At 41.4% G+C, this 252,542-nt stretch overlaps 12 protein-coding genes across 25 annotated transcripts; 4 read left to right on the top strand and 8 right to left on the bottom strand.

The window, feature by feature from the left end:
- Positions 1-6,648: 6,648 nt before the first annotated feature.
- On the bottom strand, positions 6,649-41,459 carry kiaa1549lb (KIAA1549-like b). Of its 2 annotated transcripts, none has more exons than XM_085907815.1 (22): positions 41,234-41,459; positions 27,184-27,483; positions 24,902-25,357; positions 24,704-24,819; positions 23,315-23,534; positions 22,991-23,124; positions 22,667-22,835; positions 19,785-19,844; positions 19,209-19,360; positions 18,482-18,653; positions 17,490-17,653; positions 16,739-16,774; positions 15,194-15,384; positions 13,326-13,456; positions 12,551-12,669; positions 11,932-12,140; positions 11,322-11,454; positions 9,286-9,660; positions 8,643-8,737; positions 8,215-8,363; positions 7,963-8,114; positions 6,649-6,909 (listed from the first exon to the last, which is right to left on the bottom strand). In XM_085907815.1, exons 1-22 carry the CDS (start codon positions 41,457-41,459, stop codon positions 6,649-6,651), a joined length of 4,020 nt encoding a protein of 1,339 aa, XP_085763941.1. The 2 variants fall into 2 exon arrangements, with proteins under 2 accessions (XP_085763941.1, XP_085763940.1); XM_085907814.1 differs by having other exon boundaries at positions 27,175-27,483.
- Positions 41,460-43,245: 1,786 nt separating this feature from the next.
- On the bottom strand, positions 43,246-70,790 carry hipk3b (homeodomain interacting protein kinase 3b). 3 transcript variants are annotated; one of them, XM_085906985.1, is made up of 17 exons: positions 70,442-70,790; positions 62,740-64,048; positions 58,142-58,265; positions 54,959-55,078; positions 54,779-54,865; positions 54,263-54,447; positions 54,028-54,187; positions 52,276-52,399; positions 51,954-52,075; positions 51,703-51,827; positions 51,247-51,414; positions 50,760-51,068; positions 50,536-50,682; positions 50,177-50,424; positions 49,922-49,973; positions 48,964-49,103; positions 43,246-48,587 (listed from the first exon to the last, which is right to left on the bottom strand). In XM_085906985.1, the coding sequence occupies exons 1-17, from the start codon at positions 70,512-70,514 to the stop codon at positions 48,079-48,081; spliced, it is 4,002 nt and encodes a 1,333-aa protein (XP_085763111.1). In that variant the 5' UTR covers positions 70,515-70,790; the 3' UTR covers positions 43,246-48,078. The 3 variants fall into 3 exon arrangements, with proteins under 3 accessions (XP_085763111.1, XP_085763113.1, XP_085763114.1); XM_085906987.1 differs by lacking the exon at positions 70,442-70,790 and adding an exon at positions 69,751-70,403; XM_085906988.1 differs by lacking the exon at positions 49,922-49,973.
- A 328-nt stretch (positions 70,791-71,118) lies between these two features.
- cstf3 (cleavage stimulation factor, 3' pre-RNA, subunit 3) lies at positions 71,119-80,904 on the top strand. Its single transcript, XM_085907964.1, has 20 exons — positions 71,119-71,550; positions 72,117-72,221; positions 72,356-72,451; positions 75,868-75,900; positions 76,474-76,571; positions 76,646-76,712; positions 76,788-76,822; positions 76,904-77,030; positions 77,109-77,186; positions 77,281-77,443; positions 77,517-77,626; positions 77,712-77,828; positions 77,918-78,136; positions 78,213-78,315; positions 78,577-78,646; positions 78,733-78,928; positions 79,339-79,489; positions 79,570-79,664; positions 79,746-79,806; positions 80,383-80,904. Exons 1-20 carry the CDS (start codon positions 71,524-71,526, stop codon positions 80,580-80,582), a joined length of 2,151 nt encoding a protein of 716 aa, XP_085764090.1. The 5' UTR covers positions 71,119-71,523; the 3' UTR covers positions 80,583-80,904.
- Positions 80,905-81,586: 682 nt separating this feature from the next.
- depdc7a (DEP domain containing 7, paralog a) lies at positions 81,587-89,271 on the bottom strand. Of its 5 annotated transcripts, none has more exons than XM_085908569.1 (10): positions 89,195-89,271; positions 86,188-86,387; positions 85,022-85,466; positions 84,553-84,680; positions 84,291-84,465; positions 83,888-84,105; positions 83,629-83,771; positions 83,148-83,273; positions 82,697-82,775; positions 81,587-82,591 (listed from the first exon to the last, which is right to left on the bottom strand). In XM_085908569.1, the coding sequence occupies exons 3-10, from the start codon at positions 85,456-85,458 to the stop codon at positions 82,389-82,391; spliced, it is 1,509 nt and encodes a 502-aa protein (XP_085764695.1). In that variant the 5' UTR covers positions 85,459-85,466; positions 86,188-86,387; positions 89,195-89,271; the 3' UTR covers positions 81,587-82,388. The 5 variants fall into 5 exon arrangements, with proteins under 5 accessions (XP_085764695.1, XP_085764697.1, XP_085764698.1 ...); XM_085908571.1 differs by lacking the exon at positions 89,195-89,271 and adding an exon at positions 87,888-88,280; XM_085908572.1 differs by lacking the exon at positions 86,188-86,387.
- Positions 89,272-90,388: 1,117 nt separating this feature from the next.
- Positions 90,389-99,265, bottom strand: qser1 (glutamine and serine rich 1). Of its 2 annotated transcripts, none has more exons than XM_085908092.1 (13): positions 98,985-99,265; positions 97,636-97,745; positions 97,203-97,322; positions 93,890-96,997; positions 93,446-93,750; positions 93,237-93,353; positions 93,013-93,146; positions 92,747-92,922; positions 92,518-92,655; positions 92,347-92,444; positions 92,004-92,150; positions 91,438-91,533; positions 90,389-91,362 (listed from the first exon to the last, which is right to left on the bottom strand). In XM_085908092.1, exons 1-13 carry the CDS (start codon positions 99,092-99,094, stop codon positions 91,222-91,224), a joined length of 4,800 nt encoding a protein of 1,599 aa, XP_085764218.1. In that variant the 5' UTR covers positions 99,095-99,265; the 3' UTR covers positions 90,389-91,221. The 2 variants fall into 2 exon arrangements, with proteins under 2 accessions (XP_085764218.1, XP_085764217.1); XM_085908091.1 differs by having other exon boundaries at positions 93,890-97,069.
- A 765-nt stretch (positions 99,266-100,030) lies between these two features.
- Positions 100,031-104,144, bottom strand: prrg4 (proline rich Gla (G-carboxyglutamic acid) 4 (transmembrane)). Its single transcript, XM_085908545.1, has 6 exons — positions 103,667-104,144; positions 102,452-102,615; positions 102,354-102,381; positions 101,524-101,665; positions 101,174-101,359; positions 100,031-101,092 (listed from the first exon to the last, which is right to left on the bottom strand). The coding sequence occupies exons 1-6, from the start codon at positions 103,773-103,775 to the stop codon at positions 101,065-101,067; spliced, it is 657 nt and encodes a 218-aa protein (XP_085764671.1). The 5' UTR covers positions 103,776-104,144; the 3' UTR covers positions 100,031-101,064.
- Positions 104,145-107,450: 3,306 nt separating this feature from the next.
- On the bottom strand, positions 107,451-110,699 carry eif3m (eukaryotic translation initiation factor 3, subunit M). The gene is made up of 11 exons (XM_085908339.1): positions 110,555-110,699; positions 109,978-110,110; positions 109,696-109,834; positions 109,334-109,457; positions 109,172-109,266; positions 108,988-109,071; positions 108,803-108,902; positions 108,566-108,647; positions 107,986-108,129; positions 107,755-107,815; positions 107,451-107,680 (listed from the first exon to the last, which is right to left on the bottom strand). Exons 1-11 carry the CDS (start codon positions 110,594-110,596, stop codon positions 107,557-107,559), a joined length of 1,128 nt encoding a protein of 375 aa, XP_085764465.1. The 5' UTR covers positions 110,597-110,699; the 3' UTR covers positions 107,451-107,556.
- An 8,561-nt stretch (positions 110,700-119,260) lies between these two features.
- On the top strand, positions 119,261-128,061 carry wt1b (WT1 transcription factor b). 3 transcript variants are annotated; one of them, XM_085907847.1, is made up of 9 exons: positions 119,261-120,125; positions 121,788-121,910; positions 122,833-122,950; positions 125,733-125,813; positions 125,905-126,010; positions 126,098-126,245; positions 126,587-126,676; positions 126,999-127,082; positions 127,232-128,061. In XM_085907847.1, exons 1-9 carry the CDS (start codon positions 119,735-119,737, stop codon positions 127,351-127,353), a joined length of 1,263 nt encoding a protein of 420 aa, XP_085763973.1. In that variant the 5' UTR covers positions 119,261-119,734; the 3' UTR covers positions 127,354-128,061. The 3 variants fall into 3 exon arrangements, with proteins under 3 accessions (XP_085763973.1, XP_085763974.1, XP_085763972.1); XM_085907848.1 differs by having other exon boundaries at positions 119,262-120,125; positions 125,905-125,959; positions 126,999-127,091; XM_085907846.1 differs by having other exon boundaries at positions 119,265-120,125; positions 126,999-127,091.
- Positions 128,062-139,103: 11,042 nt separating this feature from the next.
- Positions 139,104-142,827, bottom strand: rcn1 (reticulocalbin 1, EF-hand calcium binding domain). Its single transcript, XM_085908289.1, has 7 exons — positions 142,716-142,827; positions 142,319-142,607; positions 141,484-141,677; positions 141,167-141,345; positions 140,352-140,412; positions 140,018-140,217; positions 139,104-139,840 (listed from the first exon to the last, which is right to left on the bottom strand). Exons 2-7 carry the CDS (start codon positions 142,537-142,539, stop codon positions 139,733-139,735), a joined length of 963 nt encoding a protein of 320 aa, XP_085764415.1. The 5' UTR covers positions 142,540-142,607; positions 142,716-142,827; the 3' UTR covers positions 139,104-139,732.
- A 19,838-nt stretch (positions 142,828-162,665) lies between these two features.
- On the top strand, positions 162,666-176,060 carry pax6b (paired box 6b). 2 transcript variants are annotated; one of them, XM_085907061.1, is made up of 13 exons: positions 162,666-162,678; positions 165,046-165,099; positions 165,703-165,726; positions 167,364-167,494; positions 167,742-167,777; positions 167,864-168,079; positions 168,324-168,489; positions 171,419-171,577; positions 172,062-172,144; positions 172,224-172,374; positions 173,417-173,529; positions 173,648-173,789; positions 175,130-176,060. In XM_085907061.1, the coding sequence occupies exons 1-13, from the start codon at positions 162,666-162,668 to the stop codon at positions 175,213-175,215; spliced, it is 1,374 nt and encodes a 457-aa protein (XP_085763187.1). In that variant the 3' UTR covers positions 175,216-176,060. The 2 variants fall into 2 exon arrangements, with proteins under 2 accessions (XP_085763187.1, XP_085763188.1); XM_085907062.1 differs by lacking the exons at positions 162,666-162,678; positions 167,742-167,777 and having other exon boundaries at positions 165,072-165,099.
- Positions 176,061-177,922: 1,862 nt separating this feature from the next.
- Positions 177,923-221,560, bottom strand: elp4 (elongator acetyltransferase complex subunit 4). Of its 2 annotated transcripts, none has more exons than XM_085907431.1 (11): positions 221,339-221,560; positions 220,717-220,752; positions 216,168-216,289; positions 214,307-214,441; positions 212,474-212,610; positions 210,050-210,134; positions 207,895-208,083; positions 205,237-205,345; positions 203,032-203,138; positions 178,333-178,471; positions 177,923-178,124 (listed from the first exon to the last, which is right to left on the bottom strand). In XM_085907431.1, the coding sequence occupies exons 1-10, from the start codon at positions 221,514-221,516 to the stop codon at positions 178,352-178,354; spliced, it is 1,218 nt and encodes a 405-aa protein (XP_085763557.1). In that variant the 5' UTR covers positions 221,517-221,560; the 3' UTR covers positions 177,923-178,124; positions 178,333-178,351. The 2 variants fall into 2 exon arrangements, with proteins under 2 accessions (XP_085763557.1, XP_085763558.1); XM_085907432.1 differs by having other exon boundaries at positions 177,923-178,151.
- A 16-nt stretch (positions 221,561-221,576) lies between these two features.
- Positions 221,577-233,226, top strand: immp1l (inner mitochondrial membrane peptidase subunit 1). Of its 2 annotated transcripts, none has more exons than XM_085908553.1 (6): positions 221,577-221,680; positions 228,276-228,386; positions 228,461-228,549; positions 228,705-228,831; positions 232,163-232,273; positions 233,085-233,226. In XM_085908553.1, exons 2-6 carry the CDS (start codon positions 228,282-228,284, stop codon positions 233,169-233,171), a joined length of 519 nt encoding a protein of 172 aa, XP_085764679.1. In that variant the 5' UTR covers positions 221,577-221,680; positions 228,276-228,281; the 3' UTR covers positions 233,172-233,226. The 2 variants fall into 2 exon arrangements, with proteins under 2 accessions (XP_085764679.1, XP_085764680.1); XM_085908554.1 differs by lacking the exon at positions 221,577-221,680 and adding an exon at positions 221,683-221,716.
- The last annotated feature ends 19,316 nt before the right edge of the window (positions 233,227-252,542 follow it).

Genomic DNA, 252,542 nt, shown 5'->3' on the forward strand with positions numbered 1-252,542 from the left:
TGTCTGCTTGTCACTGTATTTGTGCCTGTGTACATCATCGTTGGAGTGTGGCATCACAAAAGTCAAAGCCCCTCGACTTTGTTGAACTAGTGGGCCATTACAGACAAAATATGTCTGATACAAAATCAAAAAGAATAAGTTTAATGAACATAGGGACAGGTGTGATATTACAGTATAGTATAATAAACTTTTTAAAAATAAATTCCAACAGACGTCAAGTGAAAGCCAAAGCTGAAAGGCTAACTTGAGAGAACTAGGACCACGGGAAATATATCAGCAGTGGACATCGGGTCAAAGTTCATTAAATATCCTGCTCCTCTTGTGATGAAGCTTTTTTCCAGCTGAGGAATTTTTGTCTATTGCCGCACTAAGTCAGTGTAGTGGAAGGAGTCAGAGGGCCAGAAGCCCAAAGCCAAAGTCACCCTTGGCACAATTGACAGATTGAGTCACTTTGTGTATCAATGTCAACCATTCCGAGGCTTATCTTGGCAGTAAATGTTTCGCTTTTTTTATATATACATAAAACAAGACATAACCAACTGTTATATTGTTTGACATGAGGAATGCCCAATGACAATATGAACAATGATGTGTGCGTGCATGCATATCATCCAGAAAGGTATTCAACAGGAAAGGACTTCAACAGAAGCTCAATCCACAATACAGGAATGAACCAAGAATGCTTGATGACCAAAGTAACAATTCTAGACCGAGGCTTTTTCTACTGTCCAAAAAAGGTGTAATGGTCCAGACAAAGAGGATATTTTGTTGCATTTAATTCCAAAGTAAGGCAAAATGGAGCCAAAGCTTTTATTTTTCAGAAGAAAAATCAATGTGCATGCTGAATATTTGTAAAAGCCCATTCCTCTTTTGTCACATAACACACAGTCACCCTTGATTACATTAGCATATAAAACGGCACACCTTTGTGGCATCCAAACCTCTCAGAACCGAAATGCACGCGGTGACCCTTGTTCAGGAGGAAAACTAAATTTAATTTAAATCAGACTACCTTCTTGTTTTATTAGGGAATTAAGAGACAGGATTGGCTGCTACGTGAGATTTTGATGTTTATGATGCAATTACCCAATCTGGGATCGTTTCGAAATTCAGTTTGAACCCTTAGCCCTCAGTAACAAGAAAACAAATGGAAAACAGCAAATAATATCCTCCACCATTTCTTCCATAAGTCTCCTCACTCATGGAAGTGGACCTCCCTATGTGTAGTAGTGTGATTTACGCTGCAGTGGCTGAGACCCATTAGCGATGACATAACATACCCTCCATCCAGGAAGTGATTTACGTGTTCAATAAGCCCGGCTAGCTTTCATTTGCGTCTTGCTCTCATTTCACTCCCTTATTCTTGACAGCAGCAGTAAGAAAAGCCAAAGCGTGAAGAGTGGAATCTGCCCAGTGAGTTGCCAGTGGTGCTGCAGCACAGAATGAGCTTCATCAAATATACATAATGAGACTTTATTTCATCAGTAGGTAATGCTATACCGTGATGCTTTGAGTTATGAGGTTTAATTTGTTATGTGATCATGCTCGTAACTCAAAACACTCAACTCATTCACCCCTTGAAAAAACCCCGGAAAAAGTTGGAAAATACAAAATCTTCAATTTCTAATAATATCATTTCAAATTTTATATATAAATTATGTTCAAATTCATGGGTGCCAAACTGCGAATACGTATATGTGGTTCAACTGTAATTTTAAATTTGAAGTTTTAATATCACCACTAGATGTCAAACATGTAGTCTTAGTTGTTCTGTGTTGATGTTAAGTGTCTTGCGTTTTCTTTTCCGCGTGGATGCTACATCCAAAAACAGCTCGTTCACCAAATGCAACTTTAAAGAGAACAGCAAACTGCGGAGGTAGAGTGAAAGCACCGAGAGATATCTTATTAAACGTACACTAAATGTCGATAAAACCTGATCTTACTGTAACCAGGTCAGTGAAGCGGAGTGATCGTTTTTTTGAGGAGGAGGACAACTTTTGTGGACTGGAGAATTATATGATGCGCCAGCCAGTGTAGGCAGAGAAACAATCAATAAAATTATACGAAGAATCAAGCTAAAGCACATACACCCGGTGTTAGAATGGAAAAACCATCTAAAAGTCTGAACTGAAAAAGGTTTCATCTGTTGAATGTTCACATAGGAATCATCTTACCATCTGTAGCTGAGGCACAACATCAGCCAATATATATGTGAAATTATCTGTTTGGTGGTGTATTAATGAACCACCCACACATGTTTTTCACAAAGACTGTAAGCTAAAAAACAATGGCACACCTGGTCATTACAGCTAGCAGAATGGAAAACAGAACAGATAGGAAGGTGGCCCAAGCGAAACCAATGCCCTCCAGCAGTATTGGACCGGTGAGACCATTTTTTTTGTTGTTGTTGTACATTGAGAACATTTGGATTACAATCCAAACAGGAATCTGAGACAAGAATTTTTATTTTCAGGTATTTCTACCTGGATCTCTCAGGCATACCCAAACCAACTCAAATAAATGTATGAATGTCTCATATTCTGTATAGGCTACACAAAAAAAACTGATGACTAACTAGTTCTGAAACCAGAGACTAGTAAAAACTGTTGAATTTTTTAAAAAGATGAATGGTCATAAAAAAAGTCTAAAAGTTTACAAGTGAAGACAATTTGCAATTATAGTAGTGACTCAAAGTCGAAGCACAATTTGTCTTCGAGGGCCAGATATAATTACGCCGTCGGTCAAATTTGGCCCGCGGGCCAGAGTTTGATACCCATGGGTTAGTCTGGGAATTATCTTCGCCAGTTTTTAAAGCCCCCAATCTTACTGTTTTGGCAGTGTGCTTCATGTCATTATCTTGCTGCATGATGGATGCACTCCCTACCAGTTTGATTGCATCTTTCTTTAAATTGGCAGACAAGAGTTCATTTTGCTGCTGTTGCTGCTTCTGCTGCTGCTGCTGCTGCTGCTGCTGCTGCTGCTGCTATCATGACGCTCATCAATGAAAATACATCCCAGAACAAGCCATGCAAGCACAAGCCAAGGCATGACCTCAACTGTTTCACAGATGAGCTTGTGGGCTTCAGTGTTTGGTATTACGAGCATACCGTTTCTTTCCAAAGCTTTAACTTCACCATTACTTTAGTAAAGGTGAATCTTTTTCTCATCTGGAACACCTTCCACATCAAATTAATTCAACCATGCCTTAATGGCCTTTGCTTTAGTGCACAGGGGAAGATGAAACAGCCTTCCCCAAACTGTTCCCATAAAGTTGGATGCAGAGAGGTGTCCTACCTTTCTTATTAAGAATTGAGATGCCATTCTAATCTTGTTCTTACTGAGTATATTAAAACTGCAACTTTCTTCAACCCACAGGCAAATGATAAAAAGAAACACCAGATCATTTGACTGTTTAGTGAGTCCACCTCTGACACAGTTTAATACACATGATTGGTTTCATGAATTACATCAATCCTCAACCTTTAAAGTTTGACCTCAATCACCATACATTTATGCAATATGTGAAAATTTCAAACTGCTAGAGAAGCATAAAGACTGAAATATTTTTTTTACAATGACAAGCCATCTGCAAAGCTATTGTTTTACCTTGACCTGTCCTTGCGTTCCGCATTGTGTTAAATCTTTAAAGCTCTACGCTGATATCTGCTCAAATGTCTATGATAGTTACTTTAAGGGGCTTTTATTAGATAATTGGCCTTCAGAGCAAGACCACATCCAATTACAGTGTGCTACCTGAGAGGTAAAAAGACACTGTGGGAATAATGTCTGTGACTTCAAGTTAGAATCATCATAAAGAAAATGGGAAAAAGTATCAATTGTCAAGTCATAACATCCCACTGGAATGTCATTAATAATAAAATATAGAGCTTCAGTGGGTACGCAATCATCAATGTGTGAAAATTGGCCAAAAGTAGGCTATGCTTTTGACTACCTAAAAGCAGGTTTAAGTTGTGGCGCAGGTGATGTAATTCAATATTGGTGGATTTAATCAAGGCAGGGGGTGGCACGGTGGAGCACTGGCTAGCACCTCCGCCTCACAGTTAGGAGGGTGCTGGTTCGATTCCACCTTTCAAACTAGGGTCAGGGTTTCCAGCTAGGGTTAGGGTTTCAAACTAGGGTTTTGAACTAGGGTTTAAAACTAGGGTTAGGGTTTCAAACTAGGGTTAGGTTTCAAACTAGGGTTAGGGTTTTATTTTGTTTCGATGATGTGTTTCAGTGATGTATTATTGCACAGCGTTAATTGGAACTGAGGACTTTCTTTTATATGATACAAATAGTCAATGGATTTTGATTGTGCAACATCTGGCACAGTTAATAAAACGTTAACTGTGCAACTGTCAGTTAACTTGTACTATTGCAATACTGCATGTTCTTAAATGATCTAATTTCAAACGCACATTTTTATTTCTGTAAAGACTGAGGACGCGCCTCATGCTGGTATTGGTTTGTAAGGTGCAATGCTGAATCCTGGTGGACAGATGCTATACTACACGTTCAATGCACACTGCTGAGCTGCAAAATAAACATTGGTGCATGATAGATACACAGAGACAATGTAGAGAAAATTATGTAATATGGCATCAGCATGACTAAAACAAAATATTCATAGTGCTTTTTCTGATGAGTCTATGCCAACTGATTTTGGGCAGGAGATTTTGGAACTGGGTGGAGGGGATGGGACCATATTTTAAACATATATGTATAGTTTGAAACTCTCCTTCGAAATCCTAGCCCTACTTTAAAATCCCAACATTAGTTTTTTAACCCTAACCCAGTTTGAAACCCTAATCCTAATTTGAAACTCCACTTTGAAACCCTCACTCCAGTTTGAAACCCTCTTTTAAAACCCTAATCTTAGTTTTAAACCCTAATCCTAGTTTGAAATTCTAGATTCAAACCCTAACCTTATTGTGAAACCCTAATGCTATTTTGAAACCCTAATTTGAAACTCTATCCCAAGTTTGAAAACCTCCTTCGAAACCCTAACCCTATTTCAAAACCCAACAGGTCCGGTGCAACCTCTTTTTTTTTTCACCCGCTTAAACTGTATTCTTTCCACAGGAGGGTGCAAACGCAATCTTAGTTTGACAAAAAGCAGATAAAGGCTGTGATGTATTTCATTTTGCCTCCACCATCATCCATCATCTGGAGGAACCTCGTTGACGGGAGCGCGATAGAGAAGCCTGTGGAAAGGAAATCACGTCAGCATTGTTGCAAATAGTGTTCTACAAATGTAATTTCTCTCAATAGAAATTGTCATGCTTTCTCACCTGGCTGATTGAAATCTGGTTATGAACTGTGGGAAATGACATTTTCAGGGGGAAAGCAGACACATACAACACTGTTATACTGATAGTTAAAAAAAATGTATTGAGTTTAATCACATAGACTATTAGTGCTTTCGCTGTTTGTTTCTCACTCCACTCAATGAGCAGATTAAGTGGAAATTAAGAACTCGGTCATGGAAGACAAGGAGACAATGTTTTCTGATTGTTTTAGCTCATGTTCATTTACAATTTTGTTCTGCCAAAGAGCATATAAACCCCTTAAGCTATCTCATTGTTTTTCTGCCATGACCCTGCATTCATTGCTGATGCACACGAATATTACATTGACTATATGTTGTCAAGTTCAAACCTTAAGTGCTGCTCTGGTTTTTACCAGTGGGAAGTTGAATTTAAGGAGGTGACCATTTCATTCATTATTTTCTTGAGCAGAATATTTGACTACAAAACATTTCTTGACTGACAGAAACTGATATATTCAACTGTGAATCAGACATTTTAGGCAAATAGCTTTTCAAAAATTGCACCTTTCTTCAAACCTCACTGGCAATATAGCCCTGCATGTTACAAGCATTGCAAGGAGACAATTTCTAGCACCTGGCTGTTTACGCAGTCTCCCTGCTATAAACTTCCACGGACGTATTGGCATCCGGTCTCACTTTACGATCCCCGGACAGCAATTTTGCACTAACAATTGAGTTTAGCATTATCTATGAAGGCTTTTATCCCAAAATAAAGTATGAGTGTCTCTTCCACTCAGATGAATTGCTAACAGCGTGCAATGAATTAACGCATTTTATTCCTCAGCAAAGGGTTTTATAGTGGTCCTAGCCTGGTGATTAAAGACAAAAGCAAACATACTGGAATTGTTTAGTCCCATGAGGCAGCTGGTTATGATAGTGCGATGCTTAAAACGGGGGCGACAGTGACGTCACCAAATCTGTTTGATGGCAGCAAATGAGCTCAAATATCTTTTTACATGCTTGTATATGCTGCGGTCAACACACAGGCATTGTTTGGTACTTTTGGTAAAAACAATGCTTGATATTCTCCTCCTAATACTGTATGCTCGTACTATAGACATATCTACAATGACATGGGTGCAGTCAATTCGGACATCAATTGGAGGAGGTGTGGTTTTTCTCTCCAAAATAAAACAACATTTGCGTAGCTGCTTTATGCTCGCAGCTGACTGGTGTAAGAAAATAAATCAATCAGTTAATGGATTAACAAGATCTGGTCATTTTACAGTACAAACATCAAAAATCAGTCCGAAAGAGAGCCACTTTCATGAGTCTGTTGTGGGTCAATGCAACATTAACAAGGGAGGGCAGGATCCATACTAGAAGTCTAACATTTCACTCTGCTTCTTTGCCAGCTTGGCCACCTCTTGTCGTATAGCGTGAACCAGTGCAGAGGTTGAGAGGTTGCTGAGGGGAACGTTGTCCGTGTCCATCCCCTGCTGCAAGCTTTTCTGGGATTCTGTGCTCTGGGTGGCAGGCTGTTGGTCCAGAGCCTGAGTGTACTGTAGGGGAAGTATGGATGAACTCCCCAGTGGGTAGCGAGGATGAGGAAAAGCCTCCACATAACCCGGCAAAGGAAGCTGGAAAAAAAAAAAAAAAAGAAATTGAGTATTGTTGATAGTAAAAACCGAAGCCAGAATTAGTTTATTGTCGAGACACATAAAAGCTTATTACCTCAACCACGCACAAAATGTTATCATCGCCATTCGATGCTTAGTCGGTTGTTTTGGCACTGACAAAGAATCATTTGTAAAAGCTCATCTTGGATGCAAGCAGTTTTTCCATTTCCAGATTAAGATCGTAAGAGACATCAGGGTACATGGAAATTGCTTTTTCTAATCATCATTTAATGATAAATTGCTTAATTTCCTCCCACGGTGATGCCTTGAGATACGGGTGACTCAACTTAATGGATTTTTCACAATATGAACAGGCGTATGGCCAATTTTTCCCTTTGACTTGCGAGCAATAATTTGAATACATCATACAAGCACTGTTAAGTAGCAGTGACTCAACGCCCTTCACAACTAGCTAATGTTGACGGATATAATCAGTGAACAATTCATCAAAAAAGAGGCTTCAAGATAATTATTGCCACTTTCAGTTACGTTTACTGTCAAACTAAAGATGGGACAAAGAGAATTACATTATTGCATTATATATATATTTATATATATAAAATTGTGTGCGTGTGTGTAGACAGCGTGTTGTAGCTTAACCTTTCAGTTCATTTGTGTTTAATGTTAATACCAAATAGAATTTATTTTGCAAAGGTTTAAACTTTTCAGCAATGAATTGAATACAAATGGAGCAGCAACACATGCAGACAGCCAATTTGAGAGTAGTGTTTAGTTTTACTTTTGTCCTTTTGTGGAAAACTAGTAACAGTACTCTATTGATGAGCTGAAAAGGAAGTTTAAACATCTTAATAAAAAGTACATTATATCCATTTGTCTTATACTGCCCCCAGATGGCCTAGGTGGGCGCACAAGAAATGTGACAAAAAACTTGTAATTTTATTTAATTATGTCATTACTGTATGTTTTTTGAAAGTACAATATTATGGAGTGTTAATTTTCCTCATGAAGACTCACATTACAAATAAACTAATTCAACGAATTAAAATGTCATACAGAGTCTGTCCACTGATGTGACACATCTTCCGGTTCTGGAGGATAGGACATCCAAGAGGGACTGTGGTAGGAAGTGGGCGAGGCGGAGACAAAATAGTCTGAATAATCCGGCCTGCTGGCTGGGATGGAATAGACGGCTGTTATCGGGTTTCCTGAAGAAAGCGCAGGAGAAAGAGAGAGAACATGGAGAGTGGCGGGGAGCCGCATCGTGACTTACTTTTAAAATGTCACTTTGGTTCACTTTCCACTCACCTGAGTAGTTGGACACAGGCTTCTCTACAGTGATGGATGGAAGTGCTGCCCGAGAGCTTGGCCCATATGGGTTGTTGTCATGTGGAGTCTGCGTTTCACTGACAGATGTCTGAGAGCTTCTTCCCTTGGGCCCCAGGTCAGAGATGGAACTGAGTTGGGATTGCAGATGTAGACAAAGAATTATACTAAGCAATCACCACTAGAGGGCAGACGCACTCAGTGTGAGTGAGCGATTAGGTCATTAACATTCTTGCCATACCTCACTGCACTAGTTCAATATTGAAATGTATACAGGGCCTGAAATCACACTGGTCACAGTACATTACCTAGAGAATATCAAGTCTCTGCAAATGGATGTGAGGGGCAATCTACGCTGGTTATGCAGCAGACAACATGTGTACGTTTGAGTGAAACCTAATGAGCATTACCGTCTTAAGGAGGTGCCAGGAGGTGGTCCAGTGCGAGGTGGTAAAGGAGGAGGAGAGCTAATTGCCATTTCAGGGAGCTGAGTGAAGTGAAAGGCCTGCAAGACATAATGAGAAACTCGTATCAACACGATATATATATTTTTGTGGAGCTAAGGGGTGACAAAACAGTTTGTGTTTAAATATCCATTGCATAAAGGTTTACATTTGTTCACTATTTGTTAGCCCGTCTATGGCTTTGTGCTTTTTTTGTTAACATGAAGCTAGTCCGACTTTACCAAGCCAAAGCTATGTGTTTTCAACACGTGTAACTTTTGACTGTCAATGTTAACTGGGCATGGCAACAAACAAAATATTGTACTCTATCTGCCAAACTATTGCTGGTTGTTAAGCAAGTATAGTTAACAGCGCTCATGTCTCTTAGAGTCACTTGTACTTCAAGGCACCATGAGTAGAAAGAAAGTGCAACGCTTAGGAACATCTTACCCACGATAGAAATTAAGTAGTACAATGCAGGCAAATGACATTAAGATTATGATACATTTTTTCATTCGCTGTGGGTCACTACAAAACAAAGTGTAGGCCACAAATGGCCCCCAAGCCATACTTTGGATATCACGGCACAATATTATTTCATGGTACGTACTGGCTTGGGCAAACTGCACTGGTACACGTCTGCTCCGTAAGACGGACTCCACTGCAGTCCTCCACGACCACAGCTTATGGTGCCCGGGGCACTGGTTACCACATCTGTATAGGGAAGGGAAGCTGGAATGCCGCTGTATTGATCAGGAGGTGGGCGGTGGTGGTGGGAGTGCCTCCCGGATGTTGAGTGCCCCCCCGAGGCCAGGCTGAATGCCTCCTCCAGGAGCAGGTGCATCTGCTGCCGCACTTCATCAATGGATGGCTGTGAGCTCAGGGTAGACGTCTGTGACTGGCCTTTCAGACTGCGGTCGTAACCAAAGTCCCTCTGATCCGTTAAATGGTCGACGTTTGTTTCTTCAATCAACTCGGGCTCGGTCTGGAATAAAATCAATCAAATTCAACTATTAACTTACTAAATCACAAGGTGAGCGCTACGTGAATAAATACTTTATCGTACTATAGATTCAAGAAAAACCCTCAGCTTCTCAATCTGGATACAACGTTATTTTTCTATGCAATATCAGTCATTGCCACTCGAAACCACTCCCTAAGTTTGACAGTTCTCACGTTCAAAACCGTCTCCCGAGCCTGAATATTTGGTGACAAATGAAAGCAAGTTGAGGCTGCCCTACATCCTGTGCAAATAAAATGTTGCCATGGGATACCCGCCGTAGTGCACCTCATAAATCAGTCCCCCCTGCAACACGAAGAGAGAGAAACATCTGCAGTAACGGGGCTTGCAGCCACAATGGTCACATTGTAATCAAAAAGCCAGGAAATTTGGCGGGGGGAAGCATTTGGAGGGGAAGGGCTGTGTAGGTTAAGAAAAAATAAAAAGCATGTGAGCGATGACTTTGATACACAGCGCAAGAAAACACAATCTGGGGGTCAGCATTTTTAAATGGTTTGTGGAGCTTTTCTTCTTTAATCAAAGTCTTATTTGTCATAGCTTTGCGGTGTAATGCACAAAATCAGTGCGAATGGAAGATAGTAAAATTCATCATATACTTTGCACTGTACCTCCATTCTGCTGTATCACACTATGAAGTAATCTTATGTCATAGCATATTTAGATTCCAAAGCTGGACAAAATGCAAAGGGGCTGGGAAGGTAGAGGGGAGGAATGGCATTTAAGTCACTGATACGACTGCTTATGATTTACAAAAGAACAGCTCACAGTAAAAACACCACGGGAAGAGTCTGCCCTATTACACGAGGGAGCCAGGAACCATAATTGAACCATAAAAGATGGCTGCACGGAGCAGTCAGACGGATATGCATTATATATCAAGACCTTATAAATGTTCATCTGGCATTATAAATGAATCAACTGTCTTCTAGAAGCTTGTTGGTGCACACAGTGACCACACCTGAGTACGGCGGCGTACTGAGTTCTAGCTTGTAGTGTTAAATAGACACACATCTAGCAGTAGCACAAACATGTCACGTCTTAAAAGCTTTGGCCGTTTTTTTTTCCCCCACTCATGTGACTGGATTAAAAAAAAATAATAATAAAATTTAAGCCCGTTACAAAAACGCTATGACAAATATAGTACTGTATGTAGTTTGCATGCGTCTTAAGTTAATTGAAGAGTCTAAATTACTCATAGGAGTGGATGTGAGTGTGAATGTTTATTTTGCATGGCAATAAATTCAATATCCTCTTTAGTATGAGCTGAATTGTCCATGTACAAGTATGCACATTTATTCTCATAATTAAGAATTAGAATGATCAAGTTGCACTAGTGGCATGATGCTGTCTTAAAAGTAACATTTTGTCTTCCATGATTTTATGACATTTGCACACAAGTTAAATGTCTAAGGCGAACAAGAAGAAAAAATACATCACTAGTTGGTGTAAACGTAGTAGAAGCCATCAAAGCTACTTATTACATACAATTTGCTATGACGTGGTATTTTCAGATATACTCTCTTTATAACGGATTTATGTTCATTACGAGATGACATGACATTCAGAGGATGTAATAGATCCCTTATATGGTGTTAGAGTCGCTTTCGATTAGGTATGGGACTTACATCATAGCCGCTGTTCCGGATGCCTTTCCTGGGTCTTTCCCTCATCACGAGCAAATCCATCTCAGTTCCTCCGGGACTTGGACTGTTCAGACTCTGTCTGCTGCGATATGATGTCTTCCCTACCTGATTGTGCCTTTAGGATACATTGGAAAAAAATAAAGTAGATGATAGCTGCAGCAAAAAGATAATTCATGTATTTAGAGTTTTTCGGGATTATTACTACACAGATATTCTATAGTTTTTGTATTCAAAATTTGGGCAACACAGCCGTTAAACACAACTTGAGTATATTTGGAACAGCCCAGCGGTGAAGCGAGCCCATTCAGAGCAAATCAATTAAAAGCCATTCATTTGTTTTAGTGTCCCTTGAGCGTGACAGGAGGTTTTATGATGCTAGAAAACATAAATAGGTTGGGGTAGAGTATGATTTAATTGCGGCTATGTGGATTTCTCTGAAGGATCGCTCACATTAAAAATAATAGTAAAGTAGATTTAATACACTAGTTAATTTAAAGTTTACTTTTTGAGGGGGGGGGGGTTGTGAGTGTGACACAGGATATCTGCTTCTTTGTTTCAAAATTTGCAAATTCATGTTTACACTCTTCCTCACCTCACATGTGACTTGACAAAGGTGGCATTTCGCTCCTCCTCAAGCTCCGCTCTCTTGTGGCCGTACCGCTGTCTTTGCGAAAGGGCTTGGCTGCTGTAGCTGCTGCCGTCCATGGGAGGAATGTCATAATAGCCCTTCTTCTTAGCCTTGATTCTCAGCTTATTCCTGTATTGTTCCATGTCCGACCGCTGCTTGAGGGCTAAATTCACCTATGAGCAGAATAAAACCGGACAAGTCAGATAATTTCATTTTCACTCAGTTCATGTCATATAGATGAGCACTCAGTGTAAAGAACTCTGTGTAGGCTTAAAATTTTGCACTAATTAAATCAATAACTGAAGGGGTTGTTAAAATAATTGGACTGGACAGTTGTAATGCTTATCTGAACTTACTAACAAGAATGTTCAAACAAACTGCGGATGGACGATGGCACGTCAATATCTACATTCCAAAAATATACAAGTCAGGTGAATTCAAAAGTTTAATTTGTCTAGACGTGAGAAGGTGAGTGTAAATGTCAAGTAACAAACGTAACCGAAAAATCATCAAAATAAAAACACCTTTAATGACATAAATGAAAATCCCGCTCATTAAGTTTACATTTATGTAAATGAATTACCTCTCCGTTAAGCATGGATGAATCACGGTCAGAAGGAACGTGTTGCGAGTAGTGGAGCTGAGCCGTCATGGGTTTTATCGAAATAAGCTGCAGGGAGCCAGAGGAAGTGTCATAAGGATCTGAAGAACAGAGAAGAAATTCATTCACAAGGCAACTACAATTACTGATTAGTATTTTGTCCATCACAGAGAACTTCAAAACAGCCTGAAAATTAAATTCCTGTCCCTGCTTGTGATAGACAAGCAATTGAGGCAAAATGGAGTGCGCTTGGCGGCAACCAGCAGACGTGCTGTTTATTCAGGCTCAACTACTCTGCTGTCTAAAACAGTACAGTATTTCCCAACCTTCAGTGAGCCAAGGCATCAGCTTACTTTTCAATAGAAAAATCACAGCACCAAACCAAAATGATACAAAAAGCATCTCAGTTCACAAATTGCCTTTCTGTGTAAGTAATCTAGGCCTATTTAGATCTAAGCGGTCATGGTGCAGGTGTGTTTATTCTTCTTTTACAGCAGCCACTAGTGAGTATTATTATTCATGTGTGCAAAAACATCATGTCCATCCCTGTATACAGCTGACTGGTAACATTTCTACTTTCATAAATACAGAGAAGAAATAATTCTCTACAGCAGTGTATTTTTTGCATGTAGAGTTCAAACCAGGATGTGATTGTCTCATGACCACATGACCTTGTCAAAGGAAGCATGAATGATTTTGTATTTACAACTCCCCCCCCCCCCCCCCCTCCACCTCCGTGTGTGCATGTGACGCTCACCGTCTCTCTTGCGCGTCTCCTCCTTTGTCGTTTTCTGCTGCGCTGTGACTTTCGGCGCCGCCAAGCCCCGGACGGAATTCCGCAGCTCTGATTCGCTGCTGATGACGGAACCGTCCTCACTCAACAACTTGCTGCAAGTAACCATAGCAACAGGAGAGGCGGTGAGCTCTCAGAAAAGCCGGGCTCGCAGCCAGGTTATGTCACGCTTTCACTTTAACAGTCCCACCTTTGGAAACATAGTAATTTATGATGGCAATTGTTTGTTAAAAATAGACTCGAGTAAGACTACACTCAGTCTAACTACGTTTGGATTAGAGTGAAAGGATAGAGTACTGGACTAGTAATTAATGTTAAATCAAGCAGCAATCTTAGATGCTTATTAATGAATCATATCCTACATGGGCGTGTCTGCTACATTTGAAGTAAGAGAACATCATTTTGCCAGTAATCAGACAATTACTGGCTCTGTCCGCATCGTGTTAAAGGGCCTTTAAACGCTGCACTGAAGCTGGAATTAGAGGCGCGCCGACAGTGTCATCAAAGCACCGCAGTCCATCCCTCATTTGTCTGCTAAGAATGATAACAGTGAAGAGAGAGACAGAGGAACAGAGGATGCCTCCCCCCCTGCTCCCGTTGAAGCGGCGCAGCATGGCCTCAACAAAGACGTGCACTGTGTGATAACTACTAGAGACGTAGAGAATACATTTACATTGGCTGCATGAGGGGGAGAAGTTAGGTTAAAGGATGTGTAGAATCGTGACTAATGGGATGAAGGCAATGGTAGGATGAAGAATCTTTCCTTTAGGGAGGAGGAAGCGCACTGTAGATAACGGTGACTCCATTTGGCATAGGAGAGGAAAGACATTATCTAAGTTTAAATGATTGGTTAAAATTAAGCCTTCTTAATTTCTCTCATGATATTGCACATTTCTTTCAAATCAAATTAAAATGAGTAATGGCAGAATATCCACCTGCAGAAAAAAAAAATCCACCCCTTGACTGCAGACAAAATGATTTAGCACTTGCAAAGAGAAGCAAAGTGAAGAAGCAATTTAGGATTGAGTGGAGAAGTTGCGAGTTTTTTTTTTTTCCAGACGTGGAGGGACATCCGGCAACCGAGAGGATTCAGTGGTGATGCATAATATGGGACATTTTTAGGGTAGGTTTATCACCTGATATTTTATTTTTAGGTTGCCCCAATAACTAAAAACTGGTCATTAGTTTTATAGTAACTTGCCATTGCGAATAAGTCATGCTACCAACCATCATAGCAGCTGTGGCTATAATAAAATAAAATGAAATAATAATTATAATTATACATGTAACAGGGGTATTATAGTGATTGACATTGATCAGTCCCTGCCTATAAGTCTTAGTAATAGTTCCAGATTCCTTGTGTCCCAGGTCGGCACAGAATAAACAAGGGAAATGAATGCATAGATGGTCCAATTAGGATTGAAATATGAAGGCAAAGCCAAAGTATGTCTGACTTGTGATTGACGACAGTGAGTCATCTTGACGTCAAACGCACAACCAGCTTTCGCCTTGCCTTTTCCGTCACATGGATTTAAGTTTAAGATTATCATTCAGCTCTGAAATTGAATCCAGGCTTTGAGAGATCCTGCCCTTGTTTTTGTGGTTATATTAAGCAATCAGTCATGATTTAACAAGACAATTCATTTCCAGAATAGCATTTGTTGCTTGCAAATACACGAAATGATCAATTTGACTTGGCCACAGAGTGATCTCTGCTCATGCATGTGTGTTATGGCAGTCGGAAGGCACGCTTTAAGTTTTCTGAATGGCCTGGGTGGGCATGCTGCAGGTTTTCATTTTGATCCAGCTCATTTGTATGGAGGTGAAAATACCTTTTGTGTTTGTGACTGGTGACGTTCCCCTTGTTGACTGTGCCCTCATGTTTCAAGGTCTTCTCCAGTGAGAGTGGCGCATCCCGAATTTTCAGGGACAACATCAAAGTATCTTGACCAGCTGGTAGGGTCTCCTCGTCGCCTCCCTGCTGCCCCAAATGCTGCTTGGCATAGTCAAACCCTTGAACCGGCTGAGAGTAGAAAGAATGGAAAAAAAAATTACAATCAACAGGATGTAGTTTGGATTAAGATAATAGCATCAAATCATTTTGCTCGTCTGTTGATTTTGAGATAATCTGTAACAGCAGGAACTAGTGGTATGAGCATTTAGCATGTATATTTACATATATGGGCATGATTTCTTTTGCTTATGGTATCTAGTTCATTGGGTTTTGGGGGAAGAAATGAATTATTTAAGGTAATTAAAATATTTCAAAAGTAGATAATCTATTAAATGCATTCAGAAGAATGCCATGAACTCTGGTTTCCAAAAATAGCTGTAAATAAATATTACTTGTATTTCTAGAGAAATTAGGGGGGAACTCAACCCTGTTTACCCCGCTGCGGTGCCTTCAACTGAAGAATATAAATTGGTTTAACTGCAGTCCTTTTCATCTTCTTCCAACTTGGTGTCCAATAAACACTCACAGAAGGTGGTGATGAGATTGGCAAATTTTCATAAAAATATAATGATGGATTTAAACATTCAAATACACTAGGGGAAATGGAGGAGGAATGATTTACTGTTTGTGTAGAGAAAGAATGCCATGCATGCACGCACACACACACACACACACATGCAAAATGAAATATATACTGCTTCAAATGCATCCATTGGGCGTTGCAAAATCAATGTGACACTCCACTGAACAAGCTCTCTCTTTGTATTAGTGCCCACCGTCATATGGTCTATAGAAGTCACTGAATGTTTATCCATGTCTAATATTCAGTTCACTTGAAATGAATTACTCGTGCAGTAACGTATGCAATGATCACAACGCCTGTCAGAATAAAACACTCACCATTTTTACTGGGAGGGATATCACTTTGTGAGTGTTTTTACATGCAAAGATCGCAGAGGGATCGATTGTGTACTGTAATAACTGTGGATTACAGATGGTAGCGTAAGATTTTTATTAGTACCAATAAAGCAGCGGAATGTGCTGAGGGTGTCATTTTTTGTTTTCATTCATCTACGCTGATCCATTCGGGTGAAGAGAAGCCTGACTCAGCAAAAATAACAGTTCACACAAGGTGCTCGGTGGAGTTTGAGCGGGATATATCGACGCCCTGCCTCTTTGCAATCTTTTAAGTTCACACACTTGTGCTTCATAAACACTCTGTGTAAAAGCTGGCTGGATCTGCCAAGCAACATCTGGAGACTGCTTGAAGCCAATTGTCTTTCATCCAAGAGAATCCCATTGTAAAAAGCCTTATAGCTCCAGTGGGCTGCTGGTGTGTTAGTTTTCAGCGGCACGCCATAATACGTAGCAGTGGAGCTCGTTCCCCATATTTGGCACCATGCAAAGACACAAATTGTTGTACCTGGTGATAGTAGTTGACGTCCCTCCGGTAGGCCATCTGAAAGTGAGGTAAATTGTTTTAACGTAACATTGTGGTAGCTATAGACATCTCATTTTAATCAAGGAGGAATAAATGAAAGGTGGATGATTGATTGGATGGAAGAATAGATGGTGGGATGAATGAAAGCCATATACATAAATCTAGAGATCAATCATACTTTGATGTTGTAACGATCCCCCTGTTTTTATTTATCATCTCAATTTATAAGGTTTCTTGATGTCATTGTGCAATTTATTCCATCCATCCATTTTCTATTTCATTTCGGGAGCTGAAGCGTACCTCAATTGACTTTGCATGAAAGGCTGACAAGTTGCCAGTCAATCATAGGACACAAACAGAATAGATATAAACTACACATGCAAATGAACCCAGGCTCCACAAAGTCACACAAATGACATACATCAGTGACTTCACTTCTGGTATTAAATATGAAGAGAGTGTTATAAAATACACAAGCACCAAAAATGCTACTCATACAACAACTAATAGCAATTAGTTATATCTATGATGTTGCCATTCAACATTTGGAATCACAACCAAACTGGTTGCAGATGGTCAGTAACCCCTGAAAATTAGTTGCAAAACGAAGCCACAGAATTTTTAATTGTTTTTTGGCCATGTGGTTTGGTGTGCAGCTGGCTTAAGAGAGAACTAACTAATGCACGGTGCATGGAAAGGATCCAATACAACATATGGATTCATCTTCACTTGCCTTTGCTCGTGGATTGAGGTTTCCGATTGCATCCGCTTTGTAGTCCTTTTTGTTTCTTCTGCACAGCACAGCTGTGATTACGAGGATGATGAGTGTCACAACAGCAATGGGTGCCAACACTGCAGCGATGATCCAAAGGTTATTTGGAGGGTTCTTGACCACAGCTGAGGAATGTAAAATATCGTCATTGCCATCATCATTATCACCAATCATGTTTTTGGACAGTTCTGAAATGATTGGCTCTACATTATCCATATTAATGTCAAATGATGAATTGCATGGTTTGTGTGTTCTCTGCAACCTTTTTAAAAGACAAACGGCAGCTTGAAAGAAACCATGAGATCCAAAAGGCTCTATGTAGTATAGAAAATGGAAGAAAAAATGGATGGCTAACACATAGTTGAGGGCATGGATATGGTGCCAGCTGTTATTTTGTATAGAGTGTGAATGTGTCAGCGTCATTTAGATAAAAGTAGTGCTTTGGCACCCTGGTGCTAAGAAACCACAGAGGTTTGGTGAGTTTAACGGAGACAAAACAAATCCTTTGCTGTCTTCTTGTGGCATCTATAGGCAATTATAACCCTTTTTATGGCGTCATAGATGTCCGCTTTTCACAGCAGGGATTAGTGAAATGTGCAATTTCACAATTCTGTATAGACAGTGGACCTAACTATGTTTTTCTTGAATGTATAAAAATAAAACACATTGACTATTCTACTAAAGTATGCAGATGTGGCATTAGGATTCAGCTCAACCTAATGTCAAGTCTATTATAGGCAACATGTATGAGAGACTACTATCAACTGTTAATGGCCTTAACCGTCTCCCTTGTTCTATTCACCAGGCACGAGCAGCTCTGCAGCCTGAGCAAACAATGTCCTGCCGGCAGCGTTTCTGAGAGATTATAGAACACAAAGCTTCCAAAAGCTCTGCTTTCTGAACCTGCTATGTGGTTTGAGGTTGTCAAGCGCTTAAAGGATGCTGTTGCTTACGTTCTGCTTGCAGCTGAACAAAGTAGCCCAGGGTGAGCGCCATGGTCTGAGAATCCACCGTGTTGAGGACCTTGGCAGCTGACGCGCCCGCTAAAGGAATGCCATTGTGCTGAACATAGTAGGTCATCTCTGCTGGATTCTTCAATCCGGGCACTCTTCTGAGGCTCACCATCTGACCAGACCAAACAGAAGACCATTGAGACAATATCATTTGCTAGTGCCTTCTCATTTAGGCAAAGAAATACACAACAATGAATGCTTGTTTTGATGAGCATTGTCATAGGCAAGCGGAAGCCTATCCAGTTTAATCCCAAACTCTTGGTCTTGTCCTGCTCTTGTTGAGTTCTGGTCTTGGGCAAAGCAGGGTGTCAAATAGTGCTGCAGTCTTCAGTGTAACAAACCAAAGAGCAAACAGCAGTCATTCTTTTACTATCAGGCACAACTCTGGCTGACCATGTTCCAGAAATGGAAACGTGTCAAGAGCCAGTAGAACCATCCCAAACGGAGTGGTTGCCATGCATCGGAGAGGAAACACAGCAGGTGTCAATGAACCTAACATGAGATTTTGAAACAACATCCAAATCTGACCCATCATGCTGTGAGCCAAACATTCTCACCGCGTGCTATAAATTCATGTGAGGCACTCAGTAGCATCTATTATATATGATTCTTTCTTCCAGAGCAACTGAGAGCTGGTAATCCCCGTAGACGGCTATCTCTATCATACCTGGACAGTGTAGCTGCCGACAGCGGTAGCTCGTTTGAAGCGAGTGCCCTGCTGGCCTGCCAGCACAAACAACTCGGCAAGCCTCTGCTCCATCAGACTGGCAAAGCTTTGGTACAGTTCAGCCAGGTTGGCGTTATCCACATCCTGGATTACTGTGAAGGGGGACGACACATGAGAGAGCCCCAGCGGGTTGTTAGAAATCTAACACAGAGGTGAAATTAGATACGTGTAGAGAATATGTTTGCAAAAGTTGGGGATTGAAATGATTTTGATTTTAACTATAATCAGGACGTGAGCCTTGCTAACTATGAGCTGTATTTTCACTCACTGATAATCACCTTGTGTAGTTTAAGGTTGTTTCAATTTATTCAGGGTCACAAGACCATAGTTCTAAGAGTATCTTGTTGAGTCAGGGATATCATAGTTTAATTTAGGATTTTTCATAATAGTTTTTTTACATTTCCTTTTGGCTTTTTTATTTGGTCTTCAGTTAGTTCGCAACAAGTGAGGCTGGCTTCTACACACAACCGTAAAGGGCAAAAATAGAACGCTTTATGATTGAATTCATACTCTTACCTGTGATAACCCAAAAGTCTCGGGTGGCAATAGAGGTGTTCAGGTTGTGATATTCCAATGCTGAAAACATAAACAAAAAAATCATTGTTTTTAAATCAACTGAATGAAATCCAAAGAAGAATCTGTTTGGTTTTATTGTTTTGTGTCGAGAATGTGTAAATGATTGTTTTCCCAAGTCAATCATAATAATTTGTCCATACAATACAAAAAAAGTGATTCTGCTGCATTGCAGTTGTTTATAGCTGAATTTATTGTTTTGAAATATTAAAAAGTCTGTTGGGAAAATTAAACTAAATTACATACAATAGTGACTTGGTTACATTTAGTTATAGTTCAGTATTTTTTTCAGACATCAGAAGTGGATTTTGACAACCAATCAAATGAAAAGTTAACATGCATTGTGTGCTGGCTGAAGAAAATTTCAAATTGCTTGTCAACAAATTGCTTTGTTGTTTCATCGACCATTCTGTAGTTTTTGGAAGCCATGCAGGGACAAATGCAATGACTGGTAAATGAAAATCAATCACATGGTTCTCACATCAACATTTGTTCTACAAGCGATGTTCTGTGTGACTTGAGGATTCAATCATTGTAATCTGGTTATGGGGTGTAAAATATCTGATTTAGTGTGATACAAATCTGAGCTGGATGCATATCAGATAAACACAGAAGCAGGGGGAGGGCTCAGCTGCCTAAGCTCCGGTCCATGCTGTGTTCTTTTTACATCTATTTCCTGCTTGATTAAGTTCCCCATGCTGTGGGCTGCTGCAGTGTTTGCAGGGAAACTGCATTGCCGGCTTGTGAGAGCAGACTCTTGAACACGACAGCAGTTAAGCAACAGCAGATCCAGCAAATGCACCTTTTAAAGCATACAGACGCCTCCTATTCAAAAATCTACACCGGGCCTGGTCCATCTGACTGAAATTGCTGTGGCACAAAATTTCATCACAACACTCGCAGAATCACATCAATAGGAGGTTAATTATAGGTCAAAGCAATGTCAGCAGAAGCTTTTGTTTCAGATTTAGTAATGCGAGGTAGGCAGTTTGTACCTTCTCAGGGCCATTAATTATTGGCTCCTGTCAGTTTATTTTAATGGGAGGCTGGTCTTGTAAACCCCCTAAATACCAGCTTCGGGATGTTGCAGAAGGAGCTTTGGAATTTGAGCCTGGATGATACTAATTCCACTACTACATTTTTCATGCATAAAATAAATAGCAACACACCTTATTATCATTTTTGTAAACGAAAGGCATCAGAGTGGCAGAACGCTGACCCGACCTGGAAACGATGACTAAACCTGTTGTGTTTGGAGTTGCGTCACTTGACTTATTGCCACCCAGAGTTATGTGTGACGAATCTTATACAAGGTTGTGGATCTATTGTTTTGACTCAAAATAGACTTTTTGCCTGCGATGTAAAGTGAAGTGGGAGTAAAGCGGCTGAGAGCAGCATCAAGCCCACACGAGGCACGACAGAACCAGCGGTGCATTCGGTGTTGTAAACAGGCACGGCGGGACATTGCTACGTGTTTCCATGCAGTCCGAGCCAAGTCCAAAAGCAGTGGGAGAATCCCCTGCTGTTAATTATTTCCGGTACAAATTGACTGGAGGAGAGAGTCACACATCCTGTGAGCAGCAGTGACATCACTGAAGAACAAGATGGAAAAACAAACATCCCCCCCATTTGCAGTTTTGCCTCATTGTGATCATTTTGATACTTTTCTTACACTTTCCATCTTGGCACTAAAGCTGTTTGGAGGCAACTTTACTCCCTAGTGTCATTTTAATGAAAGCTTAATTCAATGCTCATAAACAGCAGGCAGCTACATAGCCACGCTCAGCGTAAACAAAACTGTCAAATGTCAATAAATGAGTCACGGTAATGCTTGTAGGATAATGGAAATTCAATTTCAAAAATGCATTAAAGGCGTCGAATGTCTTCTCTAAACGTATTAAAAATGAAACCATGATTTCTAGCAAAAAGATCCTGATTCCTAAAACATTTGAGACCACTTACGAGGAACGAGATCAAAGCATTTCAATCAAATGTGAACAAAATCATTGCTGAGGTTGCCGATAAGCCTGGAATTGTTTTGTTGGTGGACACAATTTGACTTGTGGCAGTCATAACCACAAAATCTTGGCTGTTTTCTTTGTTTTGGCACATTATTCCAAACCGACATCCCTGTAGGTGCATAGAGCAGTTTGCGGTAAATTTCAATATCCTCTGTATGAAATCAATGCAAAACAATACAACTTTCAGCCTTTCAGTCCATCCCCCTCAGGCGATGCCATTTGCATGACACCAATCTACTCTATTGCAACTCAGAGAAGTAAGAGCATGTCAGCCCAGCTTTGCAAGCATGAATTTTGTAGATGATCTCATTGTGATTACGAAATGAACTAAATGACTTCCTCTCTGGGCTTGAAAATTTTGTTTCAAATTGCTTCTTATTAGACAGAAGAATGTTGTGTTTGACTCAAAGCAGTTGAAGCTGCATATGGAATGAGAACAGACGGCAAACTGGGTCTCTACGGGAATGCAGTTTAGGCTCATGCTGATTCCCAGTCATCATTGCTGTGTTTCTCCTTTAAGTACAGCTAAAACATAAACGGAGAATTTGGCTTGCAAATGAGGCTAAGATGAAACATGTACAGTTAATTGTTTTTTTTGTTTCGTTTTTTTTTTTTAGCAATCGTAACTCTGCAAGGTTGAATCACGGGAGGGTATATCACCTCGTATTAAACAACGGTCTACAAAAAAATGAACGACCAGCATGCTTTGTTACACACAGGTTAAAAGGTCATTGTAGACATCAATTTGAAGAATGAGCCGTTAAATTGCATTTGATGTACTTCACGGGCCAAGTTGTGACTTACGTTCAGCAACAATAAGTGGGGGGTAGAAGAGGAAGTAGCCCACCAACTCAGAGGACAGCTGACCAAGGAGGTTTGAAGCAGTGGTGCCATTAAGGAAGACAGTCCCATTTTTCACACTGTAAACCAATGACACAGCAGAAGAGCTTGCAGCCTGGGAGACAGTCAGCATCTGGGCACAGGCAAATTAAGAAAACAGGAAACAGAAAATAACATTGGAGGAAAGGTATCAAAAAGCAAGAAAGCATTTTGGGGGGGGAGAATAAATATATATTCCATGGATTTTCCTTCTCACATCGCATATGAAAAGGCTTATCGTTTCATCACCTGCACAGACAGTTTGCTGTTGACACTGAGCACTTTGGCATGTGCTTCAGAAAAAACCTTCTGCAGCCTCTCTTCCATCATTTGGGAAAACTGGCAGGAACGTGGATCATCAGCAGCTCCCACAAACTGCAGAACTGAAGAATAGGAGACGCTATTTGCCTTCATTTTTGAATTGAACACAATCTGACTCTGCACTGTCATTTCATCCAACAAACTTTGACTTATTTATTGTTATTAAAATTGAATAATTGAATTCTGGTGGAGACTCATACACAAAAATGAAAAAAGTCTTAAGTTGATCTTTTTTTCTTCTTTCATCCTGACCTGTTTTAAGCTGGAAGCCAGAAGCCGGGCTGGTTCTCCACATTGCAACAGGAATGGGGAGTGCTGTAACCATGGGGAGGTACTGGCGCAGGTCTGCAATCAGCTTATCACGACCATACGCATCCAAGCCCGAAAGCACCATGGAGGGGACGTAAACCATGTCTCTTCCCGTCACATGATAAGCCACTGTCATGTTGGGTGAACCAAATACAGTCTCCACCTAAAAACAATATAATATAATTGTCTCCTAATACATGTGCCTTCATGGAATAAATTGTTAAAATTCAAATTTCCCCTCCAGCTAAAAATAATTGTCCAAGATACATACATTAAAATTGACCTGGTTGATCATTTTCATTTAATAGTTCAGAACTGTTTTGCCATTATCAGCGTCAGATCTGCATAGTTGCTGACCTCCCAACCTTGTATACGTCTTAATTAAACACACAGGCAGCAGCTTGGATCCCATCAAATGAAAGCGCAGCGCCACTAAAAGAAGCCCAGGGATCCCGTGGTGAAATGGGCGACGGGAGAGCAGTGAGGCAAGACACTTTGTGGGTTTCAAGGAGACATGGCCGAGCACTGACCTTCAGGAAGCTTTGAATGACACAATCAGAGATGTATTCAGCTATTTGTTTGTTATTGTTGTTGTGATATAGAAGTGAACTCTTTTGATAAGGTGTTATAATTACCTCATTTAGTGAAATGGGGAAAAAAGCTCTCAGTGTGACGAAGTGCACGTACAATACTGAAAACATCAACCATATTTTTTTTTCAATTCCCCAATCAGAATACTTGTCAGTTTGATGATTGCTGCAGTCCTCATTTAGACACTGCACCTCTCCACCCTGTGCCTTCTGGGATGCACTCAACCTCATTTCTATATCAGTCCTCTCATAGCGAGCACAAGGGTCCTTGGTCTAAGTGTTCAATTTACTTTGAGTTAATTAACTTTCAAATGTGTGTCAAGGGAAACAACAGAAAGTGTTGACAAATGCTGAGAAGTCCTTAGCGGAGGAAAGTTCACAGGGAGTTCACGGAAAGATGGATGACGAGGAGGGTTGGGCATCGAGACTCGTTTTGAACTGGAAAGGTTCGCATTATAGAATTCCCGTTTCCCACATTGCCTGAATGGGAAGATCATTTTCCTCAATAGGAACAGTTTTAGAGTTCACACTACCTGCCTCTAATCTGGACTGGGATACCAAATTATTCTGTTTTGTTAATCAAATATAACAATGCAATGCATTGCAAATAATAATCTAAGAATGACAGCTGACATCGTACCCTCCATTAACAGTTACCACTAACATATATACTTTTATTTTTTATTTTACTCCACACACTGACTATAGTAACCAAATTTATAGCAATAAGTGATAATCTGACCTGTGCTTGGGCTGAGCTATCATTCAGAGCTTTCCGGAGGCCTTGACTGAGTCCCCGGCGCAGATTCTGCCTCTGGATGCTGTCCAGTCTGTTCCTCCTTACATAGATTGACACAACTATAACACAGGAATGTAGAAATGAATAAAAAAAAACTAAGACGTGAACTGCAACACACAAATCAACAAGGGTCATATTTACCTGTTTTCACCCACATTCTTTCCGTAATATTGCACTGCTGAGGCGGAGCTTCAGTGGTGGTGGTAAAAGGGGAGATGAAGACAGTAGCGCCTTCTCTCGGGGGGCTCGTCCTCAGGATGGGCGGTATGAATATTCTCCTGGTGAATGGCGCCCTGAAGGTTGTGGTGCTTGTTGTTTTCCAGGAGATGGTCATAGGAAGCACTGAGGTTTTAGGGGTTGACTGTATGGTGGTGGTAACTCTTTGCCAAGGCGTTGAACTGTGGGGCATTGTTGCAGTGGTGCTTGCAGCCAGGCTTGTGGTGCTGAACTGCACGGATGTTGTGGTGGTGTCCTGTTGAGCAGTCAGAGGTGATACCTGAGATGTCCTCTCAGTAAGCCCAGGAGGAGTCATTCCGGTAGAATTAGAAGGCGCAGACACTCGAGATGTCCCAGCGGTTAACTTGTCCCTCTCCGTCACTGTAAGAAGAAAAACATTTATGTGAGGGATTATCCATTTGGGATGTGCTGTGGATGATGTCAGAGTAATGATGATAAAATTACTATATTTGTTCATCTAAATATAATTACAACAACAATGTCCTAAAATTTAGCTTTTGTTGATTCCTTCCTACACATGGATACCTAAAAAAACTTCTCAGTTCTCTCAAGATGAGCTCATTCTCATACAATTGATGAAAAGAATCATTGCTGACTCCTCTGAGAATAATACAATTTTACAAATGCACGTGCATAATTTTTGACTGTCCAAAGTTAGATGTTCTCATGATGGTCCATCTGCTGCTAAATTTGAACACGACAAATAAATGCCAGAAGCTGTTTTTTTTTCATCCAAAGGCTTTTCTTTAAAAAAAAAAAAAAATGGTTCACCTCTTGTGGTGCTCCACTTCCCATGTGCTGCCATTACTTTTGTGCCAAAGCTGAAAATAGCTGTTAATAGCTCAGTGCTTCAGTATGCTGCCCATCACTGGCTGTGCCAGCGCTATTAGGGGTTTTGGACCTATCTGAAGAACAAGTACATTAGGTTCGGTTTGTGCTACTTTTCCATAACTCTTCGTTGGAGTACCCATCATAGTGCTCCATTGATTACTCGACAGAAAATTGGGTTCCTTCCTTCATGATTCAATATAGTGACTTGTGTAGCTCAGCTTCAAAGACCGTCTATCATTTTTGAGAAAAAGACTACTATACATTTGTCTTCCTCCTGGCTTCTACTCCCTTCACATTAATGACTTTATTACTCAGCCTGTGGAATTAATCTGACATTATATTCAAGTCTTGGTGGATTCGGGTTTTAGAGACTCAGAGATATCAGGTAAGCTTTAGATAACATAGATTTGAGCAGCCATTCTAATATTTCGCCCAAATTGCCATCAAATAAAATGATGCGAGGGACTTAAGTCCAAATTTGTCAAATCACATTTGGATGTCTCTTAGCACACCAAAGGGATCAGACCACTGGACAGTTTTTAATGGTTAAGGAAACTTGTGAATGGTATGTTAAAATGTTTGTATACACAACAATCAAATTCCTAACAGAGCGCTTGTGAGTTCTTTTAATTTAACACTGTCCATACAGTGAATGATGTGTCTTCATTTACTACTTAGACATCACCAAGCGATGAATCAATTAACCCTATTTATAATTTATTACCCCTTTTATTGCCGGGATAAAGACAGTGCAGTGCAGTTGTGATTTGTGGTACCTGAATATAAATTGGTGGATTAACGGCTTCATAGGGCAGCCGATTGGAAAATTCAACATTCCAAGTAAGAGCCAATAACTTTGAGAATGTCACGGTAGGGCAGCAAGGTGACTTAGTGGTTTGCACTTCTGCCTCGTATTTGTTAAAGTTCAAGATTTGAATTTCGGCATTTCTGTGTGACGTTTGCATGTTCTCCCTGTGCTTGTAAAAGTTTTCTCTGGCTTCCTTCTATAGTTGCAGAATGTTGATTGAACACGGTTGAACGGTTGTTTGTGAATATGTGTCATTTGCTAATGACCCGTCAAGGATGTAACCTGCTTTAGTCAGCTGGAATAGGCCACAGCTCACCCGCAGCACTAATGAGGACAACTGTTATAGAAAATTGATGGCTGTTACTGTTTAACTCAGAGCTTGGAATTCTTCGATGACCTTGAAATCCACTGTGAGGCAGGTAGAGACAACAAAGACCGTATGAGACAGCGATGATGAAGTGTGTCCTACCACTCAAAATGGACATACTTCATCAACATGGAAAAAGCAAAAAGTTATATAGTGGATAAACAGTCTTACATGAACGACCTGGGGGTGATGAAGACGGCGCCTCTGAGTCTTGGCTGGAACTGTGTGAAGGCCATTGGGTGATGTTGATATCAGTGGAGAGTGTCGGGGAGGTTCGACTGTGACCAAGGCTCTCTGGGTGTTTGACAGTTTCCGCCATGACAGTTAAGACGGACGAAAAGGCAGGTAGGCCCAATAGGCCTTGCCCCTCAGATTTGGAGCCAGCCTCTGAATGGGGGGCTGATGGGTGAGCAGGAGCAGCTGGGACTGCGGGGTCGCTCGGTAAAGACGAGGAGCCAGAGGCATCATAGCTGTTCTTTTCTGTTAGTGGAATGCAAAGGCAATTCTAGGTGAATATTCCAGGTATAGACTGTCGTTTCAATAAGTGTTTCAAAATTGGTGTTCTTCTCCATTCTTACGTCTTTGTGAGCTTGTGAAATGCCATCAGTTAAGTTGGTAAATTACAGTTTCATCAAGCCTTCAAAGCTTTGGCTAAAAATCTAAAAATATATCTGCAGACACGGTGAACTCTTTGACAGAAAATCAAATCTGACCATGATGGACTATTTTTCAATACGGCCTGCTTGTTTGAAAACGCTGAAAAAAAAATGTCGTTAGCATTACAGTAGTACTATTCAGAAAGCCACACGAGACAAATGGCCGGTTTGGCTTCATAACTATTCAAGCGCTGTTCCCATTCTCAGCTCTTTTTCACATCAAATCATCCATCAGTTGGTTTCCTGTGACTATCTTCCATCCCCTCAGCATGTTGAAGTACATCCAGATAGCTCTCCTTCACAGCACATTATGGGATTTCAAGGGGAACTTTGAATATTAAGTGAAATATTCGGAGAGTTGTCGAGTACAGTCATTTGGGTTCATGTAACTATAAAATGACTTGAACACCGTTTCGAAAGACATGAAGTTTCTATGTACTGATTTTTTTACGTAAGAATTGTAATAAGAATCGATAAAGTGACAATTCACAGACTCACAATTATCACTGTATTGTTCTGTTATTAAAGGGTAGAAAAAAAAAAACATGGATTAGTATGAACCTCTTTGGTACCCAAAAATGTTTGAGCTGCTTCAATGCTGACATCAGGTTATGTAGAAAATAGACGCTCCAGCACGAGTCTTGCTCTGCTAACACAGATTTACATGCCAATCCTCGCTGAGGTGTTGGCTACCGCCGGTTAACCACCTGCTAAAATGGAATGGCGCATATGGGAGGATTTTTCAACGACAAGCCAGAGAGGGCGAGGTGATCAGATAAATGGAGTTTTGGCTAGCAGGAGGGAAATGGGAAAGTGGAGCTGACAATGTGTAGTTAAGTAAGTGTAGTTTAAAAAATTGCTGAGGGATTGAAGGTGAAGTCGTTAACAACGGAAATGAACAAGGAAGTCTGCAGGTCATTTTTTTAAGGAAAGCAAAAAAGTGATCATCCAAGTTTCTGGAAGTTTTTCTAAATGTGTTACTACTGTGGCTTAAAGAACAAGTTGTACACCTTAAAATTTGAGTGGACAGATCACAGCACATCACAAGAGTTCAGCAATTCTTGTCACGCGCCGCTTATGCCCAGTACCAAACAAAAACAGTATTTTAATAATAATAAAAAAATAGCTATGTTTGAAAATATTTTCATGATGCACCCCTTCAGTCGTTTTTTTTTTTCTTTTTTTTTTTTTAAACTTTCTCTCAGAAGTCCACACAAATGCTTTATATTCATCCCTTGAGCAGTTGTTTGAGTAACCAGCAATCCAATATGTCACTGCGTGCTCCATTCTACACTCCTGCTCCTTTTGCTCTCAGCTGTTTTTGTGCTCTTGAGTGCAGAAAATGGTAAACAAGAGAGTACATTTCCAAAGAGAGGCGCAGAGAACCCTGTAAGCGGAGAAATACATTTCAGAACTAGAATCGTCTGCTTGTGATGAGGTGCCAGAGGGGTCCCCCAGGTTTGGACTCTTTTCATGGACGACACACACACACACACACAAACGGCAAACACACACTGGATGCTAATGCAACCAAGCTGTTGTTCTTGTCTTCTTCTAAGTGTGACTATAAGTCGATAGGACGTTTGGGAGCTTCTGACATCCTGCGACGTGTGTGTGCACAGTGATGGTCACTGCTGAGGTGACACAATGACTGCATTGTGTTTTCTATTTTCCTCAGCGACGTGCATCAGCTGTCTGGAGCTCGGCCCGGGAAACACTTAACTACTGCAGTCATGCAGAGATGTCGACATGTGCTCGATAAACGGGATGTTTATCTTCTCTTTCAATACGTTCATCTTTTTCTATGACCGTTGCCATTCGATTAAGGTCGGGGCTGTACAGAGGGTGGATCAACCACATAAGGGGGGGCGGGGGTGTGGTGGTGATTAAAACCTTTGTATTGTCAGATTAAAGTTTGTCCACTGAAGCTCTTTGTCGAAATATGCCTACCATGTCCACTTTAACCAGGCTTGTGCACTTTGGGCTGCTGTTTGCAGGAATCATTGTGTGACACACTGCCACTAGGCTCCAGGCTGCAAGGTTATCATTGCTGTCTTAACGACACCCACACTCATGCAGGGCTGAGTCACAAGGTAATAAGCTTGGGCCGAAGAGACAGCTTGAATCATAATGTCAGTTGGAGATCATCCAATAGGTGTGTGATGGGGTTGAGGTCAGGGTTCTCAAGTTCAAGCAGCCCTCTGGTTGTAAAGCATTGAATGGGCCCAAAATGTTTTGATACAATATAAGAATCAAGTCCAACACCACTTCAAGCATACAGAGTTATATTTTTGGTTTCAACCACAGGCAAGAGAAAGCAATTACTCAGGTTAGTTTTAAAAGGTAGTTGGGGACACATTCTCAGTGAATTTTTACATGAAACGTTGTATGTCTGCTGGGCTAAACGCTTTGAGAGTAAAAAAAAAAAAAAAAATAGATGCCCGAAGCTATTGATTTCTTGGCCTCAATGTGCACATTCAGAAAGATGCAATTTCTCGAAATGGTGCACAAGGTGTGCAAGGCAAGCCATTCTAGGAAAGTATTTTTTTTCCACAAGTCCTTTGTAAGCTCACAAACCTTACTTGTGAATTGGAGGCAACGTGCCTTTTCATGAGTTTTATTTCTCTTTAGAGAAGAAGGGTAGAGGGTACTGCTGTGAAAGTTATTTGCCCTTGTAAATATAAAAACTGTCCAAGCGGACTATTATTGATGATAAATACGAGGATATAATGCATGATTCAATCTCTACAAATTTGTAATGTCGGGTGTTGTGATGTAGGGTTTGTTTCTGATTATGAACCGTTCTTGAATTCAATTTAATAATAATCCATCTTGGGAGAGTGACAACCTGTCAAAAACACTGAAAAAGTTGTTCATCTGCATTCTGGATATGCAACTGGCATGACAGTCCTTGGAATTCAAATGGACTGGTTAAGATTTAAAAATGGGTGCATATTACTCAGGATCCACTCATCATTAGAAATTAATGCCATGAAAGAAGGAAGAACCTTAAAAGCAGCAAAGAGAAGTTTGCTGTCACTATTAGAAGTGGTAGAAATAACACACTTTTGTATTATATTTTGAATTTAAACAGCACCATTATGGTTATATTCACGACTAGGTCAGTTATTCTCAGTCTAAACATTTGAAATGGATACAATCTACATCAAATAATTATTATTTATAAAATATTGGAGTTGAAGTTGAATGTCTACACTTTAATCACATTTAGATTTTCTCCTCCATTGTGGTGGTCTATAAAGGCACATTCAAAACGACAATGTCACTGCCCAAACACTTCTTGGCCTGAGTGAATGTATCCGAGACAAATGCTGAGTGACTTGAATTTCCTTTCCCTTTGAGGGATTTATAATGAGAGTAATTAAAAACAAAAAATAACAATAACTGCCCATTTTAGCTCATTTTTTGGGCTGCTGGTGGAAATGTAATTCATCAAATTAGAGAGGAAAAAGTACAAGTACAATGTGCCACTTCAAATAACATCTTGTCACACTGCGGCTCTGTGTGGCGCGTGTGCGTGCAGAGACGAAGACGTGACTGGATTAAAACTCATGGTCGTCTGCTGCGAGCATGATGCGCGAGAGGAGACAGGACGAGCAGATAACTGCATGATGTGACTCTGACGGATCTCGGGATTGCGGCCTCCAGTTGACATGGTGGATGTGAAATGACAGCTGAGGGTCAAGGGAGGGCGTCAGCTAATGAGATTACATACAAGGTGAGCACGGCTGTCGCTTTCTGATGGCAAGTTTAACACTTTTGATGGGAACATTTTCATTAAGTGGTTAATTCACTTATAGAGGGACAACATCGTCTCACAAGAATATACGATTCTCGGGATAACAGGTGCTGTGTAGTGGGGCATCTGCAGTAAAACGCTCCTGATGCAACAACATTATTGAATTCAATGCAATACGGCAGGGACCATCATTATAACCAAGAAGCAACTCGGAGACCACTGCTTGGGCGGAATATTATTTTAGTTTGAAAGAGTATAGACCGATACAGCCTATTCATTTGCATTTGTATGTGTATTTTGGGAATCTATGCTATGTTTAACATCATTTGGATGGGTAAACAATTCACAAAATTAGCTAGAAAATAAATAAAGTCCAAATAATGAATCAATTTTACTAAAAAAAAAAAAAGTTTCAAATATTTTACATTTCCAATTTCGTTGATCACATGCAATACTTCCATCTTGACAATCCCTGCAATACAGAATTCAACCAAAATTGGTTGAATTTGGTTATTACTTAATGACTCCAAAGCAGCACAAAACTTTGGCAACAGAGGCCACACCAGGGTTTCCACACTGTCTTCTATAAGCTATTTGTTTACATGATTTACATCTAAAAAGCTATCACAAGGAAATTGAAGGAAGTGGAATACAACCCTAGCCAACACACATGAAGTTAGCTTATTAGTGTTTTAAGTACTGATTCCACATGCTCAATGTACATTAAGTGCTTTGCATAAAATGTGGCTGCTGTGATGACTTCCGAGAAACACCATACTGGACATTTCCGCTGGCCACAACGTTGTTTGCGTAAGAAGACTAGACTACAGTGATGGGTGATGGGCGCAGGTGATCTCGAGGTTTAGTCATGTGATACGACAGAATGAGCGCAAAGGCAAGCCGACGACTTGAGAATGTTCCGGTATGACTGCGTGAGAGCGCTCACATGTCCCTTCCTCTGACTCTTTAATTGGGCCCGAAGAGACACTTCAGAGGAAGTCAGAGCTTCGCCAGTCATTTGGCAGCAGTACATACACTGATGCCTTGACTTACGAGTTTAATTGGCTTTGTGACTAAATCTTTTTTTTCATTTTGAAATTAATAAACATGCCATTCACCTGTTTCGGCTCCCCAGAGAAGAAAACCTTTTGCAACTATTTACATGGATTGTCATTTCTCGCAGATAAAGAATAAATGCCCGAGTGTTTTTTATGCAGTGTGTTGCTCCTGCTTATGCACAAATAGATGGGTTTTTTTTAAGTTTATAACTAAATCAATATGGACACTACTTAGTACTAAGTCATGCTACTAATTCAGATGAGTCCATTTCCAAAAGGGAGTAGTAGAGTTTGGTCAAGGCCAGGGAAGGTTGAAGGAAAGCGGACAATGGGGGATAATAAGGTGAGGAAAGCCTGCTAAGCTTTCAGTTGAAGCTGACCGAGACCTTGTGCATTGGAATAAAGCGTAAATGCTCGGTAGTCTGAGGTGTCTGTAAGCGGCAAGGGATAATCAAATACAAGCCTGCAGCAGGACATTCAGAAGGCTTTGGGCATTAAAAAAAAAGACATGCATATATCGTGCTGTAAATTGAAATGAGATTGACTTGTAATAACACACAAAATTGGCAGCGTCAGAGCATGCCCACTTGTGTATCACATCCCAACGATCACAGTGATGCCTCACAGCTACTGTAAAATGAAATCTCTGTCAGTCCCCGCTAACAGAATGATGGATCAGCTCTGTAAGGGAAGCCTCTGCGACTCTGAGGCAGACCTCACGTTTCTACAGCTGGTTTCGTGGAGCCAGTGGTCACCCCACTGCCGTGTTTTTAATTAGGTCAAAAATGGGGGAGAAGAAATCTCCATGCTCGTTTCACGATGACATTGCATAATAGGCTGGGTCACAGCACACTGACCCCAGAAATATGCTGAACAGTGGCACTGTATCAATATTTAGGACATTATGTAATTTGAGAGTATAACAAGTGAGACTATGACAGAAAAAAAAAATCCTACTCTTACTGTGCAGTAATCAATCAAATTAGTCAATATAGTTACTATGAAACGAGAAACTAATTTAGAGAACAAAGAGTTCCCTGCGGTGTGCATACTATTTATGATAATTACATGGAAATTTCAAACAAAGTTTGTTTTGTTTTAGATCAACAGCGGAGGCAGGCTGCATGAAGAAGCATGCGCTTAGCAAGTCTGCTTCACACTCCAAGGTTGTGACTTTCAATGTGTCTGTACTTATGAGAACAAGTTACTATTTAAAGACTCTTAATAGCCTATATTAGTTTTGAATTTGAGTGTAAGCGGTGACCATGCAGTGACCAGTGTACCTTGTCTCTTGCACAAAGTCAGCCGGTATACAGGCAGTACTGTAGACCAGGATAAGTGTTAGAAAATGGATAGATGGATCAATAGCAGATGTGAGAACTGGCATTTTTCACCAATAACATTGTCAACATCTACGCAGCGGATATTAAAAGGTGACATTAAGTGCAAAATCAATAGATGACACATTGGGCTCTATTTTCATGCCCAGTGCAAGCCTGGCACATCTAAATCTAGCACATTTACACACACCACCATCAAATCTTCTTTTGACTTTCTCACCCTTACATACCATAAATATCACAAAATTAGATGCTCAACATATATTATCGTCTAGAATCAAGTCCGTCATGAATATACTTACTGTGGGACGTGTGGCCACAAATCCCTTATGTGATGCAGCTTCCCAGACACAACTAATGAAAAACAAATGTGATCTTGAATGAATAAAAGACAAAATGTGATTATTAAAATGTTAGAAAAAGGGAACCATTTGATGTATAAGAGCTCAGGCGAGCAATAGCAGTGCAGCAGGTTTATTTTGAAGCCCAAAGGCAGACAGATACTCTAAAGCGGTGTCCTCACAGGAGTGGCCCATATGGTAGGTTTCTTTCTGAATAATAACTAGGCCAGATCATTACAGGCCAGTATGGCAACGTTTGACGGATGAAGGTATCAGATGCTAATCACAGATGCCATTTGAATTAAAAAAAAAAAAAAATCTCCTGATAATAGATTTTCCTTTTAAGCGAGCTTATTTGCTACACAAACTGATATGGCAAAACAGATTCCTTCATATAACAATGTAGGAAATAGCCAAATAGAGCAGGTATATAAAAGAAATGATTATAATAATACATTCAGAAAAACTATAAAGTAATTGGACTTCTATTCCGACTGGCACATTAGAGAATTGGTGGTGGTGTTGGGGCTGGCTGATCATTGTTAAATAAGTTCCAATAATTATTTTGCGTCATTTTATTTAAAAAAAAAAAAAAATATCTGGAACTCAATATGGGGACATGTGCACTAATTATACAAACATTTCAAAATTAGTCGAACTGCCTTAACTAATGGAGTATTTTTCTGTATACGGGGGTGCACATGGTAGTTAACCACCACCACAGTTATTTTTATTCTATTCTCTCACTGGTCTAGTATGAACATCTGCACTTGTACGTCCACTCCACACTCTATTGGGTGACATCAATGTCTCTTTATATTCAAGGGACTGACTTGCAATATCATCCCTGAGACAAAGGCTGGTAACATTAAAAGGTATCACCATCTAATGCTCCTCTTCACTTCCGGTGCCCTACTCATAAATGCTAAAAGCATTTTGATGCAAAAATAATCTGGTAAAAATAAGCAAGTGCATCAGAACGCACATGCAAACCTTTCTCAAATCAGGCTTTATATGTCTCACTCACTCACTCACTCACTCACTCACTCACTCACTCACTCACTCACAAAACAAGAGTGTATTCCAGACAAAAACTGCAGTGGTAAATGAATACCTATAAATCCAACGGTCCAGGGAGGAGACCATAATATCCCCTCCCTGCACAAAGTCATGGGAGTGGTGATCTCAGACAGAAATCACACCCACACAATGAAATGATGTAACAGCATGGATGAGCGGAAGCAAAGTGTGTTGTATGCTACACTGCAGCGTGCAGAATGGATTTGTTTGTCAATGTGCAAAGAGGCATGTCTCCAAAGGTGGGGCAGGAGCACATTAGGACAAGCCCAGGATGAACTGGTCCTCTGGGAGCCAGAGGGGTCATTTGCACACCGACGTGGCGACCACAGAGCACTAAAGCAAAGGCATGAATCAAATTAATGCTCCCATGCTACAAGAATGCACATGTGTAGAGCTGAGGGTAGGTTGAAATATTTTCCATTTGATTGTACCTGTGGGAAAATCTCAATAAAGCCAAGATTACCTCCACTGAGGAGGCATGTTGTCTGCCATTGGCTCTACAAGAGTAACCTAATGATGGAAAAAATATCGTGAGCTAAAATATGGAAAGCATGAAATCTGTGTACGCAGTACATTATAGCCCGTAGTTGTGTGTGTATGGGAATATTTAATTCAACTTGTTAATCAGTCAGTCAATAAAGAACAGTTAGCAGGGTACACACTGGACCGGTCACAAGTGAAACACATGGCACATCTTGGAATGAAGTTTCTCAAAGATCTGCAAATGACCTCCAAATCCGAGACGTACTGAAAAGTATTTGAATATGCAGGCCGCACGACTTTTCGGAAAGCTTGATTACTCGTCCATTAATAACACTTGAACAAGTATGGAATTCGCCCTTTAATGCGCTCAGAGTTTGTGACGCTTCACTGGTACTGACTTAGCAAATGGGTTTCTCTACTCATCGCCTTCACACGATTTCTACAAACCAGAAATAATGGGACTTTAAATTAAAAAAAAGCAAGAAAATAAATTGCTATTTAAACTGCAAATAAGCCTCCTCAGTCAACATTTAGGGACTGAGTCAGGTCATGACATGAGGTCATCTCATGGCTTCTTGAGGGTACGTGTTGGTTTTAATGTCATAAAATCCCATGAAACTTTGAAGCGCAGAATAAATCAAGACTGAAATTAATATTGCAATATCATGAATATTTCCTTTTCCCTTTTAGTTTAAAGCCACAGTATGAAATATTTGGCTGGAAATAATACAGCCTGTCATCTCTGTCATCGGAATGGTGACCTTAAACATCAACATCAAACCAGTTCTTGCCATCTCAGATGCTGACCCCGGTAACCCATCCAAAAAAAACACAAAAGGAATCCCATTTTCTGTTTTTACATGACAATGTGATAATTCTTTGTTAGTTGTGGGAATCCCCCAAAACAGGTCAGGTTGCAGAACAACAAAGTCCCATTCATTGTAACCTCTAATTAAAATGTGAGCAGGCCACATTCAATGTAAAATAGGTTATAGTGGAGCAACTACAATTTTTTGTGAGGCAGCACCTCAGCCAAAGCTTTGTCTGTCAGTCGCATGCACAAACACTTAAATGCACAGAGCAATTCTGGTGAGAAACATGGATATTGCTCACGACACACAAGAAGAAATATTCCCTTGATCGTACCGAACTATACTGGGGATAATACCGAGCAGATGGTCTGCTGTACTAATTAGAAGGCATGTTTGCCTTTTTCGTCATGTGCGAGTTCTAGAAGCGATACGAGCCTTTAACGCAGACGAGCTAGCCCTTTTAAACATCATTAGGATATGACAAAAAAACCTCTCGGGGTTTCATTTCCAGCACCAATAAATGTTTAACTGGTTGACACCAGTGTTTTCAAATTGGAGTTAAATCTAAACGCTGACGTTTTAAACAGCGTGTCGCTGTTTTTAACGCGTTTACATATTGACTTGGCAATGAGGCTCTTGTTGCATCTACGGAAGCAAACATTGATCTGGACCTGGCACATTCATCTCAAGCTTACCCCCAAGTTAATTAAGCGCTGTGCGCTAAATCACCACAGCGAGATGAAATTAGAGGAGCAGGGTCGGCCTCATGCTCACCCTTGTGAGTCACAGTTGTTTGCGTAAGTGACTTCTAGGAATTTGTTTTAGTTGTTTTGAGTCAGTTGTTTGTGACTTCCAGCAATTTATTTTAACATGGTGACACCTTTAGAAGGCCTCATGCTGGTAGAGCGAGAAAAAAGGAAAGTAGCTTTTCTATGTAAAGCGGCTTTGAGTGTTTTGAAAAGCGCTATATAAAACCGATCAATTATTATTATTATTATAAAAAGGAAGGTCATGTGCAGTTTCTCAGTCAACCTCTAGTCGTTGGGGGCGTGCATGATTCTTTTCAGTGAAACATAATTCATGTAGCCTAACTGATATATATATATATATATATATATATATATATATATATATATATATATATATATATATATATATATATATATATATATATATATATATATATATATATATAGTTAGGCTATATATATATACATATATATATATACATATATATATATATATATATATATATATATATACATATATATATATATATATATATATATATATATATATATATATGAGCAAGTGTGTACATTTTCAAATTCAATTTTCAAATTTACAATGTGAACTATTTTTGGATCAGGCACACTGGCTACTCGTGGTCCTTGGGGGCTAATACAAAACAAAGAGCACCACACTTTGTGTATTTATAACACACATTATGTTATTTTGACAAATTATTGACACATGTAATGCAGTGTTAATATTAACAAAAATTGAAAAGTGTTGGTTTTTGGAGATGTAAGGATTCTGTTCGATGGCAGCATTATGGTGGCCCTATATACTTTTCTGTGACTCTAAATAACAGAGACTTGAAATAGGTATAGACTAGTTGTCAACTCGTTGATTTTTTTCTTTTCAAACTCATTACACCACAATGTTGTTTAGAGCGTGACGAGGGCTAGTTACTTATCACGTTTTTGGCTTGATAAGGAAGCAGTGCTGCTTGCAGCCACTAATGTGTGTGCTAAATGAAATCAGTCTGTCACTGTCATTGATTTCAATTGACTTTTCTTTCTGAATGTGCAACTTTGGTAAATGAGGGAGCAGCAGGGAAAGAAGGGGGGGGGGTAGCCAGGCTCCAGCAAGATTTTCAACAGCTTTTCCGACCGCACTATCAAAGTGGAAGGAGAGTGTGTAAGTGTTCCACCGCACACAAAGAGATTTTGTGATTATTGGTAAACACTGTAAATGCCCACCACGCAGAACTCGCTGCTGTGGTGCCACTTGGCCAAGTTGTGCAAAAATGACGTGGCAGTCCCAGCGGCAAGCATACCAAGCAGGAGGGTTTGTTTTTCCTGGCTGGAAAAAACATCACATTGCAGCGGGTAACAAGGCTGCCCCAGAGATGGAGGAAAAGGGAAGAATTTTGTTGCTTAAATCATATTCCACAAAGGCAACATTAATAAGAATGACATTTTGAGTGGGGGCACATACAATATACTGTAAAGAAGATTTTGGGCTTGACTTTAAGGGTTTTACCTTTTTACCAGGGTTCACCTCGGATTGATCACCTGTCAGTCAAATTGCTGACACATAATGCATTCTAACGTCTATATCTATGGTTTAGAAAAGAAATGAGGAAAAAATGACGGCAAAGCACTACTCTTCAACGCAATGTAACGTAGTTTAATGGCAGCAAGATGCTACTAGATGGTGACATAATACATCTGTATGACGGAGCTTCTAAAACTCACTTCAACATGGTTCAATAGCACCAAGTTGCCAAAAGATGGTATCAGAAAACCACTTGTCTAAATGAAGCTCCTCAACTCACTTAAATAAAAAGAAAAAAAAAAAAACATCTGCATCAATATGACACAAAATTGGGCAAAGGTCCCTCATGCCAAATAGAGAAAAGAAATTTTGCAATATGTGTGTGTGTTATTGGCTACTGTCAACACAAGAAACAGTGCTGTCCAATGAAGGTCTTTCTAATGCTGGGTGACAGTATTGCAGGGTGTGTGCAGCTGTGATGTGGTGGTAGTGATGGTAGTCATCGCTGCTGAGGCACCACTTCTCTGGTCTCAGCCTCCTTCTCAACACTCAGCACATCCAGGAGTATTAAACATGTGCCCTTGCAGCACACTCACTTGTAGGCAGTTGTCTTGTTTGGGTTGGGTCAAGTGTAACGTGTCGGGTCAAAGTCGTATTAGAATGAAAACAATATGCAATTTAATCAGTGAGCAAGCTTGGTTTTTACAGGCAACCTTGATCCCAGAGATAAACCTACTCTTGGCAACATTATGTGTGTCATTAGTGCTGACCCAAATGCTCTGAAACACATGCGACTGCACTGCTTTGCCTTCCCAGAATAGCTCCCTTCAGCTTTTTACTGACAAAGATCATAGTTAATGTCAGGGAAATGTAAACACTAAAAAGTATATTTTTAAAGCAATTTTAAGAGGTTGACAGGAAAGACAAGTAGGCTGAGGAAATATATCAATATTTGTGTCAATGAGTAAGACAAAAGAGCAGCTCTCAGTGGTTTCTTTGCAGTGGAAGGACAATATCAGTTGATGGCATGAAGTCCGTTGGACAACTGCCAATAAATCCCATGGGTCAAGAACAAGGAATGACCAAAAAATAGTACAGCCGTGTATTTGCGAGCAAGGATTATTCCAGTGGTGCCTTGCAATAATATTAGTTTGTTGACTTGTGAGCACAAACGTAAGATACAAGCGCAGTATGGTGGCAGTGAACTAAATTCAACTCCATACTAAGCTGCAGTTTGGCAAATATTGAACAATTCATCAAAAAAAGAGGGGCTCAAACTGTTTAATGCCACTACCTGTTAAAGTTTACTGTTAGAAGAATAGTTTCTAATATTCATGGACATGTTATTTATCCTCTAAAAAAAATCACTGACAGAAAAGTGTCTTGCAGTAAAATAATTAAAATAATAAACACATAATAATTAAATGAAATAATTACTATTCTTGAAGATGGACACACCTGAAGGAGTAGCAAAAAAAAAATCGATTGGACCACGTTAAATCACAAAGTACCGCTACTTAATCTATACACAATGTTTAATTATGCTATTACTCCATTTTTTTTTAAGTACAATGCGGCATTCAAGCATTTTATTATTATTTTTTTTATCAAAAAACACAAACACTTTTTTTTAGGGGAGAAACTCATGGAACAGATTCATGACATTTCCATTTATATCAATGTGAAACGACTATTTCTGAGATACGAATGTGGCCAAGAAATGAATTAATATCAAGAGATCCCTCGATGTGCACTGCGATTGATTGGCAACCAATCCAGAGTACACTGCCTCTCGCCTAAAGTCAGTTGAGATAGACATCAGTTCACTCGTGACCCCAATGAGGACACACAGTATAGAAACCAGATAGATTCATTTGTTCAGTTATAATTTGTCATCAATTTTGTTAAATCAAATTGAAAGACGACCTATCTTTTGCTAAATAATGGCCACTACCCAAATATTAGAAACATCTCTCCATAGTTTTCATCTACTACCAACCACAATAATAAACTACAAACATTGTTGACTGCTGCATTGCATTACACAGAGTGCTTTCTAATATTTTGGTCGGAACAAATACAAGTGACTACTCCCAGCTGCTCAGTATGATGATGCGGTTCTACAATAAACAATATTACATATAGAGGATTCTCCAATATTGGATATTATTAGGTATTCTTAAAGAAGTGACACATTTTAGAAACAATGGACACGGAGCGTGTTGTATTTCAGCTACTCAGGTGAGCCCTGATTCATCTACTGGGTCCTGCAGCCTGCAGCAAATAGTGTGCACAACAATGCCGTGTGAAACAACACTCATTCACAGTGGAGGGAGATAGGAGGAGACGCATGGTGATGATGCATCCATCTGCATATTTTGTGTGTGTGTGTGCATGCGCGCGTGCGCGTGTCTTACCCTCTGCGGCCAAAGAGCACCGGAGCAGGAGTAAAAACATCCCCGCAGACAGCGCACGCTTTGCAGGCATTCCCAGCGCTCCACTCCGCCACCTGCTCCTTCTTCTTGCACGCCTTCCCTCTTCTCCTCTTCTGCATCCTCCTCCTCTTCCTCCGGCATCCCTCGCCGGAGCAGGGTCCGCTGCCCGGGTTGTCCCTGGTGCACGCTTCCTCAGACCGGCAGCCATATCCGGTAGATGAGTTGCTGAAGTTTTGCGCGTAAATAATGCATTGGATCAGGCTTCTGCGGGCTTGCGATCCGGTCTTGTGGCCAGGGTTGCAGGAAGGAGAGAGCGGTGTGCAGGGTGCAAGGGCTTCGGGGTGATTGACGCTGCGGTGAAGACAGATGAAGAAATGAGCCCTACCGGTCCACCTCCGCTCGGTCCACCCATCATCATCATCATCATCATGAACATCATCATCGTCGTCGGCGTGTGGTGCATGGCGCGCGCACACTGCCACAAGGTTCGAATTGTGGCTGCAGCTCCCGATGTCCATTGCATACATATTTAGCTAGATGATTGAATATTTTTTTTAACATTAATAGTAAGCACAGACTATGGGGAGGAAAAAAGGTTAAGAAGCGTCTTTAAATTCTCAGATTAACATATATTGGCCGTTATGCCTGTTTTTATCCACACGGGGTCAGCAAAGCGCCAGGAAACATGCAGGACGCTTGTGTGACTGCAGCATTTAGCCCAAACCTGTCATCAGGTGTGCTCCATTCATCCATTATCTGAACTTCTTCATTCTCCCGAGGGTTGCAGATGTGCTGGAGCGTATCCCGGCTGACTACGAGCCGTAGGCGTAAATGGGTCCACTTTAATAATGGCAGGTTCATTTAAGGCCGATTCTTAATCATTGTGCTATGAGAAATCAGATCATCAAGTGAGCAAAATTAACCAATTTCATTGAAATGGTCCAAAAATAAATATGGAGGATTACTCAATTGTTCTGCCCGTCACTCACAACACAATGCTGGCATATAGATAGATGTACAAATGTGTACTTAACCCACCCATACGTCTTTTGATTTTTTTTCCTGGTAACATATCCTCTATTATTCAACACTAAATTAAAATGTACCTGTTTTCATGGAGTATTGTTTTGGTGTGCTGCAATATGTTGTGGGTCTTCATTTAAACAAAAGTACTTATTTGACGCCAAATCATAGCAATTGCTGGACAGTGTAATTTTTCAAGACATCAATTACTCACTCATTTCCACTATCTATACATAAGATGTGTAAATCTATAGTCTATTTACATGCCCAATTTTATCTTGCTGCTGCTGCTGCAAATTTAAAACTACCAAGACCCATAGCACTGTAATATGGCAACAAAATAGTCCTACATGACCTTTGACCTAAGTTGCAACAGGCAGCATTGAGAAGAGCCAATCTCAATTTACACAGTCAATGGTTAAAAGTGGATGTTTCCCACCGTTTTCTGTTGTCAATGACCAAATATTTCATGTCACGTCAGAAAATGGTGTAACCACACATTTAAATGATCTGAAACCAAGTCATTTTGTTAAAGCATAGTTGCTTTCCAGATAAGAATTGCAAATGATAAAGTCTCTGGCAGGAAATGCCATGGACTAAAATTAGCCCTTGGGAATATTTGGATCAGAGGTTTAAGAACTGTGAAGTTATCAGTGTGACTATTGTGAAGCGGCACGGTCGTAAGTTTTATCAGTGACCCAAATGTGTTTCACTAACATCACTTCATGTTTGCAAATCACATTCCTTCTGAATCACTGCAGAAAATATTTGGTATGTTATTTGAATTACAATATTGAATTGTTTTCCATCACAGAATGGTCGAACCTCAACATTCAAACTAAATTTCTAAAAAATACATACCATTTTCTGTACAACAGAAACAAAAAAAGATAGAGAATCACAAAATCAGAGTCATTGAGAGCCAGAATTGAACACTGACAACAAAATGAACAAGCACACGTGGCAAAAAACTGCGTCAATAGATTTTTTTTAATTCAAAGTGAATCTTAACAATAATACACCATTTATAAGTCTTACTTCGACACTCACCAAAAGAGTCACCTGGAAAACCCGCTTAATGTGACTAAGTAGAGAAGGCTTGGTCACACCTAAATCACTGAGAACTAGAGAGGAAATACTAACGCAAACTGTAAAGAGACATCACATCCATAGTTAGTTTCCCAGTCCTCATACTGTAAATATTGCACAGTGCAATTGCTACATGGCAAACTAGTGTAGCACAGACAAATTAAAAAAGCAAATCAAACAAATGGCAACAAAAAAAACAAAAACACCAAAGCCACAAAATAGTCTACAGGTTTTTAAACAGTAATAGCTCCGATTTCATAATCAAGTGTATTTGATGAGCCATCTAGACAGATAATTTCATAACTTGCAGCATGAATTAACTCTGCATAAAGAGATGAACACAAGCTAAACCAAAATAGAGCAAAACAAATCAAACTGTAACACAGTAGCACACCGAGACTAATACGAACCCTGAATTAACAACTCTAAAGGATAAAACCGCAGCAGAGGATTTTTTTGTGTGTGTCATAAAATCATTACAATAATAGTTTACAAACTGTTTTATCTGTTAAATGTTACACAAACCCTCCAAATGAAAACAAACATTTCTGTAAAGCAAGGTAATGGGTGGAATTCAAAACAATAGGTTGCATCTCCTCTTGCGTCGCATTGCTGGTGAATACTTTGGGAGGAACCACAACACCGATTACATTTCCCATGCGCATTATTGGCAAACTTTTTTTTAAGCGGTAATCATCTGCCAAGTTCATGTCTTGTCGTCAAAAGCTTTCTCATCCAAAATGATAACACGATTATAATCACTAACAAATAAAAAGCATACAACCATATCAGTGTTGAAACGTATCGCGCCTGTGAGCGTGCCGTGAATCCACAAGAATAAATCTCCTTTTAATGAACAAAGAAGAGAGAAAACTCAACATGCAAGTCGAGGAGTTTGTGATTCTTCAAAGCCAGTGTTACTAAATGTGCTCTGGGTGCTTGACGAAAACAAAGCGACGCACATGCAAGGTCATGTAAAGTACACATCATCTAAGAACACTTGTGTGGTGCAATGACGGCAACAATGTTTAAAGTATTGCATCTGCTGTTTCAAGCCAGTGACAATCCAAAGAAGGGTGACATGATGATGATGGTTAGCGTTATTATGAAGTGTTACGTTGGTACAATCCAACACTATGCATGGTCCTCTATTGGTTTCTACAAGCTGATCAGAGGCCAACAGGATGAAGTCTTATCTTGGGTTTCTTTACGTAAGCCACTTTGAACATTTATCTATACGGAAAAGTCTTGGGACATATCTCCTAAAAATGTCAGGGTTGGGGGGAAAAAAAGTTTCCTCTGACAGTTAATTCATCTCATCAAGACAGCTCATTGTTGTTGAGAATAATTGTCGATTTTTGCACATGTGAAGCCCTTTGAGACTTGTCTGTGATTTAGGGCTATATAAATAAACTTGGATGTGGTTCTTTCTGTGAGCAGTGCATGATGTTGATAGAGGAATGGCTGCGTGAGTTTGGAAGAATGCCAGCGGCCTGACCTGAACCTTGTCAATCATTCAACACACCGCGTGCTGAAGTCAACTTTCCCAACAGGCCTCAAAATTGGCATAACACAGGTTACTCTGGAGTCAGCCAGCCCGCTATCAACCATTTCTAGTTGTTTTAAAACACATGCACTAGCCTGTTAACTGGAACACTTGAGGGAGCATACAACTATTAGTCTAGCTTCCCACCACTGGCTGCCACTTAATAGTACCATTGAATTTTTATTTTATTTTTTTTAATTAAAATTTTTGTTCATCAGTCTCACGAACGAGTTTTGACGCCAAAAGTGAGAATGACCTCCAGATGCACAATAGACGAACTGCTTTGCCGTCCATTTTTCAAAACAAGTCTTAAAAAAGGCATCATGAGATGTGAGTCTTTCATGTACATATCTTTTTTGAAAGTATTCAATTAAAAAAAAAAACTTGCGCTACAGCTCAAGGCCATTTTGTAGGATCTCTCTGTATAAGAGGCTCGTGAATAATAATTACCTTTTGCATGTGTCCCAGTACTTATCCGTATAGCGTATTGACAGATTGAATGGATTCTAGGCCTTCCTCCTTCAATATGCATCTTGAATGTTCAGAATCTCAAGGCACATACACAGTGCTGCTCACACTGCTTCAGTTTCAGTAAGGGCCACACGACAACGGCGGCTTTCCAATTAAAAACACTGAGACGAGCAGGGCAGCGATCACAACGCAAGGCAAAGCTGATATTCTTATAACATTGAACAGATAAAAACATTCTAACAATAAATACTAGGTCAAATCAATTCAAACATTTTGGGCGATGAAAATCATTTGTGGGTAAATATTCTAATCCGCCTTCCTTTATGGTGAGTGTAAATAAATGATCATTTTCACATGCACAATGCCGTTGCGCTGGGAGAATATTCTTAACGTTATGAGTTACATTGATACTGCAAGCTACGTTTTTTTTTATAAATGAGTACGAAACGTCAATATGAAAACATACAAAAATTAAGTTATACATCGATACACATCATCTATATGTTGTGATGAGCTTCGAAGGATAGGTCGAAAAAGGATAAAATACTGATGCATAAACACACACACACACACACACACACACACACACACACACACCCCGAGAAACAACAAATGCAACTAGCGTTCGTTATCAGCAATACAGTAGTTATAATGACACTTCAAATAGAAACATGAAAAAAAAAAAAAATCAAAACCACTTCTATATTAGATCATTAGGGACCTACACAGACACACGCACACACAATTTGCAACGCGAGGCTCAAACTCAAGAGAAATCACCTAATTTCACAGCTATGGAAGTGGCAATCATTTAGCAGCTTATCTATGATACATTCAAGAAAGAAATGATACGACTTATTAATTGCCCAATAAGCTAGACAAAACCTCAGCCGTTTTTAAATATGTTTGTGTCTTTTTCTTTTTAATCTACCACATTCTACGACTATGCTCCAAGTGAGGTTTACGCAAGGAAATGAATTACAGTCTTTGGTGCTGCCAAGCAACTTCATTTGAAATTAAAGACAAATTATACACACTTAACTAAGAAACAAAACTGAAAAAACACACACATGATCTACGTGTATATATAGATATATGCTATATAAACTGGTGACACCTGCTCCCACCGTATATATTTATATATATGTATATATATCCTCCCTGACGGAATGTTTAAAAGAAGCAGTCGACACTGCGAAGCCTTTAGCCATCAACAAATGTAAAGGGAAAAAGTTAACTTTGTCACACATGCATAAATGAGAGAATTGCACACAATTAACTCACACCTCATCAAGCATTGGTACTAAATACTGTAGCTCTACAATATACGTCCATATATGTGTGTATATCGAATACTGCATGGTTTGCTCAGGCTTGGAAAAATCCATACCGTGAATTCATTTGCATTGTTTTCCTTACCTAGTCAAAGCCATGCCCACACACGTCTTAACACCGAAGAAACAAAGTGAAACGAAAATACGTCGACAAGTGTGGAGGGAAAGGCGACTATTGAGATTGTATTGCAGTTTCGTCCAACAGTACAAACAACTGTTAGTAATAAGGGTTTCACTAAATAGAAAGTGATTATCAAATATGAAGCAATACTCAGTACTTGCACGTTGTACACTAGTTCATTTGGACAAAACTAAAGTTGCTTTTTCTCCTTAAACAGCAAAACATTCGCAACCGCAAAGCATGCCGTTTTACTTGCATGAAGGGAAAAAGAAATTACGACGCACTCAAATATACACCAAAGTATAAGCGCACCGCTATCCGCGATACATCACATCCATGCAGCCTATGTGTGCACGCATATATATATATATATATATATATATATATATATATATATATATATATATATATATATATATATATATATAAACACACATGATGCATCGCGTGATTGTATATTTATATACTCACACATAGGATGCATCGAGAGATTGGAATTTCAAGTGCTGCAGTCCAGTACATTAATAGTCTTGTATATAGTCATATATAAGTACTAACATGAACAATATGTAAGGCACTATGGCTGGGGACAGTTATACAATGCAGCGAGTCTTGTCACACAAACGATAAGAGCAACATCAACGCATCGTTCAGTTTACACTTTTGCTCATGCAAGACCACATGCAGCGTGAGGAACGACCCTATTTAAAATCGCTTAGTTGACTTTTGACATTGCGAACACCGAAAGACACTGAAAAAGTACAAATACTCGGAACAAGGTACAACATACACCGTAGACGACATCTGGCAATCTGGAGCTAGAGACTTGGGATGGCTTTACAAATGTGAATGTGTCTTGCTCATGTAAGAAGGCAATATAGAAAAATAGCTGGGGTCGGGGGTGCAACGTCAAACTATTCAACACCACCCCAATTATTTACCTGTTTTGAGGAGTATTCGTAGAAGATCCAATGCAAAGGTATATCAAATGTGCAAAACACATTAAGTGTGACTTTAACGACTCATTCATTCAATCATTCATACATTATTTCCTTCAGATATTTTGCCCAAATCTCAGACATCGTTCTTTTTTTTTTTTTTCCTTTTTTTAAAGCTTGAAGTTCAATTACACCCAAGTTGACATGATTCAAAAAATAGCTTGTTTTCTCTGTGGTTGTGCCATGGTTTTTGGAAATGAAAAACCATGTTGCTTGTGGTTTAAGACAGAATTCGCCCGGCGCCTTTAGCCCTCGGGTAGTGAGAAGAGTACCTGGGCACCTATGCTCAGATGTAGGGGTACTGGTTTATTTTGGTGGGACTGAGTGGGAAACTGGCGTAGGCCGGCGAGGCAATGTAGGAATGCGGGGGGAAGAGGGGCTTGAATTGGCCTTGAGGATGCAAGGTTGGGGAGGGCAAAAGCCGCGGGTTGATGCCCACTGTGACCTGATGCACGATGCCCGCTGGGTGAGAGATGCTGTAAGCGGGCTGAAGGACGGGACGCGAGGCGCCAGGGGAGGCCAAGAGGTGGGCCACGGGCGCGGCCGTGACCAGAGGGCCAGACGGGGGGTAGGACAACAAGGTGGGTTGGGAGTGCGGGTGTCCCCCAAGGTGAGGATGGCCCGCAGAGTGGTTCGGGCTGCTGTGAGACAGGGTGAACGCGGGCCCATGTATGGTGGGGGGGATGAAGGCCTGCGGTCTGCGGTGGGCAAAGTTGCCGTTCCATTCCTGGTGGCAGGAAGTGAAATGCTGGACCTGGAAAGAGATAAAGGTCAGGTTTCAACAACACACGTCATGCGTTTGTTTGCCACTAGATGGTGCTGTATTTTCATTGCAACTTTTGAAATAAATACAGTTCAAAGCTGGAGGAAGGGAATAGATGGGGAAATAGGCTCACTGGTGGAAACAATCTGTATCAGTGGATGTCAAACTTGTGACACCAAGTTTGACCAAGGTTTGTCTTTTTCTTGCTTTACATGTTGGGAGTTTTTTATGCACTTGGATCAGTGGTTCTCTTGCATTCCAAATTGTAATCATGCCACACACACTGAGATTCATAGCGAATCTCCACTGCAGTCAAAAACACTTAGTGGCACGTGAGCATGAGGATTCCACTGCCGAAAGTTCTCACCTGCCCAAAGGCTAAGGGTTGCTGCTGCTGGGGCTGGAATGAAGGGGTGATCTTTTGGGAACTGTTGAGCAGAGGAGTGGAGTGGTGATGATGCCACCCAGAAGGGCCTCTCCCTTTGGACTGGTATGAAGACTCCAGAACTGAGCAAGAAGCCAGGGAGATACCAAGAGATGAGGATGATATTCATTTCTTGCATAAATATAATTTGTGCAAAAACCCGATGAGCAAAAGCATGTCATCGCTAAAAGTAGATGACATTAAACAACAATTGTGGCAGGAGGCTTTATCAGTTGTCTGCTATTTTCAAAGTTTGATCAGCTCCAAATTTTCAACGTGGTGGCATGGGTGCTCTGAATGTGATCTCTATGATATTAATAGACATGTTTGAGGGATCAGAGAGGAACTGGTAACTAAACTCTTTCATAGATTGAGGCCAGATCATCAGCTCTAAATAGAGCTGGTAGCCGTGCCCTTTTATGTGTGGCCAGTTGGTGGTTGGACGTGCGACATGACTGACATGAAAGGTGATATGACTGAAGGATTTCTGTGAAGGATTTACATTGCAACCTTCCCTAAGCCCAATTTTGGAAAATAAAAATAGTGTGAGGGTGCGGGGCGGCGTTAAATAAACATTCGGTAAAGACACGTTGACGTCCCACTGGCCACAGCTGTTATAAACCCTACTCATGGCGTGTGGAAAAACTCTTTTACACGTGAATGAATTGAATATTCAAACTTGGGTGTTTATGACAGCCAGGATTTGCGTGGACTGGTCGTCATCCGTGTTTTGAATATTTAATTCGAAGCAAATCCCACATGCCATGCGTAGCTTTATGAAGCTCACACCCACACAGATACACAACACTAGCAGAGTAGTTTAGAATTAGCCTATTGGCAGAAAATAAATATCCACTCCGGAAATGGGCTCAGATAAGTCAGTCAGGTCACCCATAATCACCTGGGAGAACCTCTGTGGTCGACTAAGATGACGTAATCCCAGGCCATGTGACCTGTAGAGCAGACAGCAGCAGTGGTGACTAGACTTTTGCGCTATCATGACCTAGCACTTGCTGCTCTCCGTGGCCGAGTTAGTAATCCGGGGTTCATTACTCACTTAACGATATTAACACAGACATCCACGAGTCAGTTCGACATTGAATATCAATATCATGACTGATGCATTGCTTCGTGCACTATATGTGGTCAGCATTACCTGTGTTGCCAGCTGCTTCACCGACACCAGTGTTATTGTTCTGTACTCTCATCGGAGGCACGGCGGCCGTGCGCACGGCTGGCTTGCTGGGCTGGGTTTCCAGGGCAACGCATGTAACACGAGGCTTGCAGTTTTGATTGCTATTTGCAATGTAACGCCGCTGGGGGAAGGGACTGGTGTTATTGCCGTTGGAGGCGGGTGAAATGTCCACTGTGTCGCACCCACTTTCCTGTTCGTCATCGGACATGCTGTAGGCGAGTAGAAAGAGAGGAAAAACATTACGGACAACACTGTTGTGTTGACCTAATGCCAAACATGGTCGCTTAGGACTTTGTTGTGATAGCGTAAATCGATCATACCTGTTGGGATGTTTACATGGTGACGTGCTGGACTGCACGGAGGCTGAAGAGCTGGTGCTGAGCGTGCTGTCGGGGCTGCTGAGGGAACACACTCTCTCCATACTGACGGTGCTCTGACATGCCTCGCAATCTGCACTTCCTTTACATCTGACAAAAAAAGAAAAAAATACATTTACCACAGAGCCGTAGCTTTCCTTGCTCGAGGGACCTGGCGCTCTACTCACTCGCTCATTGAGTGCCTTTGTGCGACCTCCTCTTCATCACTACTGATGCTGATGACGCTGACAGACGGGCTCGTTAGCTGCTCTTGCGAAACCGAAAGGTCCTGGCAGTCCGGCTCTACTTTGCAGCAGTTTTCGTCATCGTCTTCTTCCGCCCGCTCTGTTTCTTGCTCGTGTATAACAGCATGACCCTCTTCAGGGCATCTTGCTTCTTCCCCTGGGGCCTCTTCCACATTCTTTGCTGTATCAGCCATCTTTGGGGACTGGCATGGTAAATTTGGGTTGTTTGTGTTTTGGGAAAAGCTGCTGCCTCTGTGGGAAGAAGGAACCATGTCGCATCATGAAAAACAGCATTGATCAAATCAAATCTTCATTGGCCACTAACAAGATATTTATTAAAGCTTTTTAACTGATCTTTCAGGATAGAACATTGTGTTATTTGATAATATAAGCCTCAAAGTGTTTTTTTTACCAGCCAGGAGTGACATACCTGTTGGTACACGGCTTTGCTCTCTTGTTGGCAGCGGGCTGTGGCCACACCACATGTGCAATGCCGATGTTTATTGGCTGGTGGGCGGGCATGGTCATTTGGTTGGTTAAGAACGGCTGAGGGTGGGCAATCATTGAGCTGTAATGGTTACCATGGGGACGCACTTTCCTGCATTAAAACAGAACATTGTACAATGAGCCAAAAGCCTTTAGCACCATTACTGACAAAATGGTCTCCATCCCAAAGGACACGCATATGACTCACCAATCATTAATATTCAAGGCAGACAGCTTTCTGTGTCTGTGTTGCAACGCAACCAAATCTCACACGATAGCAAAACAACTTACGCAAATGACACCCTTACTCTACATACATGTATTTGAAAAGTTTTAAAAGTATGTGTTGAGGTACATTATTGTTAGATTGCATGACTAACACAGCTCAGATTCAGCTCACCCCCAGTCACCCACTCTTGGTGGGCCCGCCACTGTGTCAGATGCCAAAGTCGTTGGCGGTGGGGGGACTGATGTCACTTGCTGCCAAGTGGGCACCAAAATCTGCTGGGCTCGGTTCGACCAGGCCTATGCAGAGAATCCAAAAACGACACATTTATCTCATCAGTGATCATCTTCAAATACAAGGTTCATGTCATTCAAAAAAAACTCCACATTTTAGCATCTGATGTTCTAACGGTGTGAAAGCAGTACCTGCGTGATAACTCCTGGTCTGATTTGGAGGGGCTGGATTGGGGGCGCTTGAGTGACCAGAGGCACGGAGGCCTCCATTCGAACAGAGTAGCCAGCTGGTTTCACAGTGTTGGTGGGTATTCCTGAAGGGGTAAAATGTAGAATATTTAGTTACAATTGGTTTCTGAACATGGTGCAAAGCACCTTGAGAAAACTTTTGTTTTGAATAGTCTCTATACAAACAGAAAGGAATCAAATCACATAAGCGAACCTAGAATAATTTACATTACATGCATAATACATATATTTGTACTATAAACTGTGAAAAATGTACACATACTACCTTGAATAGTGGGTGGACATAAGATGAGTGCCTGTTGAAATGAATCGTTGCCTCCAAACTGTCCACTTCCTGGCTGTAATGGTATTCCAGGGTGCAACACTGAGGGGGCAGATGGTGCTAATGCCTGGAGAGAGAAAAAAATTATGAAAGATGGTTAAAAAAAAGCGTGATTGACCCATACCGCAAAATGTATTTACAACTTCAAGCATAACTAGAGTATTAAAATTCAAATGAACTGTAATGTGATCAAAGAGTGACCTAAGTGTTGCGCACGTGCTATTCAAACATGTGCTTCTGCTTCACGCCTCATACTGACTATCACTACATTCTCTCAATACTGAGAACTGGGCCTTTTTTTGTTCTGCCACAGTGTCTGCGTGGCTGCAAAGGATTGTTAACGCAAAGCCACATGTCAGAAGGTTAAAGAATAATATTACAAGCCCTCATTTGTGCAGCAGACTAGAGTAAAAATGGTCTCTTAAATAAAAAGGCTACATTGACGGGATTCCTTGGATTTAAAATGCAATCGTCAGCCATACATTCTGGTAAAAGAGACCTATTAGGGAAAATTGACTTTTGAAATTGCCTGTATACAAATGGCTGAGACTTTCAAGCTTCATTTTTCCATTATTAGTTCACGTGATAATTTTGTGAGGTAGTCAATGTGGTGGTGTTGGTGGCAGTGTATTTGTGGTGAGCCATGTGTCCATTGTATGAGCCACATACAAACACCGGTAATTCAGTGTTTGCACAATTTTAGACTTGACTCAACATTGTAATCGGAGATGGTTCCAGCCGTAAGAGGGAGCAGGATGAGCAAGGGCTCAATTGCACATGTAAGCACCGCACCCTCAAAATGTTCAGCCAGGGTCAAAATGCAGGATGTTAAATTCGCTCCAATTCTGATCATGGGGGTATTTTGACAGAGGCATGTCAGACATGTTATTAAGACAGCTGTTGTGGGTGCAAAATAATTCCACTTTGATATTTGGTGTTGTCTTGTTTCTAGATAGCTTTTATAGACTGCCTGATTTGTAGATCTGCATCATCAAGTGGCACTGACAGAAAAAGGGGTCAGCTCCTTATTTCTCCTCGGCAACAACAGATTTGCAGCGTTGCCATGACCTCAGCAATGTGACGTGATTTTGTTGCCATGACAGCAGAGCTACAAGGCAGTTAGATGAGTAAGTCTGCAGTTTTGAAATCAACAAGGGCAAGGAGATTTTCATATCTTCAGACAGGGTCTAGAAGAACTTTTCATGAAACAGAATAGAATAAAGCTTTTACTAAGAAGCTTTCAACATTACCTTCATCTCCAAGCCAGGGGAGATATTTTCAGGGTAGTTGTATTATCTTATTTTAAAAATCTGATGCAAAACATTGGATTCCAATATGCTGTGTTTTGTCAATTTTCCACACCATTCAGTGAGTTGTGGCATTTTTTGATAGATAAAAACAACTTGAAAATGTTTTATTGTCATACATTTCTGTCCCAAATGCAAGATTTACTCCTAAGCGTTGCTTAGGAGTGGCCGAAATACTTCATAGATAACAGATTCCTTTTGCTAAGCAGCACCCATCCCCAAGTGTCACGTTACATCTATTCCACCAATGAGCTGGATAAAAAGACAACTTTTTTGGCCCACGTTGACATCCCTATTTTAAACATACCGCGGGTTTCAATAAGACTGCAATAGAATGAGACAAGCGTGAACAGCAGGTTGTAATGAAGACACTTTGTCAATGGCTTACTTGAGGGTGGACAACAGTCATTTTGTTGAAGGGGTGGTTAACTGTGGCTGCAGCAGTTGGGGCCCCAGGTCGAATGAAGGGTCCCTTACTCCTGTTCGCTACCTCATACGTACTGGGGCGGGTCGAGCAAATATCCATGATGTGGAAACACGACTTGACACTGTGCGCAAAAGGTGAGGAGGTCAAATTGATGCCCAACTCAATGTGTGGTCAGCAGATGTGTCAGTGGACTTACTGGTTGCTATGAGGGAAGTCGAGCAGATGTTGCATTGTCACAAAAGGGTGACTGAGAGCTTCAGCGGGGGCGATCCTCTCCTCTGCATCGATGAGCAACATTTTCTTTAGCAGACTCACAAACTCCTGGCGGTCTGCCTTCTCTGCGAGTAAGTCGCTACCTTCTAGATTCATCACCAGGTTCACCTGGAACAAAATATTTGAACAGAATCAGTTATTTGTTAAGCTATGATATTATTGTAATATGATGCATGTTTACAGAAATTCTAAATGTTGAAACCAATTCTGATTTGAGAGAATGTGGGTGTGTGAGAGTTCTTGTCTTCTGAGTAAAGGATGACTAAACCATGAGAGGTTTTTTTTTTTTGTTTGTTTTATGTTTAACTGAGGGGAAATTTTGAAAGAGATGTGTATTCTGCTTTTCTACCCACTTATATAGATAAGCAACCACATTCTCTAAATATTTGATGTTGACCTTTGGAAGTTTCCTATTAGAAGTCAGAAAAGTTGAACATACATGCACTATGTCATCCAAACAGCTGAAGATGTACTTCCTCGCTTCCTTTGATTTCATCCCCGTCTCAGCCTCGTGCTCATCTGTAGACTGTGGAGACAGAATAGGTTTTGAAGTAGAGTGTTACTGAAGTGAAAGTATGAAGAGGTTTCAGTTGTACTATCTGTCAATAAACTGCTTCACCTTTATTCTCCAGACTGCATAAGGCGAATCTGACTCTCTGCAAAAGAAACGTGTTGTCTTTGTCCCTGCATTCAGTAAATGTTCTCCAGGCAAACCTTGCGTCTGAGAAATGTAGCGAATCTAGTTGGACAGAAGATTGGAGAGGGAAAATGACATAAATAAACAAAAATTCGGTTGAGGTAAATGAAGCCAGCAGAATTTACAGTGTTTGCTGTGATTAAAAAGGCAAGAAGAGCGAAAAAGTCCCTGACAATCAGAGTCACTGGTTGCAGATTGTCTCCGGCCAAGCACTGCATCAAACACCTTGAAGACTAAAGTTCATGTGAAACAGTTAAACCCAAATATCCCTGTGCTGATGTCTGACAGGTGTCAGGGTCTTTACATGTTAGGCTGTGATAACAAGGTCCTCCTGCACTAAATGCCAGGTGCCTTTCTTGGTTATGATGGCTCTTCGGTGGAGTGTGCCACACACACACACACTCACACACGCTCACAGGTTATGTGAGGAGGCCAGTGAGAAGCCTTGCTGACGTCAATCACACTTAAGTGTTAAGGACAACGAGCATTACAGATTCAGCACCGCAAAGAATCATGGAGCCACACAGTGCGAAAGACGTGTCACACGACGTCAATCATTGTCGCGCCAGTTCAACCCTAAATGTGATAAAAAATCCTGTTATGTCACACGATTTGCGTATGCCGGTATGTCAGAAAATAGGAATTATATGTAACATTGCTAAAAGCTAAGCTTTAGGGAATTAGGTTTTGGAAATGCAAAAACATCACTACAGTGGAAGTGGTGTAGAAACAGAACTATATGGGATGGAAAAGTCTTGTATTAATTTTCCCTGGCTGAAAAACAAGGCTATAAAATAAAGCGTTAAAAAAGTGGAACGAGGACACAATGATTTTGTTGAACTGCCTCCAAAATTAGGTTCTAGATGTACAAAAACATTCCTGAGAGTTAAAGGATTATAAAGGCACATATGGAAAGGTCGAGATGTTACAGGACCCTTACATAAAGAGGTGGAAAATCAACTCAATGTTCAATCTTGACTGTGTGGGTGATCTAATATCCTGCAACTGTTAATCAAATTAATAGTGCACAAAAACATTTAAGAGTATCAAAAATGCATTCCACTTTTGCTCCCTCTGACCTTCACAAAACATGAAGAATCAATTAAGCTACAAAATATTCTGCATCTACAAATTCACACTAAGCCCTGAGAATGTTTGTGCTCCCATCATTTAATACGTTAATCTCTGGTCAAACCATTTATTGAGCTCGAGCTTGAACGTTGGTCTGATCCTGGGGTATAAACAACTGATGTGTCTGCGAGTGGGAGTAACATATGTCCATGTTTTCAATGTAATAGGAAAAGACTCAATTTGTTTTTCATAATCATGACGCCATCTGGTTATTTGGTTCATTTCAATTCCCAAGATGTACAGCAAATCAGAATATAGAATGTAGTCGAGTCCAGTCAAATTAAGCAACACATGACTTATTACGTGTGCAGTGTGCACAAGTACAGTGATTGTTTATTAGTCCAGTGACGCTCAAAGCTTTTCACTCTATTTGTCTCTCAGAGTAGACCATCATCCAAATCATGTAACATTACATAAACATGAGCAAATATTTGGCTGATTAATATGAAGTATTTCTCAATCGTTAAGACACTATCTCATGTATTTTTATTGAGTTTGATACGGACCACACAACGCATTAAGAAGAGTAGGAGGACTCTGAGTTATAAATACAATCTGCTGTGTAAGATAGAACTAGATCCCGTGCAGAAAGATAAGTTCAAAACGGAACGGAAGGGGTGGCTCCAGCCAGATTCCCTCCGTGGCAAGTGGATGGATGACACCTCACACCAGCAGGCAGCTGTGGCCTCTTTATTTTAGTCAGCTTACTGTTTAAATTGTGTATTCACTGTATTAGCAAGAATTACAAATGTTTGTTTTGTTGATGTTATTTTTGACACTTGTCGACTTGTAGTAGTTTGTATGTTCCATTTATATCAAGGCACTCTCAATGGGACATCCTGATCATGTTTTAATCAATGTTTTAACTAGAGTTGGTTAGTTTATTCAGTTAGTTAGCTGATTCAATTGATCTGTAAGAAAAAATACTAATCTTGAAATGGCACTGACATTTCCCATTTGAAATCAAGGGTTGACAATTGAGGAAGTATTTTGGAAAATATTGATATCAACTTTGTTGTGGTGTGTTTATTTGTAGTGAGCATTATACACAGATGTAAAGTGTTTATTAAAGAAACCAGAATCCTTCCCAAGATACCAGTGACAATTCCCATTTTGCACTAAAGGTAATGTGAGGCAGCCACATGTTAAAATGCACAGTCCCAGGTGCTCTGACAATCATATTTATGTCGAAGATTCACTTCTGCCACACTTAACATGAAGAACGTTTCTGTGAACTGATCTTTGTTTCAGGTTCGTTCTCACCTATTATCTCGCTTCTTTTTCTAGGAACTCTCACATCTCCTATTTTTAGCAACGTGTATCCAAACTCATCTGCCCATCTGAGACTTTAGACTACAAGAGGTCTCCATGAAATGAGGATGCTCTCCTTAAATATTCCTAAGGCAACGTTATTTCATGGGACCTGGCTTATGCAAAATATGACTTTCATTGTCTTCTTGTGCTGTTGACCGGGGTCAAATCTGTTTTAGAGATGTTGACTGATTTCTCCTTAGCCTGACCCTGGGATGGAAACAATTTTAAAGTTGGTGATAAAAATAATTCATGGGCTTCAGAGCAGGGTGCAGAAAGGCTGAGCATCATCAGGTAGGGAGCAGTGGCACAGAGAGGCTTTGCTGGCAGGCTTTGAGGGGATAGTGCAAAGCAGCTCAGCGTAAGCCCTGATCAGACTGGTCCCCGGAAGACACCGTCAGGGGTCCACTGGGACAAATGGGAAAACCCATTTCTGCTCAGTCTTGCTGACACCAGCTGACTGCTAAGTCTACCCCCCTCCCTGACAAAAAAAAGTCCCTTCCCACCCAATAAATAATGTTGCTTGAGTATAAGACTGGGCAGGCTAAACTATGGGGGGAAAAAAAAGTGAGTCTGACAAATATGGTAAATGATATTTAATAAATAAAAAGGAAGTCAGCGTAAGCAAAACAAAAAAACAGTTGTGTGAATATGGTTGCTTACCTGGTCATACTCCAAGGCCCCGGGGTAAAGGGGCCAGCCCAGGAAAAGCTCAGCTATCACACAGCCTAGGGACCACATGTCTATGGCTTCAGAAAATGGCAATCCCAAAATAATTTCTGGAGCCCTGTAGAAATACAAAAAGAGTTCCACACATGGCATTACAGGATTGCAGTCAAGAATCACTTTCATTTTACATTCAATTAGCTTCTATTAAAAGTGATGTCGTCATGTAAGACATTAACACAAAGTGGTATTGATGATAAAAACAGACAAAAACATTTTTGAAAATGATTAATAGTCGCAACGCATAATAGAGGATTGAGGAGGATGGCTGTTAGATGTTTTAAAGTGGGAAATTGCAAGCAGTATGACTTGAGCCAGAGTGGCAGAGCATGAGCAGGCCCCGGCCAGTGGGTTAGGAGGTCGGCCAGGCTGGGATGAGAGCTTGGACAGTGTTAAATCTCCTCGTCCCAGACAGAAAATCAGCATTAGTATTTCTTCATTTACTTGGCGGCTTCCTGTTACTAGAAGTGAATTGGTGATGAGAGGACGAGAAGAGCAGAGGAAGAGTGGTTGTGGGCTTTTTGGTCTCATTATATATATATAAAAAGTAGTGGACATTAAAAAAAATATATATATATATATAAAAAAAAAAAGCTCAGATACCTCCAGGGAAAAGAAAAAAGGTCATGAAAATGGCATCAGATCACAGAACTACTCTTACGTTTGCTGGCATCTCCAACAAATTCGACTATTAATGTAATATCAATGTACTATTAATATAATGTTAAATGTGGAAAATGTACAAAATGTAAAATCAATCATTTCAATCTGATTATATTATATTATATTATATTATATTATATTATATTGGTTGAGGAAGCTTAACACAGGAGAGTAGCAAATTACATAATTACCCAAAAATAAAAACAAAGTAAACAATTATGATCATGTGCAGAAAACAATATGAATACCATATCTAGGTCAATCAGAAACATAGGAAGAAGAAAAACACAGGGAGTGGAGTCAGGCAAACAATTTCTCATCCCATCAGTATTAGGGGCAGGATTTTCCAGAGGATAAAGCTCAGGGTCGGGGCTGCATTGGGTGGGTTGTGTTGTGCCCCATGCAGGACCTAGCTGGTCTATGATGGGAAACTCCATCTAATGTGGCACAAATCTAATCTCACACGATTTACATCTTGTCGATGTAGATTGGCCGTAGAATGACAGAACTAACAAGCCAACTGCTGCCATACGCTTAAAGTCATGACAGCCCTATAAAGCCTGTCATTCATGTATGTAGCACAACTATTTTTGTTTCCATTTACAGAACTTTAAGTGAAGCCGTTATCTCACACTTCCAGAAATAGCTCCCTCATCCTCCCGCCCGTGTCCTATCAGGGAGGACCAACGTGTAAGGTGGAATCCGACCTGCAAATAAGAGCGGCAACACACGAGGGAGGGGTGTATTGTTGTTTTGTGCTTACCGAAGCCTTACACAGCTTGTCCGGATAAATAAAAGTATTTTTGGAAACGCGGGTGAGAAACATCGTCACCCTCTTGATGGAAGCAGGACGAATGTATGCACATCTCTCTTCCACCAATTGTGTAATTCCACAAAGTAATTTTCAGGTCATTCCGCATTATTATGTGGTACATGCGCAGCAGTTGCGCTCTGATCAGCCTAGGCCTTGGATTAAGGGTACAAGGCTTTGGGCGTGTGCTACCAATGTAAACCTCTTAATGTGCTGACATGGAGCCAAAGCTAAAGAAAGATTTTTGTCCCAATTCAGATTGACTTCATGTTGTCAACTTGCCATTTTCAGTTTGAACACAATGAACCTCATCGACCACCCATATAAGATTAATGCCACAGTTTCCCTAAATTACAACTCCAGCACTTCATTGGGTCTTTTTGTGACACGTAGTTTAATAAATGTGTAGTTTCGGTGCAAATGAATCAAAAGAGGTCATTTAAAAGTGAATCCCCAGTTCAACTTGCTTTTCTTCTATGTCCATTGTGTTGTTATGGAGATTAAATTTCCAAGACTACAACAACAAGGCTATATACAACCTTCCAATAGGCGCCTGAGTACAGACAAGTTGAGGGAGTATGTTTTTCTGTCCTTGGCAACAAGTCAGTTTGAGTTTGCCAACTACTACATAAGGCCTTTAGCAATGGCTGTTTTCATTTTCAAGGTGAAACCTCCCAAGTATTCATTAGACGCCTTGCCTTAAATCCATTAATTTATTGATAAAACAATAACAGTGTGGAATGTAAAGTTGATCTCTCCAGTTTTCATTTCCTCTCATTATGTGCGCTTGTATTGATAGTTAAGCCACCAACTCAGCCACAAAAGAGAAAGGTAGGCATTTATTGTGAAATAGTAGTGCAGATACTTGTTGGTATAGTAGGAAGAATACTTTTTCATAGATTCAGCGTGCTATTTTTGCTTATTTTTTTCAACGAGCAAATATATTTTATTTACAGTCGTGATGGAGCTCAAGCGCATATATTATACATTGTGCGTAGAACATATGCTTCAAAGACACTTCTTGAATGAAATATATTTAATATATTTTTCTTTTACAGCATTAGAGTGCTAATTTATGATTTTTCCTTTTTAAATTGGAGTTGACGGGGATCAAAATCTTATCTATCCCTGCAACGCCCTTTGGCAAACTATCAGACTGTTCAAATAGATGCAAAATGCACAAGAGGGTTGTTTCAAATAAAAATGTTGAATAAGGCATTAAGAGTACAATATACCCCATTAGATGAGGCAATTATTTGATCATGAGCAATGAACAAAACACACTGATTCTTTATTGAATGAAATGAGAACCGTTTTGTATTGTTAAGCTCTCCTAGAGTCGCACTGGCCAGCATCCCATGAGTTATTTTAAGCAGTTCTTTGCTCACATTCTTAAACATGCTGCTCCCTTGACGTATGCACAACATGGTTTCCACAAAACAGGCAGTTTTTATCCGGGCCGCTATTTACATAGCACGCAGTCATTGATTTCACCACTTCAGTTTTCGCTGTGATTGTTGTGATAGCGGGACATCTTTTTGAAGGCGCGTGTTTCCATTTTCCATGATGTCAAACGTAGATCTTATATATATGGCTTGCTAGTCCATCTAAATTAAACAGTGCGTGTACACTAAAATATGATCTGCTCATTGCGGCAACATTTACTTGTATGTATCAGCATATGAAAATAGAGCAGCAGAATGTCATGAATGGCCACCAAAGCGCTGAGAGGACTGCGATGACAGGCAGCTGCTCTCAACTTCCTGCCTTACAAAAGTACAAACTGTTCTATTTTTGGGCAACTTCCTGAAACAGCCTATACACAATGGTATTTGTGAAAAGATATTTGAAACTAAATTGAAGACAAAGCTGTCAGCGTTTATATAGGTGCATCACAAAGCAACTTCAGTTCATAGACCCAGGAAAAGAAAATGGAAAAAAATCTGGAATACGTCGGTTTCCACTGTTTTGGGGAAGCCTTTCTACCAGATTTTAGAGTGTGTTTGTGAGATTTTTGCCGTTTCGGGAAGAGCAGTAGTGACGTCAAAGGTCGTTAGAGGAGAGGGCTTGGGCTCACATCTCTAGATTCCTCCCCCCATTGTTTTGCAGTTTTAAAGTACAGATGTACATACAATACTTCAAAGAAACTATCAATAAAAATCCCTGCCCAATTGTATCATTGATCACCTCTAAGTAACCATTCCTCCAATACAGTGGTTGACAACCGCCAAACAAGTAGAACGAGTGCAAGCAGGGGGATAAAAGTTCCGTCAGGCATCTGGGTGTCACAGATGAGAAGGAATTTCCTAGAACCAATAATCAGTCAATTCGTTCACATTTTATGTTACATAATGCAACAAAAGCAACAGTATCATAGTTTCCTTTCCATCCAAGCTGCCAGCTATGTCAGTTCAAACACCAAAAGCCAACCGAAAATATGCATGTGTTCCGAAGTTGGTACTTCAGGTTTCCACAAGGCCTTGGGACAACAAACTACACCTGCGGGTAGCATCCGCTCAGGCCTACTCGAGCCGCGCCTTTGGATATAAAAACCACAGACGTTCACAACTAAAGATCTTTTGATTACATTACTATTAAGAGTTTGGGCGATTTACACGTAACTACCTTGAAGGAATATAATTGAGTAATTTCTTGGCCAGGCTTCCTCGATGTAATTTGATTACACAAACAACATTGGGGTTAGCACTCCAAAACTGTTTAAATCCTTTCTGAAATGAAGGCACTAAGTTAGTCAATGATTAAATCAATTTATTTGCAGACAAGTTCTTTCCCAGGCCCTGAAGCCTGAAAAAAATCTTTTATAATAAACACTGTGGCGTCACTTTTTTCAGACTCTAGTGGTATGTGGCTCCTTAGCTGGCAGGATGTTGTGCAGCATGGGACACATGGGAGATTTCCTTGTTTTGCCAGAGGAAGGACATTTTTGACCCAACAGTTTTACCTCCCAATGACAGTAAAACAGCTTGCGGTTGCACTTAAGTGAACTGTCAAAACTATCAATCCTAATTACAGCCAACAAAGTTTACTGCTTTGTACTCACCTATAGTACCGAGACTGGAGGTACGTGGAGCATACTGCTTTGGACACGTGGCTGGCCGAGCCAAAGTCTATCACCTTCACCCTGTAGGGTTGCCTCACCGGATCCACCAGCATAATGTTCTCAGGTTTGAGGTCTGCATGAATCAGACCCATACTCTTCAACTTTTTCAGAGCCGTGGCCACCTGCTGCAGCACAGGTCTGATCACTTTCAAGGGCAGCGGGCTGAACTTATTCTGCTTGAGGAAATCGTACAGGTTCTGCTCGAGCATCTCAAACACAAGGCAGGTGTGGCTGCGGTGTTGGAAGCATTCAAAGGCTCGCACCAGGTTGTGTTCGTCTGCGTTCTCCCCGCTCAGACGAGCGAGGATGCCGACTTCGATTTGACCTTGCCGGGCGTACGAAGGATGGTTCTTCAGGATCTTTACGGCCACGACCTCGCCCGTGCCTCTTTTCCAGCACTTTACCACCTGTCCGAACGTGCCGCGTCCCAAGAAATCCAGCACTTCGTATTTATTCTTCAGGGAGCAAAGAACCTCATGCTGTACGACCTGGTAGTCCCCGTCACATCCTCCAGCGACGGGTCCTGCAGCCTGCTTGGAAGTCCCTCCTCCTGCCACCACGGCCACAGGCGCTGCTGCGTTTCCTACATTCGTTGTTTGCAACATGGCAGGCAACATTGACAGTTCCTCCACAATCTGCATGGTGCTCCCTCGATTATCCAGCTCCTCACTTTTACGTTTCAGTCCACATCGCTGAGAGCTGTCAGCCGAGTTCAAACCTCCACAGTCTGATTCTGTGTCCCCCTCCCCTTTCCCGTCCTCCTCCTCTCCACCAACCTCACCTCCTCCACTGTAGCCCTCTCCCCTTCCCCCTCCTCCTGCCCCTGTTGCTCCACTGCTGCCCCCACTTGCTGTGACTATCTTCTGCTGCTGCTGATGACGACGATGATTCTGGTCCTGCTTGTGGACAACCGCTGCGATCTGCTGCTGCTCGACAGCAGCCGGGCCCAATTGGCTACCTCTTTTCCCAGGCTGTTGTCTCTGGACGCCCCGCACAATCACCGTCTTCACAGGGTACACTTGTCCTCCAAACACTTTCGCCTCCCCCGCCAAGTCTTGGCTCAAGAAGGAGCAGGCCTTCGTCGGGTGCACAATACCAAGGTTTCGCCTGTTCAGATAAGTCCGCGGATGTGCTCTCTCATGGTACACACAGCTGCTGGGCTCAACTTTGAGTTTCTTCACACTGCTAAAGGCACTTGTCTGGGTTTGATAAATGTGTGGTGGGTAAACCAAGACTTGTGAGGCCATACCTGTAAGGCAAAGAGAAACAACATTGGGGGTCAACGATACTTGGAAAAATCATTTTAGTGATTGAATATGGAAAAACTGATAAGCATTATAGAAAATGGACAAAGTTACATTCAACAAATAAAGAGAGATTTTGGTCAATTCAGAATACGGCGACCACAGACTGAAGCAAGAAGGAACAATAACATTGGTTACAAACCCACCAATCAGGATTTTGGACCAGAGAAAGATCATAAAACTTATAAATGTGATTAAGAAAAGTCATCATCGAGCAATATAAAGAGAACAAGCTGCAGTGGAGAGCTTGAGCGCACCTTTCAACTCACATCCATCTACTGTAAGCTCACCAACACCTCCACACAGAAGATGACTAATGTTGCAAAGGCTTGCCTGACCTTTCCCTGTGGTTGCAATACATCCCCTGTTTCATGTCTCCAGGCAACCAATAGGGAGGAAAAGCATCAGATGAAGACAACCAGACAAAAATAAAGTCACATGGCAGCAAGGGGTGCAGATGGACACCACCCACCTGTGTGTGTGTACCATTTCATGTTTACTGTGCCCATGGGAACGTATTACGTGTACATATGATCACCTAACAACCATTTAAAGGGGCAATGAAGTTCAATACAGTTTCTAATGAGCCTCCCTGGTAGAGCGACTTGGCACTGGGGACAATGTGTGCCATACTCTGACCTCCAACCGACTCCCATTGTTTGACCGCTCAAGCTCAATGCTTTTTACATGTTTATCAACATTTGGTCAAATAAAAATACCTTTTGGCACTTTCCTACACTTGGTGTCTATTACCTTGGTGCTTTAAACACGAGAAGACAGATTTGAAGAAAAAAAAAAAAAGATTTGCTATGTTGGCCTTTTGAAAGCTCCAAATTACAGCCTGAGCCAAAAGTGACTAGAAAAACTGGATTCATGGATTAATTAAAGTTCAGTGTTTTCTACTTGACAAAAAAGGAGCCTGATAGAAAGAAATCACTGCGTTTATTACTAATGATGAACCTGAACATTTCCAATAATTTATTGGGACCATTCATAGGTTGCAAAAACAGTGATTTATTAACATGTTGAATACTTTTGATCCAAGGTGCTTGCTTCCAGGGCTACAAATATTTTGCTGAGGTTGCCTTGCCTTGCTTGTATAAATATGTGAGAAAAAAAAGCAAAGCAATATTCTTTGGGCCAAAGCAATATGGATGAGGGGAGACAAGCACTGTGGAGTTTTTATTTTGCAAAAATGTTGGAACATTTAAAATGTTAATGTATCGTACGTGTTCTGACAAAAAGGAAATTTTTGCAAGAGAAAGCAATCGTATTGCTTTTATGTGTAAAGAAGCATTTCTATTATTGCTGCGAAACTTGATGCAAGTTAATTCTCTGAAAAGAATGGTAGTAAAAAACTATTTCATGGATAGTTTTGCAGGGGTGGAAAAAACAAAAAGTAAAACTTGATTTGAATAACAGCCATTTGCTAAGGAGAAGCAGGGCAATTTAAAATAATGAAAATTGAATTCCTGTCGAGAAAATCAGATTTCAATTTTGCCCAACCCTACTTAATAGTGTTTAATCTCAACTTTGCTGTGGTCAGCAGAAAACAGCATGCAAAGCCTTTTACCACTAACATTATACAACCAAAGACAAAAACATCAGCTGCCAGCAAGATAAACCCTAAAGAAGTCTAGATCCCAAACCCTGGAAGAGCATCTTGACAGAGACTCTTCTTGCACCAAAAAAATAAAAACCCACCATATACTTAAATTATGAGACGCCGGACATAAAATGAGTAACATAAGGCAGTAATTGGTGGGAAAGGAAAAGAATAGCAGCTGCTTCTATTCTTATGAGCAGACGCCAGATCCTCCCTTGGTCAACCATGAGGCTTCTACTGTGGCATTGCATTACAGCCTTCAAAGCCTTCCACCGACCTTGAGCTGCAAGATAATTACTCACGAGTAACCTTATGACAGTAGTCGACTCGAAATTTAAACCAGAAAGAAAATCAACACGTCACACCTGTCTGTGACAAGCAAGTGGTACTGAGTGAGAAAGTGTAATTGATATACTGTGAATAACAGTCACAATGTTTACATGCCATTAATATTCTGGTTAAGGTCAAAGTTTTAGTTTCGGAAACATTTCGAATAACCTTTTTTCATGCGTGAGCTGACAGAGTCACTACCAGTGATCAATCTGAATCTTCCTGTCTAAACCATTTCTTTCTGCACTAAAAAACAAAAAACAAATGGGCATGATGTATTCCGATACACATTTATATGATCAAATAATCAGGTTAGAAAAGGAGTAATCCAAGGAAAAAGGAGTAACCCAAGGATCTCGAGGATTCTGAATTTTTAAAAACCTTAAGATGAGTATATTGGGGGTTTTGCTGTTGGCTTTGCGGAACCGGAATAGTCCTAATGTAGTTGTTAAAGAAAAGTCTGTGGATAACAGGTTAAGCATAGCAGCATTAAAATGGAATAAGCCTTCCACACACTAAGCAGCTCCATCGCATTCATCACATATAACCATGAAACTGTGCGACACACGATTAAGGGAATCGAAGGTATCACAAAGTACACCATCTCGTGCATACAGCGAATCAGCTAACAGAGGCAAAAACTGACCATGGCTGTGTGGTTAGACTTCACTATTCAAAGTAACACAAAAGCTGATCTGTTTACTGCAGATAACATTTGAACATGTGATAATGAAATGTAGCATAGTTCAGCGCCGTGTCAAGGAGATGATAAAGAGTTTACACAATGAAGATGGCTTTACGATATAAGATAGGCCGGACCTACACGTGTTTTTATTTCTCAACCTGAGAGGTGGTGTGCCTGATTAATAGCTGACCTTTAATATGCACATAAAACCGTGCAGTTTAGTTGTTTGAAAAAGGCTTTTGCAATCATCAGAATCAACAGATTGTTTATTAGTTACTAATATGAGCCAAATCTGATATTGTAGAGGTGGGCTTTTTTTTTTTTCTTGCAATCCCTCTGCTTTAAGACTGTTTGCTGCAAATATTCACAAACGGGCTCACAGTGTCTCGTGAAAAAGATCTTCTTTTCTCAAAAGCCTCTCTATTTTCCGAGGAATGTGAGCACATGGGATTTCTCATTACTTGCATTTAGAGGTTCTCAGCTTGTTGGATTAGTTCTCGTACACAGTCAATATAAAGAGCAGACCGAATGTTCAGGACACAGCATAAGTTGACATCTGTGTAAAAGGGACAGCTGGAACCAAGAGGCAGCGTCACACTTTAAACCAACGCTGCTGCTGCCTGACACGTCATGCCTCTAATTGTAAAAGGCCTTGCAAAAAAAAAAGAAAAAATCCCACACTGGGTGGGCACTGGCTGCATAATAACAAAGACAATGACTGTAAAGTGAAGGGTATTTTTATTTTTTTTAAAGCAGGGGTCAGAAAATTATCAGCACAAAGTATAAGCACCACCACTGAGCTGTGAATATGCTGCCATCAGTGAATAATTTGCATGTTGCGAGTCCCTAAAACAAATATCCTTCTTGATTACATTTAGTAGGACTGTAACGATATAGTGTGCCTCTTAACAATTCAAAATGTATCTTGATATATCGGGAGTATTCAAAGTACATTTTCATTTTCAAATAATCTGTATCATGCGAAATCCATTTTATTTAGCTTTTCAACTCTTATTTCTCCCATAAACAATGCAAAGTGGTGTTTTCCTCAATTCATCAATCTCAACAGTCAAGTTTTTCTGAAGAACTCAGAGCAAAAAGTCTGGGACTCGCCAACCATCTCTGTTCTGAACCGGGGAGCCAAAATGCTCCAATACTGACCTCGAAGGGGTCGCAGTTTCAGGGTTATTAGTCATACGAGTCATGTTTCTTTCTCTCGTATGGGCTTTTTTTCCTAATGTAGTTGAACATTAGCAGTAGCCACAGTGTTGCTCATTTTGGTCAAATGGCGGAGTCATCAACTGACTCAGACCAGACAAAGTGGAAAAAAAGATATGAAAGCATTTTCAGTTTCTACTTATGTGGAAACTCATGTGTACAAAAATCTATTTTGATCATATTAAATCATGACCCCTGGTCAACCCTGACATAATTTAATGCCAAGTAACATTTCTTGATCAACATGCTTACCCATTCATTCACCAAGAAAAAAAAAACCTACAAGGTAGTCCAATCCAATTATCTGACTTGTCTTAAAATAAACACTGTGCCTGTCCTGTCCTACAAAGAATGTTGAATGTTTACTTCTGGTGGAAATGTTCCACCCATCTGCACAGCTTTCCACAGAAATTCCAAGATTGTCATGGGGGCTGGCTGTTATATTTTCCACCTTAAATGCAGACGAGGTTACCGGGAAACCAGCCCTTTATGCGGAAACACAGTGCGAGCACATGTTGCAAAGCCAGTGGGGTGTGTCGTTAAATGTCGATGCTCTCGTCACCTCCTAAAACCCTTGCTTTGGATATCCTAAATAAGCGAGATTAAGAACAACAAATTACTGCTTATGACGATTCATGTTTTAGACAATGGTCGATGGGAAAAGGAGTCCCTTCCTTAAAAGAACAAAGAAGCAAGGATAAGAAATAAATTGCAACCAGTCTGGGAAAGTATTAACTGAGAGCCTCTTTGTATTTACAGATACAGTATGAGATGACTGGAAAAATAAAATTGGAAGCAATGGAAGCTTTTAGCCTTGTTTTCAAAAAGCACTCTTGAGTTACGGGTAGAAGCATGAAACTACAGGAAACTATGAGGTGTCCTTGTGGTAGACTTGGCTAAGCAATACGAGAGCAGCACTCCTACAATATCTACTATATTAAAGCGAAAGGGGTCGATAGAGTCCATGGCACCAGCCGAGGGTGTTAAAATAATTTCTAAGATGCACAGAGGCGCCCATGAAAAGGTCTACAAGCTGCTCATGGTGTGCTTGACTGAGAAAGCAGCACGTGGGAGATAATGTGACGATGAGTGTAATGTGTGAGAAGGCAGAAGCCATTTACGCTGCTTTGCGCTAGCAGAGCCCAGGCACTTCAACAGGGCGAGTTGATGAAAGGCAGTCTGGCTTCGTTTGAAAATGTTTATAAGAGCCTTCATTCCATTGGCAGTTACGGTGAGGCAGTGAGCACTGATGCAAAAGCAGCGGAGGTTACCTCCAAACATTTGGCAAAATTGTAGCAGACAAATGATACATTCAATGAAGTTTCCAACTTTAATGAGAAAGCCTGAACAATGTAAAAATATATACGTATTTTGAGATTTCCATTTCATTTGCGATCATTTTATCAAGGTCCTCTTTCCATGTGTTAACATGAATCAAACATCCTATAGACAGGATGGTCTGTCCAAACTGTGGATCAATTTAGGTATTGCGTTATGTACCAAATGCAATACCTTTACAAAGATAATAGCTTTACTTAACACTGTCAGAGAGGTACACATTATTGAGGTTGTGGAACTGTACTGAATTCTCTTATGAGCTGCCACGAATATGTTTTCTTTATTTGTTCAATACTTTTGAAATATTTCATCACACTCCACCAAACAATAAGGTCACTGAAATAAAGATGACGTCATCTCCTCAATTTGCCCCAAAATAATGATGTGCTTTTCAGGCATAACTTGCCCAAAGAAACCATTTCTGCAATGTGGCTTGCGATGAAAATGAGTTTGACAGTCACACTACTTACCATCTCCTGAAGTGGGTTTCATTAGCTGTGCCTAATTTTGTGGCCAGTGTGGGAGGCAATACAACAGGTGCCCGAGAGAAAACCAGCCAGTCACGTAGAAAATCTACATCTATAAACCACACTAACTTGTAAATACTTTCAAATATTAAAGAGTCGATGGCCGGTTATCTGAACACAAGCTATGAGACTGAATTTGGTTAAATAACAAGATAATGTATGCACTTGCAAAGGTTCACTGAGCTCAAAGGTCTTCCGTGTTTGTGTTAACTTGCCTGTTGACGTTTTAGGACAAATAATGGATTGTCACTATGAACGCAATGGGACACAAAAATCACAACATGACCGGGTTCGTTTCATCCACGTAGTAGAAAGTGATATTGTCATCACGATGTATAAATTGACGGATCCCCATGACAACACAGAAATGAAACACCACACACACTTGCGTTAATCGTTACAACCAACGTCACAATCACATAGACGTACTAGAAGTGCTCCTACTGATCAAGTAGTAAATACTTAATCGCAGCAAAATGATCGTTTCGTTACCACAAAGTCACGATTGCGTGATTAAAACCAAAACAGACGCGCGAGCCAAGTTTGTTGTTAAGTTACGGCAGTGTTACGTCACGAGCAAACTGCTTCTGCAATATCAATTTAATCGCACTCACGGTGCCTCCCGTCCACGTACCTTCACATAGAGTCACAATAAATATAATCCAGGGCTTTTCTGAACATGTTACGGACTTATAAATCCATAGCATGTACAGTTCGCCTGCACTGCTGCCATCTTGTCCTAGACGACAGGAAGGGAGAGCTCCCCCTCGGTAACGCCACCATCTCCCACATTGCAAACGTCAACTGAATCCCGCATATGAACATCCAGAAATATCAAGCCGTGCTCGGGTGAGAGCTACGCGGGTCTAATGTGTCTCCCTCCACTTTTGGGAAGGTAGCCCATCTAAGAAAGGGTGGCCGTCCCCCCGTCTAGATGCGCTGCTCCGCAGCCCTGCTAGCCTCCAACATGTCTCTTTTCTCTGTCTTCAACCCAGCGAGAATGTTTGTGAGCTGACGGCATTGACCAGACCACAGCAATCCATCACAGAAAACATCGATGCAGAAACACGGTTTAAAAATAGAATAACGTATCACTGAGAGGATACATATCTCTTTTATACCAAACGTCTGATCAATACTATGATTGATGGATTTGTGGGAAGGCGGCATCGTTTCAGACCAAACAAAAATAGATGCTTGATCACTCGGGAATCTTTTTGTTTGGTCTAGTGTTTTGGTTGTCAGCCAGACACGCACACGCGCGCCTCCCGTGGTTGTCATATGTCCCACCCTACTGGTCAGGGAGGGGAACAGCATGTCTACAAACTGCAGTAGTCATGAAATTTGAGCTGTGGATTTTTGTGATTTGTTTCGTGTCTCATTCACTTGAATGGATTTTTCATTAAGTGGTTAAAAATATGAAAAATGACATGTGAAAGCTGTCTTTGTTTTTGAGGGGAAAAAAGTATTGCTTTATTGTTGAAGGTTTGGGGTAGGAAGTTTTATTGTTTATGCTCGACGCGGAGGAGGAAGTCGATCTCCTCGCCATTTTGGAAAAAATAAAAATCGGTTCGTTACTGAGCAGCCACTTCTATGAGGACAACGTGATAGCTTGGTTTAAAAATAATGCGCGTCACAAAGCTGCTTTAAAGTTCGCTACTTTGTTACCATTTAATCCTTACTCAAACGGGTATTACTTATATTACTCTTCCGACCATGTCTACAGATGCAGCAGCCGACCAGGTAAAGTTAGCTTATGTCTCGTAGGCCTGTACTAAAATGCTAATGCTGCATGTAATGTATCCTTGCTGTGACAGTCGTAGATTTTATTTAACTGTATTTATTGCGTTTTGGGTATGTTGGCGGGTGTCATTTAATCGCAGTAAATATGTTTAAATGTCGATGTGTTTGTTTAATGGCGGCCTTACGCCGTATTGTCTAGTCTTGCTCGTGGCTTCGTTGTCGCTATGGCGTCGTTGGCCTGATACCCCCCGTCCCCCTCGCCCCCGAAATATACGCGGAAACTCTTGTAAAATAACATTTATGGTCTTCGTTATGGTACGCGGCGAGCAATTATTAAGAATCGAACGCGTAACGCAGAATTGGAATCAATAAATTATGATTGAATGAGTGGGGTGGTCATGGTGAATTTACCTCAGACGTGCCCATCAAGCTTAAACTTTAATGCAAACACCACCACTCCTCAGCTTTATATTCACCCGCAGAGTTTACATTGTATACAATGTATTTTTAATTTTCATTCTGCAGCATAATGATTCATTTTCATGCATTTGGTCCTTCCACTGCAGACTGCAGCAGAGTACGTCCCGGAGAAGGTGAAGAAGGCAGAGAAAAAGTTGGAAGAAAACCCATATGACCTTGACGCTTGGAGCATTCTGATTCGAGAAGCACAGGTTTAGTGACTCAAGAGTTGCATTACTGTATAGGGGTTTAAATGATGGGCTTAAGGGTGGGGGGGAATTCTTTGTTAAAGTTACATATATTTTGCTCATGTTTGTGTGGATGTAAATACATTCTCCCACTTTAGAACCAACCTATTGATAAAGCAAGGAAGACATATGAGCGACTTGTCACTCAGTTTCCAAGTTCCGGCAGATTCTGGAAACTCTTCATTGAAGCTGAGGTTAATACTTTTTTTTTTCTTTCTCGTACGCATGCCATTTTTTCCTTACATGATCAACAATGTGTTTTTCACACTAATTGTCTCGCACGTCGATGGGGTTTAAAGTCACAATTCTTGATTTCAGCCACTTGCTGAAAATTATTGGTTCCAGCATCACCCTGTCCTAGAATATAGATCATCAATATTGAGGATTGTGCCTTTAAATATAAAAACTAAGTTTCTTTTTATATTTTTTTGGTTCCCAGAATTTAATTACTATTTTTCTCGTCATATTCATTTAAATGGGGTAAAGTGAATTTGTTGCATGTTTGGTCTGCAACAGTATTAAAACAATTTTAATAGTATTTGGAGTGCATTAGCCTTTTATTCACTTGTCGTGTCAATTTATTGACTCCTGTGTCTTTTCTTTTGGAATGTGATGAACAAATACTCTGCCTTTTAGATATTCCCCATCACTTTCCCACCAAATAAATGGAACAAGGACCAGCCGCCCATTATTTGTTTATTGCTACTTTTTTAATGATGCGGGCAGCCACTGAGACCCTTATTTTTTTTCCCCTCCCTGGTTTAAAAAAAAAAAAAAAAAAAAAGCGCATTCACCTGTGTGAAGCGTTACCTCAGTTTTAAGTCTCTTTCCTCATAATCTGCTCTGGAACCTCTAATGTTGTGGGTATCACATCCAGACAAGTAAAAGAATGAACTACTGTGTTTTGGAAAATTTCGCCACCATTGCAGCAAGATCCAGTGGACTGCAAGAAGCAGGTAGCGGAAATAATAATATAATAATCACACGAAGGGAAATTTTTGCTTATCGTTGGCTATTGGGCAAAGTTGATTGAATCATAAAACTAGTGTAGGGAGTCTTCCAATCAATAGTCATTTCAGTTATTTTCAAGATCTTGCGTGCAGTGCTCAGTTTATGAATTAATTGATACAATAGGTATTTTTTTATTTTGTTTTAACAGCAGCTCTTTTAAGCTTTCTTTTTAGAATTGCAAATGGGTCGTCAAAAGCTGTCATTGGTCAAAAATGGCCCATTGGGTCTAGGTTCTCCACGTTTGCCTTAAAGTGAAAGTCAAACCAAATATGTTATTTACAATATGTTCTAAGTGCACCCACTCATCTAATCACAGTATTCTGATTAATCGTGAGTTTTTTGGAAGACTAATTAAGCACAAAAGCCACTTGTTATCCATCGTAGCTTGACTGTTCTCTGGGTTTGGTCACACGATGGTTGCAACTTGAGCCCTTCGGCACTTTGATGTCATTTTTAGTGGACAGCAAATAACAATGTAAGGCAAAATGGCCGCCTCATGAGATGAATGAAAATGGGTGGATTTTTCTGCATAATTATATTCCTTAAACACAATATTAATAAGCATATTGTTCTGCAGTAGTGGCAATGCATAAAACAATATTGTATATAAAATGTTTGACTTACCTTTAAGTTTGTTGACATGCAGGTCAGAAACATTTTTAGGTAACTTTTTTTTTTTATGTGGGGCTGCTTTGTTTTAATATGGAAGCCTATTGGCTTGTATGTTCACATCAGCAGTAGTTTAACTTCCCCCCCCTGCAGCAGTTTTAATAAGCTGCCTATATTTCCCCCAAAATTGAGTTATTGAGTGTTTTGGTCTGTGATTGACAGTCTCTGTGAACATGTGGGTTGTTTTGTGGTGCTCATGATTGTTCTCAGGCAGGAAGGACTACAGCTGTTGTGATGTGTCTAAACTATTTTTGGCATAGCGGTGTGTCGTCTCAGCGGCATTTGCAATTGGCCCTTGAGAGTGTTGCTATTACCTACCACTGGGTTGAACAGCTCCTGCTTAGTCATTTGCTGACGCCTGGTGTATCTTCAGTTGAATGTCAAATTTTGATCTGCTTCCCTTTTCATACTGAGCAGGGGAGTGAATGTCAGCACAGAGCTGCACATTTTAACCTTCCAGTTGCATGCATGTTATTGCCAGTGCGGCAATAAGCTAGGACGGTTCCCTGTAAATTGCTGGCTCTGGATTTTACTATCAGCGTGCACGTAGAAAATAACATTCATCTTTCTAACTGGGATGGCCGTGTGTTCACAATGAATTGATCACATGTTAAATGGGAGTGAGTAGTGGGCACATACCTCCCACCTTTTGAAATACCTCTGATTAACCCCAAATAAATTCAGATTTTCTTGTTGTCTTTTCCTAGAGTATTATCATTTCCTTTCTTGTATAAGTCTGAAATTACTGTGCCATCAATGACTGCGCTTTCAAACTGCTCATAATTTTCCTCTGCCATGACTACAGGGTTATGGCTAAATTTCAGCTAGAGAAATGCAGAAACAAAACATGATGCTACTGCACTGCAAGTGTCCATTATATTAAATGGTGTGTTTGGTGCAATTGCAGCTGCTCCTCACAATAAGCCGCATGGAGGGACTGCTTTCTTTTTTTTTTTTCAGCTGAAACAGCCTGAGTCAAGGTGGAGGGAAATATTTATGTGCCCATATGTAATTCAACTTTCCAAAGCTGAAATTTCTTTTATTTGAAATCCAAAACATTTGATGACAAATCCACAGCGTAGTCATGTGGTGTGCTTTAACAATTCATCACTTAAGCCCGTCACAAGACTTATGTTGAAATTTAAAGAACTTTGCCATCCTTATTAATTTAACCCCATTTTGTGAGAAACAACATTTTCAGTAGCCTAAATTGGCTTTTGTGCAATCTACAGCTCACACTTTAAACTTGGTTATCACTTACTTAAAATAGGCTCACAGAAACTGCTATCTTGAGGGGGCAGAAGTACGAAGGTTTGCATCAAGGGTGTTTAGTGAATTAGAATCAGGGAAGCATTAGTAAACAAATCCTTGTTGTTTCTGTGACTTTGTGCTCATGTAGCTGTCAAGAGAAGCTTAGTTTGGCTTTATAAAATAAAAAGTGTTTATTCCATTGGCTGCTTTTGTCTTTCTCATGCTAAAACCAGGATGTGCCCCCACTAACCCCCCCCCGGGGAGAATCTTATTGCATGTTGCATTTTTGTGCTGCTTTTTATTTGTAATGTGTTTCTGGAATTGTGGCGTGTTCTAGATCTTGAGTGCTATCAGGGAAAATAACAGTCTGTTCCAAAGGATGTTCACTTGGTCGCTGTAAAATCTGCCAACGGGATATACACCCCAGGCAGTTTTTCCTTTGTCTCCTTTCCTTGAAATCATACTGACATCTTACTCTGGCATTTTCATGGTCTTGAGGCACAATTTATATGACAATAAACCCCTTTACACAAGTAATTTGTCATTTTTGTGTGAATTTCACTTTGTTGATCTGACTTGTTTGCGTTCGATTTTGCATGAATGCATGTTTTCTGGAAGCCATAGATTATTTCAAATTACTCTTGAAATAATGTTGCATTTACATTTGTCTTATTTGCAGGTCAAGGCAAAAAACTATGACAAAGTAGAAAAGGTGAGTGAATGTCTTTATGAATAATTATTGGGGTCTAGCATTTTCTAATTTATTTTATTGGTTTCCCTGGAATGAAATAAACTCTATTTTACTTTTGAGTTCATATTCTGGTGTCAGCAACATGAAAGGAGTATTGCTTTGTTCCACTCATTTCAGGAAATGTCATATTCAAGCTTACAAGTTTTAATTTCCCCACATACTAACCTATTATTTTATTATTTGTCTGTTGAGCCCAGAGTCACATTCAAAATGAGTTGTTGCATTTTTGGATTTTATTGGATTTAATATTTGGTGGTGTAACCCTTACTTGGTTGGAATAATTGCATCAAGCCTGTGACCCATTAAATTCACCAGTGTGTTGCATTGTCTCAAATGTTTTTCCGGACACTTAGAGTAAATACAGCAGTGGAATTCACTTTGCCATTCCAAAACATTTAGAAGGATCCATATATTTAAAAAAAAAAAAAAAAAAAAAAAGTTGGCTCAGTGTACCAACCTGTTCTCTAAATATAGTTTATGAACGTATGCTTCGAAATTGTCTCTGAGTGTCTTCTGCAATCTCTTTCCCCGCAGCTATTTCAGAGATGTCTGATGAAAGTGTTACACATCGATCTGTGGAAATGTTACCTTGCTTACGTGCGAGAGACGAAAGGAAAGCTCCCCAGCTACAAGTAAGCTCGTGTGACTCCTGTAAATCTTGCTGATGAATATTCAATGAATTCAAGTTACATTTTGCTGCCCTCAGGGAGAAGATGGCCCAGGCATACGACTTTGCCCTGGATAAAATTGGCATGGAAATTATGTCATATCAGGTACATGAAATACATGTTATTTTAAATGTACATTTGTTAATGTTCCCTAATGGTTTGCATTCCCTTTCCACACAGATTTGGGTGGACTACATTAACTTCCTGAAGGGAGTGTGAGTCATTTTCCCTCCAGTTATTATTTTATGTACCATGCAAGTTAACGTTGATGCTGATGTTGTTTTATTTGCCACCAGTGAGGCTGTGGGCTCGTATGCAGAGAACCAACGCATCACAGCAGTACGAAGGGTCTACCAGAGGGGCTGTGTGAATCCCATGATTAATATTGAGCAGCTCTGGAGAGACTATAGCAAATATGAAGAGGTGAGCTCATTTATCTTTTTCCACAACCTCAATGTGTTTTCACTCGAAATGCTGACAGTTGGTTATGTAACACATCAGGGAATCAATATACATTTGGCCAAGAAAATGATTGAGGATCGAAGCAGAGACTACATGAATGCCAGAAGAGTAGCCAAGGTAAGGCACCTGTGTAAAAGAAGAATTAACCACCTTGTTGCTTCAACGTCATGATGATGATTTTGCTGAATCAGCCGGTGTCTGCTCTGCGCAGGAGTATGAGACAGTGATGAAAGGGCTGGATAGAAATGCGCCTTCGGTGCCACCCCAGAACTCCCCCCAGGAGGCGCTGCAAGTGGATATGTGGAAGAAGTACATCCAGTGGGAAAAAAGCAACCCTCTGCGCACAGAAGATCAGACGCTGATCACAAAGAGAGGTGACTCATTGTTATTGTGTGCGACTCCTCCAATTAGCTTGAAGCGCCGCTTGACTTCTCTGACTCGTTGCAGTGATGTTTGCCTACGAGCAGTGTCTGCTGGTGCTGGGGCACCATCCCGACGTTTGGTACGAGTCGGCTCAGTACTTGGAGCAGTCCAGCAAGTTGTTGGCGGAGAAAGGGGTACAAGACATTTTTTTTTTCTTCATTTGAAGAGTTTTGATTCGAAGCAATCAAACCACTAACGACAAGCTTTTGTTCCTTTCAGGACATGAATAACTCCAAGCTATTCAGTGACGAGGCAGCTAACATCTATGAGCGTGCCATTGGAACACTACTGAAGAAGAATATGCTTCTTTACTTCTCATTCGCCGACTATGAAGAAGTGGGTCATCCAGTGAACTGTTGCTGCTCTTCAAAACAATTTGACACATACAGTACGTGATCCTCCATGTGTATTTGCAATCTTTACAGAGCCGTATGAAACACGAGAAGGTGCACAGCATCTACAATAAACTGCTGACCATTGAGGACATTGACCCCACGTTGGTGTACATACAGTACATGAAGTTCGCCAGGAGGGCGGAGGGCATCAAATCGGGCCGCACCATCTTCAAAAAGGCCCGCGAGGATCTGCGCACACGCCACCACGTTTATGTCACCGCGGCTCTGATGGAGTACTACTGCAGCAAGGTAATCCGTGCTTCTCGTGGTTTGGACACAAACGCTTCAAGAAACAGCCTCATGTTTTGTCTTTTATGCTCGACAGGATAAATCGGTGGCCTTTAAGATTTTTGAGCTTGGTTTGAAGAAATATGGCGACATTCCAGAGTACATACTCGCATACATTGATTACCTCTCGCATCTTAATGGTGGGTTCTGTCTTCACTTATTTTCTCATTGGCACTGAGTAGCAAGGCACCCATTGTGCAAATGCAGTTTTATATTTGAATTTTATTATTTGTAAATTGTTTGTATTATTTTTCCATTATTACTTTGGGGATGATAACATATAACTAAAGGGTCTTCCCTGGTAGTGGTAGCATTAGCAGCATAACAAAAGGTGGTATCAGTCAGTAAAGTGAAATGAGAAATGGCCTCTATTAGATTTGCATCTTTTGTCTTTCTTACAGAGGATAACAACACCAGAGTTCTGTTTGAACGGGTCCTCACCTCAGGAAACCTTTCACCAGAGAAGTCAGGGTACGCATAATAGTGTTCATCACATTGACTCATTGACCAAGTTTGTCTTGCCGCCCTTGTTTTGATTGACTCGTATTTGATCTCAGGGAGATCTGGGCTCGTTTTCTGGCCTTCGAAAGTAATATCGGCGACCTGGCCAGTATTCTGAAAGTGGAGCGGCGCCGTTTCACTGCATTCAAGGATGAGTACGAGGGCAAAGAGACGGCCTTGCTCGTGGACCGATACAAGTTCATGGACCTGTACCCCTGCTCCACCAGTGAACTCAAAGCTCTGGGATACAAAGTGGGTGCTTTGACCATCACTGCTGCCTAATAGTCAAAACGACAGACAGTCCCACTAGATGAATTAAAACACCAACTGTGAAACGACATATCAATGGTTTGGCACACAATTTGGTTTTAATCTCTCAGTTTGGATTGCATAGGGTAGATTTTTTGATTAAAAAAAGGAACAGATGTAATCACTCCAAATGACTGTAGTTGAGCAGCATTGTTTACGTTTCTTAACTCCTATTTTCCATGTGGGAAACACGAATTGGCCAATTATATGCAATACAACAACAACGTTATGAAGATTCATGGGATTATGTAGTACTCATTGCAATCATGTAAATACTCGCTGCATATAAAATGAATGGCCAGATGTGTCCAGTGAGCCTTAAATTTGCCACCCTACTCGACTTGTATTTGTAGGATGTGTCTCGTGCCAAACTGGCAGCTCTGCTCCCCGAGGCTGTCACCGTGCCCTCTGCGCCCACGCTGAAGGACGAAATAGACCGAAAACCAGAGTACCCCAAACCGGACACCAATCAGATGATCCCCTTCCAACCGCGCCACCTCGCAGGTACCTTATCGTTGTCTAATTTGGAACCGTGGCAGTTGTGATGTCTTGTGTTCACCGCCGCCTGTCGTTTGTGTCCACAGCTCCAGGCCTGCACCCTGTACCCGGTGGAGTGTTCCCAGTACCCCCGGTGGCTGTCATTTTAATGAAGCTGCTCCCGCCACCTACGTGTTTCACCGTAAGTAATCGTGAACACCTATAGTGGTCTGCTACTTTCTTTGTGGAATGTTAAAAGAACATGTGATTGTTTGCTCTGCAGGGTCCTTTTGTTCAAGTGGATGAGCTCATTGAGACTTTCAGGAGATGCACACTTCCGCAGAGTAAGTATCTATCTGCCAGGTTTTTTTTTTTGGTATCCTGCTCTTTCTTTATCTGTATTGCTCTCTATCTTTATCTATGGCTCTCCTTTATCTCGCTGTTGCTCTAAAAATTTTAGTGCAATAAACATGGCCGCAGCACCCAGCCCTGCTATGAATAGTGTACAGCCATGAATAATTGACACCTCCTTTAAAGGCCAAGGCAAGGCAGATTTACCTTAGGACATTTTATATACTGTACAAGGTAGGTTTGAAGAGGCTTATAATATCCTTTAGATGCCACAAGATAACAGCAAATCACTTGAAAACACTAATTCTGTTTTTCATTTACCGTGGTCTACAACAAGCAACATCATTTATCTAGCACGTACACAATCATGTTCCATAAACGACTGTATCCAGCAAGACGAACCATCTTTACATGGTTCATTCAAGGCCCGTCAAAAAGGAACATCTCAAACATGTTGAAAAAACAACAAATAATTAGATCAACAACACTTAAATTCCACAAGATGACGTCAGAGTATTAGCCAATGAAAATACGCACATTCACTTTCCCTTTTCCTCCGTCCCTCTAAGCTGTGGAGGCTGCTGTGGAGCTCATCACGGGCAGACTGCCAGACGGTGGCGGCGAGGGCAATGGCGCCGTGGAGAACCACAACAGCACCAAGTCACTCAAGAGGCCCAATGCTGACTCGGATGAGGAAGACGACAAAGGAGCGGTGGCGCCGCCCATCCACGACATTTATCGCGCCCGTCAGCAGAAGAGGATTCGATAGAGCGCCCACTAGGGCTTGAACCTTACAAGAATGTAACAAGCAGCCAAAGGAGGTAAAATGTTCATTTTTGGAGAGTCTTGGGCTGACAGAACTTGACCTCTGTACAGCAGCCATACGCAGCCACACAAACACACAACCTAAGCCTGAGTGTCCTTGTGTTTTTATGTTCAAAGACTGACTGATACTGTACAAAGTTTTTAATCCAACCATCGGTTGTGGCAAACAGCTCAGTTTCTGGCCTTGTGTTGTTCCAGTGATGGCAAATATTTTTAGATAACTGGAGGAGATGATCTCTCTCAATAAAAGTGTACATTGTTCAACACATTTGTCTTAGCTCTCTTTGTTTAGCCTTGCAGTTCCAACAATAATTACTGTGCAGCCTCAATGCAGGTGTTATATAAGGCCAAATATTGATAATATAGTGTGTCATTAGTTCCATGGCCCTCAGAGGACTCAATAAAAGCTCAAATGGTCGCTAATGGTACAATTGTATGCTGACCATGCCCACTAGGGGACGGTATTTGACATCGTTGTATAACGACAATGGCCACGGCAAAATGAACAAGCTGCAGTTTTTCCCCTATCGGTCATTGAGTTCACTATGATAGAATCATGGGTGAGTTGGAGCTCATCCCAGCTGACGGATGAACAGAAAATACACTAAACTTTTAACAGATTATTTCTTTTTTTGAATTCTCTACGTCCGAGATGTTTTGTTGCTTGTAGACTATGCTAAACATTTGTTTGTGTGCAATCAAAATGTTTGGTCGTTTTGTGTTTACAGCTTCCATCACCTACTAACAAAGCAGCCGTTTCCTCTTTTAATGGATCTCATTATAGAGCACCGTAGGAAACGCAACCTCGACGACGTGACTGAAGCAGGCTTTTGAAACTCAGATGCCCACAGGGGATGATTCCCATGAATCTCTCCGACCCTTTTACAACACAGCAACATCAGACTTTCAAATTAGCTTCACAAAACTTTCTCAGACACAGCTGCAGGGCTGCATCACAGTGTTTATTTGCAAATCTTGTTCTTTTCTCACAAAGCACACACATCCATAAAGAGCAAAATTCACTACCTCAGATTGGACTAGTTCTGCTGAAATCTTAAATATTTCTGAATCTTCATCAGTCTCTCATAACAGCTTTGTTTGACTTTTGTAGCATCAGCTACTGTAGTTTCTAGAATATAAGTTATAATAATATATATGTTTTCGTTTAGGTTTTATTAATTTTAGTATTGCTTTTAGTTTGGTTTTACTATATGAATATGTATTTATCAAGTGCAAGGTTTAAAAAAAAAAAAAAAGTCACTAAATATTGAATAGGTAGGCTACAATATTTAAATGACTGTTTGACTCTCCTTTTTTTTGTATGGACATACAACAATAGCGCAATAAATAAATCTAAAATAAACTCCATACAATATTTCTACTCAGTTTTATAAATATAAAATGTAGTTAAAGTTTGTTAAGCATTTTTGTTCGTATTTCCTTTTGTAAATGAATATGGTTTTTTTTCAACTTCAGGTTTAGTTTTCTCAAGTTTTCAATCACTATAATAACCTAGGTCTGGTTCAGTAGTCCAGAAATGATGGTATGTTCATAAAAATCACAGCTTACTCATCACAAATCCACATTCACGGTCAGTGTGTGTGTCTGTGTGTGTGTGTATGTATATACATATATATATATGTGTATATACATACACAAAGGCCACATATACATACACAAAGGCCACATATGTTCTCATTTACACCACAATCTTCACATTACTATATTCCACCAATAATAAACATTACCGTCACAAGATGTTCATGCTTGATAACTTATTGCTAAAATACTGCACAAAAATGTCCGGGTGGTCTTTGTAAAATTGTGCTAGCAGTCGTTTCTTTTCCTTGCTGGGCAGGTTGGGGTTCTCGTGGATTGTCCGCAATAATGACCACAATTCTTCTTCGGTGTGTTTTTCTCCATTTTCCAGTTTCCTTGTGCTATGTGTTAACCCTGAATTTACAGAGGGTAAGGGAATATGACAATAATACAGGAAATAGTAGTAAATAATTTATCTAGAAGTTGAATCCGTGATACGATGATGTGAAATCTGCATACCTGTTATGATATCTGCATCCTCCCCTCTATCAATATTCTTTAATCTGTCGCTGACCATCGTGTGTAGTGAAGCAGGAACCTGATGGCAGTAAGTAAAACTTTTAGTATTCATTTGTACTCGGTGGTGGTGTACCTAATGTTGTGACCAGAGTGGTCATTCATTGTGAATGGAAGAATAAAAACATTTGAAAAGCACAAACAAAAGCTGCATTATTATCGTTCCTTCCGCTGCATTTCTCTTACATAACGTCCCTGTTTATTACCTCCTTCCTGTTGGGAAGCTTGTCATTTTTTTTTTTCTCTTTCAGAGACAGGCAATTATTTTTAAGCTGTTCCTGATGTGCCTTGGAGATGAAACTCGTGTAAACAGCGTGCAGTCGTCACCAGCCGTCTAGGAGCTCTAGCCTTCAGCGTGATTGTTATCAAACACGATGTAACGTATAACACTCACTTTGAAGAGATCTTGGTGGTTGTCCATCATAAACAGAACTATCAGGTCCACTTTGCCTTTGGAAAGTCTTCTGCTGTACACAAGGGCGCTGGAGAATGATCTCTTCACTGCCATTCGATTCTCGATCTGAGGGACACATGCAGGGTCAGCAAAGAATTCTAACTATACTCTTTAACAACCTGACAATCAAAAGGATCTTAAGTAGTTCTTATTAAATGAGGAGTAGAGACGATAAATTCACATTTTTAACCATTATGATACTCAATACATTATTTCCACTTATTATCCTTAGTATTTGCTTTACTATATTTTCTTAAATTGAATTAAAATGCCTTAAAATACAGATTTAATTCGGTCCACTTAATGTATTCTTTATATAAAAAAAAATGTTTTTCATAGATAATCAACTGTGCCTCTCCTAGCAGCCAGGTGCTTTTGCCTCCGCCACATATTAATGTCACTCTCGACGGCACGCACACACCTCTGGGTGGAGTTTGATGTCCTGCGTGTTAGCGGCGATGGCCATGAATCTGAGCAGCCGCCGGAGTTCCTCTCTGCCTCCAGAGTCCTGCAGTTTGAGGCTCAGCTGCAGTGCCTCCAGAGCTTGCTCCAGTTTTCCATTTACTAAGGACACACCGCACACAAATAGTGATGGAAAGGTATTGTTACTTATTTACTTTAATTCCTATTGAATGAATTTAATGTTTGAGTCTGTTTGAAACATGTGGAAGCCTTCTCACCAAGAAGCTCCGAAATACCCGAGTGGATGTCGAACACGCGGTTGCTGAAGAGAGGGGGCTGCTCAGCTCGAGCGTAATGCTTAGCCAGGACTTCGTAGAGTAACTTCTTACATTCCAGGTTGTTGGCGCATCCCGCGAGGCCTTTGCTGACCTTCACCACTTGAGCGTCAGGGAGGAAGTCCAGACAGTCTATAGCACCAGACATCCATTCATCTTCCCTGAGGGAGAGGAAGCAGTTGGGATTTGAAACTAACGCAACAAAATGACGTAAGCAAGATCCATGCAATATCTCTTGCAAACATCTTGAGTAGCTTCATAACATAACCGACATATTACAAATACCACACTAATCCTTATCAAAACAATCTTCCATTTCCAAAATGCTGGTGTTGTGTAAACTTACTGTGCCTCACTGAAGGCCTTGAGCACCTCTCTGTCCATGTAGCTTGATGTCAGGTCTGAGACGCTCTCTCCGGTGTGCAAAGAATTCCGATAGTCATCCTTGTTCTCCAGTAACGGGAGTTCAATCAACTGCAGGAGCCTGCACACCGTCTGCTGGTGCCAAACCTCCACGACCACTGCAGTGAAGAGCAGTCGGAAAGGTACAAAAAGGATGAGGTATGCACATTTGTGGGATCTTGTACCATGTGTCACTTTTTACTTACGCTCTTCTGAGACACCTAAGTTGATTTGAGGCGTGATGGTCGAGTTCAGGTTGAGATTTCGCAGTATCTCGTCCACTGATTTGCCTTTTCTCACAGGAGAGTGAGTAAAGTACATTGGCACATCTTGTCTGGAGAGTTACAGGATGGCAATTGTGGTTATTTCCTTACAATTCCTTACCTACTTTAAACTTGACTTCAAGCCTGTTTAGTTTTCAAAGGCAGCCATGTTGGATGTGTAATGATTTCACAATCACACCACAAGATGGCACCAAAGTAACACTTTTGCTACTAGCTGCTAGATTAGACTCAGTTGATCATCTAATATATTTTTTTATTCATAAAGAATACATAGTAAATGTGGTCATGAAATTATTTAAATTAGTATTTCAAGGCAAAAGTTAAACAAGCGCAAAATTGCAGATAGAATTTAATATTTAAGTACAGCATGAATATAATAAATGTCTACTACCTGTAGCTGTTCTTGTTTCTGCTTTTGCCTGGAGAGTCATAGCCGCTCTCTATGGTCACGGTAGAGTTGGACTTGGTGTTGTTTAGTGGTGACAAGTCCGTCTCCGTGCTTGGGAACCTGTACAAACTACAACTGCTGTCCTCAAAAGTGTCTCTCTTCTTTTCCTTGCCAAACACTTTAATGCCCACCGGCTCAAAGACCTTCGAGTCCATGAGGACTTGACAAAGTCGGATGGCTTTCTGGCGAGGTACAACCTCGTCGCCGAAGAAGCGATTTAAACTGATGTGCGCTAACACGGCATCCACTGCCTCGGAGCCCAAAAAGCAGTCGTGGTAGGACTTGAGATTGTGGCGCCGACGCTTAACCTCCACGTGAGTGTGGAGGTTGGAGATGATGCTGCTCCAGATTTGGGTGGCCCGGAATGGCTTCCCAGCCATGCCTGGGTCTGAAAGGATAGAAGATTAGATTAGAAGGGTTCGAATTTTAGCTCAGTTTATTCTTAGTAATTACCATCAAAGGAACAGTTTGCCAGATTCCTACTTTGGGTAATTTGCATGAAAAATAATGGTGAATTGGAAAACATTGTAGGTGCAGGATTCAAAATTTGGTGACAGCTCAAAATAATTATGATTCTGTATTTTATTAAAATAAATAATTAAAAGTATTTAAAAAAATCTCAAAAGTCTCCCGGAATTAATTATTGTGTGTTGAGTTCAGAGAGTTGACTTAAATAGAAGACAATGTGATTCTCCAGGAATGATGAGAACAATGTACACACTGTTCGACCTCCCTTACAAATGATGTCTAAATATCGTATTCCACAATGTGGGTGGTCTTCATTGCTGCTAACACATGCACCAGACGGCACCACGGGTCAGACCAATGAATGGATTTTGAAAGAGTCAAAATTTGCTCATTTCTGAAGCAATTTTCATAAGCGTGGCAGCCCTGACTTGCCTTGATTAATTGCAATTAATTTCCATTTTGAAACAGTCACGCCACAAAATCAAAATAATTTTTGACAATAAATGAATCCATTTTTAGTGCAAATGCAGCTAAACTATAAAAGAAAAGAAAAAATGTGTAAGTGGGTCTAACAACCCAATTACCGCACATCTCATTTTTCTGGTCTTTAAAGTCAATTGTCTTAGAAGTGTGCTGCTCACCACAAGAAAACAGAGTGTCCCTACATGAGATGCCAATGTAGTTTATATGTCACCGCAGGGAGCATCTTAAGCCAGTTGAGCAAATGTTAGAGGACGAGGGTGGTCAGCAGGCTGGGGCTATAAATCACTGTCCCTGACGTAGCAGCTACGCTCTTTGTTATGACAATACAAATACGTATGACAATCCTATTATCACCCACCTGTAACAACAAGAAAACAGCAGTTCGAACAGTAAGTGTATGCAGACGGACTTGATAGAGTTAAAGTGGAACCTCGGACAAAACTGGATACAATACCGTATGACAAATTAAAATGTGTAGAGGTAAGCCAAGTACATTGTGCAGAAGGAAATTTCATAGAATGTAGATGATTCAAGAATCAAACATGTTTAAGTGACAATATCAGATTAAAATCCTTTCAATTAGAAATTAGGGCCATCTGGGTAATCCACAGGACTCCCTGCATTACGAATTACGGCACAAATCCGGATCTGATCAATTTCTATAAACCCTCGTTAAAGTCTGAAAAACACAGAGAAGGGTGAGTAAGGGGAAGTATGGTGATGGGGGTCACGTGTGGGTCAAAACAATTCAGGGAACACATCTGTACTCAGTCATCTCTTGTTGCTCACATTTGAAATAACAGGATTCAACATGAATTGTCTGAGGCTGACCCAACTTGGCCACTGCAAATTTCTAGGCCACAAAATAAAAAAGACCAAATAACACGTGCACAAACACACACAACCTGCTTTATAGGTAGCCTGACACCTTTATGTGGGAACTAGAGTCAACAACGATAAATGATTGCAGGCTCTATCATTGTTATAAGGCAGGTAGAGCGTCATAGTGTAGCAGTGTTTGTAAATAATTGCAGCGGGAGGAGACAAATGCCATCAACACAAGAGACTTTTATTTCCCCTTGTGAATATCACAGTACCAGCCTTATTATCATCATCATCATCACCATTGGTATATCTGTGCTAAATAGCCTCGTAGGACCTCAAGCATGCTGCACATTGAGCACATTGTGTGGCATCAGGCCATTAACAGTCGGTGTGCAGATAATCTTTATTCTTTTAGCATGCAGCAACAAGTGAGATTAAGCTGTCAAGGCAAACTGGATGCTCGTTTACATTTGAACCATCGCATAAGAAGTGCATCCTCGTCTCACCTGTTTTTTTTTTTGTTTTTTTTTACCTCAATTACTTTGTATAGGGCCGCGAATACAACTAATGATTATTTTGATAATTGATGAATGATTTTTTTGATCATCATTAATCTGTCAATCAATGAATCAAATTTTGGGGCTCTTATGTCAAGGAGACAATATCCCTGCAAAGAAACTGTGATAATTATACTGTAAGCCTAGTTTAAAACTCTTAAATCATTGCCATAAAGCAAGTCAATCACAATCGGTAAGACTTGCGAACAAATAACAATGAGTAAACACATTCCGAGCAGGTCCTCTAATCATTGTAACAAAGTATTGTTGTAATTAGCCCAAAATATTTACACAAGCCAGAGTATCAAAAGAAGCAATTAACTTCAAGTAATACTGCAAAATTGTAAACTGACGCACGCTTTGGATGAAAACGAGTCAACCAATTTTAGGTGAGAACGGGAGATGACTCATTCAATTCGACATATTAAGTTATTTAAAAACAACAACCGCAACATAAATCATTGCAATGCGTTTACTTGCTGTTCGCTCCAGTGACAGCGAGAAGCCATGCAAGCCTCCTCTTCTTCTTCACCTCTTCTCACGCTCAACTCAAGTGACGCAAACTTCTGCGAGCGTCTTGGTACCCGAAGTTAGCTCCTCCCCTTTATTAATTATTCATGAGCCAATCAGTACCGTCATGGCGGATTTCGACATAAGAAGGAAGTTCCTCGACGTGCTGTCTTCCCGCATTTATGAAATCTCAATCAAAGGTTTGTTGACGTACATTTATCATCCCCAAGCTATAGGAAATGACATAAAAAGTATACGACAAAACAGTATTTATACACAAAACACTGAAATATTAGTTGCTGGCACGCCATGTTTTCAACTCATGGTTTAGTTGAAATTACTGCCTTGAACTCTCTAAAATGAACTGATAAACACTAATCGAACAAAATACGGGCAAAAAAATATATATATTTATACATTTGACGTAGAATGTAAGAAGCACTGTTTATTTAAGTTACACTCCCCAGGCATTTGATTAGGTACACTTGGTGTAATGAGCTTCATTAGTGTCAAAAGCTGCCCCCCCCCCCCCCATCTACCATTACAAATATAAAAATGCTGTTGCTGTACCACTTTACTAACCCTAACCAAACAGGCACAAAATTGAAGTTAATAGGCAACTGTATTGTTTTTTAGGTGGTAGAGATGGATACCCAATAATGGCTGCTCAATCTGATCTGGGATCAGTCACATGCACAAGTCAGTCACAGAGATGAGTCCATCCACTGTCTCAATGCCGTACCAATATCTCTCACGTTGTGACCCCGTGGCATCTGTGTGGCGTAAGTAATCCGACAGTGGAAACAACAAAACACGGTAAGGTGACACTGAACTCAATGAGCGGGAACGTGACTCGAGTACAGCACACAACAGGTAAGGTTTAAGAGTGGTGCATCAAACTGGTTTGTCTTTTATACAATAAAACATGATTTTACCTGAGGCAATGCGGACAGCATATAAACAACAAAATTGGCTTTTGTAAACGTAGGGAACACAAGAGAAATTTCATCAAAGTCTACGTTAATGATTACACGATTGAACCCACTTGTTTTCATTTTGTTGGCCTAATAGCAATACTTTGAACTTATTTTACAATATCACTTTAAAAAAAAATACCAATGTGCCTGCTTAATTCTTTATATATTCTCAGTCATCCAGCTCACTTTAAGATAATCTGCAGAAGCGGAATTAAGGCAAATGGACACTTCTTGTTTGTTGTACTTTTGATTCTTTTGAAAACAACGACTTAAAGCAACTTTGCTATCGGGCTTACCATAGGTTGATCTCGTAGCGCTGACCTTCCTTCTCGTCAGTAAGATGAGGTACTTCTATCCGTCCGTCCACGTCACATCCACACCTTGGAGGAAATGCAACTCTTGTATTTGAGAGCGAGAAGCGAAGTGGTTTAAAAAAAAACAGGTTTCACAACTTTCTCCAAGAACTCCCGCATACCTTTGTTATGTAAGCCTGCCAAAAAGCTGAAGGGAAAATGAGAAAGAAGTCAGTCTGGTTAACATGAAGAATACCTAATCATTAATGGCCTCTTGTTTCTTTGCCTGCAAACATAATTCTTGACTCTTTATGCTTTTGATACTGGAGGTGAGCTTGGCAGACTAAATGCATGTTAGAGCTCTTGAATGTGACCTTTAAAATGTAATTAACCTGTCAGTGGAACATAATGTAACTTCGTTTATGACGTCTTTTCCCCACACGGTCCTTTTCACATAGTCTGTAAAGGGACCCCCCCCCCCCCCCGACCCCTCTCTTCTCCCACTTTGAGAACAATGCAGCTCATTACAATTTGTGTAGACAGTAGAAGTCCAGCATCTGTTTCAACCAGTTTGACCAGTAATGGAATGGTGAACTGATTGGCTGCTGTCCGCCTCCAACCAGAAAACAGAGGCTCTCCTCAGATCAGTACAGACATACTTTTGTTTCTCAAAGGACTGACAGTCATTTTGTGTTATGGCTGCACTATGATGGTCATGTTTTATTCAATAGACACTGAATAGTTTGATCATGAGAACACCGAAGGCCAGCATCACATTGAACTGCGTTGGTCAACCAGTGTTCCTAAATAACAACCACGATTAAAAGAAAAACATCAAGTAATGTAAAAAGAAGCTAATTGCCCTGGCCACGTATAGTAATTGAAAAAGGAAGCATGTGAGAAATACAATTTACAGTTATTGACCGCATGTACACATTAGGAAGATACTCACCACGCTTGGCTTTTTCTGCCACAGATCCATAGGCAAGTAATATTGTAAAACACAAAACATAATGTATTGGTATAGCTAGGCTGCAGCAGTTTTGATCTCACGTCATACGTTTTTGTTGTGATACGACATTTGATCGGCCATTACAGCTGTCACAGTGCACATGTTTCAAATGTGTTTCTAGGTACTGTTCTATTTATTCAAATGTTGATTTACTTGATGGCAAAAACTTACACACAGAAAGCTAATTCATTCATGTGGCACTTTATTTACAATCTGTATCTTGAGAAGACCAAGAATATTTGAAAGCATAAAAGTGACCTTAAAAATTGCCCGTTATCAGCATACAGTGAAAAAAGTACAGAATAATAATATTTACTTTGTGAAAAATATAACTCTATTCATCATTCAAATGTGAGCTATGCAAAGGAGTATAAAGACAGCTGTATTTTACCCTCAGAAAAACAATATTCATGAAAATGACTTAAAAGTAAAATGTTGAATAGTAGATACAGTGTTTTGTTAGCAATACACCCACTGGCTTAATTTTTTTTATACAAAATGTACACTATATATATGAATAACCATGTGAGCTGACACACCTAAAAATGGGATGTTTTACAAAAAGTATATAACTAAGTTTTTTTTTTTTTTTATTACAATCAGTAGGGTTCTCTGTGATTGAACCTACTTATTGAACCGATTGATAAAGGCTAATTATATCTATCGGCAATCTGATTTCTACCACAATCTAGCATCGATAATAATCTGGCTAAAAAAATAGAAACTATAAATCTATAATAATGACCAATAAAAAAAAGTGTCTGTTGCAACAAACACAGACAGGGAGGTGCTTACGGAGGGAAAAGTTCCCAAAACATAGCCCTTGTCCTCTCTTGATGCTTTCTGCTGAGGCAAAGAAGGTAAAAACTAGTTTCTATTAGATTCTTATTAAGACCTCAGCTAGAGAGAAGAGACATCTTACATCTATGCACTCCTTTGGCACCATATTGCTAGGATCCATGTGTAGTTTAAAGACAAGACACGAAGGTTCATAAGTGTTCTTAAAATATGAGGCTGTTCATCGGCAGGCCTGCTGCACTTGATTAATCAGCTCTCCAAAACGGTCAAAGAGCCCCTCCAGCCAAGCTCTATTCTGCAGGCACTTCTGGATGGTTTCCTCCTGCCCCAGCTCACCCGCCTGCACACGCAGTGTGGCGATCTGAAGAACAAATAACATGACCCTCATGCTGAGCCTCCATAAAGCAAAGCTCTATGACAATAACAAGCGTCTTACCTCATCCCTACACATGAGGTATGTGTGGTACTTGTAATGCTGTAGAGAGTGATACAGCGAAACCCACTGGGTTTTTTGCTGGTCCACCGTGTACTCCTGAGTGAACAGACATGCAATAAATGGTGGGAAATAGCACCCTCTGCTGGACAGTCCGAAAGAGCAGACCCATAAACAGAGTGCCAAAAGGAGTTGAGATAAGATTCTCTGAGATTGTGAATCCTATTCTCGGTTTGGCATTTGAAAAGTCATCGTTTTGCATATTTATATTGTCAAACATGTCCATCGTTATTCACTGAAGAACTTTGTATCGGTGTTCTTTTTGCCGATGCGGTTAAACAACCATGCTGTTTTCGGGGTCTCCTAAAAAGTGATTGGGGGTATGAGAATTTGGCCCAACGCCAGTGATATATTAATGGTGCTCAGATTGGCACTCAAATTCCCCGTTGCTATTTGGGATTCTAGTTAAAGGAACCCATTTCAAAATAAAAAGGAAAAAACTTGTCCGCATTTAGAAGCTTAAAAAAAAAAAGCTACAGCAGCTAACGAAATGATCACAAGTGTCCTACTTGCGGCACTTGGTCAGGCATCTCGTCAGGCTTCATGGTCTTTCTGTTGTAGGCCATTCCACCAAGTCGGACTTTGAAGGCGGGTGTTTTCCCATCGTTTGTCAGCTCCGTAACCACCGTAATCTCTGGCAAGATGTCCAGTGCCGTCTGCAGATAGACGACATGATCACATTACACTGTTCTGTTATGTTGTGAAGAGGCAGAGTAGGTCCCCCGACTAGCTTCCAGCAATGGTCGTTCCCACAGAGCAGTGAAAATATGCTGTATGTGGGAGTATTTTTGTATGATCTCTTTGAATGTGCTTCACTGTATCACGAAACGGCGACAATCGAACAAAACCTACCTTAAGGGCTTGCTCAATGTGCAGCTTGTGAAGCAGGCGTTTTCTGTTATCACTGATTAAGCTGTCCATCCTCCTCATCTGTGGAAGCAGCAGCGCATCTGTGGCCATGAAAGGAAAGGCAAAGTCAGGCCTCTGGAGGGAATCCATCTTTCCCATATGCTTAGCATTTACCGTTGGCTCGCTCAAGTTCAGCCAGCACATCTTCGTCAAGGGCAACGCTGACGAGCAGCTCCACAAAGCTCCGGAAAGTCTCCTTCATAGTTCGTGTGTTGAGAAGTCGCGAAGCGAAAGGCACTGGGGGGTTTAACTCTATGAGAATAAGACAAGGAGGTGATAACAAATTCCGACCACGATCCCAATTCAAGATCCCAATCCGAGAACGATTCAAGCGCTTCTTTACCGTCTTCTTCAGCGGATGATCCCGAGGCAGCGGGTGACAACGCCTCCTTCCATTTTTTCCTCTTCTTGGGTGGGGGCTCTGCTCGTTGCTTGAGGGGTTTGGGACGAGGCTTTTGGCCTTGAGATGACGAGAAGGGGCCGCCTGTCAAGCCCAGCAAAGTCTTTACTTGAAAACCCCTGTGAAGCAGACCAAAGGATGGCATCACTGAAGCACCTGCAACATGCCAGAAACTGCTCAACTCTCATAAGTCTGCAGTGTGAACACACCTGAGTGAGTTCATGGGCTTGCAGCGCGGCTTCCGACTGCATACTCTGACGTATTCCCTTTTGTTAACCGTGTCCAGAAACTTCACATAGACCCTTTGGTACATACTTTTAGCATCACCAAAGTATCCAAGATACTGCACAGACAAAACAAAATATGTTGAATTAGTAACCAGGAAGTCATAGTTGTTGATGACCACAACGAAAAAAAGTGAGTGTATACTCACACTGTTTGTAGCAAAGAAGACACGCTTTCCGTCTCTTAGCTCTGGCACAAATTTCTGCAGCAAAGCTTTCTGGACTTTCCAGATGGCAGGAGGCTCACTTCCTGCACGCAATGTCCCCTGGTAACATCAGACAATAAATCATTGATTTGACTGAGAGAAGTCAAATAGTTCTTCCTTTAACATGGCATCATTTGCAAATTATTGTATACCTTCAAGGTCTCAATATCCTCATTCCTTACAACAAACTCGTCTCTTTCCCGATACATTCCTTCCCCTCCGCTGTCCGACAGCTCCTCATCAGTCAGTCCCTCGATTGCCACAGTTATTAACTGAACGGCGAGCTGGCCGGGCGGCGTTGCACTGGGCCCCTGCTTGATGGCGGATGTTGTAACTGTGGTGACTGTGGTTGGCATTTGAGCAGCAGTGAGTATTAGTGGCAAGCGGGTGTCAGTGATGCTGAGCGGCACAGTGGAAACTGGGACTGGTTTTGGCACCATGCTGGGGACGGGGTTATCTGCAGGAAGATGAAGCATGCCAATAATATACTAGAGTTACTTTTATTATTGAAATAAAGGCCCATCTGTAGTAGGAACCTTTGATCCAGCCCACCGTGTAAATCCTAAAACCAAATATCTACTAATACACTACTATACCTGGCTTGGCTTTCTGTTCTGAAGGCTCATCAAGGGCAGAGAGCACTGAGCTAATGCTGTTCCTCAGTGCCTGGTTTCTTCCCGTGTGCTCCTCTTCATCGGAGCTAAACGACGGCAGTGTCTCCAAGTTCTTTTGCAGCTCATCATCCAGAGGTTTCTGCTGAGCAATCGTGACCTGACTTTGCTGGGAAATCAGACAACTTGGCAGAGTCTGAATTTTAGGGGTGAAAACACATGATAGTGGTGGCGCTTTGGCCAAGGTAGCAGGCTTTTTGGAGCGGCTAACAGTTCTTGAAGGACTTGGGGAGTACTGCTGTTTGGGGCCAGACTTGATGAAGTCCAGGAAAGAGCCAATGAAACCAGTTTTCACCTCTGGTTGTTTAGCTTCCACTTCCCGAATCTTCTGCCTGATTCTTTCTTGCTGTGGACAACCGTCATATCCACTTTGTGAAGCAGATGGGCTGACGTCGCCACCCTTGGAGTTAGGCCGCTTTGCCTGCCCAGTGCGCTTGGCTGGTTTATGTGCTACATTATCTTCTCCAGAAACCTCTGACCTTGTCAAAGACTTAGAGTTGGCTTCCTTTTTGGGGAAGTCCTGTCTCCTTTGGCATTCTATGGAGTCATTCTCAGTTTTAATACACTTTTCATTACTTTTGACACTGCTGTGGAAAGCGGAGGAGTCGTAAACTTGCCCCGCTGAGTGATAGTCACTTTCAGAGCTGTCTCCATCCCCATTTGTGTTGAGATCAGAACTGTTGCTGTGGTGAATGGCCTGCCCTTGGCGGTCTGTAGAGATCTGCGCACGATTTAGTGTCATCGCCATGGCGTGGGAATTAGTGTCTGTGAGAATCGTGTGTTGAGCTGTTGAGAAACTCGGTGACATTTGCGTTATATCCACCGTCTGAAAGGGAGTCTTGGCATCAACAGGACTCACCATTGCTGCCATTTGAACTTCTGCGGAGGACGCACCTTTGACAAAGTCTTGCGGCGTTACGCCGCAAGCAGCCACAGTAGCAGCCAGTATGTCGTCAACGTTTGATAAAATATTCCTGTCATCGACAAGTAACATGGAGTCCGAGAAGCAAAGAGAGTTAAGAGCAAAGTGGTTCTTAGCATCATTTGACTGGTGAATAGCTGACTGGCTGTAATGGTCTTTAGAAGAGTCGGAGCATCCCGAGCTCTGCTCAGACACAACTGTGGCCTGCTGGCTTTGTCTTGCAGAGACATTGGGACACATCAGTTCCCGATCCATCTGAAGGTACTGGATATTAAGAGGGCCCAAGCCCTGGGCTGATTGAAGACCTTGCACTGACACAACCTTTGAAGACATCTGGGCATTGTGCGCAAGGGGCTGCTGAAGAAAAATCATCTGGTTAGGCTCCACGAGAACCTGAGCACTTGGGACAGTGATAAAGTGGGTGTGGTCTTGGGGGGGTTGCTGTGCTTCCGATGATTTGACGAGGACAGGATGCTGCTTAATTGGTTCTGGGCTAAGAAGTACATGTGAAGTACTAATACTGGAGTTGGTTGTTTTTGGATTGGCATTTTCTTGTCCACTGAGGTGACTGTGCTGTTCTGCATTCAACTGTGTGAGATGGTCACCAGAATGTGAAGTGTCTCTGATGACACTTTGCGTTTTGTGGAGATCATCCATTTTTGAAACAATGTAGATTACATTGTTGGGAGCTGTCGTGGTGCCGTTTGCGACCAAGCCCTCCATGGATGCCTGTTGGAGAGCCTGCAGCTCCTGGATAGGAAGTTCTTCAAATGTGGCTTTTCCATATGTCGGCTTGATGTCCTTTAATGATGGTGAGCTGATATTATTATTCAAAACTTCAGTAGTCGGTGGGTACGTAGCAGACACAGTCTCATAAATCTGTTGAGTCTGCACGGTTGCCTGCGGTGAAATGGTGACAGGAAGTCTTTTATTCCCCACGGAGCCTGGCATCAGGGTGTAGTCTTGTGCAGACGTGGACAGACTCTGTCCACAGGTGGATTGGTAAGAGGAGTTTATGGATTGTACAGGGGTATAGCGCTTGGACTGAGTCACCGAAGCCCGCTCCTGTGACTCTGACGTATAAGTCACATTCTGAGAGTGTGACGACGAATAGCTCTCTGAGAGAGTCCCCTGACACAAACCCTGAACCTGGACACCATACTGTTCTTGGCTCAGCATTGGACCCGAAGTGTACACAAGAGTCGAAGATGCCCCAGTGTCGGACAGACTAGACAGAGAAGGTAGTGTCTTATAAAGGGAGGACAAATTGCCTGATGAAGGATGAGGGGGCTGCGACTGGCTGTGTGTTGTGATATAGGTTTGGGACAAAGTGCTAGGCATAAGGCTGGATAGTTGGTTGGCAATTACAGAGTTTGGCTTCTGCCCTGGGTTGGAATAACTCTCAGGGGACTGAGATACTAAGCTTTGAGAAATTCTGTGATTCTCTTCAAGGCCAGCAGAAGCTAACTTGGAGGAATACTCTTTAGTTGTTGGCACTGTGGTGCATGAATAGCTTTGGGTGACTGAGTCCGCCTTGTGTTGTAGGGCACCATTGACCCTATGAGATGAATCCTTTTCTGTGGAAGGGCTGCAAGATTCCGGAGTCTCACTGGGTCGGTCTTGTCGGAAGGACATACCTCCCTCACTACCAGAGGCATAGTATCTCTGTAAGGAGTCCTCGGAATTGGGTACTTGGTCCGAGGCTATGTGGCTGGTAGAAGGTCTTTGGTGGTGTTTGATCACGCTACATTCTCGCTGAAGTGCTCTCTCGACAGAGCCAGAGAAAACAGTGGCCCCGTAGGATTGTGAGGCTATATGGGGGGCAGGAAGGTTAAACTGTGGCTGCAGGAGGTGGGGGGCTGACTCCTGAGCTGAGCGGTACGTGGAGGACTGGACTGGTAGAATTGAGCCCAAAGCGGGTCCAGAAAGGTTAAAGGCCAGGGCAGTTGGAAGCGCAGATTGGCTTGGTTTGAGTTGCAGGAGGGAGTCCTGATGAGACAACAGACCATTGGTGGAAGTGCTCAGGGCTGGCTCCTGGAGAGCCAGGGAAGAGCTGGTGGAATAACTCTTAGAAGTATATGGACTGGTGTGTTGATAGTTTGTCAATGCAGCTGGAGAAGGAAATGTGGCAGTTGAAGGCAAAGCACCAGTCAGGTATAGCTCTGTGGTTGATGAGTTGGTACCTGAATTGCACAAATGGATAACAGTCAGCAGTGTGAAGGCAAAAATGTACATTATCGGCCAAAAGCAAATTTATTTATTTTTTTGCTCTTGCAGTTTATGATGGATGACCAATGTGTTCTAATGTGTTTTCACCTGCTGTCCACGATGGGGGTCTAAAGGGAGCGACGAGCGAGGCACTACTTCTTGACTCCATGGCTGAAAGGAAACTCATGATTGAGGTCTCTGAAGTATTAATGTTTGTGTCAAGTGCTCCTGCAAGTCAACAGGGAAAGACGAAAGAAACCAGGACGCTAATTAGTATTTTGAAAATGACAATGCCTAGGGTATAAATTAGGTAATTTGATAGTGGTAAAACCTAACATTTGTAAGTGTCTGAAATATTACTTAAACCATTAGCTGCTAAAGTTAATAAATATTTAATGATGGCTACAGTTAGACCTTGGAAGGAATTCTGTCATTTGCCATCATCTTTAAGGGGAAAACATTTTCGTCAACATCATGACATCATATTGCCTTCCAGCAAATAAAAAGGGTCAATATCAAAACAAAATGCTTCATAACTCACCTGTGGCAGCAGCAAGATGTGCTGTGGTGTAGGTGGGGAGCTGCTGTACTGAAGTAAAGCTCTGCCGTTGAAGGAGCCCTGCATCAAGCTGTGCTGCACCATAACTGGAACTAAATGCACAAATCGCAACTGAAGACAGCTGCTTTTTTTTTTTTTTTTTTTAAATGCATTATCAAACATAATGCTAATGATCCGGGTGATACTGTTTGCTTCATGATCACATTTCCTCATTACGGCATTGTGACTTAACTGTGCAAACATTTTCATCTGGAGACTGCCACGTTATGCTGTTGTACAATAAACAGCCATCCGGTCCTAGTCTTGGCAGTTGAGTTTGGTGACATAATTTTTTTTAGCACATTCATTTCTGTGGGAGTTGTCATTTTCGGTAAAGTACTGTGATCTAAAGCAAGCATATAACCATCTTGTACAAGTTACTGCAATGGGACCACGGTGGGTTTTTAATTAGTCTAAAAAAAAAATAAAATAGATATCTTAAAACCTGTCCATCTCAGGTGACCTTTTCTTGCATCTAATCTAATCAGATGATGCAAGAGCCAATAACGTGTATGCCCTGATGATGGGAGTAACTTTGTTTTACTGAAGCTTTAATCACATTCTCAATTGCAGCATGAAGTTAATTCACAAGTACTTTTATTCAATACATCGTGATTATTCCTGTTCTCACTTTACCTTTTTAAATACATAGAGCCATATCACGTTATGTGTCACTGAAGAGTTTAATACACTGAAGTCACCAAGTATGGTTGCTATTACTGTGGACAAAGTTGCAATAAGTTGGCTAACTTTAGCATGTTATGCAGTTCGCTCCTCCACTGTGCTTCTGTAATTACGTCGTAAGTAACCAACGACCAACACGACTACTTTATACGCATAAGTATAACAAAAGCACACAACTATTGTTATTTTGGGGACAGAAACTCATTTGCTGCGCTTATTGTTTTTGACTTTTCAACTACGTTGCTGATTTATGACTCGAGAAAAGTAACAGTACAAAACCCAGAAACTTGCACAAATGCGCAGAATATGTCTACGAAATTCGATTTTAGTTGACCAAAAACTGCCCCAAGCACACAGAGTAAGATACACACGGTGCTAGCTAAAACTAGGAGGGTAGATCGCATAATATAACCAGTAAGGAACCGGCTCACAAGTTAGCCAAAACTTGGGAGCACAGATTCTGAATTCTTTTAAATGCGCCTTGTTTCCTTCCAAGCGATTGATTCACTTTATAGTCCTCTAGAACCCCAGCTAGGCCCTCCATCACCGACATTTCCTTCGTAAGGTGACCCACCCTCCCCGCCTGCCTGCCTCCATCCATTCGTTACCTCTGCTTGATGGTAGCTGAGTCGCGGCCATAGGCCCAAGAAGCTGCGGGCTGTGCTGCCGGAGCCAGCGCGTCCGCAAAGCTGGAGCTCGGGTAGTTACTGTCCATCATCCGGTGAACGGCTCTCTTCCCCGGCGGAGCTTCGTAGAGCGGCGGACACACATCGTAGCAGCTGCGGTGCGGCCGACTACGGCAGTCCGGTCGGAGCGGTGCACGGCCCGCTAACTTCCTCGCCGTGAGGTCGCGCTATTCCCCGGATGAAAAAGTGCGCTTTTCGACCCACACCCCCTTCGTGACTTAAGAGCGTGTGTTCATGCAACATGCTTTCGTACGCATGTATTAAACTTCCCACGATGCATCGTACGCACTTCGACTCATTGCAAGTTGTTCGTACTGCAACTGTGTAATCTAATTTCACATATTAAACAATAGTTCTCGACATTTTTCAGTTAAAAAAATGACTTAAGTCAAAGTACTGTGCCACCATTGATTGTTTGATTTAAGTTTGGTACTTCATTTGTATAGTAATGGCTGTCTCAATTAGGAATTAAAAATACATAACTAGAAAAAAAGACGTGATTAATTATTAAAAGATGCTGCACAAACATTATCAACAATGTCCTTCTTTGGGATCATAATAAAGATCTGTTCTTAAAAGTAAATCATTAATTTTAAATTGTTTAAGCGTTTGACAGTGTTGAACCATTCAAGTCTAGGAGAACATTTGATGAAATTAGATGTTACTGGAAAAACGTCAATAATTTACTCTTTATTCATTTCGATTTTTGCCTGCATGTTATTTTAAAATCGGGTGGCATGGTGAAGCACTAGTTAGCACGTACACCTCGCAGTTCAGCGGTTGCGGGTTAGATTCCACCTCCGGCGCTCCCTGTGTGGAGTTTGCATGTTCTCCCCGTGCTTGCATGGGTTTTCTCCAGGTACTCTGGTTTCCTCACACGTCCCAAAAACATGCATGTTCGTATTTATGGAGTTTCCTTTGTAAAGTGCAGTTATGAAAAAACATTTTAGAAACAAAACATTGAATTCATATACAGTATTTATTCATTTAGTTTCTAGATAAGATTTAATTTATCATTCAAAGTGTCTTGATAAGATTTTAAATAGGTCTTGCTTCTGTAGGCCTTTTTTCACCATAAAGAAAAAAAAGAAGTGATTTCGTATTGCAATCATTCTCAGTCTTGGACTCACCTGTACAGATATTTCGAGCAATAATTACAGTAGCGAAACCATCCCCAGAACGACATAGAAATAATGTTAAAAAAACCTGCCGCAACAAACAGGAAGTGCTTGATCCTAGTTTGCTGCTCAGTAAGAGGTCAAAAACTATTCAACTGTGGTGCTTTGACTTGTGAGTTTAATTTGTCCGAAGACCAAACATAACTAAAAAAAAAAAACACTTGTATCTCAAATCATATTTTGCCACAGAAATGAATGGAGATGCCATTAACACGTTCCAGTCCTTGTGCCTATTCTTACGTGTACTCTTTGGCCACAACCTGTGGCATTTTGTAGTGCTTCTTAGCATTGAGCTAGCCAACATTTAAAATGATACAGCAGTTATAAATACAAATGAATTCTTGTTTTATGTTTACTTTGAGAATAATTTTCAAGTGAGAGTGGCAATAAATAACTTGAAGCCTCATTTTAGAAGAATATTGTGCCAAATTGCTGTTTGATGTGGGGGGCCATCATCTTGGGCTCGTATCTCAAATTTCTGCTTCAAAGTCAGTGCTAAAAAAAATATATATATTGTCTGAGCGGCGGCTCATAGCTCAAAATCTCTTAAATCGAATCACTCCTAAGTCAAGGCACCACTGATGTCATTTTAACTATAATTCAGTGTAGGTTTGGATTTTAGTGCAGAAAAATCATAATACAGGCTCCTGACAATACATTTTAGGCGTAGACTCTAGAAGGTTAAGATTAACAGTGGATTAAATAAAAACATGTGAGCTTGATAGGACAGTTCAATCCCTATGATAAACAGGAGGCACAGGCAACTTGTGATGAGTTGCGTTAAAAATCACAGTTTGAGAATTGATGTGAAGCTCCCGAAGACTCTACCGACGAAGACTTCCATGTCGTGAACTAGCAAGAGAAAAGAATACGTAAAGTGTAAAGAATGTGACTCCATTCTTTTTTTACAGTAACTGTGTTTAGTTTAGTTACCCTGGATAGGGAGGAGGTGGGGCATCGTGTTGTCCGCCTTTTGCGATAGCCTGCTCATAAGAGGGCAGTCCCGGGGGCTGGATTTCATCCATCGGGGCCGGAGGTGGTAGCACTGGCTGTAAAGACATCTCCTCTAGACGACGTATGATGACGGCGGCATTGCTCCTGGGACGAACCCGAACTGAGCTGTGGGGAGGGCAGAAGACATTTTGCATAACGGCCAACAGGTCTGGTGTTTTCAAGTTATAGAATAGTTATTGATGGTGTAAAAAGATTACATTTAGGTTTTGTAGGTGTGTGCAGTCACGTTTGAAAACAAAAGATCAAGTGTTGACCCCACTTTTTCTCACCTCGCTTGACTGAAGTCGTTCCTACATTTGCCTGGACAAAAATACCAGCCGAGTAGGCCCAACATGACGAAGATCACCCCGACGACAATCAGCGACACCAGGAGGGAAGTAATGTCAACCCTTGCGGCTACCTTCTCCTTCTCTGTGAATCATCACAAGACAAAGAGTGAACCTCACGGTGTGACGCTTTAAAACGACAAACCAGTTTTACACCATTGCACCGTTTTGATGATGTAGACTTGTGGCTGGATTTAAAAAAAAACAAGTAAGACAAATGTCCCATAAGACAAATGCATGCCGACTGATGAGCATGTGACTTTCTTTTTAGATGCTCAAGTGGTCAGACAGGTTTTTAAAGAGCAGCAATTCTTTTTTATGACGTGATTTGCAGGTGTTTTTGTAAACAAGCCTTAACTAAACTCTGGGTTTGTAAAGACAATAATTATCAGTTTGTGTTCATCGTTGTGGTTGTACTTTGGACTGCATGGAGGTCAGCAAAATAAAGTAACCATTTAAAATTGTAAAAAAAAAACAAATCAAATTGTGAACAAAAGCAGTGCTTTATTATCTTTTATCATAACCATAACTTTGGCTGTGTTTGAATAATTATACAGACTGTAATTGCTGCCTTTCAGTCTTCATTCATGGAATTTGTCAGTGATGGCCATTCCATCCCTCAGACCCATTTTTTTTGTACGGAGGATGAAAAGTATTGAAAAAGGACAGTGTAAGCAAGGATGGGAGTGTATTTTATCTGTCCCTGTAATCATCCCCAACTGGGTTAGGGTTAGTACTGAATCACAGAATAATACTAAAATGATCATCCTTACCTGCAGTGTATTTCTTCCAAAAGTCATTCTGTAAAACATGCAAATCTGTGTAAATCATCCCATTTTATCTTTCAATTTGACATATTGCGTGACTTAACTGTAGCCGAGATGTCTTCAAAGACCTCCCTTGCTTCTTCGTAATTGCAGTCCTCTTCATTACACTCCCTTTCCAAGTTTCCAGGGACAAAAATTTCAAAATCGAACCGGTTGAACAGCAGATGACGACCCAGGAATGAATTTGCCTCCCCTTCATCAACAAACACTGACAGTCCAAAGAGATAGCAATCACACTTCAAGTGTAGGCAAAGCTGCCAAAAGTATTCAAACAATTAACTTATACTTCTGTCAAAAGGAGACTTTTGGTAAAAGAAGTACTGATCTAACTTTGGTTTGGAATTAAAAGTAAGAGTATAACCTATAAATGCACTGACTTGAAGTACAAAACATTGCAAAATGTTTTACTTTTAATTATATAAATAATTATTGAAAATTGATTCCCATTTGATAATATAGCACAGTGTGTGGAGAAAAACTTTGTCCGCACAAAACATATTGCATGTTTGTCTCTCAATTGTGAGGTTAGGGATTGAATCAGCACCTTTTAATAGAATATATATTTCAGGTTTACAATGTTTTTTTCCCACCAATGTATCTATTGGTTCAATTCGATGAGGATTTTCGCTTTTTGTGGGCCACCCCGGTTCTACCTCATAGCTGGGTTCCACTTTGTCGTTTGTAAGTTGTTGTATCACCATTCACCACTAGATGGCAGAGATAGTTTGGCTGCACTTGAACTTGGTCATAAAACTGTCCAACGTAAATAAGCCGAATATATATATATATATATATATATATATATATCTGCATATAATTTTGCAGATATATTATATCTTGCAGATTTCGAATGACATGCAAGACAAACATAGTACCCCAATAATATTAGCTTTTTTTTGTTGGGGGGGGGGGGGATTGTTGAGCAATTTTATGCTTCTTTTAATAGTAACTTTGGTACAAGAAAACTCTACGCTGAAGGGAAGAAAAATCACAGTATGTGGCTCTTTTGTTGTTTGGTTTGAACCCTTTTTTGTTTAATAGTGAATGCATGCATTAAGAAATGTATTTGGGGAAAAAATAAGATAATGCATTTTGCACGAACAGTATGTAGCTTTTTGTTCATACTGTTTTCAAATTGTTTTAGTTAGGAAATATGTGGTTTTATGTGGGCCCTCCATCATTTAATTTGCCCACCCCAGCTCCAGATGACTCAACGGTAAATCATTTATGGGTAATATATAAGGAGAAAAATGACTTACCTGCATCTTGTGAACCGTCCTCTATAGAGCGTAACTTTCTGACGCAGGCGAGATCTGCATAGGTGAAGAATAGGAGGACGAAGACGAGAAGGTCAAGATGAAGCAACATGTTCACGTGTGTACAGACACATTAATAGGCCGTAAATGGAAGTTTCAGCAAAATAAAGTCCACTAAGTCCTCTTCTACCCAAAGCGACAACTGCCGTTTATATCACTGGGAGCTAACGTCGACACACAATATAGCGAAAGTATGGGAGCGGTACATGTCCTCGCACTGATAAGACACTGTAAACGTCACTAACTATTTCCTTGGCAGTTTTTTGCGTATCGACCTAGGCTGGTGTAAATAAAAACGGCAACTTGTTAAAGGTTTGTTTCCTCGAAGGCACGCGTCCCTTCCAATTTGTTTTAAAGGTGACTTGTTTACTCTATAGTCAAAACTTCTCCCCTCTTCCGAGAACTACCTGCGCAGGCTCGACCAATCGATCACTTTACCTGGATGACAGGATGAGTGATATGTACGCAAACGGACGCTAGATGGCAGCAGAGGCAAGACGCCACATTTGATTGTATGTACTATAGTGCAGGTAGAATTTGGGGGGAAATATTAATTGAATCCAAAAACCGTTTGCTATTATACCGACCTTTCAATTGAACTCTCCCCAAATAAACTTACCTTTCTTTCTTTTTTCACATCTGAATCTAACAATACTTGAATTGAACAATTCAAACTGTGTATCGGCCCAACTCAGGCAACTTCATATTGTAAGTCATTGTTTTAGTGTTCTAAATCTCCTCATTTGAGTCACAAGAAGGAATATACCCAAGAAAGGTCAGGTCATTCGTGCTCATAGAATGTTGATACTAGACGCATTCGATTGATTCAACAACAAAAAATGATATTTCAAAAATAAAACCAATTGTGTTCAAATCAAATCTTTATGAAAAAGAGGGTCGGCAACAAATGCAATTTTTCATATGCAATCTATTTTAAAGTAATATTTTAAAGTATTTTTAATGACATATGCAATCAGATAAATGTGGACAACTCTTTTTTTTTTTAAATGACCCTTTAAACGCCAGGTTTTGCCTAAGTGTTTGAACTGCATCAATCTGTTTGACGCTTTTACAATGCAAGAGCTATACCATCACGTCTAATGGGTAGGCATAAATGACATCTGTAATACAATGCTATCTTTGGGATCTATACGCTTCTTTTAAAGGCACTCAACCTCTAGCTTGGGACCATATTGCTGTGCACAGGCCTTGTATGGGGAAAACGTTCTAGCATGGCCTTAGACAGCATTATTTTTTGAGGAGAGAAGGGACGTTTGTATTTTTTTAAGTTTTTGTGAATGGAGAAAAGTGGTCGGCAAATTCGGTGGTAAAATAAACAGAAAACCTACAGAAAGAAGAAACTACAAAGTGGGATGAATTATTCGGATTTCAAAACATAGAGAGATTTTGTACTTACTGAGTAAATTTATGACTCAATTAGGAGGAGATCATCATTATTACAGTAGACAAAACGTTTTGTGACATTTTTTTCCTGCTCCATAAGCTTTTTATCATGTAAAATACTGTATATGCTGTGGCTCAGTAAAGGTTGGGAAACTAAACTTCCGAATACTCTTCCGAAAAATTAGTCAGTCTATATAACTCGTGTGTAATTTAGTCTCGTGCCCTTCTTTACCCCCTGATGTCTGGATTTTGGCCTGTTTTACTGTTTCTTCTCCACATTAGTGCCTAAAGATTCCCAAAGTGAAGTGTTTTAAAAGGAAAAGGGAGACAAATTCTCCATTATAGCTTGTGTTGACTCGAATGCTTTTTGGCTGGACCTCTGTGTAAAATAGGTTGATGTTTCACACAGGCTGTCCCTGAGTCTCTAGGCCTTGTGTCCAGTGTTTATGTAAAGCAGATATGATGTAATCGAATTTTATCTGTCTGACTACTGCACAGTGCTAATTGAAGGGACAATGAGAACTTCTCTCTTGTACTTGGCGAGGTATCTGGATTGTGTCGAGTCTCGGGATTTATCCAGAGGAATGTTGACACGGAGAAAAGGGCAGAAGAAAATGATGAATTCCAGACTTTATCTGCCGTGTGATGTCAAACCGTATCTGTCACTTACTACAATATTGTAACCCGAGTGAGAAATATCGTCTCTCGCTGAGCTATGCATCGAGTTCCCCCGAAGCTCACGCACAGCGAGGCAGCTGTTCATTGCGCCTGTTCATTACTGATGCAGTTCTTTACAATTCAACAATGCAGAAGCACCTCTATCTGACTTGGATAACAATAACGGCAGATAAAATGACCCTAGTATTTACATCTGGGACTTCTCACATGAAAAAAAACACTGAATGAGACAAATTAGAGGCAAGGGAGAGGGAGCAGTAGCCAGACTTTAAAAAAGAAAAAAAAAGACAATATTCCAGCCAAGATACAAAGCTTTACAAACATTCCATTAACTTGATCACATGACTCTTTCTTTGCACTGTTCCAGCTTTTTGTGATGGTGAGCGCATGACAGTTTGTTGCCCCGATAAAGGCTGGAGATGAAACTCTCGATGAACAACTTGCACTGAGTGTTGAGCTTCTGCAGACAGACATCTGAACTGGCAGGATAGGAAACGGGAATCTTGCTTAATTTGAGTCAGGTCTCAAAAGACTTGTCCCGATTACTATTTTACTTATGATAAAATGAAGTGCTTAGGGAGGGCTGTAAAATTGGAAGTTAGCTTGCACCAGTCAAGTAGCCTGCTCTGCACTTGTCAGTTATACTTATTCAAACACATTCTCTGATCGCAAAGCACCTCAAAAGGTTATTTCAACTACACACAAACTCTTCAGCAATAAAAACCATAAAATCATTTTTGGAGGATTACACAGGTCAAATAAAAAAAAAAAAAAGAATCACACTTTTCAAAATCATATTTTTGCAGGTTCTGACCTTGTTTTTTCTCTAGCGCATCAGGTCTTAATAATAACAATAAAAAATATGTGATCTACTAATATATTTGGTAATATTTATGAATTATTGCTGAGGTTCAGCAACAGGTGAAGTTTTTTTCCTGAACTGTAATAGCTTAAAGTTTAATAGGATAAATAAAAAAATAAAAAATAGCTTAATCTCTGATGTGCGAGAAAAAAGTAAACATTTTCGTCAAGAAGTTTAGAGACACAAAGCCATCGCTATTTAAAATTTTTCTTCGACCAGTGTTATTAACAAAAGAATCAACTCAACGATTTATTTGTGGATGCTCTTCTGTGAAGAATCAACTAAAGAGTTACATGTACCACTAGGGGCATTTGATTTTTGATTATACATCCTTAATGCTTCAGACCAGACTCGGAGAACATATTTGTTGCAAGATAAAAACTTAACTCAGTGAATCATGCTGACCACATTGCCTAGCAACGTTATGAATCACCCCCCACAGCTCCCAAGTGTTGCTAACACTGGGACACGCAACGCCGATCCGAGCACGACGTGTTCATCACATTTCGCATTAGCGCCGACACCTCTCGCGTGGTTCCCCGACAAGTGACCTCATCATTACAGCCAATTTCTCAACTCAAGTCACAGCTCATCTAATACTGGCATGTTGTCCTTTAACTGAAACCAGATGTCAAAAGATGCTTGAGGACAAACCCTCAAAAAAAAGAGTCACACTTTCAGGGACAAAGATGATGTCCATTTGAAAAAAATCAATCATTACAACAGCTACAATTAAAAATGAACCTGCACAATACCAACAGTTAAAAGAAAGACTCAACTGCATTGAGCTCCACTGTTCTTTTATTGGATGGGTATAAAAGTTGAGAGAGCGGTTGTAAAAGAAGGAATCCAAGGGTCAGGCAGTTGACAGATGGGCTGAAGGTGGAATCTAGGCAGAAGGTGACAGAGTTTGCAGGCTGGTCTTGACAGTCGCAAGGTTGGCTTTCCAGGAGCTGAGGCTGTCAAATAGTTGCTGCCACTGCTGCTTGCCAAAGGTGCGGTATGTGCTGTGGCTGATGGGGAGGATGACAGAAAACATTTGGAAAAACATATTTCATTCAAATATTTTCTTGAAAAAGATCATTACCTGACAACAACTTTTTGCTGTGTCTGGTCTATTTTGCAGCAGATCATCTTTGTCCGAACAGCTATAAGATGGAAACAAAAAAAGGCATGAAAATTGTGACATAAAAGTCATCACTTTCACACTTCAGTGACACCTTAACAGAAAATGCCCAAATATGAAGTTTAAAAAAAAAAAAAATGTATTCAATGTCTTGTTGTGCGACACATTCTAGTGAAAGTGAACTTCCTTCACCATCAATGACAAAAGCTTCCACATCATCTGCTCCGATCAGAAGCTCCTGTTGCATGGTGTCAAAGGAGATCTCCTTGAATTCCACCGCCATGCCCATGAACGTGAGCAGACGCATCTTGGCCATGTTTTGCTCGTGGGACAGACCTGTGGGGAGCGACACAAGTGAATCATTAAGCTGTTGCGGGCCATTACTTTTCCCCTTAGGGACTTTCCCAGTGTACATTGAAGAATTAGGGGTTCTACTCATCAATAACAGGACTACACAATATCCGGGTAGTCCATCCAACACGTGCATTTACAACTGATCCTTCAGTAGTGGGGGACGACCACTGCTGACACAGACATTCCTCGTCTATGTCAACTAGTGGGGACTATGCTGGCTCAATATTTACCAAGCAGAAGGCTGTGATGTAATGCAGAAGGCAGTAAAAGAATATTACAAGTCTCTGTTCACAATATTTGTTTCAAAATTGTGTTTACAAACTGATTTGTGATGAGGCGTTGTCCATTCTTTGTAATATGACCCGTACAGCATGTGTGAGCATGGGTAAGAACGTAACAATGTGGCGGATGAACTTACCGAGAGAGTCAATGAAGTCTTTGTTATTCTGGTAAAATTTGACGTAGGCCGCGAGCTTTGCACTAACAAATATAGTCAACAGCTGTAAAACATGGAGAGAGAAAAAAAAAAAGAGCTTGTTCAATGGAGCAAAACTCAAGTCAAAATTAGTCTTTGTCTCAAGACTTCACAAAGCAATAGTCACATTTTGAAGATCGTATAAAGTGTCTCAATAAAGTATATCACATCAACACTTACGTCGTGGATGAGCTCCCCCTCCAAAAAGCGCACTGGCTTGAGAGTGAGTAGGTGATCAAACAAGAAGGTGTTGGGGTCTTTTAGAGCACGAACTATGCATCTAAAGAGTACATAGGGAGATCATTGTGGAGAATGGGAAGCAAATATGAATTGGACCCACTAGGAGGGATGCGCTGCAAGTTTACCTGTGAGCATCAACGCGTGCTTGAGACGCATTGTCCTCTGTGTAACTTCCCAGCAACTCCACCATCACTTTGGCTGCAGCCTCACTGGCAAATCAAAGAAATTCATTTTAAACTGACACCCGTCAGACAGTGTTTAACTTAATAGCGTTGTTGTTTTTTTTATATAGCTAAATATGACGTTTACCTTTTTTTGCAGTCCACTAGTGCTTCATACACCAGCCTCAAAAGAGTGTGCTTCTTCTCTGTATTCAGGTTCCAGTCAACAATCCACTTGGCCACCTAATTGACAGTTGGAAGAAATTCTAAGCAAAATGGCAAAGAGATCAACAAGGCGGAGTGAACGTACCTGATCAAGGTCAGTGGGGATGAAAGTGATGGCGTTGCAGGCAGCTGCCACCTTGATGAGGCTGCATAAGACTGTGTACCTGACTGGTGCATTCTCATCCATGCCATGGAACAGGTTACTCAGCCTGGTGCACAAAAAGCATTTTAAATCCTTCTTTAAATCTTCGTCACATTAGATCTATGCATCCCACTGGAGAAGACAATGCATTCAGAATAATATATAATCTCAAACAGTGTCTCTTTGCTGGTCTTCCACGAACACTTTCAATTCCATCAATTCAAATTTGATTTTGCACTTCATGTGTACTCCCTAAAGTTCTATGGTGTGATTTCAATAAGCAAATACTTCAGACAAAGACTCACAACTGCATTCTGAGAGAAGGTCTCTCTCCTTCATGGAACTTGACCAATTTCTCACACAGACTCTCGATGAGAGCTTCTTGCTTCTCTGTGTCCAAGATCAACAGCAGCGATACGATGCTGTTCATCACACTTTCCACATCTGTGGAGGAATAGAGAGATTGGGTTGTTATACAACCATACATGTTACTTGCTGTATATTGTGGCTCATTTGTACCAGTTTTGTCCGAACAGAAATTGTTGAACGATTTTAACATGATAAAGGTGGCTTGGACTACTGCTTACCTTTATCATCATCTTTGAGACAAACATCACAGGCCTCGATGATCTGAGCTAGGTCTACGTGAAGTCCACCTTCAGAGTTCTCCTCGGAGATCTCAGCTCCTTTAGATTTGAGGAAAGCTCTCAACTCGGACGCCTTTAAATGAATAAACAAAAATGAAGATTGACATTTTGTTCAAATTGCATGGCTTTTTCATAAGTGGCGCTTTGAATCGAGTCGTCACTTCAGCTGGAAGCCATCTGTCACATCGTTTATTTGTTTTGTCTCGTTAACAATTATCTCATCCAACATCGTTGACATATGCGACAGCTTGACAAAACTCAAAAAGGACACGTACCGAAGTTTGTATTAAGACTTATTCGAGCAGAGTGATGATGATGACCCACCAATTCTTAATTTAGACTATAAACAGTATGTGCGTCTTTATTATGCCCTACGATAATCCTATACCTAGCCGCTCATACCGATTTACCGGGTTAGCTTAGCTTGTTTGCTACCCTTTCCAGCTCAAGAGCAACAATTGACGAGTTCAGCAGTAAAGACGATAATTAATCAACGAGTGGGAGCATACGGCAATACCTGGTCGTCTTCCGTGATATCGATGAATGCCGGGACACTCATTTTTGTTGTTTATGTGCGCCTCAGCAACGAAATACACGCTGCCACCCGGGTAGCCTAACCGGAAAAGAAAAAAAGAACAGGATTATTTACTTCCGGGTCGTTTTCTTAAAGCTACAGTGTTCCAAAAGAGACACGCACACCCTTTCCCTTTCAGCTTTGGCGTCTCACAAGCATTTTAAATTATGTCCCGCTTTTATTACAGCGAATTGTTTCCACTTAATTTCATCCTTGCAAATTTATGGCTAAATCCCCACATAGCTCTGCTGGATAGCTTCAGTTAATGTAGTTTTAGCCTCAAAGGTCAGCCAACCTCTTAAATTTGATGTCACCCAGACTTCCATACTGCATCCCTATCTTTCATTCACTTCTCTCCAGATATGCATCTAGTCTCTCTGGGAGATTAACCCTGGACAACTTGGATGAGAGTTACTGAGGTGAAACTGATCCCTGAAAGAGGTTATCTGATGGAGCTGAGGCCCATCTGCGTGGACCACCATCGCGGGCCTGTCCAACCCGGAAACACCGTGAGTGTCAGAGGGCAAACACCCTCCACCGTAGCCTCGCTGACCTGTAGGCGCACGTGCTCTGCCTCTGTGCCAAGCCCGATCCTGTGTATTGTTACAATGGCAGGTCACAGGGTGATGGAAGTGAGTGGGGTGAAAAGGGTAAGTAGCGCAAGAGTTCACCCTAAAAACTATGGCGTCGTGTTACAAACATGTGAAAGGTGCTGCCCAGACTTTAGTCCCAAAGTGAAGATACAGAAGTTGTTTTCACATGCAATCGCTCACAGCTCATTTGTCACTGAAATTAGAATCTTTTTAGGACTCACTGGCTACTGAGGTACTTCACGTGAAGTCATCATTCCCTGAAAGACGTCTTGCCACATATTTCTCGTTGTGCTTACAGTTAGGGAACTGAACTCACTGCAGTTAGTCTAAAAAAAAAAAAAAAAAGAGGGGAAATGGCTGATGGAGGATTTCACCATCATGCTCGCACGATGCGTCATCTTGGTGGGAAGGCAAGTGCCTGGTACCGAATCCCACCCTCACTCTCTGTTGCCCTTGTGCGCTGTCACAGCAAATTATTTATAGATACTTCTCCACAAGTGTTCTAGTGTACCTCTGCACCTTTCATTATCTGAATAACAACCCGTCATGTGCCTGGCATATTTCAAATCCTGAAGCTGTTCTTTTTACGACTTTGAAGCTCCAGGTGCATATGAGAATTGTTTTGTCTTCAAAATTCTATTGCAGTTATCTTGACGATGTAATGATCATAACATTTTAGTCAATACGTTGAAACAAAAAAAACGACTTTTGTGTTTTCAGTATGTGCGATGGAACCTTTTACGGTTATATTTCTCTGCATGACAACAGTTTTTCCTGTTGCAATTAGAAAAAAATGGTTCAAAGGTCAAACTGTCACCATCCATAACCATTGTTAATCGTACAGTTTGTTTTTAAGTTATATTCTAATTTTTTTAACATGCACAGAGATGCAAAGTAAGTTCATTGTTTGTGAAAGATAACAACTCTCACTGTACTCACTGTATAACATTCCTACCTGAAAATGAAAAATGCTACTCATAACGACTTGTAAATTATGGAGCATAGACTTGTCTTCTTTGCATTCTTCTTAGCACTAGTTCATTCATTCATGTGAAATACACTCGTGTTGTTCCCGCTATCATTTTCGTAATTAGTTATGTTTACGTAACTATACATTTCCATTGGAAAAAAAAAAATTGGAATGCAAAAAAAGCACAACAGAAACAGGGACTACTGCAGTTTTCCCGATATACTGTAAACGTTTACTTTTACCTTGATAAAACCTGACTAGTGCAGTCCTCAGAGGACTAGTTGACAATAACAGCAGGCCCACGTTTTCAGTAATTTATGTCTGGGGATATTTTTTACCATTCACTGGAAGAGTATTTGTCATTTGGCCTATCACTCAATCTGCTTGATGACGTCAGGTTTCCATTTGATCGTAAAATAGTGATTGTGAAACACCACATTGCCAAAGATTCAGCTTTGTGCAAGAACAATCTAATAAAACGAATCCAATTTCCAGGATGTTTCTCATAGAGATGAAACAACATATATATTTTATATCTAGATTATTGCAACCATTTATACTTTTTGCACAATGGGAATTATAAACAGTAACAACCAAATTTATGTTTTGTGTTGCAAGACCCCAAGAAATGTGTGCGATTCTTCTACATGTGGACTGTTTTCTCTAATCAGTCTTTATTTTGACTAGGTATATTGTGTCACGGAACTATGTTCAAATAAATTGAGGAGCTTCATGGAGTGCTTTGGTGCAAACACCTCATCCCTGGTACCACAGTTTCACTTTCTACAATATAAATCAATTTAATTTGTAATAGTAATAAAAACCACATCAGATTGACGTGTAGCTCACCGAAGCATGGCAGTGACAGGGGGACGCTAGGGGCTGCTGTAACTCCCCTGGACTAACAATAGCACCTCTGTAGCGATGATTCTTTTTATGTTTCTGGCACAACGCCCACTCTGCCTCCTACAAGATAAATGACCGTGTATTAGGAGTCGGTTGAGCCCAGGTGCAGCCTCTCTTGCTGTCTGCCGGCCAAGCGGTGAGTATCCATGTAAAGCAGCCTGATGGTCATCGTCCAACATGGCCGCCTACCTTCCACCCACTAATTGCCTGGTTCCCACAGTTCGGCCTGCCTTCACTGCCTCTGAAAAATCCCCCTCGCGCAGGCTCATCTATCAGTCAGTGACCTTGTCAGGATGCATTGCATGACTTGCTTCGTGCTTCCCAAGGTGAGGCGGATTGCTTGTTAATTACTTATAAGCTGAGTCCCCCGTCCGCCTATGCAAACCGTTGCACAAAACCAACAAACAAATACGGTTCAAGATGTCTTTATTGCATTGGACTAATTTATGGGACCACCAAGAAGTATAATTATGTTTTCAAGCTTCACATTTAAGCCAAAAGAAATTCCCTTTATAGTTTGCCTTAGCTTGAGAATGTTATAAACCGAGGTTCCTTCATAAGTATTTGATCATCACCATTATTATCAACCCAGAAATCATTACCAAAGTCCCAAATGAACATAACAGACATGAATTTATTGCAACAAAGGCACACTTTTGTTTGTTTGGTTATCAATAAAAAATAAATGACTGAATTTGATCATGGCCATTGACAGTTTGGGAACAGCTGGTCATTTTTACTAAGAAGCATGAGTTATTTTGTTGTACTTATTATTTACTTTTTTCTTGTCCTTGACACAGACTAAAATGGAAACGTGGCACCAATTATGATCAAATAAATTATAGCTTATCTCTATTAACTGAAGCTTGTACACTCAAGTTGTAAACATGCCGTAGCCAATAAGTCCAAATGCAAAATTTTAATAAAAAGAAAACATTTATTCTACAGTGGGGAGTGACCTCCCAGGATGACTAAAATCTCTTCACAGATGTGTTCACATTTAGCTATTTCTCTTTTAGGAAATCATGGAAACACAAGATTTTCTGAAGTATTGAATGGTTTGCATACTGTTGCATCAGGGGGGAAAAAAACCCCTAAAATTTGGGTCACAATCTGATTATGTTCCATTTTAGTCAATCCACTTGTTGAAGGCAAACTCTGTTTTCCAGCTACTGCATCTCTTTAAAACTAGTCACAATGCCCCTATTTTCCATCTCTGGCTTATCTTGAACCTACGACCTAATAATGTGTCACCTATTTATATTATTTATTCTTCTGATAGATTAGAAGTCCTTATGATTAATTACCTGCTCCACCTCCCCGTTTTCAGTCAATTAGAGTTATGATCAGAATCATCCACAATGCACTCCAATTGTCAATTAACGTCAAGCATTCAGCTCGAATTTTATGACTCCGCTACAAAAATTAGTACGCCCAAAAAAAACTTGCGCTAGTCGTGCCATATCGCTTAGCTTCATATCACTGACAGCACCACGGCGATCAATCATGGCAACTTCGAGGTCGTTCATCCTCTTGTGTGGAATGTGTGTGCTCTTGTTCAACCTCATGGCAGCTGCAAAAAAAAAAGGGAGTCATTGCAGTAGGACTGCGGCTCTCTCTGTGATGGAGTGACCTCTTGTCATCAAACCGTGTTTATATTACACTCACAGGCTTGTACAAGTGTTAAGATGACACATTTAAACAATAGTTAGCATCCATTTCATCGGGCTTGAGACGAAAGATGCCAAGAGTCTGTAATACTAATTAGTGGCATGTTACTAACATGACCTTTCACTCTTTAGATAACAATACAGGCTATCTCATCCGAGCTGATGATTTAGAGCAGAGGTTCCTAATAGGTGGATTCTGCTCAGGCTCCAGAATCATTTGCCTTTTTGTATGAACCCAGAATTAATATTATATTAATGTGAGCAACATTTATAATTTAAGATGTGTTAAATTTAGGTTGTCTTATTTTAACCACTCCAGCTTTCCATCAGCTTTTCTTGTCATTACAATGGTAACTGTAGAAAATGCACTGTGCACTCCTCCCATGCGATGCCAATCAAATCCACAAGTTACTGTAGAGCGTAGGTGGCAAACTCAAGGCTCGGGGGCCAGATACGGCCCGCCACATCATTTTACGTGGCCCGCGAAGAAACATTTTTGCCTCGACTTTGTGTCATTACCCATATTACAAATTGCCTTCACTTTTTAAAAATGGAGCTATTGCCATCAATTCTGATTATCATTCATCTTTTTAAACTATTTGAACAGTTTTTACTAGTCTCTGATGACAAAACTAGTTAGTTATCAGATTGTTGTGTAGCCTATACCGCATGTATATAGACGACGTTGACAGTCGCAATGGCCCTCTGAGGGAAACTATGACAACAATGCGGCCCATGACAAAAACGAGTTTGACACCCCTGAGCTAGAGCGAGTAGGTGTGTTTGAAGTCCGTTTTCAGCTCTTAGTGCTCCTTCAGATTGTTTGCATTTGAACTCTGTTTGCAAATATAAGTATACAATTTATATAATTATAGAACACTAAAACTGTCGCTTTTTAATAATAATTCTTCAGATGGCAATAACAAACTATATGGTGACTAAATAACAATGCATGCCAGGCCCTGAGGTGAAATTCTCAATTCTATACAATTGCATGCTTCTCCTCGTCATTGCAATCATGTGCGAGTCATCACGTCCGCCTTTTTTTTTGTCTAGTCCCCGCAATGAGGCTTGTGGTGGATGACAGCATGTGTAAGCAGTAACCGCTGAAGATATGTGCAATGTTTTTTTGTTGCCTGCTGACGCCCTGCTGGCCGCAGCTGCTGCTGGGCGTGACAACACGGAAGAGGCCGTAGTTTACTGTAAAGCGCTGATAACGGACTGGCCTTGAAAGTGACGCATACACACCTGCTTGTATGAGACATGGATTATCCAGCATATTTCTCCAAGTGTCTAACCATGTAAACCTTCTACATTTAATCAAATATAAAGATAACATATGGTCAGCAATCATGTATTGTTATTGCTCTCTGACACTTGTCGATCACAACGGCTTAATTCATGGCAATTTTAGTTTTGCTGTGGTGAAGAACTGTACTGCATTGTAATGAGAGCACTTTCTAGTATTTGTATTCCTTTTTTGTTATGTTAAAGGAATATGATATTAAAAAACACTTTTCAGTCTGATGTCGTACAGTTCCACACTGCTGCATATTGTTCCCAACATTTTTAGTATGAATATTTGACCAGAATCAAAAAGCTAAATCATGCACTAAATCACTGAAATATTATTAATGTTTTTAGTTTACATAAACTAGAAGGAGTTTAGTGATGGAGGGTGAAGGTGAAGAGAAACAAGCAGCAGAACAGTGCGTGTTAAACATCAGTGGACAAATGTTGTGTCTGACACATATAGTGTGGAGATACTCACTCTCCCACAGATTGTTCTCTTCTTCTTCTTATCACAGCTTCTGATATGGGACTCTTTGAAGATGTCTCACTCACTGTTGATAGAAGGGGAAATTTAAAAAAAATGCATAGCCATTGCCTCTTCATTAAAGAAAATAAGGACCAACAACTATCCTGTTTGATAAAAGCTCGTCCTCCTTAATATATAAATTGAATTTTCCCAGATGGGTTTGACATTGTTGATGATCTGGCGTTTCTTTGAATTTAAGTAACAATACATTGGGCTTTGGAGAAAGTTTAGAGTTTTATATTAGACATAAGTAGAATTTGTCTGACAAAATCAAGTTAGCAATTCCCAATACGTTTTGGGAGAATATTCCTTGAATTTACAAAATAAAAGTTCAACTTTCTAGAAGACATACGTGTCTCATTACATCTGGCCTAAATGCAACAGCGTTTCAGAAAAAGACCATTATACCATCAATCAAACATGCTGGTGGAAGTGGGATGGTCTGGGGTTACTTTGCCACTTAAGGACCTGGGTGGCTTTATAGTCATAAATTCTGCTATTTAAAAAAAATAAATCTTGAGGAAGAATTGGCCAGGAGTGCATCACAAAAGAATGCGGTCAACAGTTTTTTTTATACCATTGTTTGTGACTCACTGGTCAAAAGCTCTGTTGTTTAGTGTGTTATCTGCACATTTATGAGCAAAACAACACCTGCAGATTTGCCTGCAGAAGTGCATCTATTTTAATTCTGATGACCGGTGTTGACAGTCATATTAAACCACAAATGTTTTTCAAGCACAGCCTGTCTTTCCATGCACGCGAACACATTTGTGTTCAACTCCAAAAAAAAAGTAATGTCTTTTTCACGTGTCCCGCTAGGTCACATATCATCATATAGTTTATCATCATGTGGCTTTTTGGATGAGACAAAGCCTTCTCCGATTCCCTCATGGCGCTGGAGAAAGTTTGGCTCTTGTGTGTTTCTTGTTAAGGGTCACGGCTTGTAGTGACCGTTTGCCTTCCTCTCCGTTCTGATGTTGTTTTAAACCCAGAGTTAACCACATAGTGATCTGAAGAAGAATGGGTGTATTTGGGGACCGCCATCCGTCATTTGGGCTGAAGGGCTTGTTTTCTCTCGGAGCGGTCACCTCTGATGAATCTTTGCTAAATACTCCGCTGGGGAAGGCATGGCTAGCGTTTGCCTTGGCTTACCAGCAAATATTTCGGCCAGATTTCCTCCGTTGTGCCACAACCTTTTGCTCTCATTGCACATTATTTATGGTCCTTGTTTGTTTATCATTGGCGGACCCCGGAAGTTTTGGCAATTGTTGAGGGAGAAATAATTTTTCTCTGCTTCCATATTTAAGTCAGCTTTGCGGACATCCTCTGAATGTTTGGGTCTTCTTCTGGGATACGAATTAGCCTCTGTACTAATTCCCATAGTAAGCCAGAGAGGATTGTATTGTGGCTAGAATTAAAAAAAAACTAAACAAAAAAAAAACTCAACTAAACTCAGCAATTAATTTTTGTGAAAATGGACTGTATATAAAAAGTACTTTTATTTTTATACATAAAGGTCTTGCTCTATTGATGATAGATTGATGGATAAATTATAAATGTTCATACCCCCAACCCAAAATCAAATCACTCACCACTTATGGTGAGGTCACAGGAATTCTTGATGAATATTCCAGATGGCGATGATGGGAAGTGCCTGACATTCATTGTCCACTATCTTAAATTCACACTCTACACTTGATCTTATCGAGTGTTGGTGGGTTAGCAGAGTTAAGTTGCAGGCAAGAATTTCTTCAAAATCTATCATGTCGTGGTGTGAATGGTGAAGGTAGCGTATCCTCTTGGGTGGAATAAGTCATTGTTGTTCCTCATCAGTCTTTGTTAATTTGCACCAACATGATGACATCATCTTCACCTATGAAGCATATATATGTATTTATATACAGTGGAAATGAAAAGCAAACACATCCCTGTTGAAATGCTATGTTGATGTGATATGAGGAAAAAAAGGGACCAAGACAATAAAAAAATATATCTGCCATTATGGACTATTACCCTAACAATTCAATTAAAAATATAATTGTCAATTAAGGAAATAAAATAAGCATTGATATTATCAAATGTAGTATTATAATAATAATAATAATAATAATAATAATAATAATAATTTCCCACTTTTTTAAACTGTAAATTGCATGGTTATGTAATTTAAATTTCCATGTTAAAAACAACTGATGACAGCTTAGTTGCATTCCTGTGGAGATGCATGTAGAGTCAAGGTCAAAACATGATTTTTCGTCCTCGTGTGTAAGCGTTTTTGACGGTGTGCCAAAACAATGCAGTTTGCATAACTTTCCGTTACACATTTATCCATCACTTTAATTCTTTAAGTCAATTTTTTTTTCTTTTAGTGCTACACAAGGCCTACATTTTAAAAACACTTTGCTCGACTTACTGTTACTGACACGATGTGCATCTTCTTACTTCATCCTATTATGAAAGTATTATGAAAATTTGCTGTGTTTCAAACTAAGGAGGTGAGTCAGAAGCATCACAGAATTTGGGTCAGGGTGTGTTTGAGCATTGTGTAATCACTTTAATTGTTTTTGATTGTTTAGATTCTTAACTGTACTGTATTTTAAGCTATTTTCAAATAAATGAACTATGAAAACGCAGATTTGAAATGCTAAAATGTAAGGAGAATTAGTATCATTGTTGCCATTTTGACTTCCAGCAGCTTTAAACTTTTTCTCACTCTGGAACGAATCCACTTATCCATCTTCATTTACACCAATGCAGAAAAGTGAGCCACACATGAACTTGGCCAATCGAATACAAATGTGTGGTTAGTCAGAGCCTGCTGAGAAGTCAGTGAGGGTCAGGGCAAGGCGAAAACCTTTCTGACTCCGCCCCCCCTGGCCTGTGTGACTATAGCCAGTATTTGAGTCTTCAGGGGGGCTAAAGGCAAGGCAGTTGTGGAGGCGCAGAAACGAGGCTGTGATACCCTCACGCACACTCCCACTCACTGCACTTTGAGAAGGAAGCAGGCACACCTCCATTTTGGTCATCATCCATTCTTGTCAGGGTTCCCCTCAGGCAGGAATGATGGCTTGGTAGTTTGTGAGCTGTGACTTGTGTTTTGTTGAAGAGGTTGACTCCTTCATTGGAATTCCATCTTTCTTTTTGGACTCTTAACTCTCGTACCCAATGCTGACCGAAGCGTGCGGCGCCATGTCGATGGGCTCGGATGTTCGAGATCTGACTCTCCTGTCTCCAAGCCCTCAGGTCCCCTCCCTAGGTGGGGCAGGAGGTGGCTGTGGCCAGTGGACACAACTGTTGGACCTCCATCCCGGCTCTCCCTACAACTCCCTGTCCTCCCACCACTCCCTCATCAAGCAGGAGCCAAGCTGGGGGGTCGCCGACCCTATCGAGGACCCCCACTGTGGACTCGGGGCCTTTACGTTGCACTTCTCGGGCCAGTTCACAGGCTCGGGCCCTTGCCGGGTGGGGACCTATGGAGAGTCGGCGGCCGGCCAGCCCAGGGTTTTTCCCAATGGAACCTACTGTGTGGACAGTCCTCCTGCACCCAGGAACCAAGGTAAACATTTGTCAGCCCAACATTACACAGATGTCAACAATTCAAGGGATGATTATCTTCTCAGAAATGTGACATCCTCTACTGTGTATTTGTTGGGTTTTTCAGCCGTGTTGTGTCTAGGCAGGATGTTATGTGCTTTACTGGGACAACATGCCCTATGTCAGGAACTAACTTGACACTTTTCTGGAAGCACTCTGACAGACGCCGCCGATAGCCATCACCGTCTTGCTGTACCGTAACCTGTTTCCTTACATGAACTAATCACGGGCACTTTTTAAATTGTCCCTCCAGACCACAGTTTCACAAATGTTTTCAGCTCAAGATGCAAATGAAAGAGGACATTTTCACTCTTAAAATTAAGACTGCTTAACATTTTACTCCAATATCCTACAGAGAATACGATAAACCAATAGAAATTAAGCTGCAACCCTGAATGTGAGAAACATTGATCAATATATAGTGACACATTTTATTATATAATACTGTGATCTTTTTCAAACATGATTTACATTTACATGGCAAAGTATGAGCATAATTTTTGATTTTTATACTTCTCTGACAAAACTGAAGATTATTGTTGCTACTGGGATGTTTTGCAATTATAATAGACAAATTGAACAAGGCAGCTTGTTAAGTGGATCTTGACAAATGTGCCTTTGACAAATGTGGCTCGTTGCATATACTTACTTATACAGTGTATTAATCACTGAGTGTTGCTATTGTTATTCTTATTTAACAATACACATTACTCTGCCTGGCTAAATAAATAAATAAATAAATAAATAAATAAATATGCTTTGTCATAAAATTGCACTCATGATTTGTTGCCCTTCATAATGCAAGATGGATGCCAAATGCCGTAGTAGAACCTTTAGCCAATATAATGAGAAAAATGTTATCATGATTCAAAGAATAGCCTGTTATGCTGGTTATTATAGCTGTTATGAATTAATAATATTTCATGTAAAATAATTAATATAATACAATCATTTGATGGTATTCAAATATTTACTTTCTCAAGATTTGTTTGAGTTCCCTAAAGGGTTAACAGATATAAGATTTAAATGTTTACCTTATTTATAATTTACGATATATTTTTTATATAAATCGTGGTGGACTCTACAATCTGGATTTGCAATCTGAATTTGAGAATTTTTTATGCAACATAAATATGAAACTTCTTGCAAACAAAACTCCGTCAAGTCTGCTGGGGCTCGTTACTCGGAGGTCAGAGGTTGAACTGCGGACGTGTGCGCTGATGTGACTTCCACAGACACTGTGCGAGCGCTCTTGTTCGCTCGCTAGTAAAGTACTTTTTGATGAAGTGATAAACTGCTCTGCAAGATGCGGGGATTTGAGTAAGAGATCGGAGTCATTTCTTTTCTGGAGAAACCTCTCAACGGCCCTCCTAGGACTTACTTTTGAGAATTCCTAACTTCTGCTTGAACTCTCCTCTTTGAGAAGATCTACATTCCTATTCTGATAACTTAAATGTAGGTAGCATTGATGTGATCCGTTATCCTTTTGTGGGAAAACCCCTCGGTTTGTTGTAAATATTACCATTAGGCTCACTCAATGGTGAAAACTAAGAGCCAGAAAATATTTTTACATTTAATGATCCAGTTATCCTTTAAAGATCTGTGTAACTTTGTTTTTCTTTAGGGTATGGTACAATGGGCTTAGACGGGAACCCCAGTTACCCTCATACGGCGTCTCACCACACCCCCCAGCTCTCCAGCCTGTCCTTCAAGCACGAGGACACACTGTCGCCACCAAACAACATTGGTAACAGTCTACTTCCTGGCACGTTTGCACTAAACTCACTCAATAACTGGAACACGGCTGCGTTCACGGCAAGGTCATAGACGTAGCCCATCATTCTTTCTTTTGTTTTTCCTGTCTCTATTGCTCTCTTTCTCTTGCAACGACTAACTCAGTCATAGACCTTCTGTAAATCAAGTATTTTTCACACAGCACTCAACTGCCTTTGCGTTTTTCCCATCGTGACACAGCAGCCCACTGTCTGATAATGTAATGTGTGCCTGGTGTATGATGCACAAAATACATGGCACACAGTTGCATTAACAAGGCAAGAGTGTGTTGAGTATTAAACTGAACACAACTGACCCTGTACTGCATTAAAAATGACGGAAAACTAGGCAGTATGTGCTTCTGTATGAAACTAAAGAACTATAAAAAACTATAAACTATAAAGAACTATATTTGGTCATGGCATGGTTTCTAACAAGCAAATAAAAGTAAAATCCCCCAAACAATACAAATGACAAAATATACAGTAATGTGATGTAATGTAAAGTTTTATTAATATGACCAAATGTCTGCATTTCTTTACTGCTTATGAAAACTGTAGACCTTATGATTGTGGTATTATGACTTTATTCCTGGACATAAAGTAATGTACGCTTAAATGTACGCTTGGCTGAGTCTGTGACAAACTATGAGTCGGCTTCCAAGGCAAAGTTGTGCAGGGATGACCTTCAAATCCCTATGACGGTGATTAAGTGTCATTTTGCAAAACTCTGTATCATCGTTACTCCATTCTTATATCTACCATGTACCATTACCATTGTGAGCCAGGCAAGCTGTTTCATTCATTAATGTAATCTTTATACTACTTAATAAAGGTAGTAGCTATTCTTCCAATACAAGACATTGTATTAACAGAATTGATTTTTGTCGTTTGCAGTTGAGCAGCAATATCCCCCTCCTCATCTACCTCCTCCTGCCCCGCCTGTGTTCGGGTGCCACAATCCTGCAGAATCCTGCCCAAGCAACCAAGCACTACTGTTGAGAAACTACAACGGGTACAGTCATTTGTTTTTTTCCCCCTCCCTGATCACCGAAATCCCATCCTAAAAATCTTTCATGATTTGAGTCATGAGTGATGCTGAATAAAAGCGGAGTAAAGTAAGGCTGAGAATGCACTTTTATGCCCAGGTTGGACATTATGTGGACATTTTAGCAAATTCCCGCTGGGTGGTACTCCAACATGTCTGTTCATTCCTTCTGGCCCAAAGATCCTTCTTAATATCAGCCATTCTAATGCGTTCATCACACTTGTATTTGGCTTTCTTAACCTGTCATATAAATATGTATTATCAGTAACCCTGGATTGGCTGTTATTTATTATAACATAAAGCACTGACTGTTTACATTTTTTTACAGGCCGTCACACAGTCACAGTAATTTATTACCAAAAGGAGCAAAACAAATTAATATACGAGTAGAAAAAATAACACAGTAACTATTCTGATTCTGACTATTCAAGATTCAAGTTTGTCTTCCCTACTAGTTCAAAGGAACACATCTTATAATGCAATGCAAATGCAATATGAATATCATTGGAGGCAATTCTAGTATTGGTATTGATAAACTAATAAGTGTAAAATTGTGTATCGTTTTTAACACGCCAGTTCTGAGTCCTGAAACTGCAGGCCTGAAAATGAGTCCCCCGGCCCTGCCCAATGTGTTCCCAACTTGTGTTCATTTTGATGGAAAACATTTCTTTGGGTGAATTGGGTCGGAATTCTTTGAATACCGACTCGGGATGTTTTGGGGAAGAAAGAGGAGCATGTGCAACCCAAATACTGGAACAGCAGATGATAAGAGGAGACTTTGCTGTTTTCAGTAAGAACTTATGGCATGAGCTGGAAAAAATCAAGCGAACGCACGGACGCACGCTCACACGCCCGCACACACACACACACACACACACACACACACACACACACACACACACACACACACACACACACACACACACACACACACACACAGTGTATATGTATGTCAGATAGCTGTGAGCCTTTCCACAGTTGACCGTAGTTCAGAGCTGATTATTCTCCTTCCCTCAAGGACTTCTCAAGGAATGAAAGCCAGAATCCCCCCCACCCACCGCCCCCTCGAAACGTTCCCGTCTTTAATGATACCGAGGACAGAGTGATGTCATGCGGTGGTTCGTGGCGTACAAGGCACCGAGTCGCACCCCCGCTCCCCTGCAGACAGATACAATCCCATCTTTGAGTGTGTGTGTGTGTGTGTGTGTGTGTGTGTGTGTGTGTGTGTGTGCACTCGTGTGATATGCCAAGGTAAAGCCCATGTTTTTTAATGAGCAGCACGGTGGGCGTACAGGATGTGTTAATAAGCAAACCATTCGGAATCCCCCTTCATTATCTGCACAAAGGGAGAGGAGGAACATGAAGAACCTTTAGTATCATAAATATTGCCAGCATGCTCCATTAAAAAAAAAAAAAAAAAGCAAGTAAAGATGAAACACGCTTATCGTTATTTGGTAATTGTTCAATCCTTGTTGTTAGAATATACGTATACCAACAAAACACTCTGCCTTGACTTTGATGAGAAGTGACGCTCATGCTGAAAAAGTCTCTGGTTTATTTTTTATCTTTTATTTGTCTCTTGCCTGATATTGTGTTGCAGAGCCATAGAAAAAGCCAAATGCAAGCAGTGGCTTGATGCCCAATTAACTGAGCAATAGCAAGATATGTTGCATGCTGGTATTCCAGGTCCTGGATTGTTGGCTTCCGGATGCAAACTGTGTGCCAAAGAAAACGTACTGTGCGCCCTGACTGTCTTGTGATTCTGATTCAGATACTAAATATTTTACGAGTCTCAGAAGGGCCATTCCGTTTTATAGTCTAACCATGCATAGTATTTTACAAAAAAAAAATTTGTTTTCTTTTTGTAATTAGAAAATAGCACTATCCTATTGTACTTTCTACAACAAACATTGTGATAACAAGAAAATAGAATGTAAAAAATTAAACAGTTTATGTATCATGATTAATCAATATTAATCCATTGTGACTCCTTCTGGTGTGCATGATTTAGCCACCAGAGGGCAGTATAATATAGCATTGCAGACATAAACACAGATGAGTTCCACAACTACTGTCCATGACTCAGCAGCTGGAAAATTATTTTTTTCCCAAAGGATAAAGAGTATATGCCTCTTAGTGGTGTTATATTATCCATCTGCATGTGTTGATTCACATTTTGTTCAAATATCTGTTGCTTAAATAAACATCAACACCAACACAAAGATGCAATTCATTAGCTCGTGTAGGACGTTTTGCATTGTTTGTTAGCATTAAACAAACCCTAACCCAAAGGAATGTTTTGAATACATAACTTGTGATTATCAGTGTTTTATGTTTAGTTTGACAGTAAATGCCAACTGGGATTGATATTAAATAGAATGAAGCCACATTTTTTCAAGAATTTCTCACTATCAAACTGATAGTTGTTGAGAAATTTTAAGTGGAATTCCTTGCCACCATGCAACACTCATCTCAAAAGTCATTCCCTAGCCTTAATCTCGTAAACTGGGTCACTCTTATCTCAAACCAGCTAAGCAAAGTCTCAGAAATGAAAACATCATGACATCAAGAATAACCACACCCGGTGTCCGTACAGCAGAACAGAATGCAGAATAATCTTCGGTTTATTTTGCATTTTGTGATTTTAGCTGCCTCATGGCAGAAGGGATTAAAGAATTTTGGAGAGTGGTTTGCATACTGCACCTTGAAATGTATGACTGATCTTTTTGGCTTTCGACTTTCTCATCAGTGATAACCTGTACCAAATGGCGTCTCAGCTGGAATGTGTCACGTGGAACCAGATGAACACGCTTGCGTCTTCCATGAAGAAGTAAAAACAACCATTTGTTCTCAAGTCCAATAGATAACCCTAACTAAACAAAATCTTTCATTTCTTTTAATTTGTGTATTTTCTTTTGTAGCGGCCACACGACCAGCTACGACAGTGATCCTATACCCCCGCCCCCTCCCATGCTGGTGAGCACCCAGTACCACATCCACACGCATGGCGTGTTTAGGGGGCTTCAGGTCCGTCAAGTGAATGCACGCGCATGCACAAAGGAGATAAGAAAACAGCTCTCGAATAAATAATATGTGTGCTTCCCTGTCCAAAAGGATGTAAGACGAGTTCCCAGTCTCGCTCCAGCAGTTGTAAAGTCATCCGAGTCCAGTGAGAAGCGTCCTTATGTGTGCACCCATCCCGGCTGCAGCAAGCGGTACTTTAAACTTTCACACCTGCAGATGCATGGAAGGAAACACTCGGGTGAGTTTATCTCTGAATTATTATACATAAATGCAATGGTTGTATGAAAATTCCTGGATTAAAGCAAGAGCTATAACAAATTATTCACCCATGGGTGGGCGAAACGTTGAGCTCGAGAACAATGATGTAAAAAGTCTACACACCCCTGCTTAGATGCCAGCGTTTTGTGATGCAAAAAAGTTACAAAACTCTTCACACAAATCTTTCCAAGAGGGCAAATAAATATAAACAAGTACTAGATAATTAACAAGATTATGTGTTTGCACGAGTGTGCTGTGTTCACGCACAGGTTAATGAAATTGTAATAAAGCCGTAGAAGAATGAGGTGGTTGATGTTTCAGGTGAGAAACCGTACCAGTGTGATGTCACAGAATGCGGCCGCAGATTTTCTCGATCAGACCAACTGAAGAGACACCAGCGCAGACACACAGGTACAATAATGTCACACTTTTTATCTATACAACAATATTTTCACTCATTATCAGGACTGTATATTATTAGCCGTATATCATCCATGGGGTTGGCATGGTGATTGACTGGTTAGCACAACAGCCGCACATTATAGAGGTCACTGGTTCCATTCCAGGCCCTGACAATCCTGTGTGAGTTTCATCGAGCAGTGGTTGAGCTAGAGGGGGGGCTATATCTGTCAAAATTAATTGAATAATCTAACTTTAACACTAACATATTTTTCATTGCTGAATGTGACAAATTCTAAGTCGAAATAACACATTTAAAACCGTGTTTGTGCAGGAGTGAAGCCTTTTGAGTGCGAGACATGTCAGCGCAAGTTTTCACGGTCAGACCACCTTAAGACTCACACTCGGACTCATACAGGTAAAACAAGTGCGTATACCTTTTTATTTTCCTCCACTGCATCCCTCTCCTGGTCAGACTTCTGACTCTGGAGATGGACTGCTTGATTATTGCACTGAATGTTTGAACAAGCTTTTTCATTCAACGCCCTTTCTCTGACTTATGTTTAGGCGAGAAGCCGTTCAGTTGCCGCTGGTCAAACTGTCAGAAAAAGTTTGCCCGCTCCGACGAGCTGGTGCGCCATCACACCATGCATCAGAGGAACCTGACCAAGCTGCCGCCTGCCATCTGAGCCAGGAAGGTGGCGATGCAGTGTGCCAGCCAATAGTGCGAGAGAGCCAGGTCAAAGGTCGTGGTGCCTTGCCAAATGTGCATAAGTGGAGGTCACAGCTGATGCCAATCCACCTCGACCACAAGGCACCCGCATGGCCCGCAAGATGCAACTCAGCCAGCACTCTTATTGGGTCATCTCCACTGAGGTGACTACCATCTTATAACTGAGCCCAGAATTTCAAAAAAGACGACACAAGGAAAACAGTTGATGTTCTATTTTTGAGATCATAGCACACTTGCACTGTTATTTGGGTTTTCTCCTAAATGCTGAATCGTGTCAACTGGATTTAGGAAATGGACAGCGGTGATTTGTGGGGGATGTAAATACATACAATGCACGCCTAATAACTTTGTACATATATGTAGATGCTTACTTTTGAAGACATTCGTTTTGTACGGTGTATTTTTTTATGTCCATAAATGCTGAACTACATCATTCTCTGGTGTGTGCCTTAGTGTGTTTGCGCTGTCAGGTTAAGAGGCCACCTATGATCGAGGTGTTTGGGGAGTGACGGGTAGTAAAACAGCACCCCACCGACGCTCTGACAGGGCGCAGGTCTCACCCTCCTAAATCTCTGCCGCACATCTTCATAACTGGAAACATCTGGAACTCAATAAATCGTATTTTAAAAAAAAGACACATACCAAAGTGTCACTACCTCACTGAGGGCCCCAACATGCATTTTTTTTAAGGCTTTATAAGTATTGAAGTATTGTGACGTGCGGGTATTCTACCTTAAGGAAGCAAAAATGGAAGAAAAGATGATATTAAAATATAGAACATTTGTGAGGAAGGATTATGGAAAAATCAAGATAATTACATCACTGCTACATTGACAATTGGTAGGAAAAATCGAATTGTGCTGATTGGCCTTTACACAGTGCTGACAGACCTTCACCTGCTGCTAGTAGGTACGTTGGATATAAAAAGTCTACTCAGCCTAAAAAGCCTACTAGAACATCTGGAATTTATTTATTGTTATTGAAAGGCACTTGAAATTGTGTAAGGTGTGTGCTGACTCCTATGGTTAAATGGAAATGGTTAATTCTCAGCACAGCCACACCCTAGTAAGGTGTGTACAATTGTACAATCACAATTTCCATGAGTACATAGTTTAATGATCGCCTTGCGGTACTGTCCATACTAAATTAAGAAAGGCATTTTACCCATGAAACCACATGGTGGCAGTGTCAACCTTTGCAACTGATGTAGTACTCTCTTGACTACCCTGCACAATAAATATGGTGATATGGACGAAAGTGAGAAGACGCAAGAAGAGGCTGTCAAGGTGTGCATCATCATCAAGTATGCATCTTGTGGACAGACTAGTGCAGGGGTCGGCAATTACTTTTGGACGCGGGCAAAAAGAAATTCAGACAATGGCATCGCGGGCCATTGCTTTTTTGGGAGGGGGGGTCCCTACTATTTAAATTATTAATTATTATCTTATATTAAAATAAACATCATCTTACCTTTAAAATGCCTTTAATTTAATTACATTTGAACAGACCTTGTTATGTTGTTAATTTAACGAAATATAGACTATTTTTTACCTTGCCCACTGGAGGAGGGAGACAGGAGCTTTGGGATTTTTTTCCATAAAATTACACAGTACTCGCGTGTCAATACCGTTCCGACCTGTGCGTCATGGAAACCCCAACCAAACCCTAACCCTAGTTTGAGAGCTTAGTTAGAAACACTAATCTTAGAAACCCTAAAAGTAATTTGAAACCCTCGTTGGAAACCCTAAACCTAGTTTTAAAACCTAGTTTTAAACCCTAACCTTGGTTTAAAACCCTAGTCGGAAAACCTAACCCTAGTTTGAAACCCTAATTAGCCATCTCAAAACCCGCTGGAAACCCAAGCCGGAAACCCTAACCCTCGTTTGAAACCCTAATTAGCCATCCCAAAACCCGCTGGAAGCCCCAGCCGCAAACCCTAACCCTAGTTTGAGAGGCCAGTCCGAAACCCGCATCTTAGAAACCCTAAAAGTAGTCCGAAACCCTCGTCGGAAACCCTAACCCTAGTTTTAAAACCTAGTTGGGAACCCTAACCATGTTTTAAAACCCTAATCGGAAACCCTAACCCTAGTTTGAAACCCTAATTAGGGATCCCAAAACTGGTTGGGAACCCTAGTCGGAAACCCTAACCCTAGGCTGACAGCCCAGTCAGAAACCCTAATCTTAGAAACCCTAAAAGTAGTTTCCAGCCAGGGTTGGAAACCCTAACCCTAGTTTTAAAACCTAGTTGGGAACCCTAACCATGTTTTAAAACCCTAATCGGAAACCCTAACCCTAGTTTGAAACCCTAATTAGGGATCCCAAAACTGGTTGGGAACCCTAGTCGGAAACCCTAACCCTAGGCTGACAGCCCAGTCAGAAACCCTAATCTTAGAAACCCTAAAAGTAGTCTCCAGCCAGGGTTGGAAACCCTAACCCTAGTTTTAAAACCTAGTTGGGAACCCTAACCATGTTTTAAAACCCTAATCGGAAACCCTAACCCTAGTTTGAATCCCTAATTAGGGATCCCAAAACTGGTTGGGAACCCTAGTCGGAAACCCTAACCCTAGGCTGACAGCCCAATCAGAAACCCTAATCTTAGAAACCCTAAAAGTAGTTTCCAGCCAGGGTTGGAAACCCTAACCCTAGTTTTAAAACCTAGTTGGGAACCCTAACCATGTTTTAAAACCCTAATCGGAAACCCTAACCCTAGTTTGAAACCCTAATTAGGGATCCCAAAACTGGTTGGGAACCCTAGTCGGAAACCCTAACCCTAGGCTGACAGCCCAGTCAGAAACCCTAATCTTAGAAACCCTAAAAGTAGTTTCCAGCCAGGGTTGGAAACCCTAACCCTAGTTTTAAAACCTAGTTGGGAACCCTAACCATGTTTTAAAACCCTAATCGGAAACCCTAACCCTAGTTTGAAACCCTAATTAGGGGTCCTAAAACTGGTTGGGAACCCTAGTCGGAAACCCTAACCCTAGGCTGACAGCCCAGTCAGAAACCCTAATCTTAGAAACCCTAAAAGTAGTTTCCAGTCAGGGTTGGAAACCCTAACCCTAGTTTTAAAACCTAGTTGGGAACCCTAACCATGTTTTAAAACCCTAATCGGAAACCCTAACCCTAGTTTGAAACCCTAATTAGGGATCCCAAAACTGGTTGGGAACCCTAGTCGGAAACCCTAACCCTAGGCTGACAGCCTAGTCAGAAACCCTAATCTTAGAAACCCTAAAAGTAGTCTCCAGCCAGGGTTGGAAACCCTAACCCTAGTTTTAAAACCTAGTTGGGAACCCTAACCATGTTTTAAAACCCTAATCGGAAACCCTAACCCTAGTTTGAAACCCTAATTAGGGATCCCAAAACTGGTTGGGAACCCTAGTCGGAAACCCTAACCCTAGGCTGACAGCCCAGTCAGAAACCCTAATCTTAGAAACCCTAAAAGTAGTCTCCAGCCAGGGTTGGAAACCCTAACCCTAGTTTTAAAACCTAGTTGGGAACCCTAACCATGTTTTAAAACCCTAATTGGAAACCCTAACCCTAGTTTGAAACCCTAATTAGGGATCCCAAAACTGGTTGGGAACCCTAGTCGGAAACCCTAACCCTAGGCTGACCGCCCAGTCAGAAACCCTAATCTTAGAAACCCTAAAAAGAGTTTCCAGCCAGGGTTGGAAACCCTAACCCTAGTTTTAAAACCTAGTTGGGAACCCTAACCATGTTTTAAAACCCTAATCGGAAACCCTAACCCTAGTTTGAAACCCTAATTAGGGATCCCAAAACTGGTTGGGAACCCTAGTCGGAAACCCTAACCCTAGGCTGACAGCCTAGTCAGAAACCCTAATCTTAGAAACCCTAAAAGTAGTCTCCAGCCAGGGTTGGAAACCCTAACCCTAGTTTTAAAACCTAGTTGGGAACCATAACCATGTTTTAAAACCCTAATCGGAAACCCTAACCCTAGTTTGAAACCCTAATTAGGGATCCCAAAACTGGTTGGGAACCCTAGCCGGAAACCCTAACCCTAGGCTGACAGCCCAGTCAGAAACCCTAATCTTAAAAACCCTAAAAGTAGTTTCCAGCCAGGGTTGGAAACCCTAACCCTAGTTTTAAAACCTAGTTGGGAACCCTAACCATGTTTTAAAACCGTAATCGGAAACCCTAACCCTAGTTTGAAACCCTAATTAGGGATCCCAAAACTGGTTGGGAACCCTGGTCGGAAACCCTAACCCTAGGCTGACAGCCCAGTCAGAAACCCTAATCTTAGAAACCCTAAAAGTAGTTTCCAGCCAGGGTTGGAAACCCTAACCCTAGTTTTAAAACCTAGTTGGGAACCCTAACCATGTTTTAAAACCTTAATCGGAAACCCTAACCCTAGTTTGAAACCCTAATTAGGGGTCCTAAAACTGGTTGGGAACCCTAGTCGGAAACCCTAACCCTAGGCTGACAGCCCAGTCAGAAACCCTAATCTTAGAAACCCTAAAAGTAGTTTCCAGCCAGGGTTGGAAACCCTAACCCTAGTTTTAAAACCTAGTTGGGAACCCTAACCATGTTTTAAAACCCTAATCGGAAACCCTAACCCTAGTTTGAAACCCTAATTAGGGATCCCAAAACTGGTTGGGAACCCTAGTCGGAAACCCTAACCCTAGGCTGACAGCCAGGTCAGAAACCCTAATCTTAGAAACCCTAAAAGTAGTTTCCAGCCAGGGTTGGAAACCCTAACCCTAGTTTTAAAACCTAGTTGGGAACCCTAACCATGTTTTAAAACCCTAATCGGAAACCCTAACCCTAGTTTGAAACCCTAATTAGGGATCCTAAAACTGGTTGGGAACCCTAGTCGGAAACCCTAACCCTAGGCTGACAGCCCAGTCAGAAACCCTAATCTTAGAAACCCTAAAAGTAGTTTCCAGCCAGGGTTGGAAACCCTAACCCTAGTTTTAAAACCTAGTTGGGAACCCTAACCATGTTTTAAAACCCTAATCGGAAACCCTAACCCTAGTTTGAAACCCTAATTAGGGATTCCAAAACTGGTTGGGAACCCTAGTCGGAAACCCTAACCCTAGGCTGACAGCCCAGTCAGAAACCCTAATCTTAGAAACCCTAAAAGTAGTTTCCAGCCAGGGTTGGAAACCCTAACCCTAGTTTTAAAACCTAGTTGGGAACCCTAACCATGTTTTAAAACCCTAATCGGAAACCCTAACCCTCGTTTGAAACCCTAATTAGGGATCCCAAAACTGGTTGGGAACCCTGGTCGGAAACCCTAACCCTAGGCTGACAGCCCAGTCAGAAACCCTAATCTTAGAAACCCTAAAAGTAGTTTCCAGCCAGGGTTGGAAACCCTAACCCTAGTTTTAAAACCTAGTTGGGAACCCTAACCATGTTTTTAAAACCCTAATCGGAAACCCTAACCCTCGTTTGAAACCCTAATTAGCCATCCCAAAACTGGTTGGAAACCCTACTCGGAAACCCTAACCCTAGTTTGAGAGCCTAGTTCGAAACCCTAATCCTAGAAACCCTAAAAGTAGTCCGAAACCCTCGTCGGAAACCCTAACCCTAGTTTTAAAACCTAGTTCGGAACCCTAACCGGCAGCGTAACTGTAGCTTGTTTGTAAAGTAGGACTTTTTAGCTGGAGAATGCATCTGCACATATTTAAGTGAATTAAACTTTCTGTCTGCAAGCTTGAGCACAAGCAAACAGATTGAAATGACTTCAGGATCACAGTTCCTCATTTGAAGGTGGTGATCCTGCTTGTTTTCCCATCCACGTAATGGATGTGAGGTAGCATGTCCTTCATGTGTTTTTTTTTTTTTTTTTTCTCCCCTGCTTCTTAATCCAGTGCACTTTGATTAAGGTGCGCCTTGGTCTTTGTTCTCCCTCCGCGGGGTGCTGCAGGCAAGCGAGGGAAGATCACAGGGACGACCGACTTGAGCATTTTACCGCTTCACTCCTAACTGCAGGCTGCCAAGGCTGTGTCGAGCACAAGGACCCTCGTGCCTTTAAATACCCTCAGTCATTACCACTGTCATTATCACGCAAAGAGATACGAACCTCTGCATTGATCTCATGGCTCACTTTGGAATCTGCTTGATTGAAAAAGTTTCAGTAAAAAGTGCGTACACAAAGTACAATATGGAGAGTTTTGCATACGGACTAAATACCACACAAAACATTGAGATTTGCTGGTTTATCTGCCGGCTCGATTGATTCGAGGAACCTGTGGCTTTAGCCAAATTGTTCCAGGGTTTTTACATTTTGGACCTGGATGAAAACACTCATGCTTATCCTAATATTGTTTGATAATTGATAATTGCGATTGATTTTTTTTTTTTTCATTTTAACTAGAATGTCGTAATGTAAACGTAGCCATTTCCAAAGCCTACTTTTAAGTTTATGTGTAAACAGCCAGTGTTGAGAAGACGTCTATATGGCAGCTACGTATATCATTCTGCCAAATGCAATGCAGTCCAAATGCATGAACGCACTTGAATGTGTACACACACACATACACACACACACACACACACACACACACACACACACACACACACACACACACACACACACACACACACACACACACACACACATACACACCACCACCAGATGCCCCCTCAGATGTAAGGCTGGCTGCTTGCCTTCGAGGGGCGTCGGCGTGGGTAATCTCAGGTGACGTACACCTGGTAAGGTTTTGCTACACACGTCTGTAAGACAGCACGTCTGCTAGCATCACGTGGGAGCAATCAAAGAATTCTCTCTCTTTTTTATTTATTTATTTTTTTAATATCAAACACGGTCTTTAACAGGGGTGGTTAAAATACGGCCCAAAATGAATTTACATCATGTTGGAACTAGGCCAAGGTCTGGTGAATGTTTCTTCAGGTCAAAGGTCATGGTCAATGTGCCATGTTCAATTCTGACAAATCATCCAACTACTATGCCATTTGGGACTCTGGATGCATAAAATGCATATTAATATTTTTGTCCACATTTAATTTGACATATTTTAAACAATGCTCTTTTCTACTTAGCTTTCACTCCCTTAGTATTTATGGAAATATTTTTTTCCATGATGTCGTTCGGTGAAGTCCCAGGTGCTTCCGATGTGATTCCTTATGCCAAAAAGACATTAGTTATCCTCCATGTGCTGGAAAGGTCAGTGCGCATGTAGCTCAGGGGGGCCTAGCGGGGGCCTCGGTAAACCCCAAGGGATGAGGCCCCAGAGAGAGAGAACTACTTGGAGGCCTAGCGTGCAAGGACCACGCTACAACAACAGGAGGCGCTGTTCGGGTTTATTGGCATGCCAAGTCGGGCATGTTGCTTTCCCAGACAGCCTCGTTCCCCGTCGTCTTGCTCCCCTCAGGAGCTCTGAACAGTCTGAGGGGCCGAGGGGGTCTTGGGTAAGCGGGGGTTGTTATTCCCTGTGGAGTCGCATGGAGCCTGAGGGGCTCCGGTATGTCGGAGCACGGGGAATGCTTTGGCCTTGAGGGGCCTGGAGCTCAGATGGAGCCTAGAGGGTGATCTTTCTCACTCAGGGAGCAGATAGAGGAAGACAGCGAGGGGAAAACACCTTGAGAGGAGGCTCCCATGAGGATAAATAAGCTCAAATGTACACAGCGCTATAATGGAGATTTTTGAAATTCCCTTCTCTTCTTCACCGTCTTTCATCTCCTCGTGTATTCTGATGGAAGATGTTCACTTCTAACAGGATTAGATACATCTCCATCATGTGAGATAGAAGATCACAAAGCAAACCAAGACCCCCTGGGGATGAGCGGGATGAAGCACGGCCTCCTCACTCCTCCTCTTTCCCCTCCATCCCACAGGATTCCAGATGCTGGGAAGAGAGGAGCACAGGAAGCAGGGAGACAAATGTGGACAAATGGAGCGAGAGAAGCTTTTTGTCCAAAGATATCAGTCTCATCGGGATAACATCGTCTCCACTTGTACTGTGTCTGAAGTTTAATACCACATACAGTTTTCAGTATGCTCTGACTGAGACTTGACATTGTTTTCAGTACACAGTCTAATATGAGATCAGTGGTGCAAGTGAACGGATTTGTAAAAGGAGTCTATGATCCCCCAAAAATAAATTGAGACACTAGAGATAAATAAGTCAATTTTACTCATCATTAACTATATACACTCCAATATACATCTTATCATATATTTTTGCAAAGTGCTGAAACTAACAATTGAGCCATCCGTTGATTATTTCATCGATTAATTGATGAATCCGATTTTCAAAAATCATGTTCCCATTCTTTTAATCAACACCCAGATATTATTTCAAATTGACAGTACAGAAAAGGCACAAACAACATTCTGTAGAAATGCTACCAGTGGTAATAACTAACATTGAGACTCTCAAACCCTTCTTGCATCATCAAAATGCCGCAGAGTAGTTTTGTCTCAGTACTAGTAACTATATAGCTATGCTCAAACGACTATTCTATCATTGTATTCTTGGTTCCATTAAGTTCAGTAACTCCACTAGAGGGAGTAGAGTGCTGTGACGCAAGCGAGGAGGGGACCAGCACCGACCTCAGTGATGGCCATCAAAGATTGATGTTCTCCCTTCAAGCTTCATTGTCAAGGCTGTAAAAACATGAACACTGCTGAATGAGCCCACATTGCACGCACATACAGTCGCACATACTGCTTGCCACATTTTCGTTTCCACTCTTGCCAGCACTGAGGCAGCACAATAATATGTTGAGCTTGTAACGCTCAGATATGCAGTACTGCAATGTTTCCCAACCTTTACTGATCCAAGGAACATATTTTATATTAAAAAAAATTACCATTAAAATGAAAATGTCTCCATTATTTGTTCTACCTGTCACTACATGTAGCAGGCATAGCTAGATACACAAAGGTAGTATTGCTATCATAAATAAATTATCCATTTAGAATCAATTAAGAGAAACTGGACTGTATTTCTTATTGTGTCCTGCTGTCTAATAGACACAATGCTAATGTCTAATCGACACAATGCTTTCTTACTTGGCTGTATTGTACTTTACTATGACAAAACCAGCCACATTTCACCTGTAAAGCAGACCTGGCATCTGTAAAGCTGTCCGATGAATTTTAAAAAATAAACGGGCCGGTGCAGATTCATCTACAAAATGTATCAACACAAAACCTACAGATACGGTATTGTCACATATTATTCATAGTATTATGTACACAGATGTATTATCATATAAAGGGCAGAAATTCAGCCCATCCATGGCTTCAGTCCAACAAGTCCTGAGGGCAGAAAGAATTATGAAGTCAAATTATATAGACAAGAGGAAGTGGAGCAGGTTGTGATGCAGTGAGGATTCAGTAACATTATGTTGTCTTTTTTGCTTATAATTAGCAAAAAATAGCTGCACTGAATGACAAAATGACACTCCGCTATTTGAATAGATGAAGTGAAAATTTCAGCCCATGGCTCCAATGGCCTCATGAGTCCGTTCCAACCCAGAGGGCTCATTATTATCAGCGTAGAGGGCTTGATGTAGGCAGACGCTCATATGACAGCCATCTGAAGGCATTACCTCACACACACACACACACACACACACACACACACACACACACACACACACACACACACACACACACACACACACACACACACACACACACACACACACTGCAAATGATTAGGGGAGCGCCGTGATAAAGAGAAGTGCTGTTAAACATGGCCACGAGGCAGGCCTGTATACAGGCTGTGTGTACACCATCATTTTTCTTAGGCTCACATTTAGTACATCCACTCAATCACCTAAACATACACACACACACATAGATGCACCTTGACACATGACAAATCTCATATGCTACTTACAGGAAGTCTATTAGTGTCTTGGGTCCACTAATCGCTCAACTGTAGGATGCAAGGATGGACACAACGGTAGCTGTGAAGGCACTGGCTCAGAGAAGTGTGTGTGTGTGTGTGTGTGTGTGTGTGTGTGTGTGTGTGAGTGTGTGTCTGTGTGAGGGCGTGCATAATACGGAGATGACAGCAAAGCAATACGTTCCTACTTTTCAATTACACAGGTCTGTGGCCTGACAAAATGAAGCGCTTCTTCCTTCACTTTATCATACAGAGGTACCCTGCTTGGTTGGCACTGTTCCTCTGAAGCAATCATATCTCAAGTCATCTTTCTCCATTGAAGTTAATGGAAATGCCATTATTTTTTTCCAAGAATACACACACCCTCAAAGAAAAAATGGCACTCTAATATTTTTTCATGAAGTGGTAGCATCAAAAGCAAACTTGAAGTCAGTGATGTGGTTGTTTAAAATACTCATGTAATTCTCTTTAGTTTGGGGATAGGCTGACAATAAACTTTATTGAGAGTGGCTTTAAACAGATTAACGCTATCTTTTTTTAAGCTTGGAATACAGATAAAATGTAATTTATGTTATGGAAGTGTCACACTGCCTCAGGCAGTCAAACCCTGACAGCGTCTGATTGAACAGGATGGGGAGCGGCACAAAACACGAGACTACCTCACAATTTAGTTTTTTTTCTTGGATGTTGAGCAAGTGCACGTTTGCGTGCATTTTTATAACACAATCATTGTTGTTTACACAAAATTCCCCATATTGCAAAATGTCTTATTAATTCAACAGAGACCCAAGCAAAACAAGCTTTCCAGACATTGCTCATGGTGTGCTGGCGCAGGGTCGTACATTGCGGCACAACAACACATGCATCGTGCTGTCTCCTTGTTCCTAATGAGCTTTATCGCATTGGTCCCGCTTGACTTGTCCTGTTAAGTGGCACACATATATCCATATGTTCCACATGAGCAAGCAGAGGGGACACGCTGGGTGGCGGAGACGCTTTCTCAGTTACATCGCACTGTTTTGAACGGCAACAGCCAGCAGCGAGAGCCAGTCAGCTCCACTCTGCATCTCTACTGTGGCAGTGTGCGGCGAGGAGCGTGTAGACCCCAATCGGTCGTGAGTGCTGACGACAGGGTCCATTTGTTCTTGATGTTAAAGGAGTTAGGAAGTCACAATGGAGACGCCGGCAAATTGTGAAATGGGACGGCTCCTCATCGCAGCTTGAGACGGCCACCAAAATAGTTCAATTTTCTGAATCTATTGAAAAGTTTCTAATTCTGGTTACCTCATCAAATTATTACAAACAGCTCAATATGACCAAGTAATGTGATCCATCGTATATTAACAATTTACATATTTTTTGAGAACATCTCTTCTATTTGCTGTTTTGACCTTGACCTGAGGTCAAACATTCATGGTGCCATCTAGCAGAATCTTATGAGGTTTGATTAATTTCTGCTTCCCACCCATTGTCGTGGAAATTGTTTCGGCTAGTATGCTAGCTCATACCATTGATGAGCCTCTAGTGAAGGTGGTTTGTTAGAATGGAATCATTTCCAGAATTCTAAGATGTAACAAAGGCTAATGACTCTTTACATTAGCTGCACAGTCTTCTCTCCTATTGTAATCTGGGATAGGCTCTAGCTGATTTGTGAACCTAATGAGGACAAGAGTTTTAGAAAACAGGCGGTAGGTTGTCCAGTGCAACCGCCAAAGTTGAATGTCAAAAACAAATGATCATCTGTGTGAAGTCAGCATTATCTTAAAGCTCTTGAGAATTACACTCAGTAATTTTTATGGCTAATTAGGAAAAAGAAACAATATGGTATTATCACAACCCCTGCAAGACAGATTCAATGGAGAATTAAAGGTTACACTTTTATTTGTAGACAATTTTATTTTCAATGTGGGAAAACAAAACATTATGCGTGCCAATCCTCAACACAATGAGCCATTCAAGTTAATGCAGTGTTTGGAAACAACCGTAACAAGGAGTGACAAATAAATAGACTTACAGTAAAGCAAATATTTCACTAGCTATTTTTTTTTTTTTTTTTAAGATATTACGTGCAAATACAGTTAACATCACTGTATTAACTTAAAAAAAGAGATTCAGTTAAAACATTAAAAACATTTTTTTCCCCAACGCACACTGCCAGACCTAGGGCCAAAGCTAAAACGTAAATAAATAAAGTTCTGTTCTTTGAACTACAGCTTCACATTAACGTTTTTATCAAAAAGCTACCCATTCGGCTTTGAACACTTCTAAGGCAGCCAAGGCACCATCGATTGGAAGAACGTTGTCTTTGTGCTCCTGAATGTCAGAAACATTTGCTGAAACGTTTTGACCTTTTAGTGTTAGGACTCTTTTTGATCAACGAGTCCCGCAGTGATGGTTCTTAAACAAACACTGTGACAAAGAAAGCTGGTCTCTTGAGATTCTGTCCTATCAATTTAACCTCTTACATAAACACAGATACATTAGAGGTCAAATTGAAGCTCAAAGTTCATCATGGTTACGGGTGAGGTCCTCTCCGTAGTTGGTGGCTTGACTTCCGACAAACATGTTCCAATTCTCCAAGATTTCTTCTTTAGTCAACATCTGGTCCTGAAAAACAATGTCATTCCTGTTAGGGATGCATGATTATCATTACAAATAAGATTTATTATCATGATATTCATAATAAATCTGTACATTCATTTTACTCATTGCAAAAGAAATTCACAAACACCATCATTTGGAACATGACTTCAAAACATAAAATGATGAGTTTAGAAGTTGTACCTTGTCCTGGTCGGACTCGTAGACTAGGTGTCGCGCCTCAGCCTGGGCATGGTCGTAGTTTTGTGGCATTATCCATTGGCGGATTTCCTCCCGGTCCATTTTACCGTCTTTGTTCAAGTCTCTGAAGTCGGAGAACTGATCCCTCTCGGTTTTGAGCCAGTCTGGCTCCGGACCACCGTCCTCGTTAGCAAACATGTCAGCTGAAAGCAGACCATGCATTTATGAATATAACCTCCAAGCAATTAAATTGTAATGTAATAGAACTGAAGCACACTTTTGTTTCCAATTATTGAACGCAAACATGCTCTGGTTGAAATGGATTACTTGAACTCACCAACGTACTCGTCCTCATCCACGAAACCGTCGTCGTTCTTGTCAATGTCCTCCAAGGTTTCCTGCATTTGGCACAACGAGGTGATGTCACTAAGTAGGGTCAACGGCAGCCAGAAATTTCACTTTGACGTGCCCTGGGCCGTGTGACTCAACACGAGGGTCACTTTACAGCTGGCCTGGCACACTGACGCTACAATTACAAGGAGCACTATTGCTGATGTGGACCAACACACTCTTTAGCCTGTCTTTTACGTTTTGAATTGTTTGTTAGCATTAAGCTAAACTGACTTTCCTAAAGAAAAACTATGTTGTTGTCTTAAATCTATATGTAATTATCTTCTGTTGAGCAAACACTGGGTCACTTCTATCTCAACGCACGAGTGAAATACAAAAAAAAAAATCATGTAGCACAAAATGATCAAAAATCGGAGAGATGCCAAAGGCTGAACAGTTGCTCAGTACCCGTTTGGTGAAATCATAAAAATGAGCCTTTAATAATTAACTCCGTCAAATGGGTAGTACAACTTTTATGAACACGGCAGCATAGTGCCTTACTGCGAAACATTTCCCACGCAACTGCTCCGCGAGGCCAAATTCATATTTAAAGACAGAGTGTTAAATGGGACAGCCAGTACGTCCCTCTGGACCCGCTCCCCCAAAAATATACAAACTATTATTTGAAGGGCAGACTTCAAATTTGATTTGGGAACAAGCATCAGAATTTTGCATATTTCACTAAGTAGCTCATCAGATGGGACCTGCTGCAAGCTGCACGTGCCTCTTTTTTGGAACAATGTGCTCACAGAAGGCTTTTACCTGCACCACAATCTCCTTCATGTGGTCAAACTCCTCAGGATGCAGGAAGGCCGTGAACTCTTCCTTATCGGCCGCCTGGTCCCCGTTCAGATCGGCTGTTTTGAACCTCCTCTCGTCACGGGGAAGCATCTTCTTGAAGCTGAACTGGTCTGTCGTATCGTCAAACTCTTCGGGATTGGCTGAGAGCATAAAGATCCAAACATGAACTTTACACAAAGTTACAGACAAAAATACACGACTGCAAAAATGTGATGACATGTTGAGGTGATAAAAGAGGAATTATATCGCAGATTGAACCCGAGATGGGTGTTTCCTACCAAGGTAATATCCATATGTGGCTTGCTTGTATTCCTCCCATGATATCTTGTCATCTTTGTTGAGATCATAATCTGCCCAAACCTTGGCCACATTCTCGTAAACGTAGCGCTTCTGGACACGCTTGATCCACGCTTTGAGCTCATCTGTGGTGATCAGTCCATTGGCGTCGCTGTCAATTCGCCCCACTATTTTACTAGAATGCAAATAAAAAGAAAAGTTGAAAACTCCATCACACAAAGGCTTTTTTTTTCACCTATGTAATGCATACTACTGTATGTATATTATTCATAACACAACGTGGCTTTAAAAACTTTTAATCAACAAAGTTATCAGAATTTTATGCTATGAGAGGAAACTGAACTGGGAGGGGCGGCGGCCCAATTTAAGACTAGTATTCTTAGACTCCAGCTGCCACGTTGTGATGTACAGGGGGTCCTCCCACTTTCACAGCGAGCCCCCTCCAGCCCCTAAGAAGCGTCATAGAGTCAAAAGAACCCATTTCATGCGTTTGAATGAAGAAAGCATGGCGTGTATATTGCTGCGTTGTGACAGACATTGAACGCCAACGTCATCGGCTACAATGCTTCTTTAATGATGATCTATAATTCAAATCAAGTCATTAGGTGTGTCGGCAGCACAATGATCAAGTTTGCACAATCGCTGGCATGCATTGCACATATTTGTCATGCACTCTCGCTTTGTTAGTAAATATTAATGAACAGTTAGTTACACGCAAGATACTTGTTCAGCTGGAGTGAGCGTGCGTGATTTACAACAAACGCTCAAGCTCACACTCGGTGGAGGGTGTGAAACGACTTAGACATCCTGACTTACCCCAGCCTGTCTTTGCTCTCCTCCTGGGTGAGCTGGTCGAACGTCCTGGCCTCTTCCTTGCCCAGGAAGGCCTCGTGGTCGTACTGGAAGCTGTTGTTATCTTCTTGGGTCCTCTCATTTAACTTAGTTTCGTGAATGACTCGCTCTTTTCTCGTGGTGGGCTTTCCGTGGGCCGCGGCGGTCCACAAGAGCAGCGTGCATATCAAGATGAACACCTCCATCGTTCAGGAACAAGCACAGGCTTTTACTTGGAAGCAGGCCACGAGAACTTCGCTCCTCTGCAGTGCTCCTAAAATGGTTCTTCTTTTACCGTTCAGTGCTAACCATACATTTGCACTAAACTACTTAAAGATGTCACACCGCGCTTGGGACAGATCGGTCCGTAACGTCACCTTACCTTAAAGTTTTACGTATTCGACGCAACACTATTTGCTTGCGGAGGGGACAAAACCGGGCGGTGACTTCCGGTTTACTCCTATCTAGCCAATCAGCGCGTAGTTTTAGGAGGGGCTCACCCACGCTTCTCTATAACCGCACACAGCATTGGTCAGAGGGGCACGGGAGGAATTTCGGCGCCACGTTGCAAGCGGCAGAGCCAGACGGAAAGGATGTGGCCCCTCTCGTTCTCAGCAGTCAGCCTCAGCATCAGGCTGCGCAAAACAAATGAAATACGTGTGTTAATCAAAGATAATGTATGGGTGTTAAACTTGGTTTAAAGCCATATTCATTCATTGCTGTGTGCAAGCCTGCACCAGCATGCTTGTTTATTTCAACTCTATATGATGGAGCACGGACGGCCAGTGCTTCAGTAATAATCAGACATATGAAAAAGTCATACAGTTTTTGAATTTAATAAACTAAAATAAACACTTAGACACAATTAGACAAACAAGCAGTGAATTTTTCTGAAATGTGAGTCATGTTTGCTTGGACAGTGGGTGTGATCATATCTACTTGCAGAAGAATCACATTACTCATCAACATCCCAACATGCTGTAATGAGAAAGAGCAGAGTCCGTAGCCTCCAAACAACTTGCTGACACTGCCATGCCTAATCCTTGGTCGTGGGCAGAAGAAACATGTATTTTGCCATTCGACATTAGCATAATAAGCCAGCACATGGCACATTCCTGTTTTGCATAAATAGTACACCCTAGTTTATAAAAGGGCCCCGAGGCTAACTAGGCTCTTTATTCAATTAATGAATACTTCATGTATTTAAATTAGTCCTGCCTGGTCAATTCAAATTAGTGTGTCGTCAGATGTGAACAAATATAAAACTGTGTGCGCGTGTGTGTTTTTACCCGTGTTGTCAGATGCATCCTTTAAATTTAAAATGGAACCTCTTAAGTTAAGTCCCCAGTGTTGTACTATCATTTGGAGTTTAACAAATAATCTTCCGGTGAAAAAGTCCACAATATTTAAACAAAATTTAAATCAAACCATCATAGTCAGTCAATCTTGTGAAACTTAAATTTAGTGAGCACCTGAAGTATAAAAATTATGCGTTATGAACCACCAAGAACTACCTGCCCCGCTCAAAAAAAGTTGGCACGAATAGCATCACCGTGAGGATATTGCAACACAGTAGTATACTAGGCCTAAGTCATAAACCAAAATAAGGCAGACATTGTATTGGTAAAGTTGTATTTTTAATCTTATAGCAAGCCCGTACCTCACCAAGCGGCAAAAGATGGCGATGGCTTTGTGCATGGCCTGAATGTTGCATTTTTGTCAGCGTTCATTCAAGGTCACAAAGAGATGTTCAATGGACATTTAGCAACAGTTTCAATGGGTGCAAACAGTTTTGCTTGCTGCAACAAGGAGAACATTGCAATCTTTTGAAATGTTTGCAACCTTTCCGGAACCCTGATGAAATACCAGCATTCACAGCATGCCCAAACACTCGCTGCTTGGTGAGATGCAGATTGTAAGCTACTGTAACATGACGTTTGAACATCAACACTGGATAAAGAAAAGAAATAACTTAAATACTGATTCAATTGATAAGTATTGCACACAAATGCTAAAAAAGTGGGGTACATTTTTTTGAAACAAACAGTTGTTCTTTTTAAACTCAAACATCGACAACTTAGTAGTCAAGGGTCACGAAGCATGTACATATTCAATACGAGGAAACGCTTTATATTTTTAAAAATTGTTAAAATACAGTTCACCTACCAAAGACGATATTAATACAAATGTTTTAATTGATACCCAAAATGATGTTTGATTATAACCTCCAACCACAGGAAAGCCCAGCCCTTGAAACTTTCGCTCTTATGGAGTTTAAAGCACGTTGGTAAGTTAGCATCGATGTCAAACAACAGTAACATTGCCCGAAACAACTCTCAAATGTTGCAGGGAGGAAGTAGAAGAGTGGCTTTCAACATGAATATTTCACTGTAAGAAAGCATGGGGAGTGTGTGTGTGTGTGTGCGTATGTGTGTGTGTGTGTGTGGGGGGGGGGGGGCAGCTACAGGGATGTTCAGTTAACCATGAGATTACACACACACTCTGCAGAAGGCATTTGGTTAATGTAATTAAGAAAACCCTATGGTGGGAGACACACAGCATTAGTGTCCAGGACGTAGACTTCTGTTTTGGCCTCCTCCTGGCCCACGCTCACAACAGCACATTGGTGATTCTATTAATTTCATGTACTAATCATTGTTTCTGCTTCACAAGCTTCAGAGTTAGTTTAAACCCCTGTTTTTTTTTTTATCCAAGTATGTGATTATTACAGTTGCATAAATAACAGCTTTATGGAAGTGGATTTGATTGAAGCCAGAATACAGAATAAATATGTGCTACGTAAATGTTTTAATTAGCTTACATTTGCACACCTCTTGTTAATATATTTGGGAGCAAATCAATACTGTTTTGAGGTTTTGCTATATCATGAAGCGAGTTGTCTAGATTGTTGCCTTCAAGACAATCTTTTGGTAGATTGTCACTCGTCAGCCTCATTTTTGTTCATTTTCCAAGTATTTGTTTTAGTAATAATCTACGCACCCCTTGATTTAAAGTGCGACAGACTGTGATCTTTGTCATCCGAATTTCCAGATGTTCCTAGAGCTGTTTAAATGTTGAAATCTCATGGAATTTGCTAAGGTCTTGCAAAATGGTTCAAACTTGATATTTTTTTTGTCACAAGTGTTGGTCAGATTTTGAAATAGACAAAAATCATGCCGTGGCATTTAATTCAGAGATTCTACTGTACTTTCCGTGCGTGAACATCTTATTTACTACAACTGTATTTTGTTTAGCCACCCTATTTAGCATTTGTGTTTTCATTCCAGGCTTCTTCTTCTCTACAAATTGGCAGCGTGTTCTTTGGAAGCATTCTCTTCCTGCAGGTTTGGGAGGTCAGCCAAAGAATGTTTATTTGACTGAACAATAACAGCGAATATATGTCTCTCATCACACAATTACCCCTCCACCATTTGCTCTCTCCCCACCATTCTGACTTTTCATAGTTCTAATAACTCACCACCCCCTCTATTCTGAATAGATTAATAAACTTCTCAGTGCTGCCACGGAGGAGAAAAGAAACCTTTGCTCTGTTTAATGACAACTGTAAAGTGGAGGCAATCATGGGATGCCTCCCGTGACATTTCCCCCGGTTCCTGTTCGCTCCACTTATCTCAGACAAATGGCCGCGCCAGGCCGGGCTGAGGCCGCTATCGAGATGAAGCGTTTTCCCCGAGTCATTACGTCTGTCACTGGGGCCATTTCCATATTGAAAAATCTAAAACAATAAATGACACCCGGGCCTTTAATAACTGTGAGGGAATCATATTTGGAAAATTGCATTGAAGCAATAACCTTTTCTCCCTGTAATTAGATGACAGAGGGGTCCTGGTTTTAATTAAGTCAGCAATTTATAGCCCCGTGGCCATACCTCGGTGTGCTGATTAGTCTAGGAGGGATCACAGAACAGCATTGGCTCAATTTGAGAAGATTTGATCTAGTAATTACTGCGTTATATGGCGAAGTCCGCGCCGAGCCTCAGACTCGAGGCTTGTGTGTCGACGCGCTGCTCCGTGAAGCGTGGCCCTTGCCGTCGTTACTCACGCTGCAAATATGCGGCAAGCAAGTGTCGGTCTGAATAGGCCTTCAAAGGAGGTCATCAACAGCGGACATAATGTTTGAGGAGCTGTATTAAGGTGGAAGTGGCTTTGTGAGATCCCCCCCCCCCCCATCCCGTTTGTCAAGACGTGTGTTTGTGTGTGCGGGCATCGTTTTTTACGTCTCCTCTTAATTGATTCCCCTGGTCAGTATATTACGCTAACATTTGCACGAGGGGCCACAACAGTTAAGAAAGCTGTTTTACTGCCATGTTCATAAACGTGGCCATTTACTGTCAATTTATGTCCTGACAGGTCGTAATGAAGACCATGAAAAGAAGATTAGCTGGAGCTGTTGTGCCGAAGCGTCTGGGGACGGCCGTGACGAGACTGCAGGGACCGCCGCCTGTCGTGTGAGCTGGCAGCCTCTGGCGTTTCGCCGCCGTGATTGACATTAATTCCGCTTTTCGGGAAGAATGGTGAATTTGCGCCGTATTTTATGGGAATATGACATTTAGCACATTGTAAGGACACGCATCTATATAGCCGAACCTGACAATGGTGCACGGCAGTCCCACTTGACATATCAGTACTGACATCAAACAGATGCTCGCGGTCCGTGTCGTTAATTTCATTTGCTCGTCCGACTAACCATAATAATGCCCTCACAAAGGTCTGTGTTACATGTATGGAAGAATTCTACCTGGAGAAAGGTAAGGGCCACACGCACAGTTCCTGAGTCTTTTTTTTTTCCCGCAAATTACATCATTATCACCCTCGTCCTGTACCATCATAGTCGAGCTGCACAACACAACGGCAAATACGAGTTTCAAAACTTACACCTGGACGTGATCAGAGTGGAAGAGCATGAAGCCCCACCCCCCGCAGGATTTCATCCAATCTGAAATGCAAATCCCAGAGGCCTATTGGGAGAATGAGGTTAATTAATCCCACAGGACAAATGAGTGAGCAAGGGGCTGCTCGGCCCCCAAGATCTTCCCTCCATAAAGGTCACACTTCACAGTAGGAACAACGCATGTGTTGGCCCTCTGTGAACTTCTCATCTCTCCCCTCCAAACATCCAATTTGATCTCTTCTTTCAATCAGTGGACAAGCCCTCGGACGCGCTAGGACGTTAAGTGCTAATACTAAATGCCTTACCCCAGGCTCTGAATAAGGTTTAGATCCTATGACAAGCTGCCCCTCTGAGGCTATAGAGACTGGTGCTAAATGTCCGCTGCTGGCTTTTCATCATTTTTGTTCTGATGCTAGATTCTATCTCCAGGCCTCTTTGTGTCATCACTGTGACCTGTGATTTCAGGGTCATCCCTCATTAAACTCCACTGGAAATGTGTGTGATGAAGACCATAGGACCAGAAATCCTGCACGAGAAATAATAAAGATTTGGTTACAGCTGAGGACACAATTTTGTAGCTTTCCTGTTTACTATCAACATGATGTTAACCTCTATTTACTTTTGTAGGACTGTTTGGAGCAGGAGTTTGACATGTTAAAACTGCTAGCAAGGGGGAATGGGAGGGGTTGGAGGGGGTGTGCCAGCTTTGAGTTTCCCCGTAAGTGCACAGCAAATGATGGACTACTCGTCAGTCACACCATCTGTCTCTTATTGGTTGTTTTTCTTCAGAAGCGGTGGTTTATTGATAATCAAATTAAAGGCACAAGATGGAGGTATAGAGGGCTGATTGTTTTTTTTTTTCTTTCACAGATCATTTTAAACTGTCAGGTCATACTGATTTTAATTTAAATGGAGTACTACATTGCAGGTTATTCCCCAGACAGCCACTATTGAGTTACCCTTGTGCAAGGCAGCTAAGGCCCTCAATTGCTCCCTGGGCAATGGAAAGTGGCCCTGTGTGTTAATATTGATGCTGTGTTGACTATTACAAGGCGGGTGTTTAATGTTTGCAGTTCCTCATGGGACACTTGCATTGTCACACACTTCCAAATACCTAAATGTCAGCGATAAACGGTCACGAGGCCCCACACATTGGTTCCGTGGCCCGTCTGATGTGTTTCCTCCACCCTCCATCCCGTAGACAGGGCGCAGAGGCGATTTTGGCTGCCGAGCCAGGGTCTCCCATGGGTTGCTACGCGGCTCCTGTCCCCCCTCTCACTCTGCAGCTGGAGCTAGCAGGGCCAGATGCTTCATGGCTGCACCACCCTCTGTCGCCCCTTCCCTCTTCCAGGAGGATGGTGCCCAGAGAGGAGGATGACAAACGCCTCTGCCTCCTCTTACTGACGGATTTGGACGACCTGACTCCAGCCCCGCTCTGTTCCAACCGCCAGCGCAAGATGTTGACTTAATGGAAAAGGAGTTTGGCTCTTGATGGGCCCATATGCGTTTGTATTGGGGGAAATATGGCAGGCCAGCGTGTCTGTGTATCGCTGTGTATCTCGTGCACTCAATAGCATTTGGGATTGTGTCTTGTGTGTCGTTTCACGTAGACCAGACTGCCTACATCCATCATGCCATGGCGCACTGGCAGAGAGCAGTACTCAGACAGCTTCACTAACGCGCAGTCAGTTAAATTGCCTGTTAAATTGTCTCGGTCTGTCGCTATCTTAGGTGTAGGTAAAAACATTGCACTTAAAGGCTGCACTTAATGGCACAAATTGACAAGTAAATGTCAGTCAAAGAGGTGAGCGAGGGTAACATTACAATGCAAAACACCGCAAAGGGTGATCTGCAGGACACTTAAAGGCGATTTAGAAACATCATGTTTAATTTTATTTCAGGGTGATCGCTGCATCCTATTATATTGTAATTCCTCAAAAAGATGCATACAAAGATGAGGCCAAGCTGAATTGTACTATATTCATCAGCCGTCACTTTGCTCACGTAATAATTAAAACAATAATTTCAGTGCAGCCCGTGTGACATTTCTCCCTATGCAACCAGATGGAAAATTAAGACTCATTCTTTTAACATTATAGTTAATGGCCGGATTCCCCCCCGTGTACCAGCGGAACCAGTAGCAGACCAATTTGAAGGACAGTGCCGCCTCTAAGGCGGGAAGTTAGTCAGCCTCATCTTATTATTACGCAAATGGAGCAAGTAATAAGAGAAAAATGATCTGTAAGGAAATTGAACCAACCTCAGAATTAGTTCAATTGTAATAGGTAAACTTTATAGAAGTGTTTATATCCAATCCAACATCTGTGTAATTATTAGAAAACTTTTGTGATTTTTCAAATAAATCCTGCCTGTAGCATAAATTCATAGTCATCATTTCCCCCATTGACACCACACCTCAATATTGTTATGCAAAGGCACCAATATCAATTTCGGAAGCATATACAAGTGTTGCGACAGGTGATTCACCATTTATCAATTTAATCTAATCTACTCAATTTGTAACGATGGAACATTTTAACTGTCACATAGCCAAGTCAATAAAACAGTAAACCTTCTGTCAAGAATATTCTATTTGTTCAGATGACAATTTAATTTCCCATTTTCAAGTGCCCTTATAAAGTTTGGATTGTTGGGGGAGGCCTTGGGACTAATTAAATAAAAGCATTCAACCTAACAATAATGTAAATGCCCTAACTTAACGCCATACAGTGGTTCTTGTTTGTAAAACGATGCAAAATAATTTCCTTTTCATGTCCATAGTTTTGTTTATATTCCGTTGACCGCTAGGGGGCAGAAAAGCTCCATAGGTGGCAACCATGGCGCACAGTAGTGTGTATGAACCGGACGATTGCATCTCCCTGCCTGATGTCAGATGATTTGGCAAAGACTATGTGGAATTTTTTGTTCTGGTAATTCGTGTTCATCACCGCAACACACATGCTGTATCAAAACATTACAAATCCCCAGAAAACCACTTGCTCGGCATTTGAGTTATTGTCATTTGAACTAGTGAATGTTTTTTTTCCCCCCAACTTTATTTCACTAAACCTCTATTGTGGTTTTAGGTTATCTGTGGCAAATCGTGATGATGTTTGGTGGATCGTTTCATGGTTTGTCGAGGTTAAGAAGCCAAAGTGCAATCTCCTTGGTATAGCTGAGCAGGAAGGGGACTTTGCAGGGGTTTCTGGCTTAAACGTCCCCCCATCTGCTCAACCATCTGAAGAAAATCTTTCAAAATGTTACAATGCATTTGGTAAGGGCCAATGTTTTGATGCGTAGTGCAGGATAGTGCAGCATTGTGCAGCCGAGCGCGTGCGCGCAAACACACGCAACTTTTCTTACACAATAGTCTGACGACGTCTTTATGGGGGGTTCATGTCGGACCAGTGCGCAGGAATTACACAAACTCAGGGTGACCAGGGCCCTTTCATGCGACAACCCCGCCAACAGCTGTCCCAAAATCAATACACGTCAGAGTAATATGAAAACAAACATCCTACACTGCTTGGATTCACTCCCTCACACATGCGCTTGCAATTGGAAATGAAGAGTTAAGTAATGAACTTGAACCTTGCACTTCATCAATCACTGGAATTTACAGAGGAAAATTAGGGCCACGCTGCAAAGTAAAAGTTGGAAGAGAATTATGAGACAGGATGAAGTCCTGGAACCATCACATCATTATGAATGTTGCAATTTCACAAGACAGGTCTAGTATAAGAATGTAACATGAAAATAGTTTACAACTTGAAAGTAGTTCAATATGCTTTGGATATACTATGAATCCATAGCGTATAGAGAAAAACGTTGTAATTTTATGAGTTAGAAGTAATGAATCGGAATTTGACAAGACAAAGGTTGTAATTATCCATTATGTCATAAATATGAGAATAAACAGTTGTTCTGCAAAACAGCCATAACTCATACAAGTATTTGTGTGATACAGTAGCAATTACCCAACCCGTGACGTCTTTGTCTTATTTTGCATATATACATCGGTCCATAACATCACAGCATCTTTAGTGAATATTCTCCCATACGCATAAACGCCCGGGTTTGTCCAATGGGGATCTTTCTGTTCTGCACCAGCACACGCAGGAGAGAAGCTCTGCATCTGTTGGCTCCAATGTTAGTCTTAATTACTGGCCTTCATGTTCTCCGTGGCCCTCAACCGTCTTTAATTAAAACCTTGATTAGGGGGGAGGAGGTCCCGGGCAAGACTATTACCAGATGGGTTTCCAGCAATCATAATAAAGACTTTATCCGCTGATGCTGCTGCCTGCCTGTGTGCGCCATATCAAAGCGCAGCATATCGGGAAGCTGTTAATTACGACTGCAATTGCTTGTCTAATTAAGGTTCGTTTGTGATTGGTTTTAGAAGTATATAGAGTCTGTGTGCACTTGCTATAGGCTTTACACTCTATAGGCTGGGTACGCGCACAGTGGGGTGCAGATCAATAGTGACGCAATGACCTGGAAATGTTTCTCAAGAGAGAAGTCCTCCGCAATAAGCTCGAGAAGCACATCGGTGCTACATCATGTTGCCAAACATATACATTTTTGTCTCCCGACCCCTTCCCCCACCCCTCTCCACCCACACCACCACCACCCACGACCACCCTATCTATACTCCACATCTCCCGAGACCCATTTGCCGTGAGATCACCGTTTTTTTTTTGTTTTTTTTTTAGAGATCAAACTTACGTCACATTTAACAACGAGCTACAGTGTCGGATCCTCCGAAGCTTTATTTTATTTATTTATTTTCAGACACAAGCTGACGCGCAAAGAAATAATGCATCATGACACATCCTGCAGAAATGCATCTTCGCGAGTTAGGATCGGGCACATTATGAATATGAATGTGGCCAAATAGAACTGGGAGACACCGTGAATGCGCACTCGCCTTTTATATTCAAGACATAAAAACTTGCAACTAACAATCAGTTCAATTATCCTCAAAATATTTACTTCACCACAGGCTTTGTCATCCAATGAGAGGCAGAGAGGAAAGAAGCAGGATAGGGCGGGAGGAAGGAGTGATTTCTTGCTGCACTATATGTGCGTCCATTTTCCACACGGTTTGTCGTCGTTATTGCCTGATTTAGTGTGTTGCTTTTGCGCCGCCCAGTATTTTTTTTTCCTGCGCGTCTCGCAGCGCCGCATCCAGTTATACGTATCTCAAAGATATGCGCTCACGTTGTCACATTCTTTTAACGACCGCCTGCGCGTAATCATTTGTACTTATTGCAGTTTTACGCACGAAAATAATAGAGCTGGCTCCTCTGGCCTGTGGTATCGTAACATTAACGCCTTCTTTTTTGTGATTTTGTTCGTGAAAATTATTTTGGGCTACTGTGACCTGATATAAACACGCACATGCGTTATGATTTTTTAAAATTGTTGTTTGTTTACAAAATGTCTGTCGTTGATGGTAATTATAATTCTTCTCCATCCTAGCCCTTAGTTTATAATGAAAATAATGTCTGTGTTTGCTCGTTATTGTATAATCAGCAAAACATTTTATGCATAAATGCCTTGTAGCTGACGGTACAATATTGCATATTCGTCAATTTTTGCAATTCTCACTAAAACATCTGTTCTGATTGACAATATACTCATAGCGAGTCCCCCCTCCCCAGGTTTACGCAACAAAACCAAAAAAATCTGTAATGAGTCCACCTCTGTGGAGGTGCTCCTCTGCAGCAGGTGCGCCTTTCTCCCCAAAGCACAGAAAGAAAAAGTGTGCAAGAGTGTGTAGGTAACACACATTAGGAATGATGACTATCCTCACGCTCCCTCCAATCAGGGAAAGGTGAAAAAAGGCAAAGATCTTTACAAATGCCATCTGGTCACCTGTCACTCACTGTGCTTGTTGAATCGTGTGGAACTGAACCACCATGCGTTTTTTTTTTTAAATCACAACATCCATAGTGTGTTACATAGCCGCAAATTTCCTTTTTCAATTTGCTGTGAGATCAAATACAAATTGTAATAGATATATTTGTTTTCAACTCAGCATCTTGTAGCCTAACCTGTGCCCGGGGGATAGCGCATCAGGACCGCAACTACCACCGTGATGTTGGCTATCACACACCATGAATTACACACAAGAATGAACAACTTCAGCTTTATTCACTAAAGTCATCCAGCTCGAGTAATAGGGGGAAGCCCCTCCGTGCAGACCGAGCGCCAAGCTTCGAGGTGACTTGCACGTGACTAAAAACAAAATAAAACCAAAAAGCGCAAAAAGGGTCAAAAAAATAGGCACACCTTCAGAATCCTATAGATTAACATACTTGCCTTTTCTAAGATGACGCTCATAGTTTGGAATGGTAGTGGAATTAATACACGATATTTGATTATTGCGGTTGTGGAGCAGCAAACTTATTTTCGTTTCCTTGTGACTATACAAAAGATATCACTGCAGATCAAGATAATGCTTCCTCTCTCACGTTGATCTCATTTTATTGTACATGTGGGAGTTTTGTTTATTTTAAAATCTCACATTGAAACATTATTTAACAAGGAGTAAAGCACATTGAAATCGAAATAATATGCTAACAGATTCTTAAAAAACACGACGTGTGCCAAATATTATTTCTATTTACTTTTAGGGCGGTGAAACTTGTAATACATTTACGAAAGTTTCATGCGCAAAAAGCCATTAAACAAATTTGACTGGTCAGCATAGTCCTATGAATAAGTGTATGTGTTTATTAATTGTCTGACCGAAAGAAGGTTGGATGCGAGTATAATAAGTGCAAGTTGAATGGATAGACTCATGTGTGACGGTGTTGGGCACAGGCCAACGCCCTTTAGCTGACGCGCAATTTACCTCGCCGTGCGTAATTAAGCACAGCGCACGTGTGTGTAACACTTTTTTTTTTTGAAAGGCTCAATACGCTTCCATTAAACGTTATTAAAGCGCGGTGAGTGACGAGCTCCCATTTGTCTTGTCAGGACAGCTGACAAGCTCGTTAGCTCCCATTTTCCCCTGTCAACTCAGAGCGCGACACGGACACTGACTTCTTCAGCCACTAGTGGCCACGGAGAGTGGCGAATGCGCACAAGAAATAAAAAATAAAAAAAGAGAGAGAGAGAGATGGGGACGCGTAGACTGAATCAAATGCAATCGTACGTGTCAGGTGTCAATCCTGCTTTTGTTTAATCCAGAGCTGTCAATTTTTAATTAATGTAATTTAAAGGGTCGTGGATTTACTGTTTGAGTGGTGCGCATCAGAGGTGTCGCCCATTGAAATTGTAATGCAAATATGTGAATAGAATGAGAAGATCTTGTTATTTGGGAAAAGAAACGAGGATGGGGGGGGGGGATGACACTTAATGGCATGGGATCTTTCCGCTCGCTGCACTTTCAGATGCAATCGTAGATCGAAGTCAGCCTTGTCACGTTGAGCCAAAGTGAATTCCTAACATCCAGGACGTGGCTGTCTACTCCGGACAAATTGCATCCAATCACCCCGGGGGAATTCGGCTAATGTCTCCATCCAGAGCCGCGGGAGCGGGGAGGGAAAACAAATCAAACCGCACACTGGAGAGCATGGAGGGGCTTATTAAAACATTTCACACACGGGGGGTGAGAAATATAGTCAGGGTGTGTGTGCGGGAGGTAATTAGGCTATACACACTTTGGATACTGTGTCTTAAACTGAATATATCAGTGGAGCACATTAAATGCATGCCTGTTGTTTTGAGGGGCAAGCAGAAGCAACAGGCCTTCAAAAACAAAAAAAATGCTATCGTCATTTGCAATAACAGCAAATGAATGCATCATGACCAGTTAATGTAGTTGGCCGTGTGACCTAAAGGTGAACACAAAGATGGTTGACTCGCAAGTTGTTGTCATTTTAGAATCATTTTTCACGGGAGAAATCACTTCAGAATTCGCTTTATGGTTGAACTGTATAAAAACTTTAACGCACTCACTACAAGTGAGATTTTGATTTCTAACAGATTAATTTTAACATGCTCAACTACTGAAGACGACTGACATGGAGAAAGAGCAGTCAATTGCATACTGCATGGAACTCTTGCATCAGGTTCAAATCAACAATCAATATTCATTTTTTGCTTTTGTAGTCACAAATGTTTTTCTACTTGTCATTACTGTCACATCTGTGGTGGATGTTACAAAAAGCCAAAGAAGAAACAAAAAAGTAGACGCTCAGTTAATTGAAGTTGTTTTTAGTGAGTAGGTCATAGAACGGAAAAGAAAACCCAATCACGGCAATTTAAGGATAAATCAAACAAATATTAATCACTGGTAAGACAATCAGGCAGCGTCCATCCTGACGTCATTTGTCTCAAAGTTGATACACGCGAATCAAGAACGAGAGCGCAAAGGCCCACCGTGTACACGCGCGTGTAAGTGGTCACCATGGAGACGGGGATGGACATGTGCAGTCCAGCTGTAAAATAGTAACCGTAAAGACCCGTTTCTCATAAAACAATGAGTGCACGTGTGCTTTTAAGGAGGGCTGGCGGTGTGCAGCGTGGTGACGGTCGAGGGAGAATGGCAGTGGACAGATTTGCGTTCACGCCTGATCAGCTTATGGAGAGCGGTGGGGGTGCAGGGAAAGGCAGCACCTGGCTTTAACCGCTGCAGCCCGTCTCTGTTTATTGACAGCCTGATAAGCAAAGGGTGAGAGTCGAGCACCCTGCTGCGTTGCACGGTACCGCCGCGCCTAATGGACGTCCCTCCAAATAATAATGGAGCAAGCAGACCAGACCTGGCCGGTCCATACCTGTCTGAGCGCCGTCCTAGATGTGTGTCCACTTCCTGGGAGACGCACGGTCGTCACCGTTGTCCATGTATTTACTCGCCGCCTTGTTCAAATTGACACAAAACACATGCACGTCATCTTGTGAGAGAGACTCGCGGGGCTTTTAGCCTTCCACGCTAAAAGCCAGAGCCCGATTATAGTAGGACTGTTTTATGGAGCTGAACGCCTAAAAGACAGAAAAAAAAATACCCAACTTATATCCAATTCATGTTTATGATTACTTTTACTTTACGCCCGTACTGTCCACGCTTGTTGCACACTGAGCATGCGCCAATACAACAACCAGCAGAAATACACTCAGCAGGGACCTATCAGTCAGATGGATAAGAATATATCGTGCTAACTGCTGTGACACCTGAAACTCAAAAGGCGTCGTTTTCTTTGGCTGCCACTTTTTTTTTATCTCATCTATCTTTTCGCTCTAGATGTCTCTCTCTTTTAGCCTATTTACTTGCATCCATTCATCCATTCATCCATTCATCCATCCGTTTTTCCATCCATCCATCCATCCATCCATCCATCCATCCATCCATCCATCCATCCATCCATCCATCCATCCATCCATCCATCCATCCATCCATCCATCCATCCATCCATCCACCCGTCCGTCCGTCCGTCCGTCCGTCCGTCCGTCCATCCATGTGTTTATATGTTATTAGCGCTGCATGATCACGGATGATGGTCGCTGTAAAATAGGCTGACATGGCAAAAATTCAACATGATAAATGTTATCTCGAGACATAAACATTTGAAACCACTAACCAGATACCAACTTATTCCAGCTTGATTCGTGCAGGGTCCCGCCCACGCCGGCCGGGCTACCTCGATGAAGCACTTCCCCATTTTCTGCGGCCGGCGTTGCGCCTGAGCTGTGACGCAGCCTGCAGCCGCAGCCAATCACAGGAGAGCTCAGCCTGATGCTGACTAGAAAGTTGGGCTGCTAGGAGCGCACTTTTTCCCCTCCCATCTCGCCACTCTCCCTCATTGACATTTCCACTCGGCTACGGATCTAAAGCTTGGGCACATTTGTTCTATCGGAGGTCCATGCGTGAAACAACCTGGGAGGGTGAAAAAAGAAGAAGCGACTTTACACGAAAAGGAAATCGCTTGGACACACCTGCTGCTTGTGAGTTTATTCTTACCTTTAAGTGGTTGTTGTTGTTGTTGTTGTTGTTGTTGTTTTCAATTTTCTCTTTTCACTTATATTTCAAAAAGCAAACTGATTCACGTTTTGGTGTCCTTTATATGACACAAAAAGCATGTAATTAGTTGGATCCACCCAGGAATTAGATGCATGTCGCTCCTTGCACGCAGGCGCTCGTCAACTTGTCACTCCGACTCCAACCTGGCAACGGATATAAAATACATTCAGTATGTGATTCTCAAAGAACACATGCACCAGGGCAAAACTCCTCAACAGCAGTGCAAAAAGCCTTTATTAGTCAGCGAGGTCTACTCGGAGCTGCAAGCATGTCCAGCCAGCAGCCAGTGTTAGAGTGTGAGAGTTTGTCAGGTTACTTCAGCGTTTGCTCTTGTCACGCGTGGCGGGCCGGTGCTGTGACAACATTTGCCGCACTCTTGATCCCAGCTAGCCTGCCTTTTGCCAGGAGAAGGCTACTTCACACGACACTTTTAAGGAATAATAATAATAATAATAATAATAATAATAATAATAATAATTTGTTTCTGGCACTATGTTTTTCATTCACGCAAAATTAATGACACAAACAGAAAGTCTTCATAAAATAAACCAACTAGCAGGTGATTTTGTTGTAATATTGTTGCTCCAACCTAATTAGTCCTTGTTAAAGAGCAGATGTTCTCATGAAAGCTCCATAGAACTCACAAATGTGACAATGCAATGATTGACAGGTCATTGGGGCAAACACATACAAGTTTAAATGGACATTTCCGTAGTTGATTGTGTTGAATTTATTATACTATTTATAAAATTGTGCTGATAATGTACAATAATAGAAATGCAAAATTTTTATCGGTTGCCAATTGTAGCCTTTAAAAAAGCACACAAATGTAATATCAATAGAAAAATAACAATGCAGTTATATTATGCATTACTTTTCTTTTTTTAATATATGTATGAAATTGAAAAATACATTTTGATTAAATGTCGTTTGAAAAACAATTTGATGGATCTTAATCAGATTTTTCAAATCTTCATTTCATTATATTTTGGAATATGTTGTATCTAAATAATTTTCCATTTTCAATTGACCTTTAAAGTGTTCAAATTGACGTTTGTTATAAGCATACGACGCCCCATTTGTTTTCCCCCTATCTATTATTTATTTATTTATTTATTTATTTATTTATTTATTTATTTATCTATTTATTTATTTATTTATTTATTTATTTATTTATTTATTTATCTATCTATTTATTTGTAAAGTTTCCAGATGGGGGCACAAAAAGCACATTGCCCGCGGGAGAAAATAGCGCTGAGATTAGGCTTTCTTTTCAAGGCCTGACATTAGTTACTGCTAATCCGAATTGGGCTAATTGCTTTCCCAACATCAGACCATACAAGACCCACCCTCCCCCCTTCCCTTCACCTCTCCATTTGCTACCTCTGTATACGTACATGTAGGAAATATTCTGCTCCCACTGTGCTAAGCAGGCGGAGGCCCTATTGGCATGCAAGGTCTCTGAGAGGAGGCAAGAGAGGAGACAAGGATTTAGCCAGTGGGGCGGATTTACAGCTTAACCAGGAGAAATCAATAACATGAGGTATTGTTTCCAAAGAAAACTACTTGACACACTCATGTGGAATTGCAGTATTTGCCAGGGAGGAAGGTTAATAGACGACTGAGTTTTTGACAGCTGCAGCATGTGACCACACTGAGCCGCAATATTACTTCGCATTGCGAAGGCAGACTCTTATTGTTTTTGGATCAGTCTTGACATGAGAAGATGAAATACAACGGCAACTCAGATAATGTCTTTATGTCACGGGATTCTTTATCAGCCTCTTTTCGTCCAGATTTGATTGATAACAGTTCTACAGGTATGAGCTGCTATTAAACTCATAGTGTGGCGTTACACAATATATGTATGATGTATTTGTGAAATTGAAGTTGCTATTTAAACTCAATCATTAGTTGTATTTCAAGTTTTAAAAAAACTATCTATGATGCAGTGCAATTCAAATATGTTGTTAAATCAATAACTGTCTGATGACATCTCAGTTCGTATGACAGTGCTCCAAACATTTCACACAAGTCACAGTATTCTTAGAACATTGTGTTAAGTGAAAACTTTCTAACCAAATGTGTTCTTAAATGTTAGTTAATGAATAATAATAACAATAATAATAATAATAATAATATAATTATCATATTTGTATATTTTGCTTCTTAGCAATTGTTTTTACAGTTGTAAAAACCACCAAGCCAATCCTAAATGTCACCTGCAAGCTAGCCGTTTCAAATCCAGTCAAATTCCGCAAACCTGCAGTGTGTTAACTAAATCTTTCAGTGACAATGACCATTTCCCCATGCATTCTAGTTATAGTGTGAAAACTGTTTTTCAATACAGCTCATTTGTTCTAACCACGTATCTGACTTATCTCAATTGGCTATTTATCGCAAGCGTTGAATCTTTTTTAAACAAGTAGCGAGGATCCCATGTGGATAATTTTGTACAAGTGCGTGATGGGATGTGTGTATGTGTGTGTGTGTGTGTGTGTGTGTGTGTGTGTGTGTGTGTGTGTGTGTGTATGTGTAGGGGGGTGCTTTGCTTTCTGTAAGTTGCATGGTCCTAGTCTTGAGCCACCAGTCCAAGTGAGGAGAAACAAGGCGTCAAAAGGAAAGAAGCGCCATGAATGTACTCGTTTAGTTTACGGCTTGTTTGATGAAGGAGAATTGGCCAAAGTGTTGTTCCTCGCTGCGGGACCCTCACAGTGACAGTTTGGAGCCGCTCCTCTCAGCTCATTATCTCGCCGGCCCACTGAGGGCCCCCATTCAAGCAAAACCCTCTCTCTCTCTCTCTCTCTCTCTCTCTCTCTCTCTCTCTCTCTCTCTCTCTCTTTCGCTCTCTCTCTTTCTCTCTCTCTCTGTCTCTCAGGCAGGGTCGTTTGTCTCCTTATTGAAGGCCCTGCAGTCCGGAATGTGATGGTTGTTAGGGAGCCCTCTTTCACTTCCAAAGTGTTTTATTGATGAGCTCTGACTTCTCCCACTTTTTCACATGTCAAAGAAAGTCAAGTGTAGGCCTCCATGACTTCATTTCATCATGGTATCCCCCCCCCCCCCTTTACCAAGAGGAACATTTTCTCCCTTCCCCCTCCTGCATGCTTTGCCCCTTTGCGCACCCCCTCTTTGCTCCATGCAACTCTTCCTTTTAGGGTTCCTCTCTCCGCCATTTTGGGCGCAGAGGGGTTGCTTTTGGGGTGCGATGAGGTGTGCCCTAATAAGGTTGCCATTCACCCAGCGCCGTTTTATTATCAGGGAGCGTGTGGCCATGGCTACACACTCATTTGCTCCACTTTTATTTACGCGTGCTATTTGCTACACGTCAGGCCGCCGGAGTGACGTCGGCCTTTGCCGCGCAAATGTGTCCATAAAAAGCAGCCGAGCTTGCCTAAAGGCTGCCTCTTGTTGACAGGAGGGGAGGGAAGGGGGAGGAGGAGGTGGGTGGGTTTGGGGGGCTGATACCCAAAAGAGTCAACAAAAGCACGTGGTGGCTATACATGTAGCGTATGCATTTTTTTTTGCACTGGCAAACAATTAAAAAATGCACTATATTGCAAGATATGAAAGCCATTTCCTAAAGAACAACAAAGGAATCACTTTTCATTTTTTCTTTACATGTTATATATTGTAATGTATTTAATTAAAAACTTTTCAGGTTACACGTTAAGCGTGCATCTATAGACAATTAAGGAAGTAGTAAAGTAAAAAGTTCTTAGATAAAGGTCGGGAAGTTCCCAAATGTGTTTCTTTGGGTTGGTGTACTATATACTTATCTTAATGGTTTCGTAGCAAACATTAATGCCAAATGCTTCTCAAATATTAATCCATATTACGAACACCAGTGTGGAACATTGAACTTTTGAAGCACCAGAGTAAACATGCAGCGTGCAGAACATGACAACTAAATTATGTCTACATTATTTCAGAAATTATTCAGTGGTTAAAGCAACTGTAAAAATTGCATGACTACAGTACAGTACAATAATAAAACAGCAACCAACACATATAATATAACCAATTAAATCACTTGAGCAATGCACTAAAAACTGCAAACTGGAAAAATTATCACTCGCTCCATTTTGTCACAGCGTAGTTGGAGTTTACAGCATAATAAAGAGATGTGCTTTGTGCAATATTTATACAATACAATCACAAATCTTACTTTATAGGTAAAGATACATTTAAAGAAAATGCTCCTTTTTTATTTTACAAAACAAATTCACAAATGTCCCCATTGTAAGCCTAACAAGTGCAATCAACTTGCTTTTGTATAAAGCTAATTTGGATATTTGTTCTGCATTGCTCATGGTTAATCGCACCATGCTCAGATCAATATACTTATCCTCATAGGCTTATCTGTACAATAATTCATCACTGTTATTGCTTAATTTCTGGAGAAAGTGATGAGGCGTTGCTTTGGATTTATTTATTTATTTATTTATTTATTTATTTATTCATTCATTCATTCATTCATTGGCTCCCACTCGTGCACTTCAGTGGGCTACATGTATTTATTTATTTATTATACGAAGACGCGCAAATACTGTGTGGTCTCTGTAGAAATGCTTGGGCTGTGTTCCACTCCCTTTTTTCCCCAATATTCAGCAAGTGAACGCATCATCCCATTTGCATGCACGGGTCTGATTAGAGTTTTTTTTTTTTTTTAAGGGGAGGGGGGGTGAGGGAAGAGGGGCAATGTCCCCCCCCCCCCATCTTTTCTCTCGCTGTGACTCGGCCCAGTTTCCCGCTTTTGGCTGTGGCGCAGGGGTGGGGGTCGTGGTGGTGGGGTGGGTTGGTGTTTATGTGTTGGGGGGTTGGGGTGGGGGTAATGATGACAGAGGTCGGGTCGCGCTAATGGGCCAGTGAAGAGCGGCGGAGCAGGAGGAAGGAGCACATACATTAATACACTTGTTCTCCCTTCTCCAATCAGCATAGGTGTGTTCATTCTTTCTCTTACCTCCTCCTTCCTCCACGACGCCCCCTCCCCTCCCTTCTCTCTCTCTCTCTCTCTCTCTCTCTCTCTCTCTCTCTCTCTCTCTCTCTCTCTCTCTCTCTCTCTCTCTCTCCCTCGCTTCCCCACTCTCTCTCTTGCCCACTCTCTCATTCGCTCTCTCCCACGCCAGCGCACATCCACGCCAAACTCGCTGCGTTCTGACATCTGAGTTCACTGTCAATCTCTGTCTCCTTCGCAGGGATATCCCCTCCGTCTCCTTCTCCTCTCCAGCACCCTTTTGGAAACTAATTTTTTTTTCACACGGCCTCTCGCTCCTTCACTTCCACGAGAGAAGACCGGTCATCACCGTGGTTTTTTTTTCCTCCCTTCTTTTTTTTTTCTTTCTCTGTGTGGGCCGTGGACAACACGCTGCATAATTTGGTTTTGACAGCGACAGGATGCCCCAAAAAGGTAAGATTTATAAAAAGATCATCTTTTCCCTCTTCTTCATCCTAATGTTTATATTTCTGTTTAATATGTACTATTTAACCGTAATTTACTTTCTAGATTAGTCTAACTTTACGGCTGTCAAAAAGTAGGCAAAGAAATTGCCTCCTACTATTTTGTAAGCAATTCAACATGCGCTATTTTGCCGTATTTAGACGGGAGTAAAAAAGTCACGTTGGGCCAGGCCAGTGATCATCGTGGAGAATTGGGCGCAATGACCCGTTGAGAAAAGGCGTCAGATTGATTCATGCCGACCACTCAGCCAAGAGGCTTCTTGCAGGAAAAAAGGGCAACGAAGGCCCCCTTTTAGACTAATTAATTACATCAAGAAAATATCCCCGAAATTGTTTTTTTTATTTGCTAACTTCATTTTCTGTCGAATTAAAAATTCCCAATTTAATCGAGTTTAATTAACATTTTCATCAGAAATAGTCATTTTGACAGAGCAATCAGGTCCGCAATGAAACTATTTTGTATAACGATACAAGTCAAAAGGAAATTAAAGTATTGCTGCTACAAGACTAATTCATTTTCATTTTTGGTGCATTTTTAAATAAAACAACAAATCACGACTGTAATTTCTAATAATATATACAACAATACCAAGACGTGCAATTTAGTTTTCTACTAACCATTTTGATCTGTACAGGAAGCACCTGCTCGTAAAACAGTGTGTCACATTTTAGAACTTGAAGCTACTTGCAAAAAAAAAAAAAAGTGAGGCCTGCGTGTGTGTCAATAAGCATATTGAATTAAGACATTGTTGTTCCGGATTAGCGCAGCAAAAGAAATGCAGATTAGATGGTATAGTTAACCCCGGGAACAACAACGTTTGAGCTTTCGACCTATAATAAATGATTAACCACATGCGCCATCCAAGCTTCAAAGCTAAACAAAGTCCACTGTCACCTAAGATGATCTTTTCAGTTATTTTTTAATAATCATTTTTGATTAATTATGACATACTTTTATCGTATTTTTTTCATTTTTTTTTTCAACGTGCTTCCGTGTGATGGAATTTTAAGTGTGATTAATGACCGAGCAAGTGAACTCGGTACGAGGCCATTTTAATCGTGACCACAACACAACTGTGCATGAAAAAAAAGAAGAAAAAAAACTTCTCCTCACTGCCCCCCACCTTTTTTCCTTATCTGTCCCCCCCAATTGAAAAGCTTCTTCTAATGCATTTGTCTTTCCCCAATTGAGCGCCCTACTGCGCTCTTGTGTCTCTGGACGCGCTTTACAACCGCCACCAAACAAGCACCAAATATTGAACCGCGAGAAATAATTCAGTTTCTCCTATTTACGAATAAAAAAAAAAACGCGAAACAAAAACAGCATTCACATTCACACTGTGGCTGCACCGGGGTCACGGTCGCATGTGTGTGAGAGAATGTGTGTGTCTGTGAATAGTCCCGAAGGGGGTGGGATGCGTGCCTCCGGCTCTTTGTATTAATGTGAACTTGTTGGTGTGTTTAGTTGGGAAGCTGTGCGTGTTTGTAGCGGCCCAGGGCGAGCTGTCGCCCCGGGTTTGAGGGAGCCCATGAGGGGCTGCATTGTTGACGACTGGACACTCCCACCCTCCCGAGCCCGGACGCTTTATTATTATTATTATTATTATTATTATTATTATTATTTTAGCACTGTCACCGCAGGCTTTGAGTGGAATGAAGTTAGAAAGCAAATTAAAAAATATATATAAAATCGTGGGTGTCAAACTCAAGGCAATTTGGCCAAATCCGTCACAGCCCGTAAATAATAAGCATCATTTGATCCGAAAAGATTATACAATAAATATTGTGCTAACAAAAAATAAAAAATCCAAATAATTTGAATGACAGTCGTATATTTGACAGTCTTTATCAACCATTCTGCTTTCAAAACGAGTTGGTTCAAAACTGGTCACGAATCCCAATCGAGGGGAAATCTGAGCGTTGCGCTCAAGAAGGTGTGGCCGGCAGGGGTGAAAAGGAGTTTGACACTTTGAATTTAATGAAGCGGAATTTAGTACATCAGTATAGCTTTGGCTGTGCTAATGTCTTGTTTTGCTCTGTCCTATAGGGAGGCATTAAGTAGTGAAAACGGCAGATGATTGACTAAATTGTAATACAGTGGACAGTCAACTCTGTTTCCAGGCAAGTTTAAAATACAAATACAAACATACAACACCAACGAGGATGCTAAACTTAAACTGCACTAAATAACTAAATTTTGAAAAAGGAAGGAGATGACAGAAACCTATTAAGAAAATGTGTGTTGTGTGTGTATGTTTTTTTTTTTTTTTGGAATGTGATGTTAACCTGTTTTTATGATTTTCCCTGTGACGCTCAGAGTACCACAATCAAGCCACGTGGGAGTCTGGCGTAGCTTCAATGATGCAGAACAGTAAGTTTGGTTTTTGAATTCTTGATTTGCTGTTTTAATTGTGAGTGTTTGCATGACGTAAGTAACCCACCCTGACATTAGCCCCTGGTTGTTACGGTGCATAGGTTAGGAGAAAAAACGAGGAGGAAACGCATTCTAGGCCCCCATTTGCATGACTGACATTATAAGAAGGGGTATTGTCACTTATTTAACAGCCATTTCATGTTGTTATTTATGTATGTATTTATTTATTTCGCAATAAGAATTATTCTTGAACAAAATAGATCAAATGTGTGTGTGTGGGGGGAGGTTGTGCTATTTTCTTGCTGCCTGAGTTGCTATTAAATAATTGCACAGGCGCCTGCATTAGCGTTAAAGCTGTCTGCAGCTATGCTTGCATGAAACATGAGCGCAAAGAAAGAATGTCTTTTATGCAAACGAGCGCATCATTTTCCAACACACACACACTGCATACACAAGTGGCTAGACCGGAAGTTGCGCCTTATTGAAGTCGGGCCCCTTGTGCGTTGAATGCTGTCTAATTCCTGGTGACAAACAACAAGCAAAAAAAAAAAAAAAAAAAAAGGTTAAACATGAACGTTTTCTCTCTTGCTGCTGGACAAGAGGTGTATGACATCTGTGATGAAGGTGTGTGCAATAACTTTATTACATTACATCCTCCATATGCACTCGTGTCTGTGCTGTAATGTGTGCGCAAAATAGTTTGGATGTGAGGAGCGGCGGGGGCAGAAAACGCGTCTTTTACGCACGGACCTAAATGGCTTTGGCGCGTGATGTCTGCCGCGAGGGGGGTCTTCCACGGGCCCACGGGTTGTCCAGAGGTCGCGGCGGGCCTCGCTCGTCTTTTGTGCCTAATAACTCCTGGGTGTACATGGCGGGGAGCGTCCAAAATGACACCATATGCTTTGCCGCAATAGACTACAAGGCGCGTAATCAGCGCCAGCGGGCACTTGAGGGAATTGAGCCCCGATTAAGACTTGTACGTGACAGCTTTTATCGATCCGGAGTGTTTTTCTTTGGGTGATTTATGTGAAATATGACATTGGTGAAGGCGCCGTATAACGCGGCCTAACAAGTCTATTAATTCCGCCTAATCCTGGAATTAGCAATAAGCAAGAGGGATGATAGTGGATTTAGCATCAATCACATCCACGCATGATGGAAGATTATTACACGGGGCGGTCAAAAGGGGATGCGGGCCCTTTTTTGATCCAATCAAGAAGCGCACAAACATGGCTGCAGTGTGCATTTGTTGTCAAATACAAACAGGGATGCGAAGAGCAGAGGGAGGAGGGAGGAGGAGGAGCGGAGGAAGAAAAAAAATACTAGATGTCACTTTTAATATGTTAAGAATCCAGGCGCGCCCTCGTTTGTGTGACCGCGCGCAGCCCCCCACCCTCAGGCCACCTTAAAACCAAAGTCTCCCCTCGGAGGGTAAACGAGTAGCGTCCAATTGGGTCTGAGTGATATCCAAATGCAGACAGAAAGGGTCGTTTTTATCATGCTACCATTTGTCGTGACGATGCGATTTCGCAGCGCGGGAGCCGTGTCACAAAGTGACGTGGCTGCCACAAAGTGCTCAAACTGATCTTTTCAATTAGCCTCCCGTGCATGATCCGAGGCGACTTCCGCCCATTCCCAGAAATTAAGCTCAAACTTGACGTGCGGCGAGCTTTATTTTCAAGACAAATGTCAGCCAGGCTCATCATATTTGCTTCCCCCCCTCGTCTATATTTGGAGCTTATTTATTGCTAAGGAGCTCTGGCTCCGCGAGCCAATGTAGCGGGAGGCAGCGTAGGGGAAAGAAGACGGCAGACGCGGACACGGAGCGTGGGGCGGCCATTCGCGGGAGTCCACGCTCCCTTTCGGCTTCAGGTTTGCGGGGGCTCCCAACTACTTCCACATCCTTTACAACGAGACATTTCATCCTTAACGCGACACTTTTTTGAAAATACGCTTGCATGTTTTTGGACTTGTACCTCTTGTACGACAGCCTATTTAATCCGTTCGTTTTTGTGTCAGGGATGGATAGAGAGATGTGCCGATGTTATCATACGCTAAACGGCGACTGTGCTATTTGAAAGGCAACATGTGCATGATTTTTTTTCCCGAAGCCAGAGGCGCGCTCGATAGACACCGCTGGTGTATTATAATTTAGCTTTTGCGTGCAAGAATAAACTAATTTGTATTTTGGTTCTCCGTGCTCGGTGTTATAATTTTTTTTTTTTTTAAGTGTGTGATTGGCCTCCCGTGTGCCCACGCAGGTCACAGCGGCGTCAACCAGCTCGGTGGCGTGTTCGTAAACGGCAGACCGTTGCCGGACTCCACCAGGCAGAAAATTGTAGAACTCGCCCACAGCGGTGCTCGACCCTGCGACATCTCCCGAATACTACAGGTGGGCAAGTGGCTTTTCTATCATTCGTTTTATTTTATTTTGGCCGATAATTTTTTTTTGGTTTTAGCGTCAAAGCAGCTTGTACGCAGGCAGTGCGCACACGCAAGCGTTATGCTATTCTTTGGACAGCGGACACAGGAGAAGAAGATTAAAAAAAAACCATACCTGTTCTAAAAAAAAACTAAAAATAGATTTATTGTAGAAAATGCCTAATGTACCATTCAAGGCATATTTTCTGTGTTTATAGACCCATGATGAAGTCCAAGTGGTGGACAGTGAAAAGGTGATAATGACTTGAACGCCATCACAAAAATTCCCCGGATAGTCCTAAATAATGGATGTGAATTGTGTCTTTTGATCTCCATCCAGGTGTCCAACGGCTGCGTGAGCAAAATCCTGGGCCGCTACTATGAGACCGGCTCCATAAGACCGCGGGCCATCGGCGGGAGCAAGCCCCGGGTCGCCACGCCGGAAGTGGTTGCCAAGATCGCACAGTACAAGCGAGAGTGTCCGTCAATCTTCGCCTGGGAGATCCGCGACCGTCTTTTATCGGAGGGCATCTGCACTAACGACAACATACCAAGTGTAAGATTACACGAACACGCGCGCGTGCGCGCTTACACACGAGCATAAATTGCGTGCATGATTACATTAGCTCCATCTGATGACTTTTGTTGTGTTTGTGCGCGCAGTGAGCATCCAACCATTCACTCGTATTAATGCGCAATGCAAAGTGCGCGCGCCTCAGCCAATTAGGCGTACTTTACGCACACTTTACGCGCACGTTCCCCTCTCATCCACAGCTGTCTCCCCCACCCCTCCCTTCCAGGTATCATCGATAAACCGAGTCCTCCGCAACCTGGCGAGTGAGAAGCAACAGATGGGCGCAGATGGCATGTATGACAAGCTGAGGATGCTCAACGGTCAGACGGGAAGTTGGGGGACCCGGCCCGGCTGGTACCCCGGAACATCGGTGCCGGGCCAGCCCAATCAAGGTGAGCCCCCTCCCAAATCAGCAAATGATATTGCGCTGCTTTCGGTTGCAAACAATAGGCCCTAGCCTAGTATGCGGCCTCAATGCCTCCACTGTCTCTGGCGTGGACGTGCGTGACAGCGGCGAAATGTGCGTGCACAAAGGAATGTTTCCGTCCACACGCAATGACGGCTGATGGGAAAAACTCCTCCACGCAACGTGTAATTGCTCATTAGCAGGGGCCTTTGTCTAGCGTTCTCTCTGCTTGTCTCCCTCCCTCCTATTTGTGACGAGCGCGGAGGCGCGAAAGAAGGCAAGCCCGACGGCAGGGCCTTCAAATGCAAAGCAAATAAATAGCTTCTATAGATTTAGTCGGCGAAATGCGGAAGTGGTGCAAGTGAGGCGCAGCAAATAATCATTTGCTTAATTGTTTGAACGTCATTTGGACACGTGGTGGTGGCTATTAACGAGCATTAAAGCGGAAACGATCACATTAGGCACAATTGATTATCATCATTATCATTATTATTGCTATTGTAAGATGCATATGTTGATATATGACGACGGTGATTATCAACGCGTAACGTTAATATAATGTTTAATCACAATTATAATGCACTTGTTGGATTCGTTAATGAAAAAATAATTACATTTTAATGATAATAATATAGTAATAATAATAATAATAATAATAATAATAATAATAATTATTATTATTATTTCAAAAGCTCTACTACAGAATGCTATACGGCCTGTCACCAAAGGGTCGGATACCTCATACCGACAATGATGATGACGTAATGAATGAGTTGCACGCCCCCTCCCCTAGTACCGTTGAGGAAGCCACTCCCAATTTAATTGAAATCAAAATTCAAAGTTGTTTAATGCAGATGAAAATTCGCATTGCGATCAGTATAAAATGCAGCAATGAAACACACTACTGCTATGAACATTTCCAACAATTAATGACATAAATAACATTATTATATCATTATCATAAATGTATTATCATATCGTTATAATAACATTTATGATTATGTTTATTATTATTAATATTATTATAAAATGAACTTGTGCCACTAAAAAGGGTCCTAATATTGTTGTTAAAAAATAAACACAAACAAATAATCAATAAAAACACTTCTAGTATTATATATAATAATAATAATAGTCAGTAATAATAATAATAATAACAATATTATTAATAATGCATTTGTTAAACTAAAAACAAAACTACCAAAACCTCACATATTACTGGTATCTATAATACTGTGTCCCTAAAAAGATATTTTCAATCCCCATAAATGGACCGTCATGTGCTGCCCTTAAATCCCGTCTATCGGATTTAGTCTGTCACTTTCTTTTTCATTTTTAAGCGGTTTCTCAAGAGTGTTTTGATCGGGCCTCAGCGGCTGAGAGGTGCCGCAATTGTTTCGCTATCTTTATTCTCTTTTTCCCCCCGCCTGCTTTTTGTGCTGGAGCGTTTCCGCCTGACTGGCTGAGACATCGCGATACTAAAGAATGCGTTTATTTGCCGATTTTTTTTTTTTTTTTTGCTCAAAGAAAACAAATCCCATCTTGCATCGTCACCGGGTCTGACCCACGGATAATAGCTGCACAACCACCCAAAGTATTGGGATGTTGGAGAATATACTTGCGTCTGCTATTTAATTTGATGTGCAGGAACGTTTTCACCCTCACTTTCTCGACATGATAATGATGTCCAACAAGTGGGACACACATTAGTCGATAAGCCTTTTTATTTAAGGTGGGGGCGGGAGGGGCTGCCTTGCCCTCCTCGTGGTGGTGAATAGATTGGCCTTATTTTGGCGTTGTTTGGAGGGGTGAGTGCAAGGGAGGGCTTGCATGCTCTCGCCTCACTCATTTGTTTCCAATTGAGGACAGAAATCCTGAGTGGCGTGGACGTGATTAATGATGCTAGTGGCGAAGGGTTAACACACTGGACTCCAAGCTCTCCCCTCGGACACAATGGCAAAAGGACTGCGGCCTGCGCAGCTCCAGTGGGAGAGGATCCTTTTGTCATCCACCCCCTCGAAGCGCACATTACACCCACCACGGACTGGCTGCTCGTCCCTGCCTGTGTCCACAGTTTAATGGTTTCCCTTTACTCCTCAAGCTATTGTATCGTCCTGAAAAGCCCCCTCTGCTATTCAAAATAAAGTTGGTGGTCACCTCAATGGATATACCGACGCCCATATGGGAACCACCATTGAGCCTGTAGGTGCGGGTGGGGGAAAGAGGGAGGAAGGGGTTGCAAGTGAGTTTGGGATTTTAAAAACATGTCTCTGAAAAGACTTGACATATTTCTCTTCCCTTTTGACAACATGCGGCATTGTGGCAGCGTTGAGTTGAACATCCCAGCCTGTTTGTGTTCCCACAATATTTTATAAACAATACAGTGAAAGATCTAACACCGTCCAACGCTGGTCAACCTCGGATTTGTTCGCATTTTGAAAGAACAGTCCATCTTGAAACTTGACGACAGCTGCTAAGATGCTCGTATTTTCAATTGTCACACAAATAATGGCCACAAATTATAGATTTAAAGACAAAGGTGGACAAACTCATCTCGTGCATCTCATGTTATTTACAGGTCTAATTTTTTAAATGGACTTTAAACTAACCCAACCATTGTGGGGATTACAATAAACATTCTTCATTTGAACTGTTCAGTTACTCCAATCTGATTTCGTTGTCAAATTCACTTTTGAACGTTTATAGAAAACTAGAAAAAAAAAAACTCCGAAACAAAACAGGAGTTCATTTGCTGCTATTTATGCGCGACCTGGACAGACATGAAGACCCGTTCCCTCACCTTCACAACCCTTAAAATAGATTAAGCACATTGGCATATGTTTAAAATAACCTATAATAGCAACCGGGCTATTAGTTTAACGATGTGTTCCCCCTACCCCCCCCCCCCCTTATAGACGGCTGCCAGCCGCAAGACGGCGTCGGAGAAAACACAAATTCCATCAGCTCAAACGGCGAGGACTCGGAGGAGACTCAGATGCGCCTGCAGCTCAAGAGGAAGCTGCAGAGAAACCGCACCTCCTTCACGCAGGAGCAGATCGAGGCGCTGGAGAAAGGTACGCACGTCATACACGCACGGATGCACTCATGTGCGCACGCACGAACGAATGTGCGCGCGCGCGCACTTACGCACGCACTTACGCACGCACAAACAACAGGCTGCTTTTTTTTTTTTTTTTTTTAGCGTTGGAGTTTCATATCGTACAGATTTTGCTTTTATTGTTTTGGTTACGTAGGTTAGCTACACGAGAACAAATATTAGACATGGGAATCAAGCGTCAATTAAACTTGAGTATTGCTATCTCTTTAAAGGTGGATTTATACAGCATTAGTTTAACGTATGTAGTGGTCAGTGTGTCTGAAATACCTTAATCATAAAATGTTGTGGTTACACAGGTTTTACTAATAAATATCATGTGTAAAAATACTTCTAAAGCTTTGGGGAAAAAATAAATTTGTCAAAAGAATTGTCTAACTGACAATATTTTTATTTAATATTTTTATGAACTACTGTACTCATATCCAACGTTTATATTGCAGAATTTGAGAGAACCCATTACCCAGACGTATTTGCACGAGAGAGACTAGCGGCCAAAATTGACCTCCCAGAAGCAAGAATACAAGTGAGCGTCCATTTAGTAAGATTTCTTCCTCGATGCTCAAAGGATTCTTGCCAACTAAGAGGTTTTGTTGCCCTTGCAGGTGTGGTTCTCCAACAGGAGAGCAAAGTGGAGGCGGGAGGAGAAGCTTCGCAACCAGCGTCGACAGGCCAGCAACTCTTCCAGTCACATTCCCATCAGCAGCAGCTTCAGCACCAGCGTGTACCAGGCCATCCCGCAGCCCACCACACCTGGTACGTACACCACCACCGTAAAACCTTTATACAGGTGTTAAAAAAAATCACCGGTAAAGTGTAGATGGCAATAAAATAGTCAGGTTTCAAGTTTATGACGAAGGAGCAATGGGTTGTGTCTCAGATGTGCCTCACACAAATCCCACTTTAACATTCTTGAGTGTAACGCGAGAGTAAAAATCCACCTTCAATATTAAATGGTAAAAGGAATAAAACACTCCAGTCTTCACTTTGATGATGTCAATTCTGAATCTAATATCTTCAAAATTGAATCAAAATTATTTCCCCAGAATTGTGAGTACAGTAAATGTAAGAAGACCCAGGCCTATTTATACTCATTTCATTGCAGGAAACCTCTAAATGTATCATTGTCTCATCATATTCTTAGACAAACACAACAAATTACTGGATAACAAAAACAAAAACACTAATCTGATCCAACCTAACCTAAGGCTTTTTAACAACAAAAAAGATTTTGCTGCTACCTCTATGTATAAAATTATTGCAATGTGCCTTGCTGCCATTTTCTCCGCATCTATTATTCTAAGTCTTGTTTCTAACATGGCACCCACACACCCCACTGTATAATATAAATATTCCATACTGAAGCATAAGCCATTTTTTAAATATTTTTGGAAAAAAAAAGTCTTGCCTTGATTCATCCTTTACAGATGACTGAATGACTGACAAAGACAACAAGAAAAGAACAACACGATTTTAAACAGCCACCAGAGATGGTTCCAGGACTTTTTTCTCTCCCGGACCTAAAGGGGGGCTTGACCGATGCATACTGGGGCTGAGATAATAATCATTTATAGATCTATTTTAGAATATTAAAACAAATGCTGGATCAGGTTACCTGGAGTGACACACTTCAAATACATTGGTTAAAGCCAACACATGACGGGAAAGTTAATAAATGGAATGATGACCACGATCATGTGGCAATCAGGGCCGCCTACACCTAGTCAACATTTTGTTCATTTCATGACAGTTGTTCATTCCTGTTCTAAAGTAGTTTTAATCTCTCCTATTCCTCCAGTGTCGTTCACTTCGGGGTCCATGTTGGGCCGAGCCGACTCAGCCCTCACCAACACCTACAGCGCACTGCCCCCAATGCCCAGCTTCACCATGGCCAACAATCTACCTATGCAAGTAAGTGGATATAAACCTTGGCGGCGCAAGCACGAGCTCACGGGCCCATCAATTGAGTGCAATCCGACCCGACTATTGCGCTAATGTCCACATTCTCCCCCCTTCCGTCCACTTTTAGCCCAGCCAGACCTCCTCCTATTCCTGCATGCTGCCTACCAGTCCGCCTGTGAACGGGCGCAGCTACGAAACATACACGCCCCCGCATATGCAGGCACATATGAACAGCCAATCAATGACCGCTTCTGGTACCACCTCAACAGGTAGGCCGACAGTTCATTGTTTACCCAGCATGCTCGGGTGAGGGAAAATAAAGTAGTCGTCGTGGCAGCCCGCCAGTCATCTGCCACCTTCCCTAATTAGGCGCTACTACATCATGTGTATTTCATTTGGTTTAGGATTGAGCCCATAGTTTAGTTCCGGTCCATTAAAGGGGGGGGCGGTCATATATATACTGCTTATAGACCAGAGCACTTAATGGCGCAGAAGCACATTTCCTCTGTGCTAAATTGCTAATTAACGTGATTCATCGGCACTTGTACTCACTATTTAAATGCCAACACGTGCGCAGCCTCCTTTTTTACAGCGACCGCTCGCTCACCTGTTCGCAAGGCTAACGCCGGCTGACTGGGTGACAGGTAGAGTAAAACCTAGACTGGTCGCCAGACGATTTACAGACATTCACATATATGGACAATTTAGAATCTTGACCAAACTTAACATGCACGAAAAAAAACACGCCTTTTTCATGGGAAAGTCTGGCTAAAGAATTTTGAAGATCCATTCATTCATTTTCTAAAACTCGCCCTTATCTGCACCAATTCCATTCACTAACAGTCTGCACTTGCCACTTGGGTGATTGTGAATAGTATGTTATTTTTTTGAGGAACAACTTCTGGTGAAGAAATGCAGTTCACGCAGGGGGTGTGGCCTACCGGAAGTAGAGCACTGTCTGCAGTGCAGATTAACATGATTTGCATAAAGATTTGGGCTGCTGTGTGGTTCCAAATTTTCCAAATTTATATGTATTTTTTAATAGTTTACACAACATGTTAAGATCATTCAGGAGTTTTCATATCAGTACTCGCCACTGAAATGAAAGGGCAAACTGACAATAATAATACAATAATTCATAATTTCGGCCAATGCGTACAAGTTCGTACAATGTTCTAGTCCAAATGTAGAGTAATACTACCATTTTGGAATACAAATTTAGCAGACACCCCCCCGTGTTTTTATCAAGCTAACAATTTGCCACTTGCTGTCAACTGAAAATCCTCATTAAGGTTGCAACATGTAATAATGGTCATGGCACACCTGTTTGCTGGGATTGGTCACGTGATACTCGCAAATTAGCCATTCCGCATGTGATTTTTAGTTGATGGGATAAAAAAAAAAAAAAAAGGTGGATTTTTCTGCTTAATTCAAATTCCACTAAAGAGCGATTAATTAGAATGCTGTGCTATTCGCCTGGGCAAATAGCACATTATATTGTAAAGACAATTTTTGACTTGACTCGAGTTTTCTTTTTTTTAATTCACATTTATGCATACATTTTATTTCATGACCTTTTGAACTGACTCGCGTGTGTCTTTGTGCACAGGACTCATCTCTCCTGGAGTTTCTGTCCCAGTGCAAGTCCCCGGGAGCGAGCCTGACATGTCTCAGTACTGGTCTAGACTACAGTAGAGAGAAGAGCTATTTCACCTTGTGAGCTCCAACGTGGACCTCCTCACACACGCACTCCACACACACACACATATACACAGAAGAGGAGGTGAATGAGGACTTGCGTAGCTCCGGGCACATTCAAACGAGGACAGGATAAAAAAAAAAAGACAAATGGACCTCTGTAAAAGTGCCCAGTGTTACATTTTTTGGAACAAACAAACAAAAAAAAAAAAAAGGAAAGATTTTTTTTTTTTTTTTACAATTTCCAGTCATTGTTTCCTCTTTTCTTTCTGGTGTGTTAGTAAATGGCCATTTGTATGTGAATATGAACGATCAAGTGCTGATAGATGGACTACTAGGAAACCATGTTGTCGACACTCTGCCATGACTATCTTTTAATGTGCTTATATCCAGACGCTCTGTGCATGGACGCTGTTGCATATCATGACTGGAGGGAAGACTCTTTGAAAAACTATTTATTGTCCCCACGAGGAAAGAGGCTGCAGTCCAACACACACATGCACACACACAGATTGCTTTGTAAAGCAATCCAACTGGGACCTCTGCCGCATCCCGCGAGGACCAATGTGGAAGCCTGTAGTCTGTAAATGGTAGACTGCGTCTTTGCTCTAATTTCTTTTGTTTCTTGTCCAAATGTAAAGTACTTGTCTTCCCTCAAGAGAGAGAATGAGAGAGAGAGAAAATTCTCCAATAAAAGTTGATTTCATTTACAACCCCTTCCTCCTCCCCCCACCAAGAATATTCTATAAATGTTCCATGCATCATCATAAAGTACATTCTTTAGGGTCAGGTACAATTTGTCTCTTAGCTATAGTTGTAATATAGTGTCCTATGGTCAAAAAATTGTGTGCGACTAGAAATATTTAATTCTTATAATTATGATTAAACATTGCTTGACAGAGTTTTAAACTTAAGTGTTTGGCAGTTGTTTACAAGTACATATCAGATTTAATCATTGTTGATTGTAAAACAGACCAAAGCCTTTGTATTTCATCTAGTACACAATGTTTTTTTTCTAAAAGATATTAGTCTTGTGTTGCAACATTTTGTAAACACGTCTTGGGTTCGACGACATCGGCTTCGAGTTTGTACAACTGCGGCAGAGCCTCGCGGTCCTTATTTATAATTGAAGACCATGGGAGGTTTGTTTTTTTCCTCGCATCATCTGTCATGCTCTTTTACTTTTGTTCTATTTTATTTTCATGTTGGTGTGTATGTAGAACATGGACACATATGGGGTTTACGTCTGGGCAAATGGAGATAAAAATGTCGACACTGTCTCTTTAAATATTTCAATTTAATTTTATTTAAAATGGAGCTTTCTAAATGTATTTTGTGAAAACTATAAAAAAACATTTTGTACAGTAAAAGTGTGTCTGAAAGGATTTTCTTTTTTTAAATGAAATTATTTTTTGCATGCATCAGCATTTTTGACACGCTGAAGAGGAATTAAGTAAAGCTTGGTGGGTAGTGGCTAAGGTCTGCCCGACACTTCTAAGATTTGAGGTTTGAATATTGGGTGGAGTTTTCATTCTGTCCCTGTGAGTGATACTGACACTCCATGTTCGTAGTGAACACGATACCTCAATGATATTGCCCTTCATTGTTTTTATTTCACCACGTTGCCTGTGTCTGTCTGTGCTTGTGCTGCTGTTGTGTGCGTGACGTACATTCGAAGCCGATTGGAATTCTGTCCCGAATTCTCATTTTCAAACTCCGGCAAAATGGGTTAACCTAACTCTAAGTCAAACAAACCTTTGCATCTTTTTTATTTCGTGCCATTATCTGTAGATCTAGAAAAAAGTAATGGCCTTTTTTTTTTTTTTAAAAGTAAGGAGTAGTAAGTAGATATCGGTTTTAAAAATTCTGCAGAAAAGTAAACATTTAAAGTTACCTGAGAAAATCTACTTAGAGACATGAATAAAGTATTTGTACTTTACTTCCCACCACTACAGTTCAGGCAGGGAGCACCACACCCCTCACTTAAAATCCAGCTCACCAGCAACCCTAATGAGCAAAATCGGATGCATACAGTAAGCGGAACAAACTGCTCAGATGATTCAAACCCTTGCCCTTCTATATGCAAGCCACCACCGAACCCACTCTTCTACCTTCCTTCAAGATTAAAACAAATGTCAGTGCGACACTTCCAATGTGAATAACAAACCGGTCTTGATGTGAGGCGCAACCAAACGCAGCACACAATGAAGAAAAGGTCAAGACGATTCGCCGTCTGGCAGAGTACCACAACTCTGTGCATGGAACAATGACGACAGGAAAGAGGAAGGGGAGGTGAAATAAAGCGGTCGGTGTATTTTGCTTCACTTGACGTGTCTGCATTTGGCAAATGAGATCATGTAGAAAAAAACGGGAGGCCCAGGACAGACAGAGTAACGTTAGTGCTTCTTATTCACTTGTTGCCAGCGATGTTGAAAGTAATGGCAGAGTCCAAGAACAGCCAGATTGTTGGTCAAGAGACCAAATAACGTATTAATTCATTTCTTTTCTATCCAACGTTAATGAATTAAATATTTGACTAAATGATCTGCTGTTATCCACTGCTTCCTGCTTTTGATACAAGTGCTACGAAAACCTTATGACTTTTGCTGCCTCTCGATAGTCAAGATTGATCGTCTTCTTGGCGTGCTCACCCAATTTTGATTTCCTTTGACCCAGCAAATTGAAACAGGTTAGTGAAAGAAGTCAACCAGCATAACATGTACCTGATGTTGGCTTTTATTGTCAATAAACACACAGAACAAAATTATGAAATGAAGTGAAACGTGTCCATATGAATGGAGGTAATTATGGCGTCGTTGGCTGGCACTGGGGACAACTGGCAGATCCCAAACAGCTTGGCAGCAGACGTCCGGCGCGGCATGGCAGAACGTGGGTGGGAGAACAACCTGGACACCACCGCATTGCAGGTGTTGCTTGCCAAGTAGTCACCAGGATTATAATAGTTTTGGAATTCAGATTTTAGTTTGTTTAGATTTCATTTTGAGTTTATTTTGTAAATTTTTTGTTCTTGTTATAAAAAGCAATTTCATTGATTATTTTGTTTCATCAAATTTTTTTCAGTTTTAGTTATTTTGTTCGTGTTCGTAAACTAACCTTGGTAGCCACTCCAGCTCTAGAAATCCAGGTGCTTGTTGGCAGAGCCACAGGCAGAACCCCCCGCGGCTGCTCCTGCCAGTTCCCCCCTGCTCACACGACTCACTGACTCAGACAAGTCGGGAGGCAAATGTAGTCGCTACACAAATGAGATTTGGAAGGGGGAGGTAAGAGGAAGGGGTGGGGAAGATCATTAGATCGGATGGCAAAAAAAGTGGATCAACATACACTAGATCTACCCGTTTGACGTTTGTTCACAGAGAGCCGTGTTGCGTTTAAATGACATTAGATGCTTCAGCACTCTGCACAGAGCAGTCAGCGTGGAGTAAACCTGCTAGCGTGTTGCTAAATGCTTCGCAGAGCTTTAGGTCTGTTACGGCTCAGGGAATCCGTGTGTGTGTTTGTGTGTGTGTGAGTAAGAGAAAGAGAGCGAGAAGCTACATTGTGTGGCCTGTACCAGGCATTTTCAGACTCTGGGTCCGAGGACATGGGGTGACATTTTTCCATGGACCACTTCGTTATTCTAACGATGATCAAACAACTACAATGTGTGCATGTGAATGCTATAGGATTTTTTTTTTTTTAAGGGGGGCCAGTTGCTTCAATCTTAATATTGATGAGTTGTTTGACAGAAAGAAATTTGCGAGCCCATTTTATACAGTTTTTAAAGGAAAATACAAGCTTGTTCCACAATGGAAGTTGAACATGCAAACATTTGAAAACAATCATAAAGTAGAGATGAAAAATGTCACTGAACATTCATAAGACAGTGTTGTGTTGTTGAGGAGAAATTCTGCTTGAGTGAAGATATATCGTAGCTATATAAAAACATAGTAAATAGATGTAAATAATTGATTAATCCCAAAGGTCTGCATATATGTAGCTCAACTAAGTTGACATGCTCTTTCTTTAGACAGCAAAATAGATGGAACCTATGTCAAGGTGAATGGAACGTTCCGCTAAAGTATACGTTTTCACTGTGTAAACATACCCCGAGAGAACAGCTGAAATGTACATGAGAAGTACATGTGAGCTGATTGGGTCTGTAACACAAATGAGTGCCCGAGTCTTTTAACTGAGTTACTCGTTTCACAGAAAAGCTTATCTGGAGAGCAGCCCTGTGCCAACTCAAAGCACAAAGACGTTAAGAGGTTAATGAGGGCCACTCGTGCAAAGCTCCCTAAGACCAACACGCTAACTGCTATAAAGCTTAAGCGTGGCTACGCTATGCTGCTTCAGGGTCCGCCAGAAAAGCCGCCTATGGCTCTCCAATGAACAAAGTCTTGAAGAGGCTCTGAGAGAGGGAGAGGAAGCTGAGGTGAAGTGCCTTCAGAGTCGAGTGTGCTCAGGACAATGTCGGGCAGTGTGTTGCTTGAGCACCTCTGAAGGTATCAGAATGAAGGCATTTTGGGTACAAGAGGAGCTAAAGCCTGTAATTTGCCCCTGAAAGAATCTGCCAAGACATTTGAAACCTGGTCAAAGGGTGCACCTCGCCTCCCCCTAGCTCATTCCTGTAAGCCTTCTCTGCCCACTGTATCCTCACCCCCTCCAGACATGCAGCTTTGTTGAGCCTTCCCACTCCCACAGATACTTATCTGTTTCCTAATGAGTAGGTGTTTTGGTACGGGCTTTAACGGCGTCAATACTAAGAGATAATTCGGTACTACGAAACGCTCTTCACCGCTCTAGGGTAGACCGCTTCCATTTTTTACCAAGGTGTTTTTTTTTTGTCAAGTTATCCGGAGATTCTAAATATCAGAACGTTTGCTGATGTTCACATCTGATGTGGTAGGACATTTTCCTCCTGCTACTGTGGCCAACAGATCATTGGGGTGTCAAACCCATAAGATCTCCCGTGAACTCAAGTCCTTTGTGAGATGAAACAAGAGGAGCGGTCTTAATGCTGCATAGCAGATTATCTAAGGCAGGTGAATACTGACCACTGCGAAGGACCTATAATTTTATGTTGGGTGGTTAGGTAAGGTTACATGGGATGGATGGGAGATTCCCTCTGGGTGGATAGATATAAGATACGTTTGCCACGCTAAGGCTTGGAACGATGTGTGCAGAAGAGATGGCGATAGCTGCATTGCTAAATCAATATGCCGGTTGGGTTGTGTTGTTGTGGTGATATTCTACCGGTGGTCCTTAGTTTACAAAGAAGCACGAATCCTTCGGTGGCAACATAAGCCAAATTTGTACGTGGCGTTAACCGCTGCACAAATTAGGTTACTTCGCCTATGTAATCTTAAAATGTATTTGCTGATACATCATAGGAGGTTCGTGTTGGTGTGTCCACTTTAGCGCACCCTCTTGTTGTTGTGTGGAAGATTTATACAGTTGACTATTTTTCTTAAAATGAAGACGTTTATTTTCACTTTTTACACAGGGATTTTAAAGTGGCTACCCAAAAAATATTTTCAGCATTGAAAAGCTTGCTGAGAATAGCAAGATGACGAAGGGGTCAAAGCGGTCAACTCACACTGAGATATGTTCTTTCTGCGCACACAGACACCTGTGCAAACTCACATATCGGACTTGAGGGGGCTTCCAGACGTTCCGCCTCCACCCCTGCCAAACTTCACCTGCGTAACCTTTCGTGTCGTTCGTTCAGTCAAGTGTAATTGAAAAAGAAAAACAATGCATTGATCAAGCCTGGACTCAGTCCTGCTTAGTGCACTGCAGCGGAAACATACTACTGAGCAGGGGATGGAGGAAAATCAATCACATATACATCATCCTCAGAGGGTAAGTTAAAAAAAAAAGAAGAGGAAGATCACACCGTTGTCTGGCTGTCACGCATCCAGAGCCTTGGCTTGGCTGTGTCTGTTTGGCTCAGGGCTGTGTGGGCACACTGAGCATGTGCGGAGCGAAGGTCAAAGCAATCCAGAAGTTCAGCTCAGCTCCTCTAACCTCCGAGTTCAGGGACACATGAGAACAATCAATGGTAATGCCAAAGTTGGAGGGAGGAGCAGACAAAACCAATCGATTGGCTCCAAACATTCGTCGGAAAGCTTGTTTGTAGGCTAGTGGTTCTCCATCAATCATGGAACAAGGAGAATGCATACAGGCTAATACAGAAAGTATGTACCTCACTAATAGTTAGGTTTCAATGAATTGAGTTCTGCAAATGTGATGGATTAAGTCTGGTCGTCCGCATTGACACCAAATTATTGGAGACTAGTGGAAAACTTAGAACACAAAGTCTGCTTCCCAATGACCTGCACACACTATGGTGTAAACAAGGACATCCGGAAAACCCTCACAGGCATCGTGGGGTGTATGTGTGAGAGAGGTCTTTCCCTGGCTGCCTGGCAACCTTCACGAGGTTGTAGAAAGAGGGAAAGAAGCAGCAGCAAGTGGGAAAGGGGGGGTGGTGTCGCTGGATAAGAGAGGATGGCGGGAAATTAGACCATTGGCTGTGGTGCAGAAGGGGGGGGGGGTCGATATGAACGTGAGCCACCATTATAGTGCGACTACATGTGTGACAGAGCATCCTCCCTGGTGGCGAGCACTATAAAGGTTCGCGGCTCAGCTTCGTTCCGCGGCCAGAGGGGCTGGGAGTTTGCGCTGGCGACAGGCGGAGAGGTGACAAAGCTCCAAACGAGCGTTAAGCACTTGAAATGAGCCCTCGGGGCCAGCCCACAGACTGGCTTTGGCTAAGAGGGTTACTAATATCACCCCACAATAGGCAATTCCATTCGGCTTACCTATCACCCCAAAGACCCTCTTCTCAAAAGAATATGACATTACATGCTGCTTGTTATTCCTCACTTCCATATATCGAGGGTGGATGTTTATTGGGATTAAGTTGTTGTTCAATGCTTTGGAGAAGATATAAAATCACAATGTTTTTCCTTGCTTATATCATAATCATAGTTTTACGATGTAAGTGTGCATACATCATGTTCCGAGGCTTAAGACTTTTTGTTTTTTTTTGCAGGATCTTAACAATGGACCAGCTACACAAAACAGTGCCTTCAAAGGCATTCCACTAGTGGTAAAAGCTTACTAATGATCCGAGTATTAAGTGCTAATTTTTAACGAGTCATTTATTCCATAGTGTTTTAGCTAGACTTTCAAATGGCCCATGTCACTGTACAGATTAAAACTATGGGAAACCCAACACCTCGCAGGGAACACATGACGACCGGTCTGGCCGCTGAAATCAGATTACCCGGGGCTGGATCATGCTCATGCAAGTGACACGATATTTAACATTACTTAGGGCAACCATCTATCATTGAATAATGGAAAGTCAGTAAAAAGACAAAAATTCAACAATGTATCTTGAATATGGATTAGAAAAAATAAAAGCCCAAAACAACTGAGCAAACACGCTGACCACCACACTATTTATAAAACAGAGTGCCCATAAGTCGAAAATAGAGGTAGAACATTTCACAGTCAACATTGGGGAAACATTCCCAGAGTTGCTGTTCCATCTGCTGACTAAATCACCTCCAAGTGCCATAATCCCCCACAGCGATAAAATTACACCCTATTGTGTGGGAAAATCATTTGCTGGATCTATAGGAACAAGTGTTAACTTTAACCCAGGAAAACCCTACATAATGAGGTGATGTGATCTTTTCAATTTGACAAGCACAGCATCATCCTATTTACGCCGGCCGTTCCACACAAGACTTCCGCTCCCTTGGCAGGAAAAAAATGCAGCAAGAGCCCCAGTATAAATCCTGTCACTTGGGTAATTCTAGCCCACCTGCAGCAAACAAAAGCTGGCGAGCTGCTTGACCTTCCTCTTCTTTTGCTCTAACAATGACTGCAACATGATCTCTGGCCTCGCATAAGGAATAACCTGTTGATCCAGTCTGTTCGTAGTTTCTGATTGCTCAATCGACTTATGTCATTCTCACACTTATTAATGTGCAACTTACTGCCTAATACCTTCCTTGATACTCTTCTGATTCTTCACCTCGAATGCTGATGATTTTCAATCAGTTCGTGCAAACCGTCTTAAGGTGTCAGGAATGAATTAGGCAATCAATGCTTTCTTGCTTAATGGAGACCTGCCCGTCTTATCACCTTGTGCCTGATCCAGGATCATCCAAGAGACATTCATAAAAACAGTCAAGATTGACGCCACACGGGCAAAACATCTTCTGCTTCGTGGCTAATCTCTCTGACAGAAGGATGAGTAAGCATTCTGAGAGTAATTATATTCCCAAACACCGAAAGAATGTGAAGCGACTAATACCGTGAGTGATTTTCATTTTAAGCGAGCATGTCCAAACAGGAAATTGAGTGGCTGCCGATATTTCATGTTTATTTTATTTTTCCTAATGGAATGTTTATTCCTGCTCTTTGGGGTAGGTAGCTGGCCCACCATTTACCCTTCACGCTTCACAGACAGCATTTGATAGCATGTGCCATGTTAGTAAACATGACATGCATGGTAATCAGTTAGCTCTGCAGTGCTTCTGAATAAGCAAACGGACAAACAAGGGGCCAAAGTGTAAGTGCGCTGTAACACAACAACTTGACTTGTTATCTCCGTCGTCATCATCTTCAACTGAGGTCCTCTAGGGGCCTCTCCTTGGGCCTGTCAAGGCCTTTGACAAGAAGGCACTGCGTGGGGCCATTTGGTCTCTTTTCAGATCTGTTTTGTTTCTCTTTGCGGGCCTGTGTCGGTATGGACTGTGGGCGTTGTAAGGTTGACAGCGGCGGGGGGGCGAGGGCACATTGACCCGAGCGGTGATGGGTTGCAAGAGGGGGGTTTAGATGGTGTTATGGACTTGGGCACAGCCAGGGAGTGCTGGTCCACCCCTGGGGTGACATGGAGCCGAGGGAGAAAGGGAGCGGGATAGAGGGCGAAGAGTACAAACATGTCTAAGTGCTGCCTTCACTACACATAGGCCCATAGCAAAGAGAGCGGCTGCATGGATTATGACAGCAATATCTGGGGGACCTCTTGCGCCCTCCAACACACATTTTACCCCGCAAACTATGAACGTCCTCAGGTTAAAGCATCGCTGACACGTGGTAGGAGCAGGTTTTCCAGTGCCATACAGAGGTCTCGCGATAATAACCACGCTCCGCCAAATAGCTCGCATACTTAATATTGCTTCGTCATTGTTGAGACTGCATTTTGTCAACAAAGCTTCAAGTAGGATTTGGACTACAGAAGTAATCAAGTAATAAGTCTTTTACTACTTTCATAAAGTCTAATTTGATCATACAGTAAATTTAGAAAAAAATTTTTTGTTTGAAAATGTGTTCCTGACTATGTGGAAGCATTAATAGGTGATGAAGGATTATAGAAAAACTGTCTTGAGATTTCTTTCCATTAGTCCCCGAAAAATAAAAGCCAGAGCATTACCAAGGAGCTCTAGTCATGTAATATTGATGCTTATTTCTGGGTTGCTGTGAGTAAAGAACAACACAAACTGATTGTACAAAACACACACCCACACACATGCAGATACACACGCCTCTCTCCAGTGCAAATGTCAGAAACGTGTCCAATACCGGAAAACACCGCCTAGTTTTAATTAACGGTCTTATGGAAACAAAACTTCACAATTTAGTAGATAGGGGTAACATTTGATGAATCTTAAGGTCATCTAGAGGTTACTGTGTCAGTCTGAAGAAGTGACTGACCCACTGGGAAGTGTGGAGGTAATCACTCCTGCAGAAGAGTTGTGCCAGCAAAAAAATCAGCACCAAGCAGGTTTGAGGCATCTTAAAGACTGCACCATGCGGCTCACCATTTTAAATATTTCTGATGTCAGTCGTGATAAAAATCACAGATTAAATGCAGTGTAAGGACAAAAGGGAATAGAGAAAAAATGTAAGTTGGTTCTTTTGTTGCTGAAGCCTCAGAATGCGGCAGAGGACGTCTGGTGGTTTACAGCAGCTGTATTGTATCGGAAATGATTTTGTATTTTTTGTCACACCTAATAAGATTTCATGCATGACAGAAATGTCACTTTCACCCAAGTTGTGCAGCAGTTTAATCTCTCCTCGACACAATTGTTTAAGATAATGTGTCGGTGTCCTTCAATGTAATACCTTTTGGTGTCTTTATGCTAGCTTGCAAGCGCGAGTGTGTGTATGTTTGCGAGCATCCATGTCTGTTAAGTCTGTCCCAACGAATAAAGAGGGCTGGGTATAATCCATCACCAGTTGATAGTGCTCACAAAAAAGGAGCCCTTTTTGCTGAGAGGACAGCCCTTGTGCGGACAAAGACCACCATACTGGGGACTTCATAGGACCCTGCTGAAAAGGTGTTGCCCAGAGTAACCCCATTCACATTAACAGGCATGCTGGCCAAAGCCAGTCATTACTGCTGACTTGGACCAGCCGGGCCACACATAGACCAGCCTAGAGCCTCGAACGCCATTCAGAGCACATCAGTCGACAGGCGAACAGCCTGAACTCTGCTACTGGGAAGCAGCTAGAATTGTTACCATTCTACTGCAGCAGCCGTCTTGAGGTTTCTTCTCAAAGGATAGAAAAAAACTTTGCAAGGCTAGATGAGGATATTCATAGATGTTCTGGCAATATAAAGAACCAGAGTTAATGGCTCATTGGTGTGCCAAGGTTATACAGTATTATAATGATGCTATTTGAAACGCAATGATCTGCTTATTCATTTATTTGTAGAATTTTGATGGAAGAATGCACTGATCTGTTTATTCATTTATTTCTACAACTTGAATGGAAAAATGTGATTTTTTGCAAACTTCAAGAACCTGTACCTGAATTATCTTTGAATACACTATATATGTTTATAGATAAACACTGAAAACTTGTGCAAAAACTAGTAATTATATAGCACTGAAATGTGGAGAATATGTGTTGTATGATTTGCTGTATTTTACCATTTTAGTTATCCTCAATTTCTGGATGCGGCTAAAACTGCTCCTGGCAAGAGTTCCCCCTCTACCACTACATTAGAACTTGAGTTTGCTCGTATCTGGCACGATTGTGAGTTAGTTATTACTAGGCCCAATGCTACAACACTACAACATGGTAACACTCCTTTGGATGACCGATTTAAGCGATTTGTTGCTCATTTTCTCACTCGCATATGGTCTTTATGTGGTAATGATAAAATAGGCATTCCCATCCAGAAACTGTCCCTTTTTGTGCTCCTCTGAAACAACAGTTCTCAATGTGGATATTTTCTCTGCGAACCTAGACTGGAATCGCCCGGGGCTGCCATGCTTTGTTCCACTAATCCACTGAACTTTTAAAGGACTCTAGAAAACTCAAATTTGACCCAGTAGCTGTCTCTTCTCTGATACAGATTTACATCAACATGACGGAGCGAGTCAAAACACCAAAACCAGGGACAACTGGAAATGCAAGTGCCAAGAAGGTGAAAATGTTTAGTGACTCACACAGTGAGGTGCTAAATAAAGAAAAAATATTTAAAAAGTCACAAAAGAATTCTCGGGGGTGTTACGGGTTGCTCTTTATATTCTAGCAGGAACTTCAACATCATCCTAGGGCTGCCACAGAACTTAAGAGCCATTTTTTCTGAAAAAGCTTGATTGTATTCCAAATTTTCTGCAAGGGATTACTATTTACGACCAACCTAAATTCTCACGGCAATACTCATTGACAAACAGTTCTTCTGCTCTTTGCTCCTCTTTCCTAGCTATCTTCATCACACCACCACCTCTGCTCTCATTTCCAGTACAGTGTCCCTGTGGGCAGGTGGTGGTTGTGTAATTTTAGCCACAACTAGGTGAGGTGCTCCCTGGGTAGACTATTGGCCAAACCACCTTTAGGGTGTTCAAGGGTGTCAGAGGCAATGAGACATCACCTCGGCCGGCCTGTCAAAAAATTCACCACCTTCCATTTTCTCCATCACCCCGAGCTTCTTGATACACCGGGGGTGATGGGGATTTTTGTTTGGTGTTTTTATTATTATTATTCTTATTTAGCCTAAAATGCACCAGCCAGCCGCTAACCCAGAGCACTGAATGAGTGTTAATTGTTACGCATTATTAAATCCATTACAAAGTGAGACAGAGCCTGGGGAGCACACGGGCTGAAGTTAAAAATGGAGGGAGACAGTGCTAAATACCCTCTCTGGAATATGACCCCTATAAGAGGTGACATCTCACCTCAGACATTGTTAGCATTTTAAAAAAACGTACAAAAAATAATGAACACAAAATTAATAACAGAATTTGGATCATGAAAAGCAAAAGCTGTTTACACGGATACATTTTTAGCACAGACCTCTTGCTGCTCATTTTTGGTGGGACAGTACTCTGCATTTCAGTATGAGATTACATTTGTTTTGTCCCATTTTTCATTTGTTTTTTGTACTGCATGTTAAAAACTAACATGATACTGAACAATCAATAGCTTGTCGTCTCTTTCGAAAATGTACTATGCAACAACCGTCGGAATGATTGTGCTCTAAATACTCCAATAGCATTTATTTGGCTCAATATAAAGATGCAAGAGAGTGAGTTTAGTTGGTTGTTTAAAGTTGGTTGTTTAAAGTTGCTTTTTACCACACTTGCTTTTTATCGTGCCGCACTAATATATGGGTTCACAATCCAGTGATAGAACAGATTGAACAGAGGCTAAGAGACTGTAGAGATTGAATAACAACATTGGAAAGAGTTCCAAACGTGGCCATCCGCTTCTTCAGCTAGGCCGAGTCGGGAGTTTTGCTGGGAAATGGGCGGCCTGCCAGATTGGGGCCAAGTCAGAGTGGTCAGGGGATTACAGTTCTGCCGTGCTCACCGCAGGGGGTGCGGAGTGGGCCTCAATTACCCTGGAGCGGCGTGTTTGATTTGGCCCGGCACTTTTGGGGACAGACCAAAAAGCTGAATAATGCACCATTAGCAACTCAAAATCCTGAGCTAAAATGAGTCCACTTATGCGTTGCATACAGTAATTGTGTGTCCATCAAAGACTGGAAGGTCGGCAGCAATTACCCCGATAACAACACATCAACTGATGCGTAACATTAGCTCACAAACACCTTTAAGTCCAAACTTGAATTCAGAGTTTCTTGGAGATGATGCGATGGTGGAGCTGTGCGTATTTACAAATGTAGATGGAGAGAGGGAGCAGAGAGAGGGAGGGAAAGGGGGAGAGCCTGCTTCTCTATTTACAGTTGGTGCTGTGCAATTGAATTTTACAGGATATGAGGCAGCAAATGGCATGTAAAGGCTGAAGCATCAGACGCTTGCAGACACACGGGCCAGACAGATAAGGGAGGTGTAAGTGAAATCATTAGGTAACTCTGCAGGACATCCGGGCCACTTATGGAGGTTGGCAGTGAGCTGGGAAAGCCAAAGGTCCTCTTGAGCTCCACTGAACACACACTCAGCCTCACAGACATTCAATGGTAAAAAACCAAAACACAAGCAAACAACCAACTGTTTGCCCTACTATGGGTGAATACACACGTGCTCACGCACACACATACACACAATCTTGATTGAGGTATACCCCAAGCAATTGTGTTTGTCCACCTGAGTATGAAAAAGCCACTTTGGCTTGTGCGGAGAAGACGGTGCAGTTCAAGCCGGAGCTCAGCTCAGCTAAGGAGGGGGAGCAGCCAAGTGTGGATGCACCTCATTACCTCACTCATCCACACACCAATTACCCCTAAATAAATACACCCAGCCCACAGGCGGCAACAATGACATCCGCCCTGAAAAGGAAGAAAGGAAGCCGTTCAGAAAGCATTTGCACGCACAGAAAAGTGCTGCTGGATAATGATGGACAAAAAAAGTACAGAGAAAAGAGGCAAAAAGAAGAACATGCAGGGGGGCTTCGGAGTTCTTTTGAGAAGCTCAAAGACATGGCGGAGGAAGAGAAAGAAAGCAAAAGGCACAAAGCGAATGCAGTGAAGTGATTCAGAAAATGATCATTTCTTGCTAAATTTCACCCGACACATTCGCAAATGACTGTTGTTGCGAGGGAGGTGACAAAGTTTAATTGTTTTAATGCAAGCAGCCATGAGATGACTGCGGCGCATTTAAAACAAGGATGATGGGCGAACACAGATTAGCAAGAAAAGAAACACTACTTGGCGTAAATGCACTGCAAGTTAATCCAAAAGCCTAAAACCGGAAAATAGAAAACAACAAGCGTGCTGCCCAGACAATTTAAATGTGAACTCCAGCCACTCTGTTGCCAATATATGAAGGTGAGCGAAGGATGCACAAAAGGTGTGTGCGGCGGAGAAAGAAGACAGATGTGTTTTCGGGGGAAGCGGGAAAGCCAAGAGTTTCTTCATCACCCTCCTCTTCCACCTCCCTCCATGTGGGATCCTTCTGCATGGCTGACTCGGTCATACCTGGGGGACAAAATGCTCTCTGTCTTTCATTCTCTGACTGTCTCTCGCTCGCTGCCCCACTTTCCTTCCTGCAATGCATGTTGAGCCTGTGCCACGACCAAAAGAGTCAGGTCTGAGCCAACGGTTTTTAAAGGAGTGGTGATGAGGAATTGAAAATAAGAGCTGGGGGAACTTCCTTAGTCAATCAGTCAGTCAGACTTTAAACTAGATTTTACATGTTGAATTGGAATCTTTCTCAGACTTGGTGGAACCTTGTTAAACACCATATTTAATTCAAACTGAATATGATTTATGTTATTGTTGAATACAGGCATTTTATTTTCATTCAAAAAGTAAATACAGTGCTGCCTTGATTTGATTTATAAGACAACAAAGCGCCATAATAATATCAAAAGTTTGAATGTTGAAACCCTTTGAGCAGACTTTGGTCAGAAATGTCGCAGATTAGTATGTATAAGAACCATTCATATATTTAAAGAAATATTTCTCCTTATAAGGTGTTGCCCGCTCATATATTTTCAAGGAGTCATTTGCATAAAATGACTGATCCAGAGGGTGCGTGAGTAACTTCCTCCTCAGCTACCTGAGCAGTCAGCTAACAGGTGCAGCATCTCGGCACAAGGGAGTGGCTGCATTCCGGATAGGCCGTGACAGCATAACCCACGCGGCCAACGCCGGCTGATTCACCTGATTCCTCACTCTCCAAAACAACGTCTAGGAACGTGCCGGGTTTCCACTTCGTTGGTTCAATCAACAGAAGGTGATAGATGGAAGTGAAAGGTTTATGGGACCTGATACTAATTGAGCGAGGGCATGACAGGCTAATGTGGTGCCACAGGTGGGTGGAGCAGTATTGGCATGCAATGGGAGCATTGATGGAATTCCTGCTGTTAACACTGGAATTTAGGTCTGTGTGGAATGTGAGACTATTTTTTTTTTAATGAATTAGACACGAGGTCACAAAGTGGTCATACAGATGGATTTAAAACAAGAGTGCTCCTTGACACTGCAGGATGCGCCCAGACACAGACACACACACACACACACACACACACACACACACACACACACACACACACACACACACACACACACACACACACACACACACACACACACACACACACACACACACACACACACACACACACACACACACACACCAAAATGACATGTGAATAATTGTGAATGTTCTCAAGAACAGTAAAAAAAACAATTACTAGGTCTTGTTGTGAAAGGCTCGCGTGATCGGAGAGGCGCCATACAGCACCTTTGTGGAATGCACCAAAAAGTATTTACGTGTTGCACACGCACGTGCACACAACACACTCCGTGATCAGGCATTTCCCACAACAATCCACAACAAGACAAATACCTTTGCTGCTTTTGTTTGGAATCATCATGTTCAGTAAGCAAGATGTGACAAGTCAATTAGGTGGTTACATAACAAATGACTTGACTGATTCACAATACAGGTATTTATGCCCATGTGTGCTGCTTAGAAAAATATTAATATGTAGTCAGGAACCACAACGATACTCACAGGCATGTATTCTTCATCTTCATAAAAAAAAAAAAAGAATACTCCTGCAGTTTACCATGTCAGTTGGGACTCTACTTCATTTGCGTCCATGTGATTATTAAACTGACCCCCAGCGGCCAAGTCTAGTAGGAGCCAATGAATTAATCTTCCTGTACATTACTATTGCCTTCACAATCATGCTCTCTTACTATCTTTAATGAACTATGGGGCACTTAAACTGATGTTCGGAGGCCAAAACTAACTCCAAAACATCATATTCGACCACATACAAAGCGCCTACGAATGTGGTAATGACAGAAAAATAAACAAGAAAATAGAAAATGTCCAATCAAACATTATTCAAAATATTCTAATATTTACATGACACGATTCTAACGTTGAATACAATAATAATGATTGAAATGTCTGAAACTAGTATTTCATTAATTTCGACATGTAAAGATGTTAAACAACATAACTTCTAATCAGTGAGTTGCAATAATAATGCTACTATTGGAAAATTAGTCACATGCAACTGTTGGAATTTTCTTTCATCCATCACGGTAATGTTCATATTGTGTCATTATTGTGTCACTCATACCTCAGCATGGTATCAAATTGACAAGATGATGCTGCCTTTGAATGACAAAAAGACACATTGGATTTCTGTGGACACAATACATATTGGCAAACAGACTTATTTCATCTGCCAAATCCCTAAATTAACACCTTTTTGGTGAGAAAGCTCCATTTGGAGCACGTCAAACCAACACCACAGCTGGCATTCAAGGGTAAAATTAATTACTTCAGATACATGTGCTTCCTCTCAAAGTGGACTTATTTGCATTCAGGAACATTCAGCAGAAGTAATCGATGCACACACAAAATACGGCCACCCAATGACCCGGGCCCCCGTCTCAAAGTGCCCCGTCCCTCCCATCCTCGCCCCCTTCCCCAAAAGCCCTGGCTGCTCAGCCATGCATGGGGAAACAAACACAGGTAGCGAGAGCAAATCAGACGGCGACAAAACACAGAAACATGAATGGGGAGAATTACAATGATGTGCCGAGATGAAGGACAATGGGCCTGGCATTAAACAAACGGCAAATCCCAGGATGGGGCTGCCGGGAGTACGATACAGATTACAGGCACCTCGGCCCCTGCCTGGGGACCAGGGGAAAGGCAGAGAAAAGGACACAATATTGCCAACTGACAGCCGACGTCTTCATATAAATGTATGAATTTACATTCCAATTAGAGGAAATTTACATCTTAATCACAGAGAGTAGTGTGTCACTCTCTCGGTTAGTGTGTTGCTACGGTAATGAGGTGGGATGCTGCTGTGCTCCCTCATCCAAACGGTGATCTGTGAGCAGACGACACCTCCCCGTTAGGAGGGAGCTGCGACTGCCTCCGCAATTCAGTAATATTGGTGGAAATCCGTCTCAAATACCAACAAGGCGCGAGCCGGCACCCGAGGATAATGTGCCCAATATGGAGTTTGAAAAACATAAACCCGACCTTAAATACAGTGTGATGAACCCCAATTGTCTCTGGCTGTCACTCAAGTGACAAGCTTTCAGGATTCGGAGGCATCCCAGTGGTAATTTCCATACTAATAATGGGTGTATCATCATTAATGATTTCCACTTTGTTTTATGGAATTTAAAATGAATGGAGAAGCCATCTGTGAAATTAGTCAAACATATCGTGATCGGGTGCCAACAAACGTAAAGTGAGCGGCGACTCTCGATGGACTGTCAATTCATTGTCAACATCCATCTTGTTATCGCTCAATCAGTAACTATCAAAACTTTTGGCAGTGATGCGTCAGTGTTTGAGGTAAAAAGCAGTCAAGAAGGAATGTTTTTTTACAAGTTTGTCAAGTTTACAAGCAAATGAAAATGTTGTGCTTACAAGAATTTCTGGTTTGAGGTTTGGCTGCAAAAGTGGCAAGCCTGAACAAGCGTCCTACATGCTTACAGAAGGAGCATAATACCAACATGCTATTCTTAGTCAAGCCAACTCCAGAGAAGTCAACATTTAATGAAAAGCTCACAAAAACAACACAGAATAAGCTTTTAGTTTAATGTAAAAGGATGCCTTGAGATAAGTTTAACTTGTTCTGTGACTATGATACAATCACATCAGAAATAATCTTTATCCATTGGAAAAATGCCATTCATACTTTCGAGCTGCCCGCAAAAACAACAAGTAAATTTTTTTTTTTTTAGATATATAATTGTAGTGGACAGAAGTAATGAGCAATTCTTTGAAGCTGCTAAAGAATATATGCCCAAGTATTGCTATATTATCTGTGTTGCTCCACCTTTTGTGTTCAAGTGTGTTTGGCAAGCTTCTTCAGTTGTAAGTAGACATTTGGAAGCATTATAATTATGACACGTCAGATTACACCAGGCCATAACATTCTGACATGATGACTACTCGAAAGCCAAAAACTCAAATGCATATTTACAAATTACAGAGAAGCACTGAGAGGACAAGTGTGGTAAAAATGAGTAAAACGTTGCGTGCCCAGGGTAGGCGTAGTATGCGTCCCCAAACAACACAACAATGCGCTGATATGTGGGGTGTGGCTGAGACTCTACTTTAGCCTGCAGGCTGTTCGGAGAGGATGCTAGGATGCTGCACATACCCCCTAAGGCACTTATCGTGCATATTCTAACCTCGCAAATTGATTCCCAGAGTACTGCTGCCAAGTCTGTGTACAACTGTGTGTCTGGCAAACCAAATGTCATCCTCACTTTTTGTGTGTACGTGACAGACAAATGAGGCGCACTAAGTTATTCCACAAAGGTTGAAATAACAGTTAGGGGAGTTGGTTCCAATTTTAGGTACACAATAAAGACAAAACATCACGCGAAAAGTAACTTCTGATAATTAAATTAAAAAAAATGGTCTGAGAATGAACGAGGTTAGTTTGAGAGTAAAGCAGACTGACCTTGGTCATACTCAGCCTACTCCAGTATTCACCATGACACATGCTTTTGTGTTCTAGCCCTCGCCCATCTCCACACGCAACCCTTCCCCCCAATACACACACTTTTCATAATACAATCAGTTATAAATACTCAAAAGATTCACAATGTAAAAAAGGACTTGGGTTTTAATTTAAATTTTTTACATTAGGTCTTCAATCTTGCAAGACTTGAAAGCGTTCAACTGAAGCACAGATAGGCTGCATCTATACGATCCGTCTGAGATCATTCCTCTCTTTGAGAGTAAACAGATTACGTCTGATTAAAATGGTCACTAGGCAAGGCAAAATGTTAAACCTGAAGGTGACGTATAGTTATGATGAAGTTCATCAGATATCGCAAATTGAAGTATTGAGTTGAGTTAAACCTATTCTGTAAAATATATTATGGACAATGCACAATTATAATATTCGCCCAACACCAGACCTAGGATATTTTCACACTACCAATCACAAGTCAGAGAGCGAGAGAAAAAAAAGAGATGGCGTTAAGAGAGCACAAAATAACCTCAACACCCAAATCTGGACTATCACACAAATGAAGAAAAAAAAAAAAAAGACGAAGACATACAAAATGTTCTAGACTTGACAGCCATAACACAGCAAAGGGCGTCGATGGGCGTGGGGTGGGGATTCATAAGAATTCGCAGACTAACATATGGAGTAACCTTTGTGGCCTTCCGGGACTTGGGGGCGTGGTGGTGAGGATACATTGGGGGGGTCTAACGCTCCGAGGACCGTAGGCACGCTAGGGAGAGGTGAGCTGTCACCCCCTATTACGATCACTGCCTGTGCTCTGTAAAGGGGGAAGGGAAGGAGGAGAGCAGCCCAAAAAAAAAAAAGAAATACAGGTTCCTTGCTAACCGCCATCTAGAGTCATCCACGGGCCTTCAGAAACCTCGGTCTACAGTGCCTCTTGGGAAACACTTGCACGCTAGTCCTCCTCAACCTGAGATAGCAGACAGGCTAGATTGTGTCTGTGAGTGTCTGTGTATTAAGGGGGCCGGTGGCTAAGAGGCAGGTTGTGTGTGTAGCTGAGCTGCATTAGTAAAATGTAAAGCAAGGCTTGGAATAAGCGGTTTTGCATCACAGTTTGCGAACCAATATTTGGATTTTGCACCTCATTAGAACACATTGAATAGCAAAACCGCCGAAACGGTCCCAAAGAGCTACGTTCGGTCGGACCTCATCGACTGAGGGTCTTTTGGTTAATATTTTGGTTGCATTTCTAACATGTATAAATATACTTTTTACAGGTAGAGCTTTTTGGTTTTCATTTTGGTTGGACTTTTTACTCGTCTTCTTACAGATAAAACCCAAATCAGATGACAGTGACGTGACGGGAACATCCTCAGCCTGCGTCCCAGAACTAAGTTGGAAGAGGTTCTGAAGGACGGTATCCTGGAAAAGCGACCACACAGCAGATGCAAGGTGTTATGGTTTAGAAGCGGTAAATTGGAAAAGGGCTAAAGATGGTCCAAAGCCTGCCTCTGATTTGACCTTTAGTGTGAGTTCTGGTGAGCACTGCTTAGGCACATTCTGCTTCCCGGATCCCACTCCTAACACCCCTGTCACTCATCATCACTCATCATTGTTAGAGACAAAAGAGGAGTTTGGTTAAGCCACACACTGGAGTACTATCCCACATGGAGACTCCCCCACCTTCACACGTAGGTAGAAAAGGTTTGCCACATAGCGCGCGCATAAAGAAAAAACAAGTTCATATTTTTTGCTGGCTAAACACAAAGATCTATGTCACACACTTGGGTCACAGCCATCATCTTGTCTTCTAACTTGCCCTTTGAAGTGCAGACTTGTCTTTCGCGTGGCCCACTGACTTCTCGACGGAGTGTAATTAAAGTCTATTCAGACTTCTATACATGCCCTAACTATCCTCCATCCCCTGGCCTGGCCTTTCACTCGCCACCTGTGAACTCTGAAGGACAGGGCCACTTGCCCTCATAAAATTCATGAGCGCCGCTACATTCATCTGCCAGCCGACATCGCTCAGCGGCTGACACAGATTTAAACAACTCGGTGTTTGACTGTTGTGTGAGTCCTTTTGGAATGGAACCATATTCACAGCGGCAGGGGTTAAGTAGGTCCCGTGATTAGCTGAAACAAATGCCTTTATGGTGTGCTTAGAGATAAAGAGAGAATCAAGGGACCCAATTTGTTTTCATTAAGCGAGGGCTCATTCAGACATTGCTGACAGAGAAGGTAGAAAAGGGCTAAGAGAGCATCACAAAGCAGTTTCTGTGGATTAAGGCGACACACAGTGAAATCTATTTGTCTCAATTTGAGCTTCACATCGAGAGTTATTAAGCTAATCGCCAGGCTTTGTAGCACATGAGAAAGTTGGTTTCTGTCTTTATAAAATCCAACATTTGCCGTGTGAACAAATATTTAAAAGAAGGTAAAAAAGAAGTCTGAGTGGGAACATTTACTTTGATGACACCGCATCAGGCCGTTCCACAAATCGCCTCAAGCATACTGTTTTTATATTTCTTTCTGTGTCAGCTAGAAAGATGGTTTGGCATCATAGAAGTGAGACAGCATGTAAACTGCCAATGCAATCAAATGTATTCCTTAAAAGTCATCTTGGTTTTCTTCTTAAAATAATCATAACAAAAAAACATAACAGCGTAATCAAATTCTACAGCGACACAGCAAATACTGCCTCCGCCGCTTGACCCCCTCCCCTTCCAGGACGTTGAGCGTGAGAGTGTGGGAAAGTTATTTTTAGGAGCCAAGCAGAGAGCTTTCCTGAGTTTGATGCTCCTGCTCTGGATCAACATTCCACCTTTGAACCACTCTGACCACAAAACCTTGCGCCCATGATGGCAATTTTCATTTTCTCCGCACGAGTGGGTGTATCATGTTTAATTCACAATAGGGAAACATTTTTGTGTGCGTGTAAAATTAGTGAGTCATTTCACTGCTGAGCAGGCCATCATGATACAAGTAAACTGTAGCATGTTCTAGGGTCGCGACATGGTCAAATATCATGGAACCTTTTTTAAGGTGAAATTACAAAGACAAGTTTTCCGTTTCATAATTTCACTACTAATCAGGCATTGTGATCTTTTAGATACAGATATACAATGGGGGTATACATTAATTCCAGCATACAAACTCCAATACAAACCTATCAGAATTCATTTGTGCATGTTTGGTAGTGGGGAAATCACATACACAAGTCAGAACGGCATTTTAAGACCGAACAAAAAAGGGCAAAGACCTAAGGCAACTTTAGTATTTTGTAAAGGCGGGAAACTAAACAAGATTATTCAGAAGCCAAAAATCTGGCGAGGACCTAGTTTACCACTAGGGGATATGATTCCCCAGTCACTACCATTATGCTAATGGCAAGCCCCCGCTGCACACACTAACACATAGCCTATAGTACTGCAAAACCCCACGGATGCAGGGTGGCGTGCTAGTTACAGTCTTGCCTCGCCTCCAACTCTCTTTAATGGAAGCTGAAGACAAGTGGGGCTACTTTAATCAGGACTGAGCCCAGTGTGGCCAGTCTGGTCTGATGGGGGCTGAGTGGTGCATGGACCACGTTAAGGGTTCACTGGTCACCGATGAAACAGCTTCACTTCCAGGGCGAGTTGAGGCAGACTATATTCTTACACAGTCTGGCAGGAGGAACAAATATGCCCGCTTTTGTTTTGCTTTAACGCTGTCCCTTTGTGAGACACAATCTTTTGCCTTTGCGTTGATTTATTGCAGAAGGCAGCGGATTTGGCAAAGAACCAGATATGTTCCTACTTAGTGTAGACGACGCTACTGCAAACGCAACTGCAAAACATTGACCAGCCTCTCTGGATGTTTTGAAAGTAAAATAACTCACTTTAGATTCTCTCTTTTTTTTTTTTTTTTTTTTTTTTAAACCCAGTGATCACTAAACTTTAACACTTTAAATGCATGTTACTATTCTGATTGCTGACTTATATCGGAACAAACTGAACTGCAGCTATAAAAAGTTGGATGTATAAGATGATTTAAGCAGCAGAAGAAAATGCAAATCAATTAACAAATCATAATGGTAGTATTGCAATAAACACATTGTCTTTTGGACCCATCATACAACCGATTCATCAGAGTCCTACCAAGCTAGGCCTTTTCAAACACGTGTGCACATTTGCAGAATAGATAAAAATCCTCTCTTCAATAATAAATGCACATCGGATGTATGTTGTGAATATTTTTCGGGCGAGGCGTCCGATCGCGTGCTGCTGGCTGGCCTGCGCAGCGCTCTCTCTCCTTCTCATATATGCACAAACCATAAGCGCACCTCATTCCAAAATGCGGCAGAGGCTGGTGCGCAACCAAGACAGGCGGTATAAATTATTCACAGGGAATATTATTTTAAAGGTCCATTCCCATCTGATTTTGATTCTTGAGGAAAGAAGGTAGGCGGAACACTGACAGAGTCCTGCAAAACCAATTTTGCTTTCTATAAGTAGTTTAATGACATCTCGTAAATCTCAATTTGGTGACCTTACCTCAAACATTATAACAATAATAATAAATGCCTTTTTAGTAATATGTGGCATGCAGATATGAACATGGAATACAAATACACACAAATGAAAAAAAAAAGCCTGGAGGAGTGAGTTTCTGTCAAACTTTTTTTTGTATTCCATAATTCCTTGTTTTTATTTCTCTCTTAATAAAACGGCTTGGTGCCTCTAAGGAACAGCCCTCATGTTAATTAGACCTGACCTGAGAATCACTTAACTGCTCCTCAATGCTTATGCCTCCACCCTCCCTCCTTCACTCCCCTCCCCTCTTCTCCAAGCCTTTGCTCTGTTTGCGCTCACATAGGTCCATTAACACCCTTCCCTCGGCACACACTGGCTGCGACGGGGAAGGGACACACACAGTCATCGTCTTAAAGACATTTTGAGGACATGCCAAGAAACATTAACCTACTCTATACGTTTCCACTCGAGAACCTGTTTTGTACTCCTCCGGAACAATATTATCATTTCTGTCTCCACCCATCTTAATCAGAATTGTCAGTCTTGTCCAGTAAAAACTGTCCCTGTCACATTTCTGTTCTTTTCAAAGCAATTTATTAATAATAATTTAAAAAAAGAAAACATCACAAACCCCCAGTATCTCTGTGCTTATGTTCCTTTCAGCCAATAACAATGTGTAACAAGTGAAAACAAATTTGTATTGATATTTTACATTTACATATGAAATCAACTTAATTCATAGTTTACTGGAGTGATATTGTGACATGGGAGAGTATCAGGGGTGCTGCAGGAAATTATTGAATTTAATGTGTCCAGAAATTCTTCTCTATTAATGACAAACGTCTTCATTCACGCTTCTATGCCAGTGAAATAATCTTTAGTTTGATGGAAGTAGAAACAATAAACCCAAGAAATGAATGTGTTGTGGCCTCCTGTGAGTAAATCGGCTTTGTGTTCAATTAAACAGGCCTTGATTTACTAAAGCAAGAAGACACCGATCAGGTCTTACGTTGGGTGAGCTAAGAACCTTCGATTGTCTTTAAAAGAAAGTGAATGGCGATAAGGTCTGTATGTATCGATGTGTTTTGCCGGAGAGGTATGCAGACTCAAAAACATGTTTAACATTACATGTTATTATTCTGAATACAGACTAGTAATATGTTGAACAGGGATTCCAACGAATTTCAACAGAAGTTAAAAAACACATACACGGAATCATATGCTTTGTTTTTTTTTTTTCCAAAGTGAGAGTTTATGAACGCTACACTTGCTCCGGATTCAGTTCCCATGTATCCATTTTCCATTGTGCAAGTTGTAAATATTTAGTTGTAGTACATTAATATGACATTCCATGATGGTGTCCTTCTATTATTTATGGTTGTGTGTTGTGTTGTCTGTGGTCACCCGGTTGTCCCCAAACAGTGACGATTCACTTATATTTTACTTGGTCATGTGACTGTAAGACAACTTGTACACCAATGTCAGTCAGGTAAAAAAAACATGACAAAAAAACAACATTCAGCTTAAATATTTGTCTTGAACTGCAGATAAAATATAACATTTCTTTTCTCAATTTCCCCTTTGCCATGCATGTTGACATCATTTACATGTCAAAAATGATGCAATTAGCATCATACGCAAGAAAGAAATCCAGCACCTGAACTTTACCAAGACAACACATGCAAAACCCCATCAATGAAAACCTCAAAAAACATGTTCACAGCACAAGTGCTGACGCTTGTCAGTAAAAGAGACACCTCATACATAGCCTCAAACAGAAGACTAATTTGACACAAATCCCCATCTTACACTGTATTTGACCCCACGACCTGCCTCTGGCACCCCAGTACCCAACAGGCAACTTGCCTGTCAGTTTAAAGGGTCAAACAAAGGTAAGAGCAAATGTAGCCGCATACCACATCCGAGCTTCATCCTTAAAGCATCTTGTGTTGTGAAACCAGTGGCGGAAAGTTCCCATACAAACAGTATGCGCGTTCAAGAAAGTGTCAGTCACATTCGCTTTCCCCGCTGGTTTCTCAATCAGTGGTTGGCGGAGACCACCGTATGAATGACAAAATCTATGAGGGCAGGGGGTGAAGAAGCGTCTGCGTATGCGTGTATGAGAATGTGTTAATCTTGTTTAAACACCTAGCACTCCTCTACCTGCTCAGACAGGGCCACGGGTTAATTCTGTCTTCAGGCATCATGGCTAATAATTGCACATCAACCGGAGTTTGAACTCTCTGACACATCAGTCGCTACCATGGTAACCTTATCACACAAGCAACAGAACCTTGCGAGCTTGCGTTTGTCACAGGAAGCACTAAAACACGTTCAATTGACAAATAGTCAATTAATTCTACTCATTTACTGCCAGCCGGCGACATGTTTGGTAAAACTGCACTGTCAAAGCGATTCTTTTCCGCGTTCTTAAGGTGCTACGTGATGGACGTGTGAGTCGAAAAGCATTTAGGAAATTACCCTGATTATGAGCAGCCAGGGTGACGGGTATCTGTCTCACCAAATTGGTGAGGAGATAATGTCAATTGGTGTCAGTCATTTTTAAAAATTCTATCACCAATATGTCTATGATGGCTATCCAAACAGGAAGTGAATTAAAAACCGTAAACGCTTGAACAGGAGAAGTTTCTGAGGACTATGGTGAAACATAAAAATGTTGCCGCAATGCTGCATTATATGGCCCAGGGCGCAGAAGTCTTGCAGCTTGAGTAAATGAGGTGATTAGCAGGGATGGTGTGGGCTGTCACACGTCAGACACTGGGCTTAGAATCCAATTTCAATCCGTGTGTCAATCAGCAGCCCACTGAGGCAGTAGACCAACAGGTCAAACATATTATGAAAGCTAACACATAAGCACAGCATACAACCCCAAAAATATATACATTAATAGTGAAAAACTGACTATGTTAGTCCACACTCAACCAAAATTTCAACTACCTGTATTCAGTCAAGAGGAGGCTGACGACATTTGGCACTAAAAGATTAACGCACTTTGCATTCTGCATTCAACTTATTGTTTTAAATTTGCCCCAAAACAATTAGGAGCTAACACGCATTTTAACATTTAACATCACTATCTGGCTCAAGGATACTCTGACATGGTCACAATCGCCGGGGATCAAACCCTGAATCTCTGTCTTATATGACCAGTAACCCCCCAGATTTCCTCACACGTGCATATGTGTGGACAATGCAAATTTCATAACTTTTCCAAACCCTCAAAGAACTCTTTTTAAAAATCGACAACAACAGTGGTTCATATGTTGGCAACAGGTTTAAGGTAAGACGGTGTCTTGAATCAGCACAGTTTAAGTACATACGGGGGAAAAAAACATATATGGTTGTACTAAGTTCATTTTGTTTTCACTTGTCAATCACTTCACTGGTTCTTTTATCACAAACAAGATATTTTAGGTTGCATTACCTGACATGTTTTGGCTTGTACTTCCGCCTTCATCAGAGTGGTATACTTCAAACATGCTTTTGTGAATGTTTAATAATAGTGATACTGTATAGTAATAATGCGATTTTAATGACTGCTCATAAATGTGTTTATACAAGCAGTTTATTGCTTATTAAATTAAGATGGAACACAACTGAGGTTAGCATGTTGCCGTGGCCCTTGACATCCATTCAGGTTTTTTGTGTGACTCCTAAAAATTGTAATTGCACAACCATGCTCTCGGCCTTGCCCCTCTTAGGTATGAGAGGCCTAATTTAAAAACGACTGAGGATAACCACCTTGACCTTTGCAGAATTTATAAATCTAAACTGGAGAGGACTATTCATGCAGTCAGGAGGGGGTGGATCAATACAGATTGGCGATAGATGATGCATATTAAATGCAGTCAGAAAATGGGAAAGGATTTACTGTAAGGATGTGGGGAATGTCCTCCCCCTCCCTCACCTCCATCTTAAAACAAAAGGGCTCAATATGAGCCTGGGACCAGAGGGTGTGATAAGGTAATGATAATGTAATGAGGACCAATCATGGGCCTGAGCTAAGAGGAGGGCCCCTTAATTTGCCTCCAAAGTAGTAGTGACAGATTACGCTCATTGCAGTGATGTGACAGTAGAACAATTTTTGAATCCCTGACAAGAAGAGAAAGACTCAAAGAGAATGAGAAACCATAAATCAAAAGAAACCATGCAACGGAAGGACATAAAATCATCTGTTATCTCCTGTACTTTTGTGTCTCAGAATGACCACACCAACAAATAGATTTAATATATGAAACATATTTAAATATTTTAACACATTTAATGTGATTAGATCACCCCTAATTGTATATAAAAAGTAAACAGGTATATTTATAAAAATAATTGTCAGTAGGATATAGCAGCACACAGTGGCCTTGACACATACCTCGATGCTGAATTGTTTCCTCTTGAGTTTAAAGGCCAAGTCCTTGTGGTCAGGCAGTTGACTTGTAAGACAGTTGAGCTGAGGCACTTGGCGTACGTGTAGCAGGCCTGTGAACGATTGAACGATTGATTGATGACATTTGCGTTGACTGCACAAACAATGATTTCAAATAAATTGGAACCTCTAAAGTCAAATGTCACTGAGGGCTAACAATTTGAATTTTCACAGTTTTGAGGGAAAATAGGCCAGTAGAAGTTACTCGAAAAAAAAATTCTTGTTTCTTTTGTGACAAGCAGTATTAAGAGAACAAGGGTTAAAACAATTTAACTACCAGAAAAAAAAATCGTTTGTATTTAACATTCTGTCAATCAAGATGATCCTAATTTTGAGCATCACTCATGTGGAAAAAAGATCACCTAACATCCCAGTGTGAAGTGTGCTCCACCTTACAAGTTCCACTGTACCTCCAGACTTTCATGAGTACTTGAAGGAGCACATCTGATGACAAAATCAGAATCTTTTCTCTGCATTTCATTTTGCAGTCATCACGTAATATGACAAGAGCAGAATTTGTTGATTGGGGAAAAAAATATGCCTTAAGTTCAAAATCAATAACTTTTTCAACTCTGTGCCAACACTTGTAAGCTCTTTTTTTTTTTTCGATTAGTGGAAATCAAGCATGCCATAAAGGGAATTCTACCTGGTGTGAAAAAAAGGTGGATAACGTCCACATGGGGAACGTCAAACTAAAAGGAAGCTGTACTTGTCGTTCTCCCCTACCTTGACCATAAAATTACATTTGGACACAACTGGAAAAGTACTGTACAAGTCGCTTGGTGTAAATGAGCGTGGGAGAGAAGTAGCGGGATCAAGGGAGTAATGGAGAAAGGAACACAAATAGAGAAAGTGGGGGATGGTGAGCTCGGTGCACTTGGGTGAGTTCCCCTTGCCTGATTTGCGGTGACAGGCTTCCCAGCATGCTTTGAGCAGCCCTGAACTGCTGCTGCAAACACGCGCGCATACACGCACGCACGTACACTCGCAGTCATCTCACACTCATACCAGATGAGTCTGCACTCATGAACACACATCAAAACATTCGTACACAATGCATTTTAAAACAATAATAGAATTTATTGGGGGTGATTAATCGGACAATTGACTTTTCTGAAACAGGTGCGTATTCTAATAAAATAAGGAAAATTATGTGGTGTAATGAGGTGGTACAAGACATCTCTGGTAAAATCACATCACATCTGCCATTTCACCGTGAAGGGATGTTATCACTTTAAAAGATGTTGCTGAAACAGAAATCTGCTATTCAGTGTTCTTACTTCTTGTCTCTTCATCTGTCTCTATCAAAGCTGTCTAACTCCAGGCAAGGGATGCGGAGAGAGAGAGAGGGGGGGGGTGAGAGGAAAAGCGCAAAGAGTTCGAGAGGCATGACTAAAAATACCCCAGCCGCTTATTCTGACCTTTATTGCATGGAGAGTGTGATAGAGTGATAGAAAAGAGGAGATGTGCGCAGGAAAAAGAAGAGACGGTGAAACCTCAGTGCCAAAGTGATGGGGAGGTCCGGGATTGCAAACTCCGGCCCCCTCCTCCCTTTTCTACACTACGGTCTCTCGGTCGTCCATTACTGACGTCCTCCTCCCCTACTGGAGGCGAGGAAGACATGCCCCCATTTATTAGCAGGGCATGCTGGCCACAGAGACATTGAGTGAGGGATAGAGAGATAGAGGCAGAGAGGAAAAGAGAGTGATGGTGAGAATATCGATTCCCCAGTGTTGGCCAACTCTGCTCCAGAGCCTCGGGGGTATGGGACTGGGGATGGTGAAGGGGCGAGAGAGGAGGGAGAGAGAGAGAGAGAGAGAGAGAGAGAGAGAGAGAGAGAGAGAGAGAGAGAGAGAGAGAGAGAGAGAGGCTCTGCTGGAGGGAGGGAGGGAGGGAGGGAGGCAGGGATGGAGGGGGTGAGGGTGCGAGGAGGAGGGGGTACAGCGTGGCAGCTGAATCCCCCCCGGCCTGTCTACTGAGGAGCACGTCTGATTGAGCAGCAGCACACTAACGCGCACTGACAGCCTGGCCTGCAAGGGGGCTGCCCTGCCTCTATCCACAGCCCAGCCAGAGCCTTAATGCACCGCCTATGTGCATGTGTGTATTTGATGGAGCCGAGACAGAGAGATAAGAGGGAGTGTGTGTTCTTACCATGGTAATCTTTGTAGAGTGGGCTGGTCTCCCTCTCAGAGCCTTTGAATGATTCCAAGGCTATGGCATTGTCACATAACCTGGTTATGCTGCCCATTAGAGAGCTGTTCTGGAGGATTGGAGAGAGAGAGAGAGAGAGAGAGAAACATAAGCAGGTAATTAGCAGCATCCTGACAGGCCACCAGTGTTACTATTAAATTAGGTCATCATTCCTGTGGACAGGTCACTCCAGCCTTTGGGCTCAGGTGAGGATGATGTGGAATGGAGGGGGTTTAACAGATGAGGCCAGGATGCACAAAAATACATTTATGCTGAGAATACATAGTCACACGTGGAGTGACAGAAAAGTCAAAGAGCAAAATTCCAGAATGATTTCATTTCAGTATGTAGGAGAGGACAGAAGGAAGTGGAAGCAATAATTAGAAGTGCGATGAGGAGAGCTCCCCCTACTGGCTGGGTCAGGGACTTGGAGGGCATGAGAGAGGTGAACAAGAGAGTGAAAGAATGAGAGCGAGAGAGAAGGAAACAATAAAGGGTGCATACAGTAGTTAAGAAAAAATGTGAACGTGAACTACAAAAAGGGTGGAGGTAGAGAATAACAGGAGTGGAGGAGGGGAGAGCGAGGGACAGTGGGATGGAGGGAGAGAGGGAGTCCTGCATTATTAATCCTTTTGCCTCCTGAATCATTCACATCCTTCTCTCTGTGTTGGCTGCCACAGCCTAATGCAGTTTTCATGCCTTCATGTCCTTTCTCCACTCTTTCTTCAGCCTTTTCATTTTTGTCCTACTTTTAAAGAATGCACATGCCACCAGCCAAGGCTGCTAGCACTTACGGGGTATCTGAGGTCACTTGCACGCACGCAATTAAAAGACCGTGTAAGTTTGGCTACGGCAAATTATTCACGACACTGACTGCGGTCAATAATGTTGGACTCAAATTTGTCTATGCAGGCTTTGTCAGGTCACAACCAGAGGTGGGCGGAATTCAAGAGTATTGTTATTTTAGAATAATACTATTAATTTAAGGTACAACTTCAGAAATTGCCCAACATTACCACTTTAACTACAACAGTAATGAATAAAATCATTTATAAAATGAACAAACTAAGCAATCCACAATTAAAGTTTGCCTCACCAGGTAACAATTATAAAAAACATGAACAAGGCAATGCAGCATTTATAATCACTCTCTTTTTTTGGTAGTAAAATATAACATTTGCATCTTGGCTTTCTGTCATGGATTATTTCAGTCTTGAGGGGAAAAAAAGTTGTATCACAAAAAAAAAAAAAAATATATATATATATATATATATATATATATATGGGATATATATATATATATATATATATATATATATATATGGGATATATATATATAGTAAGCTGGCAGTGTCACCTGAACACAATTAAAGCCTTTAAGATGACCAACACATTGACTTCTATTAAATTGAATTTGAATATAATTTATCTGGGTATGGCTCATAAATTGGCAAGTGAGTGTCTATGCATGGGTCAGAAAATCACTTAGTCTGACAAGGAGGTGAAGTGTACGTGGACAAATTTTAAGGGGAAAAGTGTGTGTGTGTGTTTTTTGTAGGGATGGGTGTGGTAGCAAGCGATAGTAGAATTTAGTACCAGCAGGACAAGCCTAATTAATGTTTCAGATGGACTGAGGCAGCGGGCTGCTCGGAGAAGGCTTTCAGTGAGTGGCTCAGCTTTCCAAACTGCTCAATAATGAATAGCGGGACCATTGCGGTGCCGGCCAGTTAGCTATCACTCGAGACAGTCTTTAAGGTCCAGATTTAGCTGACTAAGCTAATTATAAAATCAAAGACTTGTTCATTTGCAAAAACACAAGAAACTCCGTCAACAAGCATTCGCTCTTGTGATTATTCGAAAATTCAAAAGTTGGCATGGTCAACCAGCACCTGATTCGAACCTAAATTTCCCTCCTCCTTTTCTATCTGCAGGGTGGATGATGAGGAGGAGGACATAGATTAAGGGGACGTGGGGTCCAGGCCGGATGGGGGACTGGGGAACCGCTCCCACCACAGCTGTCATCTGCTAGTTAGCCAGTATACCTTTTTTGACGAAGCCAAAGCCGTGGAGTGCTGAGCACATAGGCGAGGAGCCAGAGCATGTTGTGACAACACAGCTGTTCTCAAAGTTACGTGTCTCCGCTGATCTTTTAATTGCAAGTTTGATAACGAAGATGGACATGAATATGGTTGCTCCAAAGAAAAAAGTGCAAGAGTTGGAGATTGAGCGACAAGTCACAAGATGTTAATGGAAGAAGGTCTCAATTGGCTCCTCTGGTGACTGTGCCTCTTTGGTCTACTGTCCGGGGGAGGTCTGTGCTTTGCCATATGCCTCAGCAGATGACTCCACCTTCACACTGAGAGGCCAGACTGGACACAGACTCGTGTAAGCAAACTCCCACAACCCCCTTCTAAAACGCACATGTACACCCAGAGACACAACTACCCGTGGAGATATTAAAGGACAATAAAACACATGCATGTAATTTTCAATACCAGCTCGATATAATTAAAAGCAAGCAAGCAAGCAAGCCTGAATTTAGAGGGTGGTGCATGGGGCAACGGCCTGTTGAAGAATGATGTGGGAAGAAGTTCCTTTTGCAGCCCTGACTTATCTTACCTGAATGAGATGTGAAGGTACAGTAACTACTGCGACTGCCAGTGATGACCTCAACAAAGCCCGCAGCCCATAGAGAAAGGTAGTGAGGGCGTGGCTGTGTTTTGGCTTGTCCTGAAAACACAGGTCATCACCCCACAGAGGTGATCCCAGTGAGTGGAGCCCGATACGCAGGATATTCCGTGACTGTGTCTGAAACAAAAATAAGGGAAACATGACAAATAAAAATGAATGAAAACGAATATGGCAAGAGGTCAATATTTCAGTTTTTATTTCTAAAAACTGCTTACATTTAGGTGAACAGCTAATTAAATCGCAAATTTGAAAAATAAATAAATCAATTTCAATCAATACATTCTTTAGCCGATCCTTCTGAAAAATAGAGTAGAAATGGAACATTTTTGATTAATCCCACTCCAAAATAACAACAACGTGACAAAAACATGATCAAGTCAGCAGATGAACAAAACAACAATACTGATTCAATTCCAAGTTCACACAGTATATTTGAAGAGTAACAGATTGTCGTTTTTAATTATAGGTGCTGTGTTTTGGGTTGTATTCCCATTCTCCATATGAGTCTGGACAGTCGGCTCAGCAGTACAGACGATGGCAATGCAGTGCCCAAACGTGAGTGGACGCAACTGCCCAATCACAGAGGCCATCTGACAGACGCACAATGGACCTGTCAGACAGGCTTCCAATATGGCCGCCACCCAGAAACCCCAGCACATTCTTGGCACCAAAGCCACGCTCGCCAGCCAAGGGGGCCTTGGTGAGGCTGGAGTGGCTTCCCTTGAAACACCCCACCCCAAAACAAGGGATCAACGGCATCCCACTCCTATGAAGACGGAGAAAAATAGCAGTGGGATATATATCACCGAAAGTGAGAGAATGGAAGAGCCTGTCCAAAACTGTGAGAGGGTTTTAACCTTTCGCACAATTGCCTTTTATTTGGCTTTTTTCGAAATGTCTCCTGATTATTGAGGTGAGAGCCACGAGTGATTTACGAAGCTCGGGCTTAAATCTGCTCGCTATTTCTTTTACGCTGATCCGTGCCCGTTTCAGCCCTCCTCCTCTATTATGTTGACCCTCCCAAAATTGCCACCATCCCACTCACCATCACTTCCTCTCCTTACAATGTGACCTCAGATTCTTTAGGAGAACTATCACAGGAATCTAAGAAAAATAAACCTTATTGTTGGAATTTTGTTCACAGTTGGCTCATAGTTTCCCTGCAGAGGGACACTGGAAAGCTACAAAAAAAAAAAATCTACTTCCTGTCTTACCATGAGTTTTATTTGTGGTACTTGTCATAATTAGATATGCCCTCTCTTTGTTACCATGCAAATTCAGGGCATCAAATGAGACTCTAATTTGATGACTTGAGCGCAACAGGGGGGGATCTTTGGTAACATGAACATTGCTATGGCAACATCAGAAAGAGAGCCCAAGCTTACTAAACCCAAGAGTTTAGCCTATAGAAACGTTGGGGGAACCATGCCAGTATAGTCCAGACAAGGACAAGAGGCCGCCGACCATATAGACGAGAAACAGTATAGGACTGTAAAATAAAAGCAGCCATGCTTACGGTCCAGTTTCTTCCCCCATTCCACTTTTCACAAAAGACCCCTGAAGTTATGTTGGAAGAATTCCTTGTTAAAGAATTCACAATTATAACCTTTGGGGAGTGAGATGAGTAGAGCTGGCCACTCTCGGTGAAAAGAAGATGTAAACAATTGTGACTTTAGCAATTAAAATGAGTTTTTACTAAATGCAGGTAATAATGCACACTTGCAGCCCATGCCGGGAAAATCTACTACAAGGCAACATTTCAAATTCAAAAGGAAAAACATTAAAAAAAAGATAATGCCACAAATATAATCACAGATCTTTCCCAATCAATCAGAATACATTTATAATTGACATACAAAAAGTGCATTTAATAAAATTGTCTTTGGAGTGAAATAAATTATTCAAATACATCTATTATTTAGTTTTAATTGAGAAAAAAAAGAAATTAAGCATGATTTATGGATTGCATATGAAAAAAAATAGGTATTATTTCCCTTGCTATAAATCTCATTGGAATGTCCAGAATTATTATTAGAAAATCTGTTTGCATCATGGGAAGTGGCCTTTTTTCACTGCCTCTTACCATGGGGGCTGCCACACTGAAGCCCTCCCTGCTTATGACCTCTTCAATGGATTTCAGCAACGCAGCATAGGGCTCAAGCACTGGACTGGAAATATAGAGCAGAAAGTGGACATGAAGAGAAAAGTAGAGGAGAAAGTATAACTTTGCACGGGAAAGCTCTTATTAACTGACAATCTTGATCAAACCGGGCCAAGCCTGTCAGCGTGGTGGATTAATCTGCTATGATTGCAGCATGCTCCTCCTGACTGTGCTTTTCTGGAGCCACTATCAAGAGATCCAATTAATTTATTTGCTTGATTAAATTACAACATGACTGGTTCTCTGTCAGCTCCCCCGAGGTTTCGATCGTGCCTCGACACACAGACAAGACAGACAACGAGACGTGCTTATGCTGATATCTAATACTAAGATTGGACAGCATTTTGGTGTTTAATGAAGGGTAACATCTGCACCACTGACAAAAGCGCACACGCCACCGTGGGACCGATGATTCAGCTCACTTTGTGCCTATTGGGCAGCCGACATAAATGTTAACCCCGTCTTTTTACACAGGACCCTCCACTTAAGAACGCCCTGCCATTTTAATGACCAGTCTGCACTGAGTCACAGTGGGCTGTAGTGTCACTTATCAATTTGACCGACATGCTGCGGAGAGCTGATACACATAGATGGCGCACACACACACACCAATAGCCCCGCATTAGGAAAAGTAATACGCACTTGTGTCGATTACACTTGTGCCAAGTATATCCATGTACTCCGTTTCATTTATTCAGTGCGACAATGGTGCCTCCTGACCCCGCTGGGACTAATGATAGAGCTGGTTGCGGTGAAAGAGGGACACCTACCCTCACAGGCTTCTCTGCCCATGCCCCTGCTCTGAGGAAGGGGCTTGACGAGCACTTGAGTGAAAGGTTGTCTTTGCTTGGCAGCCATTGTGTCTGTTGTCATTGTGTGTCAGCTGCCCCTACTGAGCACCCCTCATTCAGGTACCAATAAGGTCTAGGTGCTTAGCTACAGGGGCTAGCGCGTCGGCTAATTAGGATCATACATGGAGAAGCTTCTTTATCTCCATGTTCTTCTTTCTTTGAGACGACAGAAGGGGGTAGACAAGGGGGATGCTTAGTCTTAAACAACAGGATCTGTATCACCTAGAGAGCAATTTGTGCCAATTATGCCTTCAAGTGAAACGGAGCAATTTAACAGCTAGGGTAGCGACATGGGGCCGTGGACACGTGCAAGGGGGAGAAGTCTGCTTGGAGTTAGTCTGGCACATGTGTGTGTCTATGTATGTGCAGCAGTGATGGGGCGGGGCTGCGGGCACAATGGTGCTGTGCAGGTGTAGTTTCCTGCGGTTTAATTGTCTTCATGATCAAACCCGCGGACATGGCCCAAAGACAACCACATGTAAATATAATAACGAGAAGACATCATAAACTCTTATAGGTAATATTTATGCGGATCAAATGCATTTGAAGAACATTGAATGTATTTGCACTGGTGCAAATAGTTAACAGTGTTTGCCAAAATAAGCAAAGACTCTATAAAGCCTCCTCCTCATCCTCTGTGTTCCAGATTGCTGTATTTACCCAGTGAGTGAGTGTGCCTCTTCGTGTGCCCTTGTGTGCTCAGCGCCACTCTCTGAGTAAAGAGTCTGCATGACCTCTGAACCCTAAATACACTCAACGCGGGCGAAATCAAACAGTCGCTGAGCAAACACAACCCTTATTTGAATAGGCATACACAAGTTTTCCAAGAGGCTGACTGAACCTTTTAGACCAGTGGCAAAGCTACTTAGGGCAGATTTTTAGTTATTTGTATCAGATGCTAAAACTACAATAATCCTCAGTGAATTAGTATGCAGACTTGGGCTGCTTAATGTTTGCCAATATAAGCAAGAATCCCATTCAACGATTGTATAGATATGTTTTGTTTAATATGAATATTAATAATACAAATACTGTACATTTGTTCATAGAGTGAACCACATCAGACAACATGGGCATACAAGAAGAGACCTCTTTATTTTTTTTAGGCCTAAAATGTTTGTGTCTAATGTGTGAGAAAGTGTGTTTTAAATGTGTTTTTTTAGCATTTGGGAGACCTAAAAATATGATATATTTTTTTAAATATGTTCTCAAAATCTCACCTTGTGTGTGGGTCTGGAATGTGTCACCGGCCAAATAACTCTCAACCAAAGGTATTTTTTCATTTTACTTGGCTGCCGAGTTAAATACTTTATTCCTTCGGTCTGCTGACATATCTGGTTTGTAAACAATGCCATGCTTGCTCACCAGTACACTACAGCGATATCTTTGTTGTATAAATGCATTTTGTCAACAACGCCGCACGTATTTTGCATGTGTTCTCAGAACGGTCTCATTGGTTTGCCCGTGTTCTGTGGATGATGTCGTGTTGTTTTACCTGTGTGTGGCTGATAGTTGACTGGGACGCTCTGAATGGTAGAAGTGGTGGCACTTGGCTGCCTGGCGCATTTCTGGCTCCATTGTCTTGGAAACGTCATAGTAATGGCCGAACCGAGATGAGGATGCAAGACCACTCTGCGGGGAGGGGGAAAAGTCACACGCATGTTGAGACAAAATAACTCTCTCGAGTGGGAAAAAAGTATTTGAAAATGTAAAAATGCATGGTCATAGATGACTATCGTGTCCATGTTACAATTTTTTCTTCGCATTCAAATACACCAAAAGTAGGAAAGCAAATTTGAATCTCATTACTGATTTTAAAGAGGATGGTAAGTACAGTTTTATGGATGTATGAAAAACCTTTGCCAGAAAACTACATAAATTTGTCCAAAATGAAAATCGAGATACCCTTTTCCAAATATAACCGTTAGAAACACACAAAACGTAAATATGGTTTAACATAATCTTTTCTACAGACAGAAAAAAAAAGTCTCAGGCAGACAGAAGACAAGTCATCACTTTCAATCCACAGTATGTATAGTGATGGACTACTAGACAAATTCCAAATCCAACTGTTAACAAATGAGAAAGAGGATTCAAAGACAAAATATTCATCATATTTGCTTTTTTAACATGGCAAACAAGAGTGCTCCACAACACCATGGTAATGCAATTGCATCGTTTATGGGTCATTCCTCAACATTCCTGCAACAGAGAAGTTAAACAACCACTACCAACACACTCTTAATCATTTCTTCACATAAATGTCCACTTCTGGCTGTGAAAGAAAACGTGTCAGAGACGCAGGGGAAGGCGGATGTTTTCCTGCAGCTGAAAGAGAGAGTTTGAGCTCCTCTCTCTCGGTGAAACCAGGGATTCCATTGTTAGAGGCACCCTTAATCTACTCCTAATCTGGATTATGGGCCCCCGGTGTGCCCTTCTCCTAGTGGGACGAGGAGGTCAGCGGGGCAGGGGGGGGAGCTCAGGGGCTCATCTTCTTTTTGTGAGCCGGGCAACCCGCTTAGCGTTCCTTCCTCGCCCTGACAGCCTCACCTTTGATCTGATGTCTTCATCGGGAGAGAGGCACAGTAGGCAACGCCGGCAGAGGTGTGTGTAAGGGGAAAGTAAGCGTTGACTCTGGGGGTGAATTTGGGATGCAAATCCTCTGGTGGGGCTTACCAGTGGTTTGTAAAGACGATTTTACAGGGGAAGGGGGAGAGGTGACGAAAGGACACAGATATAAAGAAGTTTCCAGGGAGAGAGAAAGAGCGAGAGGATCCCCAGGGACACACTGTGTGCTGTTAATCCACATAGCGATATGGATTATAGACCAAAAGGGGGGAGAGAGCAGAAAAGTATAAGGGAGAGGCGGGTCACCTCTGCTCAAAGCGGAAGAAAGAGTGTAGAGCCGCCGACCATAGCAGGGGGAAAGGCGGGGATTTGGGAGAAGACAGAGGCGCAGGTCTGGGTCGTGGGGTTGAGCGAGCAGACATGTCAATGCGCAGGCTGCAAAGTACCCTTGTTTCCCAGGCTAAGCAGGGGAGCAGGCGTGTGTATATGAAGGCTGGAGACCAGTGAAAAGCCTACCTATTGCCAGCTAAGTGTGAGTAATCTGCTCCAGCTCTCAAAAGAGAAGCTGAGGCCTCATTCACTCTCAAAGAAGTTCAGACTGCTGATGGATTTAGTGGTGGAAACAATTGCAAAACACACCATGTCCAGTAAAAACCACTACTGTTCTTGTCACTCAAAATCACATAATAACCTGGAATATATCATGAATGGTATAACAAGTTAAAAATGTGAAAAAAATAATAATATTACACTTGATTACCTGTACTTTTGGGAGATTCTGATAACGCCAGGCAATCTTCATGGCATCTAAACTATCCTGAGGGTCACAAGATAGTCTTGGCGGGTCAGCTGGTTTGTGCATGACAACATCATCTAAAATGGGATCAGGAAGCTCCTGCACACAACGATAAAGAGTAGATGTTAAGTTAAATTTGCATTTTATTCGCAGTCACATTTCATTAAATCCACTCAGGAGCCATTTGTTAAATTTTTCATTTTTTTGCACCCATTTGTATTGTATTGAATTTGTACAGACCTGGTGATGTTTTTAATGTTTGTGCACATCACATCTGCCGTTATGATACATTCACCTCATTTTCATAATCGGTTAAAAATTGAAATTACAATAAAAATTCCAATATTTTGGAATTAAAAATATATAGTATACATTATTTAATTTGAAAAATAGATAGTACAGTATGTGCAGGGTCAGAACTCAAGATGTCCTGTCAACATAAGAATTGCCGCACACTGACTGATGTGGGCGAATTTGCTGTGATTGAAAATTTTATATGCAGTCGCACAATGTGGCATTGCCACAAATTAAAGTTGTGAAAGAAATAACAACACTTGCGCTGAAAACATACACAAGCGCCGTACGTACAGCATGGCTTACGTACGACGTGGCTTATGCAATGAGACCTTATGCTAAATCACCCAATGTGCAGGGGTGAGTGGCCAAATTAAATTTTTCCTGATGGTCAGGTCCTAGTCCGTGTGCAGCGGGCCTACGTTTCTGATATTGATTGCACATTTGACAGCAATTTGAATTTAACATTGTAAATCCCTTTTAACACGCTCCAGAGGCTTATATCTCGGTCAAATCTCCACAGAGCAGGTGGTAATTTGATAGGCTTATGTAGGATCCTATTACAATGTGTTCCTTTGGATTCATAAAAGATGATGTAGCAAAATGAATTTGGGTCGTTTGAGTGACGAACACCTATGTATATTCAATTAGCTAAATTTGGCAAGTTCTATAGATGTTCTAGTTATTCTTTTGATTTCCTTTTCGTTCATGCATTATGTTGATTTTGTTCTTTGATGTTCATGCATCAGGAAAAAAAAAAACATCTACGTCTTGAATTTGAAAAAAGTAATTTCATTTTTCACTAAAGAGGGGTTCGGTGAATGCGCATATCAAATTGGTGGGATTCAGTACCTCCAACAAGGTTAAGAACCACTGCTTTAATTTAAAAATAAACTTGCTGTAAAATGACTACTTTTAACAATTATAGAAGAACAACATGTAGAGAAACATGAAACTCTGAGTTTTGGCTAACTGTTTATAGTGATAGAAACACTAAATAATGTGATATATCCCCATTGAGACTGCCCCTGTCTTAATAAACCTTTGATATGTAAAGAGAGGGTGAGGCTATGACCCCTCCCACTATCAATCAGCGCGAGAGAGGCCCACCTCCCGTATTTTGGGTGGCAGTTAGCTTCTGGGACCGCAGGCCTCTTCACACAGCAATGCGTCGGGAAACAGTTCAAACAATGCCACAACCATGCCGCCCGCGACCTTTGAGATACCCCCGCTGACCTTTGTTCCTACACTATTGTTTAAACTGTACATTGACAGATGATGGATTACCTTTAATATTATATCTGATTGAATATCATGTTTGCTCTTTTATATATATATATATATATATATATATATATATATATATATATAGTGTAGGAGATAAAATAGAGCATTATTGCTAAAGCATTCTACATTGAAAGCAAAGTTATACAGTGGAAGCGTTTTTGAGGCCATTTCAACTTTACATTTTGTTTGGTTTATTTCAACTTTCCAGCCAAAACAGAAACCGACATGAACTCCTCACACTTACCTGGAAGATGTCATTTGGGTGATCTTGAGCCCCCGCTAGGTAGAGTTGATGTTGACACACTACTCCTTCTGCCAGGAAGTATTTTAGGATCATACGGGAGTAGCTATCATATCGGTCCTCCTCTGGTAAATAGAAACAAGGGTTGGCAATGCTTCAGAACTATGCTTGTTTATCTTATTTCCAATGACAAACAAAACAAAAGAAATATCAGATCCCATTACAGTGACACACAAAAAGTTGAAGTATCAGGTGCATTCAGGTATGTACCAGAAGAAAGAAAAATGAACCTAATGACTACAGACCCTAAGGAAACGATTCCCACACCTCACCTTCATGTCACAGAACTCAACCAAGGAGTCCATCATAGCGTATAAAAGACCTTGTCGATCTATCTATTCTGACCATTCCTTCATATCACATCTTTGAGTTTAGTTCTCCATGTCCACATCACAGTGCCTGACTATAATCGGTGTAAGGATTTGGCTAACTTAGGACTATCGATGGCACTCGATGTGGCACAATGGCACACTGTAGGTGCGTCTTTGTTTTCAACTCGCTTGTCAAGGTTTTGACTTATCATTGCACGAGTAAAGTATGTGGACAAATGTTTGGCCATTCATAATAAAGCCTCTGAGTTTCATAATTCTGATATATTTTAACAATAACTGAATGATTTGGGTAAGGCCACCAGGAAAACTTTTGCATAATAAGGATGCAAGACCAATTATTATGTTTAAAACTAATAATATAAGTGTACCGCTAAAATTGAGAATACATTTTTGTTAATGAAATATAAATGTTTTTTCAACAAAACAAGAATGAAAGAATTTATAAAAGTCATTAAAACACAATTGTTTTTTATCCTTTTTCATCTTGTACTTGACAAATACTCCATATATTATAAAAACTAAAACTGAAACTAAATGAATTTAACCACAAAGCATTTATGAAAAAAATATATAATAAAACCGAACAAAAATTCTCTGCAAACTAATCAAAAAGAAAATGAAATGAAAAATTATTATTTTGAGAAATGAAAAGAACAGTTAGAACACTGCCCAAGATGGTCAAGCCTTAGAGTGATTTTCATTTATTTATCAGCCAATGAAGCCTCCAATGGGTGCAGCCCCTCAATTCAGAAACACCAACGGAGTATCATTATCATTGAAGTAAGAAGTCAAGACTGCCATGTTATTTGGAGTCAGAGCACGAGTGACAGGGCAATCATTTGGTCTACCAAATGAGTCCCAAAGGTACACTTGCTTATTCAACACAAAGTGGCCACCAGGCCATACTGAGCCACAAACCCCCCAAAAAAAGAAAGATAGCATCATCACCGTGACACCCCCCGAGCAGGACACATAACTCTGCCCAGCATGTCACAGCTGCTTCCTGTCACAATCAGCATTTTGTAAAGATTTCATAGGGTTCTCCAAACAATGACAACTAGTGGGCCAGGGTGGGGAGGGCAAAGGCGACAGTGACAGTTAAAGGTAACGGGCATGCAGCCGACAGCTTGGGAATGACATCCTGATGTGTCATCCTCCAGCATCCGGGGAATTCCGCCTCCCACGTTCCCAGTCTATGTCCTCACCTACGGACTAAGGATGGCCCAGGAAATTCCATGGCTCTTCAATTTGTTGTCGGTGGGGCTCCCTGTCCTCTTATTGATGGCTTTCTAGGTCAGCAGGCCTTTGTGGCTTTCAGCAGGCCCCACAAAGACTCCCAGATGGGCCCTCTCAAGATGGGGCCTATTGTGGCTGTGTTTCTATGGGAGCCTTACAAATGGAACCTCCAGGAGTCATTAGGCTGTAGAAGCAGGGGGGGGGGGGGGGGTGTAAAGGGTGGGGCTTGCGCTTCGGGGTATCGGAGCAACAGGGGGGGTTGGGAGGCAAAGTCATGTCTTCAAGGTAGATCAGTCACTCTGGACAGTCATGGGATCAGTTTGACTCTGTTTCATTGGGTTATGGTGGTAAAGGTTTGGTAAAATGGGGAAGGCCTCCATCATATTTGCTTTCATGTTGGGGGAGTACAAGACTCTTGAACCATATTAGCTGAAGCAGCAGTCGGAGGAAAAATATCTAGGTCATTGTGCTTCCCTCTTGTGAGACCTCACTCAATGTGCTATTACAGTGTGTGTACAGTATATATTATGGGCGATGAGTATAAGGTTGTTGTTTTTTTTACCATATATTGTTTCTAAATGAATCCATAAGTTTTTTGCAAACCTATTGTGAGCATAAATGTATCATATTTATCATATATTTATCATATGTATCATATCAATAAAACATATCTGTTATATTACAAGCGTTGAGGATCTTGTCAAGATACACCTGTTTCAGTATTTGCTTTTGTGAGAATGTTGACATTCAGAGATTAAATGTAGGATTTTATTGGAGTCATACAAAAAAATTATATAAAAAAGGACTTTTAATCTTACATGATCTTTTTTATAACATCCAATCTTGCAAAAAATATGTCATAAAATTTCCCATGTAATATATTTAAGGTGCAATTGAGCAATGCCCTGTCAAACACCAACGCGGTGAAGCATAATTTAAAGGGGCCGTCACAAAAGACTTTGTATGATTTTTGTTTCTTTGTTTTAAAAGACACAACTATAAAACGTATAAAGGAATGAATTATCCAAATCTGGTTAAGTCCTTAGGGGAAGCATACTCCTAATACTAATTGAGTGTTGGCACTTTCTGCAGTGTCCTCTTGTGGAACAATGAAGATCTGGAGCTGAGCTGAATAAACAGGCACCAACATAAGACACACCTAACTTGAAGCTTTGTTGTCCCACAAGATTCTGCCTTCGAATAATATAGCTACAAATATTTTCAAAGCTTGCCAAAAATGTAGTGTAAAACAACTTTGAAAGATCATCATCCCCCTAAGCAAATTCTCAAGATGTAGTAAAGACACACACACACAAGCTTTTGTTCCTTGTCTTACAGAAGCGAAAGAGAGACGCAAGCTCCTCAGACAGCAGCCATACTGCAAAACCCCGCTCGACCCAACCCCCCAAGTTGACAAATCTGGACAGACAGCTCAAGACACTTCAAAGGCAGACAAGAGCGGTCTGATAATTTTATGTCTGACTCTCACAAACAGGCCATCAGAGCTCAAGGGGCAGACTGTAGGAGACGACTGCCTGAAACAAACATAAACAAACACACACTAAACTCCGTCTGACCCACCCACACACACAATACACTAAACAAAACAGATGCACACACACACAGCTCTTTTAGAGACAAGCAGAACACACACACACATACACACATTTCACCTTTACTGTGTCTCTCATTACCAGATGAAACCAACCGTGCATTGATTCACAAAATGGAAGGGAAGAACGCATTAGTGTGTAATCATCGACTCCTGCATCGATTGGGGGGATGAATTAAAGGGCAAAGCAATATCATCAGTTTGGAATAGGTCTTGGATACACACATTCGCAGCTTCAAATGAAAACAAGAATATGGTAACATTACTATCTGCCAGCGTGCACAGCCTTGTCTATGTTGAATGATAATAATAATAATAATAATAATAATGGGCCACAGGAAGACATTTTTGTTTAAAAAAAACAAAAAAAACAATACGTGCTTTGATTCTATGCTGTATAAATATGCTGTTCGGGCAGCATATTTATTAAAGGTTACCGTGGTGGTTTGCAGACCTCGGATTCAAGAGAAAAAAATCATGTCATTCATCAACTTCCTGTTCCACGGATAAAAATGGCAGTTAATTCTGTTAGGCGAGCAAAATCCCCCAATGGACCAATAAAAAAATAATGTGAATCTTTGCTGGTTGCTTCTAAATATGTGTCAAGAAGCAAGGAAGGTGGCCTCGGCGATCTCTCTTAAGCATGAAGTGAAAGGCATTATTATTTGTAGAACACTGAGACAGAATTCTTTAGAGCAGGGGTGTCAACTCATTTTTTTCGCAGGCCGAATTGTAGTCATAGCTTCTTTTGGAGAGCCGTTATGACTGTCAACCCAAATAAAGGTATGAGCACCTCATATTATATACAATAAAAGTTACAAAACAAACTGACAAATAACTGGTTTTCAAATCAGCCGAGTAAAAACTGGTCAAATATATAAAAAAAAAAAAAAGATATTAAAAGTGAAGACAATTTGCAATTCTAGTAATGACACGGATTTGATGCACAATTTGTCTTTGCGGGCCACATAAAATGACGTGGTGGGCCATATCTGGATCCCGGGCCTCGAGTTTGACATCTGTGCTTTAGAGGCACACACCTTGGAAAGGGTAGTGAAAGAAAAGGTCCAATAGGTTACTCCCAACCACCAAGAGACCTCCGTTTATCGTGAGCAATTTGGAGGGATGCACCCAAATAATTAATTGCACTTGCAATTACAATATAAGAAACAAAAATATCTTCTAATCATAACATTTGTGATTTCACAGTTGTCGTTTGATATGTGTGCCAAAGAGTAGAACATTGGTTGAAATCACACGTCCTGAACACAGTTAAGAAGACAATAAGAGGAGAACATGACAAAGGTCTCACCTATAAGGAGCACTGTTCCAACTGCCAGACCACCACCTGTTAAAAAAAAAGAAGTTAGGGTACGCATAATAAAAGGAATATACCTTTAGAAGATAGACCTTTCAGTCTCATTCACAATAAAACTGGAAAACACATTTATTTATTTGTTTGTAATATCTGCAACAGTGATCATTAATGTGGTACACCAGATTTACTGGTGATGGAACATTGTGATTTTCTAGGAATGTTTCTCATTTTTAAAATGTGAACACTGGCAGAGGTGTAAAGAAATAAGTTGCAAGTTGATGACTACCTTTTACTTATTCTCACGCCAACAACAGTAGAACAATTGTGGTTTGATTTGCAAAATGTACTGGGAAAGATTTTGGTGATAAATCCCATTAAGTAACCCATCATAAGTAAAATCATGTTAAGTGCACTCATTTATATCCAAGCAAGTCATCACATGCACGTATGGAAAACGATCAAACTCTTCTCATGTCAAAAAAACACGAAAGAAAAGTTTTGCTTGTCAAACCGGACTTCACGCAAGCGAATGCCCAACATAAAAAACCTACAACCATGCATGCAAAACATTGTTTGGTCCTAGGTGCAATCTGAAATGACATCTCAGCACACTGACCGATCAGATAGTCCAGGGACGTGACACCGGTCGAAACTAGAAGCTGTCCGTTTTGCACCGAGAGTCTTGTACCAGGTATACTTAATAACTTGTTCCTTGTCTTCTTTTGGAAACTTGTAGCGTTCATCGGTGCACGTTTGACAGGTTGTTTACACGCATCGCTGACGGAGGCTGCCATACTGCTTTGAAACACGATGACAGCTTCCGCGTTTTGCTGCGTGTTAACCAATCACAGAAGACTTTAGTAGTTGCGACAAATGAGAGTTGCTCTTGTTGCGGTGTGACAGCAGCTCCATAATAACAAATGCATGGTCTGTGCTTTGACGCTGTCAGTTCATCCAGGTGAGCCAACCGACGTTTACTACGGTTCATTCAGTGGTGAATTTTCTTTCTCCCCTCTAATTTTGTTGCAACCAGTAATTATTAAACTCTTTGTCAATGATCCTGTCGTGTCGTATCGTTATGCTCAAGTATGACCTTGTCGGCCCATGCATGTCTTCTGACTATTCTGCAGCGCTCTGCACATCCGGAATAAAACATGTTGGATTTGTAGATTTGATTCCTGCTCAAGTGACAGTTTGAAGTGAGGTTTTAACTATTGCATATCATGCGTATATGAATTTTAACGATTAGATACGCAACCATCTTGTGTCTAAACATGTGGGCACTTTATCCCCTTAAGACCCAGCTATTCACTGTATAACATCCATATGTTGTAATCCGATTCTATGTATAAGTATTGAAAAGTATGTAAAGGCAGCTATTTTTGGACATCTGAATCTATTTCTAATAATATTTCAACCTAGGTATTTGTCATTTAGTAATTTTGGAAGTTCAAAATATTAAGAACATATTGTTGTAAAATCTCCTACATCAACTACACTAGTCTATACACCACCTTTTGATTAAAATTGCATTTGCAAAATGCAAATGTGAACTCCACCTGTTTTTATTCATCTCAGCGGGTGGCCATTTTTCACTTACTGGCGACTGAAAATGACATCCCAGTTACTCAAGTGACGACCAATCACGGCTCACCTGTTTTCTGAGTTTGGTCACGGGACTTTCAGAAGGGTGAGAAGCTCGATCATTCGGGAGAAACTCTGAGTAGAGCTGCTGCTCCTCCACGTTGTGAGGAGCCAGATGAGGTGGCTCGGGCATCTCATCAGGATGCCTCCTGGACGCCTCCCTGGGGAGATGTTCAGTGCATGTCCCACCGGTAGGAGACCCCTGGGAACGCCTTGGGATCCCCCGGGATGAGCTGGATGAAGTGGCTGGGGAGAGGGAAATCTGGGAGTCCCTCCTAAAGCTGCTGCCCCCCCGACCCGACACCAAATAAGCAGAAGAGGATGGATGGATGGATGGATGGATGGATGGATGGATGGATGGATGGATGGATGGATGGCATTCAGAAGCTGAGCCGTGAGTACTTTTTACCTGAGCAATGGCGATGTTATTTTCACTCCACAGCAAGTGGCAAAATGGTTGCCCCCTGAAATAGAGAGGGGGAAAAAAGGGGGATTTCGCTGCTTAGTAATTTATATCCCACAATCAATATTATATATCAGAATGCAGTTTTTAGGGTAGTGGGATTGCAGTGACCATAATATTGTAAAGAAAGTATTTTTCATGACTTCCTCTTCAAGAACCTGGTGTCATACAAGGCAATACCAATCATTGGTGTGGGCAATAAGGTGGGTTTCCTTGGTTTAATGACCACTTTTAACACTGATTAAGTGACAAGTGAGGAGTGTAATCTTTAAGACAGCTGAAGAATAGCTTTGTGTGTCAAAGAAAGGCCACAGGCAGCATAAGATCACAGGATACTGTAAGGCTCCAGAGGAAACTATTGCCCAACTGCTCACTTTATAAGCGCTCTCAGCAAAGGCAGCCCCGCTGTTTTGACAGCGACACTGAGATTTATATGTCCTGACAGAGGGCCAAGGGAATATATCATGACTGACGACACTAGCCCCATTTGAGTCGAATAAGATGCTCTAACTGACCTGCTTCTCAGCAGGAGGAAGGCCCACTTGCAGTTCAACATGCAGGAATATGAATTTAGAGCTGTAGGACTCCATCAAGCCTCAATCAGTTGATGAAAGACCAAATGTTAGAATGTACAGTACAGATAAGGGTGCAGTCGGTTGGTAAGTTGGTGCCAAAGCTCTCCGCACAATGCAACTAATAATAAAGTAAGAAAAAGAACATACATTGGAAAGTAAGCTTGGTTTAGTCATAATAAGGAGCCCCTCTAAAGCAGAAGTCTACCAATACTTGCAAGTTATTATAACATGCATGAGCGTATCTTGAGATTTCTGGCCATTTAACATCTCGTCATCCACTAGACAATGTAGCAGAAGTCTCACAGTAAGACAACTCTGTAGGTGACTCATGTTGTGGATTGACATCTCATAAAATATGACAAAATTAGTATCATCGTGTTAATAGAGTCATTAATCTACATGTAACCCTACCTATTACCTGTGATGTATTGTTTTCTTTATACCGTTTTTATAGTTTTTCTCTTTCTGCGACATCTGTAACCTAATTTTTCGGAATCTTTTGAATCCCATTCCAACCACCGTGGGTGTCGTGGTGAAAGGACTGCGGTTCTAATTGTGCAAAAATAATAACATTTTTCCATGTGTCCTTGGTACATGTGTGTGTTTATTTTGTTGTTAGTATTATCCAGGGGCTGTATCTGATTGCTCTATATAATGGTAGTAGTCATAACATGTCAGACTTTTCCTGGTTCTACTGTTTTGGTTTCTTCACTCTATCTTTGCAATTTGCTAGAGGTTTTTGTGTCAGAAGAATGCAAGATTATCATCAACATGCACCATATTTGTGTTTGTAACCATGGAAGGAAACAAATATTCCAAGCACAAAAGACCGCTACTATGTATGTAGTACCTTCTAATTTAGCTTTAAGTGTTGACCTCTTCATATCATCCGAATATCTTCAACTCTCTATAGATATTTAATTAACTGCGGAAACCACATTTATTTTGATACATTTGTGGGAAAAAGGAAATCCTCTTTGGAAAAGCCAAGATTTGTGTTGTGGTTGGGTTATCTGTCATTCGCTAGTGTTAAAATATCTTAGTCTTCGTCAGGAGCAGGTCATAGCAAAACATAGACGCCTTTGTCAATGTGATCCAACACTAGATAAGATCTATCCGCTCTCTCAGCACCAGGCCACCAGCCACATATATGCTTGCGGTCAATACAATAAGGCTTAGTGGCTACTTTTTCCATTCAGTGTAATTGGCTGGGGACTCTGTCAAATCACACTTCCTTTCAGTTCATAGCAGTTGTATTCATATCACTTGGCTATTATTTGCTCTGGCTTGACCCATTGATTGTGGGTTTAAATCCTCGGCTGCTCAAATAGTAGCCTCGCTCAGCTGTTTCACGGCTGTGTTGCTGTTAGCGACAATGAAAAGAGCAATATGGAGATCAGTGGTTTCAATTAAGCCTTGAATACAAGGCATACCTTGAAGAGATGGGGGTTGGACCGACAACTCTGCGACTGTGACTTTCGCATCTGTCACTCTCCATCCAGCCAGGTGTCTGTGTCTAAATCAGCAGGATTAACTCCGATTGCACCGATAGTAGAAACAGACCCCCCTCACTGCCAAACCACCTCCCTTTTATTGTTCACATTAAGATCAAATTAAGCTTTGCGCAATAGGACTAAAGCCCCACCCTCTTCTGCCTTCTGCTGCCCAGAGGAAGACATCAGAGGTGCGATTGGTTGCCTCTCTGATGCTCCCTGCTCCTCCAGACTCCCTTCCATCTGGGATCCTCAGGGAGAAGAATATCTGACAAGGGGCTTGTAAGCCTCTTAGCCCCCCTGTTGCCTGGCTCTCTCTCAGCCCATGTTTCCCTAATTTAGTTGTGTAAGGAGTCCAGCGCTAGGCCCTTGTGTGCTGTTTGGATTGAGATTGTCTTTGTGGCTCTAATAGACTGGCCATGTATATCAATTAACACTACTCAGCCAATGGCAGATTCCAGTCCCCGGAGATCAGTAGCTGTAATTCCTATTGGAATATTTCCTCATGGCCCCAATAATATCCAAATTAAATCACCATTTTAAATTAGTAGTTGTGTATGGAGGGGTGTTAGGGTCACACTGAGAGTAAATAAGTAATGCTCGAAAAATGAAATAATGGGAATACAATAATACATGGTAATTGGTTCTTTTATTAGGGTTGTGTACTCATTTACCAGCATTAAAAATAACTATGATAATATATGGCACATCTTAAAGAGCCTTCTGTCGTCTTTGTCTTTACTATTTTATCAGTGACATTTGTAGTCATTCTAATGACTTTTAAGAACGGAACATGTTAGCTGTAAGCTGTTGGTGTGATTTTTCATCATTGCAAGTCACCTCATTTTCTAAGACACGGCACAATTAGACATGTTAGTGCATATCACTTCCACTTCATTGTCCCTTACGTCATAGTGACATTCAAAATGTCAGCCCAGGTGACACGTACGCCTGATTGTGTCCTTCACTCACTTTTGACAGCCGGATGGACGGACGCGATGTAATCAACATTCATTGCATTTGATTTACATGTGTCATTTGTCTTCTTTGAGTTACTTGTGTTTCTTTGCTAAGAGGATCACAGAGTTAAACACACAATGAAGTGTTGTCACCGACTGCTATTCATTTGGGATCCCCTTCTTTTCTGCGCTGTGGTACTGTGACATGACTGTGGGAGGCCATTGGCCACAGATGGTTCTGCAGAGAGGGCTGCGCTGACTTTCTTTGTTTTCCCATGAACGTGTTTAGCGTGTAATCCTGGATTAGAGAGGAGACTTTGTGTTAATTTACAGCTGTAAATCAGTATTCGATTAATGTCAGAGCTGACACATACGTGCTGGGTATTAAGGGGCAAGACATAGTGTGGCTTTGCTGACTCTGGGGAATCTGAGGTAATAGAGGTCCACGTCACATCTCTGCAATGTCCACCTTGTGGTGCATCCCAAAGGAGTTACTGCAGCTCCTATGTATATATCATATGAGCCACGTAGGTAATGTTATTGTGTGTGCACATTCACACCACATGCGTGCACACATGGCACACACTATCAATGACAGAGGGTGCCTCAGAAAACCAGGCGGCTGCATATGGACTCTCTTGATATCAACCACTGGCTGTGTGATCTTGTTATGCAAAGTCCCTTAATCCCCACCTTTGCTGAATGCACACTGGAATGGAGGAGGAGTGGTTGCAGGGGGGGGGGGGGGCTTCACACACTGATATGAAGGCAGCTGTACGGCAGCCGTGTTACTGTAGCAAAAAAAAAATGTGATCCTCATCCTAGCAGGAGAAAGATCTCATGTGAGATGATGTCTGAGTGTGTGTTATGCAAGTGCCATGAGGCATTCATAGATAGTTCATAGAGTTTAAAATCAGCCCTTATTGATGACTTGTGTGGAAAAACTTGATGGGCCCTGACCCCAACTCCATATACATTTAGGGTGAAATGGAACTGGAAAATGGATACTGGGCACCAGGACCTTTCATCCATCAACAAAGACCTTTGACTTAAAAAAAATATATCCATCAGACCAAAATCTTACTAGGGACAAAGTGGAGAATATTTTAAGGTGTAATTTATAACTGAAAGCTGAATTGGTGGAATGAAGTTGGCATGAACAAGACAGCATTGTGTCTGTTTTGTGTGCGTGTATGTTCGAATATTTGAGTGGGGGTTATGGGATTACGGGTAACACCTTTGGCAGGGCTGGGAGAGCCACCTGACGCTCGGTCTGTCGGGAGCCTGGGGAGAAATTGGGGTGGCAGTGGCCGAGCAGAGAAGAAATTGGGGGTCTAATCCCTGTCCATCTTTGGGAAGTCATTCCCTGAGCTCTGAGGATTTGGGGCTTTGGTTTCCGCTCTGCTTGCTTTGGTTAATAATACCCTGGGAGGGGACGAAGACACAAGGGAACGAGACAGAAGGAGTCAGGGTGATGGAGAAAAAAGATTTCTTTACCCTGTGGTGAACTGGCAGGACAGCGGCCTGAGCTGAAATTGTTTGAAGAGTAGACAAAGCTTAAAGCCAAGCTGTGGCCGTTCTTTTCTGTTTTATCTGTTGGGAGAGGTGGAGTGTATATCCACTGTGCAGGACTTGTGTACAAATGCTCTTTGCCCTCTGTCCGTGCAGCAGCTTGAGTAAAAGTCAATACGCTAAGTGTGACTGAGGTGTTTGCTCACAAGCCACCTATATCTTGTGTGTGTGTTTGCGTCAGTGTTTTTCAGGACACACTGATGGCACCTTGTGTTTCTGTGTTCCTGAGAGAAGCCGATAACTGTTCTAAACATTACTTGTGATGGTGTGACGGTCATGGTGTAGAGGTGCCTTGTGTGCAAGTGTCACAGCTTCTGTGTTTTGTCCATCACCTGAGCTCAAGGTGTTGATTGGTCTGTCATATACCGGGGTCAAGGTTCGGGGCAGTTTTGTGGTGTGAACTGACTTCTGAGAATGAAACACCAGGGAACGTGTGCCATCTTAGCCAACTGTGACAACCTTTTCTACACCCTTAAGAAATTAAGCCCCAAATGGCTTGTGGCTTTAGAAAGTCGAGATAAGCCCGACGTAACGCAGACTTAAGGCTGTTTACGCTACACTTTTGCTGGAAATGGTTGAAAAATGTTGTTAGTTTCGTCATTTTTACAACGGCATTTTGAAAGTTAAAAAGTGGACATTTTTGAGTGTGATACCCGTTTTACAGTTCTGTTAGGGAACTTTTTTTTTCTAGGGTTCCACCATCAAAACAAAAAACCTAGACCACTGGGTTTGTGCCGACTGTGTAGTGTTAAAAACTCAAAAGAGAACCTATTCTGTCTTTACTTGATTGTTGCCACCGTGTTTCTGTAACTTTTGACGTCTAAGAAATTGCACCCATACTTTGAAGGTGGAGATGATCCGCCGTGTACTCGGGAAGACCTTGGGGTTTGTAGGCTACACCATCCAGTATGGCTGCATTGCACATTGCACCTTCGAGTACATCGGAGAGATTGTGGTGGTTTGTATAATCACAGCAACGCCGACAACAATGTTGTCATGTGTGCAGGCATGTTAACTGTTTTTGTTTTGCAGTGCTCTGGCCCATCAATGGAGCCTACCATTGTCAATAAAGATGTTATTTTCTCAGAACGAGTGACACGGCATCTTTGCAAAATACAAAAGTGGGTAGCAGTCTTACACTATGCATGTACATTTTGAAAATTTGTCCTGACTTACTATAGCAACATTGTTAGAAAATAAATTGATGAAATGTACTCGTGTCTTATCTCATATCAAAAAAAATAAATCCGAAATGTCTTTGTATGTTTTCTTTCAGGGGTGATATTGTGATTGCGAAAAGTCTATTTGACCCCAATATGAATATTTGTAAAAGGGTAATTGGGTTGGAAGGTGACAAAGTCTGCACGAGTGGTCCCTCAGATCTTTTTAAGACCCACACATTTGTAAGTATATCTACACTATTTAATGTGTTTGTAAAAATATGGTTGTAATTACAGGAAACCGATCTCTACATAATGGAAAAACGTCACCTTTTTCTTTGTGTACTCCGACCTCTGTAATTGTTCATGTTTCAGCATCACGGGCCAATTTTGTGTTATTGGTCAAAGTGTCCGCTTTTGACAACAGCTATGTTTTGTCAGTGAGAAGGCCAGAAAGTGAGCAGAGGCTCTGTTGGTGGAACGACTGTCATTGCTTTTCTATTACTGATCTCCCCAACACCCACAGCTCAGGCCTGCAATCTCTCTGAAGCCTGCTGGAGTTAGTGCCAGCTGAATGGTCAGACTGATGGGTGGGTGGAGATGTGTGTGCGTGTGTGCGTGTGCACGTGTCTGTGTATTTACATTGTTCTGTAAACCAAATATCGGATTTATGTTGCATATCTTTGAATTTATCGTGGTTTATGGATAAAGGGGCATCTGACCTGGATCAAGTCATGTTTAGTATGTGGAATGGGCAAGTGGCTTGCTGTTGGTTTTTCTTCACTGAAACGTACAGAGAATTTAAATTGTATTTGGCGTCATCCTTGCATTTTATTTTATGTTTTCAGAATGAAGCAGCATGCTCAGCCGCTTTCAGGTTTTGGTAAATTTGAATTTAACACCTGAAGGATAGCTAAAATATAGTGTAGCTTTCAGATTTGACCGTATGTCCTCACTCTTTCCCTTTGATTACTGATTCATATTAAATAAATTCCTTAACTCACTATGAAATAATGGCACACTGATTACTCTGTTGACTCTTTAACCAGATGATATTCCCTCTGTATCATAAAGCTCAATAAGTCTTTATTTTGGCGTGCTGCTTCGCCTGTACTATCTCTGATGCACCAGCTCAGATTTAAAATTTTAAGAGACCAGAAGGCCATTGTTCAAATAAAAGTTAGGCCTTCCTTCAGGGTGACATAAAGATGATGAGCACGAGTGTATGTGTGCAATGATGTTAGGCATTATGGGACCTGTAAAGATGAGTTTCACAAGGCGGTCGCTGTCATCGCCTCTTTTTTTTTTTTGCACAGACAGGCTGGCATGTCGTCTCCATCCTGGGAGATCCAACTGCAGGCTAATTGCTCTGTCACCTTTTTAGAAATGATCTCTGTGTCTGAGCTATTGTGTCAAAACAATGACACTTGATCCCTAATATTACTGCACACAGGGAAAGAGAGAGAGAGGACAGGCTGGCGAAGTGACAGAAAGATGAACCCCCCCCCCCTCCATACGATGCCTTCTATGCACTTTAGATTGACAGAGCAAGATAGTGAAAGATGAACTCTGGATCCTTGCATGTATTTAATTTGGCACCTCAATCATGTTAACATAATGAGCACGGTAATAATGTGGACATTTAACAAAATACGCCCACTCACTGAGCGGCGCTCCACTTTCAGCCCTCGACAGGTACACAAATGCTTCCTATCAATTCAGCCTGTACGACAGCGGGCTGGATGCTGCTGTCCATCATGCCACACATGTCGGCAGCGTATTTGACTGTACTCATTATTACAAGTTAGGTTATTCCATTGTCGCTGTAAAGCACAACAAATTCCATCGCTTAAAGTTACGCCTCCATCTTTTCTTTATGAGTAAAATGAGAGAAGAATGGATAAAATAATATTATGATGCCACATGTGGCCCACTGGTGTTTATTCGTGGCCCCTGAACTTGTCACGAATATTTGGGTTGGGTCAGCACATGCATAACGGTGATCTAGCTTCAAGTGGCATTTTGACGTAAAGACAGCTCCACTTACCTGAACTAGCAACAGTGGCAAATTCCTCCACTATGCTGCCTGTTACACGGCCACTTAGAGTTAACTGCTTTGAGTACAACTTTCACTTTTGTTTTTGGAGAATTTTGCGTCTTGACACTTTGGTAGCTAAAGGAGCCTAGATGCAACAAAAATGGGGTCAATTTTTTAAAATTCTATTCTATTCATTCTAATCAATGTCAAAACGGGAATGGTATTTAATTGTAGTTCGTATCTTTGGGCCATTTGATTGGGTGTTGCTTCCCTTTGTATATTACCACTTACACCCAGTGGTGGAGCTGCAACAGTGCTGTGATGAACTACAGAAGAAAATATTTGAGAGAAAAATACTTGGGTAGAAATACTTTCTTCTGCCCCTAAAATCTGTCGCATTCTCAAAATCCTGCATAATCCCAAAATGTTGCATCCACCTCACCTCAGTGAGTTTTAGTTTTATAGAACCAGGAGTTGAGTGGAAAGAAGGTTCTGGCTTGTCAGATGACAAACGACGTTGCGTCTTTTGCCTTTGCTTGGGAGCCAGCATATGTTACCATGTTAATGAGGTGTAATGGTGGGAATCCAGCATGCTGACATATGCTTCTCCGATGACTCCTTTAATGATATTCATTTGCGTCAACGTTATTCACCGAGTTGTTTACCCCATGTTAGGTCAACACGTCAGTGCCTCGAGATTATGTCACATCATCTGTCTCAATTATGAAAAATGAAACAAAACAAACCACCCCCTCTGTCGGATGGACAAACAGATCGTCCGAGTGGTGCCGGTGAAGGAAGCAATGTTGTTTAGCTTTACCCGTGCTATCATTCCGGAGCACATTTGCCATTAAAAAGTTAGGCAACGCCAAAATAGGCTTGCCGATTGTGATGCCCATTATGACAATATAATGTGTTGTTGATCCTGTCTGCACATATAGGGGGGACAGCGCACTTAATTAGGGCCTTGACAAGCCTACTCTCCTAAAGTGATGAGATTAATCATAATTGGTGTCATTGTGAATTAGAGCCTGCTTGGATGACCACCCCACTGGCAGGTCGGACCGCGGTGGAGACCCTTGGACACTGCTGCTAGCAGCAGTTTAAAACTCTCTCGCTCTCTCTCGCTCTCTTGCACTCTCTCTCTCTGCCCAGCTAACTCAAGCCACTCTCCTGCTTTGAGGGGTGCAAATCTCAGCCAACAGACTAATGACCCCTGTTTGAAGTTTTCTTAAATCCCACTCCGACCCTGCCCGTTACCCATGACCTCTCTCCTAATAAAGTATGGGGTTAAAGAGGGACTTGCAGATTGACGTTAAGATGAGGGACTGATCGCTGAAGCAACTCACCAGAAGGGTAGTGTAGCGGGTGTGTCCAGAGGTCAGGGAGAGCTTGATATATTTATTTATTTATTTATTTATTTATTTATTTATTTATTTTTTACAAAAAACTGAAATCACGAAATATCTCATAAACATATACTGTATATGTTCACTGGTTTTGCCCTGTATTTAGGCATCTGCTGTATGTTTTTAGGTGCCAAAAGGTCACGTATGGCTAGAGGGCGATAACCTCACGAACTCTACTGACTCAAGGAGCTATGGCCCAGTTCCCTATGCCCTCATTCGAGGGCGTGTTTGCTTGAAGGTAATGCAGAATCATGGTGTCATATACAGTGTGCTGTACATTTAAATGTCATATACAGCTCTAGAAAAAAAATGAGCAGTTTATGCCAAGAAATGGCATGCTAACAAATTCTCTGCCTAATAGCAAAATTGCCAAAGTCAGTTTTAAATTTGACCTTTACAGATTACCATGACCCGGATGATTAAGAGTCAACACAAAAAGGAAAGGAAATTATTTTTTAGTAAGCATTTTAATTGATATTGTACTGCAAGCAATTTTGCTTTCAAACTAACACAACTTTGTTGGGATTCAACGAAAGTGAAATGTTTGTCATTTTCTGTAAGTTTCTATCTGTGCCCAAATTCTATCCTTCAAGTGTCAGACTCACTAAATATGAGATGCAATTTAAAATTTAAAAACAATGTTTTAGTTTAGGTGTTCATTCTGCTATTAATTTTATTTGAGTTTTTTTCAAGCCACAATGGCCATTTTAAGCCCCCTTAGAAGATATGAGTCAGTTTGAAGTTCAAAGCAAGTGTGTCCGATTGACCAAAGCCTGGACAACATATTGTCTAGCTTTCCATTCTGCTATGTTGTCATGTCACTGGATGTCATACCAACCATGACCCCGGAAACGGGTCAGCCAACCTTCTGTCCATCTGATTGGACAGCAGCACTCCACTGGAGGGCTTTCTGAGACAGCTGATTAAATAACAAGATCTTGTTTAAAGTCTCACACGTCATTAAGTGCCATATGAACAAACGCGTCAAGCAACTTGTAATGATAATATGTTTCCCATTGAATATTTTGTCTTCTCTTTGCCCCAAACAGATCTGGCCCCCAGATAGTTTTGGAAGCCTTAGTGAAAGTCCAACCAGACGGATCGTTAAAGATCAGGATGATTGTGGTTCACATTGACATGACTTTCTCTCATTTTTAAATAAATTTCTAAAAGAAAAATCATATTGTGTGGTACATAATTGTTGTCGTGTTTTTTACTGTACTGACAACTTGTTATCATATTTATTTATTTTCTTTCTTTTCTTCCACATGCATCACTAATTATTGTGAGTTGATTTTCACTTCCGTAATATTAAATACAATCTTAGAGTGTTTAATGTTTACCTCTGTTTGGGTATATCATCCAAAGTCTTAAAGCTTTACATGCGGACAATGAATTAAAAATCATGAGGGAATTTATGCAATCTGGTTTAATGTTGATGTAAACCCGCTTTTAAAATGCAACTTAACTATATTTTCATTTTAGATGCCATTATCCTGGAGAATGAACTATTCATTTCATGTTTACCCTTTCTTAGAGTGGCCAAACAAAAGCCCCATTGTTTAATTATTTGTCAGGCTACTGAGGCAATTGAAAATATGTTAACATTTGCCATTCAAGCATACAATATTAATAAGCACTTAGTGAGGACTTTGTTCATCACTGAATAGAATAATATAAAAAAAATTCTGAGGTTCACTGAGTACATTAGCATTTATTTTCTTTTTTTTTTTTTTTTTTTAATCTGCGGTAAATTAATAATTATTTGGATTTATTTCACTGAGTGTCTGTGCATCATTATGTACTTCTATGTGTTTTCTATTAAGTTACCAGAAGTAATTAATATTACTATATCACTCTTATCTTACATCAGTGTTTTCTGAAAATTGGTTTGCATTTTATTGGACTAATTCAGGTTCAACATTCAGCAGGAGCTGACTGAAGAGTTTCTGAACAGGAACAAAAAAACCTTCATGTTTTGATATCATAATGCATTCATCAGCCTGCTGACTGCTGCAATTTTTTTTTTTGCTGTACTGCTGCTGTCATTTCTTAAAGGCCCTTCAGAGTACATTCACATAGTGAGCTGCTGAAGCTCAGCTGGTCAGTCTCCAAGGCAGAGAGGGACACTTCTTCGTCCCAGCTCCCTAAGGGAAGTGTGTTCCAGGCAGCCGTGGGTCCCTGTCCAGCTGCTTCCTCTGTCTGGAGGGGGGCCAGAGGGTCAGCGACAAGGCTCCGTGTGACACTGAATTATCTGCCTGAGTGTGATTGTGCCTGCTGGGAGGGATGCTCAAGATTGTGAGAGAGCGTGTGTGTTTGCAGCTGAGAAAAAAAAAAATCTTTATGTGGGCTTTTTGCTTCAAGCATATCTTTGTTTCTCAAGGTTTAATATTCATCTGCTGCGTGTCAACACTGTGCCAGCGTTGGGCTGAAATGCTGACACAAGTAGTCTTGGTGAGTCCGTTTGCCCTATTGCTGGAGCCCTTTCTTCTGATATTTAGATGAATGCCATTTCTGTGGTTAAAAGAATGACAAAGATTGTGAATAAATCATTTCAGTTGAGAGAAGTACCTACAAAATAATGCTGGGGCTTTATCGTAACAATATTACGTAGGTAGCGTTATAAGGCCACACACACATTTGAATGACAGCAGTGTGTCAGCCAGGACAAGGGTGACAAAATTTTGTGAATTTTCAAATTTGGAAACCTTCCATTGGATTTAACAAGAATTTTAATCCATGAATATACTGAAGGTTGACTCTTAACAAGGAATTTTAAATGTAGTTAAGGAAAACATGCATTTAGCATGCCTGTTAATATTCTTACTTGTACAAGTAATTTAATATTTATGGCATTAAATTCACAATTCTTTGGTTTGCTTCATGTTGCAATGTTCATTAATTTGGAAAACCCACTATTAGTTCCAAGAATATGCAAGATTTTTTTTTTATCACATCAACGTACAATTGTTTCTATAATCATAGATCATTAGGTAATCACTTCTTGTATTATAGTGGTTGTGCCTCACTATACAGGATCGCTGACGTCTCACGACCATAAAGGTTGTAACTCGTCATCGGAACTATGGTAGCGATGCTGAGTAATTCTGATATCCTTTCCCAATGCTTGCAGTTGTGCAAGCTGTTCCAAAGGACTTAAGCAACGGAGACACCAAATGGGACAATTGGGGTGGAAAAATGTTGTCCACAGAATCCAAATCCTTCAGAAGTACAGACGTAAAGTAAAAGAGCATATGGGTAAAGAGTGGCTCGCCTGTGGCAACGGCCTGCTTTGTTTGTTTTTGTATCCACGACGCAGAACATAAAAGCTTGAAAAAGTTGATGCTGTTTTTTCAGCCAAGGCGTTTGCCATCCTGTTCAATGCAGCATGCAAAAAAATCTTGTCATTTAATACTGATGATTGAAAATTGCATATCTGAAGAACTTTGACTGGAAATGTATTTGCATGCCATTGCTGCATAAATCCAATCACCCTTTAATGGCCCTTCCCGCTGTCTTTCCATTGATGCTCTCATCTGTTTACGTATGTCCTTTGCGATTTCTTGTCCCCCCCGCCCCCTGTGAGAGCGTTTCTCCTTTCATTGACAACACCCTTCTGATCATCCTCTCCTTTTAATCAAGCCCGATAGTACTTTTTAATTAAGACATCAGTTGTTGTTTGATCACTCTTGATTTTCTGATAGAACACGAGGAGGTATGGGGGAAAAAAAGAGGCACTCTGGGCTCTTAGAGGGTGTGTGAACATGACTGAACGACTTCAATTGGGCCAGTTACGTATTCGTCAACTCTGCTCCCTCAGCTACTGTGGTTTGAGGTGAGTACTTCCCTCCTGATCCAACACACATCCACCTCCAGAGATCCATACTAGGCAGATTGTATTGGAGGCCTATTGAGCACCCTACTGTCAATAATCTGGGATGAACACACATAAACACATACACACACACACAAAGTAAAAACATCCAATAGAAAAACTGCCCAAACTAAACTTTGTTTTTAGAGCTTCAATTTCTGTCAAAGCCTTCAACAGTTTTGCCTCAGACACTTGATGTGTTTGGGTGTTCTTGCTAATTTTTAAGATAATAAAATGAGCAATGAATGGTATTTTTTTTCCCATCACACCATCAGGCCCTCTCAGTGGTTATTAAAAGTCCTTAGAGTAAGTTCATGAATAATATAAATAAATAAAATATGAATGATGCATTATGACTGTTAGTAGGGGAAGAAAATGTCAGGTCAAAAAATCTAAAGTAAAAGTTGATCATTCTATCAACTAATATACTGTAGCTAATAAACACAGTGGATTTTTTAAATTCAAGTGTTTGTTATGGTTGATGCTGAAACAAGTAAAACTTTCCTTTTGGATAGTGCTGAAATGTCCTTTAAGAATTTTCAGGATAACTTATTGACTATATCTGACTGAATTTGAGATTGTTAGATGGTTAAACCAAACATAAAGTTAAAAATTTGCATACATTTGTATAGATTTTTTTTCTTTTATAATACCTTCCAAGATGTAAAACAATGAAGCTTTTTATATTTATATGTATGTATGTATCCACATTTAACAATTACTGTAGTTTTAGGGTGTGAGGAAAAACTGATAATTTATCTTCAATGTGCTTGGAAAGTCTATGAATTCTGAAGGGAGATAAATATCGGCCTATCTATAGTGTTGTTCTCGCCAAAGGCACTAAACGACTAATACTTATTCGCACTAATGGTGTGGGTGGATGAAGTTATGTATGTGTACGTGCAGGGTGGTGTAGGGGGTTGGGGGCTTTGCTGTATGGACTCATTGAGGGTCCTAATGGAAAGCTATGGGACCTGTATCCTCAGGCAAAGAGTGATTCACAGGATGACAGAGGCCTCAGTCCGACAGGCCTGACCTATATCCCTATTTGCATAATAGTGAGCTGGAAAGAAGAATTGGCAGATAAACTTCTTTTTTTACCCCCCAAGTGCCACCTCAACATTTTTTTGGTGTTTTTGTGCAAAGCGGTTTGTGTGCTTTATCATTAAAAGCAACACTGCATTAATGTGTATGTTTGTCGTTTTGTACTGTTTGGCCAATTAGTTTGTTGATGTATGTGAGTCACGGGGAAGAGGTACTGTTTGTGTACGTGTGTGCGCGGTCCCCCTGGCATGTCCTGGATCCTGTAGCGGGATAGCGAGGCCTTTCTGCCTGGTTTACTGATGAGGCCTGTTGTGCTTCCAGACAATTTAGCAAAGGAAACTGCACAACAAACATAAACAGACAGTGAGCGAGCCAGGCAATAAAAGAGAGAGCACACACACAATCAAAAACAAAATGTGCATGCCTGCTGATTTTAGTGTCGCTTTTGTATATCAAGACATGCATGCCAGTCATTGTATCAGGAATTTCTCGGTGTTACGTTCTTGAAGTGCAGTAAGTTGAATTATTGAAGTTTCAGGGAATACTATAATGTGTTGAATTGTACATCAGAATGAAAAGTTGCCACTGCCAACTTGTTCAAAACATCCACCGTGAACGGAGAGGTAGTTAGGAAACTGATGGACAAATTTATCTCATCTTTTGGCATTGTGCCATTCTAGTTTTTCTGTCATCGCAAGACAATGGAGGTCACTTGACTACTGTGCTGCTCAGGTGATGAGGGCTGGGTCACTAAATGGATGTTGAGGACAAAAGGGGGGAAAAAAAGGACAAAAAACAAGTTTTGGGGTCTTGGACCAGGCCCCGCTGTTGATGGAGAGCTGGCACGGGCAAGCAGAGCATTGCGTGCATGTTTGTTTGTGTTCCTCTTTGGTCATCGTAGTTCAAAAGCTGAACTGCACCCCAAGCTTTGGTAATGATGCAGCCTGCCACAAAAGACTACAATAACCAACAGTCTGCGGCCAGCCAATTACTGTCTGCTGCAATTATATTTCCAATTCACAAGTAACAGAGGGAAAGTGGCCCAACTCAACTAATCATTTCGAGCAATTACTTTTAAAACTAATTAGAACGTTTTTTTTTGCTGTGCGTGTCTGAGTTTGGGAGAAGTTTTTGTTTTAGTGTTTTGTTGCCATTTCACTTTGTCAACTAACTTGAATAGAAAAAGCATGGAGAGAGGTAACGGCGAGTTTCCATTAGAATCGGGGCAAGCAAAACATCCAGCACAGCCGCAGATTTGAGGAACCTGGTCATTATAAATGTTGGGCAAGTTTTGAGTTAATCCGTTGTATGAGAGAGAATGCCGTTTTCATTGAGCGGGTGTCTGAAACGCTGGCTCGAGTGATCAAATAGATTCTTGGCCATGTCAGCTTGACCGCCGTGAGAGAGTTTGTGAACTCGTGACGAGTGTGGGATGTGACTCGATTGCAGAATTCTGGGATGTTGGATACTTTCCGTGGGAAGAAGAACAAACAGTTTGAAAAATCCTCGAGCCATTTATCATGTTTCTGTACCCCTTGTTTTTAAGGTCATGGTGAGTTTTAGGTGAGAGGTCAGACCTACCCTGGATTGGCCACCGGTCTGTACAATAGACAACTATTAACACTCAAGTGCCCAAGAAAGCATGTTTTCAGGATGTAGCAGGGGCGGCCACAGTTCAAGGGCGGGGGGTGCTTTAGCCCTGTCAGAAATCTGTTTCGTCCAACCCAGTTAAGCTGCTCCAGCAATTAATTTCATATTCAAAAATATATTCCTTGATGATGTTCTCAGGTCCCCATGTATTGGTGAAGTCCCCTTTTATCGCCGATAATAAAATTCTAGAAAATAAATCCACTCAATCTTAGGGCGAACACATATTTGTTTCATGTTCCAACAAGAGATTCAAACCCAGATTTGCTTACTGAGGCAGATGTGCTAACCACAAGTAGAGAAGTGTAGAACAACAAACTCGGTAGTGTCGGAGGGGATTGTAGAGGTTATGTTGTTATAATTATTTATTAATCTTATTTATTATTCTAATTGTTTTTTGTTATGATATAAATGATATAATTTAAGTATTACAATGGTTTTAATTACCTAAGCGCAAAAAAAATCCTTTCACTTAAAAAGCTTATGCAAGAAACTCTATATAGGATTCGTGTGTGCGGCCAACTGCATGTGGGGTGTGTTTTTGTCTCAGTGTGTGTGATAATGTTTCCAATCGTAAGATCAGCAAGATGGGCTGTTTTATATTTCATGAGTCTTGGGGTTTCTTTTTATACCGTCCCAACCTTCGACACGCAAATACCTGCTATACATACAGCTGGTTAAGACACGGACTCGCGTACGGTGACTTGCAAATGTAAAATCTGTGTTGTAAAGACAAATGGGCGGTCTCTCTCTGAGACTAATATCACCTAATAATGTGCAGTGGCATCACTGAGATTTGCATAATTCTCGTTGACATGCTTCGCTAAAACACATGCAAATAAAGTATGCTTTGTCTTAACCATTAATTTGATGGGGAAAAAATAGAATTAGATAAATCTATACCAGTTTTTCAAATTAATTGCTCAATTCCCAAAACTTTATTTTAGGGTGATTTATAGACCAGTCACAAACTTTGAAATATTTTCTCAAAGTCTTTACTTAATTTCAAATTCCTGGCCTGCAGTGTCACCCATGGTTTCTTACTTGGTCCACTTTTTTTTTCTTTTTCTTTAAATCACAATTGTAAGTTGAGATAAATGATTTGAAAAATGCATTTCTAACATATAATACAAATAGCGTCTTGATCTTAAGCATATAGCAAGAATTTTCATTACGTTGTGATTATGATTATGATCATTACATGTAATCCTGAACCATAGAGTAAGCCCGTTTAATTCTAGATAATATAAAACGGTGATTCTCAACCCGTGGGTGCTGAAATAAAAGCTAATTTTGGTTAAAAGACGTCACTTTCAGGTTTTCTGACTTTTTTGACATCAGGTAAACTGGCGAACATAATGTGTTACTGAGCTTTGTATTCAGTCTTTATTTCTATGCTGATTGTGTTGTATTTTTCTTAAGCATTGACGCATGAGTGCTTGAGACTCAAAGCAACAAATTAAAATTAGAGGAGAATGCACCTCACTCACAGCAATTACTTTTATGCCACTGCTCAACCACCAAGTATTATTATTATCATCATATTGGTAATTGCTAATTATGTACAAAAAAGGAATCCACAATTTGTGATTGTTCCAATCTAATGTGCTAATGGGAATGAATATTTCAAATCTTTGTTTATCTGCTGCTAATAGGATTGAATTTGAGATGCTGAATGCTTCACAAGCACACTTCTCGGTTTGATGTTTGTCTTCATCTGTGCCCTGACCCGTTCTTGTCGGAGCACCATGGCCATTATGTTCACTGCGAGGGTCTCTGAGCTGGAGATTTCTCTAGAGTGTGCAAACTGTAAAGGAAAGGAAATCTCAGAAAGGGAGAAGCATGGGGAGAGGGGGTTGAAGGGGCATGGCTACAAAATAAATGGGACATAGAGGAGTGGTAGTTTGATTGAAAGTTGTCTGGCCTGGTGCCCACTGAGGTTGTTCCCCCTGTGAACTGTTATTATCAGCGGAGGGACTTCCCCATCGCCTTGGCAGGGAGTGTCTCAGTTCTCTCCCCTGGAGGATGCTATCCCATTTTGGAGGCCTTGAATAGGGGTCCCCGCATCCCGCGTGAGTTCTTTTCAGAGGGGAACTCATTGGCGTAAACAGGCTTCATGTCAACATCAGCATCTCAGACTTCTCAGTACGAAATTCGTCGGCCCTGTGACCCTGTCCCCTGACCCCCTCCCTACTCAAAGAAACATTGCTTTGGGCAGGAATTTGATTTGAATAGTCAGCCTTTAGAAATTCTAATCTCTATTCAGCGGAACGTTTAAGGTCAAACGCAATGTGTCGATCTCCACTTTGTCTGGATTTTTAACCATTTTTTCCTCTTAGACTATAATGACAGTAATAGGCCTGTGATTTTTAACATGCAGCTCAAGCAAGAGCTTTTTGGTATTACATTACTGTGTTTCAGGTTGCGTGGTTGCGATGTTGGGTGATTGGCATGTCTAATGTGCTGTGTTTAATGCAAGTAAATCCGCTGTAGTGTGTGTGCATTAAAGACAAAAAATCAAGACACACAAAGAGGTAAACAGAGAACATGCAGGTGTCACAGATGGGTTCATTAATTTTTTGTTTCTTTCGTATTCTCGTTATGTTTTCTGAAGGGTGCCAAAATTATTCCGTTTGACTATTTTGGGCACCCTTTTGTTGATATTCCGCCTTGAGTGGTATGTATGTAAAATGTGGGGCTCGCCATTGCAATTTGGAGGATCTGAGTTCATCCATTTCGTACAGCAGAGATTATAGTCAGGTAATAAAATTTTGTCATTCTTCAAGTATCTCCGCATGGCTGACATGGCTCTTGCAGTCATGTGGTATCAGTGTGTTAGTATTGGAACGTTTTCTTAAGTGAAAGTACAAGGACAGACGTATATTGACACCAGTTTCAGTTTTGGTGCATCCCTAGTTCCAACTAGGAGATTCAAGAAAACAGAAAATAAACATATACTTATAGAAAGACGGGACTCTCAACCATCCCACATACCGAGAGAACAGACCCAAAATACCAGATGTCCTTCATTGTTGTCCTCTTTCTACTTTTCCATTTGTCTCCAGTTCATTGGCGGGTTACATTGCTCTCAAGTCACACAACCAGATAAGGGTTTCTGAACTGTACCCTTCCAAGATGAAAATGGTCACACACCTGGAGCCCAGGTGCCACCTATACAGCCATCTGGGTAAATAGTTGCTTTTGTAAGTGCTGCATTGTGTCTTAATGTGGTAAGTGAGTGGGATAAACACAGAGCACAGCTTCCCCTGGTGAGGAGCTGTAGTTGGGCTGTATTGTAGACCTGGTGTTTACCGCCCATCTTTTAGTTCCTGCAGCCAATAGATGGCCATGTGTGGATCATGCAGCAACCATTACCCCTTCACACACACAAACTCAGGCACACGCACGCAGTTCACTTCTTCACTCTCAATTTAACCCTGGTGTGTGATGGGGCCCACACTTAGGCTCCTTGCGGGTGTTAATGGCCAATGGAGCAGATATCGTAATGAGTGATCAATCTAGTTGCTTGCCGTCACGGCAACACATTAGCCATTCATACAGATTCAGTCCACTCGCCCAAGCAGAAGATCCGGATGCATATTTTATATTTATCTATTACCCATCTCGTCTAATCGGACCCGCTCATAAAGCAAAGAACTTGAAAAGGTGGCAAAGTTGACCGCCAGATGCCCGGCAAAGGCGATTTTATCTATAAATGATAATGAAGTGATTATTGAAATCTTTTGATACTTTCTTACAATTAAGTTGCATTGTAAAAGCTCACCTTTGGAAAAAAGCGTGGCGAGAGATGAAAGTGAGCATATAATGTGCATTGGGAAAAAGACAGCGGCAACCCTGGGAGATGAGCAGAGTGTCTGCTTTTAAGTAGCTCAATCATGCACCTGTCACCCCGCTTCCTCATGTCCACATCCGTGTTTACCAAAATGAGCTCTGACAGAAGACATCAGCGCTGGCTTGTGTGCAAACAGCTTACGTGGACAGCCTCATGGAGCCCGCCACGTCTTGCACTCTAATGCATTTTTTAGCTTTTGCCATCATGCGAGATTTCATTTGAGGCTATTTGAAGCCGGAGGAACTTACACTCTTCCGGATGAGGGGGGTGGTAATTTGGTGTCACTTTGCTGAGACAGCATGAGAACAAGATGTAGCGCATGTAGGCTAATATGGCAGCACCTTAGTATGTCACCGTGGCATTTGTCATTATTACCTGAATACATTTGCCGCGGAACCCTCCTCTCGCACCCACCGCTGAACTCTGTAGCGGCGTCGTGCGTTTCGAACCGCCCGAGCAAAGTCTGAATCAGGTTTCAGGCAAGGCTGGTTCCAATTCAACTGTGATAAATGGGCAGATAAGACAATCGGTGCACGTGCTGACATGGTGCAGCGTTACCTTGTCACACCAGTTGCAGCCATGATAGCTTGAAGTAAAAAAAAAAAAAAAGAAGCTCAACAGGGAGTCCTTCATTATCAAAAATACAGTTTTAAGGACAACTTACACATCAGGCTCTGTTAGCCATTAAGGATCTGCTGCACATATGCGTGAGACGCTCTTTCTGTAAATGTGGGCATGTTTCTCCACAGCAGTCAAGTGCCCATGTTCCTGCATCTCCAGGATGCAACAATAAATCTAATTGTTGTTCCTCGCACTTGTACAGTGCACATCATGTGGCTATTATTGCATCCCTCCCTCATTTCAAACACCCTGCACCCCCCAACCTAGCCAGCTTTTCAGTGTTGGAACAAGTTCCACTCTGCACGCAAAGCTCCCAACAAGCCGAAACTAAAAGCACTGATGTTCTTTACAACATGTGCTTGTCAGTCACAAACACACCTATGAATTCTATAGAGTATATGTCTCTATATTTTGAAATGTTTCAAATTGAAGTTTGCAGCGATATAAAACTGAGTGCTTTCTAATATTTTGGCCATCTGGGTAGCTAGCTCAGGTGACCTATAAGAAATGGCTAACAATAAGGAGGAATGCAGTTCTGCACTAATGATATATGTAACATATTATTAATTGATTTGAAAACTTTATTATTTAATTTAAATAGGGAAAACTTAGCCAATGATGGCCAGTCACTATACATAAAATGTATGTGGATTATAGCAATTTGGGCATTTTCCTTTCACATCTTTACATCTTGAACTGTTTTGATATAGAATATATTTTTTGTACTGTATAATTTAATAATGCATTTAATATATAATATGAAATTTCAGACAAAAACAAAAACAAACAAAACATTACTTTTGCACTTTAAGATTGAATAATCTTCCATTTTAAATAATAAATAATTTAAACCGACAAAAATGCTTTATCCTTGTACTATAATCTGAAATGTAATTTATGTAAAATAAATGAAGTTAATTTTTTTTTATTAGATTTATATTTTTTCTTTTACACAAAAAAACCCCTCATCTTTAAAGACGACAGATAGATTAAAAACATTTCTAAGCAGCTGCAGAGGTACATGTGACAATACTTCCACCTAGAGGCATGAGAAAGAAGGGTAGGGACTAAGTTGACAAGTCTTGAAGTCCAGTTCACTACAGAATCAGCACACACACACACATGCAGAGTCATTATCACAACTATAGCACAAATTACATCTATGACGGCCTTGTCAAAAAGCTCTATTGTGCTTACACCAGGTGGGACATCATCCACCACATTCCCAGCTGGCCCAGCAGAAGCAAGCCAGCACATGCTGCTCTTATGTGCTTTCACAGGGACCGAACCGCGGGACCGAACTTTAAAGACAGGAAATTGCAGAGGCCAAGCGAGGACTCACCTGTGAACCAGAAAGGCCTCGTTCAGGTGGGACCCGTCTCGACCTGCTGCCACATGGACTCTAACGCAGGAGGAGGTGAGGGGGTGCATGGGAACAAAGTGGCCATCTGCTGTGTATGTGTGTATTGTTTATGGACTTACCTACAACCTTAATAGACTTATGGGAATTGTGCTGCACATTGTGACCCCGTTTAGCAGTGTGTTTAATGATTTACATACAATGTACAGTATTTACACATGAGTACATATGCCGTGTGGAATGAGATCATTCAAATAATTAAAAAGTTCATATATCCTGATTTTGAAACCTGTGTTCGTTTCTATTTAAAATACTACATTTTTGACGTGATGTATTTTAGATAAGAAGTAGGGCCGTTTTCAGTTTATTCTACATAGTCACTTAATCGTGCAGTGTTGGATTAATTGTTTTCAGTATGTATAGGTGTTTTTTATTAGCGTCAGCCCCTTATATAGATGCACTTATTTATTTGCCTTATATAAGTGTTATTTTTCTAAACTAGTGCCTGTCAAATAAAAGCTGTTTGTGTTTAAATTGTATGCCAATTAAAGCCATAATATGCACCAATTCCAGTTTAATACATGAAGCAGCAGCATACTAAGAAAAAAGGTTAGTATTTTTCCAATTGTCACAGTGGATTCATGATTTGCGTATTGAGGCTCTCGGGACAATGACGATAACAATAACAACGATAGTGACGTGATCCTCCATACTTGTCTTACCATCAAAGGTCAGCTGCTTCTCCAATTGAAACAATAAAAGTCAAAACAAAATCAGACACTAATCGCAACAATAACATACAGTGACTGCGACAGTCGATGACCTTAGCCATTTAAAGTAAAGAGCTGGTTGTGTGACGAGGCACATGCATGCAAACATACAAAAAATGCACACACACACACACCTTAAGAGCAAAACGTGAACATTTAATTGGGATTTAATTTGGGTAAAGGCCTGAGGGAGCTTGTTTGGCTAGCTGGTCTGTGTCTCGTTTCCTGTTTCTATTATCATTTATTGGGGAGAAGAGTGATTAGTGGAGATGTCCAGGGGCTTTCTCCCCATTGGAGACTTTCTAAAAAAATAAATAAATAAATAAAAAAACACTGGAATCAAATTAAAACAACAAGTGATGGCTATTTCTAAAATAGAAGTAAATCTGTGTAACAATGTCTCTTTCATTACCATGGCAACCCCACATCCCCTTTGTTATAAAATTGGTGAACCATACATTATTTTCAAATAATGTTGTGCAATGTATCATAATAAAATGTGGTTCCTTATGGCTGCTGTAGTATATTTGCACATTTACCGTATTGCGGTATAGAAAATGAATGGATGGATGGATGGCTTTATATGCATGAATTGAATCGCCACTCTGTTCTTTTGAACTTTATCATTAGGCTTAAAGTAATCATACATCCTGTGGGGAGTCCAAAATAATTGCAATCTATTACAGCTACATTCATCTCAGATTCAGACCATCTCAATATAACATGTCAACATGCTACCCACATTTAATCATATTATACTTGTTAACGCACAAATCCATTTGAGTGCACAGTTGTGCCTTTATCGGGATGTTACTCCTCACACCTGTAGGGGGCTTAGTGAGGAAAAAACAAAACAAGGATGTGTGGAAAGAGTGAAGCTTTAAAAGAAAATCAAACCCAATTGTTTGTGTTTTGAAAAACAAAATTGTATGTACCAGCAATAATGAAAACAGGGGACCTGATTAATATTGTGTTTGTGGAGTGGATCTGGTCCAGGTCCAGAAATTAAAAACCCAGTCACAGTTTGGCTTCAGTCACAGCTACTTCAACCTGCAGATAAACGAGGTCCCCGACCGTATATTAAGTATTACTCTGAATGGTCGATGCAAACAGTGAAGTTCGTTCTTTGAGAGGATCTCATTAATCCATTTAGTCATCCTGGCGTAAAACACACATCGATAAAAGCGTTTTCATTGAAAACCAAGCAGATGTTGTCAGTAACTGTGGCAATATAAAATGGCTGGATTGATAACATGATGGCTTGAACCTGAACTTTCTAAAATGTTGTTCATACTATCGTGCAATCAACCCATACTTTTGCATAAGCATAAAGAAGTGGCAAGCTAACCTCTTTTCTGGGATTGTAGGGTAGAATGAATAACGGCCATTTCCAATCAATTGAAAAATAAACAATTATTCCTTACGACAAGCATATTTCACCTGTATTAGCTCAATTTCAAACCCTTCCGATAAGACACAATGCCTTTAATCGTAAGCATTGAACTCGATCTCACATGCCCGTCCACTGCGCGCCAAAAATCTCCGTGGGCTAACACATGCAGAAAAATCAGACAAGCATTGGTTGGTTGTTACAAAGTCCGTTGACCCTAGCGTTCAATTTAAGCAACACCAGTTTAAAGTCCTGTTGACAACAAGCGAGAAGCGAGAAGAAAAAGAGGATATGACATGAGGAGAAATCGGCTCCTTCTGTTGCTTGTCACTCCGGATTATTGAAGATTTACCCAACATGCACCTGGGGGAATCAGTGTCTGTCCACCCGGGTCGCTCTTCTCTCATGTTGAGATACACACGGACACACACACACACACACACACACACACACACACACACACACACACACACACACACACACACACACACACACACACACACATTGCCTCATTCCTTGTCTTCCTCCTCGACGTACGCAAATATGCACTTATTCTCTCTTTTTTTCCCCCTCCTTCTTCTGGCATTGTTTTGTAAGCGTTTGGGCTCCAGCGGGTCATGTATGTCAGCCCGTGTATGTTTCCACATATGTGTACATGTGTGAGCAGATGTTTGCTCAGGGCGCTCTGGCATGTCTGTCCCTGCTAGCTCAATAGAAATGTGGGACAAACTTGAGATCACAAAAGAACTTTGCATGGCGAGGTATTCAGCCCACACATCGAATAAAGCTTTCGTTCCGTCTCTTCTGCATCACGCTGTCCTAATTTTTTTGGGGGGGAGGAGGAGGGGATCAACTATTCATTACTTGGCAATTTATTATAATTTGCATTATTTCTACATGTTCATAGAGGAGGAAAAATACATCTGTTAATAGAGCCGGCTCCTTGATAATGTCCCCGCAGAATGTGCATCTCCCCTCTATCCTATATTAATAAGTCCTCGAAACACGGCTTTAGTTATTACAGTTATTTATACATTTTACTTCACAAAGCCAGCTTCACACACCTCAGTGAGCACCAAATATATTTTGTCAAACTCTTTCATGGTAATTCAATGAACCGTGACCTTTGGATGACAATTTTTATGCCAAATGTATTCCCACAATGTTCATTTATTACGAGCTAATTTTACCTCGCCTGCATTTTCCCCTGCGCGTGCATTTGTGCGAGTCTTGTTCAAATGAGCTCTTCATCATTAGCCTCAGCAGGACAAAGGCCTCGCTGTCCACTCCCTGCAACTGTATTGCAAAAGTCAGCTTTAAATTCCTAATGAATATGTTCATGACAAGCGGGGCCAATTAACTGCCTCTTCATGATGAGCGCTTTTGATATAAGGATTGCAAAGCGACGCTGTTTGTCACACAGATTGCAAAACTAATGAACAAACGGGATTTTATTGATTCCTTTACAGCCATGATTGAACCAAAAGAAGATCCTTTCCACACTAAACTCGTTTTTATTTTTTTCGTTTAAAGCCTTATAAGTCTGCTATAGATGCTTCTCCCAGACATCCATCACAAGATCTAAAAAATATTCTGTTTCCGTATGCGCCCAGGCCGCCTCCTCAGTTTTCCGAATGTTTCCAGTCTATCATACATCCCCCCCTTACTGGGATCAGTGGGGCCATCACGCGCACACCTTTGATGTCTCCTGGAGTTAAGCTGGTTTTGAAGTCAGATTAGTGAATTGTAAACACCCCTTTTAGACCCTCAGACTCTTTGCGCAGAGTGAGAGAGAGAAGAAGTTGTGGGATTAACCCGCACACTGGAGCTCAAAGGTTAGCCAATCTAAAATTGTGCTATGTATAATTTGGAAATGCTCAATTATGATCCTTCACTAATATTGTTCCATTCTTTTGCTTTGTTTTTACCCCAGCAAGTATGAAATGACAACAGGCATTGTTTGATTATTTGCTAGGCTAACACAAAACCTACGGAATTGATTTGTGGAGGTGTACCACGAGCCAAACCTGTTTCATTTAGGTAAAGATTGGGATAAAGTCGCCACAAATATCTAAAAACATACTATGTAAATAGTCTAATGTCATGCAACACAAACCAGGAAGTAGCCCTTTAATGTATGGGCAAGTCATTAAGTCTTTATTAATTTTCTGAGAATTTTTTCCCCCAATTTGCACAACACAACTTCAAAAGAAACTTTATGCCCCCACCCACCCAAAAAAAAGCCCACTTTGATTATCAGTTTAACTTTAACAGTCCCTGCTGTATTCAGAGCTGTTCTAGTTTGCTTTCTTTTTTTTTTTTTCCTCGGGATGCTATGGAGATGGCCAGATTGAAGCAGACAGTGTGTCCGACATACACAACTATGTTTTTGGTATGGACACACGTGTATGGGGGAGAGGGCAGTGTTTTTCAGCTCGAGAAGCCCGTCTGTCTCTTTCACATTCCATTAGTTCCTGGAGCTACATCAGAGGGCAGAGGGAGTGCGCAGGCATTCCTGCAAGACGCAGATGCCAGGATCAAAAGTCAGACTGGCTCCTGTACGCAGCGGGGGAGGAAGACGCACAAGTAAGAAAAAATATGCCAAATAAAAAGCCGGGTGGGTATGCGAGGCAGCAACTTTTTTCCTCAACTTTTGGGCCGCATGCTGAAACCACAAAATCCCCTTCAACAAATGCCGGCAAAAGCCACGTGTTCACCTCTGTGCACCTGTGTGCTGCTGTGTTGACTCATCTCTGGGCTATGGCCGCCATCTTTACTTACCGCTCTGCTGCTGCTGCTGCTGCTGCCAGGCTTGATGGGAAACCGTGCACCATGCTGCCTACATCTTGTGCCTTGTTTCAGTTATTAAAAGGCACGGGACCAGATGGCGTTTGTGCGTGCGTGCGTGTGTGTGTGTGTGTGTCTCCAGGTCTAACGCTTTGGCTCCAGGCTCTTCCAGAACTGGCACAAGCCCAACTGGGTCATCCATGCACAGACTCCCTCTCTTCACTCTTCATCACCAGGAGCGCATCTGTGTATGCTTGTGTATATATGTGTGTGTGTGTGTGTGTGTGTGTGTGTGTGTGTGTGTGTGTGTGTGTGTGTGTGTGTGTGTGTGTGTGTGTGTGTGTTGTAAAGAAACATGTTCTCAAAAGGATGAGGTTGCTATGCGTCGTGCCTCGCTCCTTGAAAAAACATAAATGCGGCCATGCATCTGACAGTCTCTCCTGGGTTTTTGTGTGTCTGTGTCTTTGTGTTTTATTTAATCTGTTTTTCCTCTCATCAGAAGCCAGGTGAAAAAAAAAATTCAGTTTCCCTATGCGCCCAGGTCGCCTCCTCAGTTTTCCGAATGTTTCCATATGATTGACCCATGCTATTTTTTCTCCCTCTCGCCTGAGAGCTTCAGGACGAGAGGAAGAAAGAAGCTTTGGGACTCAAAGTGGTAGAAATGGACGTAAGAGATGTGCATGCTGACATGTGTGCAGGGATACTTGCATGGGATGGGGTGGGGAGGGCAAGTCTCCCTGTGTGGGATTGAGAAAAAAAGAATGGGGACAGAACAAGTGCTACAGGCCTAGTGGAGCTGTCAAGCAAACCATGGAATGTGATTTTACATCATTTCAGGGAAGACTCCTTGAGCTTTGTTCACATGTTCCCCTCAAACATTTGCACGTCAGTGTAATGGTGAAAAGACTCGAGAGGCTTGGACTTAGCTCTGAGCAACATTGCGGCGTCTCTATCTATCATATTCTCTGGATATCAACTCCAACGGGAATGTTAGAATTTGACCAGCAGGAATCTGCTTCTCTTTGCTTGAGGCTTTATGTAAACTCTTGTTATATTGTGCGGGTGTGTAAAGGATTGGGCTGTTGTCCCTAATTAAGTGGCCAGTGAGAGACCCTTGTCTCCTTCCCATCTCTGTCTTTGAGTTCCGAGTTCACTCCCATGTAATCACGTCCTCTGCTCCGTTCCGTATGAGAGAGCTTCATTTTTATTCTGTTCCTCCTGTTCTCTCCCACTGTCTCTTTGTCATCCGCTCTCTTTTTTTGGGTTCCCTCTTCCTCTCAATTTGCTCACTTTACTGTTTAATGACGGTAATTTTCGTCGCAGGTCCGAATATGAGCTGATGCGGTGGCGCTCTCCTCCCCCGCTGTTCCTGACGAGGCTTGGTGGGAAATTGCCCGGCGCCCTCTCCCGTAGTTCGCCGTTTAGTTGTAATAAGCTGGTAAGGCCCTGCGTGCATCCACACACACACACACCTCTTGTTGTGTGCATTAATTACACACACAGCTGTACGGGGCCGCGCCTCGCTTTCCGGGTCACTCGGAGAATCAACTCTAGCAAGGGAGCTAGCAGCAGACACAACAACACATAATGAGAGTCCTCCTCAGTAAAAGCCTCCTTTACATGTCCATCCATCCATCCATCACTCAGCCGCCTCTTCTCTGACTGCCGAGACATGTGGCAGAGTGTGCCTGGGGTTCCCTGAGAATGACGTGCTCAAAACCACAGGGGGCCCACTGGGGTGCCACCATCGGGAGAGTGGATGTTGATGTTGAGTTTGGAGGGTGGGCCGCTCCTGTCGCTGTGGTGTGTCACCTCCGCAGCGACGCTGCCACCAACAAATGGAGCTGTGAGTGGAACCCTGCAAAGAGGAACCTGCTGAGGTACTGTTTGAATCAGCTTGTTGCTAGTGGCTGACTGCAGCTTCTGTTTGATCAACAGCAGTGTGTAGTTGGTGTGTGTGTGTGTGTGTGGGGGGGGGGGCTGTCCACCTACAAATGACCATCCACTGTCAACACATAATGGAAATTTACTGCAAGTGGTTTAACCCGCTTACATAATGTTCATTTTCCATACAAACAGGATGGGTTTGAAAAAAATGTACATGCCGCTGTCGAAATCCCATGTTTTTCTGCCATGAATTAATAACTTGCACAATTCAATTGAATTGCTTTTTTTTTCAAGAGGTTGAAGTAAAAAGAATACATATATATGATATATCAGGTTGTACAACTGGGAACAGCCAACCGCCCCCTTCACCCACCCACTTTTGTAACTGGCTATGGTCGAGAATTAACCAATCACATTCAGACTCACACCCAAGTAGGTTTAAAAGTTGTCCCTGGGTTCATTTGTGTAAAACCATCTACTTTTTTTTAGATGGGTTTGTAATAAAACACTAAAATGTTTCCCTTTCAGAAATTTGGGTCCTGCTGATTTGGTCAATTTTATTTTTAAACCCAAGTTGGGATATTTTTTACCCGACTGTTTTAGGGTGGCATGGTTAAATGAAGTTCATTTGTTTGAGTGATGTTTTCATAACATTTGGTTCACTTTCTATAGAGAAGCCCAAAGGTGCAACATCCCCATTTTTCTTTTTAAATCGAGTACAGTGTTGTTATGTGTACCATATTGAGGCTACTGTGCTAACTTAACCCCCAGCACCTCTCTGCATGTCTGTAGTAATACTCAACCAAGAGTTCTGTTTAGCTGTAGATTGGCCAATGGTCAGCAGTAGCTCCATCATTGTGCTCCTGGCAGAATGTGGGCAAAATGACAAGGCCCTAACTAAACTGGTGTGATCGGGATCAGTCTGAGACACACACACACACACACACACACACACACACACACACACACACACACACACACACACACACACACACAAGGGCCGAGAGCTGACAGTAAATAAAACCAGGGACCCTCTTTAATTAGCTCATTGCCCGAGGGAAAATGAGGAAAGTGTGTCAGTCTCTCCCTCATGTTGGCTACGACTCCATCAATGTGAGCGTGTAAGCCAAGGAACATAGTAGTCTTTCTTACCTATTCTATTGTAAGTGAAAGTTTAGCTTGTTACATTTATAATTTGAACTGCCCTCCAATTAAAAGAAAACATGATGATCAATGACCAATTACTTTCTGCAAATATTCAAAATAATTGTGTC

Source organism: Syngnathus leptorhynchus, chromosome 3, assembly GCF_054491065.1.
Source record: "Syngnathus leptorhynchus isolate UIUO chromosome 3, UIUO_Slep, whole genome shotgun sequence".
Taxonomy (NCBI): Eukaryota; Metazoa; Chordata; class Actinopteri; order Syngnathiformes; family Syngnathidae; genus Syngnathus; species Syngnathus leptorhynchus.

What these genes read in the sequence shown, in the direction of transcription:
- wt1b (XM_085907846.1), top strand. Translation starts at nt 119,735, where the DNA reads ATGCTGACCGAAGCGTGCGGCGCCATGTCGATGGGCTCGGATGTTCGA. An exon ending in GCGTGTTTAGGGGGCTTCAG is followed by an intron (nt 126,011 to 126,097) that starts GTCCGTCAAGTG and finishes CCTGTCCAAAAG; the next exon opens with GATGTAAGACGAGTTCCCAG. An exon ending in GACTCATACAGGTAAAACAA is followed by an intron (nt 127,092 to 127,231) that starts GTGCGTATACCT and finishes ACTTATGTTTAG; the next exon opens with GCGAGAAGCCGTTCAGTTGC.
- depdc7a (XM_085908572.1), bottom strand. Translation starts at nt 85,458, where the DNA reads ATGGCTGGGAAGCCATTCCGGGCCACCCAAATCTGGAGCAGCATCATC. An exon ending in GGGTATTTCGGAGCTTCTTG is followed by an intron (nt 83,772 to 83,887) that starts GTGAGAAGGCTT and finishes GTGTGTCCTTAG; the next exon opens with TAAATGGAAAACTGGAGCAA. An exon ending in ACCACCAAGATCTCTTCAAA is followed by an intron (nt 82,776 to 83,147) that starts GTGAGTGTTATA and finishes TACTGCCATCAG; the next exon opens with GTTCCTGCTTCACTACACAC.
- eif3m (XM_085908339.1), bottom strand. Translation starts at nt 110,596, where the DNA reads ATGAGTGTCCCGGCATTCATCGATATCACGGAAGACGACCAG. An exon ending in CCTTCTCTCAGAATGCAGTT is followed by an intron (nt 109,458 to 109,695) that starts GTGAGTCTTTGT and finishes TTTGTGCACCAG; the next exon opens with GCTGAGTAACCTGTTCCATG. An exon ending in GGAAGCTTTTGTCATTGATG is followed by an intron (nt 107,816 to 107,985) that starts GTGAAGGAAGTT and finishes TCCATCTTATAG; the next exon opens with CTGTTCGGACAAAGATGATC.
- elp4 (XM_085907431.1), bottom strand. Translation starts at nt 221,516, where the DNA reads ATGGCAGCCTCCGTCAGCGATGCGTGTAAACAACCTGTCAAACGTGCA. An exon ending in ACCCAAATGACATCTTCCAG is followed by an intron (nt 214,442 to 216,167) that starts GTAAGTGTGAGG and finishes CGTTGTGTGCAG; the next exon opens with GAGCTTCCTGATCCCATTTT. An exon ending in TCAGTGTGGCAGCCCCCATG is followed by an intron (nt 208,084 to 210,049) that starts GTAAGAGGCAGT and finishes TTTTTGTTTCAG; the next exon opens with ACACAGTCACGGAATATCCT.
- cstf3 (XM_085907964.1), top strand. Translation starts at nt 71,524, where the DNA reads ATGTCTACAGATGCAGCAGCCGACCAG. An exon ending in CGCCACCTACGTGTTTCACC is followed by an intron (nt 79,665 to 79,745) that starts GTAAGTAATCGT and finishes TTTGCTCTGCAG; the next exon opens with GGTCCTTTTGTTCAAGTGGA. An exon ending in GAGATGCACACTTCCGCAGA is followed by an intron (nt 79,807 to 80,382) that starts GTAAGTATCTAT and finishes CGTCCCTCTAAG; the next exon opens with CTGTGGAGGCTGCTGTGGAG.
- hipk3b (XM_085906985.1), bottom strand. Translation starts at nt 70,514, where the DNA reads ATGCTATGGATTTATAAGTCCGTAACATGTTCAGAAAAGCCCTGGATT. An exon ending in ATGTCCACCCACTATTCAAG is followed by an intron (nt 52,076 to 52,275) that starts GTAGTATGTGTA and finishes TTACCCCTTCAG; the next exon opens with GAATACCCACCAACACTGTG. An exon ending in GACCACAGAGGTTCTCCCAG is followed by an intron (nt 49,104 to 49,921) that starts GTGATTATGGGT and finishes CTTCTTGCTCAG; the next exon opens with TTCTGGAGTCTTCATACCAG.
- qser1 (XM_085908091.1), bottom strand. Translation starts at nt 99,094, where the DNA reads ATGATGGACAGTAACTACCCGAGCTCCAGCTTTGCGGACGCGCTGGCT. An exon ending in AGAACAGAAAGCCAAGCCAG is followed by an intron (nt 93,751 to 93,889) that starts GTATAGTAGTGT and finishes ATCTTCCTGCAG; the next exon opens with ATAACCCCGTCCCCAGCATG. An exon ending in AAGCCCATGAACTCACTCAG is followed by an intron (nt 92,923 to 93,012) that starts GTGTGTTCACAC and finishes TCTGCTTCACAG; the next exon opens with GGGTTTTCAAGTAAAGACTT.
- pax6b (XM_085907061.1), top strand. An exon ending in ACATCTCCCGAATACTACAG is followed by an intron (nt 167,495 to 167,741) that starts GTGGGCAAGTGG and finishes CTGTGTTTATAG; the next exon opens with ACCCATGATGAAGTCCAAGT. An exon ending in AAGTGGTGGACAGTGAAAAG is followed by an intron (nt 167,778 to 167,863) that starts GTGATAATGACT and finishes ATCTCCATCCAG; the next exon opens with GTGTCCAACGGCTGCGTGAG.
- prrg4 (XM_085908545.1), bottom strand. Translation starts at nt 103,775, where the DNA reads ATGTTGCTTCATCTTGACCTTCTCGTCTTCGTCCTCCTATTCTTCACC. An exon ending in GGACGGTTCACAAGATGCAG is followed by an intron (nt 102,616 to 103,666) that starts GTAAGTCATTTT and finishes TTGGACTGTCAG; the next exon opens with TGTTTGTTGATGAAGGGGAG. An exon ending in AACGACTTCAGTCAAGCGAG is followed by an intron (nt 101,360 to 101,523) that starts GTGAGAAAAAGT and finishes CCCTCCCCACAG; the next exon opens with CTCAGTTCGGGTTCGTCCCA.
- rcn1 (XM_085908289.1), bottom strand. Translation starts at nt 142,539, where the DNA reads ATGGAGGTGTTCATCTTGATATGCACGCTGCTCTTGTGGACCGCCGCG. An exon ending in CACATATGGATATTACCTTG is followed by an intron (nt 141,346 to 141,483) that starts GTAGGAAACACC and finishes TTATGCTCTCAG; the next exon opens with CCAATCCCGAAGAGTTTGAC. An exon ending in ACGAGTCCGACCAGGACAAG is followed by an intron (nt 139,841 to 140,017) that starts GTACAACTTCTA and finishes ATTGTTTTTCAG; the next exon opens with GACCAGATGTTGACTAAAGA.
- kiaa1549lb (XM_085907814.1), bottom strand. Translation starts at nt 41,459, where the DNA reads ATGGCTGCCGGTCTGAGGAAGCGTGCACCAGGGACAACCCGGGCAGCG. An exon ending in ACGTCAACTACTATCACCAG is followed by an intron (nt 15,385 to 16,738) that starts GTACAACAATTT and finishes TTCTACTCTCAG; the next exon opens with CCGGTTCAAGGGTTTGACTA. An exon ending in TCCGGAACAGCGGCTATGAT is followed by an intron (nt 9,661 to 11,321) that starts GTAAGTCCCATA and finishes ATTTTATTCCAG; the next exon opens with ACCGAGCCCGAGTTGATTGA.
- immp1l (XM_085908553.1), top strand. Translation starts at nt 228,282, where the DNA reads ATGATCCGCCGTGTACTCGGGAAGACCTTGGGGTTTGTAGGCTACACC. An exon ending in ACATCGGAGAGATTGTGGTG is followed by an intron (nt 228,387 to 228,460) that starts GTTTGTATAATC and finishes TTTGTTTTGCAG; the next exon opens with TGCTCTGGCCCATCAATGGA. An exon ending in CATCTTTGCAAAATACAAAA is followed by an intron (nt 228,550 to 228,704) that starts GTGGGTAGCAGT and finishes GTTTTCTTTCAG; the next exon opens with GGGTGATATTGTGATTGCGA.